Consider the following 276,646-nt stretch of genomic DNA (forward strand, 5'->3'; position numbering starts at 1 on the left):
AGGTAACAAACCCCGAGGCTGCAGCCTTTTAACACTGCAGGGTCCAAAACTGTCATCAGCACTCAGGGTTTACACATCCTACACAGACAAACAGCAATGTGTTCTGTTGGGATTTTATGTAATAGACCAGCAAGCTGACAGATTGGGCAGTAGAAGGATTATATGAAAATCAGAAAAAATACCATTTTTGTCTGTATTTCAGTTATTTAGAGACTGAAATTTCTGCTAATTTTCTTTACAAAACATCTCCACCTCACCTTGACAGATAGTGAATACCAATGTTTGGGTCTTGAGGCAAATTCTCAATTTTGTTTAGGTCAGAACTTTGACTGGGCCATTCAAATGAATGAATATGTTTTGATCTATGAAAATGTTTCTGAAAATGGTTCTGTATTTTTGAAACCAACAGCACATTTCAGAACAAAACCTTTGTGCATGTCTTTAGTCTGCAGTTTTGCCATTAATCTGTCCATTTCCAGAGGATGGATTGAACAGAACTTTATGAGAAGGTTTTGATATTGTTTAATAATCTAACTGAATTCAAAATTTTCTACATCTTGATCTTCATAATGCAGTTCACTACTATTCTCTAACAAATGACCGATGCCTTCACACTGCACCTGGATTCATACTGGATTAAGCCAGACCCACATGGGTTTGATTTACTGAAGAGGCGTTTTCTGAAGGTAACTGGCTGCACTAGCTTTTATTGTGGGGTATCAGACCAAAAGGGGGATACACTTTGAAGCTGAAAAAGTCTAGAATTCCTTCCTACAATGAACTCACAGCTCTTTTAGGTAGAAAATATGACACTGAAGTTAGCGTTTGACGCAGAGCTTGGCAGATCAGTCAAAGAAACACTACAGCTGCTCAATCAGGAGTAACAAATTGTATACTGACTTCAGCTACAGCTTGCTAATGTTATTTAACTAAACTGTGATTGTAAAAGTGTTTTAAAGGTTAGTATTTACCCTAACGAGAAAACTGAACTAACATAATGACAGGCTTCATTTTTCAACACATTTTCCTTACAGCGGTGGGAGGTTAATGTGATGGCAGTTACAGTCAGCTGAGGGTGGGGGTCGGCAGGGTTGGTGGATGTAGTTCCTCCACACTTATGTTGAATATATCTAATGTAAACACATAAATCATGGAACATAAAAATGTTTTATACCCCCTATAAACCATAAAATACATACTATTTTTTATCTCTTTCAGGGTGTTTCCAAGCCTTAATTACGGAGGTCAAAACCTCCTTTCCTACTTCCAACTACGATGGGTGGGAATAATTTTGCAGGGGAAATGTAAACTTTTGTTATTTATCACAACTGGAAGTAAAAACACAAAAGTTTCATAAATGAATCATCTCGGTTTAGCGCAGGTGGGGCAGTGTAAATACAGGAGTTATTATTGTGGATCACGTTCAATGTTTGTTTCAACTCACTTCTAAAAACTGGGATCTGGCTCTAAAAGAATGATTGTCTCATTTAATCAATTCAGGAGAAAAAAAAAAAGTTTAATCAATCCCGCAAGTGCGCAGCCAGATGTTTGGAGTTTCTATAATTGAGTTATTTCAGTCAGACAAACAGAGACGCGTTTGGTCTAATTAGACTCTGTTGTCAGGGAAATCAAAAATTTCCTCCAGCGGCAGCCGCACTCTTTTAATACACCCATTGAGTGATGTATCATTTTTAGAATTAATTTCTGATCCAATAAAAACTTGTCTGATCTTTGGATGTTCCTGTTCATCAAGAGCTGTCACTTATTTCTGTCAGAATCCTCTCGGAACAAACTGTTTTGAAAGAACATTGTTTGTCGCCGTTTGATCCTCCCGGAGCAATCAGGCGGCCACAGATATTTATAGCACTAATTCTTGGATGGGATTCATCTTTGAGCAAATGAATGGGCTCACTACTTCTGTCAACATTTGTGGGCACCGAGATGATTTGTGTTGTTTTGAGGCTGAGGCAATGTATGGCGTTTTAATTTATTTGTGCATGCATTCAGAGCTTTTTTGGAGAGAAAGCGTCTTCATTTGGACAAGGCCGATTTTCTTCCTGGCAGCAGCTTGGCCTGCGTGACTCCATTACCCCCGATAGGTCCGCCAAGCACATTGGCTAATTACTCAGAGAGTCCAGTATTGGCAAGTAGCTGCACATGTATTGATCAAAGTGCATAAGGTTGGGATCCCAGGCAGGAATTAGTCTAGCGGTTTTTGTTGCTGCAGAGAAGTTTCCAAACTGTTGAACTGTTTGTGTTTTGTGGAGTTTGAAGGACAAAAGAGGCTTTTGTGTTATAGCACCAGAATCTGATCGTCAACAAGGTGTGGCCAGCTCTGTAAAAGCTACAAATCCACCAGCTTGCTAGTCCAAACCATGGATATGAGTGTTAACACAAAGCCAGAGAGGAAACACAGCAGCAATGGAACCATTCAGCTGTGAAAATCACCCAGGTGGACCTGACTCCTTCAGACTAGCCAGCAGCAATTGGCAAACACCTGGTTAAACTGCTCATCTGCTGAGCTCATTATAGGAACTACTTCTCAGTAAAACACTGGTTAAAATGTTAACAGAGGAGCCATGTTGTGATGACTTCCTGAAGGCGGAGCTTCAGAAAGAGCAGGAGGCAGGAGGCAGAGGCCCAATTTTAAGACTGTAAATCATGTAGTCAAAATTCTCTTAAGCCATATTTTACATGTAAAATATTTTTATAACATTTGAAGATAACACAGTCTCTTGATTGTGCTACATAATTGCAGCATATGGCTGGAAAACACATAATACTGTCCCTTTAATCAGCATCTCCGGTAGCAACCCGGTTTCCTCGCACTGTGCTGAAGCGATGGGGTAAAGTGTGGAAATAAGTGTCACACTCCAGTTTGTGCCTGAGCCTCCAGTATCTCTGGTCATCTCTGCCTGGATCATGAGCCTCAGATGGAAGTGCTCTGCAGTGCTGTGGATTTATCTGAGGTCATTTCACCGGCTTGGAGAACTGCCAAGAATCCTGGATTGAAACATACGTCAGCAGCATGATTAACCGATAATGACAGACCCATGTGTCGATATGTTCCACACTCAGATTTGTAGTGTGGGCATTATCACGGACTCTGGCTCAGTATATCATCCAAAGAGGGGGGCGGGGAGGGCAGCAGAGAACGGTGGTGGTGGAGGAGAACAGCAGAGACCAAAACTATTCTTTGGAAAAAAAAAAAAGCCTAAAAATGGATTTAAACCCAACGTTTTGGGTGGAGCTTATTTCTCATTTTCTTGTCCAGACAGTAAATACCTTTTTGTCAGCGCTCCTGACCTGAACCTTTGACCTCCCCTTGGTCTCTGATGATACTCCCATGGTTCCCTGCTCAGGGCTGCCAAGCAGCGCGGATAGTTGGGTCGAGTCCTTGTAATTCACCGGCTTCTAGATCACCTGCCACAGGGTATTGATTTTTGTTTCCCCAATCTCCAGGAGAGAAGCAAAGAAAAGATTAAAAACACTGTCAGTTTGAAGTTGAATAAGAATCCTGCGCAGGGGAGATACCTTGGAGAGCAGGGGGTCAACGCTGAGGCATGGACATCTCTTTACTGGTTTAGCCCTTTCTCGGCTTCTTGGTCAGCTCATCGTTAGGCCACACAGTTATTATAATAACGATAATACATACTGGCCTGCATCAAAGCACAACTCTTTACTGCAGTGAGCTGTTTACTGGTGCTGGCATCACCAACTACAGTAATCTTATGTCTCCTCAATCTTTATTTATGTCCAATGTTAGCAGCATCTGTTTATGTGGAGTTAGTAGGTAAAAATGACATGTATTCTAAATAATAAATGGATTATTTTGACCAGTCAAATATCAGTGTGAGGTACACAGATTACAGCGTGTGCACGCTAAAATTCTTTAACAGATCCCAGACCACTGAAAGGTCTGTAAACTGGTGTTGGGTAATCCAGGTTGTGGGAGAGCAGTGAGGAAAATGTAAACATCTGTTTATAAAAAGTAGCCTTCTTATACTATGGGACGATATTTTAAAAGTAGCACAGTCAAAAAAATATAACAGCAACGATTTGGGTTATTTAGCTAGACCAAAGAAAGTCACAATAATTTATAACTGACACAGTTTCAAACTAAATATTTAGCATGAAGGTAAGAATTTAGCTTCATGCTAAAAAATGTTTAGCCTCAAATTAAATATTCAAGGTCAATTCAAATTCAAGTATTAGAATACTTTATTGATCCCAAAATGAAATTAAATTTCAATTAAATAAAATTTTAGCCTCAAGCTAAATGTTTAGCTAATATGCAAATTCACTTGCCGATAGCCGGAAGTGGACTACCAAAGTGAATGGTGGGTCTTGTGACCCATTTTATAAACTCAGTGACTGATTTGCTTCAGTTGTTGCTCGTGTCTCATCATAATAAGTGGCGGTTACTGATATGGGCAACATGGGCAACCGCCCAGGGTGGCACGAGTACCACTCCAGAGCACTAATATATAGCAGAGCTGGTCCCATCCACCTGTGATCTACTGATCAAATGCTTCTGCTCAGCTGCAGCGGTCTTGGAGCAGACATCTCTGTGCTTTGACTTTCCACACACACCTCTTTCAATCTGGCTGTCCTTGTGATGCAGCGCTGTCACTCATGTTTCTGGAGACTCAAGATAAAATTTTCATCATCAGCCAGCTAGAATGGAGAGAGGGTGTACTTTCTTTTTTCTTTTCTGTATTAAAAGCATCTGTTTAACATTAAAATTAAACAACACAGCTCCTGTTGTTTCCCAGAGATTTTAGTATGTGTGCATGTTTCTGGTGTGTGTGTGCGTGTGTGTGGTTTGTGTTTTGATCATGTCAGTCAGGCCCCGTTCATCTCTGTGGTGTTGAAAAGCCTCTTTATTGGCGCTGACCTCACATGAAATATTGTGCTATCAGTGAGGTCCGCCTTGCCATAAGGCATTAGGGCCGGCGCCTTTCTGCTGCTCCCCATCCCAGCAGCCCCCATGTGCTGGAAAAAGATCACAAATACAGCGCTGTCACTCCCTGTCCGCTCTGCTTACTGGATTTCTATCCATCTATGGTCAAAGCAAGAATTTACAATCAGCTCAGCCTGTGTTGATGTCTTTCAGATATCGCTACGGTTTTTAGTATATTTGTTTCCTCTCTGATCTGAGCAGCTCTGATCTAATTACAGCGCAGTGAAAAAAGTATGTGCCCCCCTCGCAGATTTCTTCTGTTTTCCTTTTTTTGTTTTTTGTCACACCTAAATGTCTCAGATCATCAAATGTTGATATCAGAGACAGAGAACCTGAGTAAACACACAGAATTATTACTTCATGTGCTGTAGAAATGACACGATGAAAACGTAAGCGAAACACAAAACATTACATTACAGTGGCGAAGCAAAGAGAAGTGGTGTGAAGTTACAATCCAGATTAAAACTAATGATGCTCCACAAAGGCAACTGGATCCAAGTGGACTCAGTGTTTCTGTTCGGCTGGAGAAAGCTACGTTACGGAATTTCATTGTTTTATTGTAAGTATTTGTTCAGTGATTGGATGGGTCTGTGGTCACCTGGTGACATTATAATGCATAGTTATGGAAACCAATCACATGTTGTAATCTGAGCTAGCAGGAGCAGGTAGATATTAAATGAGAGGGACCCCAAGATGGAACCTTGCGGTACACCGAACATGATGGGTTTTTTCTCCACGCTAATGTGAGGTTAGCTGTTGACTCAGAGACTTTATGTTCTTTATGTAAGATTCAGTCTTTCTGTAAGAGTCCAACCCGGCTCTCCAGTCGTTCCAGTAAGATGTCAGGGTCAATGGTGTCATTTCTGCCCTGAGGTCCAACAGAACCAGAGCCGTGGTTCCTCCACAATCTGTGTTTATGTGGATGCTGTTGATGAGGGCAGTCTGTGGTAACCATGGGAACCGGACTGAAGGCAGTTGGTCGTCATTAGGAAGCCATTTAACTGGTGAAACAGCTTTTTAAATAATTCTGCTGATGGAGGGAAGCTTGGAGAGCGGCCTGTAACCCTGCAGCAGTGATTGTCCAGATTGTTCCTTTTTTATCAGTGGTGTGATAACTGATGAGAGGGACGAGTTTACTGTTTGAATGGGTTCAGGTGCAGCGACAGGCAGAACCTTCTGAAGGAAAGTTGTGGGCATGATAACAAGGCAGCAGGAGGAGCTTAATTAATGCATAATTTCTTTGTTTTTAAGGTTGAATTGGTGAAATTTAGTCATTTAGTCGACATTTGCTTTGACTGAACTTTGCACTTGGACTGAATTTGACGTTTGATGTGCAGATTAACCCTCACATTATTTTAAATTTCCTCTGTAAAGAAGTCAGCAAATTTATTCCAGGTCCTGGAAGAGAGCAGTTCAAATGCTACAATTCAAGTGGTTTGTTAAAGTGATTTTTAGATCTCATGTATGATCTGAAAAGTTGGTGACTTACAGTTAATGTAACTTTATGTAAGAGCCTTTCCTCCCTTAATAAATGAAATCACCAATAGCCTGCTTTTTGAATTTACTCTCAGAACAGTTGACAAGCAAAATCAGACGATGTCTGCGAGGGGAAAATGCTTTTCCATCGCACTCTCACTCCTATACCTGGATGAAAACGCCTGTGCGTAACGCAGTTCTTTCCGGTAGGACTCTTGAAATACAGGTGATAACTCTAATCAAAGATGGCAGCAGACATAAGAAAACAAATTACACTGTGACTGTTTCCTCAGATGCTGTCACTACAGGTTCAAATGGCAGACATGGCGCTCAATTATTTATTGAGTGAGTTGATGAAATGTCATCTTTGATGATGTGATGTTCACAGGCGAGGCTGACGCCTAAGAAGTTTAACTGACACGCGTCGCCGTAGCCTTGCCAAAAAACGTGCACTCTTCTTTAAATATTGAAGGCCGACACGCGGAGGAACAGGGGGAACCTTTGTGCTGTCTGTCACTATTACACACATGTCATCTGGTGCAAATTAACTGGCTGGATAGCACTTTCTTTCTGCTCACTGATTAAAGAGAAGCTAGAAACCTTTAAAAAAAGACATAAAAACAGGACTCCTGTGCTGCTTTTCATTCCAGAATGCAGTGGTTGCTCCTCTTCTGTGTGTGGAGGGGTGCGTGTGCGTGGGTGTGTGCGTGTGTGTGTGTGCTGCATTGTTATGCATGGTGATCTGGTGTGTTAATGTCACTCCATTAAAGCTTTAAGGGTCACAGAATTTCACACAGTAGGAAGCCCATCGCTGTGCGTGTTTAACACAATCATTTAGCATGTCATGATCACTGGAGGTGTTGCATTATACCATCAATTTATGAAATGTGCAGTATCCGTTGCAGATATTGGCATCGAGACGGGATTAAACGCTGCTGACAGGATGCGTAGCAGCATAAAAAAAACCCCCCCCCCCAAAAAACACAATTTGCAGAGCATAATATTGTGCTTTCTGTTATTCACAGGAACTTAGCCTCAGGCAGGTTCACGCGCTTCCAGTCTCACACAATATGCCAGGCCTCCTCAAAGGCCATATTAGTGTTTGCTGCTGCATATTAATTTCACATGCTAAAATGAGTGAGTGGAAACAGCCCACCATGTTTCTTTGTGCTTTCCACACCTACCCTGGAGGGGTAATGTTACAGGAATTATGAGTCCTGTGTGTTATTTTTACATATCGGCCTTGTTTCTCTTCCTTTTTATCCTGAGTAATTAGCTCTTTCTCCCCATCAATCTGTCACTTAATACCTACAGTGCCTTGTACATGTATTTATTTCCAGATTTTGTCACATCACAGTGTGTTTTTCTTTGGGGTTTTTTGGTGTGACTAGCCCAACACAAAAGTAATGTAATTGTAGCAAACATTGTTCATGAATAGATCTGCGTGCAGACAGTTTTTTCTAGAAAGCTCAGTTCATAATTTCTAGAATTGCTCTGCTAATGGTGGCAGCATGTTGGAGCAACTCTGTTATGTTTTCTCTGATTTGCTCTTTTTCTAGACTTTTGCTCGTAACCTTTTGGTTGAGACGTTGCATGTTTGGACGATTACTCCCTCTGGTTTCGGACACTAAGATTTTTTCTCTTACGTTACTACTTTCAAACAGGTGCCATGATGTGTAACCATGGAAATAAAGTATTATTTTTACAGCTGGGAGCAAGTATGGCAACATTTAAATTTCTTTTGGCATAGATTTTTTGCAAAATCTTTATTTTTTTATTAGACTGGAGCCATTATTTTTTCAAATCCTGCCACTGACATACATCCAAACTTTGACTGAGCCATTGTCACTAATCAGCTAGAGAATTAGACTATGTGAGTTTAGATGCTGTGGTTGACATGGACGATAAAACGAGTGTGGAGAGTTAACGACTAAAACCAGTTTGGCAGCTTTTGACTCACAACAAGCAAAAATATTAAGAAACACACCGGTGTGTGCGTCACGCCCAGCAGTCCCATTGAAAAGTTATTTTTTGCCTCTCTGACGCGTCTCCATATGGCTGTACAGGTGTGAGGGGAGAGCGTGTGAGGAATCTATCACTGCTGCATCGCGCCGGCTCCAGCTAATTTTGTTTGTCCCGTCCTCTTCGTTAGAACATCGGGGGCTCAGGGAGCACGTCGAGCAGTAAACGCGCATGTAGAGGATCAATGTGAGGAGAGAGGGGGCTGAACGGGGGGGAGGGGGGGCATATACAAGAAATAAAAAAGAGTGCAGAACAGAAGCACACATCACAAATCCACACACACATGCAAACATTATAAATACACAGCTCAAACCCAGGTGGAGTTGGTGCAAGCTGTTTTCACTGGCAGCCCCCCCCCCCCGCCTCCCCCCCTTCGTCCCAGCCCTGTTCAGCAAAGCTGTCACAGCAGCAGCTCTCATAATGAAGGGTAAAATATTTTATTCAGATTTATTAATTTGAAAATGAAGCATGCCTGTCGACAGAGGGACAGTTCTTCTCAATCTGTCAACGCGGAGCCACTCTGCGCTGACACCAGGATTCATTTGTCTTGTCGGCTCTGACAGTCGGATTCTCCCAGTGCTCTGCGGAGAGGGATCGCCCAGGGATTTTTTGAGCTGGATAAAACACATTCCGACAAGGAACAGCCTCTTTATTAATGCAAATTAGGCCAGAAAAATTCCAGTAACAGCTACTTGGCTCCAGAGTCCTGGCTCCATTCTCTGTGTTTCTTTCTCGTCTCTCTTCCTCTCTCTCGCTCTCTTTTTTTTAAGATATTTTTTTCCCTGTTTGGAGGAGGAGAAGGTGGGGTGTTATTAAAAGCAGGCTCGGTGTGTTTGTGAGAGCCAGACCTGCATGAGGACCTGTCACACTGCAGCTGTGACGCTCTCCACACATGGGACCTACACCACATATTCCTCCCGTTCCTGCAGCATCCTGAGGCCTTTCCACGAATCAGCACTCATATCATAACAATGCCTTCCTCCTTATGGAAACCAGACATGCAGCGCCACATTCTGAACCACACTTGATGCTCCGAATTTTATTTTCAGGAAACGGAAAGGTCAAAGGTCCAGAAAACCAAGTGATGACAAAATCATTTTGGCCAAAGGAAGAAATTTCAATTTATTTTGATTGATTTACAGAATGAATAAACTCAAAATGACAAAATAATATCAAATTACTGATGCAATGGCTACAGATTGGAGACCATTAGAATACATAATGATGTTGTTGTATGTTAGAAAGCTCAAAGTCTTACAATATTTATTTTATTTGTTCACAAAATGTTGTCAATTAGCTTTTGTTTATTCATTGACAATACAATAACTCACTTTCTTCAGAGGCGCGCTTTTCCTGCCTCTAGTGAAACATTTAGCTTGACAGATCCTGGCTGGAACCTTCATTGTTGACCGTTTCTGGTACGCCGTAAATCTGACGCCTAAGCAACATCCACAAACAGCAGCAAAGGACGACGAAGACACCTTTCTGGACCCATTGGGGGTTTAATGTTGCTTCAAAAAACAGCTGGAGAAGACTGTTGTGTTCAGATTGTGCTAAAACTAGTTAGTCTATCATTAAATAGGCTAACTAGCTAATATTCACATCTCAATGCTAAACAGGTAGCAGCAGCACAAATTTTATTTGAGGGATCTTTTTCCACATATGGCTTGTTGAGAATAAGTCACTGAGGATAAGGCATCAGGTCAGTGATAACCAAAGTCAGTCCTCGAGGGCCGGCATCCTGCAGGTTTCAGTTCTCTCCCTGATGGTAGTAGCAACCTTTTCAACATGTCAATGTTCTTCTTAGGCCTTCTAATGAGCCATCATTGGATCCAGGTGTGTTAAACCAGGGAGAGAACTAAAACATGGCCGCTGCCGGCCCTTCAGGACCGACTTTGTGCACCACAGCGTCAGGTTGTTTGGCTAGCACTACCTTTCCACCTCTCGGTTGTGATATTATTCATTGATGATGTGTTTTCTCAGTTTACGTCATGTGGGCAAAAGTTGTAGAAGGAGTTCTCCTGCTTTGTGACTCAAAAATCCAGCGTTCTATAGGTTGAGTCTCAGTTCAGCATTTTCCTAAAATGACGAAGTGGACTGGGTTACAGTTTGAACTTTAGGCATCGCTGCCCTCAACTATTCATTGTTGCTAAAAATTCAAAATGTACGTTTTTCAACAAATATGTAAAGAAATATTTGTTATAACTGCCACTATGTCGTGAGACTGTGGTATGAGACAGATAATCTGTGAAAACAGTGAGCTCCTCTGCCTTTTCCAAGTGCTAATGAGAAACAACCAATCAGAGTCAGGAGGCGAGTCTTAGCGCTGTCAATAGTGCCTGTGTGTGCGCTGCTCACTGCCCCGACCCCTCTGTTTTCTGCTATGCTATGACTTCTCCCTGCAGAGTCTGTCCTGAATGCTAAGGCTAGCTAACATGGCCACCGATGATGGCAGATTAACCTTTTATGTAACAGTAAGTTGTTTCTTTGATATTAGCACATTTAGTAGCATGTTCACAAGGATGACTGACAGCACTAAGTCCCTAAGTGGTTGCATTTCTCAGGGAAGAGGTGGAGGAACGCCATCTTTTGATGGCATAGACATAGAAAATTTTAACAAATATGTAAAGAAATAGCATGTATTTTTTATGTAAAAGTTACATACCACCGCTTTCGCTGTAGTTAAACCTCCTTATTTTCTCTCTGTAACTTGGACCAGAGGTCAGAGGACTGCCGACCTGTGGCTGACTTGTGTTTGCCTTGATGAGTGCAGGCGAGTTGTTGTTTTGTTTCGCTGAGAGTTCTTTGACATTTATCTCTCTTCACCTGCTCTGTAATGGTGATTCAAAGTGACAGGGTCCTCTCTTTCTCTCGCTCTTCTTTCTGCTCAGATCCCCTCCCACCATCACCACCGCCATATCTTCATCTTCTTCATCATTCTCTGCTTTCCTCTTGTGCCAGACCTCCATCCCCCTCTCCGCTCTCGTCTCTCTCTCCCCTGAACCTCGTCTCGGCTCCAGGCTCGCGCCTCCTAACCCGGGCCGTTACTGGCGCAGCGGCAGAGTAAATTGAGGCTGGTGAGCTGGAGACCCTTTAGAAAAAGGGGGGGGGGGAGGGCCATGTCAGTCAGAGACATTTGACGGGGGAGACAGCTCAAGATGGGGGACCAGAGGGTGAAGACGAGCATGATGGGATTGCCTCCTTATAACGTTTAAAGTCGGGACAGGCATGCCGATCCTTCAATTACTTAAATGGACGAGATGGGGTGGGAGCGTGTGCTGCCACTGTAGCTTTACTGTAATGCTCAGATTAGTTAATTGGTTATCCTCGGGAACAAGGTGGAGGCTGTATTTCACTCAAGCAGACAGGAGGCATCACTTATTCTAAGTCATCTCGTCGTCGATACGCTGTAACCCTGGAGGGCTCGTCTCTGGCCTGCAGCCCTGTGGCTTTTTGCTTCCTGGAAGACAGATGAAGACTCTGGACGGCCGGCACACGCTGTAGCTATTTATAAGAGCCTCCACAGGGAAACCCACGCTGCTAAATCACACCAAGCAAAGAGAAAGATGCTTAAAATTCATGAATATTTATAAGATCTCCAGTGACTGGATGAGGGGCGGGAATTTATTGTATCGTTTATCATTCATTGTGAAAAATGTTTTATCGTGGTAAGAATCTCGATCGATTGTTACGATGAATATCGGTTATTGATGGTAAATAAATGCTCTGAATTGATATTTTCGTCATTTTCTCCACTCTTTGTTCTACGAAAGCATCTATAAATATCAGTAAATTACAACATATGATTTATGTAGTGATATAAATCACACATTTTGAAGTAAGTGGCATCCTGAAGAGGCCTAAGAACAGTATTTATGTTTGTGGCGACATGAATGAAGCGCCATGCAGTCACAGCCATACAGTCACCTAAAAAACAAGTAATAGATGTTTTGTGTCATAATCTTCATTATTGTCACGACAGCACCAAAAATATTGTGATCAAATTCCAAATCCATATCACCCAGACCTTGTCTGGATGTGCCCAGTATCGAAAAGAACATCTATGGAATCCCAGTTGGAAAATGTGTTAAATTAATGCTTGAAAGTTCAATAAATCTGATGTAGATATTGTGTAGTAGCAACTTGTTCTTCTTCATCAGATTGATGGAGTTGTTTGGACTGCAGTGGTTCTGTGGTGTTTGTGGAGCTCATGGAAAAAATCGCTAATATTCACAAATAGGCCTTTAAAAGTGCTTATAACTGTTTATTTTAATGGTGAAAATACTAAACACACCTTAATATGCATTGCAGTGGAAGCCATCTCAGCGCTATCATAGAAGCTATCATGTACCTTGTCTCTACACTTTGGGTACAGACAACAGAGAAAATAAATGGCCCTCCTGGATTGGCGTCTTAGCAAATATCAGTCAATAGAGTGTCACATAGCATGTTTAATTTTAGCTTCCCCAGCTGCATTTTCTTTCAGAATATTTTAAATATGCTCTATAAAAAGACCCGCACATAGGCAAATATTATGAATAACTTGGAGTTGTGTCCACTGCTTTTGTCAGTTTGGTTTTCTGGCAGTTTAGTGTGAGACGTCTTACAGCCCCAACACTCCTGATTCTAATAATATTTGATTTTTCAGTAATATTACATTACTGAAAAAAATGCCTGTTAGTTCTACTTCCAGGGGGGGAAAAAACTCAGACCTGTCAGCGGTGTAATATTTACCAACTAGCGTTTTGAGCTGCTCTCTGTGCGTTCCTCTTTGCTACACCACGAGCTGCTTGTGGACGTCTGAGGACAGCAGGTCACATGACACACACACACAGGAAGAGAATGTCTTTCTGAAGGGTGGAAAAACACACACTAAGGGAAAGCCCAGGTTTAGCTGATTAACTGAAAAATGCACTCAGCCTGTTCTGAAAGGAGTGTTTTCGTTTTGTTTTCTTTATTTTTTTTATTTTTTTAATGGCAGCACAAATTGAACGGCTCGTCGGACGTAAAATCACAGACAGAACGGTAACAAGATAGTGACCCTATCAGGGACTCCTGATACTACAAATCTCTTGATCAGGGTACTTGGAATAGGACATCATTATCCAGTGTATTGGCCAGATTATTTTAAACGCCTCTCTATTTGACCTCACCATCAGTTCATTAACACGGCGCTAAAAGTTGCCGCACCCAGTTATCTGAAAGCCATCAGACTCCTCCAACCCCCCCAAGCTCCCTCTAGCCACCCACTTCATCAACTGCCTTCATAATTTTAAAAGCCTTTTTTATGTTGTTGTTTTTCTCTCATATAGTAAATGGAGCCATAATTTAATATTTTAATGCATGTTAATGTGTTGTTTAACCTTCTAGCAACAATCAGGCGTCCCTAAAAGGTTAACCTTGAACGTGAGCCAGCGGAGACAGCAGCACAATGACGCGTCAGTCTCCAACTAAAAGGAAAAAAAAGAAAGAAAGAAAACGTCTGTGTCTAATGGATTAGTGGTTGATTGCCCAGCCCCATCTCGAGGTAGATGCTGTATATATTGGATAGGCATTAAAAAGAGCATTTCTCAATTTTCCCCGTTGCTGGCCCTCGGGGTCAATGGATCTCCTGGTGGGGAAAACGCTGAGTCAACATTTGCCTCTTAATTCATCCTGGCCTTCATTAAAGCTTCATTTCTGTTGCCTGCAGCCCGCCAGAGCAGACGCTAAACACGCTGGATGCAAACTGAACCGGAGAGCCTCGGATTTAACTAGGCAGTCATTTTTTTTGTTTTGTTTTGTTTGGTTTTTTTTGACTGGTGACTCTGTGGTGTTAGCTGCTGTAGAAACGGGACTGATGTGAGGACCGCAATCCCTTTAAAGTAAAAAGTCAAAGGGGATGCAGCTGCTGGTGTGTGAAGAGGAACAAGTCGGTCAGTAACCTTTCTATAGAGAGGAGTAATCAGGCAGAAAGGAGGAGGGCAGACCGCTAAATTTCTATAACCTTAGATATTTCATGTTGAGTCAGTAGGGACTTTCTTTGAGAACATGATTCATTTATTTGGGACAGTTTAATGATTTGAACTCATTTGTTACTTAAAGTGTCCAAAGACAGTAGACTGACCAACAAATCTCTCTGTTGCTGCTCATTTCTCCCCCTGCTTACAATCAAATGCGTCAGGAATTGTTTTAGCAAAGCCACACAGTGCGCACTCCCAATTTGTGTGATTAATTGCACTGAGCTTAGAAAGCCACACACTGGAGATACAGAGCAGGAACTGGGACACACTGAGGAGATTTAACTAAATCTGAGCCTATATATATATATATATATAAACATATACAGTATAGACACACACCATATGTACTGTTTGCACTTTGCACTAACTTAAAAGTTTAAATCTGTTTATTTTTAGCTACATATACAGTACAGACCAAACGTTTGGACACAACTGTGTGTCCAAACGTTTGGTCCGTACTCAATACAGACCAAAGGTTTGGACACACTTTCTCATTGAATTCAATGAGAAGGTGTGTCCAAACTTTTGGTCTGTACTGTATTTCAAAATATACCTACTTGTAGATTTGTAAAATATGAAAATATGAAAAGTTCTGAGTTAAATGGAAAAAAATTCATAGTAGTAAAATGACCTTCGTCACTAGTTTTATTACATGTGATATGTGTACACCTCCACTCCTTTTATTGTTCATGTCATTCTGTGTTTAGTTCTGCTAGGGAAGATTGGAGAAAAAATACAATAAATAAATAAAGTGAATAAATGAAGAAAATATTTCTATTTTGGTAGATTGGCAAGAATACAGTTCATGTAGAAAGAAAACCATAAGAGATTTTATTTAAAGTTTGACAGATGCTCTCGTCTAATGAGACCAAAACTGAACTTTTGGACTACATGCAAAATATAGTTTAAAAAAAAAAAGGTTTGTAGGAAGATGAAACTGGATAGATACAGACCTGTTGTCATCTTTCAAAAACAATCCTGAACTTACAACAGAACGTTGTACGAGTCACTATGGCCTAGTCAAAGTATTGTCTCATTACTGGATTATTTTCCTTTCCACTCTGATCAGCTTCCCCGCAGCATGATGCCTCCTCCTTCACAATGCTCCACGCTGCCTGTAAAAAGTATTCACCCCCCTGGATGTTTTACCCTTTTATTACGTCTATAAATCAATCCTGATCATCAAAATGTGGCTTTTTTTTTGACAAATTACAAAAATACCCCTTCGATATCAAACTGAAAATGGATTATTTTGTAGAAATTTGGTTTTGCTTTGAGTTTAATTTCTTTTGGCTAATTTATTTGACAAAATATCTACATTTTGTTGGCCATGATGGCCATGTTGACATAAAAGCATAAAAAAGGGTCAAACATCCAAGGGGGGGAAACTTTTTTAGGCAGTAGGTGATAAAGTGCAGGAGTCTGGTGACAAACACAAGGCAGCCCAGAAATTTCAGTTTGAACTTTATTTATGTTTCCTTAGAATGAGTTGAACTTTAAGTAGGACTTTTAAAATCTTCCTCCTTACCACTTTTCCATAACATCTGGATTCACATGAGGCTATATGACACACAGCATGTTTAATAATTAGTTAACTTCTTATATCAAGACATTAAACTGGGTTTTATTTAAAGAAAAGGGGTTGAATACAAATGTATGCCAAATCTTTTGAAATTTGGGGAGGAGAACATTTTAAAAAGCATGAAATCACAGTAAAGTTTGTGGTTGCCAGTTAATAAGTCTTTTTAAAAGACATTCATTTAACACCTTTAAGATGTCAAAATGCACAGCCGACTGTAAATCTCCAAGATTCTCTCTTTTAGTTTTTAGACTTTAGTAAACACGTCAGCAGCAGAAAGGAAAGCTTTAGTGGTGGCTCTCTGTGTCTGCAGAGGATTATGTGTCTATCTGCTGGTTGTTTCCCAAGTTTCCCCAGTTTATCCTCCCGTCCTCACATCTGTCTCTATCCCTGCTCTGTAATGCCGGGCCCCGGCTCTAAAAAGGTGCGTGTGAGATGCCTGTGATACTCTGCTGTGACAGAAGTTGAGCAATGGGCCTGTCTTGTTCTGGGGCCCCTGCCGAAGCACAGTCCCCCCTTTGTTCTGTGATGTATCGATCCATTCAGACCTCCTCCCGAATGTACTCCGCTGGCACTCGCTCTGCTCAGCTAAGCTTGTGCCATGGATCTTCCTCTAATGCTCGCTCTCATGTGGCAGCCAGATACAAGGGAAAAAAAAAAAAAAAACAAGACCGCGACCACAGACTTTAAACTTCTCTCTGCGTTCTTCTTCTTCTTCTTGAGCAACAACGACTTTGTGTTTCTTTCAAGAGAAAATCCATCCAACTTTTTCATCCATACCTTTTGATACTGCAGGAAGATTAAGTTACTGGCTCCTCAAAGTCTTCCATGAGAATACACAATGTGCTTGTAGAAGTGAAGGTTTGTCAGGAGGCCGCTGCTCTCAGAGCCTCCAGGCATCAGCAGAGTTCTGCTTGGTAATGCCAGCATCCTTTCACTTTAAGCAATGCCCACTCATTACCCGTGCTTTAAAGAGTGAAAATGTTCAACGTTGCAGATAAAAAATTTTAATATCTTGGCACACATGCCCTGAACTACACGTCAGCCCAACAATGTGCATTCTCCACCAATCTTTTCCTCAAAATAATACTTGGGGGGGGAGGGGGGAAAGCACATCTCTTTGCAAGCTGAAAAGAAACCACATGCGTTTTGTAGCCATTAATAGGTTTGTGGCTTGTATCTGGCTGGATATTTACTAGATTTAGGGTTCATTTGTATTAGTTGGTTTCCTTTCCAACACTTTACTCCACCCTGGTTGTATGACCTGGTTCTGTTGTATATATATACAGTATATATATATATATATATATATATATATATATATATATATATATATATATATATATATATATATATATCAATGCTGCTAAGAATCTGTGACTGTACTTGGATCGATCCATGTCAGGATGGAAGCCAGCCAGTTTAAATGAGCTTCATCATTTCTGATAACAGTGCTCAGATATCCAGCCAGAATTATGCTAGGAACTTGAAATATGTATAATAAATTCAAGCTTCACCCAGTTCTCAGTGTTTTCCACACTGGAAATCAAACCTTGTTCAAATGCACCATTGAAAACCCCAAACTGAACGCGTCATTTATGGCCTGGATATCACGCAGACCTCTGAGTGTCGTGTTGAATGTGTGAAAACAGAGGAGCTCTCATGAACTGGCTTTAAGTCCTAATTTATTACAATCAAAGGGACTGTACGAATTTGTTCCATTAGGACTTTCCTTCAGACAGGATAAAAGGCGCTCAGGATGAAAGGGGGGATTTATCTGCACACACTCATCACATGATGTGACCCAGGGCCTGGAGCAGAAAGGTCCCTCTCTCTCTCAGGTACCATGGAAACCAGCCCACCTCAGTCTCTGCTTGTCCCTTTGTCCTCCACTCGTCCTCTGCTCAGTTCCAGAGGAGGCTTATCAGTTCTGTTCAATGTCTGCGTTCATTCCTGTCTTGTACACTTTATTATATTATAAATGAGAATTTGTTCGTGCCTGCTTTGATTGTTCTTTAAATACGTCAGAAAATGACAAGGTACAGTGACAGGGAAAGAAGTGCTTGTTCTTTTTGTAATTTCACAATAAAGTTCATCAAACAAATTTGGAACTCAAATCCCAAATTTGTTTAAATACAAAAAGCAATAATAATAATCCAATTTTTGGTTCATATCCCAAGCCACAACTTGGCCTGATCACTGTCAGACCAATCAGGATGTAAACTGAACCTGCCAAAGGTCATCAAGGTCATTCTGCTGCAATGAAGAAATATAAGAACAGCGCAGGGATAAAGTCAGTCTGAAAAGGGTTTTTAAAGCCATTATGCACAAGAAAACATGAAACAGCGAATGACCTTTGACCTCTGACCTGTGATATGGGCCTGTTTCTCTGCCAGAGGCCTGCACCCCGTGGAAAATAACGTTTAGCTTCCACATCTTCTTATGTCTTGCTTTCTTCTTTGTTTTCATTAACATCGCAGAAACTGTAAATAGATAGCTTGTAGACTTGTTCGCTCAGTAACTGCATCCACACTGAAGAGGTTTTAGGTGTCCGACAATAACCAGCATCGGTCATGGTTTAACATGACTGAAACTGGTTTCATCTAAGTCACAAGCAGACGATCGTTTCTCAGCAGCTGAGGGTCCAGACCCTCTGGATGAAGCGAAGCGTAGAACAAGCAGCTGGTTTTTACCAGGATAGTAAATCGTCACAAACCACAATGTAAATTCAGCTTGATATGTATGACTTTTCATCAGACTGTTCTAAAGAATTTTCACTTACTTTTCATGTTTAAAATGTTCAGACTTTCTTTTAATTGAGTCAGTATTCATTTTTTGTTGTGTACCTTGGAGGTGACAGTATTTACTGGGATATTGGGTGTTTTTGTTTTCTTTTCCCTTGTTGTAATTGTGTATCTGATTTGACCTTTAGCTTTAAAAGTAGCTGAAGAGGTGAGACCAGTACTGTAAGATCCTGTCAAACACCTTATTATCTTTTATTAGTTCATTAAGGTCACAGAACGGCTTCAAATGGTTTTGTTATGTTCATGGTGGGTTTTATCTGCAGCTTGTGTCCTTCCACAGGGCAGAGCAGTTAGAGTCATCGCTGCTGCTGTGTCCCACACCTGGGTGTTACATTTGTCACCACGGTTACAGCTCGCTGTAGTTACTTTTATTAGTTGTGACCGTTTCACAGAATCCCACTTGGGTAGGTGGCATCATGCTATGGAAAATTCATGTATTCAGCTCTGCCCCTCCTCCCCCGCATCATATCGCTTATATTTCCAAGACAAATTACAGGTTTATAGGAAATCGATTAGAATTTCCTGTTTTATCGCCGGTGAGTGGCTGATCATACATCAAGCCGGCAGCGAGCTGATGAAGATCACCGCCGGTCCTGTGATTTGTTTGGCTTCCTGCGTAGCCCTGAAATAGCGGCGTATATTTAGATTTCTAAACGCCCCGCTAACATAACTTAGCAGATGTTGGGCAGTCATATGGATGTTGGTGTAACAGAGACCCCCTCAGGTATTCTCATTATTCTACTGCTGAGCAGATGGCAGGGAAACTTACCACACTCACTATTATCCATCATACATATTCTGCACCCAATTTACATAGCTGGAGCTTTGCAGGAGCTCCTGGAGGGAGAGTCACTAGCTCCAAGTTAGCACTGCGGCTCCACCTGAGGCCTGGGGAGACAGTCTGAGATGTCACTGCCGCTGCACCTCAAACTCAAATATGCTAATGGCTGTACAGAGGAATTCCAATGGGTGCATTCCAGCTGTATGTTCTGGAGGAAAATCAGCAGCTTTTTGATTTTTGTCTTTTTTTACAATCCATGATTTGTTTCACCACAGTACTGTGATGTATGTTTACACAAAAAACAATGTCTTAAGACACTTCCTGATTACTATTACTTATTATTCAGCTTTGCAATTAGATAATTTTACTCCCCATTTAAAAAACCCAAAATAGATAAACATAAAAAGTTTATATACAATCATCGTTGTGATAATTTCATTCAATCCAATTCCAAAGAACTTTATTTATCCTAAACGGAGATTACATGTCATAGTAACTCATATCATCCAAGTATGGTCAAAGAGTTGTGGTGAACGGGAAGGATCTCTGGTAGCAGTCAGTTTTGCGATGAATCTGAAGAGGCCTCTGACTGAAGACTGCTGCTGCGTGACAGGCCCATGTTACTGTCATACAGGCACATTTAATAAAAAATCAATTTATTTCAGTAACTCCATCACAAAATGAACCCATTATATAGATTAATTGGACAAAGACTGATGTTATAAAACCTTTATTTCGAGTAATTGTGATGGTTTTCTGTAAACAGCTAATGAAATATGACATAATATTAGACAGATATCAGACTTTATGTTTTAAAAACTGAAAAAGTATCTTTAATACCAGCTTAAGTTTTTTTTCCCCAGTTACTTTTAATCTGATAAAGAAACCACACACTTCTTGTGGACATAATCAGGCTTCTTGCATAATTCTGTATGCATGTTTGATAACTCCTCTTAGTAGCGCAGGTAAGGTGTATTTAAACTGGCAGGTTTTCCTGTAGAGGTCCAGATTTTGCTCAATGAAATCCAGGGCTCATTCCAGAAACTTAAAGTTATTGTATTCTAAAATCAAGTTTAAGAAATTTGTTTGGGGATGATTTTTTTTTTGTTTTTTTTTGTTAATGCAATTATCTTTATCCATGGTTCAACCATCTAGCTCACGGGTGACCAACTCCAGTCCTCCATCGGTGTCCTGCATGTTTTAGGTGTGTTCCTGGTCCAACCACAATAAATTAATGGTGGCATTACCTCATCAGTACGTCATTTTCAGAGGTTTAAGGGGAACATCTAAAACAAGTTCTGGAGGGGTGGTTGTTGATTTGAGGGGACGCTGTAGAATTTGGAGGACATCTTCTGTCTTAATAATTCCTCTGGCAGTGAAACAGGCCCTCAGCATGATGCAACTACCATGCAGTATTCTTTATGTGATTGAACTTTTCTCAAGAAGACATGTCCGTGTATAGCTAACCATCCTGCTAACTGTACATGTGGGCAGATGCAAATGTGAGTTCATTTTGAATGTGTAGATTTCAGAGCAGGGAGCCTGGAGACAGTGACCCTTGTGTTCATTGTGCCTGTTTCGTCACAGGATTGTTCTTGAACATCCCAAATGATTTTTTTTCTAATCTGAAGGGGGCAGTCTGGCTCAGAGGGTTGAAACTTGGCCTCAATTGGGTGTTTCTTACAGAACAGACCCCAGACATGACCCAAAATTGATTTTGGAATTGATAACTCTTGCATGGCCCACAAAACAACCCAACGAAAAATGTCTGAACTTGGCCTAAAACCCTAATCTGTCATCCAACAAATTTTAATGAGCTCTCCCTTTTGATGATGAGAGGTGTGGTCAGAGATTCATCCAGGATAATGACCGTGAGTTTTGGTTTCACAGTCTGTATTGACCAACACTATGACTTGGAAAATTGTTCTGTCAGATTTAAAACAAAGGAACAAACAGCACTTGGTCATTTGAGCTCACAGTACCTTGTCTGACTTATGAGCACCCCAACATTAGACTGATCATCTAAGTTGAAATGCAGTGATTTAAAATACTTTAGTTTACCAATGTGTTATCAGCACCATCTAAATCAAATGTTCTAAATAAGCAGCTTGAGGCAGAGTTCAAGCTGAACATGATTATGTTTCCGCACTGCTGATTTCGATCTGTTGTGACGTTATGGTTCAAAGTCCAGATCCGTCCTTTAACTGTTTGGAACCTTGCAGACAGTCATATAGTAAATTTACTTTCTTTGGTGGTGCTTTTACAAAGAGGGGAGTAACAGCCAAAGTTAGAATCATGTAATATTTGGAGGTTAGAAATAGACTCACAACAAACTCTTCAATAAATCACATGCAAAGCCCCCTTACATCAACTGGTACCTGATTGGCTGATGCAGGGCTTTCCGGTTGGGGAGATGTGCACACTACTCCAAATTGCGCACAGACTGATTGCTGGGTGACAGACTTTGGCTTAATTGCAAAATAAAACCTCCTAGTCTTGTGATAAGTAAGGAGAAAGATGATTAAGAAAAATGATCAACAGCTTAAAGGGTTTATTATTTATATGTTTTAATAATGACTCAAATAATAATTTCAGGCTGTTTGAATGGCTGGCTCTGTTCTGCGTAAAATGCACAGGATTTGGATTTGGTGTGAATGATTCTTTCTGACTGCACCTGCCAAAGTATCCTCACATAACGCTGTGCTGGGTTAAATTATTGCGCATGATGGAACGCTCAGCGGTGCACAACACTCAGGGCAACCCGCTTCACCTACATCCTCTCATCGTGCTGATAAGATGATAAAAATAGTGATGGTCTTTCTTCCTGCAGAAAGCTTTCATAAATATGGAGAAATGCTGCAGATTGTGACGAAAATATGGAGACATAATATAGTGCCTACATAGAGCTGTGATAGGATTGTTGGGATAGCAACAGGACAAAAAACATTTGTGAGCTCCTGTATGTAGCAATGTGTCACAAAAAAGTGTTCACCCCCATTTTAGATTTCTTCTGATTTTGGCGTACTTACAATTTTCGGCTCATAAAACTAATATTTTTTTGAAGATAATTTGACTAAATCTAAACTTCAGTTTTCAAATGATGATATAAAAAGAAAACAATATATGGAAACCAGAATTTCCTGAACAATTTAGCCAAAGTTTGACTTGCAACTACTATATGATGAAGAAAATATATACGGCAGATAAACAAAATAGTTTTTAAAAAAATTAATTAAGTGGTTTTCTTAATCATATAACAAGGTTATTAAAATACAAATATTTTTTCACAAAGGTTAAAATAGGTGAACGACTAAATTCATATTATTCTTGAATTGTAAAGTAGGATGCGCAACATTGGTCAGAAGACTAGAAATGGCCTGCAGATGGTCCTTTGGTCACCTGTGGTGAAGTCAAGGTCAATCCTGCTTTAGAGGGTCATCTGAGATTGGAGCTACACAGATTTGATTTCAATCTCAGTCAGATAATTTCATAAATAAATAAAAATAAATGAATATGTTGAGGAGGCAATGTTATGTTTCTGACTGACTCACTCATTAATGCAGTTGAGCTTCAGTGCAAAAGTCAGTCAGCAAAAAAAATTCATTTATTTAGCGATTACTTTGTATTTACATTGTCCATGAAATGGGACTCAAGCAGCAGTATGATTTAACCAGCAGCTAAGTATGACCGTTCACACAGCTATCAAATTGTATAAGCATTTGAATTTTAAGTATACTTAAAAGTTGACAAATATTTTGTGTGGGGGGAGAGGGGGTGTGCAGGCGTGGGCGTGTGTGGGTGTGTGTTTAAATGCAGCAACAAACTTAATATTTCGAGATCCACATTTGGTTTGAGAGGTCAAGTGCTCTTGGGGGCCCTCTGCTGGCCTGGGTCCCCTAAGCAGCTGATTTGTTTGCTTGTGCCTTGGACTGACCCTGTTCCCTGGGGTCAAGGAGTGGACCCAGGTGGGGGTTGAGGAAATGTTTCTTTTTCCAACCCTTTTTTTTAACAATATATACATTTGCTCTGTTTAAAATCATTTGTAAAAATTAATTGATAAAAAAAAAAAAAAAAAAACCTGATAAAATCCCTACTTTTAGCCCTGCACACATGAAAAGCACTGTTGCAAATCATCCAGCCCAGTGATTTACAGAACAGTGTTCAGACTTTAGTTCTACACTGGAGCTTCTTTTTCCATCCAACCCTCTTCTTTTTCCTCCTCCTCCTTCACTTCTCTCTTCCCTCTGAATGGCTCTTGGTGGAGCGGCGCAGCGGTTGTGAGGCAGCGCTGGGCCTGAAGGGCACTTTTCAGCCTGGCCAGACACACTCGGGTCTTGCTGCTTGGCTGCGCAACATGGGTCACCGCCTTACATTAGGAGGACCCTGCCAAAGTCATCCAAGCGGAGCCCTGCGACATACCTGGAAATGAATGGACAAAACTCCAACAAAGCAAGTTGACTGTAGGATTTGTCTGCAATGTTTACATTACTGATATCAAAAATGTGTTTCTCATCTGTTATGTGTCTCATTAGTCGAATTATTTTCTAAGCCATAAATCTTCATCTAGCTAATATTCATAACAAATTTGGAGGGTGGCCAACAGCTCTGATTGGTGCACCTCATCTTGGCACAGCGTGGAAATTAAATGGCCTCGTGTGGAGGGAGTGCGGGTTCTGCTGAGGTCATAAGGAGGGTCCGGGTCGCTGTTATTTACACCGAGTTCACGCTCTATCCATCAACAAGCCTTTTTTTCCCTCCCCCGATCGCAACACTATGCGGCCACACTGGAGCGTCTCCTCTGCATCCAACATTCCGATGATCTCGATGCTCCTCGAGGCGGGGCTAAATCCAGCGCCTTTCCAATCACGTCGCGTGGGGCGGAGCCTGTCTCTCGCGCTCTCTTCGCTGTGCCGCCGCCTGCCCAGCCTGTGCTGAACATGACAAAAAGCGAGAGGATGGAGCGAGGGAAGTAAATCCCTGCTGTTTCATTCCTCACAGCCACTTTTTCTTGCTTGTTTTTGGAAGACGGAGCGGGGTTTGGATACAGGAAAAGCATTAGTAGTTGAGAGCAGCTGTCTGTCTGGTTTAGAGGCGCAGCCCACAGCAGTTCAGATCAGATTTCACATTCAGCTTCGACCAGCTCAGCTGAGAGCAGCAACCAGAGAGGGCTCGTTGCTCCGCTCTCTCCCTCTCCAACGCCACCTTTTTTCTTTTTCTTTTTTTTTCTCCCCTGTTGGCGGAGCGTCTCTAAAACGCTCATAGGAAGAAGTACCAGGATTTATTTCCCCCTCTTCTCCGTCCTCCCTTCTTCTCCTCTTCTTTTTTCTTTTTCTTTTTCTTTTTTTTTTTTTTACTGTATTTATTTTTTACAGGAAATTATCAGCGTGGGCGACAAATAGAATTAGATTTAAAAAATAAAGGGCGGCCGAAGACATGGACGAGCAGCCGAGGTTGATGCACTCTCACACGGGGGTAGGCATGGCGGGGCACCCCGGCCTGCCGCAGCACTTGGAAGGCACCGGAGGAGCCGACGGCGACGGGAGGAAGCAGGACATTGGAGACATTTTACAGCAAATTATGACCATCACGGACCAAAGTCTGGACGAAGCCCAGGCCAGGTAAGAGACTTCTCGGTTTGGTGTCAGAGGGAGGCGGCGGCAAACTGGAGCTCATTTTTAAAGAAAGCAACAATAGTACATTTATCATATCTGTGCGATATTAATAAAGAAAGCACAAAATATAACTGTAAAATATAATATTAAAGCTAAAGGTCGAGCTCAAATCCACAATTAATTTTTTTTTTTTTTTTTAAAGAATGGCATTTATTGGCAACGTGTCGCCAACTTTAAAAAATTACTCTTTTTTTCCCGAGCTGCATTTAGTGAAGACGGCTCACTTTTTAGCCATGAAACATATCCACCGAGAAACAATGTACCCTAATCGGCAGGATACTTTGCTATAGATGACACAAGATTGAGTTTTTAAAATATCATCCATGTTGTTTGTTCCTTATAAAAGTGAGTGAAGCTTGAGGAATCACTTTAAGTTGTTGCGCAGTTTCATAAAAACACACAAACGAATGGATAACATGTACACAACCTAACAGTATTTATTTTGTGCTAAGTAGGAGAAGGAAAGAAATTAAGAAAGGCATGAATATATACTGCTCAAAAAAATAAAGGGAACACTTTAAGTGTTAAACACCTGTTTAAGTGTTCCCTTTATTTTTTTGAGCAGTGTACATATATACATGTATATGTACAACCTAAATATGTTTAAAATTTGCTATTTTTGAATGTGGCAATTTATTCCAGAAGCAGAGTTAGATTGTGACACATTGAGAGCTGGTTGCAGCCCCTACTAGTTAATTTACTTCAGACAAATATAATAAAATATTACATATCTTCATTGTTCAAGCTTGTACATTCACCCACCTGTTCATCTTCCATTTAACTGTTTATCATGCATTGAGAAAGTGTTAATTAATAATTGTACTTACATTGCTTCCAACCCGTAATAAGTTTATAGGGTAATACTTGTATTGTATATTAAACCAAAACTCTCAGAATTATCACTGAAACCTAGTTTCATTTTCCAGTCAATTCTATACATACTCACTTACACAACTACCAATCTCTATTTTATTCTTGCATATTTTTTACATTAAGAAGTCGTGGGTTCAGTTGAAAAATAAAAGATTATTATCCACTCAAATCTTTGTACAGTTTTTCAGTGAGTTACAATTTTAGTAGAACTTAGCTAACATGTAATTTAGGATATTTCCATTTGTTAAACGTGCTGTTTTTTTTAAAGGTATTACAGCATCAGCAGCTAAAACATTGTGTTCAACATCAGTAAAATAATAAGTAGCGCAGAGAAAAAGAAAAGCATTTTCAGGTCGTTGAAACTCTTCGCTGTATATCTCAGGGATTAGAAGTTGAAACTGTTTGCAAATTTTCTTCAAGCAAGATCTGAAATGAAGCCCGGCACTTAAGTTGATCGTATAAATGGAACACTTGTTGTGTTCCTAGAGCATAATTAAATTTTTTTTAACCACAATTTGCACTGCAGCACTTTGTGAATCAGAATGAACACTGAGCTCTACTCCATTCTCCAGGCTTGAGGTCTGTCTCTTAACGTTTTTCCTGTCCTTGGTTTTTTGCTCACCAAGCCACCTCTCTGTTTCAGGAAACACGCTCTCAACTGTCACAGAATGAAGCCGGCCCTTTTCAACGTTCTGTGCGAAATCAAAGAAAAAACAGGTAGGTCCGATCAGCTTCCACGTCGCCACATCACACTTTGCACGGCCGAGAGCCGTGCAGCAGGTACAGCTACGCGGCGTGCGTTCCCTCCTGCAGCTGTTCAGCACCAGAAACCTTAATAAATCCCACGCCGTAACATGGAGGAAGTTTCTATGGCAGAACAGCGAAAAGCAGAGAGCTGGATTGTGACACGCACGCTGCTGTCTCCCCCTTGTGAGTTAACTGTCAAATCTGCTGAATACGTCTGTCTCTATTATGTTTTGTGTCTCTCTATTAAAGCAGTTGTGAGGCAGCGTGTCAGCAGAATAATTGCTTTGAGAGAAATAACATGAAAGACGTAAAGTCATGTTTCCAGAGCTGTCTCCAACTTCTCCTCACCTCGTGACATTTTTGATTCTTTTTCAGTGAAATTGTCGCACTTTAGTGTGATCGCGTCTGCGACGCCGGTAGAAACTTCCACCGACGAGATGGAAGTTGCTTAAGTGTGCCGGCTTGCTCTCGGTGTGTTTCACACTCATCGGCGCGTGAAATCAAACTGAATGGGTGGAGGCCGAGAGGGAGGGTCTCATTGTCTGGGACGCTGCACATACTTGACCTTTTGGGACGTTGGAGGCTGTTTATGTTGGTGATCCCTCCGTCACCTGGTGCTGTCACGGATGTTTTCATCAGAGCTTATTTTACTGCCTAACTAAACTCTCCTCCCCTTCCTCTTCCCACCTAGCCTGGCAGTTTATCTTGACTTGGCCGCAGCCTCATGAGAGAGAGAAAGAGAGAGCAACAGGGGGAGGAGGTGTGTGTGTGTGGGTGTGTCTTTGTGTGTGTGTGTGTGTGGGTGTGTGTGTGTGTGTCTTTTGAAGTCCGCTGCTTCTCTCTTCTTTCTGTTGTCTTGGTATGTTTTTTGGAGGGGGGAGTGACACAGATATGCGTGATGTTTCACTCCCTGCAGCTCTCCGGGGTTCACCCAAAGTTCGGCTGAGCCGCGAGTGCAAAGTAACCTGGACGTCTTCCTGCCTTCCCGTTCAGCTGGTAACCTATTAACACAAGGTGCGGCTAATTGGAGATCCGGGGCTTGCTTGTCGTCACGTTGGAGCTGAGTTCTAGGCGGAAGTAGAAAACATTCCTGCAGTTTTACGCCGGTTCCTCGACTCAGGTTTACTCTGTTTCTGGATCTGCTTGTGTGTCATCTCACTATTTTATTTAAATTTTTTGGCCTGATGCAGTAGGGGAAATGGTCTCAGTATTTTAGATCTAAAGTCCAATTTGTTGATTATAAATTTCTGTGTTTAAAAAAAAATAGCAAATTCTTCTTTTAAAGACAAATTTAGAAAAGCTTGGAAAATAAGTCAACAAACAAATGTGGTATTTATTTTCACGACTAAATGCTGAAAATAAAAATGCATATGACCGCTGCTTACCTGTGTGAGGTATTTAAAATAGATTTTTATGGATGCAGGCGACTTGTTGCTACTAGTTCGGTTCATTTTCAAATTTATTCACATGAATATTTTTAGTGTATTTATTCATATAATTTAACAGGTGTATCTTTGCTGCTTCTGTTATTTCCTGCCATAGAGTTATTAGCAGTAGATAAGCGGAGCTATTGCTCATTTAATCAGATCGGTGTGGCGCTTTGCTGTCAATTCCAACGATAACATTGATGCACTTTTGTACGTTGGTGTTAATGCTTAAACGTCAGGTGCCAAAGGGACTGGATAGTCTCCCCCTCTCCCACCTGTTGCTGTGCTCTGCCTGTCAGCTCGCTGAAAGAAGGCTTTCCTTACAAGAAAAACAAATTCCATATTCCATAACATTGTTATTTGATATTTTGGTGGGTGATATGGACTTAGAATTTTATTGTAATATTTTGTGGAACTCTTGTGATAATGAAAAAGGTTATGATAAATAAAAATGTATTGCTTCTTTTTTTTTTTTTTTTTTTTTAGGTAACTGTATGGCTGAGTGCATGGCACATCATTCATATCACCACAAACATATTGATTGTTCTTAATAAACATTTCCATTTGAAACAGTCTTCATCAGAACGCCACTTACTTAAAAACGTGATTTATTTCCCTGAGCTGCACTAAGTAACTGCATTTAATCATGTTTTTGAATTTACTGATATTTATTGATGGTCTTGTAGAATAAACAGTGGTGAAAATAGTAAAAAATAACATTTCTGATCATACTGTCAGTTTTATTTTTTTATTTACTGTAAATAGCTCAAATTTGTCATGACAGCGATAAATCAAAATTCTAATCATGATGATAATTTTTTCAAGATAAACCATACAACAAATGAGCACCCCTAATAAATACTGGTGCAGAGAAAAAAACATGACTCTATAGAGAATCACAGTTCGTAGTCCTGGGGATCCTGAATCGATTCAAAATGCTCAAAAATCATCTTTAAATGCCTGTCAGGTGTTCGTCTTCGTCGTCTTATCACTAATCTTTTGCAGATAGAATGATAATGGCACTCGATCATACACAACTTACAGAAAAACAAATTTTATTTAATTCACTGCTGTATTTTCTTTGTAGATGTTTTTTTTTTATTTCCAAAAGTTCCTAACTATTTTTAACATTTCTTAATACAAAAACACAGTGGGGTAGCTGCTGCTGGACTACATCACCCCTCTCACCAGGCTCAGCCGGATTTGTGGGGGAAACCTGCATGCTACTGAGGAATCTTATCTCTGCTGTCCGGATACTGAGCTGTTAGCATGTCACGTCATATGAGACACATAACAGCGGACAGAGGCCTCTTCAGAAGTGACTGCTTGATTGAATATACCTGGGATGATCTAAGTTATGACAACATTTTGAATTTGAATGCAGGGGTGCACCGATTTCTTGGCCAGCTGATTAATTGGGGTCAATTTTCTTAATTTTGGGAGATCAGTGATCAGCTGGTACTTAACATGTGAAGCTGATCTTATCCCCCCATCTTATCTAACTCAACAGATGTCTAAATATCAGTCACTGTCCTCTTCTGCTCTGCCATGAGAGAGATTTGACTGACAAACTGTCTCACCAGGTCATGTCTGCATGTTTGCAGTTAATAATAGTAGCCCAACTCGTTGCCAACTCAGCAACTTTCTTGCTTTTTTCAGAAAAAAAAAAAATGGTTTCGGCCAAAATTGGAATCAGGCATTTTAAACATCGGTAATTGGCGATCACCCAATCGGTGCACTCCTATTTGAATTACAATGTTGTGAAGCATGGTGTTTTTACTAAAGGTGACCTCAGACTGGACCATCGCTCTGCAGACGTACGTGACGTGTAAACGGAGCGGAGGCAGTGGCTTGCCGTGTTCTGGACCGCTCGCCCCGCTCTCTGCCTGGGTGGATCTTCCATCCTTGCATCACACAGTGCCAGCGCTGACCTAGAGCTTGAACTTCTGACCTGTGCTGTGTACTTTTTTTTTTTTTTGCTGGGATGAAGCGAGGAACGGCCGACAGAACCGCAGGGCAGTGCAAACAAGCACAATAGGGGAGGAAAGACGAAGGAAGGAACACATTGTTTAACCACGGCCATCCCTGTGTGAGTGCGTTTCTTTTCGGCAGACAGCAGTTACGGTTCGTCTCCAACGGCTTCATGGATGTCGTTTTACGTTCGCCGTGCGGCTTCAGAATCAAAACGTGAAGCTGAACCCAGCAGTTTATAGTAGAAAATCCCTTTGCTCTGATTCTATCAGACACCTTGCAACAACATTAAGCTGCTTCCTCACTGCTCTGCCAAGCTGACAGCCATGAAGGAATCAAACAATCCCTCCATCACATATTTCCAAGTTATGTTTTGTCTAGGTCCTCCCCCCGTCCCGCCCCATCACCTTTTTCATGATTGATGAAAAGGGCCCTTTAGATAAGCAAACGGCTGACAAACTGATTTGGAAAATGAGCCGCTTTGACCTCTGTAAACACTTCGTCAACATCATAAATCTTGAGCCGTGTCAAACAAACCCACTCCTTTACCGAGCTCACTCTGCTTTGACTCTCTGTTTAGTTTCTTTCCTCTCAACCTCAACAAAAGGCCGCCTTTCCTTCGTGCCGTGCATGTTTGTGTAGCGCACGGTTTCAAGCCTAGGGGATCCTCCAGTTAGGAGCGCGACCGGCCGAGTGATGTAATGTTATTTTTTGGAAGGGTGAAAATGGGGTGTTTTACAAGGCGGTAGAGGATAATGTTTGACAGGATTAAAGGAGCCAGAGGTCTGATTGTGGAAGGGGCATGGAAGCCCTGAACCGCTAAAGTCTTGCCAGGCATGGCTGGCATCTGCTTGCTTGTGTTACAGCCGCTGATCTCAGGTCAGTAACGAGTTGCCCACACGGCCATCGGATGTGAAGCTACATCAGGCTGGTGACTTTATTAGCAGAGTGATTGATGGAGAAGGAGTTGTTGTTAGCAGCATTAGGGAAGGAGTATTTACGTAAAAAGCTTTAGTGCATGGTTGAAATTGTGGTTTTTGTTTGAATCAATGCTGTAGCCGTTGATTCAAACAATGAATAAATGGCAAAAGCTTTAATTCATTATTTGTTTTCCAATTTTTTATTTTAGCTAAAAATACACAGATTTGAACCTAGTGGTTTATTTTCAAGATCATTAGCCTGACCAAATTCAAGATGTTTATGCATCTCTAAAAAGTCTTAACCATCACTAACTACAATAACTCTGGAGAATGTGAATTAATTTGAGTTGTAACATCATTTAATTTCACTTTGAGATCAGTAAAGTATTTTCTAATTTGAACTTCATGTATCTAAAATTAAAGCCTTAAAATATCTTAAATTCATTAAAGAAATACAAGTTGGCCTGAAATACATTCATCAATGGTCTTAAATTTTTGTCATGGCAGCACTATTTGGTCTCATGTAGTTTTTTATTTTTTCATGGGACTTTTCTGTCAGGCAAAAGTTTGGTTCATGCAGACATCTTCATTACATTCTGGTATTGGAGGCGATTGAGGCTAATGCTAACTAGCCGTTGATATACCCTTGCAAGCTAGCTAGCTAGCTATTTTGGGTCTATCGTGGGTTAAGTATGAATTTAGAGCCAATTGGCTGGACAATGTCTGTTTTCGCCTCTGGCTCTGTTCTATTGCCAAAGAAAAGTTTCAGCTGGTTACCATGGGGATTACTGCGCTCTACAGCCTATTGCAGTGTGAGAAGCACAAAACTGCTGCCAACTGCCACAAACAGACCCCAGAAATGTTGCAGTTTTTGCCTTGATTGTAGTCCAGCAAGATGCCCCAAACATCCTCTATATTTATATCTTTTTGCTCTTAAATTTAATTCAAGGTGGCATTATAAGGTCTTATGTTTTATTTATTTAACTCTTATTTAACCAGGTAAGTTGATTGAGAGCAAACTCTCATTTTCAACAACAACTTGTTAAGAAAGCTTCTTAAAACAATCTTACATTTGACTTGCTGAAACCTACAGATGCCCTTATGTCAATTTTAGCTAACAGAGGACCCCTGGTACTTGCTGGGGTCAGGGACCAGAGCCATCTGCGAACAGCGAAAACCCATAAACTTCCTCTCAAAACACTTACAACTGCCTATTTTTATAGTTCACACACACAAAAAAAACCTTTATATGCATTAATGCATATATCCGTACTACCACTGGAGCTAACACCTACAGTCTTACTTATCTCTGCTCTTATCGGTACAGCCAATCAGCACCAACTAAAGTAAATAGGGCTCCGCGATTGGCTGCCTGGCAAACGCTAGCCAATAACGTGTGATGTAGTATTGAGCTTTGGTACTTCCGCTTCCCAAGCTGCATTTTCTTTTGACTATTTATGTATGCTCTACGAAAAAAATCTGCAAGTATTGAAACTTGAATATTTGGTATTGCTAGCCACTGAAGTTTGGGCCATTTTATCCACTAACCTGCATGTGAAGCGTATGGGTCATTAATGGGTCACAAATGTCAGTTTGGTAGCATAACTTATTTTATGATGTTGTGATCAACAGATGTAGTACGCTGACAGCAAGATGTGGTACGTTTTCTTACTGATGTTAAAAGAGCAAGAAAAGTGTGGGTAACCATGGCAACCAGTCGGAGTTTGAAGCTCGGCCGTCTCCTTCTGCAGTCAAGTCGCGTGTGCAGCGGCTGAGTTTACAAACAAATAATCCTTCTATACTGAATCATGTTGCATATCAAAAATCAAGAGAAGTAGCAAAAAAAGAAGAGACGCATCCACTTATTGGGGATTTTTTAATCTCAGAAATTCTGTGTCCTATATCTTTAAATTGATGAAGTTCTCACTTTAAAGCCAAGTGTTTCATAAAAGGATTCAGTGAATAAGTCTCAACGATGGAACTGAAGCTAAAAATGAGTACGACCCCCCAGGAAGGACAGGCTCTCAGGGAGAGGAAGAGTGAGAGAGGAAGAGTGAGGTCTCCTGCCCGGATGGACACGAGTTGGGAAAGCGTTTTAGGAAGCTAACAGAGTTTAGTTTTCCTTCAGAGTCACAACCACAGAACCACCAGAGTCAGTGCCGACGCCATAAACGTTGAACTAACACCATTACAGTACGGAACAATGTGCTTACATTATACATTATGCAAATTGTCAGTCCCCTAATTGATACGTGTTAATCATATTAAAGAGCTTAATTAGCGGAATATGAGTTGGTAATTAACACTGACATCAAGGAAAAGGAATGTGTTTTTTTTTTCTTCTCGTCTGACTGAAAAGGAAGTAAACATTCTACTTCCTGGCCTGCAGGATTCCTTCTCCTCTCCCGAGAACCACTGGAGTACAAGTGTGCGAGAAGAACTTCCACTGTGGATCATTCAGTGAAGGTAGCATCCACTTAGACTGGTAAAAGAGCGCACGTCCCGACGTCGCCCCCTGCTGTCCACTGCCGGCGGTGCAGCCTCGCTCCCTGCAGCTTTCCTCCGCTAGCATCACACGCCGCCCTGCTTAATATGTTACGAATTTAATCAAGTCTGCAAATTTGTTATGCACGTTAAATTGAACATGCAATGGCACATGGGGAAGGTGGTTGCCATACCAACCCCCCCAGGAGTTCATTTTCTATAATGCAGTGTTTGGAATCTCATTTCCTCCTCTCCTCTCCTCCCCCCCGACCCCCCTGCTGCTGCTAGCTGCAGACGCCACCTCCAGGCTTACGCTGTAATCCACCCCAGCCCCCACCCGCACCCCACTGAGGCGGCTCTCAAACACTGGGAGGCAGAGAGAGAGAGAAGGAGAGGTTTCTCTCCTCGTAGTGGAAATGACACAAATTAATATATGCCGCTTAAACCAGACCAAGATTAATGGTTCCCTTTCGCTCCAGCTTAGTCCCTCTGTCAGTTGCCGGGTGCTCGTTGGACAAAATCAACACTAATCAACATTTATTCCACTTTTGCCCCTGGGCTCTCCGGAGTCAAACCCCCGCCCCCTCCCACCCTGTTAGCCCCCTTCCCACCTAGCCATCCAGCCCTTCCGCGCCCCGTCTCGCCACGCTCTTCACCTCTCATCCAACTCCTCCATACATCATCCTCCTCACAGCGCTCAGCTCCTCAGAGGAGAGCCTCCCCCCACCGACCTGTATCAGGCCACATTACAGTCATGATAGATTTTCTCTTTCCATTTGCATCTTATATTTAACGCAGTAGAGCAGTTGCTCTGTCACCTTACAGCCTGAGCCTTTTTCTTTTTTTTTTAGTATCTGTGTTTGTAACTGTATCTGCACTCAGTTTACACTGCATTATGAGGAACAGGAGATGCATTAACTGCATGCGGGAGCTGGCAGTGTATTTATACCGCGCTTGGTTCTCCAGGCAGGTATTATTTCAGATTTCCCCACTAGCAGGAAGCCGAGCTTCAAGATCCCGCAATAACACTGAGGCCTCCACACGAGTGTTTCCTGAGTTACCGGAGAGCTTTCTGGAAAAGCACAGCATGATTGTGGGCGATAAATTTCTCTGACTGGCAGCGGTGGCATCCACTGATCCAGCTCCCCGCACGCATTACACAGCTACCATAAGAACCCCATGAAGGCTCATAACGCAGGAGGCTTTGTTGTTGAGAAAAAGTAGTAGGAAGCAGAGGTGGGAGGTATACTGAGTGTTAAATTCCTGTTAACTTCAAACAATCGCTTATATATAGATATGTATTTATATTACAGTTTTCTCTTTTTATCTTCCGCACAGATGCATTGATCCACTTTTTTCGCTTCTGATACCAATAACAATATCTGAGATTTAGTATTGGCCAATACTGATCCGATAGAGAAAAAGCTGAATTGACTTCAAATGATTTTTTGTTTATTGTTTGAGACCTATGGTGGAGCCAGGTGAGCGTTGTCCAATCAGGCCATTGACAAAATGTGTGCTGCATGCAAACTGGTGACTTGTGATACACAAGCTGTCCACTGGTTTGCAGTAGTCAGACAGTTTTACATGTTTACATGGTTTATTTAATTAGAATAAATTTTAACTTAACTGAATCTGATTCTGGTTACTCATACAGCGTTCATCAAACCATTGGCCAGCGATTGGTGCAAAATGCCATTGTAGATGTAGAGTCAACAAATTATCATGGAAAGTTTATATTAAATGTTTTTGAGATTGATTATCTTGTCAGTACTGTGTGATCGCCACAGAAGCAGACTCCAGGCCAGCCGCTTCTCACTGCAGCTCAGATTTATTCAACATCCTCTGCCGTTCCGTTGCCCCGCTCCCCTCTGAAGCTGAACAGTGCTTGAGCAGCTGAAGCCTCTCTTCCTGCTTTGTAGAGATGTTTAGCGCCGTGTTGTCCATCTTGTCCCACTTCATGGCCAGAGGCGTTGTCACGGCACCAACTGGCCTCATTGAAGTGACACGCAGTGCTTTGTCAGCTCTGTGTCTCAGGTGCCAACGTGCGCTTCCTAAAATAAACTGTCATGCAGCATGGCAGGACAGAGAGATGTAATAGGAGTGTGTTGGGGCCCCTGTGGCCTCCCTACCCTTCCTGAAAGGAAACAAATGTTCCGCAGCAGAAATGTCTTGTGGCTTTGGACTACTTCCCAGCCCCGTCACCAACAATGTGGTCGGGAACCTATAGCGGGGAGCGGGGTAGTTTGCAGCATCAGCAGGGGGTCACAACACGTTTTCTCTGAGTGGATAACGCCTTTTATGTGGACTCAGTTAAACTACGGACCTGTTGGATTCTGACAGATCTTTGTTATCTGCAGACATCCTCTCCCAGAAATAGCTCAAGCTTACTGTTTTGAGCTCCTCATCCTGTTTTATAAACGTCTGTCATAAAAGGAGGATGTGCGCTCAGTTGGAGCGCCGTTCAGATGTCCGGAGGCTGGAAACGGTGAACATATGTGGTAGCGTTTAGCTGTTAGAGCCCCGTATGTTCATTAACTTCCTGGAACATTTATGGGACCAGTTGTTGAAAGTGAAGTTAAAGCACAAAACATTTAAATTCTTCAGTGTTGAAGAACAGAGAAACAGAAGGCTCCTGCAGGCGGACAGGAAGAGGTGCAGTGATGTTTCACTAAGCTTCTACTGGGGCCTTGATAACTTTTGCTCTAAACAGGTTTCAGGCCAAATATGGAGGGAGAAAAGGACCAAATTACAGTAAATAGAAAACATTAAACAGTAATTTAAATATGTTATTATTACATTCATTAAATACATTTGGAAATAAATACACAAATAATTTATTTAATATGTATTTAATTGATTGTTTTATTACATGTGCTGCATTTAAAAAATATTGATTTAATTTTGAAAAGCATATAGTTGAAGGGATATTGTGTAGCTGCCTGAGCAATGAGAAGCTGGAGACTCTCCTGGATTCTGTGACCAGAAAAATGCTTTTTTTTCAAGTAACTCAGAAAAACCAAATAAAACAATCAAACAGCTCAAGAAGTGCTAAAAGTACGTGCACAATATTTAAATTTGAGGCCTTTGCGTCTTGGGACAAACTGAAACATATCTAGTGTTTACTGGAATCAAAAAAATTATTTAACATCAAGGGTAAAAATAAAAAACAAGACTTCACTCTTCTGTTTATTAAACAACAAGGAAGTCAGAATACAAAAGCTGTGTGTGAAGAGCTTTAAAGGGGAAAGTAGCAGCTAGAAAAGCTGGAGTTTTTCAACCTTGGAACAGGAGTATGGTAACACAATGCAAACGGGGGAAGACATCAACAGAGAGTATAGAGAAGCATCTGTTGCCACTCGTCAATCTGGGAACGAGTACAGGTTCTAAACAATCTAAAGTCCATCAAACGACAGTTAATCAGAAGAAGCTGTCCTTCTTACCAGGATTAGATATTGCATCTGATTCAGCATGTCTGCAGGTGCAGTTTGATCTCTGGTTAAAAAATTGCATCTGAAAGAATCACATGTTTTCTGGAACAACGTTCCATGTGTAGGATGAGAGAGGGTGAGTTGAGGGATGTTTGGTTCGGTGGCCCTGAAGTACAAACCACATCAACAAATCACTAAACACAACTACAAATTTAAAAACAACATTAACAAAACGGAAGAGGTAGGTCTTAGAGGGAAGCCTAAGACATTTCTGATTGGATGACAGCAATTTTGACTTAAGAACCAGAAGTTCTTCTGGCTTCAGCTATTTTGGTGAAAGTATGAATGCTACTGGTGATGGAAACATATCTACCACTTTCCAAGAATGTTTTCAGTCGGGACATTCTATGGACCTTTGTTCAGCTTTGTTCTTTTTCACAGTTTGGGCAATTCGTAATGCTGTGACTGCCTGCCTGTACCAATGCCAGAATAACTTCTGCTTCTAATGTTTAAAGTGTTGTTGTCCAATCAGTGATGCCTGTCACTTCCGTTTTGTTAATGTTATTATGTTTTGTAATTTGTAGTTGTGCTTGGTTTTAGAATATGTTGTTGTGTTTTTAAATTTGATTTGCTGAAACAGTTTGCCTGTTGGGGCCACCGTAGTTTGGCCATAATGAACAGCACCCTGTTTGGCGAACATGTAGTGATTTTGGCTTGCTGTTTAGCAACAGAACCTGCAGGCTAATCAGAAAACAGTTAATATAACTTTATGTTGAATTCATCTGTGTATGTTTCAGTGTTGTATAAAGTACTGGAATCTCAGAGTCAAGTAAAAGTACAAGTACCTCTCCAAAATACGACTTTGGTAAAAGTCGAAGTCACTGACTGAAATGTTACTTGAGTAAAAGTCTTAAAGTATCTGAAACTTCTTGTACTTAAGTATGGAAATTACTGTAAAAATGGATGTACTCAAGTAATGTAATGAAAAGTACAAGTAAAAAGTAAAACAAGGCAAGTTTGAATGACATTTCTTATATCTTGGTAAACTTGTCAAATAAACTTAAAATAATGTACCCAACCAAGTGCAGGCAAAATGAAACCTGCTAATAAATTGTTCCAGTTTTAAAGAGTAGCACATGTTAATGGTTTGTGGTTTTGAACTTGCATGCCTTTCCTATATTCGTTAAATTTAGTCTAAATTGCTATCGCTATGGCTTCTGTCCCCCATTGAACTAGGGTGACCAGACGTCCTCTTTTTCCCGGACATGTCCTACTTTTCAGACCTAAAAAGATGTCCGGGGGGAATTTAAAAATTGTCCGGGATTTTGGTCAATTGCCTCAAAACACATTACATAGCTTACAGTGGATTATAGGGCACGGCGCTGCGTGTCACGTAATCCCTGAGCCGCGTCAGTGCGGGCAGCACTCTTCTCTGTTCGACCCCCCCTCCCACCCGATGCAAGGTGTTCCGATTTCTGATTTCCCCAACAATGGGAGAAGCGAAACAGGTGTATCCTATTGGAGGTGATGAACAAGCCAGGCAAGCAGGCTACGACTTTGTTCGGTAGCCTGCTTGCTAATCAGTAGGTGGGGTCAAAACACTTCGTTTCTCTCTCTCGCTTTTTTGTAACGAGTAACTAAACCACACATTGAAAATGTATCGGAGTAAAAGTACGCAATTGAGTTCGGAAATATAGTGAAGTAAAAGTGAAAGTCATCAAACATTTTCATACTCCAGGAAAGTATGAAGTACTCCAAAATGTACTTAAGTAAAGTAGTGAAGTATTTTTACTTCGTTACTATACAACACTGGTATGTTTACACACTTACTATAAGATAAAACAATGAAAAATGAACATCAGTTTGAGGAAATTCTGATGGACACCATTAGCCCTTGTCTTACATTTCATGATGAAATCATCTTGAAATAAATGTCGTTGCTCCTCTGGAAGCCGGCTGGCCGGCGTGTTGCCTGTCCTCCAGCAGATAAACCCCGTCGCTCCGTTCTTTCACTTCAACAAAAGGCTGGTGTTGATAAGTTAATATTCTGACAACAGAGATGAGATAAAGAGGTTTTAAGAGTTTGGAGGATAGCGTAACCTTGATAAAATGCTCATCTCACTGACACTGATTTTCTCCATCCATCTTCATCCGATCGGAGGTATGCAAATGGCACCCTGGGCTGGGAGCGCAGTACAGTGCTGTTAAATGGGCCATTTCAAATGTTCTTTGTAGCACGCTGACTTTACCCCCTAAAAAGGCAGGGAAAAAAAAAAAACGTCAGCTCGGCACAAACTCAAGTCTTTTTTGGCGGCATTTTTTGTCACCTTTATCTTACGTCTCCTTCTACACCCAGCACTCTCCAGCTTCCCTCCTTGTGCGCCATACAAATTAGGCAGACACTGACAGTGTCAGAGCGGCTAGTCATGAAATATTAACAGCTTGTAGAGAGTTTTACATCGCTACATTCCTCTTCATTTTTAACTATGTCAGCACAGACTGTGAAACATTTATTTGTGTGAGTTCAGGGAGACTATTACCCTAACACACCCCCAGCCACACCTCCAGGCTGTAGATGATATCTATCAAGCTCTGTTTCACTCCAACCATATTTGCCTCCCAAATGAAAGTGACAATTTGTGCCTACCAATGCTACATGATCTCCAGATGCAAGATTTTATTATAGCAAGGCGCTCATTGCCATATAAACCTTGTAGTGGTGTGTTTGTGAGTTGGAAGGTAAGGCAGGCGGATATGAATAATAAATCTGACGTAGTAGAGAGCTGCTTGGTTTCTTTTTCTTTATCACCTGCATTCTCACGTTTGGCTGGGTGGGCGGGGATGGCCCCTGTGTTCCTGGTCCTTTTTTTTTTTGTTGTTCGTGGATGGCCTCTGTAAAGATGGAGCTGTCAATCATCTGCAGATTGGCTGAATCCTGAGAGGCAGCATGGCTCCTCTGTGAAGGACTGGAACAATGACTTTCTGTTGTCACGCAGCGTCCTGTGGACACAGCTCTGGCTTTTAATGAAAAACACCCTGTGAATTTGGAAGGAAGGACGCAGACAATGTCCAGATCATTGAACTGAGCAAATCCACCGGTCAGAGACTTTACATCCAATTTCTGATTACCAATTTGGCAGTAACATTATATCTAAAATATTAGAAAGAAAATGCAGCTTTGGGAACTAAAATAACAAGGCCCAGTGCTGCTTGACATGCTATTGGCTAGCTTTTGCAAATCAGCCAATTTAGGAGCTGCAGGAGCTGATTAGCCAGAATGAATGAAGAGATACAGAAGATTCTGTAATGGAGATGACATTAGATTCAAATTTTTGGGACCATGATTTGATTCAAAACTGATTTTTGATTAGAAATGAGTATTCATAGTGATTTCTCCTTCAATTTATTAGAGATGCACCAATCCGATGTCAATATCTGTATCGGATCGATATCAGCTAATACTACACCTTAAATACTGACATCAGTATCGGAATTTTACAAAGTGGATCGTAAATCACTGTAATACATAGGTGTACAAAGCATAATCTACACCAGTCTGTTGTGCAAAGAAGAATGTCAAATGGAGTCTTTTTCATATTCATTAAGTTTTAAACATTAATCCATGTTTAGATGGAATCACTTCCTCCCTGCAGCCTCCATTTTGTTTTTCTGAAATGGTCACAGAGAGACCGCCACACCTTTCTACAGACAACCTCCTCCATGGACGAAAATGTTGCAATGTCCATTACAATTGTACAACATTACAGAAGTTTTAGCCACTTGACAGTCTTTGTAGTTATTTAGTGAAAAGTCATTAAAATGTGCATAATTCCTCAACAAGTCAGATAAACGCTCCTTAAAAGTATTCATGTCACCTGCATATACAAAACCTGGACAGTGGAGGCAGACTAGTTTGAAATAAAATATTAGACCTGTTCAGGTATCTTTAGGGATACCTGAAAAATCAAATACAAGTATAAAATATTTATGTTCCCCAATGTAAATGTAATTTTCTGAGCTAACTTTTGGAAACAAACTAAAATAAATGTTCTTAGTGTTGTAATTGAGAATGTAAAAATAATCAGAGGACACTTTAACAGAAAACAAATCCTCCAAGTTTGACTTGAAGGACTCTGAAAGCATTTTGTCCCGTTGCCATAGAGCAGTCCAGCTCATTATTTGCAGCGTTGCCCTCGGCACCTTAATATACTGTTTCACAAATGAAATCTGCTGTGCAACAGAACAGCTAGAGAAAGCTGTGAAACATCTTTTAGACTGCAGGACAAATGTGTTGCGTCTAATGGGGTCTATATACACTTAGTTTGCTGCTAACTCCTGGGACTCAGAGGGAAATCAGAAGGAAAATGTCTCCGTCTCTTCTCTCTGCCGCATAGGAAGTCAGGTAATGAGGTGCATCCTCCTCTCTTATTACGTGTGGCTGGGGCTTCCTCTCCTTCTGACTGATGACGACGTGTGGCTCAGGTAGCTGTCAGCACGGCATGATTAATTAAAAGCAAAATGAGGCCAGTTTGTCATATTGTTGTGACTGCGGTCAGAGAGCAGGGCAAACTGCCGGGCCGACCCAGCTGGAGCCACACCAAGGTTACTACAGTTAACTAAAACTAACAAAAACTGAAATGGGGAAAAGCCATAATTGACTGGGACTACATTATGTGTTTATAAAACTAACTAAGACATACTCAGATTATAGATATAATATTCTAGGATTTTGTTTTTATGAATCTATTTTTTGGCCTTTTGAACTGGTAGGAAATGAATTCCCCCCCACATAAGTAGTTTACATCAGCTGTCGGCATATTACAGCATTCCGTAATTATCGTGGCGGCTCTAACGCTAGTTTGCAAAATAGTAACAGTAAAAGTTGGGAGAAAACACCAGAGTCAGTTGGTTGTTAAACAATAATTGAGTAAATTTTTTGAAAATGGTGTCTTCTTCTGTTGGGTATTCATTATCCAATCAATGTATACAAAATCACAATGTAATAATTTGAATTTTGCACCTGAAAATTGATCAAAGTATGAAAAAAACTAAAACTACCACAATGACTAATAAAAACTAAACAACATTTAACTAATAAAAACTAGAAAACACACTCTAAAAACAAACTGAATTAGACAAAAAGTTACAACAAAATAAAACTAAACTAGAAAGACAAACCCAAAATTATTATAACCCTGGGTCTCACCTCTGCAACTCTTCTGGTTCTGCTGCTCCTCGCCCAATTCCCATCGCCTCAGAGGAAGCTTTATTCTTTGAGCTTGTTGCTGCTCAGACTTTCTCCATGCCGACTCGATAACAATTAGGAGGCGTCTGCTTTGGACCGGGTCTCAGAAAATGGAAGCGTGCTGAGCGAGGCAGACTTAATTAACAGCTCTAGAAGAGAGAAAGAGAGAGATCCTTTGTGTGCTGAGTTTGAAGACTCAGAGAACCACAGTTGAAGGTGCTTTTGATTTTGCGTGTTTGTGAAGTGTACACTCACTGAGACTTCTCAGCTGCCAGCTGTAGCCATCGCTGCACGCCCAGAGAGGAGAGAAAGTCTTGTTTGTGTTGGCCCGTGGTGTTGCTCCCAGCGTGCAGCCCAGTCCTTGTCAGCAACCCTGTCAGATCTGTCTCCTGCTGGTTCTACGTCATAAAGGCCCTCCCGTCCTGGGAAAGACAGGTGTCAGCAACATGTGCTCCCTCCCATTCCCAGAGCAATGACCGGTTTGAAGCCCAGCAGCTTAGAGAGATGGAAGCATGAGCATCCAGGAAGGCTTTTCCTCCAAAAGCTGGATCCAGTCCTGTAGTGCCAGAGAACCAGCTTGGTGCCATGTCATTATGGATGCATTCATACCAAACCTGCTTAGTCCACTTTAATCCAGCTGTAGTTTGTTTTCTTAGAAAGTCCAGTTCATTTGGGGAGGTGTGAATGCATGATCAAACTCTGATGTGGATCAAAAGAGCTAACTCTGGTCCGTCTACAAACCTAGCTCTCGGTTTGGTTGAAGTGAATTGTGGTTTGGTTCAAATGAATATACAATTGCCAATTTGAAGACTGCTCCAAAAGTAGGAAGCGGACAATAGCGTAAGGCATTCTGGGTAAATACAACCAAACAAACGTATGAGTCAAGGACTCGCGTGAGAAATTGACTCGTTGGTCTTTTACCGACGATAAAGCTGAAATACTACAACCACTAAAATCTGACACAATTTAATTTTTGCTTACATTTTCTGAAGAAGGAAGTGTCTTTTTCTGAGGTTTTTGTGCCGTTTCCTTCAGTGGTTCTTGGTGTAGCGCCACCACAGGTATAAACAAGTTTTTCAAAGGGTTTGGATCGTTTGACACAGTGCAGTGTGAAAGAGAACCGCAGCAGCTGAAAATGTAACAAATTTTGGTCCCCAATTGAACCGAGTCTACCGGACCATCAGGTGTGAAAACACCCTATGTCTCTGAACATGTCTCTTCCAGTGAAAGTTTGGTCCTCCTTGTGGTATATTCCAGCCTTGTGATTGGTTGTCTGTCACCTTACAAAAGCAGAACTGGTGTAGCGCATGGTTGGATCTCAATGCATTGCAGAGCGGGGCAGCGTCCTGACTGGCTGACACAATGACTGACAGATTTATTATGTTCTTTGAGAAACACAAATGAAAGAGATTCATGAAAACGCCTTCCAAACAGACCACACTCATCCATCCTCAGAGAGAATCACTGGTTCCTTTGTTTGAATTGTTCCTGCTTTGCACAGAGGCTCTGCTTCAGCTAACAATGTGCTTCTTCTACAAAGGAGCTTATGAAGAAATTCTCTGTTTGTGGAGTTAACAGGATTTCCTTTTTGAAAGATATGGATGACGGGGTAAGCAGAGGTGTGAGTTGTCAAAGGAGCACCTGCAAGATTTAGGCAGTAAGAATTAGATGAATAATCACCTATTATTCAAACTACTATATTAGTACCAGTACAGCTTGTTGCACTGGGATACTTCCACCATCGCAGCGCCACAATATTTCCTCTGTAAGTTAAATTATCTGACCAAGCACTGTTCTGTCGCTGTTTGAGAATCTTATTTTGAAATAAAAGAGAAAGTAATTATTGAGTTTAAAGTTAGACTATCTGATGAAACACTAACACGTGCAAAACTTTGTTGATATCCCACTAATATAAAAAAACAAACATTATTATGCAATTGCAGTGTTTCCATAAAAAAACACAATTAAAATCACTCATGATTAAGTTTGTTCTTGTGATAAATTATTAGAAACACATGCCGCGCCAACATCCTCCTACCACTTCCTGTCATCTTTGTTTTTTTCACCTGTAGCAACATCAGATTAATTGATCACATCATGAGTGTGACGCAAAAAGCAATTCCATTGCAGTGTTGTCAAATGCCAAAAAAGCACCTCACCCTAGAGTGAAAACATTTTACCCAATGTTAACCGAATTTCAGCGAATCTATTCCAATTTATGCAATTGTATGGTCAATGGAAATGCAGCTAGTTTGCTGTTGAGAATCCTTTTTTGAAATAAAAGATGAATAAGTTTTCACGTTGAAAGTAAAATCATCTGACAAAGCACCTTTCCGTTGCTGTTTGGGACTCTTATTCTGAAATAAAAGAGGAAGTAGTTCTCGAGTTGCCGTGTTGTTTCGACAGTCGACTTTTTGCTAGCCTACGAGAAACTCTCACTTCTATAAGCACTGCAGAGGCTGCCAACACGTAAAGGTTTCATCTGGCAGCCTTTTAGGTAATTCATAGATTTGATTTGTCAGGCACCTTGAGTACTGCAGGTTGTTAACTGTTTGCTACTAACAAATACATCGGCTTAGGAGTTAAACTAAATGGCTAACTCAGTATGTCTGGACTGCATTTGATCAAGTCTAGAATTGAAATAACTATACAATTTTTTACTGTACCTTACAAACACAAATCAAGATTTATGAAACATGACACAATCTCTGTGAAAGCACAAAAACTTCTGTAGCATTAAATTGAGTCAGGGTATAATGGCTAGACTGGATTAATCTATAGCTATTAAGTGTTCTTTAGAACACAGTTTTTAATTTACTTTCTCTTGTGGAAAAAAAAACATGTTGCTAAAGGAGAACCATGTGGTCATTTTCTACAAAATTGCATTGGTTGAGGACTGATTGGACACAACATTGGGTTGGATTTCATATTTCAAGTGTCGTTCATTCTCACTCTGCCATATCTGTAGTATATTTGGCTAGTTGGATAGACTCTAACCGCCCTGATGTGTATTTCATTGACTGAGATGCTAAAATCCACAGAAAGTAGAAAGGACTTTATGTAATGGTAAAGAACTAAAAGTGTCTGGAAAATGTGAATCAATATCTTTGTGGCAATTTGTAGCAATTAGAAGGTTTTATTTAGACTCCCAGGGCTTTCAGACAGACGGTCTAATGCTTGGCAAATATTTAGTTGTTATTTAAATGGATCAAAGCTAAGAGCTACATCCACTTTTGGTCTTTTAATGCATCAACCAAAAACATGCACTTTTTTAAAAACAGATTAAAAATGTAATTAAGACTTCTTACTCCTGCATTCCACTACTATCCTTTGGAAATAAATAGGTATTTGCAGAGAACCAGAACCACCAGATCAGATTAGAACATGTGTTACACCGGATAACTGCTGGATCCATTTGTGCCACTGGAGTGCTGAATAGTTTTCTCCAAGGTAAGAAGGTGCAACAGCTACTTTCCAGCAGGAGCAACAAAGCAGGCGTTCCTGTTTGGGACCGTTCCTCTGGTCGGTACGAGCAGAGCTCACACACACGGCTGCACACAGAACACAATCTGTCAAAACTGACTTTCTGGATGTTTTTCTAAGAGCAGACAGGTAAAGAAGAGGGAGAATCTAGTAGAAGTCGTTTTTCTTTTTGTGGAATATTCATTCATATAGCAGGTAGATTTTAATTCAGCTCAGGCCCTGGAAGGCACGTGTCATGGCTGTGTTATTGTAGCGCTTCGGTTTTCTCCCTCTGTGTTGTTTTTGCAGTCATCTGAATTGATCCGGTGTGAAGGCAGACAGAGATTGCTGTATTTTTAATGTCTTTCAGCAGCCGCAGTAAGTGTGCAGTTTGTATGGTGGCTGGGAGGGGAGTGGGGTTTGAGGGTGGGGGGTGAAGAGGTTGCTGTCTGCTGTGACATTAATAATTTAATTGCAGCCGCCGATCTGAATGCTGCAGGAGCTCCAAGTGATGGATATTTTTAATGATACGGAGATCAACGCCCTGGCGCGCCATCACGTTGCGTCTGTCAGCGGGAATTCGAGGGCGATTGCGATATTGTTTCTGTTCTGATCTTTTTGTCTGTGGTGGGGGGTGGAATGGGGCTGAAGGTCTCTGGCCCGAGCGAGTGTGTCCCTCTCCCCGCCGCTGTCAGCGCTGACGCTCCTCATGTTTATTTCATTTTGCGTCTGGCCTGTCTCGTTTCCTTATCCTCCAATGTCATTAACGCTCCAAGCCAGGACCCTGCAGCACCGCGCCTAATGAATTCCTCTGCGGCTCCGCGCTCTCCCCTCCCAGTTACACCCAGCTCAAGGTGTCAAATTAAAACCGGCTGAGAAAAGAGTCAGGAAGCGGTCTGGGTGAGCGCTTGTTTGTTTTAAGCGCTTCCCACCAACCACCACGGTGCTGATTTCCTGACCATTGGGGGCAAACCAACTTTTAATCATCCAATTAAGAAACGAGCCAGTGGACACGCCCCCTTTCACCTCGGTTTTTTTTTTGTGTGTCGCAATTGATGGGATTGCTTTCCGCTCATAAGTTGTTGCTGCTCTCATTTTTGGCTCTCCAGGATAATTTGGGGGATGAAGTCAGCAGTGAGCATGCCTGGTTGGCTGCTAATTGCGCTTTATTTAGCTGTCATGGTGAGCAGCGTAACGAGCCCCGACGTGTTATGGAGCCGTGGAGCTGCGGAGGAGGGAGAAGCTCTCCCTACGTTCACCCTGCTCTGATCCAGCATTCTGATGAGCCTTTTCACCTCACACACTGTAAATCAGAGATGCACCAATCAGCCGGCCAGAGATGCAGCAGGAATCAGTCATTTTGTCCCTTGATTGGCTCTTATCAACAAACAGCAGGTTAAATCCTTCATTAAATGCATAACATTTCTGAAATTGGTGTATTTTCAGCCTATTGATGCATCCACCAACACCATGTGCTTTGATTCATGTTGTTTTCTGATTTATGAGAATCAGAAGAAGGGTAAAATCTAGTGGTAGAACTCCAAAAAATGCATTTGACTGAGTTAATTGCCTTGTATTGACAAAATGAGCACCATATTCTATTCAAAAACCCTGTTTGCTGCTAAATTATTGACATGTGACCTGAACAGCAAATTTATATTGTTTTTAATTTGTTATTCAGGTTATTCAACAATAAGATTGGTGCAAATCTCTATTCTATCCCTTCATCTTACTGAGTTTCAGGAACTCCTGATCATTCATGGAACTCCTTCAGAAATGAGGACTGTGGACTCAGACATTAGCATGCTGCTGCTGCCACAAGATTAGCATTGAGGTGCTAGTTTAGCCTTGGATAGCTTTGCTGATAGGCTAACTCCTTTTAGCACATCTTGAACACAACAATAGTCTTTTCCAGCGTCCGATCAGATAAATTTCTGAAGCTAAAATTAACCTCTAGTGAGCCAAGAGAGGCAGCTTCTGCTGTTTGCTGATGTCGCTTGCAGATTTATGGCCGTACCAGAAACTTGTGAATACAAAGGTTCCGGGCGGAACCTCTGAATGTAACATAAAAAAATTAATTGCATTAAAACTTTAATGTGTTAAAACCTACATAATTAACTGATCACAATTAATGCATTAAAGTCTCAGCCCCAGTTGAACAATACGAGCTAATCTCAAATGGACATTGTTTCTCAGGTAGTGCATAACAGCCTGGGTTTGATGACAAGTCCAAACATGTGCCGTGTGCTTTAGCTATAAGTGGGGCTGCCACTGTTCTTTCCCAATGGAAGTGGCCAGAACACGGTCAGAGACGCCGGCCCTCCTGTGTGGCTCCCTCTGCTTCAGTAATGGCACTGCTGGATGGAAGATTGTCAATCAATTCATCAGAGCAGCACGGGTGGCATCTGTAGGGGGGAGGGCAGGAGGGTGGTTAAAAGCAGCATGGAGGAGTGCAGTGCACAATTATCGTTCCCTGTTTGTAACTACAGCTGCTGCTGCAGAACGCTTAGAGGAGTGAGAAACTGCACACCTATCATCCCCCCAGATCACAAAGGAATCCTTCGGATGAATCCTGTGGGATCCGCACTGGAAGTCCACGGCTTGTTAGTCTGGAGGAAGGCGCCGCCTTAATTAAAGATGCGTTAATAGGCCTGAAAAGGCCTCATCTCCACTTTAGGGGAGATTTGTGGTATCCGTGCTGCGATATATTTCAATTAAAGATCAATTAAAAAAATAATGAGGATGCTATTGAGAACGGCAGGCGGCTCGTCGGGACGGACCGAACAGCTCAGCTGTTTCTCTGCATCCTGGAGTTTGTTTCTCCAGTTTTTGAAGAACACACACACACACACACACTAAAAGCAGACATTCGCTTCTGGAGGGAGTGGCCGACGTGTTGGCTTAATTAAATTTCTTTCCTCCCCCCATCACCCTCCTCCCCTCCCCTCACCAATCCTCTCCTCCGTTTTCAGCTGGCAGAGCAGCAGAGTGGCTCGGAGACACGGAACACTAGTTGTGCTGGCAATTATGTTAATGGGATGCTATTAGGCCATGATTCCGTATGAGCGATCGGGGAGAAGAAGAGCCCCGGCGGCGGGGAATGATAACGGAGCGTGCGCCTCGTTGATATGGCTCCAGCAGGACGATTTGCATAATGAACCCTCCCCGCTAACGAGGGGCGTGGCCTAGTGGCGCGGCGCCGAGCCACTTAGGAAAGCTCCGGAGTCGCAGCGTGAGGCGAGCCGACACCGAGAACGCGACGTGACAGAAAAGATTCATGGACTTCACTGGTGGCTGTGAAAGCCATTTTGGCACAAATGGAAGCGTAGCATGCACATCTTCCAGCTTCCTGTGTGCGCTCTGCTCAGCGTCTCCTCCTTCAGGGAGACGCGACAAGACTCCGTTCCCCTCCTAATGCACTCGGATCCTGAAAAATGAATGAGGAAATCTCCATCCTGCTCACATTTAGCCACCTAGCTTGGACTCAGTAACATCCAGTGTCTTTTTTTTCTTGTTGTTTTTCCTGTGAAGTGCTGGCTCATATATAGTATTGTTATTTCTGGCAGCTCTTTTCTAAAATGTCTTCCATAAATAGGAACAAATCAAATATTCATTATGCTGCCATTGTCAGTTTATTCAGGTTTTTTCTTCTGTACTTTCAACCTTTCTCTTGAGAGTCATTTTGCATTTTATGTGCAGCACACACTCACATGTAGATTTTTGTGTGATTCACTGAGAGCGAGGCGGGGGAACCACCTGGGGGCACCGGAGCCCGGTGGGTTCCCTTGGCAGCAGAAATAAAACAAGCAGAGCAGAGATTGCTCCTTCGTGCTCGCGTGTTTGATCGCTCGTTTTTCCCTAATTTATTAAACCTAGGTTACACACTGACACCGCTGACCTAAATCCTAACAAGTTGTTGTTAATCTGAGGTGTTTTCCACCTCGATGTCTGTCACGATAAAAAAAGAGAAAAAGTTAGTTAATCGCCTGACAGATAAACCTGAGCTCGATAAGTTCCAGTTTCATGCTTTTTTAGTTTCATCACGATTTCTGTCTCTTTCTACCAAAGACATTGGATGACAAAATGCTTCACTCTGGTTCATCGACCGACACCACTCCTTCTCGTTTCCTTAGTAACGGGCTCTATTGGAGGTGAACACAGCACACAGGACCCAATAGCAATAACAGTGACAAAAGTTGAAAATTTTTTAACTTTTTTGTATTGCGTTGCTAGTCCATGTGTTGCTAGCCTGCATATGGCTAGTCTGCATATGGCTAGCCTGCCTGAGGCTAGTCTGCATATGGCTAGTCTGCATATGGCTAGCGTGCCTGAGGCTAGTCTGCATATGGCTAGTCTGCATATGGCTAGCCTGCGTGTGCAAAAGCTTGAAATTGCACATGTACAAATTTCACCGGTCCTTTGCCTGGACGACTGTAAAAGATTACAGCACAAGTTCTGTAGAAAATAAATGGAGTGTTGAGTCAATATGTCGCATTTGTTGTAAAACAGTAGCAAATAAACAAAACAATACAACAAACATCATAATCATGCGATCTTTTCTACTCCTAATTGTGCTGACTGGACAAATGAAAGTTGTGTTGTTTTTACACGTTTGTCAAATATTGTGAAGCTGTTGGTGTATTTAAATGTGCTGTACTGAGGCAGAGTGGCTAGATAAATGTGTAATTCAGTACGTTGAGGTCAGTGTTTAAAAAAGAAGTCAATTTGGCAGTTTTTCTGTATTGGACCACTATGAGCTGATACTAAACCTGAGATATCGGTATTGGTATCAGAAGCAAAAAAAGTTTATCCCTAATCTTTATGCTTTTGGTTAACGATGGTCTCAAAAGGACGATATTATTGTTTATCGCAATAATTTCTGGAACAATTTGGAACATTTGTTATTGCGTCCACGGACACGGTTGTGTGTGTTTCACCTCTTGATCCGATCAGAGCGATCTGGAAGCCCAGGGGAAAGCATTAAACACCCACAGCGCCCCCCTCAGGCAGCTCTCTGTTCCGCTCATCCTCCGCCTTAATGAGAGCTCCTCCTAATGATGTCAGCGGCTGCAGCGTGGGGACACATCCACAGTTAGATCCCCACCTCCGCTCGCTCTCAGACGTGACCGCTATGCTGATGAATCCAGCGGATCAATAATTTAGACCCCGGCTCCTGATGATGTGTGTGTGTGTGGGTGGGTGTGTGTGTGTGTGTGGGGAGGGTGAGGGAGGGTGATCCATGTGAGTGGGCTCAGCCTGAGCTGCAGTCAGAGTTAAGTAGAAGCCCCTCTAAATGTGTTTGCTGTAAGCAGCTGACACATTTATGTTTACTGGAATCCTTATTGCTCTCTGCTGCGTCTAAGTGCTTGTTTACCTTGCTTTCTATACCCTGCGTGTGATTATTGCAGTCTGCAGAATCCCTCCCAGAGTCCTCCGTCTGCCAAACAATTTGCATTTGAAATACATGTGGATATAATTGATTTAGAGGCATGAATATTGATAGCATCTTATCAGGCCGGTGCCCGTGCCCGGCAGCCCGGCGAGGAGGAATAATGGTCCTCTGAGCATTTTTCTGGTCATCTTGCTCCGGCGGATGCACACATAATCTTTAAATGTAGAGAGCGCCTCGGCTCCGGAGCCTCTCCATCTCCCTCTGGGGAGGCATCCATGCATCTTTTAAGGACTCCTCACATCAAGGAGGCCCGAGCAGAGTACCCTGCAGTCTCTGCCTCAATTATTAAAGCCGGGTTCTGACGCTCCGCTGCTTAAACTCGGAGGAGGAGAAGAAAGACGGGCTTCACTTCAAGTCCCTTTCAAGATGGCGGCGGTTTTTCAATCGCAGTTTATTAGAAGGTTCTCTGTTCCTAATGGAGACTTTGGAGGAGGTTCTGAAACATTCATGCGGATCTCGTATCGCAGACATTTCTGCTTCAAACAGAATGATTCACCGCAGGGTTTTTTTTTTTTTTTGCAGAGCCGCTCTCGCTGTCACCGCGGGAAAGGAAACGGGTCTGTATCCAATTAGAAGCCAGGACCCCGTTTGTTCACAGCGCTCGGCTGAGATTGATGCAGTGCGGGGCCCGCAATCGCGACTCTAACGAAGTCCAAATGGCCCCCGGATTGAAACGTTACTTATTGACTCAGCCTGACGAACAATAACATCAACAACAGACGCCTCGGCGTCCACTGTGCTGGAGATGAGATGAATCGACTCGAACACAAGGCAGGGTCTCATGGAGGCTCTTCTTCACATGTAATATAGGAAGATTTAGATGCTTCCTAGGCCCCGATTGGCTCATTACTTTTTTTGTGTGTGTAAGTACTCCAACACCCCGTACAGCCGGGCTGATTTCAACGGCACTTTTTATAAACTCCATCTATTGTCTCCGTGAATTCCAACTGCCTTTAACTCTGATTAAATATTGATATCTCTGTAAAGCCTTGTGCTGTACCGACTACTTTATTCAGAGTCACAGTCTCTGTCAGCAGAGAAAAAGAAGAAGAAGAGGGAAGAGTTGTGACATTGAGCTGATTTCAAGCTGAGGTGTGAGAGAATCTGAAAAATGCATCTGTGAGAAAGCTTGCATGTCCGACATCTGTTGCTCTCAGATAACGTGGTCCTTCAGGAGCATCAGTGTCAGTGGTTGGGGAATCAACAGTCAATGGTTGATGCTGAATACCTTATGATGACTGTGGTGCTTGAAAGCAAGTCATGTGTAGTCGTGTCACCATAACAAATTTTGGTAAATGATAAATTGTCGCGTGATAAGCAATAACAAAAACTGCCAGGTTTTCTCCATCAGCAGAGCCTATTGTGAATGCTGGAAGAGAAATGGTTTTTCTGTGACAGTGAGTTGTTTTGCCGCCATTAGCACATTTAGCAGTGAGTAAATGAAGATGAGTGACAGCAATAAGCCCCTCCTCCTGACTCTGATTGGTTCTTTTTGGTCAGAGCATTTCTTCAGATATCAACAGTAGCTCATGGAGGAGATCCATCTTTTCACAGATTATCTGTCTCATAACAAACTGTCACAACAGGGCGACAGTTTTATACATGAAAAACATTCTTTATGAAAGTTGCCTTCTGCACCTTCAAAGTCTTAAAAAGTCAAAAATGTATTTATCTAAAATTAAGGCCTTAAAATAGCTCAAATTCCTTAAATATAATGTAAGTTGGTTTTAAATAAGTTGGACTTTTTGTCGTGCAAAAGTTTGAGTCCAGTTTGACTGGTAACGTTCTGCTAATAAATAAGATAGAGTAAGGTAGCCTGTGCAGGAAGCTAGCTTTTTGCATTTCTCATGGGTTCAGTCTTTGCCGCTGGCTCACTTCTGCTGCCAACCCATATGATGCTACATTCAGTCAGTGTGAAAAAGCTTGTCACTGTGGAGGTTAAGGGGGGTTTTTGTGCAAATCACAAAGCTGCTCCCAAGAGCCATAAACAAACCGCAGAAATGTCAAGAGTGTTGCTCCTCTGGCGTGCCTAAAGCTGCCCTGAAAACGGTCGACCACGGCTGCTGCTAGCACTGATCTAGCTGCAGCATTTCCTGCGACACAAACTCTGAAGTCGGAGGTTTAGTGGATTTTAAACATGTTGGTCAAGCACCACTCTTACCCAGTGAAGAATCTTATTTGTTGCAATAGAGGGAAGTACAGCTGAGAAAAAGCAAAGGAACCAAACGAGGACAGAACCACAGGTGCAGCTACGATGATATAAAGAAAGAAACTGTAATTAATTCAACAGGAGTAAGAATATCTATAGTTAATCTAAAAAAATCTGTACTTTTTTGTCATAATGCTGCTCTTAAATTGCTGGTCTTAAGAAGTCTTAACTTTGGGTTGGTGAAAACTGCCGGAACCCCGACACAGTAAACCGACTGTATTTGCTAAGGAGAGGATATTTATTTCATTATTTATTTGTTTTGTTTTCCTGACAATTGACTTCACTGAACCAACAGAGAAATTGCGAGGGGAATCTGCAGACGCCATCATCCTGGATTGCCTCCACAAACGAGCCGGAGCTCGCCACCACCTGCGTCTTTCATCCCACACTGCAATAGTTGCCACATACTGAGATAGCGCCACTCAATCGCTCTCTCTGTTTTTCTTCCTTCGTCTTGTGTCTCAGCAATTGATCTCCTGCTAGTGGAGTTTGTGGGGTTTTTTCCTTCCTGTTTTTGCCCCTCTCTCTCTCTCTCTCTCTCTCTCTCCCTCTTTCTCTGTGATTTCCTGATATCTCGGGGTCAAATCAGCATCTGTGTGAAAGAGAAACACTTTAGACTGCGAGATGACCAAAGTGTATGTGTGGGGGTGGGGGTGTGTATACCACAGAAATGCTGTGCTCTTGGGAGACGGAAGCCATCCACATATAAGAAATGGATGAGGTAATGTGCTGGGAGGGTAATGGCTTTATGCAACATACTGGAACACAGAAGCTCATTAGAAGAGTTGAGGCTAACCCCTCTTTGTCATAACACACTGGAAGAAGCCTGGTGTTCAGTGCTGGAGGAGGAGGTGGGAGGGCTGGGGGGACATTTTGGGAGGTGGGATAAAATGCTGGGAACCAGCATGCAGAGCTATAATGTATGAACTGGCCTGAATCCAAGCTACAAACAAGCAAAGACGAACGATCAATAAGAAAGCTCTCAGTATTAATAGGACATAAGTGAAGTGTATGTCATGTTAAACGTATAGAAATGTCTGAGTCGGTGGAGACTCATTTGCATTTCTAAAAAATAATGTGCACCGAAATATGTTTAATACCGAAAGATTGTTTTTTTTTTGTTGTTGTTTGGTTTTGTTGTTTTGAACAAGGTGCTCAAATTACCATTCAGCAGGAATTAAATAAATTATTCCAGGAAAAACTCATCTTATAATTTGGATTTATCTAGTTAAAGATAATCTGGTTTAATCCGGTTTCATTTGAACAAAATCCATATCCAGTACAGTCAGATTTAGGCTGGAATCCATTTCTGCTTTGTTGAATTCCATCCATTTATAACACAGTGCAGTCTGCAGATCATATCGGATCTTTACTCGAACACAGTGAAGCTTCTTAAGCAACCACAGGACACAGGGACAGCAGCGCTCTCCAGAATTACCCCACCTCTGGTGTAGATGTGTGAATTAAATGACCGGGCTTTTGCTACAGGAGCATAAACTCTAAATGAGAAATTTAGAAAAGTTTGATCTTTTAATCAAAGGTTGACTATGTGCAAATACGAATGATCATCGAATGCTGCAGAGAAGTATGTAGTTCACTTCCAGTCTGTCCAAAAGCATGCTGGCATATTAGTTCAATCAATATAGCTAATCTTAAACTAATGGAGTCTTTGAAAGTACTTATTTGCATTAAAATGAGGAGAACATGGGCTGTTTTCTGGGGGTGAACTAACAAATTGGCCCACATTTTCTTCATTGTGGGAGATGGATGCTCGGCCGATACTCACATGTGAAACCGATTTTATCCACAAAGGTCAGAAAATCAGTTAGTGTCTCCTTCTGCTCTGCTAGGAGACACACAGACCCGTCCAGGTCACCTCTGCACCAAACGATAGTCCCTGGACTTAGCAACTTTGTCACTAAATTTAGCAACATTTCAGACAAAATACATCTGAATCCACAAAAGTCAGAATCTTTTTAAAGATTGGCGTCTGTACTGTTTTCACAGCTTCACACAGCAGTTCAGCAGCAACTGCTGCTGAATGATAAATTGTACCAGAAGTTATTGCGATAAACGATAATATTGTTGCTCTCAAAGATTATTAAACTTTAAATTCTAATGAACCTTTAACACTGGAACTGGAAGACATGTTAAATATCCAAAAGAAATAAACCAGACAGAAACAACAAATGAAATGATTTATGTCTCTGTAAACTAAATTATCTTTCATAAAAATGCCTGGTTGAGACCCCAAGCACCAGACTGAAGACTTATCATCCAGTTTATGGTAGAAGTTTTCTGACCAGTGACAGATCTTTAAAAATCCTGACCAGCTGATTCTGCCGTTATCAATTTATTTATTTATTTTTCCGCCTAAAATTAAGTAAGTCTTGGCCGATTTATCGGTGAATCTTGTGTGACAAGTTCGGCAGAAAGCAGTCAGAAACTGTAGCAACCTGGCGCTGACAGCAGCCCTGAGACTGAACAGGCCTGCTGCTCCACTTACACACACCAGCTCCTTGTTTACACTCTGGAAGCCTCTGTTTTCCAGTGAACCACAGGACTCAACCCAATACACACGCTTTCATAAAGAATATGAACATTTTAACCTTCTGTTGATTGGTCTGCTGTTTCCCTACGCATCTAAACAACACTTTAAAGTCCTGCTTGCCCTAATCAAGACAACAATAATGTGAGAAACCTTCAATGTGTAACCTGCTCTGTGCGATTGAGACGTCGTAGAGCCCCGGTGTGTGTTGGTGGGTTTTGTTTGGCAGGCCGGCAGCGCATGTATCACCAGGTTTCTGGCCGGCACACAGGCAGAGTTTCCGGTCTATTTCCAGCGCAGCGTGTTCATTCTAGGTGACTGGGGTAGAGGGGGTGGAGGGCAGGGTGTGTGTGTCATTAAAGGCCTGTCCTCTGCCTCTATCCGAGTGTGAAAGGCTCTGCCTCAGAGATGCTGCTCTGCTTTTGCCTGTTCAACCAGCTTGCCGCGGCTCAGAGTCCTGGCCGGAAGTTTACACGCCTTTTAATGCGATATTTTATTTGTTCGTTTATTTTTTATAGCCTATTCTGTCTAAATCACACACACATACACACACACACAATAATAATAATAGTTAGTCAATCAACATTGCAGCTTCAAATCAAAGAAATTCAAAGCATTGTCAGATAACAATAAGTGCAGTATAAAACAAAAAGGTGCAGGCTGACGATAATCAGCTTATATGTGGCTACTCTTATGTGTCCGTTATAAATAAACCAGTTCTACTCTTCGTAGCTTTAGTATTGGAAACATTAACAGAAAACAGAATCAACTATTAAACCCAAGCAAGAAAAAAATCATCAAAAATCACAGAGTAAAAAGTAACTAATTTGCCATCATGAAGTTTTCCATCAGATTTCAAATTTTCAAGTCCAATTATCTCACTCTGTGTTCTAATTCTGTTTTAAACTGTTATATTATTGCTTAGTTTAAGATCTTCTGGAAAACTGTTTCACAGCTTAACCCTAGCAACAGCTGTTGCCAAACGGAGAGTTTGTGGTGATGTAACAACCACAAACTTTAATGTGAAAAGACCAACACAGAATGGTACATAGTCATGATTTTTTTTCTTGTTCCTTTTTAAAAAAATATGAAGTCTGAAAGTACAGTGAAACCTATTTAGTCTAATTAGTCTAAAATCCATCACCATAATATTGCCCTCAGAGGTCACCAGATTACTAAATAGAGTTGAGGTGTGTGTGATCTCTGTATATATCCAGCTGTTCATTTAAAAAAAAGAGTTGTAAACACGTGGTAACATATTATAAGACCAATATTCTGTTGAACTACACCTTCAGCGATTGAAATGTTGTTTTTTTTAACACCATAATTTATTTGATAGTTTTTGTATTAGCACATTTGGTTAATTGGGAAAAAGTCAGAAAAATAAAAACAGAAAAAGTGGACTTTGGAGAAAAAATAAAACCTGATTTGGAAAATTATTGGGGCCTACCTAACGTGACGTAAAAAAATGCCACATCAATTTCAAGGCGTCAGAAGATGCAAAGCCAAATATCTTTGAAGTTATTTTTTTGACAAATGCAATTTTTTTCATCACAACTGTAGGTTAATACGATAACTCCATTGTGCTGTAAAATGGCACTACATGCCCGGAAAATTCATAATACCTCCACCTTTAAAGCATTGCTAGTTTTCCACACATTATTTGAAACTTTTACAAGAAAACCTCTGAAATTAAACATGTATCACTTAGTAGAGCCTGTTGTCTTCCTAAAAGGGTATCCACTGTTCTCTCATTATCTGTCAGTAAGGAGCAACGAGCCTATTGGGACAAATCACAACAACAATAAAACCAGCCAGTCACCCCCTTGTTGGCTGTTTAAAAACCATTTTATAGTTGAGTTAAAGAGATTAAACTTTACCGGATAAAAAGATACGAGAGCTGTATGGGTTTTTTTTTTTTTTTTCCTGGCTCGACTTTATACAACCTATATTATAGGAATTTTATGACATTTAAAACTTTATTGGACAGGACTTAGAGATCTGGGGGCAGTATATAAAATGAGGAATTTATTAGACCTTGTGCCCTTTTGCAGCTCGGGTTTGAAATATTGTCCACTGAGAAGGCAGAGCCCGGCCTGTGAGGGTTTTAATGTCGCTCTCACTCAGTAATGATGTGCTGTAAAGAGCAGGTAGCAGATGCGGGAAATAAAAGGAACATGATATATCAATATTTAGCATAACAGATGTGATGTGGCATTTTATAATGCCAATAATCCTCTAGTGACCCTCCAGCGGAGTGATTAGACCAGGGGAGCAAAACTCCGGCTCAAAGCTGATCGAATGGAGACAATTTTCAGCTTCATCTTCTAACGACCCACTCAGCTCAAATGTATATTTCCTCCACTGTGTTTGATATTTAGTAGATGTGCATCAGATAGAGCTATAAAAACCCCACGCTATGCCTGAGACTACCCCCCTCCAGGCAGGTGTGCAACCCCAGCCACGAGAGCAGAATTTAAAGGGGAGCTGAGAGGATGGGCTCTGCGGGGAAACCAAAGCAGCGAGTCAATAAGGCCTGAATCTTTTATGAAGGAAGAGGTATTCAGATCACAGCTCTGCTGACAGCAGGAGCAGGCGGCTGCTTATAGGAGGAGACAGAGTAGTCGAGGGTCTAAAATCTCCCCCAGATTTACCTCGGTCCTCATTAACGCTGGAGTTGCTGCTCATTACAGCTCACACCTTGGCGTATGGATGCTTTCTGATGCCGTTACACCAGCAGCGCTGGGGAGAATACAGCATGTCAAAATGTGTTGCAGTTTTACTACAGTATGTAACATGGTTCCCTGCGTGGGGATGCACCGATTCACTTTTTTCACTGCCGATACCAATACTGATATCTGAGGTCCAGTATCTGGTTCTGTATTGGCACCGAGCCGATACAGAAAAACAGCTGAATGGACTTAGAATTTTTCTTTCTTTTTTATTTTTTAAACACACATTTGTACTGAATTACAAATGTATTGGATAATCTGCACCACTAAAGCACAAGTAAATACATCTGTCTTCACAAGCTTGATTAAACATGTAAAAACAACACAACTTTAATTTATTAAGTCAGTGTAGTTAGGGGTTTAACAGCCAATAATAACATAAATAATAAATAAAATGAAACTGACTAAAACAATATATAAAACAATTGATCAAATATGTAAAAGAAAAAACAACATATTTGAAGGTTTGTTGTTTGAAAGAACAAACCTTCTTTCAAATGGTTCAGAAAGTGCAATTAGGAATTCTAAATATAATTTAAAACATATAATAAACCACAGTAAGAGCACCAAGCGTAGAATTAGACTGCATAGATCGACCCTCATGAATTGGTTGCAGTAGCTGCATTTTCAATATTGATACCAATACAAATGCTAATATCGAATCGATGCATCTCTAGTAGTTCATGCTTGACCTATTTTCATTTTGATTTATTTTGAGTTTTGTGTCTTTTGCTCTCAAGAAACCCACAGACGTCTATGATCTCATTCATATCCATAAGTAAGGCATATGTCTGAGCTGTATGCAGTACATCCACCCATCTCACACCTTGTGGTTGATTGCATCAGCCGTACCAGGAGAGATATTCCAAATCACTGTGTTCACATACCTTCCTGATGGTGCTGGAGAGGTTGGAGATAAATGCACTATTCTCAGGTTTTTCCATTGCAAATGACTCACATAGAGACGATCTTGGTTCTGCAACTGGATGCACACCACTCTTTCTCTTTGTAGTCATAGCAGAGGTGACAGGTACAGCTTTGTGGGTGTCAGTACTTCAGACGTTTATCACTACTACCACGACACATTAAGGATAGAAAAGCCAGTCTTCTAGCTAGTACTGTAGATCTGCTACTATAACTCTCCTCAAGAGGAGTCTGAACTAGTGCTCATTTTCTATCTAACACTGCATGAATTCTTTTATGATGTTTAGTTTTCTTTGGTTAGGGTTTAAAAGATTAATTTAATTTAAAAACTTTATCCCGATTCTACAGGTATGGATTTACTGTGCCTTGCATAAGAATGGTACCAGAATCGCTTGAATACTAAGGTTCCAGCTCAGGAGTTCTGTATGTAAAACTAAAATCTCTGTAATTAATTAATCGACATTAATGCATTAAAGTCCCAGTTCTAAAAATGACACACGGTTTTCATAATTGTATGCAAAGACGTTTGTCTCTTTGATTTGGATTCCAGCCTTTGGCTGTCTGTTGGCTCACATCTCTACATGTGCAGACTGAAATTCTTGATCACTCTTCATTGCTGAATTACATCCAAATATATTCTTGGCATACAGAGTGTGAAAGTGTTGCACTTGGACTATAACATCCTACCAAATATTAGAGGTGCACCCACATGCAAATTTGTGCCAATATCAATAACAGTTATTAATATTTCTGTCAGGTCGTTATCCTTTCAACACCTTTAAAAAAAACAAAACAACCACACTGACTTCACCACTGCTTCTCTACTTCAGTTAAACTCCCCACAATTCTTTGCTGCATCACTATCTCTATCACATGACCAAGTAAAAACCACATGACTGACCTTCTGCTCTGCCCCTCCAGAAACAGATGGAAATAAATATCGGTTGTTAATATCAGCACAGTGTTATTTAGCAGACTGACGCCATATGTTAAGAACTGATTATTAGCCAATACTGAAGTTAGTGGCAATTTATGAATCCCTGCCAAATAGTGCATCGAAGGAGCTCTTTGCAATAATAAACACAGTGATTCACTATATTGTGCAGCTCTGCTCACAGGTCAACTCTACTCTACTGATCAGGTGACTTTTGAAGGCGATTTGTTGTATTGTATTCTGTTTTGAGGTATTTGAGTAAATATCTTCCATTGATCTCCCAAATTTAAGGAAATCAGTTGTGATTTGTATCAGTGCAGCCTGAATTAAAAAGCATGCTAAACTTTTTTTTTTTATCTTTCACTACTTTGTGTGGAGCAAATCCTAAAATTCTGATGAAAAACATTGAAATTGATTGTGACAAGACAAAATGAAGAAAGGTTCAAGAGGATGTGGGTTATTATTATTATTTTTCCTTTTTCTTTCAAAAGAATAAACTTGTCATTGTTGTGGCAGCCACTTGTAAAAACAAGCCAGTTGACTTGTTTTGCTGATATGTACAAATCAAACATTTGTTTTTAATTTACGGTGCAGCAGTAGGCTGAAGGACTCTGTTCACACTCCATCATCTCTGGCTGGGTAAGCTTCCTTCTCTCAGATTTCACTGAGCATGTCTGAACTCGTGTTTCTGCTAACAGACAGAGCATCTGAGTGGCTCTTGTTTACTAAGGCTGCGTCCAGAGAGGTTTCAGACTCTTATTGATTTGAGAGCCAGAGTGCGTCTGAGAACTGATGGGTTTTTTTCTCTCTCTTTTTTTTTGCGAAGCGTTAGCTGAAGAATAGCCGGTGTTGTGTGGAGGACTGAAAATGGCCCATCAGTGCTTAATCAAATTAATGCACACTCGCCACTGCCAAAATCTAATTTGGCATGGCGGAGAAATGCACAAAGACAACAAATGACATGGGATGAAAAGGGGAAATATTCATTCGAGAGGGGAACAAATATACAGAGGGCTGTAATAGATTTGTGGGAGCGTAGCGTTGACGTTGCTCTGCTCATTCATGATATGGCCTCAGGACTCAGGAGGGAGCAGGTGCAGCATCACAGAAAGGTCGAGGTTGGTCTTTGTGAATGTTGGCCAGCTCCACCGGGGGCCCAAGAGACGTCCACAACAACAGACCTTCTTTATGTCCTTTTTTCTCCCTTCTCCGTTGGCTCACACCGCAATTAAAACCAAGTGTCCATCAGAGGCTATCTCTGCTCTGTGTGGCCCATATGTTTGGGTGCTGATAGAGCGCGGATTACTCTGTTTGGGACGCAGATAACAGGCTGTTTATAACCTTGGCAGAGTCTGGGGCCTAATCTGGCAGAAGCATATTTCCCCCTTGCTCCCTGATAAAGGCCTGTTAGCAGGTTTATCACACGGGCAGATAGAAGTCGAGGCAGAGCGAGCCGAGCGCCGCGCCAAGCCCAGTCCAATCTGGCACCACACACGCGCGGTTCTGCTGCTTTATTTTTAGATCGATTCACCCCCCCTCCCTCCTTTTCTCAATGTTGCAGTACAAGGCCCAACAAACAAATTAAAAGGGCAACGTCACTATTCATTATTATAGCATTTGGAGTTGAAGACACTCTGTACGTGTCATCATGTCAGCTGGATGTTAATAATATTAAAACTCAACACAATTAGTCTGGATTAAAAACTAGAACGTAATGTTTCTATAAGCCATTTATAATGTGTGGTTTTATAGACATTTGGGTTTATTTTAAGCAAATAAATGGAATAAACGGAAGTCTTTGCAGCTTTTCTTCCTGCTTTCACCTCTCCCACGTGTGAGTTGGCTCTGCTATTTTCTGTATCCCCATCATGATGGCTCTCTGTGTAGGCACAATTAGAGCCGCACTCCTTTCACAGCCAGAGAAAATTGCCGTCCGCCGTAAATTGCTTCTTCGGCAGCTTAAAGAAGATCTCTTGTTACCCCCTCATTCAGTCTTTCTCGCCGCTCGCCTCTCCCCTTCTTTCAGGAAAATTGCTTTCTCGCAATCAACAGATTGCTTGCTGCACTTAAGGGTAAATACAGGTGGACTGGAGTATTAGCATAACATTATTCAGACAAGCGTCAACCTCTAGGTTGTTGCTGCTGCATTTAAGCTGTATGTGAGGTGAAATGGAGTGCTGCATGACTCGTAGTGCTGAGATTTTCTTGGGAATTGGAATTGGTTCAGAGAGGGTGGTTGGGAGGTTATCTGAGTTAATGTTTCCAGGATCTTGTTTTAGCGCGACCAGGGAGACTTGTAACTGTGGCACAGTACATAGTTCATAGTGACCTCAGCGTCCGGTCACAGAGTAGAGATTGTTGGTCAATGCCAGAGTTCTCCAGTCCTCAAGAGGCACAACCTAGCAACTTTAAAATGCTTCCCTATTCCAGTGTACCCTGGTTTATAGTTTTATAGACCACAAATAGTGCGAGTTCGTGTGATGCATTTAAATAACAGGGAAAACAAATTAGATTTTAATGTATTTGACCTAGTAATCAGTGATTAGAAAAGTGTCAGAGTCTGATCTTTGTACAATTGATTGATCAACCGCTACTGCAGACCGTTCAGGATGTGGGCCGTTCATCCATTGTCTATTCTGGGCACTGGTGCCTATCTCCAGCGGTCATTGGGCAAGGCGGCTGGGTACATCCTGACAGGTTGCAAGTCCATCACAAAACACACAAGCACAAGCCCACACACTCACACCTAAGGGTAATTTAGAAAGACCAGACCACGATGGGAGGAAGCTGGAGGAGTCTGTTTAATTCACTTTAATCCAGCTGTAGTTTGTTGCCAGTTCATTTGGTGAGGTATGAATGCATTGCGGACCAAAAAGCAAACTCTGGTCAACCTAACAACCTAGGTCTCGGTTCGGTAGAAGTGAACTCTGGTGGAGTTTGAATGCATATGTGAATGTCAAGCAGAACAGAGACTGCTCAAAAAGCAGAAAGTGAAATATAGATCAGGGAATTCTGGGTAAATACAACCAAAACAAATGCTAAAGTCTAGCAATAGTGAGAGAAAGGACTCATGATTTTTTACTAAAGTCAAATGAGAAATCCTACAACCACTTACATCTGATGCTACTCCATATTTGCTTACATTTCATGAAGAAGAAAGTTGCACTCAGTTTCTTCTTCAGAGGTTTTTATGTTGTTTCCTTCAGTGATTCTCGAACCAGCGCAGATTCCCGAACAGATCTGTATTTCCTGTAGTTGGTTCGGCTGGTCTGTATTCATGCCAGAATTGAGCCACAACAGAGTTCATTTGGAAGCAGATTGAGAACACATCAGACAGTGGGCCTCGGCCCGGTTGTTTGGTTTGCTACAGGGTTTGTTTGAGTGTATTCACACCTGAGGACCAATGGAGGAAACAAACTCTGGTTCGTTTAAAGAGGACCAAATGTCACAGGAGTGAATCCACCCTAACATTCCCAACTAAAGCTAGAATTGCCCCTCCTCTGTAGGGTCGACCTGGTTATCTCCGTCTCTACAGAGACACCGACTCTATCCTCCTCCATTACTCCACTTGATTGGCAGGACGGGTTCCCTCTTGACCTACATTTACATCTGCTCCCTGACCCGAAAAGAACCCACATAATCAGCAGCTCACTCATCAGCGCTGAACTTGTGTGGTGTTTATCTTGGCTGGGGGGTGGAGGTGGTGGTGGTGTTGAGCTGCGCTCTGGTAGTAGCATCCCTTGGGCTTTGTGTCTGGAGCTGCAGGGAAGCACAAAGTCTCTGCCTGCAATGCCACTCAGGCCATTCTAGGTCATCTGATTACTCTCCACGGTAATTACTAATCTTGTGCTAATGTGCAGCATCACTGAGGCGGAGTGGGGAATGAAGCTTATTCATCATGGCCTTGTCATCAGTTCTTCTTAAATATGGAGATAAAGCCAGATCCCTCTTGATATTGAACCACACAATGTTTAGTTGTAATGCCACCAGGAGCAGTCAACTCTGTTCTCAAACACAGAGAGATCCCCAGGGATCCCACTGTAGATCCACGAGTTTGTTCTTAGTGAAGTGTCTGAAAGTGTAGATGCTCATGTAGGTGCAGCAGCTATCAAAGCAACAGCAATACCCATTACACACCTAACATTTGATGATACATGAACATACTGCGTACGCAAGTATGTAAGAGAACAAATCCCCTGCAACTCATCATCCAATTGAGTTTTAACCAATGTCATCTTATTTAGAGCTGCAATGATCTGATATTAATATTTGTATCGGTTCCCAGTATTGAAAAAAATTCTGGATCGGGTATCTGTGACAATGCACCTGATCTATAAGGGCAGATCTTTTCAGTCTAATTCTATGCTTTGTGCCCATACATGCTTTATTATTTATTTTACATTATATTTATATTTCCTAATTGCACTTTCTGAACCATTTGAAAGAAGGTTTGTTGCAGTTTAGTGTTTACATGTTTGACCATGGTAGTCTACTTGTAGTTTTTATCAGTTTCTGTTTCTTTATTGTTTTTTGTTTTTTTTGCACTGGTTGTTCTACTCCTAATTGCACTGATTGAATAGATTAATGTTTGGTTGTTTTATCATGTTTGACCAAGATTCTGAAGCCATTTATTATTTATTTATTTATAGCCAAGTATTTGAGTGTACTGTACTGAAGCAGAATTATCAAATACATTTGTAATTCAGTACATTTATGTCTGTGATTTGGTTTTTTGTTTAAAAAAAGAAAAGTTTGAAGTCAATTCAGCTATTTTTTTTGTATCGGTATTGATATCAATATCAGAAGTGAGAAAACTGGATCGGTGCATCCCTAATCTTATTGAACATACAGACATCCCAGATACACAGAAACAAAGAGGAGATTGAATTCCACTCCACAGAAACCTAAACCTGCAGGAACATCTCTAAAACTTGTTTCCTGGTTTCATTTCCTGTCTCTTTGCTGAGGGATTTCTTTTATCAGCAGGTGTGATATTGTATGAATAATCTCATTTTCCCACAGCTTTTTTTTTTTTTTTTAACTTTTTTCCCCCTGCTTTCATAATGACAATTCCACCACATTTCTGAGGTTGATGAACACCCTCACTCCTTTAAACATCACAGACAAAAAAAAACATCCGTTTCGGAGCGGAGGGAAATGAGACATTCACCTGGAAATTGCCCTGGAATTTTGTTCATTTCGCTTACGCTTTAGTCCGTCTCATTTCGGATATTATTGCTCCCATCTGTGCTGAACAATCAGAAAGGGAACCCTTTTGAGTGGCTGCATTAGATGGCCTTTCATTTTCCCGGGGCCTGCGGTCGTAATGACATAATGTCGAGCACAAGCCTCTGCAGGCTCCCGGCTTTATCGCTGAAGGATTCATGCTCAAGCAGGCTCCGCTGCTCCCGATGTGTAAAATACCAAATCCTATTATTTCTGTGGCTAAATAACGCCAGTCCCAAAGGCGTCTGGGATGGGAAAGGGGTGGGGGGGGGTGGGGCGGATGTTTTAATGAGAGCGCCAATTCCTGACACTCGGCTGCATCTTCTCCTGTGCATTTCCTTAAACTGCCAAGTGAGAGCCCCATTAATAATTCAGCTCATTAAAGTGTGTAATTAATCTAGAGCTGTGTAACAGGAAGAGACTGGGGCACTTGGTGAAGGAGGGAGGTGGGGGGGTAAAAAGAGAAACATTGGGCTAAGAGACAGCACACCCGCTGTGATGGAAGCAGTTTCACAGCACACTACCAGTCTTCTTGCATCATTTATCTGCAGTGAAAAAGCCACATATAGACCCCACCAATGCTGCTCCATCATAACCCCCAACCCCCGTGAGATCTTCTGCCAGTTCAGCGGGGGTGCAACGCAGGGTCTCACTACAGCCAGGGAAGTAGTGGAGAGATGCGATACTGAGAGGAATAGTGTTAATTAGTGATGAAATCTGAAAGTTTGTCCCCATGAAAGAAGGAACATGGAGGGCAGGCAGACATTCATTCATGTTTCACTTCTCGTATTGGGAGTTTGACATGTTTTTTTTCATATCCTCACAATCACTGGAAACTTCTAAACTTGGGAGTGTGTAGTAGGCAGTTAGTACCAAATGAAACACAGATTAAGGGATGATTCATATCCACTAACTTTGAAAGAGAGAATAGTTCAGTTCAAGTCAGGTGAGCTCATTTTGGATACGTTCACATAGCAGGTCTTGATGCTTAATTCCCATTTTTTTTCCCACAGCAATGGCTTTTTATAGAGCATCAACAGCAACTTCTGTACAGAAGTCTGTTTGGATGTGAAGTCAGAAGCGGGAGTGGTGGGATTCTGATGTGATGCGCTTTACTGACACAGACTTCTTTTATAATTTTCATACTTACAAGTTTCAGCCGTTGTTCACATCAGATATGTATCTGATTTAGTTCCACATAAAAATCTGATTTTTTTTGGTTGAAAAGACCCTTCAGACTGCTGTGAAAAAGTCAGATATACATTATGTTTAGTCAAAACAAAGAGGATTTTGGTTGCATTTTCCTGCTGTGTCAGTGTATCTTTATTCAGCTCAGGACTTGCAGCGCTCTAAAAATAAGTACGTTTACATACAGAAAAATGTTGTCAATTCATTTATTTTGGAAGATTCAAAGTCAGTTACATGCAAAGCTGGGTAGTAACTAATTACATTTACTCTGTTATATTTACTTTAACGTTTTGGGGAAAAATTGATTCTAGGAGTAACTTTACTACACTGTATTTTTTTCTTTTACATGAGTATTGTTACTGTGAAGCATCTCTACTCTTACTTGAGTAAAATTTCTGAATATTCTAGCCACTGGGAGTAACTTTAGTAAATCAAGAACAAATATATTGTAACCAAGAATGAACCTGATACAGACACAGCTGCAGTTTATGTTGAAGTGAGACCTCTTGTTTGAACACCAGCTTTGTTGATCTGATCGTAGTTTCTATCTGCTGAGATGTGAAGGTAAGAAACATACAGAGTACTATACATTGTCACAGGAAGTGCTTTACCCTGATCTAACATACATATACATTACTTACAGTGTATGTTTATTAAGCTTTATATTAAAGAGAATGTATTTGGAAAAGTGTTTCTTCTGCCTTAATTTGCATTCTATTTATACAAAATGAACAAAATAATGTGTAGTTTACTTTTTTAAATTATTTGGTGCATTTTAAGTGTATTGATTTATTTATTTGGGGAATCTGTTTCTGCTTTTATTTTTTATTATGTCAATTTTTGGTCCTCCATCGTTTCCATCTTGCAGTGCCTGAGCTAAACACAGTTAGCGGGTCTCCTGCTGGCTGGTATGAAGCTACAGCTTCCTGGTTGGCTCGTGTCGAAGGTGAAACCCCGACCAGGCAGCTGAGGCGCTGCCAGTGGTTTTGCTCTCAGGTGTTCCAGGTAGTCTCCATAAGCAGCTCCACTCACCGTGAGCCCGCCTGCTGCTATTCAGGAGCCCTCAGCTGCTCCAGATGTGGCTTAATTTACTGCGACTTGGCTAATCATAGTGATTAAGGATTAATTACTGCTAATCACTTTTACATAAACTGGTTGGCAGCAGCAGAGCGGTGATCAGAGGGAAAAAAATGCCACACACACCAGTCATTCAGTCAGTTAGTCGCAGTAGGACGAAAGCTAAAAGCTGTCAGGCTTTCCAGTTTCTCTGGGCCCGTTCCCCAGCAGTTTCTCTCCCTGGAGCTCACCAGTCAGAGGCGTTTAATCTCTAATAGCTGCCCACAACCAGGCCGAATGCTGAGTGGATCGTGTGGAGCTCGGTCCAGACTCTCCGGTTCTAGATCCAGTCGTGTTCAGCGGTTTTCCTCGCTAACCCAAGAGACATCAACAACATTCAGCGCAGCGGTGGCAGCTGGTTAGGCTGATCAGATACTGCTGGGTTGCTCGACTCCGCTGCTACACGAGATAAGGATACGAAGGAGCACAACCACCGTGACTTCCATTAACACAGACTGACAAGGGAATCACGGGGACCATCAGGGGGTCCGGGAGGAGGCTGACAACACAGCCTCCTGCCCCTCCCGCTAGAACCCAGGGTGGCAGCATGGTCACCTTCCCTCCTTGGCCTGGTTTCACACTGTGACATGCTCGTCTGCCCTCCTGAAGGAATGGCTTTAATAAGATAGAGCAGAACAAGGCGACTGTTAATGACATGGCAGGCCCAGTCAACACAGCGCCTGAGGCTGTGGACGGCCTCAGTCTGGTGCATGCTGCTGGACGCTCATGTGGGACACACAGGACACTTGCTTGGGTGTTCTTCAACTGCTACCCATCCCTAATGTGTGCCCAAACGGTGAACGCTGGATTGTCCCAAATGGAAATAATGCTGTGTTATGATTTTTCAAAGTCTCAATGATGACGTGAGTCTGGTACTTGGAATAAAAAGATATGAAAATTTTCTGAGTGCCTGCCCTGTCAGAAGCCCAGGGAAAAGTCTGCTAAAGTCTGGTCTGACTACTGTGCATAGTATTTTAAAGGGCCCAGTTCTGATGACATCCATTGGTGGTATCAGGGAATTAGGTACGTGTGTGAGATGAGACGGTCCCCTCTTCCTCTGATGAAGTGCTGGTGACAAAGCAGAGTGGTCACACACAGGATGAGGGAGTAACATAGCTCCTTAATGTGAAGGCTGTCAGAACCACCTCTCCTTGGTTTTCACCTTCTGAAGAGCACAAAGCCTTATCGCTTTAATTGACTCCTTAACTTTTTGCTAATTTCCCCTTTAGTGCAGTAGCTGCCATCTACCATTTGATATGTCATTTTCCATTAGCTTTTGGATGACTGACAGTAAGTGGCTGTATAGATCAGGATGTTACATAAAAAAAGCAGATTTATTTTTAACAATGTTGAAGAAGCTCAGTTTGCACTTAAAACCCCTTCTGTTGATCTCTGCTATTTTTCATTAGTATTAGAACACGGCACATGGCTGCCTTTGTTTTAGAAGTTGTGCCTATCTAATTATAAAGGAGTGAATGTATGATATAATGTTCCGGCTGCTGACAGGAGCTGAAAAAGTCGAATCTTTACAAAGATAAACAGAGGGGACTTAAGGAAAGCAGGATTTAATAGTTTGATGCCTGTCATCTTCCTCCTGGTGTATGTTGGTTCTCTTTCCATCCCGCTACACTTGCGACTGTATAATGAATTATGCCGATGTTGAATTAGCATGTAGCTGTCGCTTCAACTCGGGTGCTCGCCTCGTGACAGGACCACCGTAGCACAGGCCCGCGTGGAGAGAGAGGGCTTCCTCTGTGATTTATTAACCGCTGAAGCCACAATGAAGTGTGCCCACTAAAGCACCGGTGCAAACAAATAGGGCCGCGGCTGTCACTACGCTGTCACTGTAAATTCAAGCCGACAGGCCGACCACTGCCCGACCAGAAAGGGTTAATTATGCAAAAGCACTTGGCTCTCGCCAAACAAGCGTGTGGTTTTAATGATGAACCACTTAAGGCAAAAATAGAATAGAATAGAATAGAATAGAATAGAATAGAATTCAACTTTATTGTCATTGCACTGTCAGAAGTACAAGCAAAAACTACTCCAATTTTAATTCTAAAATATGATAGACCATACTTTGATTTTTATTATTAATAAGTTGAATTTAAGGACTTAGTTGTGGTCAGTTTCTGAGCTCTGACTTGCCAATACCCCTTTTAGCCAATTCCAGTTTCTCTTTAAGAATTATACACACCAACATTGAAATATTATTTATATATATATATATATATATATATATATATATATATATATATATATATATATATAGTACAGACCAAAAGTTTGGACACACCTTTCTAATTCAATGGGTTTTCTTTATTTTCAAGACTATTTATAAGGCAAGAAATCCCACTTATTAACCTGACAGGGCACACCTATGAAGTGAAAACCATTTCAGGTGACGACCTCTTGAAGCTCATCAAGAAAATGCAGAGTGTGTGCAAAGCAGTAATCACAGCAAAATGTTGCTACTTTGAAGAAACTAGAATATAAGGGGTATTTTCAGTTGTTTTACACTTTTTTGTTTAGTGCATATTTCCACATGTGTTATTCATAGTTTTGATGCCTTCAGTGTGAATCTACAATGTCAATAGTCATGAAAATAAAGGAAACTCATTGAATTAAAAGGTGTGTCCAAACCTTTGGTCTGTACTGTATATATATATATATATATATATATATATAAGAAAGCTCAATCACTGGAATTCAAATAAAAACAAAATTAATTACATATTTCAGTTTTATAATATCTATCAGTTAATTATTTTTGTTCAAAATAAATAACTATGTCCACATTAATATTGTACAGAAATAAATCCAATTTCTGTTGAGTTGTTCAGTCATTTAGTGATGCTAGCAAAGGTGATGTCACACTGTACGTGAGAGAGGGCAGCTGTTGTTACACAGTTCTGCAGTTAAATGGAGGTATTATGTAAAATTGACTTTTTTGAGTTATACATTATGTATTCCCTCATCAAAAACATACCTGCTGTGTTGCTTTGATTGGAATCCTTGGATCTCCTGCAGCCAGTCTTAAAGAGACAAACACCAATTTCAAGGTGTGAAATTATGATGTCAAATTTCTTCCAAGTTATTCATGATATGTAAACATTTTTACAACAACTAAAGGTAACATACCAAGTTACTTGATTATTCTATAAAATGGCACTGTATGCTTGGAAAATACAAAATACTGTCCCTTTAAATGGCATTTCTGTTTAATTACATAGCAAAGACAATATTAGAGAGTTTACATTTTAACTCTGAAGCTTCTTATATCTCCTTGTGGATTTAAAACAAGATTGCCAACATTTCCTAATATTTCATGTTCAAAAGGACAAAGCAGAGTGACTTTGCTGTAATATCTTAAGCTTTCTGTTATCTGCTGACATCTAACAAGCTGCAGCCTGAATGAAGGTCAACATGCCTCTGTGTAAAATGTATTCTTATAATTTCCTTCATTTCCAAACACCTCCCTGATGCCATGCTTCATTTTCTTTAAGAATGCACAACATATTGCCATTAACTTCAGGATCGGCCGATGTTATTTCACACATTGCATGGGTTTAGTGTTTATTTCCATCTTGTTGCTGTTGATGTTTCAGGAGGGGAGGGGTCGGCCATGTGGTATTTGTTTGGTCATGTGACGGTGATAGTGATGCAGTTCAGAACTGTTGGCTGTTTAACAGAGAGCAGAGAAGGAATGTCGGCAGTGAAGTTGTTTGCTTTATGTTGTCAAAAGTTTGGAATATCAGAAAATATTGGCAAATATTGGTAATCGGCCAAAACAGCAATGTTATTGTCAGATATCAGTTTTCACATTGGTGGATTCCTAATTTTATAGTTCTGAATTTCACTGATACAAAAGGCAACGTAAAGGCTGCTATTAAAGGTAAAAGCCTAAAATATTCCACTATTGACAACATATCACAGGCTCAGTTATCCTGCATGAGAGGAAGATGAAAGCCATGCTGCTGAAATGTTTTTTCCCATATAAAAGGCTGACTGCCGAAAATCTACACTAATGCTATTAGAAGCTAATGGTGTCTAATCAGGTTTAAAAATGGTAACGTGCCAGATGCTATTTAAATTATTTTTTTTAATGTTGATTTGATGGAAATAAACAACTTTTGGCAAACATTTTATTGCCAAATAATGTTAATGTCTTTTTGACGATGGTGTTAATATCCTGATTAGGCACCTTTAATCTGTAGCATGCCTGAGCAGAAGCCCCCCACACGCAACGCTCTCTCGCTGACTTTGGGGAGTGGAGGTGGTGTAGTCCACAAGTTCTGGAAATGTCCAGTCAAGGACTTGCTGACCAGTCTAAATTTGATGTCTCCTAACTGCCTTCAAGTGTCCGATTGTTCCTGTTCTGCTACTCATAAAGTATTACATTCCAGTATGCGGGTGCAGAACTGATGGGTCTGCTCCTTTCTGAGTCCGAGGTCTTAATGTATTATAGTCCATCTCTCAAACTGTGACAGAGTAGCCCTAACGTCATTAATTAAACATCAGGTTTTCTCCCAATCAGCCCATCATTGTGACAGGCTTCCATGCCAACGCTCCTTGTCAACATGCCTTGCAAATCTAGAAGGGGATTACATATGGTAATGGTTTTTGACAAGCTGCCATTTGCCTCTGTTAATCTGATAGGGGAAGCTATCTGGACTGTGGAGCATGGTGGGCCGTAACTGTGCCAGTCTGATATTGTTATGCCATAAAAAAATAAAGAAAACATTTCTGAAGATGTGAGCTGTGTCCTGGAAGGAATCTTAATCCTCCTGTCAAGCTTTTGATACAAACCCCAAATATTGTCACTGACTAAGAAATGTATTTTTAGACCTGGATCTTGCTTCCATTTGCTGTCAATTTGAATGTTTTTTCATATTTATCAACTGCTGATGTGTGTGGTGGCATGATGTGACAATCTGTAATGGATTTGTGTCCTTCCTGAAGAACACCCAATTCTCTAACCCCTCTTTTCTTTTGCCATGGAATTTTCTCCAAGAGTTGATTTTTTTTTTTGTCAAAAATTTAAAAAAATCAAGGGGCCCAGATTCCTGCTTAGTGAAGGAGCTTTGAATGGGGGCCGTTTCTAGCTGGTCCACAAAAATGCCACAATCTATTGCATTTACACTTTGAGGTGAATGAAACTGATAACAAAATCTAACATACGAAGAAAACAGCAAATCAACACGTCAAAAAAAATTACAGATTTTAAGTTGCTATAAAAACTCTGCTCTATAATATGATTAAACTGATATGGAGTCAGTCATTCCTTCATATCACAGCACAATGTTGATTCAGTACTAAAATTGAGTTCATGATGAACAGATTCAAGATTCTAGATTGTCTCTAAATAACAATTACCAAGCTGTCAATTTGGATAATTAAATTGACTAGCTAGCAGGACAAAATAAACCTGCTAACAACAGAAAAGATGCTCCATCTTCTCTTATCAAGCCCATGTCACCAACAAATGCATCAGGTTGATCATTTGATTGTTTTTTTTCCTCTGTTTTCTTTTTCTCACATTTTTAGTGGGCCACTAAACCTGTTTTGGATGCCATCTGTCTGCTCTATTTTTCTCACTAATGGAAATTATTGGTGTCAATTATTCCCATCATACTGTTGGAACATTCATGTACCTAAAATTAAGGGCTAAAAATGTCTTAAATTCCTAAAAGTAAGTTGACCTTTAACATGTTAATCACAGATCCTAAATTTTGCCTTGACAGAACTATTTAATCTGGGATTTTCCATGCATCTTTTGTTTTTCGCATGACTTTTCTGTCAGGCAGAAGTTTGAGTCACACACAAACATCTTTGTCGCATTCTGTAACTCAAGACGATAACTCACTTCTAACATACCCTTGTTAGCTAGCTATCTAGCTAGAGTTTTTCACGCAATTTTACCGCCAGTTGGCTAGATGAAGTTTGTACATTTCTTTGAGATATAGATCTTAAATTCTATTCATGATCTTAAAAATGTCTTAAGTTTGAGTTGGTAAAATCTGCAAAAACGGTCCTGCTTCAACTGATGTGTATTTGCTCGGATTAATATTTTAATACCCACACCCATCTTCATATGAAGCCACAAGCCAATCTTCTGGAATGACTAATATATAGGGAGCAAAGAATCTTACATGTGAGCTCACTGAAAACAAGCAATGAAGGTGGTGGGATTTAAGCAGCCTTCTCTCCACCCAAATAGGGATGTAAATCATCCACAAGCGTGATATTCCAAGCTTACCCTAGCAGAGCAAAAGCCCCCCTCCCACATCCTTACCCACCCATCCTTCAGCTGTGTGGAAATGAAATAAATATTCCCAGATAAACGATGGTGGTTGAGATGGTTAAATATCCACCTCTCCAAAAGCCAATTGCCCCGAGCTTTTATTAAAGATCGATTTGATTTGGGGAAAAGGCCAGATGTTGCGAGGCTAAGCAAATGTCACGTTCTCCCATTCCGGTTTACATTTTCCTGCCTTCTCCGTTGCTGACATTTCGTCTGTACCCAGAGCACTGAAAGCACCCGGCCTCCTCCTTTGCCGCGTCCCACCACAATTGTGCGTTTTTTGCCACGTTATTGGTCAATTCGTCAATGACCACAACCGCCGCCGAACTCCTGCGGTTTGCGTTTTGTATAAACGTATGAAATAAAGCAAAGTGGTGCGTCCCTGTGAGGATTACCTGTCAACAACAGGAGGATGGAGTAGATCGGCTGACTACAAGCCATTCAGGAAGTGGCATTCGTTGACCGAGGAGGAGGTGGAGAGGTGGGGGGTTCGGGCTCAAACCGCCACACTGAGATAATTGTTTATCCCTGGGAGAAGCTTTGCTGTTTTGTCTGCGGGTGGCTAAGTAAGTTGAGCAGCAGTCTTCGCCGACCCAGACCCAAGGCTCGGAAACATTAGGATGAATCAATTAGGTTGCCATTAGCCAATAAAGTGGCCCTCACTGAGTTGTGTAATTACGACCCACAGCAAAGCCAAGTTTAAGCAGGCACATTATCCCCTTTTTTCTCCTTCTTCTATTCATTTGTTTGAGGGCAATCCTTGCATTGTTGTAATTATGTGCTTTGGTTTCCACGCAGAATAAATAAATCATTTGCTCCCATCAGTTCTGAGCACTGTTCAGCCTGTGGTTTGGAAGAAAAAAAAACAAAGCCACTTTTTTTCTCTGTTCAATTAGAAATGAACTCATAAATCTAAAGTCAGCCCTCTCTGAGAGAGAGCTGGTGGGAAGAGCTGATGTTCTAGGCAGGCAGCTACTTAGCTTGTTCCCGGCTCCGAGGACGCTGTGTAAGTGTGACAATGTGCTGTCAATGAGGGATGACAGTACACAGCCAACATGGCGTAATGCATTGTTCCTTCCTGGGTCCCTCCTGACAGATGCTCTCCAAGACAGCTGGATCAGCAGCTAGAGCGGCGCCGGGATCTGGGCCTGCCTGCGTCTGATGTGAGGCTGATTAGCAAGGCTAAGATACACATGTCAACAAGCCAAGTCTGGGGATGGCATCAGAGTTTGCGCTCATTGTCAATTTAAGAGCTCATCATGTGCTTAATTCGAGCATAATGCACCAGATGGAGTAAGCGGCGCTGCTGGATCCAGTCGTTTGTTTCCCGTTTTTTCCATGACCTTTTCTTATTTAGCCAGGGAGGGGGAAAAAAACAGTGCTGGATAGTTTCTCTCTGTCTCCCTTCCAAGACGTCTCCTAAGAAATGACCTTCTCTGCAACAGGCGCTCCTGGAAGACTGATGCTGGAGGAGCTTCAAGCCAAGTCAAATAAACACTCGGCGAATGTTAAGCAGGAAACTTGGCAGGCATGAAGAGAATTGCTTTTGTGGACACTTAGGATTTTTGCATTCGCTTTTCATTCCACAGCCTAAATAGTTTATGAGTGTGTTGGAAAGAAAAGTCAAGCCTTGAATTTTCAACTATATTAGTCTTTAAATGTTCTTCCTGCGTTTCATACCCTGAGGTTAGTCTTTATTTAAAGATAATCTTTGTATTAGCAACCCTACTGCCTTTATAATACCATGGCAAGTATTTTACATGATTTTCTAAGTAAAGATTCACCCACTAGTTGTCCACAGACAGAATCAGGTTCATTTCCCATTGATGAGATCTAATATTAACAAAAAAAAGATTATTTTTATTTTTAAATCAGATGAAACGGTTAGGTAGGTTTGCTTAGATCAAGGTTTCTACACTTATTTTATTATAACATTCCATACTTTTCTAGATTAATATATTTGTACACTTTTTTTTAGCATTCTGGGCATTTGATTACAAAGCCTGAAACTGCTTGAAGAGAAGTCCGGTCTTATGATCTGTGGATTCCGCAAACAACAAGGCCGCATAATGCTGAAACTTTTCTGACTGCTTCAATAAATAATGGAGTATCTTTGACTGAGTGCAAATTGTCCAAAACAAAGTTTGGGAACTTTGAACAGTTAAAAATCTTGAATGTAGTCATTTTTATATCCCCGTGATCTTAATGCGACAACACTCAGGAGGAGTGTGGCAAATGATGCTCACACAGCACCAGCGTGAAGGATGTCCTGTCAGACCTTCAGTTCACAAAACCACACACAAAACATTTTTCTAAATGTTGCGCCATGCAAAGAGTTAAAAGCTCCTGGGCTCCAAATGACCTGTCTCTTAAGACTGTGGGAGGATTAAATAGGGATAGCCCAATTTACCTGCCCCAATTTTCTTGATTTTGGATGATTGGCAATTGACTGATTCTTACATGAGAAACTGATCTTATGTACCTCTGCAAAGGTCTGAAAATCAGCTATTGTCCCATGTTGCTTTGGCGTTAGAGAGAGCTGACTGACAGACCACACACCAGGTCACGTCTGCACAGGTTAACCACCTCATCAGTCTTTTTAAAGATCAGAAATCGGCCAGAAAACTCTAATTGGTTCACCGCTGGTGTGGTTCAACCTAGTGTAAATTTAAAGCGGTTGTGTAGTGGTCCATTTTTGACGTGTTCATTCAGTCGGTTAGTAATTAAAAACTAAAAATACTAAAAGTGAACATTGAAGGTTATCCTGCAATAGTCAGCCCCGCCCTCTCCTCACAACTTCACAGGGCTGTCTACTGACCAGTTCTCCGTCTAACAGGTCCGGAAAATCTCTGAGACCTGGGTATTACCCTGAAAGTACTCTATAAGAGATAATCTATTTAAACTGGTGGCGAAAGTGATTCGTCTAGCTCTAACTACCTCCAATCCAGAAGTTATGACCCTTTACAGTTAAGAAACAATCAGCTGAGTAGCCCTCGCAGCTGCATAATTCCAATAACCACTTCTGTTAACGGTAGCCCACTTTCTAAATCATAACTTGCACTTGGAACCGGCTAGATTATATTTAGTGACTTAGATGTAAGTCCCAGGGTCATTATTTACTCTCACCAAAGGAAATTATGAAGCCTCCTATTTACTGGAATCATGTACATTAGTTTTACCTTGATTAAAAGAACTGGACAAAGATTAAATGACTCTATTAATTCCAATGTCCACCAACCTCATTAGAATTTTATAGTATAAATTTATTAAGCAAGCTTAAGCAGGGATATGCGACATACAGATCAATAATCAATTGTAAATAGTTCAAAAACAGTGTAATAAGATTTACATGTACAATCACATTACTCTATCTCCTCTCCCTAACTTTTAAGTCGCACGTTCTGAAATGGAATTTCAATGAGCAGATTCAACTCATACCCAGAAGATGGTGGATCTTTTGGCAACAGGAATTTCTTGCGTCCTTGGTTGAGGTCTTTGCCTGGTGTGGAAAAACCCTCCTCAGAAAGGAAGCAAAGCAGAAAGGGTCTGAATCCTTTTGCAAAACCCAGTTCTTTATCCCAGAGGGACCTTTGTCCTTCCTCCAAGTCTTGTTGCAGAGTTTGAAAATGCTGGGTTGAGACGAGACCTGCGGTCGAATATAGAACCAGAGACGGGGCGATGGGACCCAGTCCTTTCTTAGCGGTGTGAAGTCCGAGCTTCCCCGTGGTTCTGAAGTGCGGTCCGTAGCTTAATCTGCTCCTCTGTGAGTTGTTTCTCCTTCTGCGCCGCCGGACTGGGAACGACTGGTTCCTCTTTGCAGCCCGTATTTATACATTTCTCCACCATGTATGTGTATGGGGAGGTTTGGCCTACGTGACTTTCTTCACGGCTGCTGTGTCTCATGAAAAAGTCCCCACATTTCTCAACCTGCTTGCTGACCACAGTGGGATTTCCCGTACTTCTCCATTCTCCCTGTGCTTCTTGGCCATCTGTTCAGAACTGCTTGCGACATTTCCTGTTTTCAGGGCTGTACTGCTCAGTAAACACATTCAACTTGTTGTTAAATTGATTTCAGACGATTATAACTTCATATTCATTGACAATAAATCACATCTTTTCCTTGTTGTTAATCATTAACATAATCATTACATATTTAAATCATTACAAATCATCAATCAGAGATTCTTTGCAGAAACAAATCATTACAGATCTTTACAGAAAGTTATTGAGTGATTACTTGTATTCATGTTATTCAGACTTATTCAACTTAATTATCTTTTAATCAAACTTACAAGATTACTTTATTTCTTTCAAGCTATTATGTACCTTTTTCTGCGTATACCCGGAAAGATCTCATACCCTTATGCCAGTTTTCTTGACAACATGTTAAAAGGAAGAAACGATTGATTTAATGAAAACACATCAAACAAATAGAAATCCATGTGCTCTGTTTTTCTCCAGACATTTTCAGAAAGCGTAGGAAGGAACCCAGCTGGAGACCAACATGGAGATAATCTTGGAGTTCCTTTAGGTTTTGTTGGATTCAAAATGCCTACCTTTATTGAAAAACCTGTTTGCATTGTAATGTTTCAACAAACATATGAATATACCAGCATTGGGTATTGCTAAACTGGATCTGGTGGCCAGTGTAGAAAAGCTGTTGGTCTTCACATCCACGCTGTTGTTTTCCTGCTGGACGGATTGGCTGACAGCAGCTTGTTTTCCTTCGTTCCCTGGTTTTAACAGCCACTTCACACGGGTGTTTATGAGGCGGTAACTTTAGGAGACGGTGGCCCCTGTGCTTGTGAGCAGTCAGGAGCAGGGGGGGTGGGCGGCCCTGACGGATGTTAACCGAAGCAGACAGGCAGGTTTAGAGTTTCTGACGGAGCGGGTCTGATCGAGTCACAACGGGGCTGAGAAGGTGCCTGAGTTTTTCCCCCTCTGAGCCTGGATAGATTACTGGTGAGGTGACGGAGTCTGGATAATGAGACAGTATGTTTTTACACTCTGATATCCCAACAGACCCCCGGCTCCCCACCTCTGTCCTTCATCCTCCTCCTCCAGCTCTCCTCCTTCTCCCAATCTACCCCCTGCTGAGCCGCTGACCTCTTCTGCTCGCCCTGGCAGAAAAGGGGTGGGGTGAAAAGGGGTTCTTTTCTGCCCCCCACCCCAGTACAGTAGGCCTCGTTCTCATCCCGAAGATATCCCCCAAACCTTCTCAGGTAGCCAACCCGGTAATCACACCAAGCGCTCCCATTTTCTCTGAATTAATAAAGTGTTCCCCACGAAAAAGTCCTACTCTGGGTTGATGCTGGGATGCGTTAGGAACTGGCGGCCCTGTTGCCGAGCGGAACGCTTTAGAGGAGCCTCTTATTGAAATGGACGGCTTCAGGATGTCTGAGCCAGGCATCGATTTCACCTCAGAAAATGGAAGGTGGGATTTAAACATCCTACATGGCAAGAGAGACCTCTAGTGGATAGCCATTTATTTACCCATCTGACTTCCCAAACTGAACACACACACACTCCTTGCTTCACTACATCACATCAGATCATGCTGCTTAATATGAAATATGCTAGCGATCCCCTGTCACGTCGTGTTTTACTCTAAACGGGTCGGCTCATGTGCAGGAATCGTTACAATCCCTTTAGACAAACAGCTTCTACCAGAGCTGACATGATGACACAGAAGACAATTAAAAGTGAATGTTGATGGAGAATGGGTCCCAAAATACTAAATCATCCTGGATTATTTTGTTATTGTCCCATTTATCTTCGGCTCATCTTTCTAATTCATCTCTTGGTAAAAAAAACCCCACCTTTTTCTAAAGCCTAATTCTCAGTATATTTGTAGCCAAAAGTGTTGTTTACACAAACTGAAATGATTGTTTTAATTTTGTCTTTTTGTAGTTTAGTACATTTATAGACTACAGAAGTTTAGTTCAGGATTACAAAGAAATCCCTATATGGAGAGTGAACACTGCCAAATGACAACAAATATTCATATTTCATATTATGTACATTTTTGTAAAGTCATTTATACATTTGTAGTGAAAATACTGACCCAGAGTCATAACAAACTCGGAAGAAGTTATTGTAATTTGGCACTCTTCACTCTCCATAGTTGACCAATCATTTCATTGTCTTAACGTTAGGAAGATTGGAGAGTTTTCTCCATCCATTATTTACTAGACCCGTTCCAATAAGTCAGTTAATCACGTGATATGTTAAAACAATCTCAATAATTTCCATTTGTATGATTTATTGTTGTTTTCTTTTCTTTCTTTCTACCAACAACTGGATGATAAAAGTCTTCAGGCTGGTGCTTTGGTCTCAACTAGCCCTTTTTGTAATGACAATTTTGAATTTACACTTTTAATATAATTCATTTGTTTTGCTGTTTTCTTTATTTATTTTGCATATTTAAAATGTGTTCTAGTTCCAGTGTTTATGTTCATTGGAATTTAAAGTTTATTGATCTTTGAGAATGTGTTCTAGCATTCCTATGCTATTTCCTTTATATTATTCAAAAATGGTCTCAAAGCAACAATAACATTGTTGATCGCGATAACTTCTGTGACAATTTATCATCCAGCAAAATTTGGTGTTATGTCAGGCCTATTACTTACCTAGTGATGAAGGACTCAGTTTATACTGTAGCTACTTCTTTCTCCCTCTGCTTGACATTACCTTTCCCTGGATGCTAAACCCATGCTTGTGTATCAGGCGTGCAGCAGTTCTATGTCACTGACAGCTTGTAACTGCATCACCCCAGCCGCAGGTGTGACCTTTTAAGATTGACCTCTGACCTCCTCTTGTCACCACAGTGCTCAGCATCCGCGGCGCCCAGGAGGAGGAGCCTCCGGACCCCCAGCTCATGCGCCTGGACAACATGCTGCTGGCGGAGGGCGTGTCAGGGCCGGAGAAAGGCGGGGGCTCGGCAGTGGCGGCAGCGGCCGCCGCCGCCTCGGGAGGGGTGGGGGCCGACAACTCAGCCGAGCACTCGGACTACAGGGCCAAGCTGACCCAGATCAGACAGATCTACCACACAGAGCTGGAGAAGTATGAACAGGTGAGGAACCAGCAGAACCAGCTGCACGTCTTGTTATAGATGTTAAAGGGCAGTATTGTTTAAAAGCAAAGTTTTTTTAGCTTTACATCATGTTGTAATGTTACTCCCTCATCAAAAACAACAAAAAACAATACATTCTAATTCATGCATGTTTGGGAAATCCTTTAATCTCCCATGGCAACCTGTCAGCTGTGCAAAACTTATAGTTGGACCTAGCGCCGAAGCTGCAGTTTACAAGTTTTTGAGCTTCACAGAACTCCCCTACTTAACCCCTTCAGACTAGCCATCAGCAATTAGCAAACACCTGGTGGAACGGCACGTCAGCTGAGCTCAGTATATAAGCTACATCTCAGTGCAACATTGGTAAAAACGTTGTTAAAGGGTTAATAGAAGAGCCATGTTGTGCTGACTTCCTGAAAGAAAGTTGAGGAGGAATGACCCAAAGTGACTGCATTATTGATAAAAACAGAGGATTTGGTAAAATGTCAAGAAGTAAGTTATTATTGAAGAACAAAATATAAAAGTTTGTCAAAATACCATGTGGAGGATTCAGTGAACAGGTGAAGGAAGGTTCTATAGGAAGATGGGACCTAAATGCAATTTTTGGGGCCAAATGCAAAAAGATCTGCTTGGTGGAAAACTAAAAATGCACATCATCCTGAAATGTGGTTGTGTTCCTCACAGCATTCACATCATGCTTTGGGGATTCTTTTCCGCAACATAGTTGGATATGGTAGGATGAATCTTACTGACGCTACCTTCACACAGCATTAAAATACCACCCACATTAGATTTTTGTAATGTTTTTGATCTTTTTTTTACCCTAAAAACCTCTGATCTGTGCCACTTCCTCAAGTGTAAAAAATTTAATACGATTGTTTTTCAGAGTGTCTGCAGTCAGAACTGTCATGTCTCATTTAATCAAAATGAAGCTGAATGAAACAACATGCCACACTTTTCAGATTTTGATTTTAAAACACATTTTTTAAATTTCCTTTCAGTTCAAACTTCTGAAAATAATCAGATTCTCTGAATCTGATTAAAAGGACTTTACAACAGATGTACGCACCAACTTTTCAGCTTCATATTTGTAAAACATTTTGAAAACCATCTATCATTTTCTACTAACTTCAGAAATCTACAATAATTTGACATCTCAATAAAAACCCAACTACATCTGTATATGTGAAAATATGAAAGAAGGTCAAACTGTTCATGGATCTTTCAGGCCATTTTCTAATCTATCTAGTCGGTTCAAACCATCATGAAGTCAGCAGGATATTTTTGGGTTCTAAGCCTGAAACATCAGAAAGAATCTAAATCAGTTCAGCGCTGATATGAATTGAATCGCTCTTTTCTATTCGTTTATTCTTTGTGGAATAAAGTGACAAGCCTCACACACTCACTGTGTTTTCTTTAATGTACAGTACATCAGCTGTCAGGGAGGAATTCACTTCTGATGCCTCCCATCCCAGATTAGTCCATCATATGCAGCGCGTCGTGTCGCTGTGTGCATTCCTCCCGTCGCCTTTACATCCGCCGCATCCGCAACAACAGCGTCGCTTTTGGCGCAGATAGACAGACACAGACAGAGCCTGACACGGCTAAATCCAGGGAGGGATGAGGATGAGAAGCAGAAAGAAAGAAGAGGAGACAGTGAGAGTGAAATATCGCAGCACATTCACGCCCGGCGTCCCACTGGAGACCCAACCAAACTCTGACTCCCAGGGTTAGCCGCGCCGTTAAAGTGTGTGTCTGAGAGCGAGCAGCTGTCACCGGTTCCTCCCAATCACAATTTCTGTTAAATATGAAACATATAAGTGCTTATCTTCCATCCGGGGACTTTGAGAACCCTCCACCTCATATATACAGGAGACACTTCTCTGCGCAGCAGATGTGGCACAGCCTTGTTGATAAATGCAGGTTCTCTCCATCTGCAGCTGTGTGTGAGAGGGCGGAGGCTGTCTGCTCTCTGACTGACCGCTGCTGCCTTCTCCACAGGCCTGTAACGAGTTCACCACCCACGTCATGAACCTGCTGCGGGAGCAGTCGCGCACGCGGCCCATTTCACCCAAAGAGATCGAGCGCATGGTGAGCATCATCCACCGCAAGTTCAGCTCCATCCAGATGCAGCTCAAGCAGAGCACATGCGAAGCCGTCATGATCCTGCGCTCCCGCTTCCTCGACGCCAGGTGTGTGTGTTTTCTATCTGTGTGCACATTTGTGTTGCTCTGTGCTCTACACAGGCCTTAAATTCATGTGTCTTAAATTAAGACCTTAAAATGTCTTAAATTCAGTAGAAATTCAGGTTATGTGTAGTATTCAGTTCAAGCAACATCTTGAATATTGAACATCTTTCTGCTACAAAATAAGGTTTTTCTTTGTGTTTTAGTGTCTCGTTTGTGAGTTGTCTGAAGTTTTAAATATTTTTCTTTTGCATAAAGCAAACACAAACTTGTGTGTAAGAAGCCAGAGCAAAACTGTTCAAACATGGGCTTTCCATTTCTACTCTAAAATATAAATATTACAGAATTTTCAATATAATTTTTAATTTATCATTTTTAATATGAAAAAAGATAAGAAACTAAAGGAATAAAGAGGGAAAAAAAGAAAACATTCAAACTATTTGGGCTATTTAAACTATTTCTTTTTCTCAGGGTAATATTCCCATCTGACCGTTAGTCTGTTAGTCTAAATGGTAAATAAAGGGTCGTTTTCATGAACAGTCCCATCTCCACCTGAAGATATATCACACAACAAACACAATTGATTTTCAACCAGTTTTCTATGACTGCATATAAAATCCCAAGTGTATTTGCAAATTTGTTGCAAGGGAATGCAATATGCTTGCAAGGTAACGCAAAACTAATCCCCCCATGTCCACTAGGGGGCTCTGTATAATCTAATATTCTGTGTAATTTAGACTTTTCTGTTGGGTAACAGGTTGAGTCTCACACAGACATCTTCATTGCGTTCAGTGGCTCGAGACTGTCGAAGCTACCGCTAACTAGCTACTAACTGTTCTAGCCAACTAGCTTTTTGCGTTTGTCATGGATAAGTGTAAATTTATCACTGCTGGACGATATTCATCTTTGCCACTCACTCACTTCTGTTGCTAACCCATACAATGCTACACTCATTCTGTGCAACAAAGCACAGCACCACAATGATATACAATATGGAACTTTCCTTTATACATTTCTGTTGTGAAACAGGCCTTACATTATATCCATAATGGTCTTAAAGAGTCTTAAATTTGAGTTGGTGAAACCTGCAGAAACCCTGTCGACATAACAACAGCACAAATACGCCTATGAAGAACTTACATACGAAGCTATGTGTTGTGTTCTGTAGTTTTTCTTTGCTGCCTACCACACAAGGCGGCTGGTTTGCATGTTTGGATGCCGTTTACCGTTTAGAACACCCTGCAAACTCGGCCAATAAGTGCTCCCCGTGTGCTCAGCAACACTAACAGTTTCCCAGTTTTAATGTAATCGCTTGTTCTCTTTGATGCGTGTTTTGGATTTGCATAAATTTCTCCAAGGATAAATCCCACTCAAAGCCAGGGTTGGAGGCATAACATTTAAATGAGGCGTGTGCGCCCGTATAAAGCTTCCCTATCTATTCTCTTGCAAATGAACGTGACGGTGCCGCCGCCGCAGCAGCAGCAAAGAGGGGAATAGGATGGGAAAAGAGCAAAAGCTTTTACTGGTTGAGAGGCACTAGCATGTTCTGCACCTCTGATTAATCTACTGGCTGCTGGAGCCCATGCTGTGCACATTTACATATTTTTCTTGCGAGCTGTTGGAGCGGGGGACACAGGTTTTAGCACAAATCTCCTCAGCCACCCGGCACATGCAAAGAGGTTTTGAAGAGTTCCCTTTCAGCTTATGTAAAGCCATGGTGGGATGTGGCGCCGGCAGACGTGACCTGATAGGTGCAGAAGATGGAGGGGTCAGCCAGCTCTAAAGCTCCGCTCCGCTCCGTCTGCTTAAAGGTGTGCTGGCAGATAAATATGTTAGTGTTCATGTCGGATCAGTCCAGCCTGCGTCTCTGCTGTCAAACAGCGTGACTTCCTGGAGTCCTGCTTCCAACATGCTTCCAACAAAGCTCATGTTGGGTTTCATTTACTGAGGTATTATTATCAATTATACCTCAGCATTCCATAAAAAATCTTATTTAAAGAAGAACCTATGAAATGTAGCAGCAAAATCCTGAAATCTGATCTGACGATCTGATTCTGAAAGAGTTTTGTTTTTAACCTGAAAACAGTAGCAGTTAAAACAGGCAAGTTGCAATCTGAATGTTTATGCTTAAATATATATTATTGAATCCAATTATTGTGCCTTATTTATTGGTATAAATATATTATTCAATAAATCTGGGGTAGAGAGACGCATGTGCTTTATTTTTAGAACAATGTTTGATATATTTCTTCTAAAAAGACTGTAGTAAATATTTAGAATTTTTTTTAAACTTTTTTTGCTAACACAATAAATTATAAAATAAACCACAAAATATCTTGATAAAATTTTAAGTCCATATTACCCATCCCTTCTTTTCTGTATAAACTAAAGCAGTCAGCCGATAAGTCTGCCCCAGTCTAATTTATATTTGGAGATTGGTGATTGGCTGACACATGTGAAACCGATCTTATCTCTGCAAAGGTCTGAAAATCAGCCACCCTCCCCAGGTCACATCTGCACATGCATGGTAAACAATAGGCAACCCACTGTTTGTAACTTAGTAATTTAGTGTCTGTATTTAGTGACTTTTCAGACAAAAAAAATTGTAACTGGTAGGTCAGAGTTTTCAAAGAATGATAATCAGCCCAAAGAAACCTGCGATCGCTTCACCGCTAAAGTATGATGAGGCTCCTTTTGAAAATGGCAACCTTTAAATATGTAGACACATTTCTGTATTAAAAATGTTTATTATTGGTCTGATGTAGTACTGTAATTTTAAATATCATGTTTTCATTAGCTGGAAGCAGAAAATCATCATAATTACCAAAAGTGAAGGCTTGTATGCATCATTTTGAGTGGAATTAATCTATGTAATCTGTCTCACTTATTGAATTAAGTTCCTGATGTGAAGCCGTCAGTATGGCAACAGAATCAAGGTTAAAGTGTCAGACTGACTGAAATGGTTTGGTGGGACATCGAGATAGTTGTGCGGAAATGAGTGTTTCCAAACAACGCGACTAACAGTCAGACGTGTTAAAGGAGAGTTTTTCCTCTCCACTGTCACTACGTGCATGCTCAGTGTGAGGGAATGCTGCGGATCTGAACCTGGTGGGTCAGATCAGATTTCACACTGGTGCTGTCCAACGCGCTGAGACCGACCTGTTGCTCTCCTTGCAGGCGGAAAAGACGAAACTTCAACAAGCAGGCGACGGAGATCCTGAACGAGTATTTCTACTCACACCTCAGCAACCCCTACCCCAGCGAGGAGGCCAAAGAGGAGCTTGCTAAGAAGTGTGCCATCACAGTGGCCCAGGTACGAGCAGATCAGTGGCACCCCTCACCCCCCCGCTGTGGGACAAGGACCATTTTAACTGAAGATGCTGTCAGCGTCCGGACCACTGACCTAATACAAGGTTCACAGGCTGTTATGGATACAGATGGCTCTTCTGTTCTTCTAGCTGTTCTATTCATTAAAACAGATATGGTGTAAATATGCCTTATCATCATTTTTACAGTTTTTAAAAAACCTGTATAAGCTCATTCTGAGGTATGACAAGCTTGCTATAGTAGAAACGCAAACTGCACATCAAAATGCCCTCGTGAGTTTTAGATTGAAGTTTTATCCTTAGTCAGTCCCTACAGGAAGTTGAGATTGCAAATATTAATACAAATCCACTCATTCATAAATTTTTTGTAAAATTTTCACTGGTCATTGCTACTTTCCTGCATCCTGACCAATCATCTTAATATTTTCTGAAATTCCTTCTTTTCTGACCAATCACTGCAACTCACAGGAATTTTGACCAATCCCCTTCGTACCATTCTAATTTAACTTCCTGTGCCACGTCATCTCTTGAAAGCAGAACCTGCAAGATGAAAACATGTCTGATGCTAAACATTAAGGTAACATTAGTAATTTTTTAATTAAAACCATTCAATAGAATCTGTAGCATTTGCTGTTTACTGTGTAAACAGTTCTTGTTAACTTGAATGATCAATTCTTCTTTAGCACTTTCTGTGCATTAAAGGCTATTCAAGCTGATAACTGAAACTGAAATGTCCAGAAGGTCCTTGAAAATGTTGCTTCCACTTTAAATATTAAATAGGTATTATTTAAATATTACTATCTTGAAATTCTGTGTTTGTTTTTTTGGGAAGGCAATGTGCAGCAAATTCAACATTTTATAAATGTAAATTGTAAAAATGTGCAGCGTTGACTGCAACTTTTTGAAAAAGATGCTGGAAAATCAGTCATTTTAAACCACAACAATCAAAAAAACACACCACAACATCTTGGAATTAATTGCTCAGTGCTCTATAACTCAGAGATTGGGAATCTGAACCACCCTGATCTAGAGAGATGTGCTAACAATGGAGTTACAACCAAAATCACACCTTGCTAAAATATCACATCCCTACACTTTATCATGTTTTGTCTCACCCAACTGTGATGTACAAATAAAAGAAAACAATATTTTCAAACTTAAATCAGTAAACTTTTATTTATACCAAGTCAACTTTCTTGCCAAACAGAAAATTTGACATAAACACACAATAAATATGAATATAACATGTTTAAAAGTGACTCATTGTGCAATACGTTAAAATAATAAAAAAAACACAAAAACAACAAAATAAAAACACATTGTATTCTCATGAAAATGAGGTAAAAAAAATTTACAGGGATATGAAAAACAAGGTTAAACTATGCTCAATTTAAATTTATAAACTTATGACCACAGGAACCAAACTTGTTTTAGTTTCCAAGTTTAGTAACATATATATATATATATATATATATATATATGTTTATATATATACAGTATATATATATATATATATATATATATATATATATATATATATATATATATATATATATATATGTTTATATATATACAGTATATATATATATACATATATACTGTATATACACACACTGACTTCACCACTGCTTCTCTGTTTCAGTTAAACTCCCACAATCCTTTGCTTCATTACCATCCTCGTCACATGACCAAACGTCTCCCGTCCCCCTTCTGAAACAAACGCCAACAAGATGGAAACAAATATTGGTTGCTAATATTGCTCCAGTTTGATTATGTTTTAAAAAATGACTATCAACTAATATTTATTTGTGTTGATATATTGGGCATCCTTAAATAAAATACGTTGGCTTGTTTGATTGGAACATGAATTAACATGGAAATGTTCAAGGCATATGAATACCTTCACAAGGCATTGTAACTGAACTTCTTCTTGAATGAAGCAATAACTGATTCTTTCTTGTATTATGAAGACGTGATAGCTACAAGATCACCTGCAGGAATCCTAGAAACAGTACAGCTCCACAGTCCAACGTCTGGTTGAGAGAATCACATGGGATTAGGATGAGTCTTTTATTAGGAGCTAAAGTAGCTGCTCCATTCTTCAGATCCAGTCATGACTGCACAATTCCAACTAAAATTCCACATAAATAGCCACAAGCTATGCAAGGCAGCATTAGCTTTTTCTAAAGCTGATGAATCTAAACAGAAACCTGAGCTTAAATAGTGAATATTTAATACTTGTATGAATCCAGTCCCATGTTGACCTACTGTAACTGTTATAGGAACTCATCAGACGACTAAAGACATCTGAAAAGTTTGTGGCATCACACAATTGTGAAGTATTTAAAAATCCTGTTCATGTTTTTTTGTGTTGTTGTTGTTTGTTTCATCTCTGCACTTCAGCATCTCCACTTGTTTCAATCCTGTGAGAATTGATAATAAGGAAAACAATGACAACGCCAAGGTAAACAGCAGTTTGTGTTGTGAATCCATCATGTGGAAATGGATTGTTTTCTCAGTTGCTTTCATTAATTTCTACCAAATGATCTAAGGATGCAGCTGGGCTCGACGGTGGAAGCTGCTCGGTAGCTCGGTGATTTGTGGAGTTTCAGTTTCTTGGCTATAACAAAGGAGAATGTTTACCTACTCTGTCTATTAGAAACTTTGGAGGATTGATTTGGTTTTCATTTTAATGTTGTTTATCATTAGGGCTGGGATTACCCCCCTGGCTTCATCTGGGAGTCCATTAGCCGTAATGGGTGTTAGCGGAAGTTGACTGATTGGTGCTTGCGTGACTTCTGATGATAGCTGCAGTCATGGTGACATAATGAGACTGTTATTGGCAATCATTCCATTCTGGCACTAATGCAGATTCACAGCACCAGTCTGTGCAGCCCGCACTCCTGACAGTGGCTCTCTGCAGTGTTCCACATGCCATTAAAGGCCATTCAAGCTAAACACTATTCTTTAAAGAGGCTCTGTGTGGCTACATATCTGGAGAAGTAAACTTTCTTTTCTTTTTTTTTCTCGTTCCTGTCTGCTCAGGTTTCCAACTGGTTTGGGAATAAAAGAATCAGATACAAGAAAAACATTGGTAAGTTCCAAGAAGAAGCCAACATGTATGCTGCAAGAACTGCCGTGAATGCGGCTAATGCATCCTCACATGGAAGCCAAGCAAATTCACCCTCCACTCCAAACTCTGCAGGTGAGACAGGAAGTCCCTGGCTCTGCTGGGGTTAGACATATACTTCCTCTCTGTCCATCAGTGTAACACATTTAAGGCTTTTATTAGTGCAGATGCTGTAACACTCCTTTGTAAAGGACTAAATAGGCCACTATTCTACATAAATTATGCCCATCACATAATTATGCACTGTTATTTCCATAAATAGACTCAATGTTTATACTCAGCAAGTATTATTAGTGCATACATCTGCTTAGTATGGCTCTGAGCGATGTGGAAAAGAGCTGTTAGAGTTTGATCAACCTGAGCTCTCATGCAGTCTCCATTTCCTTACTGTCCTTTCTACTTCCTCTCAATTAATCCTGTGTGCCCTCATCACTGTGTTAAATGATTTCTAATGGCATTCAAAAGATATCTCTGTTAGTACCAATTACCAAAAACTCTGATATGTGGACAAATGTGTCGGCACCCCTGGTAATAATGTTTAGCAACCCTTAAAAATGATTTTACCTTTTATTGCAGTAGCACAAACTCACCTTATACTGAAGTGCAGTCATTCGTTCTGTTAAGAAATATTTGTTTTTAGAAGGACAGTGTTAGGTAATTATGTTACCTCCAGTTGTTATAAAAAGGCTTAAATATGACTTAAAAGAAATCTGACTTCATAATTTAACCCCTTAAAATTGGGCTTCTGTCTCTTTAAGAAGCTCCTGTTCTTTCTGAAGCTCCGCCTTCAGGAAGTCATCATAACATTGCTGTTAACCCTTTACCAATGTTTTACCGGTGTTTCACTGAGAAGTAACTTCTACAATGAGCTCAGTAGTTCCACTAGGTGTTTGCATGAGCCTTTGCTGGCTAGTCTGAAGGAGCTGAGTGGAGAGTTTTGGGGGAGGGCTGCTCTTTGAGGTGGAATTTCAGAAACTGCAGCTTTGAGGAGGAGCTGCATCTCCACCAGGCAATTTATACAGGTGAATGGTTGCCATGGAGACTAAAGGATTTCTCAAACATGCGTTAAAGAATCTTGGCAACACTCCAGGTATAATGTAATTAATAGTATGATGTTAGCTCAAAACAGTTGATTTTACATAAAACTGTCCCTTTAATAAAATCACATTTACCACAATTCTTGGAACCTCGGCTGTTTAATACATTCGTACAAAAATCAAAATGACAACTCTAGGTCTACTCCTAAAAGATTTTGGAGTGTAAAGGACAGGGCCTTTGGATGTCTTTGCATAACTTCAGTAGATCTGGGGTGTCCAAAGTGTGGCCCCGAGGGCCATTTTCAAAGATGGCCCCTGAAATGAGTTTTTGTGCCTCACAGCTGCATTTCAACAAAGTCAAAATCCATGAGTATTTCAAAGAGTTCATGATGCATGCACTCATACAAAGCTCCCAGGACCTTGGAAAGAGACTAACCCACAGCATAACAGATTCTCCATCGTGCGTCACAGTGGGGACAAGCTATTTATTCTTCCCTTTTCTCCAGCCAAACGAACTTGGAGTGTGTGTTGCTCAAAACCCAGATCATACTCTCATCGAAAACACACGGCCCCAGTTTATATCCCAGCAAATGCCACATGTTAGTATTTGTCATGGTAGGACAGAAATATATATATTTTTTTCTTGCATCAACACTAAACATCTAGTCGGTGTGTAGACAATATCGTAATGGTTGCTATGGAGATTTGGTGAAAACAAGATGCAGTTTTCTAACAGTGAGGTTTTTTTTTACTTTGCTTTCCATCTGGAATATACATTAGCCCCCATGTAAAAACCTAATGTAAGTGGCTAATGGCTAATTTAGTCATACTATGAATAAAAAGTCATAGTTTGCTAAATAGAAGTTGGAGAAGCTGATCCCCTCATCAAAAACTACAACATCCATTTTAAGAATGGCTCTGTTACATTTACTTTAAAGGAACTGTATGAGTGTAATGACTGTATCAATAATGATACCAGTAATATTGGTCAAATCAATGCATTCTCAACATGGGATTTTTTTCCTCCACTGTTTAAATTTGCCTAAATTACCTAAACACTTTTCATTGCTGAATTATACTACTGCAATAAAAGATGAATTTGTTTTCAGGTTTTTAACACGTCTTTAATGGGGGACCATACAAATGTATATGACTGTACTCAATCATACAGCAGATAAGAAAATAAAAATTTGGGCACCATGACCCAACCTGGGACTGAGAGGTGCTTCCATGTTTCCTATGGAGTATCACCAGATTGGGTTCTTATCAACATCATTTCACCTTCCTCCCTACTCGTAGACACAAGTGAAAAATGATTGTGCACTTCTTTATATATCCATGAAGTTCACACAAGACAAAACAAATGTGACTGGCCATGGCAACACCAGGAACAATTTTCAATGGGAGCGTTTTGAGTTACAGATTCTGAAAGTGTAGAGACTTTCTAATCATGTTGAAACACATAAAAAAATACATATATATAAAGAAGATGTGGCCATTTGAATGTTGGCGCTCATCAAACGAGATGAGTGAGAAAACAGGTGTCAAAGTTTCAGAAGACTGTCCATAGACTGGCTCAGATTTACTCTGGAAATAAGCCAAATTCAAGCAACATTTGCCATTTTAAAACTGCCGAAATTGCTATTTAAAGCATGGCAGGGTTTTTTTTTATGACTTCAACTACAGAGTTTATATAAAAAATACAAAAATTACTATTTCCTCAGAAGTTAGTAGTTTTTATGTTTACTCTCCATTTCTGCTCTGGCAACTTATTCCTGGTTTTGCTTTGGTGCATTAGCGTTGCTAAGTTGGAACATAGCAATGCTAATATTTTTCTGGATATGACAGAATGTGATTATTTTTAAAATGGTATGAAAAAAGAAATACTGGACTTCATTTTTGTAAAGCTTTTCTGAAGATGTTTTCTGTTGTACTTTATGACGAATGAAAAGTGGCTTTCTAGCTCAGCCTAGCATAAACAGGGAGCTTTTCTATATAAATGACAGAAGCCTGCTTTCACTCATATACTATGGGTCAAATGTTAAAAAAAAGTGTTTGTTTGTGGTGATAGAAGACTCTGTCAGTGAGTCAGTGATAATCACAGCCGAAGAGAGCATTTTCCTGTTCTATTTCCTGTTTGCCTAACAAACAGCCTGCTCCGTCTGTGTGTAATGTTAAAGCCTGGACTCTGTCCCTGTGGATATTTCTCCTGACTCAGCTGCTCTGATCTCAGCCAGCTGCTGCTGCTGCTGCTGCTGCTGCTGCTGCTGCTCACTAACCTGTGCATGCTGCCTGAACGGCTCGTCTTGCTTCTCCTGCTGGCTCTCTGTGATTCCACTGCTCCCTCTCTTCTTCCAGGTTCTGCTGGCTCTTTTAACATGTCAAACTCCGGGGACTTGTTCATGAGCGTGCAGTCTCTCAATGGGGACTCGTACCAGGGGGCTCAGGTGGGAGCCAACGTGCAGTCGCAGGTAGGGCCCGGTGCTGGACAGGAGATAGGCTCCTCCACTGCTTTCATTAGAACATACATGACCTTACTGGTCTTCTGCCTGCAGTTATGACATATAATGCAGTTATCCCCCACTAAATCTACGAAATATATTCACCCCAAGCTGTGAGTAAATGATTAGATTATTAGGGTTTGCTTTTGGGTTAAGGTGGAAGATGAATAAAACATGTTGAAATGTTCTTTGAACTGAAGAATGTTCAAAGAACTATCAGGCTTGATAGTGACCTGTAGTTATTGTGTTGGTCATTACATATTCTTTATTTGATTGATTGATTTTACTTCAATATTACCGTGCATATTAATGAACGTTTAATGTTATACCGGGTATAGCAGAAAGCTACTTTCCATCCGTGGTCCCATAAAACATACAACACAAAATACAAACATTCGTACAATGTTATATATATAATTAAGAAATAAAGTAAAAGCTAACAAAAACTACTTGTAGTCGGGAAAACCTATTGTCAAAATACTATGAAGTCATGTTTTTTCTGTCACAGAAATAATAACTAAATCACGTACCAAAGGGTCTAGATGTTCAGAATATTTTCACATTATTAACTTGGACCTTTTGGAAGTATTTTCTATTTCACCACAAACTTCAATGTATTTTATTGGAAGGTAAAAAGATTCTAAGTTTAATTATTGTTACAAATAAAAATCTGTAAAGTGTGAAGTGCATTTGTGTTGATCTTCCCCTGAGCTGAAACCTTGTAGAACCACCTCTCTCTCAGTCTGCTGGTGTGTAGCTGTAAATGCTCCGTCCTGCTGCTAGGTGGCGCTCCAGCCCAGTTTCTGGTCTTTTGCAGCCTTCACATCCAGCGTTGCTTCGCATTTAGCTCCGTCCATCCTCTCATCAACTTTGACCTGCTGATGGAATCCCCAACAACATAATGCTTCCACTACCGTGTCTCACCATGTGGACGGTGTTTTCAGGATCATGTGTGGTGTTAGTTTTCCTCTGTTCTAGTTCACTTTCAATCTTGACCTCGTTTTCCCAGAGAACCTTCTTCCACATGTTTCCTGTGTCCCTGGCCTATAGAACTGCACGATTTTATGAAAATATTTCAATGGCGATAATATTGGTAAATATTACGATAACGATATCAGGTTCGATATGCTCCTACTTTCCTGTCTTTACTCTGTGTGACTTTTAGCATTTTTGGCAATGTCATTCGTGTCTGTTGTGAGCTTTTGCTGCTGAGAGACTCTGAACAACTGATGTAATATTCCATCAGCATGAAAAATACAACCTAAGAGCTCTTCACATATAGTAGAAAACAGTTACTTCCCTCTAAACAGTCCTCTGCAATATCAATATTACGCCTGCTGGTATTGCGATGACGGTATATTTGTGATATCGTGCTTATATGACCTGTGACAACTTAGTGGGGATGCACCGATTGCAGTTTTCTGGCTGATCACTAATCTTTAAAAAGCCTGACCTTCCAATTCCAATTCTGATCGATATGTTTTTTGTGACTGAATTTCGCTAAACATAGAAACAAAGTCACTAAGTTGGAAACAGTGGCGTGACGGTTTTTAAGCTCATATGTGACCTGGTTGGGGGGTCTGTCAGTCAATCCTCTGTCATAGCAGAGCAACGGTGACAGTCGCTGCATTTCCATGACAAATGTGAGCAAAACTTTATTATTTTGCTAATGTTGAAAAAACACAATTTTGCAATTGCTGTGTTTCCATTAAATAAGAAACACGATCGAAATCACACTTGAATAAGTTTATTCACAAGAGATCATTAAAAAAAACATTCAGCTCCACCGTCCTCCTACCACTTCCTGTTGTCTTCTTTGTCTTTTCCTCCAGTAGAGACCTCCGGTTGTTGATCATGTGATGCGAAAAAAGTGTTGTATTGCAGTTTTGTGAACTATGTGAACTACACTAACTTCAATATGGTCGAAAAAAACCCACCTCATTGTAGCTCAAAAACGTTTTACGGAACAAGGTGAGTTTTTTCGAAAAGCTAATTTTTTTTTGTATTTCTAATTTGCGCAGTTTCATGGTAAATAGAAAGGCAGCTAGTGACGGATTCTCAGACTTTCTTATGGAAATAGTGACTTTCTTCTTGCCAGTCTGTCATAAAAAAAACTGATTTTGGAAGTACCCCCATAGCCCCCTATGCCAACTCCCTTGTGTTGCCTGTCAGTTCCTTGCGGGTTTTATTTAGGTGTATCAGAGTAAAGGGGCTGCATTGAAATGCACTCAACACTTGCAGAAGTTTCATTTGTAAAACCAGGAATCCTTTTTCCTCCACATCACAATAATGCACTGCTTTATGTTGGTCTATCCCATAAAGGACTATTCCCAATTCACTGATTCCTCAAACCTATCAGACGAAGAATTATATGTTTTCATCATGTAAATATTTCATTGTGTATGTAAATATATCCATTTTTTGCTAGCAGAAAGTGAGTACTTGTCTTTGTTGTGTTTGGTCTGTCTTGTCTCCAAGGATAGAACCCTGTAGAGTTGCTGTCCCTCGCTCTGATCTCTGGTGATTTTTCGTGCTGACGCTGACCTTGCTTTGTCTGCTGTTTGGGGATGTTTCAGGTGGATACCCTTCGCCATGTTATCAGTCAGACAGGCGGATACAGTGAAGGACTCACAGCCAACCAGATGTATAGTCCGCAGGGCATCAACGTAAGCATTCTCTTCCCCTCTTCTCTCTCCACGCCAATTATTCTGACGCCACGGGGCTCACAATGCCACTTAGTGGGACTTGTCTCAGCTCCACGGTAACCCATTTGATTGGCTGCATATCGCGCCGGCCACACACACACACACACATGCAGAGCCTGTCACGTCCCATCAGACCCATTCAGACACCTGCTGCCCTCCACCCCCATCCAGGTGACACCTCCCTCCCTCCATCTGACCCGCTGTTAGCCGGAAGCTTCCGGTAAAAATAAAAGCTCTCTCTGTTGCAGCGGCCTCCTCGTTCGCCACAGGGGTGTGTTCTCGTCTTGTTTGTCTTATTTTGCAGCAGAGTTTGGGGTGTGGAAGTGGGGAGGGTGGGTGTTAGCTGGCGGCAGCAAAGAGTAGGAAAATTCACAGCGACAAGCCGTGTCGTAAAGGGGAAAATCGATAAGACAGACACAAGGAGAGCAGAGTGTGGGCCTGGGACAGCAATCCAAGCGCATTGCTCAGATCATGTTCCTGTCTCTTTAATGGCCCTGACAGCGAGCCGAGAGGACGAGGACGGTCACCGCCGCGCCTCGCCTCGCCTCCTCCGCTGTCGCCGTCCTGCCTCACTGGCCATATGATAATCAGACGAAATGTCTCCCGCATAGAAAAACAAGGGCTGCTTATTCAAATAGGCTCCCCGGCTGCTGGGAGCGGCCGCCGCAGCCGGCTGCGCTAACCCTGAGAGGCCGCTAACGTATTCAGGGCCCGCTCCCTCCCAGTCCTTTGACCTCTAACATGCAGTTCTCCTTGGACGCCTGCTTGCTCTACCACATCTTCCACATCCTCACTGCCACACTACGCTGTGTTCTGCAGCGCTGCGGCCTGTAGAGAAGCCCCGCGATGCATAATGGAGGAGCAGGATATCTGTCAGCCAGGCTGTTGGTCTGTGATTTATGTTGCCACGGCTTGAAAGTTAGAGGAGGGGGCTCTGCTGCTCACATGCGTCCTCTTTACAACACTTCATTTGACCCTTTTTTTATTCTAATATGAAAGGCAAATTTTTCTTTGGCTTTTTGAAACGAGGTTTGTTATATTTTAGTTCCTATATCAACCCAGAGTCTATCCCTTAGATAATTTGCTCCTTATTATTCTGTCCCTCCAGGTTTTCACAATTTCATGCAATATCAATAGATCCTCACGTTTTTTCACACTAATTCATAACTGTGCGTTTATTTCAAATTTTCTGCAAAAAATAGTCAAAAACATTGGGTTTAAGCAATGCTAACTCCCACCTGAAGGTGGCAGTATTTCTTACTTTTTTTGTACCCCTCCAGGGGGTCTTTTGTGGGCTCTAGTGTCCCTTATATTAAAGTAGGCTGACAAGAAGGGGAGAAGGAAAGGGGAAGACATACAGCAAACATCGCTGGGTCTGAGAGTCAAACCCGCGACAGCCGCGTCGAGGACTCAAGGTCTCCAAATATGGGTTGCGCTAACCCCTACGCCACCACGGCACGCCCCAGTGTTTCTTACTTTTACTACACCACTGCCTCAGACTTACTTAATGTCAATATGGGGAGAAACAAAAATCAAACTATTTAAGTTCTTTAAGGAATAAAAATGTTTTTCCCACATCATTGGGAAAAGTTGAATGAGGAACTGATTGCATGAACTCATTGAGGGAATGATTAATAAAACAGTCAGCTTCACTACATGGTTCTCAGGCCTCAGTTTCTGAAGGAAACTTATAGTTTACCTATTTTTAATTAAAAGATGCCTGGCGTTTTCCTTACTGTGTAATAGTCTTGAAATATTAGTGGAGCAGATCTTCTGATTTGATCCGTTTCTGTCCAAACTTCTGTTTGATTTGGAACTGAGTTTGGTTCTGGTGCTGACAGTCCTGCTATTGTTGGTGTTTTTATGGATGCAGTTAAAGTAAGGTTGTGTGTCTTCTTAAAAAAGCTATTAATATCTAGGGTGCAGCCATAAAATGACCCTGGTTTGCTTAATTGTGGCTGATATATGTTAAGCTGATCTCATGTACATCCATAACCTGGTGGTTTTGCTGCCATATTTATTGTTTATTCAGACAAAACAAACCAGCATTAGCCAAATTCTGAATCGACAGGTGAGGATTTTTAAAGATCAGTGATCTGCCAAAAAACTTCAAGTTTCAGTTTTACTCATCTAGAATTATTCACTTTTGTGGGTGGGCAAGTGTGCAAAAGTGCTTCTCCGGCTGGGGAAGTTTGCAGCAAGAAGGAAACAGTTCAGTCTGTCTCAACTTATGCTCTGACAAAAGCACCATTAGAAGACCGGACCAGTGAAAAAAGATCTGTCCCCCATCTTCGCCAATCTCCCAAAGTACAAAGACCAATCTTACCCAGATCAACATCTGCAATGAAGAGCAAAGACGTCTCGCTGAAATTGGCAAACGACCGTGCAGACGTCACGCTAAAACTTCTTGCTGTTCCTTATTTTGATTTTTAGTATGGCAGAGATCTTTGTCAGCGTCCTATAGACGCTTCACTGCTGCGTCTCGGTCCAATCTGTTGTCCAGATGAACAGCGAGGTGTTTATATTGTTCAACAACCACCACTACTTCTCCCACGATGGAAATTGGGTTTGATTTAATCCTGTTCCTCCTGAAATCATCATCTCCTTTGCTCTCTGGTGCTCCGGCTTCCTGGCCGCAGTCTGAATTCATGACCGGTCATGACTGGTCAACTGGTCTCTAAATTCTCCTCAGGTGTCAATAAAAAATTTATTTCATGAATAAAATAGCAAAAATAAAACATCAGGCCTGCACAGTTGGTAGCACTGTTGCCTTGCAGCAATAAAGTCTTGGGTTTGAATCCCGGCCTGGTTCTTTATGCATGGGGTTTGCATGTTCTCCATGTGCATTAATGGGTTCTCTCCGGGTGCTCCGGCTTCCTCCCACGGTACAAATAGGTTTTGTGCACACTAGATAATAGGAAAATGGGAAATGGGAAAAAAATTTCAACTTGTTTCTAATAATAATAATTATTCTTAGTAATAATAGCAATAATATGAATATTAATATATTAGTATGTTAATCAGTATACAATTAATTATATGATATATAGTTAATATGATACTTAGTAATATAGTAATTATTACTATATTAATGTATAAATGTTGGATGCGCTAGATGTGTCAAACGCTCCAAACGATTCAAATTGCGCCGCGCTAGACGCTCGAAATGCGACACAATAGCTCTCGACACGCCTCCACATGGACTTTGAATGCAAACCAGACGCGCCTGACGCTCAAAACGCATTTAGTGTGAACGCACCATTATATGTCCAGTGTCACATTAGGTCAGTGCTTCTCAATTCCAGTCCTCAAACAGATAGATTTCTGTCTCTCCCTGTGTGTCTCACTGACATGACAGTTGAGCTGCTCTTTAGAACTACAATGACTGAAGGTTAGAACTACAACATGGCGGAACTGTCAGTTACTACAGAGGAGGACTGAGCTGGCCTTTAGAATGACTTAATTATGTCATTATATAAGTGATTTAACACAATCACTGTTACACATGGGATTTGTTTGGCCCTTTGAAATTAAGCTTACTGAAAATTTCAAAATAAAAGCTTTGACAAGTTTTACATCATATAATTGCTCTTTTTGACTTTATGTGACTGGTTTATCCAAAGCACTGTTATACATTGGATTAGTGTGGCCATTTAATATGAAGCTTACTGAAATTTTCAAAATAAAAGCCTCAAGATCCCCCTCAGGTTAGTGCACCGCCATAGGCTTGCACAGCAAGGCTGTTCATTAGAATTAGCCTTTCTTTTTGCCCAGGTCCCTCTTGTAAATGAGATCTAGATCTCAACGGGGTTTACCTGGTTAAATAAAGGAATATACCTTAAATAAGCTATTAGCTATTTTATTACTTATTAGCCATGTTTAGCATACTGAATTGACTAAGTAAAGTACAGACAACATTGTAGTGATGCCCCACATGCTACTGACAGCATTCATGCTAGCATTAGCATTTTGGTTAATTTCAGCTGATACACTTACCTTAACATACTCAATGGTGCAAGTTCATGTTTTCCAGCATCAGAACGCTGAGTCCAAACCGACGGGCACACTTTGGCAGGCCCCGGTTACATTTCTCCAGGAATTTTCTAGTTTAAACTATCTTTTTCTGGAACAATGTTAGCTTCAGTTAGAATTCTCTGCTATCTGTTAGATGTGTATAATCATCCTGTTGGAACGCCCACTTGTGCCCAAGTTTCAAAAGTCCAGCAGCTGATTTGAGATAAAGTTGAAAAATCAGTCCTACATCTTCGTCCTTCCATCCGCTCTGTGCAGCAGCAGCAGCAGCAGCACTGGCACCACATTTCTGCTCCTTCTCGGTCTGTGCTGATGTGAAACCTTCTGGCTCCTGACAGAGAACCAACATCCACCTTTACTGCCAGCTAGAGCTCTCAGATATCCAGTCAGAATTATAGCAGAAGTTTGTTGATAGTTCTTAAAGGGGCGGCGTTATGTAAAATGGAAATTTTTTTGAGCTTCACATCATGTCATGATGTTTTTCACTCATCAGAAACATAACTGGACTGTTGCCTTGATTCTTTCAGGGAAGTTTGAGAAATCCTTTAATCTCCATGGCAACCATTCAGCTTTAATTAACACCTGGCTGGACATAGCCCCGCCTTCAAGGTGCAGCTACTCCACAGAACTGCAGTTTCCAAGCTCTTCATAGGAGCTACTTCTCTGTGAAACGCTGATAAACACTGTTGTTAAAGAGTTAACAGGAGTGATGTTATGACTTCCTGAAGGCGGATCTTCAGAAAGAGCAAGAGTTTCTTAAAGAGACAGAGGCCCAATTTCAAAGTTTTAAATTACAAAGTCAAATTTCTTTTAAGTCATATTTCACCTAATAGAAATTCAAAGCATTTTTATAACGACTCAAAGTAACATGATTATCTAATTGTGCTAAAAAATACATAATATCAGCCTTTTAAAATCAGGTGGAAAGGGATGCTGAATGACATATTGATGGGACAGTATGCACAATTTTGACCCCATTTGTTGTTATTAAAGTTGCAGAATAATTTCTACCTGTAAATATTTCCACTGACTCTGTCCTCTGTGTGTGTTTGTGTGTCAGGCTAACGGAGGCTGGCCCGACGCTCCCACCCCGTCCTCAGTGACTTCCCCCACAGAAGGACCAGGAAGTGTTCACTCTGACACCTCCAACTGATCCTCCCCCCACCCCCACCCATCCTGCAGGACTGGATGTGACTTGAGGCAGTCGGGGTCTGGGGACAATGCTTCCACCATTTTTGTAGTTTTTTTTTTTCCTCTTTCTGTCTGGACCTCCTCAGCAGCTTCGCCAGCCTGCAGAGAGAACTCACGTCTGGGCTTCACAGTTTTTATATTTTCCACTCGTTGTCGAAGTTGCCTCTTTGTAGTTCACTTTCTATCATGAACTCCTACTGTCCGCTCCCAGCCCGCCGTCTGGCCACATGAAACACACTCACGCTACCTCTGGTTTCAGCTCCAACACAGCAAGCGATTCAACTGCTCCCGTTTAGCATTATCGTTCCCGCAGCCTGATTGTTTTTATGGATCCGTTGTGCCAAAGTTCAGCCCTGGAGGTGAATTTGGGTTCAGTTTTGATCTCGTTTATTAACATCCTGCAGAGATTCATCCCTCTGAGCTTTTCCACATGTTCTCTGCTTACAACCACAAACCTCACCGGCTTTTGATTGGATTTTATGAGATTGACAACAAAAAAATATGCATAAGAAAGAGGTTGAAAAATGTGAATATATGTTATACATAAAACTTCTAGAAACTTTGTACAAATAAAAATCCGAGTAGTGCGTCATGAATTTACAATCTATTCAGCCTCCCATGTTTCAGCAGATTGGGGGTGAGCAGCCTTTATGACATTAAGACACGTGAAGCTACACGACCCTTCAAAACAAAATGACCATTTTTTATCATACCTTTATTTATGGTTTTATTTTTGAATGCAAAAAACACTGCAGCTTATTTGAAAAGCATCAAATGGAAATTAATTTTAAAAAATGAATAGAACCTTCAAATTTCAGAAAAATTCTTAAAGGGGCAGCGTTGTTTAAAATCAACACTGCCCCTGTTGAGATTCACATCATGTTATATTGTCATCAAAAACACACCTGGAGTGTTGCTTTGACTCTTTCATGCTTGTTTGAGAAATCCTTTAGTCTCCATGGCAACTATTGAGCTGTTCAAAACACCTGGGTGGACCTCGCTTTGCCTTCAAGACACAGTTCCTCCTTAGAGCTGCAGTTTCCAAGCTATAGAGCTTCTGGCACACAAAGCACAACTACCTGACTCAGCTCCTCCAGACTAGCCAGCAGCAATTAGCACTTAGTGGACCTGAGTATTTGCTGAGCTTATTATTAGTAGAGGAGCCATGTTGTGATGTTGTGTTGGGTTGTGGTTGTAAAATGACAAAATGTGAAAAAGTATAAATAATTTTGGAAGGCACTGTTTGTTGAGTCATGTAGTAAAATAAAAAGTATTGAAGTATTTTTGTCTCTGCGATTAACGGACTGAAATGACACAAATTCAGACAAATGTCCAGCCGCAGGAAATAAAAAGGACCAGAGACTACAGGGATGGTATCAGCAGGTCAATATGAAATGAAGCACAACGCCGCCTGCTGATTGGAGGATAGAAATAGGAGAGGATATAACGCTAGACGTCAACACTCGGTGTTACACATTCAGATATGGAAGCAAATCAGGCCAAAAACTGCTGGTAACCAAATCTGTTCTGCTGCCTGTCCACACATGATCAGAGCTTCACCCTGAGTAAGCACTGGACAGATTTTGTACCAAATATTGAGCAAAAATCATCCACAACCCAGTAAGAAATCAAAAGCGGGAAGAATCAGGAACATTTGGCACAGATAAGTTTTTTTTTTTTTCCTCTTCTCTGTTTGTAAAGAGATGCAACACTTGCCAACGTGCGACCTTTTACTAGCCGATGAAAACATGAACACTACTTTGATACCAAAAACAATCGGATGAGCTTTAGCAGGACCAGTGAGGGAGGGTCCTGTGTTCAAAGCCAAATAGATGCAGTGTGAACAGAGAACCCAGAACCAAACGCACGCCGCTCCTCTGCCTCTGCTTCCTGGATGAATCATCTGCGTCTCTTTGGTTTGTTTTGGTCTCAGCTGCGTCTGTCTGTACGTGAATCAGCCCCACAGCGCTCTGTGTACAGTATGTAGATATGCACCTCTTCCACATCCTTGGAAATGGATAGTTTTGTTCTGTTGTTATGCATTCAGACCACAGACTGAAGCCTGCCGTCCTGACCCGCTTTTTAACGGACATCGTTGCTTTTTTGTTTTTAAACCCAACGGATCTTTTAAATTCGGTCCCCAGAAGTCACAAAATGTTTTGCTTTTATTCTTATTTTCTAAAGATGTGTTTGTATTTATTACACTTGTTTGAAATTGTGTATTTCACAGGTCCAGCGGTGGACCCCCCCGCCCCCCTACCCTCCCCTTCTCACCTGCAGGGTGGAGGGGCGGGGGGACAGAACCTGCCTCACTCATGTCTTCAGAAGGCATCGGACAGAACTGACAGCGCCGGCCATGCAAGGAAAACACAAGAATTGTTTTTTCTTCTCCTTTTTTTTCATCCCCAAAGAAGGCGCAACACTTCTTTTCACATTTGCCTGTCAAATATTACCGAAGCTTCATGTGATGACGCTTTTTTAGTTTTGGGATATGAAAGGAAAAAAAAAAAGAAGAAGACATGGGAGGAGAAAGGAACAATTTGTAAAACATGAAATGTTTTATTTGTTGCATGTCTTTTTGTTCTTCAATAAAATAACGTACTGCAGTGTTTTGGATGTTATACCGTCGTTTGTTTTTTTTTAACGAGGATTTCAGAGTAGAACCGTGGAACCTTTTTCTTGGCGGGTTTTATCTTTTAAGATCTCTGATTATGTAAAAATAGAAAATGCAAGTATCAAATTGAGAAATATTGTCTTTTTAATCACAAACCAAACCTGTTTGTCTGTGGAGAACATTAGCTGGAAGGTGTGGGGGGGGCCAGGGGGGGTTCTGCTCTTTATTTGTACTGGCAATGCGTACTCCAAATAAATCAGGGGGGTTTTGTTGTTGCTTACATTGATGTTTTGTCGTTTTTCCTGTGCAGTTGGTACACTGTAAAAACTGCTGGGTTCTATCTAATCCTATTTCTTATGTGTCGTGTCTGGGAGGGTGGCACTCAGAACTGCTTTAGTGCCACGTAGAAGATCCAACAGATTTATATATATATATATATATATATATATATATATATATATATATATATATATATATATATATATATACGGTATATACATATATAAACGACTTTATGTGAAACTGTTTTGGGTTTATTTCAAATGCAATGGAGAGACAAGAAAGAGAAAAAGGAAGGAGGGAATAGAGCTGGGGTAGAAAGTTAAAAGGGAAAGAAGGAAGAAGAGAAGACACCTCAGAGGTCTCTTCTACACCTGCAGGAAGAGGGAAACAGAACAGAGAACTGAAAAATCACAGCAACAACCAACACATGCTAGAACATCATCACTGAAAAGCAAACAGTACTAATTAATACAGGAAGTTTCCAGTGGCAACAGCAGTTCAGTATGTGTTCAGTGTTTATCTGTAAACAAGCAATCAGATCATTTTTAATGCAACATTTTTTTAAAATACAGTTATAAACACCCGACACTCCGCCCTCCTCTCGCAAGTGGCTTTTTGGACCTTTCACAATAAAAAGATGGGTAAAAATAATGAAGAACCAGATCATATTTTAAGCTGTAGATGTTACAGCAAATGCTGTTTTTAGCAGACTCATTTTATGGAATCATTTTTGTGAATTTCCACAGCAGACAGAATAGTAGAAGTGCCAGCAACATGTTTTAGATCATTTTCAACAAAAAAAAATAACATCCCATAGAAGAAAAACATACTTAGCATGTAGTGAGAAACTTCAGTATGTTGTCATTTATATTGGCAAGTTATGGCAGGTGTAGACATCGGTCACTTAAGTATGTAACTTTTATAGAAATATATGCTTTTTACATATTTGCTAACCTATCACCATGTCATGACTCGTGATGATGTTATAAGATGTTACAGATAATCTGTGAAATGATCGATCTGCTCCACCCTGAGCTACACTGCCCTCTGGAGGAATACAACTCTGGTGATTGGTTGTCAAAAATAACCAATCAGAGTCAGGAGGAGGGTCTTAGCGCTGCTAATGTCAAATCTTTATTCACCATTGCCATCACCAGTCAGAGCATTAACATAATACATCAAACAGGCCGGGGGGAGAAACGACTCTCTGTTTATCTGTCTTAGCCATGCTAACTAGCTTTAGCATTCATGACAGGCTGACCTGGAGAAGCTGCTGTGCAGCAAAGAACAAGGGCAGGTCTGAGTAGCATGAACAGAATTTGATTGACAGCGCTAAGACCCTCCTACTGGCTTTGATTGGTTGTTTCTGGCTGAGCGGTGTATTTGTGTAGTTAGCACTGGGAGGAGGAGGAGAAAGAGGAGCTCTTTTTATCCACAGATTATCTGCCTTATACTATTACGACATAGTAACTGTTTTGACAAATATATAAACTTTTTTTTTTTTTTTAAATAAAAGTTACATACTGGAGCTAAAATCCGTTTTCTGGGTCGAAACCGGAACCCGCCGGGAGTAGCCAAGTCAGACCTGTAAGCTACACGCCAAGCAGCAAAATACCTACAGACTGTTGCATTGTGGGTTTTCTCCCACAAGCTCGTGTGCCTCGGCGACGCTTCTCCTCCAGACTTTAGTAACAGGGTCAGAAGTCACTGTAGGACACGAGTTAACACATTGTGGGCCTGTCAGCCCAACACCTCTGGATAACTTTACACATCCGACTTCCAACTGCGCCATGACGCGGAGGCATTTTATCACCGCCAACAGAGCCCGGCCCAACTGCCCAGGAGGGTATGTTGGGGTGTGTGTGTGTGTGATGGGGGACATTTTCACAGTTCCCAGGCTGAGTGAAAGCTGTGCAGCTCCTGGCCGACAGGCGCCCCTCCCCCTCCACCACCTTTCCCCACACCATGAACTTCCTCCGAGGCACAGCTAATGTGCATTCCCCTTGAGAGGCGGCATCCGCACTTATCTCTGTCCTCCAGATAAACCAGACAGGATGTCTGATTCTGAGCCTCCGATTCATCCCTCCTCTGGAAGGAGGAGGAGAAGAAGAAAAAAACAGAGTGGAAGAGGTTTAAACATCAAATCAAATTGTGGATTAGGAAGAGGTTCCCGGGAGCGCTGGGAATCGGAGGCCGTGGGAGTGACATATGCAAACATGATCACATGTAATTACATGGATGGGCCTCCCAGTTTCCATCACACACCTTTTTCTAGCCGCCGTTTGGAGCTGGAAGAGCTGGACGTGTTTTAATTTATTCATGAGCTTCTGCAAAGCAAAAAGCCATTGTGAGGCTGATTCAGCCGCTGCGGTGAGAAAAAAAGTGCAAATCCTTTTCAGAGAAACAATCGCTGGATGTTCTCTTTCATTCCTCGTCGCTTTAACAAACAAGCTGTAGCGTGACGAATGCTACACAGGTCTTTAACCATCATTACCCACTTTACATGGCAACAAGATGCAAATCCAGCCAGCTGCAATAACTGGCCTGTTCCAGGGGGGCTTCTATTGAATTTAAAAAGAAACGCCCCATTAATGACTTCAAGGTGACACGCTGACAGAGACTAGAGTTTTGTTCATTTTAATTTCTACAGAGTGTTGGCAAAATGAAAGTTTCAAGTTTCGGGAGTTCTGGGCGTAAATTTATGGGTACATTAAAAACAAAGAAAGCTCAACGCCGTCAGCAAGAACCAGATCTAACTCCGTCCAAAAGGCAAAGAGGAAACACAGCGACTAAAAAGTGACAAGAGAGCAAATATTTAAATGTGGTTGACTGGAGTATTGGAGAATGTTGCTCATCCCTCATCGTCTTCCATTCCACACGTGGTCAGACCAATCTCTGATGTTAGAAAGTGAATCCACTGTGTCTCTCATGTGACTCTGTGTGGGATCTTGTGAGACACAACTGTTTGTGATTTGCTGCTAGATTATAAACCGATTCGCCATTTGGAAAAGTGAGGGACAAATGTCTTTGTTAACCCGTCGGTTGATTTTGGAAGGAAGCTCGACCCAAGTCACACGGCTTAAGAGACGGTTATCCCTGATTCTGACCAAATGTATGTAAACTTTAGAATTCAAGGAAAGTTACAAAAGAATCTCTAAAAATGTCATCTCTAAGTTTTCTGGCACGTAGGAAATAGATATAATTTGGGTCATTCTGACCTAAAACAACAAAAATAAAAAGGATTTAACTTCAGACAGTGAAGAAAAAAATGTGTTGTATGTAAACTTCTGGTTTTAACTGTATATGTGCTGGAAATCCTGTAAGTAAATTAGAAATGTTGCATTTTGAAACGTGTGGTTTCTCCCCCCTGCAGAGCGTTTTCATAAAACAGTCCAGGACTGTCAGGAGGGTAAGTTCAGATCAGAACTCAGAGGTTAGAATCAGGCAGTCAGATTGGGGGCCAAAATGATCTGTTCATGTCAGCCATTTTTTTTAACTACCAGAACATATTAAATAGAAATCTGTTGGACTCTACTGGTAAAAGTGAGCCGGGGTTAGTCATCAGCCTTCAGACCGAGATCCTACAGGAAACCTGTCGACTGAACTGAAAGGAAGAGAATATCAATGAAGAACCTCGACTCAGATTTCCTCTCCATGTCCACCAACCTGGTCAGTCTTACAGGAGAAGAAGTTCTGTCCTTTGGTAAAAGGTGATCAATGGTACAAAATGTCCAAGCAGCAGCGAAGGCAAATGAATCAGGAATGGGATGCAGGAAGGACTGGGTGTGTTCCAGCTCAGCCTGGCTCCGTTCACGCAGCTCCTGCCGCCCACAGACATTCAACATATTCCTCTGATCCCAACTGTTAATATAAAACAAATGAACAATGAAGAAGACGTTTGGAAAATTTGCAGGACGGCCCACATCTTCAAATCCTCCCAGGCTGCCTGAAGTGCTCAGGATTTGGAGGAGAGTTTGGAGCCTGTCTGAGTCACTGCTGGGTGTGGGAGTTTTGGCCTGAAGCCTCCGTAAACAAGTGGGACGCGGACCTTATCGTGTTCTCCGTTACAGGACAAGTGGAATTCTCTCCAGTCATGCCAGAGCGAGCTCTTATTGGAGGAAAGAACAAAGTTATCTCTGTGAAACATGAATGAGTAGAAAACAAAGACATGATGCTGGAGTAACTGTCACATTTATCCTTTTACTACAGTGACACGGTTGGTTTATATATATATATATTTTCTTGTTTTTGATTAAACATGTTCAGTATGAGGGATTGTTGTTAATGTCAGAGACACAAACCAGGTGATTTTCTGCTGCCGCTGCGTCCAGAGGAGTTAAAGCTGCTGGTCAGTAACTCCAGGCCCTCTGCTGGCTTATCTTAGATAAAACCTTTTTAAATTATGAATTGAGCTTTATTGTACTGTTTGATAACTATTATCAGTTGGAAAGTATGTATGATTGAACTGAAATGTTTTCTTTAATAAAGTGTCTCGAGACATTTGCTGTGAATTGGTGCTATATTAATAAAACTAAATGAAACTGAACTATAATTAGTATTCTGGGTTATAAGTCCTCCTTGTTATATTTATTATTACACCATCTAAATTATTATGATCCAGCTTCTTGTTAGGAATATCACTTCATTTAAGTGATATAACATTTTTATAAAGACTAAGAAATTTTTAGAAGGTTCTAAACGACATATTTTGTGGCCATACATTAAACTGGTTGTAGTCACATTTTATTCAATACATTAGAACATGGAATCCAATGAGTCTCACTGAAAATAATCCTTAAGCAGGTATTGAACCTCAAGCCCAAATTTATTTATTTTTTAATCTTATGTAATATTCTAGTTTTACATGACCATACGCGAAGAATCTTCCTAATTAACAGAAATTAAGGTTTTAAACATCCATCTGTGTGTATAAAGTGTTTCATTTAGTGATAAAGTACCTAAAACAGACTTTAATTAATCTAACAGATTTAATCTGTAGAAATCTCCATTTATTTGTAAAAGTTTGTGGCGGGAAAAAGAACCGATCGCTGCTGTTTCTGCAGGACGTTTTGTGTTGGAGGTCTTTGTTTGTTTGTGACCCAGCCTTCCCTTCCTCCGTGAACCAGAGTGACCTTGCGCAGCTTTGAGCTGTCTCAGCAGAGCGCCTGACGCAGCGAGACGGCGGCCTGTTTGCTCACACCGGGGGTATGTAGGTCAGCCACGGGCCGGCCCGCTGTGACAGCAGCGCGGCCGCTGCGCTGGGTCTGCCCGGCAGGACGGGACGGGGATTGGAGTAGACAGAGAGAGAGGACCCCCCTCACACGTCAGCAGCAATACTTCCTTATTCCCCCCCTTAAACACTTTGACATTATCAGGCCACACAGAGCGACGTCCGGACTTATTACTCTCACCTTTGCTGCGGCGGAAAAAAAGAAAGAAAAAGAACAAAGAGAAGAAGAAACGGAGCGAAATTGAAGGCAAGAATCTGATGTGCGTTTTTGTTTCGTCCACAAAATACATGCGGGACTGTTTATTTCTGTTTTAATCTAGTCATTGAACAACAAGGTGTTTGTAGGTATTTATTTATTTTAGAAAAAAATAAATAAAAGAAAGATATTACATGAACTGTCTAAAGATAGAAAGTTGTTTCAGGGATTTTAATGTTGATATAGTGCCATCTAGTGGCTACAAACCGAAGCTCTAGTTCCCAAACCTGACCAGTTCTGAATCGGGAATCTGCAACTGATATTTCTGCCCTCAGTCCAGCTAAATAAACCGGGTTAGAGCCACGAATATGACCTGATCCTTTGAAAAAATAAAATGAAAAAATAAAAAGGCATCTTATAATATTTGATAAGTAGCTACAGCAGAAAATCTATTGTAATTTTTAAAGTACAACCTCAGGAATCCTGATTTCAGGCTTTAATATACTTCCAAAAAAATAACGGTTACATTTTCTCAGTTTCCAGCCTGAGAGACGGTTCTAAATAAAAATGAACAGTGCTTTTGTTATGCTGTTGTGGAAATCAACATGAAAAAACTTGTATTCGTTATTGCATTTTTAAAACCTAAGTTGTTTCTTCATCAAGTCAAAGTTAGTAAGAGCCACTGTGGCTCCGGAGCCACAGGCTGCGGGCCCCTGGTCCTCCGGCTCGGTCAGTTCCATGACGAGCTGAGCTGTTAGGAATGGAGAGCAGAAGGCTCATCGGTTGTAGGGATGCATGGAAGCAGATGCAGATTTTATGTTTGTCTTGATGCTGCTTGGCATTTTCCCTGGAGGACAAAAAAAAAAAAAACTGTAAATATTCACAAACAAATCAGACACTCACCAAGACCAGGACATAAACAATATCTGTGTGGGATGACTGTTCAATGACTTAAATTAATCTTATTGTTATTTCCCAATAATTTATCTATAAAGGTGCAAATATATACATCCACCTCCAGTCATGTTAGTCATTTTCAATAAATTGAATCATACAATCTGCTGAGTTCTGTTTGTCAGGTTAAAAGTACCTTTGGAAATAACCTTTAAGCAGGTATTAAACATACTTTAAGTTCACATTTTTGTTTTTAAAATTGGTTTTTACTGGTCTGACGCATACTACGGTGTATTAGAAAAACATTTCTGCCCAAAAACTCTGAAATTTTTTAGATTTCAGAAATTATTCTGGAAAAAAAACAAGGACATTTCTGAATATTAAATGTCTGAAAATTTCCTAAAGTCGAAAATGTTCTACTTTTGAATCTTTGAAAATTTCAGTGATTTTTCTAGAAAATTTCTGAATTTGAAAAGTCAAAAATTTGCTAGAAAAATCAACTCAAAATTTTTTAGAATTTTTTTTTTTTTTACTTGAGCTTCAAGTCGAGAGGTCAGATATTTAACACTTTTTGATTCCATCTACAATGGCCCCAATACGCCCTCATAGATGTTATATTCTAATCTTAAATGTCATGTTTAAGCTGATGCTGTGTAACAGTTAAAACATGATAAGCGTATGTAAACATGATCACAATATCCAAATCTGGTTGTTAGATGAAAACAGCATCAGGCTGAGTTCTGATCGCTCTCCAAACCAGGCCTCTTACCCGGCTGTCCTTGCTGCTGTGGAGCTCCCGGTCCCCCCATACCTGCTTGCTGGCCTCCACCACCTCCGATAGTGACCTGCTGTAAAGTTGGACCCCCGCTCATCATGGGCCCCTGCCCTGGATGTCCAGGAGCCATGGGACCTGGAGGCCTACACTTGGAAAGGCCTTTTCCAAACGCAACGGCTGCAACCAAAGCGTTGGTGTCTCCGGGGTTAAATGACGGTTTGTTCAGTCGGGACGCTGACGGGGAGACATGTTGAGGTTTTGATTTCAATCAGGATGCAGAAAGAGACGAACGGACGGAGCGGTGCGACCTACCGGCACTTTCTGAATCTCTGTCATCGCGCGGGTTGTTCAGCTTCTCCAGCAGGTTGGAACACATTTTATTCAGCGCCTGGATCTGTTTCTGTTCGATGATCCAACGATGAGTTAATGTAAAACACACCAACTGTTCGATATGAAATATGAAAAATAAAGGAGTCGAGACGACATGTAACTGACCTGCGCTACATCCGGACCGATGCGCGCCGCATCCGTGCTCAGCTGCTTCTCCTGCTCCTCCACTTCCGGGTCGGGTTTGGTCCGCAGGTAGTCTGGGACGATTTCATGGCTGAACACCGGGACACGCTGCTCTGTGAGGACCTGAGGGGGGAATAACAAGAGAGATGAGAGGCAGAAATCCAAAAACACAGGAGGACAACGGTGAGAATACACTCACCGTTAGGTCGTCGTCTGGCTTCTGGGACAGCACCAGAGGGATGATGACCTGGCTGCGGAACGACGGCGTCTTCTCGTTCTTCAGCATCTTATTGATGGTGTTCAGCTGACCAGACAGGAGACCGAAGTTATCCAGAACATTGGGCCTGAGAGAGAGCAACACACACGGCTGCTGTGGTCAAATGTTCTACAATTAAACTAGAAAAAGATAAAGTTGTTCTTCATCCTATGAAGAGAAAGTAAGGTTTAATTTCATAGAAGTTACAATATATACATTGTAAACATTTTCTGACCATCAACTCTTCCATAGTTAATGTTGGCCCAGTAATCCAACAGCAAAATGATTTAAGAGGAAACAGAAGAAGCAGACTCTGTTACTCCAGGATGGAACTGAGCAGCTACTGCAGTTTGTAGTCAAATATTTAGTCACCATGTCAGTCGCTCGTATTCGTTCTCCAGCTTGTAGATGAAACTTTGCAGAGCGTTTTTAGTGAGAGCCACCAGAGAGATGAGAGAGTCCACAGAGGCTTCTAACTGCTTCTCCTCGCGTTGCTGAGAGGAAAACAAGCAACACAAATACAGAGATCGGTTAGCAACGTAGCCATGTAGCTATAAGGTACAGAGCTTAGCCAGCTGGGCTAAATACAGTGTTTAGAGGTGTGTTAATATGAGCACAATAAACCATAAGTTGTGATAAACTAAAACATTTATCTTTCCGATAAAGGTGCATTTCTTCAAGAGGCGTATGGGAGTCAAACTTACCTGCATTGTTGAACTACAAGCTAGCCGGTTAGGAGAACTGAAACGAACCGTGTTCTTCTTCTCTGGAGTTTAATGGCAATTTGCATCCTATTTGTTGCATTACTGCCATCTTCTGGAAGAGTCGTTCATCGCACTTCTATTATATATGAATGTGCTGTATAATTCCGGTGATTTTATTTTGTGACAAGCTTACAGGCATACTTAAGTGAAAAACCAACTTCCCCCAGTTTTAGTCCGCTCGTAGAGACAGTACCCAACCACTGTTAGTTTAGCACTACAAATAATCCAGTGTTTAGGCATGTTTTTTCAAATACTACACTATCAGATGTTTTTCAAAACTATAAGTACACTGTCTTACAGAGTCTACTTTACGGGTGTGCTGTAACTTTCAGTTGGGTTTCTGCTCCAACACCTGAATCACTGCAGCCATTGGCTTCAGGTGTGTTGAAAACAATTGATTACATTTCATTTCCTTTTGAAATAAACAGGATCGAGTCCAATAAGCAGTAAGCTCATGCAACACCTCAAGTTGACCATGTGGTGGCAGTGTACTGATTTTTTAAATACTAAAACTGGTATTCTACATTACTTACTCAAAGATTATTACTCAAGTTACAGTAGCAGGTAAATAACTGAAGTGTAAAATATTTCAATGAATTATTTTCTGAAGTAATAAGAGATATTTGTCAGTGAAATATTTTATTTTGAAACAAGGCAAAGACTTTCAGGTAAGCATACATCATCATAATCACCATTTGGCACAGGTTTCCTCCCAATGCTGATGCACATTTATTAGGCCTCTTTCTTTGACATTAGATACTTATGCGGTCACATGAACATCTCAGTTAGTATAGTAGCTTAATCCTCAGGCGGAGTCACATTTTGTGGATAGAAAGTTCAGGTTGGTGCAGGAAATTAGCATTGCTGACCTACTGCTTCAGGTTTCATAAAGTAAGAACGCAGGTTTATATTCTACAACTTTTCTGTGGCACATAATTATAGAAAGCCAAAATCTTTAGTCACAGTTCTAGTGTTGCATGTAAACTTTCAGGGTTTAGAAGTGGTTCTCAACGTCTCCCAGTTCCACAACCACAGTCTTCAGCTGGGAGTAGTACTCGATGGTCACCTGGCCGTTCTCCCTGCCGAAGCCTGGGGAGATTCAACAGATTGGGTTCATTCCGGCAACAAATCCCATGTTCTCTCAAAGTTAAATTGAAAGAATTGTTTATGAATGTAGAAACCTCCTAACAAGCTACCTGACATCTTGTATCCTCCAAATGGCATTTCTACAGGACTGTTGTTGTAGTTGTTGATGAAGCAGGTTCCCGCCTCCAGCCTCTCTGCCACACGATGAGCTCGAGAAATATCCCTGCAGGTGGAGGGAGGAACTTATTTCATGTGGTAAAAGATTAAACCACTCGCGTCTGGACTTGAACTTTATTAATCTACTGAAGTGAAAGGAACGACATGAATAGGCTGTTATAAAATCCAACCTAGAGAAAGCAATAAACTCCTCTTCAAAGGGAAGCGGCGGTAGATCTTTACTCATTGCTGGTCAGAGATAATCCTGCTGGCTCTGTTGCTCACCTGGTGAAAACTCCAGAGGCCAGTCCATAGGTGGTGTTGTTGGCCCTCTGGATCACCTCGTCCTCAGAGTCAAAAGACAGGACGGACATGACCGGACCAAAGATCTCCTCCTTCACACAGGTCATGTCGTCTCTGCAGTTTTCTGTGAACAGAAGGTGTGTGAACCGTGATTTGACAGAAACCAGTAATCGCTATGGCGATGAGTGAGGGAGTCAAACATACCAAGGACACAAGGGGACATAAAATAACCCCCCTTCAGTTTGGGATCGGTGGGAACAAAAGGGTCTCCTCCACAAAGCGCCTTGGCTCCCTGGCAGAACCACAAAGAGAACGATGAGATCTGGAAACTCAGGATCTACGGCTACGTTCACACAGCAGGTCTGAATGCTCAATTCTGATTTTTTTTTGCTGAAATGTGATTTTTTTTTGGTCGTTCATGCTACTAATTAAATGCAGCCACAATCAGACTTCTGTGTGAATGGTGTGATGAAAAATTTAAGGTTACCATGATTATGAGTAAATTAATGCATAACAGTATCAAGATTCTTCTGTAATGCACATGCTCATTGGAAGGTTTTCTGAAGCCGTCTCTCTGAACTCAGTATTGCAATAAAGTTGTTGAATTGTTTCTTGTTAGTGTGATAAACACCCTCATGACGTCCTTGAATGTTTCATTTCCCTTATGAAAAAATTGCTTATGCTTGCAATTTGTTTTGTAACCAAATAGATTGTCAAATTATGTGAATCGAATGAAACCCTTCTTATAAAACTGAATGCTGTGTTCTGCTCGAGGCTTTGAATCCTGACTGTGTTCAGTGAGCAGTGTGTTCGAATGTTGTAAAGCCAGAGTGTCAAACTCCAGTCCTCGAGGGCCGCTGTCCTGCAGTTTTTAGATGTGCTACAGGTACAAAACATTGGAATGGAATGGCTTAATTACCTCCTTCTTGTGTAGATCAGTTCTTCAGAACCTTGCTAATGATCTAATTATTCTATTCAGCCGTGGTGCAGCAAAGGCAGCTAAAAGTTCCAGGGCAGTGGCCCTCCAGGACTGGAGTTTGACACGTGTGCTGGAAAGCCTTCAAATAAATACTAAGAATATATGTATTATTTTTCTGGTTTTTGAAACAGTTTTTTCTTACTCTTTGTTAAAGACAATTTTCACAACAATGGCTTAAGACGCCAAAGCGACCGACATGTGCAGAAGAAAAGCATAGACATCATACAGTAGTACACTGAACTAATACTTGATGAATTATAAAAGTTATTCAGCATCGGGAGGCGACAGTATTGTCACAAGATCATAAGATGAAGGAAGCTGAAAAAAAGAAAGCACAACTAATGGCAATGACCTTTTGTGGAGCATCAACGGCAATTTCTTTAGAAAAGTCTGTTTGGATGTGTGGTCAGAACCAGGAGTGTTGGCGTTTGCATGGGATGCGCTTCACTGACAGATTTCATAATTCAGATTTTTTTTTCAGAATTGTTTGTTTGATCTGGTGCAGAATTATGCTGCATGTCAACAATGTAAAAGTTTGATAAAATGCAACATGACCGTTCTGACTGTTGGCGCTTTGAAAACTATCAGGTATGCATCCGATTTAGTTCCACATATGGAAGTGGCACAGATTGGATTTTCTTTGGGTGAATATGTTGGATTTGGGTTGCATTTACCCGCTGTGTGAACGTAGCCTCATTTTGAAGTCTCCCAATCCAACTTTGATAATGAACCAACCTCCTTCTTGGCTTTAGTGACAAACCCCAGAGCCTTGTCCAGCTGGGGCTTGCTGATCAGGGCCCCCATGCGGGTGCCGTCCAGCAGCGGGTCGCCCACAGAGATGGCCTTGGTCCTCTTCACCACTTCCTCCAGGAACTGTGGCATGATCTCCCTCTGTACAAACACCCTGGTTCCATTGCAGCAAACCTACACATTTCACACACACCTGGTAAGAGCTCACAGAGGTCGCCCTAGTTCAGACGGGCTGAGTGACACGAGCCAATACGGATGGGATGCCCGTCAGTCTCACCTGGCCCTGGGTCAGGAAGTTGGCCATGAGCGCCCCCCTTATGGCGTTCTCCAGATCACAGTCTTTGAAGATGATGAGGGGAGATTTCCCTCCCAGCTCCAGGGTCACCTGCTTCACCCCCTTGGCAGACATCTCCATCACCTGAGAGGACATGCAGCAGGGATGGAGTCATTCTAACTCATTTTGGTAAATCTAGGTGCTGCTATTCAAAAGAATTGGATGTTTTGTCAACTAGAGCCTCATTCACAAGACAAGACTTTTATGCCAATTTTTGTCCAGATTCCCCTCCTTCCAAATATCTTAAGGCCACCTCAGTTATCGTGACGGCTCTAAAAATGAGCTAAAGAAATATTCCTCTGTGGTGTAAATCACTTTGAACTGCCTCGTTGCTGAAATGTGCCATACAATTAAACTAGATTATTAAAAGTGACATGGTCCGCTCCGATAGAAAATCAGGGATATTCAACATTCAAGCTTAGCAAGATTTCCCACCGGAATGTTGTTGAGTGAAACATTCCGATGTTTCAAACAAACATCGGAAACACCTGTTAACCGAACAGGTTTGGCTCAATACCAAACCTTTTATAGCTACAATGTTTTATCGTCATGTGTGGACTCTCAGGTTTTGAAAACAGGCTAAAAATGTTGCTGTGTGAACCAAACGTGCGCAGACGACACATTTTAGCATTTGTACCTTCTTGCCAGTTGGAACACTGCCTGTGAAGGAAACCTTAGCCACCTTGGGGTGGTGGCAGAGCAGAGTGCCAGTCTCTGCTCCACCTTGGACCACACAGAACAGGCCGTCAGGCACTCCTGCCTCTTTGTAGATCTCAGCCATAACCAAAGCAGTCAAAGGAGTCATGGGAGACGGCTTGAACACCATGGCATTACCTAGAAAAGCCATTGTTTTACTCCCATCTCTTTTATTAGTGACTTCATGTCAAAATGAGAGTTGAAACTCGCTGCTGTTCACTGACCACAAGCCAGGGCCGGCGCCGACTTGGTGACAGAGATCTGGAAGGGGTAGTTGAATGCCCCGATCCCCACGCACACCCCGAGGGCCTCCCTCCTGGTGTAGGCGAAGGCTCCGCCAGGAAGCTGGATGTGCTGACCTGCAATCACAGCACAAACCCGTTCAGACAAACAGAAAGTACACTTCGAAACACAAAGAGACATCGCCGCACCCACCAGTGAGTGTCCCGGCCATGCCGGCGTAAAACTCCATGGTCTGACAAGCAACGTCCACATCCACCAGGGCTTCGGTGATGCACTTGCCATTGTTCATCACTTCCAGCTTTGCGATTTTCTCCCTCCGTTCCTGTTTGATTGGGAGCAAAAATGTAGAGTCATTACTGGAAAATAAACCAAACTCCTTCATGCGACCTAAAATGGGCCAACCAGACACAAAAGGAGGATTTTGCACAAATCCAGAGAAGGGAGGGCTTCCTGTTAATGAATAACTAGTGTCACGCTGCAAGCTTGCAATAGTCAGCTCCAATTTAAGTTGCACAATAAGGACAGTAAAAGTTGGACAGCTTCAAAGCCGCCTGACCGGCTCACCCTGATAATGCGGGCGGCCTCAAGCATGACCCGAGCCCTCTCCATGCCAGACATCTTGCTCCATTTCACGTAGGCAGAGTGGGCACTCTGGATGGCTTCCTCCACCTCCTCCGCCCCACAGGGGACCAGCTGGCACAGGACACGGCCTGAGCAAACAGGAAGGCAAATAAGCTACTGACAGCTGGACTGTACTGATAGATTACCCCCCTTTTTTCTCCCCCAGACAGTGGAGAAAATTCTAAAGTAGCCACACCCCACAGCTCTGAAGTTAGTATCTTATCTGTAGTGTCAGACTCTAAAGGACTATTTCACCACTTTTGAGTTTCAGATTGATTTTCTCTAGTTCAATGAAAGAAAGATCAGTCAAACCTGGAAAGAAAATTGCCACACTGAACAAAAATACATTTTTATATTTACAAAACTGCACATTTCTATTTGTCCCTTTGGTTTCTTTACCATTTACTTCGAGGAAAGCTTAAATAAATGGTCAGTCTGGTCAACCTTGGAAATGATTGTCCTAAACTAAATAAAGCACCTTTAATAAATTTCCTATGAGTGAAAGTTCATTTTGTTTGCAAAGCTCCCACAGTAAAATTTCCCTCATTTGTTACTCTGCCAAATAAAATAAAGAATTCACTGGTTATAAACTGGATTTCTCATAAGTAAAGTTATGATTTAGCCCATAAATTCAGTGAATGAAATTCAGAGTATCTAAATTGATTAAAGCCAAGGTAGAATATAGGAGAAAAATGAAATGGGACAGTCTAATTCTGTTGCCTGACAGAAAACAGAAGTGTTTGAACATCTGGCCATTCTTTAACTTTGTGTTCCACCTGTTGTACTTAAAAAGTTGTCATAGAAATACTATAATTCAGCATCATATTTCTCTCCACCCCAGGGGTGCTTATAGAGGGGAAATGTTAGGACAATTCTAAGGCCCCCTGACCAACAGGTGCCCCTCCACAATTTATTTATTTATTTTTTGTTCATAGAAATTGAAAAAATAAATAAAATTTGGGCCCTGACAATTACAAAATTAATCATATTGTGTTTTCTGAGATTGTTTTTAGCAGTAAAAATTTTAGTGTTACCACTCCCAGACTAAAAAACACACATCCATATTTGCCCTGAACCCCCCTGGATCTTCATGAAATGGTTCGTTCCTGCTTGGGGGACTTGATGGTGTTCAGCAGCAGTCAGTAGAAGACAAGAACGACTGTGGCGGTTATTATGCTGCTAAGAAAAATGATAAAATCAGGTTTTCAAAAAAATAAAAAATAAAATTGAGAGATGGAGAAAGAATATTAGTCCAGTATTGAACCAAAGAAAGCAAGTTGCAAGCCTTTGAAATTGTGAAGCTTTTTATGGGTCAAAAAGACTGAAAAAAAATTGTAACAGCAGCTGTGTGTGTGTGTGTGTGTGTGGTGGGGGGGGAGGGGAGATGATCTAATTTTTTTGTCAGGGGCCCCAAGATTTCTGGCGGCACCCCTGCCCCTCCCTATATACAAACTATGCATTAAATACATCTTAAATGAGTGCACAAAAAATATGTTTTAACACTATTTCAACAACAGGGAATGACATGAGATTTGAATTTTTTAATCAAATGTATTAAAAAATATAGTTTAAATGACTGCCAAAAGCACAAAACTCAAAAAGCTATGTTTATAGTAAAAGGTTTAGAAAATGTTGAGATAATTATGAAAAGGACTATCTTTGCATAAAGATGTAAGCAATGCAGTTCCTCTTTATTTCAGGTATCTCGAAGTCTGAAATAAAGAAGCCCTTAGAAGTCTACATTTCGTCAGTCTAATAGTGCAGTTATGTTATTAGGCTGACGATTTAGAAAAAGATGCAAAATATTCCATCAGGGTCATAAATCAGAAGCTAACTTCAGCGTCGCCGTGTCTCTCCCAAATTCAACTCCAGAGCAGAGTTACTTACAGACCAAACTAATGCTATTGTTCTGCGTGTCATTTTTTAATATGCATTTCCACCAGAACAAACTTTTAACATGCATTACCAGTTGCAGGCTCGAAAACGGGCTCGGCGTTTTTCTCCTCCCTGGGCTTCACCCGTTTCCCAGCCCAGAAGTTCAGAGGCTCGGTAACCACCAGGCTTCCAGTGGAGGCTCCGGAGGTCGTATCGAGGATTGACTGGGCCATTTTCACACAGATTGTACCTGAAAGTTTCAGAAAAATATCTCCATTACGTAATATTAGCCTGCGAAGGCAGAGAGCTAGCAGAGCATATAAGCTAGCTAATTCAAAGAACGTGACACGAGGACAGAGTGCACGCGCTGTTATTGTTGCTGAGAAAAGTTATTGTAACTTTTTGGAGAAGAAAACTGTACCGTTTGGGTTCTGCGGAGAGAAGAGCTGCAAGATGGAAGTCTGGGAAGAGTGGAAGGAGGATTTTACGCCCCTTTTAAGCAGCCAGGACACACCTCTTCTCAGAGAAACAGCTTCTCGCTTCTGACAGGCTTTTAAAGCTGAGGCTGAGCCAAAACAGGCGGACTTTAAACACAAATAACTCCGAGAAAGATTAATAAACCCTGTTAATACCGAGTCGGTGCCATTTCTGTTACATAATGCAAGCGAGTAGACAGAAATATGGTTTCACAAAGACACCTCACTTTAGTATGACACAGTTTATGGACACCATGAAAAAAATAGCATTTTTAAAGATATTTTTCTAAACTGAGTGTAACACAATACAATGCAAATTAATAGGGGTGAGGAGAATTTAGAAAGGACCCCGAGATAAAGGACTTGGCAAGTTATACAAGATTGTAAAACCAGCTGGTCTGTGTCCAAGAATAAAACCTGTATAAAGGCACAGTATGATTCATCAACTTTTAAGAAATCTTCCAAGTATCATTTTATTCATAATGTACAGTATAATGTTGTGTTTTATGAAACCAAACAGCTACAATACAAAAAAAGCACACCCTCTTTATTAGTAGTGGTTTGCTAATCAGAACACAACGAAAATGATATGATCCATATGTTTTTTTTTTAATTAATTCAATCTAACCTCAGGCAAAAACACTCAGACACTGTCATTTTTAAAAATGAATGCAAAACAGAAAATATGCTTCTAATTAGATGCATTATGAAATAAAACACATGACTTTGAGAACAATTCCCTTTTGACAGACGAGACTACAGTACAAATGTTTAACCATTATTACACACAGTTGATAACCAAGCACAGCATATCAGGACAAACATTATAGTAGGAAGGTGAATGATGTTTGTGTAACTAATGTGTGTGGGGTTTGTGTTGTGTTTTATGTTCTGTTAAGGAAAACACTGAACAGATGGAAGTAGTGCTGGTGTTTAACTTCACCAGCACTATCTTTCAACAACTGATACGATTTTCTGTATCAACTTGATAAAGAAACTTGATACATTTTATCAAGTTGCTGTGATAAAGAAAATTTAAGAAATTTTTTTCTGCCATGGTTGTTTTAAAGAAATCATTTCATTTCAGGGGGAGCGTACTGGTCCTAATGTAGAATTATTTTTCTTTGGATATAACTCTTTGTGAAAATTCCAAAGTATGAGATAAAAGTTGAAAAACGTTTTTGGACATATTTACCTCATCATTCACATCTAAACAGAATGCAACATAAAGAAAGCAGAGAAATATGACATATAATCGTAAAGCTTTTATTAATATGCAATTTACTCAAAATAGAGATGATGACATTCAATAATACTGAAAGGCGTTCAGATGTCATTGTGTCAATAAATGATTAAAATCTCAGACCGGTCCGTGTTGTGAGGTGAACAAGGTGTGAACTGAACTTTCCTATTTTCTCCTCTACTTTTAAGTTAAATATTACAAAACACAACAAGAAATCAAACAACATAGTAGCTCCAAAAGGCAAGACATTTGCTCCAGCACAAACAGTTCCATCAATGCTCTGTTGGGGTCGCCATGGTGACTTGACGATTAAGAAAACTTGGCCGCTTGGGGCGGAGGTCCCAGGAACCCCCCTGCCTGCTTGGTGGCGGCTCTGGAGGGGGCAAGTCCGAGCATTTTCTGAATATTCTGGAAGGAGGACAGACAGAAAAATCAGTTTTTCACAACCTGGTAGAGAGTGATGGTTCTTCACAGGTACTTTTGGCAGATTAATTGACCAGATAGTGGAATTTATAGTATTTAACTTAACCACAAAAAAGTCTAATTTCACATTATTCATCATAATAAATATTTAGCAGTAAGTACTGCATATTTTGGCTATAAGTTTATTCCTCTGACTTACTAAATTGATCTGGGACTCATGTCTGATGAACAGCTGTCAGGTTTGATGATGTATTGAAATATATAACAAAAGAAATAAACTAACTGCATACTTTTTTATAACTGTTCATTTTTATTTCTCACTACTTTTAAGCTGTAAATAAATCGGCAAACTTTTAAATTATTTTAATTTGATATTCAGAAACTCTGCAAAAACATTCAACGTTGGGTTAGTCTTTATATATATGCTTTTACAAAAATAAAAGTCAGTTGTTATTTGAACTAAGAAGCAGTTTCCAATGGAAGCCAAATCTTTTCCTGTGGTTAACAAAATTCTCATCAAGTGACCCAAAACTAACAATAAACATACATGATGAGAGTTACTGAAGCTTAGAAGCAGTGGAGTTTCTTATCACTGTCATAACTTCACTGGTTTATTCAGGGTCAAAGGTTGAAATGAATGAACATTGACTTGACGATGGGGGTCAAAGGACGTATGAGGCTGATGTAGAGATGAACTCTGTTAAACTCACACCAGCTCCTTGATGATGCAGCACTGTCACTGATCCAGGTGTTTTCAGACAGTCTGCTGCTGATAGCTGCACTTCATCCACAGTCATCATGACTAAGCGCTTTTAACAATGAGACCAATCCCATTCTGGATCCAACATTTTTATATTTGGCTTTTATGTCTTGAAACACGATTTAGAGGTGCACTGGTCACAGTTTTCTGGCTGAACAACAATCTTTAAAAAGACGATTTTGGCCGATGCCAATTTTATTCTTTTGAAATTTCTCTAAATATAGCGACAGAGTTGGCAACAGTGGGGTGTTGTAAATATTGAAGCAATATAAATATTGGACATTGGGCCAGATTTTCACATCGGAGCATCCATAGAGATTCGTGTTGGTTTGTCACACCTTTACCCGTGCTGGTCCACTGACATAAAGTCACGGGATCAATTTGTGCCATGACAACCACTCAGTAAGCAACAAAATATCTTTAAAGGTAAGAAAGTTTTTCTGGATTATCTAAAACACAATAATTACCTGTCTGATGGACATGGTGCAGAGGATGTAGAGGAAGATAAAGGAGCAGTCAGTGTAGTCTTCTCCCAGTAGGTTGCGGTGCGACAGCCCCTGAATGTAGGACAGCGGCACAAACGGCAGCTTGGCCACAACCCTTCCATCAAAACTGCCAACAAGAAAAACAACAAGAAGTTTTAGTTTGTTTATTGCACTTCATTAGAAAACTTTTATATTGTTTCATTTCCAAGTAGTCACTTCCATTTTGATCAAAAGTGGAGCTTACATGGAGTTGAACATGCCCATCAAAGCTGTGAAGCAGAAGCCAATTGCGAACATGGACTTCATGCGCACCTAGGAACAAACACACCAATGAAAAACAATATTCGACTAAAACTACAGGATCCATGTTGAAGTATTATTCAATAAGACAAGGACAGGCTGGCTGTCACAGGCCTCACCATGGACAGGTCTCTGTTGTTGTTCTTCAGCTTCTCTTCCTGTCTTTCTGTAACAGAACACAGTTTATTTTAGAGCTGCACAGTGCTCTGGTACACGCCATCACATAATGTAATCACACAGAGCGTTGTACAGTGTCTTAAGTTTTTTATATCATGTAAAGCACTTTAATTGCATGTAGAAAGTGATGGGAACATAGTGATAGTTACAGCAAATCAATGCCATTTGTGAGGTGGTTCCCATGACAACTCATTGGCTTCTCACCGATTTTCTTCTTCTGCTGGCGTCCCGCAGACTCTGTGATGGTTTCTTTTTTCTTTTCAACTGAAAGCAGAAAAACAAGAGTAAAGAACAGCAGTAAAGAACCATCTATAGATGCCAATCTCGTCAGATAATGGCGACCAGTCCTGGAGCACTTACGCTTTTTGCTTTGTTTTTCCACCTCAGCCTTTAGCCTCTTGTACTTTTCAGTTCGATATACTAAGACCCAGGTGATCCCTGCCAACAGAGCAGAATATGTACAAATGTCATAAACTGTATCCTCTTTATTAAAATAAATGATCACTGCAGATATCTACTTTATCACATACATATTTATAAGGCTTCTTCTAGTTCACTAAGCCTTTGTCTAGTGTTTTGAACTGATCTCAATGTATAACTAATCGATGTCTTGCACAGATTTCTGGCTATTTCACAAAATATAAAAATAATTTACATTTTATTCTGATGTTGATACACATATTATCAACATCGCATATTATGTTGATGTCCACTTTTTCCAGTTTTATTTATTGTAGATTTTAATTTCATCTACTGGTCCTGTATCTGGCGCATGACCCACATAAGGAGGCTCATACCTTGACGCGCCCGTCACAGGTTCGAGTCCTTTTCAGCATATCTCTTTCAACTCATGTTCCTGTTATTTTACTTTCAAACAAAGACCAAACAACAAGAACTCTCACTCCTATTATTGTGGCTATCTGCCTACTTCTAATTCTCACTCTTTTCAGCTTTGCACGGATAATTTCCAATCGAGCAAATAAAGAATTCTATTCCGTCGTTAATATCTATAATATATGAACTATAATATGTGGTTGTTAATCCGTCTTTAACCAGCAGGGTGTGCTGTGTGCACATAAATCCTACGAAAAACCGATTTGCGAGTCAAGCAGCTGAAAGGACTCAACAAAAGATGAATGGAGTCATGCCTGCACTTATTGGTAAACCATTAAAGAATGAGTAGAAGCCATATTTAACAAACTATCAACACAGTCAAATATATGGTGACGCATTAAAAATGTTATATTTGCTAAAGCTCTGTGAGACTTTTGTTTTGAAATACTAACCGGAACCACAAGATGTTAGCCATTAGCCTTGTCGGCTAGTTTAAATTCAAGCCTCATTACTGACTGTAGGTCCAGAAAACATTAGAAATTACTTGTCCTACCAAGGCTGATATACTTTCTCCGCCCTGAATCTTACAGGAACAATACATATTTGTACACGGCCGTGTTTCTGAACACCGTTAAACACGGCAGCTATCTTAACGAGGATTTCCACCCACCTTCTGCTAACAGCGCCGTACAGACAGAAATAAAGACGATCAGAATGGTGTCTGCAAACATGGTACTCATGGTGGTTTTCCGGCTGACGGAGCCGCTTCACAGAACAAAGGCCAGACACAAGTTAAACCCTGAGCGGCTCCTTCTCTCCACTGAGCTTCATAGAGCTCTGTCAGCATTACACAGAGGTCATACAGCTGAGAAACACTTCCGGTTTATTCACGCTTACGAACACGCGCACAAACACAAAACAGAAAACCTTTACGGCTAAAAACTTGTCTATTTTTAGTAATATTATGTTACAGATAAATACAAAGCAGTGCATATTTGTGAAATGGAAAGACAATGGGAATTTCTTAAATTTAATTTTTTATATACAAATAATGATTTAAAAGGCGAGGCAAGCATTTCAGTCCCCTGCACTTTGAGGAAGGATTAAAAATGATTTTTCTTTCACTCAGTTGTTACTGATTGCTGTGTTTTGGCATAAGTCCGTTAGTTTTGAGACAAACTAACTGACTTCTCAGTCAGGGTTACTGCTCACTCCTTGTCAAGAATTTTAGTTGAATTCAATCTCTTTAAAAACCTTATTTTGTCATGATAGACCCTATCATGTCTGATGATTAATGCAACTATTCCTTTGTGATGATGAAAGATAAAATACCTCTTCAGCTTTCTAGGAGAAAACTTGGAGTTTGCATGTTCTCCCTGTGCATGCTTGAGTTCTCTCCTGGTACTCCGGCTGACTGTTGGGTCATGACTGTTAGGTTAATTGGTCTCTCTAAATTAGGGGCGTCAAACTCCAGTCGTCAAGGGTCGGTGTCCTGCAACTTTTAGATGTGCCTCTGCTGCACCACACCTGAATAGAATAATTAGGTCATTAAGGCTCTGGAGAACTGATCTACACAAGGAGGAGGTAATAAGCCATGTTATTCCAGTGTTTTGTACCTGTGACACATCTAAAATCTGCAGGACACCTGCCCTTGAGGACTGGAGTTTGACACCTGTGCTCTAAATTCTCCCTAGGTGTGACTGCGTGTGTGTGTGCGTGTGTGTGGGGGGGGGTGCGTGGTTGTTTGTCATTTCTGTCTGTCTCTGTGTTGCCCTGCGAGAGACTGGCAACCTGTCCAGGGTGTACCCCGCCTCTTGCCCGGAATGTTAGCTGGAAATATGCACCAGCACCCCTCCCAACCCCACTAGGGACAAGGGTATACAGAAAATGGATGGATATATATTCACATTTGGTCTCATCAGAACAAAACACATTCACTCACCCCTTAGGATTTTGGAAACTGAAAAAAAAAAAGAACTGATTAATTGGGGTCTTTTTTTAAAAAAAATTTGTGTAACTTTTAGTAGTGATTGGGCAGTGTTTCTAGAATATATTTAGCAGAAAAGTATCATAACTCTAAATTCCTGAGATCTGAATATTTCTAACAGAACACTTTGCTCCCAGACTGCAGGTTTACTGGTGGCTCCTGGAGGTTTCTAAAAGTAGAAAGATCTTATAGTTATCAGGCTCCTCACCAGTCTGCATTTAAGACTAAAACTTTCCTTTTTTGGTAAAATCCTTTACTATCTCTGTAGCTATAGGCTTAGACTGCATATTGACAACTCTGCTATATTCCCCTACTACTCTCCAAATTTGCAGTATTTGCAGTTATTGCAGATTTTAACTGTACGGTCCGTGTCTTCATAGAATTTACATCTGGTTTAGCTGCGGCACCTGGAGGGTTGTTGCTACCAACAACTTATGTTCTTCTGTCTTTCAGTCCTTAATCCTATATCGCTCCTAGACAACACTGAACTTTATTATTATTATTATGGACATTGAGCGTACTCCTGGATCAGTGCTGATCAATGCTTATGTGTTTCCTCTTATTTTTGATGCAGTCTTTATCTTTGCTCCTCACACTGAGCCTTGTTCTGCTGGAGATTTCTTCCGGTTAAAGGGAAGTTTTCCTTTCAACTGCCGCCACATGCATTATTATCAATATGAGGGTTTGCTTCAAAGTCAATGTCTCTGTGCGGTCTACTGGGTTTTCTACAAACATTTTAACAAACCAATTTGAAAATGAAACTGAACTTATTGATAACAGGATCAAGTTGGAATGTATTGACCTGACTAGGAGTCGTCTCGAGGCACTTTTGTTTTGTTGTTGTTGTAAAGTGTCTCGATATAAATAAACTGAATTGTACTCCCTCTCATTTCCTGTGCTCTGACGTCACTATCCTCCTCCTCACAGTCACAGTGATGAAATAGGAGGCGCGCGCGCGCACACACCGGCATGCACAGACCGCATCGGCCGGCAGATGAAGCATGCCGAGAGACAGCGAGACAAAGCCGGGTGACCCGGTCCAGCGTGACGGGCACCGGCAACCGTTCCTGATCGGTGTGGCCGGCGGCACGGCCAGCGGCAAGGTTGGCATTTCCATCACAACAGCCGAACATGTTCTTTGTTGAATTCCTCTGTCTGAGGTGTCTGACGTTGTGATCGATTCTTATGTTTTGTTTGCTTGTTTCCCTTAATTATTTGTTCTATCCTTTGCATCATCCTTAAGAGTGTTGCTTGATTAGTAACATAGAAGGGTAATTTGCAGGGCATGTATATAAAAAAACAAATGAACAAAGAGAGAATGAACAGATTTCAGTTTATCAGCAGCAGCTGTGCACAGGCTGCAGATTCAGTCAAATCAGAATAAACTACAACATATTTCTCCAGGGAGTAAAATATGTAACGTTAGAATAAAATAGAGGGATTTTGTTGCAGTGTATATTATGGAATCACGTATTCCTTCTTGTATTTCATGGATCTACATGCACTGTTTCTGTTCTTCCTCCTCATATCATTGATCAGCTTTATTCCCAAAGTCTGCAGAATGTTGAAGCTTACAAGTCTTTCAGTGTCCATTCTTCTATAGAAAAGAAAAAGCTGCTTTGGTACATGGCTATGTTGTGGAAAAAAATATTGTGGATTTTATTTAATTTTATTGCCTTGTTATCTATGCACTCAAAAAGCTGAAGTTGTCGATTCAATCGGCAGAACTTTATTTGTGGCTGAGCATTCAGTTGTTGGTGGTTTCTGTTTCCTGATGTCATGCCCCACTGTGTGAAAGTAACCGTTCACAGAAACACCTGTTTTCCCAGCCATGTTATCCAAATGGGGGTTAAACTGTATTTCTTCTTATTGTGTTTGTCTGTGAGCTGCAAAGACGGCTAAAGTCCCATTTTATATCAAACAATGTCAACTATGGATTAATTTAATGCTTGTTAAGATACATTAATCTATTTTATGCACTAAACATAGGCAAAAAGTTTATTATTCCCCCTGTTCCCCATCTTGCAATGTTACCAGATTTGACATTGTTTTAAAGCTTTGTTGACATTAAGGGTATCAAAGAAAGTGTTGTTTTTAATAACCTACTAATGTGTAAAGTTTCATAATTCTTGACTAAAAACATATGATCATTACAGGAGAGGGTGTAGTACAGACAGGGCTATTGTGTGTTAGTGGGAAGCTTCGTTGTATTGTAATCTGAAAGTTGTGGGTTGGATTCCAGCGTCCTCCTGTGCCAATGTGCCCTTTGGCAAGGCACTTAGCCTCCATTTACTGATCTACATATCTTGTTGTAGATCAGTAAATGTAGATCAGTAAATATTTTTTTAAATGTTGTGACCAGCTCCGATGGAATTTTATGTGACGGGAGGAACAGTGTGTAGAAGTTTAACCTAGGAAGGGGTAGTCTGGCTGTTCTGAAGTAATTTTGTACACCATGAATTATTTGAGAACAGTCAACTGTTTCCATGACATACTTCAACATAGTATGGACCGATACTCTAATTGGTAAATGGCTCCAGAGCAATCACACTACCTTCAGTCATTCACACACTGATGGTGGTAAGGAAGCACATTGTAGTCACAGCAGTCTGACAAAAGCGAGGTTGCCATGCCAGCACCAGCACTACCGGAGCCTCTGACCACCATCAGCAGGTGAAGTGTCTTGACCAAGTAGACAACGACTGAGACAGACTGTGCAGGGCTTTGAACCGGCAATCCACAGGTTACAGGATGAACTCCTACCAGCATCACCACCTACGCCCTGTGGGCTATGACCGAAAACTCAGAATGCAGGCCGTGACTCTGACAATTCTGCTTGGTGTTTATGTTCTTGTTTGGCCAGTCATCGGTGTGCAACAAAATCATGGAGCTACTGGGCCAGAACGAGATCGACCACCACCAGCGCCAAGTGGCCATCCTCAGTCAGGACAGCTTCTACAAGGTCCTGACCCCAGAGCACAAAGCCAAGGCACTCAAGGGCCAGTTCAACTTTGACCACCCAGGTATTGCAGTGGTCTTCACCTCTTCATTAAAAGGAAAGATTTGAACGTTTTTTACCCTAAGAGATGGCTCATTCAACTGCGTTTGAGAAGTTATGTTTTTACTGTTTTGTTCTTTCTTTGGGTCTAGATGCATTTGACAATGATCTTATAATTGAGACCCTGTTGGACATCAAGGAAGGAAAAACTGTCCATATTCCTGTTTATGACTTTGTCTCCCATTCCAGGTGAGTCTTTTCTTGACCTTACAATCCTACAACTCTGAAGAACAATTATAGGTTGTGTGAACTCGGGTAAAGGTAAAAATCTACCTGATTTTTACCTCGCTTTGTGTTTGCTGTCTGTCCATCAGGAAGGAAGAGACGGTCACGGTGTACCCTGCCGATGTGGTGCTGTTTGAAGGCATCTTGATGTTCTACTCTCAGGAGATTCGAGACCTTTTCCAAATGAAGCTGTTTGTGGATACGGACGCAGACACACGTCTGTCGCGCAGAGGTGTTGTCATGTTCTTAAAGTGAAAAGATGCTTAACTAAAGGTGCTTGGGCTGTTTATGTTATGTTTGGGGGGCCCCACAATTAGAAAGCAGAGGACACACTGGCCTTATCCCAGAAAATACACTTCCTGGCTGATTTGAACAGCGTCTGCTTTCAGAACTTCCTTAGCTCTTCTTGTCTAGGTTCAAGAAGGTGTATCATACAGTTGCTGCAAATATGTCTCCGTTTCCTGTTTGTAGCTGTTTGGCATGGCATCTGGCAAGGTCTTATGCTACCATAACCTTTTGAATGTGTTGTATTATCAGAAATGGTATTCTGCTCCACCAGTCTGCCTATCTTCCTCTGACATCAGTAACGCGTTTTCACCCACATGAAAATGTGTTTTCATGTGGGTGAAGGAATTGCCCTCTGGGCATTTCCTTCTTTCAAATTGGTTCTTGGAAGTTTGGAGCAAACTTCCAAGAACCAAGCAGGTTTCTTTTCTTTGTCTCTTATTAAAAGTGTTGCTCTAAGACTTTCTTGTCCAGACGGTTAGAAGCACTGGAATTGTGAACCATTACCAGTGTTTGTAACAGAAAACACAACACTTGGTACGTATATTTGGGTGCTTCTGGTTTTTGAAGTTTGTAGACACAAAGCAGATCCAGGTTTAATTAGAAGTAACAGTTCTAACATGCAAACCGGAGTGTGTCCTGCAAGATGTAGTTATATCCCTTGAACATTCTCACATTGTGTCATGTTGTAGCTGTTTAGGAGTTTAAAAGTTGCATAGGTAGTGGTCACTGGATTGAACAATGCTTTGCATCAGTCTGCAAGAGAAATCTTTTTTCTCTTGCTACGTAGTTACGTATTGAGTAACTACGTTGATGGACGTAGTTACTCACAGAGACTGTATTTATGCTAATGTTTTGCTGGAGAATTACCTTTGTTTTTAGAATTTCAAGGCCTAGAGGTTTATTTAAGCACAGCCATGACCGGTAGTGTGGATTTATAATGATTTATTCAATTCCTCAAATTGGCATTTTGGTGTTTTGCACCGGATGTTTTGTCAAGCTAAGTATTCCCAAAGGTAGCTTTGTGGGAAATCTTCTGTCTGTGTGTCTCTCAGTGCTGAGGGACATCAGTGAACGTGGCAGGGACCTGGAGAGCATTCTAGCCCAGTACATCAACTTTGTGAAGCCTGCTTTTGAGGAGTTCTGCCTGCCAGTGAGTGTGTATTCTGCTCCTGCCGTTTGCATTCTATGACCATGGATATGGACTACAACCTTCCTCTCCTCTCTGTTTCTCCCCTTGCTGTTCAGACCAAGAAGTACGCTGATGTGATAATTCCTAGAGGAGTTGATAACACCGGTGAGTACTTTGACTCTGTTTTACCAAGAACTTGGATTGGTAACTCTTCACTAGACTCAACAGGGTTATCTTGAGGTATGCAGCTGTGTTTACTGTTTATCTCTGAGTTCACATTTTTTGTCTCTGGGAGCTAAAGAATCAAGATTAGGGACAAAACAGCATTGTCTGGGCTGAGAAAAAGGGCATCTGGAACTCAACAGGTGAAGACAACAGGATTTCTAACTTTCTGTTTGAATGAATTTTACCAACGTGCACCTGTTATTCTCCACATACAACAACCGTTTTGGTGAAGAAAGGCTGTACCTTCTAAAGTTTTCATAGCCCTGAACTCTTGTTCTCAATCACTCATGTTTCAACTGCAAACTTTAGTGGCGACATTCAGTGACATGCGCCTCTTGTCTTTTTCTCTGACTACAGTTGCCATTAACCTGATTGTCCAGCACATCCAGGACATCCTGAACGGCGGCCTGACCAAACGACCCAACGGGTGGATCAATGGATACGGGTTTCTGAAGCAGCAGCCTGGCGTGGAATCCAGCAGCCGGCCCCACTGACATGAAATCAAGTCAGCCTCTAAGTGCTCTTCTTCTTCAGTGATGACGATCAGCAGTTAGAAACTAGAAACGTCTTCCAGCGGTCTGATTCTCCTCCGACTAAAGACATCTGTATATATAGAGAATTTGATTCAAGCTTTTTTTTTCTGATTCCAGTTTCCTCCTTTAGGTTTGAACTTTTGATCCAATTTCAGTTTGATTCAGGACCAGAGCTGCTTGCCTTTACAACAGAAACAGACTTGAATGTGTTGTAAAATCAGAAATATTAATCTGCTCAACCAGTCTGCCTACTCTTCTCTGATATCAGCAACGCATTTTCACCCACACATTGTCCTCTGAACATTTCCTTCTTTCAAATCGTTTTCTCGGATGTTTGGAGCAAACACTTGTTTTTTTTTTGTCTCTCATTGTTGTCTTTCTTCACTTGACCCTTTCTGGGAAACAAATATGTCCATATATGCAAGTTAAAGTTGAAATAAGTTGGTTTTATTGTTGCATTTGTTTTGCTTTGTCTGTTAAGATGAATTTTGAGACAAGTTAAAGGAACCAGTTTCCCCCTCAGGTCCTCTGATTTAACCAGGACCATTGTGTCTGAAACACAGATGATTTTTGTCTTTACTTTATGAACCAGCTGCAGATGTTTAGTTCAATATGATCTGGACTCATTCACAAACAATTGGAGCAATTCATTTGCTTCCATATTCTGATGCAGACGGATGATTTTTTTGATTTTTATTAAAAGGTACACTAACGGGTACAGTCATTAAGTTTAGTATGTGGAAAGTTGCTGTACATTTTCTTATACTTTTTTGTATAGAACTTTTTCTAATCTTCTCAGGTACTCTGCTGTTCTTTCTATTCAGGTAAATTTTGTTTTACTGTTGAACTGAGAGTAAAATGTCACCTGTTATTAAAGCTCTCACTTTTTCACAAACATTAAAGTCGAACTCACTTGGGCTAAGTTGCAGTAATCTGTCAAATTAAGTTATTTTCATTACTGAGAATGCTTTAAACGCTGCTTGAAAAACTATGAAGTGTACAGAAAATGGGTTGACTCCAAGTCTCTTTTCTTTTTATTTTATAAATCTTGTTGGAATAACTAAAGGAAATGCTGTATGCTTTATGGGGGTAAATATTCCCGGCAGAAATAGATGTCTGGCTTCTTTGAGGTCTGAACTGGAAAGTCTGATTTAGACCAACACTTCCTCTCCATTATTTTTCCTCTAACTTTTGCATAAAAGTGAAATATATGCTGAAGGTTATTTGAGTGTGTAGGAGTTACAAGATTGTCTCTCTTTTATGCGTCTGTTTATGATATACAGAACGTGTTTAAGTACAATTACCTTTCAAATTGCGGGTTTTTAAAAATGACATCTGCATCTCATCTGTCATCTTTTACAGAATTTACCACAAGTCGCAAATTCTCTCCAAGATGGTCGTTTCACACTAACTTCGTGATGCTTTAGAACAAGCCCATAAAAGACTAAAAGATTGTGCAGAATGAGATCACAGAAGTATCCAAAAATATCCAGAACGTGCATCAGTTCTGATATTTCAGTTTTCTTGGCTTTCCAGTGATTTAACTGAAAAATCAACAGAACGTCTAGTTTGAATTAATGAGACTAAACAGATAATAGAGGAAATCCCTTTACAGTTTTATGGGCAGTATCTATTCATCAGCATAGATCAAAAGGAGCAGGAAAACCAAATATTTTATAGCATTAGCTGGTAAACTGTGAGCAGCATGTTTAAGAAGCTACCTGAGCAGGTAGCCTGACTAAATAAACCATCTAACATCAGCTGGGTAAAGAGCAGAACAGCAAAAAGGTAGAATATTATTGACAACAAGAAAGAGAGACTGCTCATTTAATAAACTCAAGTGTTTATTTTTACCATAATCAAAATAAACATTTCAAGTGTGTTGATTTTCTGTTTTAATTTGGAAAATAGATTATGCCATGTTTTTTATTTGTGTCAATACAGTGGAAGTGTAGTTTGAGCTGAATATGTTGAAACAATTCACCTGTGATCACATCTTTAGCAGATCATATGAAACAAAAGATTACATAAGTTCCCACGTTTCAGGAGACATTTTAGAGATGCACACATATGGTATTTTCTAAGCCTGTATCTTTGAAGGACGATGTTGTGATTTTTTCTAGAGACGGTAGAATATAAAAGGGAAAAAAACTAGTCAGGTTCTTACAGAACATGAAGGAATTTCCAGATGATGCATCAGAGTTTATGTCCGTAAACTTTGCCTGATTTTTATAAACTACAAAAGGTGCAACAAAATATTCAGATATTAGTCGACCAAGGGAAAATCAACAGATTCTGGTCTCTAGCTGGTTGGTGAGTGCATTGAGGTCTTCCTAAATGGTTAAAATGCTATAAAGAACTTAGCTTGTCCTTTGAGCAGTTAACACTACCAAACTACAGCACCAGAACTGTCCACCAGGTCTGAAAAGTTCCTGCAGGTCATCGCTCCCCTTCCTGATGACTCATCCCCTGACTGCGGTGTCCTGACCGAAGAGGCCGCGGTACAGTTCGCTGCGGGCCTCGTCACTCATGGAGCTGTGGTCCACAGGAGCCATGAAGTTCACCAGCTTGTTGTGGATGTGGAATCGCACCTTGCGCCCCTTGCTAGCTTTGGTGTCCACCTTCTTCTTGATCTTGCTGCGCAGCTTCTGGATGGCCAACCACTGCTTGCCCATGGCCACCTGGTCGTTGGGATCCGTGGCGCTCGTCTTGCGCTCGATGAGCTCCCTCAGGAGCTGGTGGTAGAAGTCGTCGTCGTCGAATACGTCCTCGTCCAGGTCTTTCAGGTGCGTGTTTAACTTCGGCTGATGCTCGGCGACCTCTTCCTCCTCCGGGATGTTGTCGAGGATCTCGGCAGAGGATTCTCTCTTGCCGAGGACTCTGTACTCGGAGCGCCTGGTCTGGGTGCGCCGCAGCAGCCTCTCTTTGTCCATCAGCACCTGCTCCACCTGGGTCAGAATGTTCCTGTCAAACGCTCCGAAACCTTTGCTGCTCTTGCCCGTGGTCAGGCGGGTTTTGTCGTGCCACTTCTGCAGCGTGGCGTTGCGGTAGGGCTCGAAAGCTGCAAAACGTTTGGCCATGAATTCGGGGTACTCCGCCATGTCCAGCTTCCTTTTGGGCGCTCCAATATCCGCCGATGACCTCTCCTGCTCCTCTCCATCGCCATCGCTGTTTATCTCCTCGTCATCCTCGCTCCCAGCTGGAGGCTTCCCCACGGCGATGGGGCGTGTGTCGGGGCTCTGGTACAGCAGCTGGTCATGCAGCTCCAGCAGGGACCTCTGGAGAGCCTTCAGGGCCTTGTGGGTGTTCTTCAGAGCCCCGGCGTACTCAGGCCCACCTCTCCTCTTGAACTCTGGGAACGCAGGCGGCTGAGGCAGCTGGTTGGCAGTCACCAGGGCTTTCTGGAGTTTGATCCGGCTCTCAAGCAGCTGGTCCCAGAGAGCCAGCTGACTCTTCACTGCCCTGCCTTTCTCTACCTCCTCGTCCAGTTTGTCTTTAGAAAACGTGCGGACAGCGTCCCCTTCCTGCTCGTCTTCCATCTCATCGTCCTCAGAGCCTTCAGACTCCTCACCACTGCCATCATCTTCACCATCTTCACTCATCCCCAGGTCATCCATTCCCTCCGTCATTTTATAAAAGTCCACTTCTTCAGGAAAAGTGATGTCAGAGTCCTTTACCTGTGGTGTCAATTTTGCATCTAGTTTTGAATATCTACTCAAGTATTCCAGATCCTCTTCATCATCATCATCGTCATCACCCTCCTCTTCCTCTATAGAACCCTCTTCATCATCTTCCTCCGTGTCAACCTTCTCATCATCCTCTTCCTTGTCTGATTCTCCAATATCCATGAGCAGCTCTTTACGGGACACTGGCTTCCCCGCATACCTTCTGTCCGTGTCCAGCAGCAAGGAGGAGTTGCGTTTCCGAAGAGAACTGACCGCGACCCCAAGATCATCCTCGTCGTCCTCGCTGAATCTCTCGACCACACGGGCTTTGGTTGCTTCGTCTGCGTCGTCCTCTGGATCCGCAAACTTAGGCAACGGATTCAACAAGTCCTCGAGCTCCTGGGAAAACGAGCCCGCCATGACGGAGAGTTTATATTTTTGCACGTGCGGAGCGGCTCCGGATGAGATCACGGTGCGTCTGACGTTGGTAACATGCGACGAAACCGAGAAGCATGTGTAAATAAACCCTGCGACTTGTCTCTCAGGGAACATTTGACCCAAGTTCGAGGCTGCCTCCGCCCTCTCCCCCCATTATTTAGTTAATAATAATAATAATAATAATAATAATAATAATAATAATAATAATAATAATAATAAAAGTTCAGTGTTGTCTAGGAGAGATATAGGATTAAGGACTGAAAGACAGAAGGACTCCAGGTGCCACAGCTAAACCAGATGTAAATTCTATGAAGACACGGACCGTACAGTTAAAATCTGCAATAACTGCAAATACTGCAAATTTGGAGAGTAGTAGGGGAATATAGCAGAGTTGTCAATATGCAGTCTAAGCCTATAGCTACAGAGATAGTAAAGGATTTTACCAAAAAAGGAAAGTTTTAGTCTTAAATGCAGACTGGTGAGGAACCTGATAACTATAAGATCTTTCTACTTTTAGAAACCTCCAGGAGCCACCAGTAAACCTGCAGTCTGGGAGCAAAGTGTTCTGTTAGAAATATTCAGATCTCAGGAATTTAGAGTTATGATACTTTTCTGCTAAATATATTCTAGAAACACTGCCCAATCACTGCTAAAAGTTACACAAAAAATGTAAAGAAAGGCCCCAATTAATCAGATCTTTTTTTTTTCAGTTTCCAAAATCCTAAGGGGTGAGTGAATGTGTTTTGTTCTGATGAGACCAAATAATAATAATAAATAAGAAACATCTATCTATCTATCTATCTATCTATCTATCTATCTATCTATCTATCTATCTATCTATCTATCTATCTATCTATCTATCTATCTATCTATCTATCTATCTATCTATCTATCTATCTATCTATCTATCTATCTATCTATCTATCTATCTATCTATCTATCTATCTATCTATATATTCTTTCACACTTTCTGATGTGAAATTAGAATTCACTCATCCCGGTTTAGGTAAATTATTATTAACAATTATTTTTTTCAAATAATGCCAAATGCCAACAATAATAACAGAGATTTTCTAAGGCAATTTTTTTTTATTACTTTCGTCAAAGTCAAAAGTTTAAATACAGTAAGATTACTGTGTCTTTAAATAATTTGGGACATTTAATATCACGTCTTTGGAAGCTTCTAGTATGTGTCTTTTTATATAGCATACGTACTTCTGGTTTAGACTATATATATAGTTAATTTAAATACAACCTTACTAAGATTATACATTGGGAATCCCCTTCAAGGCAAAACTCCGGAGTCCAAATGCACCTTAGAAATGTCTACACTGCGCATGTGTACTTTGTCGTCGAAGCTTGCGGGTGCGAGCTACACTTGCTAGCTCGTTTTGTTCCTGGATCTTTACCATAAATAGCATAATTTAGGGTACAAATATGTCAACAAGTGACTTTTATTTGAGGTATTATGTGGGACACAAGGGGAAGTTTGGACATGAGTTCCTGGAATTTGAATTTAGACCTGACGGTGAGTGTTGTTTGGCGGTAAAAACTGAGGGCTATAGTTTCCTCCGGTGAAGCTAACATTGTTAGCAGCAGGGTTTTAGCAGGCCGCAGCGGATCCACAGCAAGCCGAGAGTGCAAGATTGATTCTGTAGATCAACATATGACCACAAACCCTACTAATCGGCATTTAGGGTGCTGTACTGACTCTGTGCAAATTTAAAATGAAATCAGTAATAAACTATTTTGATTTTAGGGCGTATAAGCCATGTGGCGTTTAGTTTCGTGGCTCCTCCTCATGTGTAGCTCATTCATTGTATGTTATTTTAATGGAAATCTTCTCTTAAAGGTAAGCTGAGGTACGCAAACAACAGCAACTACAAGAATGACGTCATGATCAGGAAAGAGGTAAGTTACGGTCAATTTCTGCTGATTATTTTTGACGTAAAACTGCCTCCAGCGTGAATAACGTCTCATAGGGTCTGTGATGTTGTTATGCTCCTTTTGGAACAAACATCTACGACAGAATAATTATTGGCCATATATTTTATTGATGAAGTGTTTTTGTTTTCCATCCATGAAGTGATATGATTAGGTAGATATGAAATGTGTATGAGATGAGGTGAGATCAGCTTCCTATTTGAATGAATTACACCGTTACGATACATTACTGTGTTTCTCCTCTCCACCAACCAGGCATATGTACACAAAAGTGTGATGGAGGAGCTGAAACGCGTCATTGATGACAGCGAAATCACCAAGGAAGATGATGCACTGTGGCCGCCTCCTGACAGGGTTGGAAGACAGGTTAGTAAGGATGTGATCCTCCCCACTTTGATCCACATCAGACCAAAAGCTTTTTATTTAATAAATATTTTAACAACTCTGAAATCTTATTTGAGCGAGATCTGACTTAGTCGCGCAGGTTATAATGTGATCTTATATGCGCTTCTTCAGAGTCTGTTGAGTGTTTATAGTTTTAGATGAAATATTTCATAAAATGTCAAAATTTCATAGGTACTGCTTTGGGTGTTCAGATTGTCTTTTTTATTTATTTTTAATTTTGAATAGATCATATAACATGTTTGAAAATGTTAGGATTTTCCATTACTTGCTTATTTTCATTCTTACTCTTTGATAATTGTTTAAAATTAAATAAGTAATTTAAGGTTAGTCTATTTTAATTGTTCCTTTATAATTATTTTATAAAACCGATCAGGTGTTTGAAAAATTGCTTTTATTATGTCTGGACGTGTCTTTAACCTGCGATTGTGTTTGTTTTCAGGAGTTGGAGATCGTCATTGGAGACGAGCACATTTCATTTACAACTTCCAAAATTGGCTCTTTGATTGATGTCAACCAGTCAAAGTGAGTTCCACTTGAAAACAGTGCGTTACTGTTCACATGTGTTACTGTTCACATGTGTTACTGTCAGAAGGAGCTGAACTTGAACTGTTCTGCTTCATTTCAGGGATCCTGAAGGACTCCGTGTGTTTTACTACCTGGTCCAGGATCTGAAATGTCTCGTCTTCAGTCTGATTGGGCTCCACTTCAAAATCAAGCCCATCTAGAATGTCCAATTGGAAGATTTTAGTTACGTTAACTGATGTTTTTGTTGAACAACCGCTTTTGTACATTTGCTTTTGGTGGAAGTTTTTATTTTGAATAAACAATGAAAATGGAAATGGTGTCCTTTTGATTCGTCAGATGCCAAAGATGTGCACCGAGCATCTGATTATCAGAAATGCTACTACTGGTGATTTGACTGGTTTAAATTATAGTAAATCATGGTTAATACAAAATATTTGAGAAATATTGAATTAATTTAGGACAGGAGTTTGGATAAAATGCTAAAGTTAGAACTAAAGCTTGTATTTTTTCTAGTTTTATTCCTCAATAAAGTAAATGTACCAATGTTTCACAAACTGAACATTTACTAGAAAGTAACTTGTAGAGTTGGATTTTCTGTTTAATTTTATCGTATATTGATGTTTCTAATCTGTCAAATGACTGCAGATGTGAATTAGCTTAAGTTGTAATCTGGTACAGTGCTTCAAATGGAGACATGTTTAAGCTGTACACTGTCCTTTTTTAAATATAGTTTATATCTGCATTTTGTAGAGGAAGACCAAATTTCAGTATTTATTTACAAGAGGTGACAGATATTGAAACAGGTGAAATATTTAAGTCCTGAGGGGGAAAAAAGTAAAATTCACTAGTTTCACTAAAGTTTTTAGAAACCATTTACTAGACATGCTGTTAAAGATTAATCTCTTGTACTCAAATATCCAGAATAAAAAAAAAATCTAGAAATTTAAGTCCAGAAAATTGTGGAATTTTGAATTAATGAGATGGAATCCAAGATATTTAAATTTTATTCCAAAAGACAATCACAATAAAGCTGTATTATGAAACAAAGACAGTTAAATCATGTGAATTACAGTAAATATTAGTTCTGTTTTCTGTTCACATTTCAGTAAGGCACAGCTTCTTCCAGAGGACGGCTCTGCAGCTGCCTGTTGCTCTGTAGTTTCTTCCCAACATGTCAGCAGTTTTAATTTCATTTCTTCATTTGCCTCCTAAAAATCCTGGTAATACAAGTAAATTTTTCCTTGAATGTTAACGGATGGAATTAGCTACACTGAAAGACAAAAAGATTATTTGTGGTGATCAGGCACACCGTCATCTTTTAACTCAAAGGTTTCCCTTCCACAACACTGAAGATGTCCTCCAAAGACTTGTGGACGCACTGGAGAAACTCGTGGACGTTGCGAGAAGGATAGGCGGACACGTTGCAGCCGATCCAGTTGTCATGGACACCGTAACCGACGCCGAACCCGTCGGGCACCACCGGAGCGAAACCCCCGAGGCTGACGGCGGGGCTGGTGAGCGTGCTGGTGGACAGGATGTTGTGGTTTATGGCGCCGTAGGCTGGGTCGGTGTACAGGCTGGGCAGAGATTGACCCTTAGAGTTGGCAAGGTAACGCAGAGCAAACAGGTGGCGGTCGAACCCTTGACCTGCTCAGACAGAAGAAGAAAAATATTGCATGACTTCCACATATGCATTAGACTTGCATAGCGCTTTTCAGGACACTCAAAGACATGAAGTCAGTCATTTCCAGGTTAGAATGTGAAGTCAAACCCACTAGTCAAGTTGATTGATCTGAAATCAATTTGGCTTACAGGTTAACCTGAGTTAAGAGTTTTAATTATTTCAGTAATATTATATAATGACATAGAGTAGCTTCAATCAGTGGGTTGTCTTTTGAAATGAACATTTTATGTCTTTCTAATTGTATGTTTTATGTGGTCTGCTCTTTATCAGGATTGCTGCTTTTAAGGTGTTTCAGAAATAAAGTGTTGTGGTTTTATTGATAACGTTGATATAAAAACTTTGCCCAATATCGATATCCAATATCATCTTTGCTGTTATGGCTGAAACCAATATCATATATATTTCTCTACCCTTTCTCTACGGTGAAAAAACCAACCACACCGCTGACACTGCTTCAGTTAAACATCTCCCAATCCTAACATCACATGCCCCGCCCCCTCCCTCTCTACAAACACAAACCACCATATCGGCCCAGTTTTACTTGTTGAACTGATATCGATATGAAACAACATATATTATATATATATATATATAGAATAGAATAGAATAGAATAGAATAGAATAGATAGCATTTATTGTCATTGAACAGAATTCAACGAAATTTCCATTGCAGCTCCCGTGCAAAAGGTCAAATATATACAGTATAAATAAGCAAACACACAATAATAATAATAACAATATATACAACTAAATTAACTAAAGGCACTCAACCACACCAAAGAAGTAGCAGCAGGTCCAATTATGGCAAAGTACAGATAATGTGACAGTGCAAAGTGCAGAACAATATGGCTGTATATATATATATATAGGAATAGAAAGGTTTACACACCCATAGCTGCCTCCTTGGTGAGCTGGCCGTGGTATTTGGAGCATTCATTGAGCATCGCCCGCAGCTCCTCCACGCTGTGCTTGCCGGGTTCACGAACAAAGGCGTGTGAGCAGCGTTTGGTGTGGACGGTGGCCGGTCGGATGGTCTCTGTGCGGCCGTGCTTAAATGCTGCAGTGCTGCAGGACTCGTATGTGGCCACCGTCTGGCCGTACTGCCTCAGGAAGGCCATCTGAAAAGACAGCTGGGCTACGGCGTCTGGACTCAGCTTGCTCTTCTTCAGCTGCTCCTTCCCGCCTTTCTTGAACTCGATGGCGGCAATGGTAAGCTTCGATACGGCCGAGTCAAAGTTCTCTTTGGCTTTCTTGATACCGCTCTCCAGCTCTCTGTCCAAGTGGAACTGCAATCTGCGGACAGCGGAGGCCGAGTCCACGGCTGCCGGGGCAGAGTCTGGGTGCACCAGCGGCTTCTCGGTCGTGTCTTTGAACACCTCGTTCTGAAAGCGGAGAACGGCTACTCCGTCGCCCCAAGAGTGCTCAAAGTTAATAGCCGCCTGACCGTCCTTGGCTATGATGATGCTGAAGGACTTGTCATACCAGCGGTTGCAGCCGTCGCCGTGCAGCATGTTGTGGGATATGTGAATGTGGTCCCGCATGCTCTCTTCATCCAGGCAGAGACAGAAGAGGGCGCTGTCGACTAGCCCCAACGCCTCTGCGTTTCCAGTAGCTACCAGCTTCTCCCTTAGCCCCACCCAAACATCCCTGTTCTCACTGGTCAGGATGCCCAGAGGCAAGGAGGGCGCCGGTGTCGAGTCAGACAAAATGTACTTCAAGTGGGAATGGATCTCTGCCGGCTTCACCAAATTCCCGTCTCTGTCCACAACGTCGAATACATACATGTTGCCTTTTCGCATGACTAGCAGATGTCTGCCCTTGTCATCGGTGAGGAGCTCGTCCCGACCGCGTTTCGGGATGCGCGTTGAGTTGAAGAGGCGGTAGTACTGAGACATGTCTAGAGGGTAGGCGTTCACCATGTAGGCTCCGTACCAGGACAGGGAAGACGGTACCCAGCGGATGAAGTTTTTGAAGCTGTCCGTGTCACTCTTGGCCGGGTTGAGGTGGAAAACCTCCGGCTCCAGTAGACCCGCTCGCAGCGTCTTCATAAAGCGCACGGCCGAGCACACCATGTTAGTTGACCGCACCAGCTGCTCGTTGTACCCCGCCTTGGGATCAGGATTGAAGGACATGAAGGGGTTGAAGTTCAGCACCACAGAGTCACGCGCAGACAGATACATGTCGAACCAGGGACCTGATAAAACAGACTCATTAGATCCTGTTGTCATCTGTGAAGCCACTGAAGGGTAACGCGCCCACCTGAGATGTAGCTTGTGTGCTTATTGGCCTTGTCCTGAGCCACCAGTTCCTCGTGGAGCTGTTTTCCCACTCCGTTCTGGAAATCCTGAGCAATTTTCTCCGTTGTTCTGAAGACAAAAGATGAAGATGGCGACATGTTCAGTTTCAAGCATCAAATTATAAAATGCATTGATAATCTCATTAGTAACTTACGCGAACTGGTCATTGTCCAGCAAAGGTTTCTGGGCAGCTAAATACCTCCTGATGGTGTCCTCCAGCTTGGGTACAGGGAGTCTACAAGGGCAAGGGGACCAACAAACCTTAATGAGTGGATAATGCTATGCCTGTTAGTTGAATAATAGCAAAAGGTTTGACTTTCCTGCATTTCAGGTTCCACCACATTTCAAGCATTATGGCAAAGGTTTTACATTTGGAAATGTGGTCTGCTTTCACTGGAGTTGTAGTCTTCAAGTTACCACGATGTTCTAAAACTTCTGCTGTTGTGATCATAGATGTGGAAATGAGCTTTGCCCAATACCTTCTCAGAGCCTGACCTTAGGATCTGCTGGTGAGAATAGGCTGAATAGTCTTGTTTATATTTGTATCAGAGCACATGACGTTTATATCCTCCAGAAAGCATCAAATCATACTGATTACTGATCTGTGGGACGACAATACACTGGTTCCATAGAAGGCTTGTAGATCCAACGTATCTCACATTATGGTTCATGTGGACATCCTGTGCAGCTAAAAGACTGCCTGGTCAGTTATGGGACTATCATCGTTTGATAACTGCAACAATGATTGCAGTCTTCTGGCTGATTATCAATCTTTAAAAAGTAAAGATTGATAATATATCGGCACTACCATCAGTTTTGGTTATTATTAGTCAGTTTTGTGACATACATGAATTTGTCCGACAATAAAACTGGCCTGGGCCAATATTAGCAATCAATATAGTTGTTGTTTGTTTCTCGAGGGGGAAGGGAGGAGATTGGTCATGTGACAGAGACAGTGATGCAGCGCACGATTGTGGGGAGTTTAACTGAAGCAGAGAGGTAGTGGTTAAGTCAGTGGTGTGGTCGTTTTTTTCCAAGGGGTCAAATGAGTAATGAAATATAACGTTGGTAAATATCGATTATTGGCCATTACAGCAATATTAATATAAGACATTGATATTGCCCCAAATTTTTATATCAGTGCACCAGTTTTAATAAGCCTGATATGGCAATTCTGATTTTGGCCGATACCATTTTTTGTCAGAAAAGTTGCTAAATATAGCAACATTTACTAAATTGGTAACATAGGAGTGGTTAGTGTTATCTGTGCACATGCAGATGTAACCGTCTTTCATGACAGAGTAAAACGTCACAGTAGACAATTTCCAGACATTTGCGACCTTTTAGTGCTCCTTTAGTTTCTTTTAGTGACCATGTATTTTGCAGCCAAATCTGCATCTCTAAATAGCCAAATCTGTCTTTATAAGCAGAGGGAAAAATACAAAGTGGTCGTGTTCATTAAGAAAACTGACCGGCAGTGTGCAGTCCAGCATTACTTTATGCACCATCCAGTCAGAGAAAACTCTGGTTACATACAACACAACGATTTCTAGTTTCTCCTTAAAATGACTTTAAATTGTGTGATGGTAAATTTTCACAGTTTTGCTAGGTGTACCTTCGTACCAGCATGCCTAATGACAAACAATGCCAGATTAAATAAGACTTGTTTCTTTATTCTATTGTAATCCTAGGTCTCTCTCTCTCTGAATGGATGAATGGAAAACATTGGAATTAACAAGATGACATGCGATACACGTTTAGCTTTAAAATAAAAAAAAGTATTTCGAATTAAATACAAGTTCCAACATGTGGTTGTAATATTTGTTCCAATTAGTAGTTTACAGTAAATGTAATTTATGGCAGTTTAATTAGTTCAGCAAGTAACCTAGGGTTGTTATGTTTATATGTTTACATATTGAGTTCATAAGGGTTTATGTGCTCTGTCATATTGTTTGTTTTTAATTTTTGTGACATGTGATTTATTAAATGCCCTGACCTCGTGTCCCTGCCTTAATGAGGTGGCCAGCATCACATCTGATCACTCGAGTTAGTTGAAAAGTGAAACATTTAATTTTGTATTAGTTATTTTGTATTCTTTACCGCCACCTTGTGGTCGCCGAGCAGAAATCAAGCGTACCCTTTTACCTACATTCGTCCTTAACCTTCTTTTATTCGAAAAACCTGATTAAAAATCCACTGAAAGGTTCAATGTAGTACCGACTAACATTAGAACAAATCAATTACAGACCTCCTCTTTAACAAAAGTCTTCTTTTCATTGGTTTTCCTACCTGGGCAAACTCTTCTGGTAATGCATGGATGGAACGACGCTTTGGTGCAGATAGTCCGCAGAAGAAGCCGTCCTGCTGCTGTAGCACCGAGCTGAGATCCTCGCTGCGGCTCTTCTTAAATGAAGCTGACTCCCAGGTTTCCTCAGGCAGACAGCGCATTGTGCTGACAGCAAGGTGGCCATGACGTTAGCTAACAATCAAAGTACAGAAACCGTTCACAGGGAGGTCTAGTGCTATGGCCAAAGGTAAAATGCTACCAAGTCACCGCTGTCAGCAGGTAAACACCACAGCTAACACCGGCGGCTAGCAGTAGCAAGCTGCCTTAGCTTAGCCTCTTTGGCTTCAGAAGAACACAAGTTTGAAAATGCGCGCTTCATAAATAACTTATTATAATTTCAAAACGATTAAATGACACGGTTTTCATTTAATGAAACAACAAAATAAATAAACAGGAATTGAATTAACAGGAAGTCTAACCGGTACAACAAGTCACGTGATTTGTTCTGGTCGCGGACCTTTCCGGGGTATCCAAGTACACCTCGCTGCAGCACACAGAAAGGGGAGGGGACGGACCACTGTCAGTCTCATAGCTTATTTGGAAATGGGACTATTGCACTCTGGAAGGGAAGGGGACGCTATTTCCTATATTATTCGGGGTCTCCCGTTTTTATTTTCTTTTAAAATATGTGATATATCTTCACCTTTAGGAAGGATTTTCACTCTCAGTATGTTTTTGAACTTCTCTAAACAGAGAGTAAATCTGCTCCTTAGTCGCATCTTTTTGGCCCTGCTACTGCCTCTAGTGGCGTGGGGGTGGTAGCACAACTAATCTAATTATATTACTAAATCAGAATACCACAAAGTCTTTATTATTTACTATTAATTTTGGCAGATGCGACTAAGGAGCAGATTTAGAAGTACACCGAAACCAATTTTTTCAGTCTTTAATATCATGTATAAATTGGTTCAGACACTATCACATAATTTATCATTTGACATTAATAGAACAGGGGAGAGCGCAAACGCAGTCCCCCACTACCATAAATTGCGCAGTTGAGATTCTCCCATGTGGAGAATTCACAGAGGTCAGATCGCTGCAGGGCAATGGCTGATCTTCACCCTGGGTGATCCACCTACAGGATCATGGAGTCACTCCTGCCAGGTAAGTATGCCGTTCATTCCTCTGACTGACTATTAGCAACTTCACACATCCGGTTCTGACTCACGGTGGGAAATAAAATATTCCCTGAGTCACTTTAGGATTTAATATTTAAATAAACACAATCAGAAACTCAGAGAAATAATAAATATATTTAAAAAACTCAAAATGAGAAACTTAGAAAAACTCAGAAATTTTTAAATTGTATACTTTTCAAGCTCTCACTTAAGAAACTTTCTTTAAGCTACAGCTAGCATAGCCTGACATGAATGCTAGGCTAGTTAGCATAGCCACGAATGGCCGTGGATAAACAGTTTCACTGTAACTCTAAGTTATTTCTCTATTAGCAAATTTAGCAGGACATACCTGAATGAGTGATTGACAGCGTTAAGCCCCGCCTCCTGGCTCTGATTGGCTATTTCTGCAGTTTGTACTGGGAGTAGGTGTAGCAGCTGGATTATTTCAGAGTATTTCTCATATTTACAGTGGCGTATTACAGAAAATAAAGGTTGAAATAATAAAAAATGGAGTAGTAAATTTCCACTCAGATTTTAAGATTAATCTCAGAAATTTTCTAGAAAAAAAAATTAAAAATTTTGACTTTTGAGACAAAGAAATGTAAAAAAACTTCCATGAGTGTTTCTGAGTTGTATCTCAAAATTTCAGGATTTTGGCAGAATTTATTTTTTAATCTATGATGGCCCTGTTATTATACTGACATGACAATGAAATATGTTTAAAATATGTTACTGAGTGCTTCTTTAATTACTGGTTTGACCAATTAGCTGCAATGAGAAAGTGAGTTAAAGTAACATTTATTACTATAGTGTCACTTCACTAAAGTAAACACTTTTAAGGATAAGATTCTGTCTTCAGTAGTACCCATGCAGGACATCTGGACTGCTCTCTTGTTCTGGCCTCTATTTCATAAGACATTTCCAGTGACACTTGCAGAGACTGAAGATTCATAAGTTGACCGAGTGTGGGCACAAAACACATACTCGGAAGACTATGCAGCATCAAAGGAAGAGAAGGGAAGTCTGGAAGCATGTAGTGCAGAATGATGCTACCAGAGGACTTGTCAAGTGGGCACTGATGAGACACTGGTGAGTCCTGTGGCACAGGCCCAAATTTGGATGGAACCAGCTGCAAATTTGAAAGACCATTTAGGACAAGTGTGATAAGTGGTTGGGACTCCAGCTGGTGTAGTTTTTCTCCTGATGCCAGAATGTCGGGATCTGGAAGTGGTCCTACAAACATCAATGACAAAATCATAATAATCATAAGAAGTTTTGACAAAGGAAACATAGGTACAAAAAAATAAACCAAAAGTTAGACCTGTGTAAGCTCTGTAAAGTGTGGAGTGCAGATATTGTTTCCCCCTAGTTTTGGTCTTTTGCACCACCACGTCGCTGGCAGGTTCAGGATGTACGGAGGTGAATGGAAAACCCGTGAGCCTGCAGCAGGTTTGGTGCTTAAGGAATACAATATTCGGCGCCACTATGAAACTCTGCATGGCGAAAAATACAAGCACTTGCACTGAGAACTGAAAAACGAGTCTGAGGAAACAACAATCTGTTTTCACCCGGAGTTGAGACGCCAGTGATGCTGCGGTGAAACACAGTGATGCTGCATTTTAGTATTTAGCGAACTCAAGACAGAATTCTCAGTTTTTCGCTCTCCACTCACAGTCAGAGCTTCTGATGTCCGCGTTCGTATGCAACTTGAAATCATTAATTTGCAGTGTGATGTGGAATTGAAGGAGGCTCAAAGATGGCAAGTTTCAGGGGCAAAACTGAGTAAAACTAAATCCTACAAAATGTTACTGTCAACGTTGCGCTATTAAAAAATACAGCTTTGAATATTTGCTGAATTAATTCTATTAAAGTTAGTACTAGTCAGTAACAGATTTACAACAAAGAGTTTTGTTGAGTAAAATATTTCTCATGCATGCAATATATGTTATGTATTTAAGTTTTTCTATATGTATACATTTTATGCATCAACAAGAACGGTGAGAAATGTACTTAATCAAATGTCTGTTTAAAACAGCTGACACTTAAGATTTCAAATGTGTGAAGTCAAATAATTTGTTCAAATTGCTTCCCAGATGTGGACAATTGATTTTCAATCGTTTCTTATTTTGTATCTGTTTAATGTACAGTTTTCTGTCATGCAGGACAATGTTTTAAGTTCCAAAAACTGTGAATAAATGTTTTTGCAACATTGTGCAATCACTGTGATCAGTTCTTATGCATAATGCACTTAAATAAATGTTTAACTGAGTAAAAGTATTGTTGAAATTGCACAGACTTTTCTTAAAAAACTCTGAGGTTATTCATAATATATTTTGTAAAAGTGAAATTTGTTTAATATAAAAATCAACAAGTCCACTTTTATTTTAGTTCCATTTAATCTTGCAATGAGTTTACTTGTGTGGCCCCCTTGAGATCAGACTAAACTGTATGCGGCCCTTAAACTAAAGTGAGTTTGACACCCCTGACTTAAAGCATGAGAAAACAGAGGTCCATTATGTAGGACATTTGATATCACCTTTAACTGTCCAGTCTATTAATATAGGAGAAGATGCATTTTAATGTCTGAGCCTGACAATATCTGCATCCCCTGTCTATTGTCCTGTTGATATGAAACTTATAGCAGCAGTTTAGAGAACAAGTGTGATTATGTAGAAAAGGTTACTTCACTCTTAACTCTTTATTTCTTCAAGCTAAGAGGATGATGCATTTTTTTTTTTTTCAAAACTAATTATTAGCTTGCTGATATATACTGTACATGCCCCGTCTACTTCCCACAAATATAAACGTATTAATATGAAACTGATACCAGTAGTTCATAGAATAGGTGTGATTATGCAATGTGACTGTATTGACTCCAGTCTTCACTTCCTCTCACATTAACAGATTTTTTGTGCCAATTGTCCCCACACACTGCAGACTGATTCATACGTTTCCCCACCAGGAATATGGGATAAAAGCGGCCAAAAATTGTGTTGTTTATGTTCCCAGCTTTTAGGGACTCTTCTGTGTTGTCTGCATGCCACACCTTTCAGATTTTTATTTGCCAAAAATTCGAAAACCATGTAAGATATTATTTCCGTTTTACATTAAAGCACTGATGGTGGTGGTGGTCCCACGCGTTCATTTCAAGTATGTTTTGTGCTCATTTAACCAGCAGAGGGGGCAATTTCCCTACTCATTCACTGTGACGTTTGGGCTTTTTTTTTTAGGGGCGGGGGGAATAAAACAGTGGATTTTACCAATAACAGATGAGCGTCTTTTGGTCTTGATTCAAACGTAGAAATGAGTTAAAGGGCTTTGAACTGTTGGCCTTCAAGTCATTTCCACTCACCAAGCCCAGCAGACGTCTGCCCACTCTACCTCCTTTCATCTCTGCTCTGCAAGCATCGACTGAATGAGAACTCTCCTTTTCTCATTGTGAAAATGTCTACTTTTTAATTCACCATTCTCTGTGTATTCTCTCAACGCAAGGAGCATTTTAAAATAGATTTCAAATTAAAAAGCTACTTTTGTGAAATATGCTGGCCTTAAGACTCAAGCATTCCAAAGAGCACACACACACCCGACTTGATTTTTTAAAAGCAACTCCATTAAATGCAGTTTAAATGGTAATTTAATTTTCAAACTGAAATCATGACAACGTATCATAATCATGGTCACTATCAGTTTAAATCAGTGCATGATGCATTGTTTTTTTATGTATTTCTCCCCCAAAGTGGTCAGATTGTTATGGTCCGTAGGTGTTTGGACTTTTATCTTCAGTTATTTTCTATTTTGATCATGTCCTTATTATTTATTTCCATATTTCTTGCTGTCTTAGTTTATCCTTTGTGTCAGTTCAGTTGTTCTCATTGTTTGTGTTTTTTTATTTGTTTCATTAAGTTAGTATTTGTTTCTGTTTACTGTTCAGGTTTCCTTTCCCCTTTCATTCCCTTTGTTTCTTTCCGCACCTCAGCCTATCATTTTGCTCCCCTTCACAACTGTTAATTATTTCCTCACTTGCCCCTGCCTGCTCCCTTCCCCATCTGCCCCCACTTACCAGAAGAATCGTCTTGTTAGAATTAGGTCTTCTGTTTTTTTTTGTTATTTCCACTCCCTCCTCAGTATGCCTAAACTCTCTAGTTACTTTGTCCTCCACTCAGTCCTTCATTTGAAAGATCCTTCTTATTCATTTGGACATGAAAAATTAAACCTGTTTAAAAACATTAGGGGTGGGTGGAGGGTACTTTTTCACTGTGTTTCAGTGGGTATTAGGACTACATGTAGACTTTTTGACAACTTCTTTCTGTATTACATCACACCTCTCACTGCCTTTCTACTTCCAGGAAGAGCAACAATCTACAGTCTGCCAAGAAACCTTTGGAGGACATTTTACTGTCAGTCACTTTTGTGAGTGAATTTGACAAATAAAGAATTAGAAAGACAGAGCTCTATTCAACACTCCGCTTTTCGACCCACTCAGGAATCTACTCAGGATAATTAATTTAATTTTCTACAAGTTGAAGTGGTTTTGAAGAAATATTGCAAACTATTGAAATGCAGTGATTAAAGATTCCACCACTAAACTACCAGAATCTTTTTTTCCTGCTGCCATTAAAGCGTGAAACTCGAACCCTGGAAGTCAAAGACTTAAAGAAAAATAAATTACTTGACAAGATGCTTTTAAAGTTCTTTTGGTTTCAATTTGTATGGATTGAAGTGCTGAAGTATTTTCTGCAGTCTCTTCTGCTTTAAAAGCATCTTTCCTGGAATGTATGGCTTGTGGAAATCAGCACACTCTTAACGCACAGTCATTCTTCTGAATAGATCTTCAGTCAAACTTTAAGATGATATTAGAAGTTTTTAATTCTACAGCCAAACACGAGGAACAAAGCATGTCAGTGATTTTACTCTGAATAGATCAGATATATGCTGTTTATTCTAAAGGATGCTTCAGTTAAAGCCGCCAAGGTTTTACCGTTTGTTTGTCTGTCAGCTTTGCACATCTGACCAACTTCTTTTCTTGCAAAATAGCTGAGGTTCACCGGATGGAAAGTGTCTGCAAGCATCAGCTTTCAAGTCAATTTTTTTTTTAACATATGACATATAACAAATGTGGTGAAAACGTGACTTTGAAAAACGAACTTCCAGTTTCTTCCTTCTCATGACAGGCTAAATAACAAATTATTACTGTTCGTTTTAGACTAACTTTACAAATGGCATCCCGTAATATTCTACTTTACATGCCTCAGGAGGATGTTTGAACACAAACGTAGTAACAAAAAATAAACAACATAATATCATTATTTTTGAAAACTGATATTTTAAATAAGAATGTTATGCTCTGCGGCTGTTAAAATCATATTTTATGCTTTAAAGCTGTCCAAATTTAAGACCGTTCGCTGCTATCTGACATCGACAAATCGAGTCTGGGTATTCATGTCTATGTGCAAAGACAGGAAGAAACCCGGAAGTGCTGCAGTTAGCTAACAGCAGGAGAAAGGAGAAAGTACAGCAGTAGATCTGCTTGTTTGTTTTAGCAGAAGCGCTTTTTTCGTTCCGTACTCCTTACAGCAGAATGCCTGAAATTCACAGGTAAGGCGGGTTAAATTCATACCGTTTTCATTTAGCATCGAGCCATTTCACAGGTCCACCATCATTGGTCCTGTTTATCCCGTTTAGCTTTGGACTGGGACGAATGTCAAGGAAAAGCCGATAGTCGGGTTTATCAGCTAGGCTTCAATTGACAGCTGCTCATATTAGGCAAAGACTTTAATTGCCATAAACTGATGCTACACAGTTTAAATACCCCGCTAATCAATAAACAAAGTGAAGATTGGAGCCTCAATTAACCAAATGTGACAACAACTTTAATCGAACAAAAGTTCTCCAGGCTGTAAGGTCAGTAACCTGCTGATGTCACCTGAGATATTTGTTCAGTTCAAATAAGGCATGATGTTTAAATTCTTTCTACATTTTATTGGGCGTGTTTACACTTCTGGTTTCAACTGTACATGTGTTAAACAGCAAACACACAGATTAAGTGATGCTGCTGAACATCAGTCCTGCTCCCACCTGTTCCTAACACACAGCAGTCCACTTCATTCAGGCGCTCACCTCATCCAGGAGAACACACTTCAGGAAGTAAAGTTTAATTATACATTATTTTAAAAACAAATTTAAGGAAAAAAAAGTCAAAATACAAACTAGAAAATCCATGCTAGCAGGTGCTGAGCCTCCTTCTGGTTAGTCGCCCCCAGGATTCAGGTGAGGAAGTGATGAGTGAGTCACCTCGGGGTGTGTGGCCTGGAGGGCTGGAGGGGCAATCACATGCAATGAACAAAGCCATCAAAGATCTGTGCCCTGAGCTTTCCTGAACCTACAGTGACTCCAAAGATGAAAGAATCACGACAGATTCTTTGTTTTGACCACTTTTAAAGGCCGTACTTTAGAGGCAGATTTGTGCTGCGGCTCAAGCTTTCTGTATGTTGTCTGACGATGATGTTGTCTGTGTTCCTCTCTGTCCTTTGTGTTTCGTCTTTCTGCTCGTCGTCTTCATGGGAAGGATTCGAGCCGTTCGGACCAGCGCTGGTACCGGACTGGAGGGCTTCAAGGCCCATGCTGTGTTTGAGGAGATCAACAAGAAGCTGCAGGAGGTGACTGCATTACACACACCAACCAATTATTCTTACTTTAAACATGAACTCACAGAGAATTTTTAACATGGTAGAACCTTGCATGAAGATACAGCAGCTTCATTTTAAATAAAGCATGTCATTTGGATCTAAAACTGAAAAACAGCAATTATTTCTACTGCTGGTAATGGACTGAAAAATCAACAACTGGATTTCAATAAGCAACAGGAAGAAGCATCCTGTAGGATAATTACTGCATGGACAATTACCTTCCAGCTGGCAACAAGTTATTTAACCCCAACTGATGCAATGAGAAACTCCTCAATTCTTAAAGAGGCACTGTTATGTTTTTTCCAGGCACATAGAACAATCAAGTAACTATGTTACTGTCAGTTGTTATAAAAAAAATGCTGTATATATCAAAAATGACTTTAAAGAAATTTGAAATTGGGCCCATTTCTTTCAGAAATGTCTGCTCTTTTTGAAACTCCACCTTCAGGAAGTCATCACAACATGGCTCCTCTATTAAACCTTTAACAACATTTTTACCAGGATTTCACTGAGAAGTAGCTTGTATAATAAGATAAGCAGGTGCACAGTTCCACCAGATGTTTGCTAATTGCTACTGGCTAGTCTGAAGGAGCTGAGTGGGGGAGGGCTGCTCTGTGAGGCAGAAACTCTGAAGTTTGGAAACTGCAGCTCTGAGGAGGAGCTGCGTCTTGAAGGCGGGGCTATGTCCACCCAGCCGTTTTCTACAGCTGAATGGTTGCCATGGAGATTAAAGGATTTCTCAAACATACATGAAAGAATCAAGGCAACGCTCCAGGAATGTTTCTGATGATGGAGTAACATTATGACATGATGCAAAGCTTAAAAAGTGGATTTTACATTTACACACTGTCCATTTAAACAAACATGGAACGTTAGGCTGGGCGATAAAATGATAATGATCTCTAAGGCAATAAGACACGTGATCAGTACTGGTAGAAAATATGTCTGATCAAATGTTGTTAATTTCACTCAGACTAGATCCAGAATCTAAGAAGAAATCAAGAAGAAATTATGGATAAAAGCTGAAAGGTAACATAATCAGTTTGGCAAAATTCTGGATGTTTAAAATAAAAACTAATCAGTTATTATCTATCAACCGATAAGAAATGCTAATATCATTTTCCACTAGAGTCAGCTCTAGTGGAAAGACACATCGTTGGTCATGGAAATGATGTTTAAGAAGTTTCAAATGATTGTCGTAAAGCAGAGAAAATACCTAAGGATAACACAGATATTCTAAGATGACAGTGCCAGCTTTCAGCCAGCTGACTTGCAGTACACAGCAAGGCGTCGCTTTGTTATTCTAAGCTTTAAACAGCTGAAAATAGCTCTGGACTTCTCTGGCACTCCATTCTAACTGTAGGAACAGAGTGCCAGAACATCTGACCAGTTTTAAAACCTCAGCGTACGTTGATACTGGTAACCAACCCACCACTTATGGGATGCTTCAGATTTTTGCTGCGTAAATAAAATAATTTAAAAAAAATCATCAGTTCATTCATTTGTTTGTGCTCACGTGTGCGCCTGCTGCACCAGCTCCAGGTGGCACATTGGGACCGCCTCACCGCACACACATCACGTCAAGCTTATGCTGACTCAATCAGCAAATGGTTTCCTCATTGACTCTGCTATCCTGAAGCACTTACCTCTGCCTGACCTTAGGAAGGCAGGGCGATCTCCAGCTCTGTGGCAGGGCCGGCTGTGAAGATTTGTTTGTTCACGGTTTCCAGGAAGGGGAGCAGTTTGTGAAGAAAATCGGAGGAGTTTTCGCCTTCAAAGTGAAAGACGGCCCAAACGGACAGGAAGCCACTTGGATCGTGGACGTGAAGAACGGCAGCGGCTGCGTTCACAACGACGCAGGTGGGAAAACTTGCAGGTTGTCTTTAGTCACAGATTCAGGTCGAAGCTGAAGGTCTGCTCACTTATCTGCTTTATTTCCGTAGATTACCTTTAACTCGGCAAATATGTCTAATCTTTAACTTCTTTATCTCCTCTCGGCAGACAAGAAAGCAGATTGCACCATCGCCATGTCCGACACGGACTTGTTGGCCTTGATGACCGGGAAAATGAACCCACAGACGGTGAGTATGCAAACCATATCGTATCCTTGAAGACATCTCATCAGAGGAGAAGCCTTCTTTCTTTCTTTTTTCCCCCTACTGAAGAGATGGAAATGTGGGAAGCGTAGAGAAAGACAGCAGGCACTTGAAGACTGCAAGCATTCCAGCTCATTAAATCACAGCATTGTTATGAAATATGTTTGGCTGCTTCTGGAAATGATGAAAGCAGCGGCTGCAAGGATGAGCTCAGAATTACTGTGAAAATTCTAAAAGTGTGTTTGAAAAAAAATAAAAATATTGTCCGTACTTTCATCCTGCGACGTGACGATGACCTCCAGGACGCAGGCTGTGTAAACACGACTTTTATCAGTGTCAAACAGCGAGTGCTGTTCACCGAGGAGGAAAGCTGCCGGAGCAGAACCAAGAAACCTTCAATCGAAGACTTATTTGAAAAAAAAAAAAAAAAGTATTTCCATGGGAATAATCCAAGTTGCAGAGCATTCAGAGAGAACGCAGCAGATAAAAACTGCTCTGTTAGTTTAAGAAGTAACCTCCGGTAACCTCATCTTCTAATGGATTGTGCTTTTGTGTCCTGGACCAAACAGAACATTAAATTATTTAACAACTTCTGCGTCCATAACAGCTTTGACTCATTTGACCGGTTGTCCAAAAAATCCGCCGTTATGAAACAGTTTCTTTAAGGTACTTACAGATCGTTTACCTGCTAATAGAGTTTCTCCAGTTTTCGTCTTCGCTGTTTGCCTCCTCAGTTGATGCTCCTAAAGCCTCTTCCTGCTTAATGGACATGATTTTATTTCCTAAGTTTTAAAAGGGCAGGATTATGTAAAATACATTTTTTTGTGCTTTACGTCATGTTATAAGGTTAATTCCTCATCTAAAATATACCTGGAGTGTTGCTTTGATTCTTTCATATGTTTGAGAAATCCTTTCATCTCCATGCCAACCATTCAGTTGTGCAAAAGGCCTGGGTGGACCTAACTCCGCCTTCGAGGTGCAGATCCTCCCCCTCACAGAGCAGCCCTCCTCACAGCTCCTTCAGACTAGCCAGCAGCAATTAGCAAACACCTGGTGGAACTTTACATCTGCTGAACTCATTATAGGAGCTACTTAGTGAAACGCCAGTAACAACTTTAACACATTGATAGAGGAGCCATTTTGTGATGACTTCATGAAGGCAAAGCCTCAAAAGGAGTTTCTTAAAGAGACAGAGGCCCAATTTCAAGGCATTAAAAGAAATTTGATTTTATCATTTAAGTCATGTTTGATATAACAACTGAAGGTAACATAGTTACTTGATTGCACTGTGTGCATGGAAAAAACATAATACTGGCATTTAAAGACTTTTTAAAGAAAACACTTCAGGTTTGTGCAAAGTGTTAGTTTTGTTTTGTAAGACTTGCTGAGTTCACTGTGACATGTTGGATAGGGAGCCGATCTGGTCTTATCAGAGCTTGGAGGTTATCACAGTTTTTGGTCCACTCACTTTCTGAGGATTAGCTGTAGGTTCTTTATGAGGTTAAGACTTTCCCACAGAAGATACAGACTTTATATATAGAAAACTATGTGGTACTTATTCCAATAAAAATAAAAGTCACTAAGGAAATTATTTTATTTCATAACCTGTTGGTCTGCATGTCTGCTGCTGCATACAGTCATTAAAATTTCTGTACAAAAAAACGTTATTGATCCCAAAGGAAAATTGAATGTTGTAACTCGTATTGATTCAAAATTCTTCAAATAGTTGTTGTAGATAGTGATGGCTATTGACAGAAAAGCTCCCTGTGCCAGTCTGTATTGCAGCGAATTTGAAGGAGCCTGAAGACACTCGGTTTTTCTAAGACATTCTCATGAAGAGGATGTTCAGGATTGTCCATAATTTTCTTGATTTTTATGCATCATACACGTCAAACTCAATCAAAGAGGCTACTTCAAAAATACCACCAATTATTATAAACAATAAACAGAACACAGTAATTTAATACAGTCATTTTTTCCAGCGGTATGTCATGTTTTTCCAATGAAGAAAACAACTGATCAAATGGGGAACAAAAGTCAGCTTTTGGAGTTTGCTTGTAGCATCAATTTGTGTTTGAAATTATAAAAAATAATTCCTCAGTAATAAATGATTAATTACTCATTGATTTACTGTAACAATGTCTTCACAGGTTCTAAAGTCCTTCCACTGACTCCTGCAGCTCAGAGAATAGACTTTAAAATCCTGCTAGTTTATAAACCACTGAACGGTTTAGCACCACAACACATTAAAGATCTGATCTGGCAGTTGGATCAAGCTGCCAGACCTCTCAGGTTCTGGTTCTGGTTCTGCAGATGGAGAAGCAGCATTCTATTTTTATGCTCCACTAATCTGGAACAAACTTCCAGAAAACTACAAAACTTCCGATTCACTGACTTCCTTTGATATTTAAATAGAGGCTGTTTAAACCCACCTGTTTGCCCATTTCCATGTGATTTCTTGGTTTTTCTGTTTTTAATACATTTACAAAAGAGTCCAAAACTTTATTCCCCATTGTCATACTGGAGTATTTGTGTGGTGGGATTTTGATGAAAGAGATTAATTAATTTAAAACAATTTGGAATAAGGGTGTAACATAAAAAATGAAGCTCTGTGAATATTCATTACAAATTGTCTTTATTTTCCTTTTGTCATATCACTGCATTTACTTGTGTTTATTAGCCTGTTTTCAGCATAAAAAAACACCTTATAGTTCAGCCTTACTGTGCTGGCTTCTGGTTTTAATTAATAGCCCAGTTAACTGACCAGTGTGTGTTGAAGCAGGGAGTTGTGGGCAGGGCAGCGTGTGCAGGACGGGGTCTGGTTTGAAAAGCCAAAAAGAAATGTCAAACATTTGTTCCAAGCTTAGTTTATTCATGCAATACTGGGAAATCCTTACATTTTCATTATTTATTGATATTTTTTTGCTGCATTCATCTTTTCAGTTGCAAGAATTTGTAACTCCAATTTATTGTGTGTTAGGTTGAGCTTAAAAAATGACTCGATCAAATCACCTCCGATTTGTAGAAGGTAGTTATTATTCAATACAAAAAGAACGGTTTAGATTTTTCTCGTTACGACCAACTTTTTTTTTTTTTTGATTCAGAGAGCGGAGCCTGCATTTCAGTCGATGGCTCTATTCTATTTTTCCAGATTAAGTTAGTCTTCCCAACATTCACTGCTCCGCTCCGAACGCGCCTGCCGTGCCGTTTCCTGTCGTGTCATAAGCTTTTGTTGCCGTTGCCCCACTTTCTCCCTGGCTGAGTTAATCTCTCACGGTAACTCTTAAAACTGCCGCTGCGTAGTTCACTCTAACACCAATTCCAAGCTGTTCTGACGCTGATTTATTTATTTATTTCATTTAATTTTTTATTTTTTATTTTTACCCATCCCCGCCTCCCTCTCCCCATCCGATTCCCAGGCATTTTTCCAGGGCAAGCTGAAGATCACGGGGAACATGGGCCTGGCCATGAAGCTCCAAAACCTGCAGCTGCAGCCGGGCAAAGCCAAGCTGTAAGAGACGCTGCATCAAGCCCTCACTGAAACGCTCGACTGTGAAGAGTTGAAGGTGTGGAGGGAAGGTGGAGGTCTGGAAGGAGAAACCATTGTGGACAGACTGAACCACTTTTCCTCTTGGATGATCTCACTGACTGAGCTGAGGGTGGTGGTGGGGGTGGATTAGTCAAAGCTCCCGCCTGTCTAACTGGGGAATAGGATAGATGGACAGATAATTAATTTCCTAATTGAGTTCCTGTCTGCACTCTGTCTTTTTAGCGCCGGCCTGGAGTTCAGACAGTCACTCTGTACTTTGGTACTAATTGCGCTTCTGTCCAGACTTTTTAACCTTCACCGATAATGACACCTAACTTTGAGTGCACTGTAACTGCAGGTGTTTTTGAGAAGAACTGATCGATAATATGTTGCACAATTATGAATGCAGCTGTGTTAAGTGCCTCCCTCAGTATCTCAAATCAGTGTTTGTAGTTAGCTACCAACGCAGAGCGGGTTTGGACTGTGGCTACCCAACGTTTTCTCTCCCTGCCTCGTCATTTTCTGGAGTACTGTCTGTACGGTCTGGATCTTTGTCGGATTTCTTAGAAATAAACTTGTCCTTGCTGAACAGTTTAGCCTTTTTTCCCCCTCATTTGCTGCACTTAATTTGCACCCTTTGCTGCCTGGTGACCTCATGTTTTTCGTGCACACAGCGGCTCCCGTGAGAGTCCACAGAACAAGGCTTTATTTTCACTTGCATTTTTTCCAACACTACAGCGACCTGATTCTGCACTCTGACACGCTGTACATGGAGGAGCACGGCTCACACACAAATCTTTTAACTAGCTCTGACCCAGATTCCTCTGCAGCTTTGGCTTGGAGTTTTCTGGCTCTTACTCTGTTGTCACAATGGGGTTGTTTTACGACATATTAAAAAAAAAAAAAAGACTTAATCAATGCAATGCCTTTTTATCTTTCAGTAGAACCCTACACTATTAAAATTTATGTTGTGCATCTCTACTCCTTTAGATGAAAACAAGAGAGCAGAGTGTTTGAGAGAGTGAAGTTCTTGGCCAATAAAATCAGTTTCTAGTTTTGCTTTCAGTCAATCTGGATTCAATATTTTCAGAATAACTTCAGTTATGTTTCTTTGATTTAAAAAAAAAAAAAAGCAGATTGGGGTTAATTTGAAACAAAGTATTTCCATGTGAAGATATGATGATTTTTTAAAAGTGTCATTTCATTTTTTTTTTCTTTTTGCTTAACTTTTATTACAACAGAAAAATCTCATTGAGATTAAAAATCTTTTGCAAGTGAATCCTGGCCAAGACTGGCAGCAGCGAAACAAAGATTACAGAACAGTCAGAGCAAAACCAGAAAAAGTTCATACTGTCAACAAATTAAATTAAATTAATCAGTTTAACAGACGTTACTTTCCCAGAATTAGTATGTTTGAAATAAACCCAAACATAGACATGCATTACATAAAAATATCTTATTTGTTGTCAATTGACCTGAAATCGGAATGTGTTTATCTAAACCAGATGAGCAAAGATCCTACTTGATAAAAGCAAGAATACTTTCTTGAGAGGATCCTGGGTCTTTCTGAATCGAGCTTCCAGCTTTGTGTATCTGTAAAGTTGCTATCCAACTAGTTAAGTAGCTGGCTAAGAAGTTTATCAATTTTCAAATACCCAGAATATGTCATGGTTTTGTAAGCTGCTAATTTGTTAACTTACATGGTTTGCGTTCAGTAAAGGCACACATGTGGATGTATTTTAGGCAGTAGGCAGACTGCCATGCTTCAAAGTGACTTGAATAGAATAGAAATGTCCCTCATTGTCCCATACTGGGAAAATTGAGGTGAAGCAGCAGCACTGAGGTAAGTAGGTCCAAACCAAGATAAAAAAAAAATTGTTAAAAATACATGAGCAACATTAAGGGTAATGTACTGTAAGAAGAAGATAAATAGTGCAATTCTCAGAAATGGCATACTCCAAATGTGCAACCGGGTAGGACCATTTTTCTTTTATGCAAGTGCATTGTGCATCCAAAGACAAACTATTTACAATATATGAAAAACAAAATCTGTAAAAACAACTGAAATGTGCAAATACCAGCAGAAATGTTATTTAGAATGAGTAAAGATTCACATATCAGCAGAGATGTAAATACACAGTTTGTTGTGAGCAGTGATGGTTCCAGAGTCTGACAGCTGCTGGGAGGAAGGATCTACCATAATGCTCCTTTACACATTCATGATGTAGCTATCTATATGATGTTATGTGAAAATGGCACAGAATCGCTGTGACCCAATACTTCCAGCATGTACTTTCCAGATTAGCTGGGTCGTGTTGACTTGAGTGATATTATGTCAAATTTTGCAGCAATTTTAACATGGTAAAGTTCTTAAAAGCTTTTCAGCATGTGGTAATTTAACACATTTAGCTCTTCCAAACACACACATTCTTGTCATTAAGACCAGATAGTTTAATATTTGTCTGTCCTGAGCACAAAACTTCTCCAGTTGGTCTTTATCTTGTCCAAATGTTGGAAATAGTTTCTTTCTTGGATAGAGACAGTTGGAAAAACGACAACTGATCTCTTCAGTTCACACTGAGTGAGCAAATAACTCATTCAGTTAGTGAGTTATTTGCTCACTAACTAAGTGAGCAAATAACTCAGTTATTGCTGAGTTATGGTTGACAGCCATATCTGTCAACACAAATATGGCTGAAGTTTGTTGTTGAATGATGTTGCAGAGTCAGGCCAAGAACAGCTTGCCTAAATGCTGCTTCAGAAGAAAAGCACCAAAATCTCCTTTGGGTGTCCTCTTGCATTTTAAACACTTGTTGTGACCCAGGTCAAAGGCAGCTTCTGACATATGGGCCACATCTGTCCGGTGCAACATTTGCCAATAATAAAAACAGAGCCATGTGAGGAGAAGGTGGCCCAGATAAGATGTAAAACTCTTCCTCTGCTTTTGTAAACACAGAGTTTTGTGAAGGAAAAACTGATGCAACATTTTGCATCTAAGGATTTTCTGGCATCAAGAGCAGCATGAGGCAATATGGACTTCATTCTTATTTTTCAGTTAGAATTTTTTTTATGCACCATATATTAAACAGGTTTGTTCTGGTGTACAATTGTGTACACCAGTAATTGTACTGTTGTCTAACATCCGTTAGACTAAGAGGCTAAGCCAGAAACGGTTATTGCTAAACAGGCTTTACAGATTGCTGTATCCAAGCATTTTGATTAAAAAAAAAGTTGTGTGGAAGGAAAAAGTCTGGGAGAAAAAATAACTGCAACTTATGGATTGTAAAGCAAATCGCACTAAAGATTTTCAGGGCTACACTACAACATTCTTTGTGTGAACAAGGAGGTTTTGTTACAACACTTCGGCCAAGGAGAAAAAGGAAAAGTACCAATAGATGCTTTAATTACCAAACTGACCCAACACAAACCCCACAGAGAATCCATATTCATATCTTAATATCTGGTTTCATTTTTTTAATGAAATCGAATATTTTGCTTTAATTAGAATAAAATAAAATAGAATAGAAATTGCATTTATTGTCTCATATGAGGAAATTTGAGTTCAACAGCAGCAGTAAATATATAGGTTCACATAATTTGCTCCTTAATGTTTGTCATTTTGTTTTGTTTTCTACTTAATCATTTTATTTAAATTTTTATCTGACATTTTACTTGTTTGAATTAAATAAAGATTTCATTTTATTTTGAATAGGAACACTATTTTATTTTGGGGTATCAGCCTGAAGGGAGCTGAATATAAACAGACACAAAACTTTTCTGATTTTCATTAAAACAAACAAAAAAGAAGTTAAAGCTATACATTATTTACTTCCACATTATAATTATGTTTTTGTCTGTGTCGGCCATTATGGCATATTAAATACTGTGGTTAGCTGCGTTTGCGGCTAACAACAGAGGATCCTGGGTCTTTCTGAATCGAGCTTCCAGCTTTGTGTATCTGTAAAGTGAAATATATAAAGTGTCCTGCCTCTCTTCCAATGACTGCTGCCGACAGGCACCAGCCCTGTCCTGCCTCATGGACGGACGGACGGATGAAGAGCTGGTTTTAGCCTGAGAAGTAGAAGTCAGATGTGGGTTTCTGTGCCAGACTCCCTTTCCAAAGCTGCAGAAAAACACACTCATGTCCATGCTCTCTTTATTAGTCATCGTAGTATTTGGCAGTCAGTTTTTTCCCTTGGAGAGGCTCTGTTTGCTGCTTGGTGTTTTCACTAACTTTCCACTGTTCCAGATGTACAGATGGCATCCTCACAATAACAGACCTTCCAGTGAATTGCTTGTCGCTGCCACTCAGGCTGCTTGATGTCATTCTGCACAGAGCATCAGGCGTCTCACTGACGCACACCATCCTTGATATCTTTCTTATAGGACATAATGAAACCACACCGTCCTCTCTCGCTCATGCTGTTTTAAATCACAGACACACACATACGGTCAAACCTGATCAGTGTGAAGTTTTATCATTTGCAGCCAGGCTTTCTCCTCCTCTCTTTGCACACACCAGAGGTCCCATCTGCATTCTCCCCATCTGCTATGTTTGATCTCCGACTTGAGGGAACCACGCTCCTCTGAGCAAAGTAGTGTAAATGTTGACGCTCCTCCCCAGAAACAAGGATTCCTATGCTTCTCCAAGAATGTTTGTGAAGGAAACATTATAAACCCCAAACAGGACAGTTATTATCCAACATACTTTTGCAGGATTTATTTCCCCCCTCTGCTGCACAGCCAGGGGGACTGTTTCCACGGAGCATTACTGTGTCTCCAAATCCCATCGCCGCACCTGTCCTCTCCAAAAACAGATTTAGAAATATATCTGTAGAAGCATCTTGTGGCAGATAATTGTGTCCCAGCACAGGAGCTGAATCACCGCAGGGATGCGTTACTCCTACTGAGCAGGAAACTGTTTCTTCAGGTCAGAGTCACGGCCACAGAGTAAGCAGGTGCGTCGTGGGAAGTAGAGTCTGGCTGAACTGTGAGTGCTGGTTTGCTTCCTTTCATTCAGTGCTGGACTCTTTTATTTGGTTTATGTCAAAAGACAAAGAGGATTATCACGGCCAGTGAAAACCTTCTATGGGTGTATCTATATATGTGACTCAGCAGCGCATGTTCTTAATTAGCTCAATCAAAGAGGTGGTCTTACTACTAAACGTCCTTTAGATGTTGGGGTGGGATGTATCTCAGGTGTAGATGTGGTGTCCACTGCTGCACATGGAACATGGAAACACTGCGCTTGGAGTGTGATGGAATACCTCCATCCTGTTGTTGACCATAATGTTCGGTCACTGTCCTGTCATTCACTTTATTTATCCAAAAGAGAAATTAAGTGTCCTTACTCCTATCAATCAAGTTTATTCAAAGAGTCATAGTGATTGGTCATGCTGGGAATGAAGGGTCTCTGGTAGCGGTCAGAATTGTGACAAATCTGTGTCTGTATTATGTATTTTCCACACACAGTGCGATCTTATAGTACAATCAAGAAACTATGTTAACTTCAGTTGTTATAAAAATGCTACATATATAAAAATTGACTTCATAATATTACACCTTAAAATTGGGCCTCTGTCTCTTTAAAAACTCCTGCTCTTTCTGTCGCTCTGCCTTCTGGAAATTATCACGGATTCTCTATTAACCCTTGAACAACGTTTTTACCAGTGTTTCTCTGAGAGGTAGCTCCTATAATCAGCTCAGCAGATGCACAGTTTCACCAGGTGTTCGCTAAATGCTGCTGGCTAGTCTGAAGGAACTGAGTGGGGGAGTCATTGGGGAAGGCTGCTCTGTGAGGCGGAAACTCAGAAGTTTGGAAACTCCTTGAAGGCGGCACTCAGTCCTCTAAGGCGTTTGCACAGCTGGATGGTTGCCACGGGAGATTAAAGGATTCCTCAAACATGCGTGAAAGAGTCAAGGCAACACTCCAGCTTTGTTTTTGATGAGAGAATAACATTTTAATATCATGTAAAGCTCAATAAAGTTGATTTTACATAATACTGCCCCTTTATATCTCTGTCTGACTGAACCTCTTCCTTCTTTACTCTGGTCCCGCTCTGCATCCACCAAACCTCCATTTTAACGCGGTTGATGGTAATCTGTGGATCAGCATCAAATAAGAAACACATCTTTACAGTGAGAGGTGAGTCACTGCTATTCATACATTCAACTCCAGATATGCTGTATTACCAAGATGTAAAAACAAAAACTTTGCTTTGTTAATCTGCTATTTGCTTGTCCACAGCTTTATATAATATAAAGACTCATTGATTGGGATTATCAAATAATTTGAATGTTTACTGGGTCTCAGTTTTATATAACACGTCTCTAATCTACACATAAATTACTGTTATTGAATGCAGTCATGTAATGTCATGTCAGGTAAATGGTGGATATGATCTTTTCTTTTAAGCCATTTCATCCTTTTGTGCCTTTTAAAATATTAATTCAAGGTTTGACGTTGGGTCGGTTCTTAGTCGGGCCTCAAGGTTTGATTCTAATTAAGGCTTCTTTGTAATTTTTTTTGTAAAATTAGCTAAATAAAATTTCATTTTATCTCTCTTACTAGCCACCAAGCCTTTGATCGTTGGAATGATAACTGGTGAAAATCACAGGTATTGAATGATGAGTCACAAAACTCTTTATTAGTTCTGATTAGAAAAACAAATCAGAGAGTGATTTGACCATGCTACAGGAAAGCTGACCTCAACTTTTATTTAATGGTGTGCTTAGAAAAAATAAGACAAAACGGTTTGCGTGGTCTTCTAGAGTCTTGTTAATCAACATGGACTTGTGAACGTGCTCCTTTAATGCTTTAATGCAAAACTGCAGAGAACAAGATGGTTATTAACTTGTATTACGGTTCTTAGTCTCAGAGAAATGAGAGGAGGAAGACTATCTTTCTCAGAAAGGTGTGATTATCTCCAGAGGAGCAGGATTTAGTCTATCAGTGAAGCTCATCCTGGACCTGCCTGAGAGCGCTGGAATAATTACAAAAACAACTTTATCTGTAAAATCTGTTACTGTCACTACTGCTCCCCTTAATAGAAATCTGATACCGAGCTTACAAAATCAAAGATGAGCATTTCGCCATCTTACTTCTATGAGCTGCAGGTGAACATCAGTGAACAGATGTGCTGCTTCGGTCTAATTTCATATACAAAAGCATTGGAGTGTCAAGCAAAACAGCAAAATGACGGCATTGTGTTTGCTGCCTGCCTGCCGTTCTCAGGACAGATTTATGAACCCAAATTAATTCCAAGAATTTTTAAAACATAAAAACGTAAGTAATAGATATTTTTATTGCATTGATATTGTGCTGTCTGTTTCACTGCAGTGAATAAAAAGAGACACAGCTCATGTAAAGTATGAGGCTGATTGCCACTGAGGAGATATGGTTAACTAATGGTTTCACCTAAAAAAAAAAAAAAACAACAAAAAAAAGTATTTTTCATCAAACGAAGGTACTCAACCTTTAAGCAATAACCTTTTCAACCAGCTGGTAATCACTCTGACTCAAGCATGCTCCATCTGTTTCAATTATGTTTGGCTTTCGGCAAAACATTCACCGTTTCATAGTCCCCCAGCACTGCGTCGTGAATGGGCAAAGAGAATTATTCTCATTCGTTCTCTGCACAGATTAATCTGGGCACACACTGTTCAATTTTTAGACCATTTTCAGATGACCTTTGCGACCAGGCCGAGTTTTGGCTTAATAATGTTTTGTACATTGCAGTGAAATTAAAAAGGGCGACAAGCAGCAATTAGCACCTCATCACCAGCTTCTGATGAACAATCTACAGCTGGATGAAAACTTTAATTCTGGTTGTTCTTTGTGAAGCTATCTCACTTTTGAAACAGTCACAAGTCAAATTTACCTGAAACTCTCACAAGTCATTCACTATAACACTACTCAAGAAACTATCTAAGTAACCTTGCTTACGATAAGTAAGTATGAAAAGCAATATAATAATTAAATATTACCAGAAGTGTTTAGAGAATGTGACCACTACCAGGACAGGGTCCGGTCTCGGCTGAAGGTCAAAGGACGCTGCGTTCAGGTTCGGTGGCAGACTGGCAGTCAAGGTGGCTAAGAGAAAGCTGCCTGCAAGGAGTGAAGAGGGCAAAACAGGCCGTGTAGAGGATCCAGAGGATCCAGAGGATCCAGAGGATCCAGGTTCACGTCAAGTCCAGCGATCCACAGAGTGTGAAGGGGTACAATGTCCATCCCAGAGGATAACAGCAAGGATGCTTAATGCCCCAGAGAGCTCTCCCTGCCAGATGCTTTCAGGAAATTCTATGTCTGATTTGAGGAACCAAACATCTCCCTCAGCACCAGACTTACTCCTCAACCAGGAGAAGAGACACGGTGACCCCAGCAGAAGTGAACGGGACCCTGTAGAGCAGGGGTCTCAAACTCCAGTCCTCGAGGACCGCAGTCCTGCAACTTTTAGATGTGCCTCTGCTGCACCACACCTGACTAGAATAATTAGGATCATTAGCAGGCTCTGGAGAACTGATCTACACAAGGAGGAGGTAATTAAGTTCATTTCATTCCAGTGTTTTGTACCTGTGGCAGCATCTAAAAACTGCAGGACAGCGGCCCTCGAGGACTGGAGTTTGAGACCACTGCTGTAGAGGATCAATCCCTACTAAGTTGCTGACCTTGACAACGTCTCTGGGCCGGTGCTGAGGGGCTGACTGACATTTTAAACACCTCTCTTCTTCAGACTTGAAGACCACAATCATCCCCATTCCCCAAACATTCACATTGACAAACCTGAATGTCTACTGTCTGGTAGCCTTCACCCTGATAGTCATGAAGTGCTTTGAGAGACTGGCCATGGCTATATTTACCATGCAATAATTTGTGATGTTTTAAAATCCTGTTCGTCTTATCCAGGGGGCTCTTAAGGTTTACCCTTGTATTGAGTGGTGAGGGGTGGAGGCGCTTTGTGTGAACAAGGATGTTTTGGGTATGATGGTTTGAACAAAACTATTATTTTATCTGTCATTTAGTCATTAAGACATATTTTGGGGGAAAAATGTTGCGCTACACAGCCTCTTTAGTTGCGTTGAGGACAAACAGGTCTTTACATTGTGTCAGAAAATGGTGCAAGGTATTCCATTCTGCTCCACTGGCATAATGTAACAGCTTGAGGTGATGAGGAGTGGGGTGTTGAAAGTCATTTCCTAAATAAACAGAAAAGAATTTGCAGAAGGCCTGGCCTGTTGTTTTAACTCAGGGTGGACTTCCCAGAGCAATAACAAGCGAGATGACTTTCTCACTGCTGGATTTCAGCTCATTGTGCGTCTATACACTGATTTCTAATGGTGTGAAAACCAAAGTTTGAAACCAGAGAAAACAACACATCTTCATCATCTTCAGTCTCCAGCTCCTCTGGTTTATTTGCTGCCACCCCAAGTTACCCCAGCGCTCTTTGTCTCTCTTGTGCACTGCTGGTTGCTTTGAATGGTGAAGCCCTGGTGTTTAAACTCATCGACCTTCTGCACAGCAACCTCTTGCATCTCCACCAGCTGTGTTCCCATCACAAATATGCTCAAAACTTTGTCACTATTCCACTAATGTAAAAAAAAAAAACATCCCACAATATTGCAATTGCAGTGTTTCCAGTAAATGAGAAACAATTATAATCACAGGTGAATAAGTTTGTTCAAGTGATAAGTTATTAAGAAACACGATCCTCCAACCACTTCCTGTCGTCTTCTTCATTGTGGTTTGTGCCAGTGGTAACATCCGGTTGTTGATCATGCAACTCGTGTGATGTAGATTTTTCCATTGCAGTTTTGGGAAATAAACCAATTTTGATACTGCAAAAAAAAACAAAACAACAATCACCTCGTCCTAGTCCTAGTTTAAGATGTCTATATTTTATGGCTTATCTGTTTTAGTTTGAATCCCAGGTTCCTCTTCCCCATCATGGCATTTAATGTAAGAAGTTGTGAAAATATTCTTCTGGGAAATATGAGTCTCTATCAAGAAGCATAATCAGTTCTTATTTTTAATTATGCTCATGGATGTGACTTAATATAAGGGTTGTGGATCCAGTATTTTAATTTCATAATGTATTGCAAATATACTGTACAATAAGAAAAAATGTTGACCACTTAGTTTATATTTGTTCTGAAGCAGAAGACTTTATTGGGTATATTAATGATTAAATACTCTGTGTTGCTAAAACGATTCTCTCATCTGCCGTCACACATAAACATGGGGGACATGTCAGGATTAATCCATTGCATTTCATATGATGTTGGCTCACTCATCAAACTCTGGTTTAAAGTGTATTCATTTGTTTGTTTTTGCAACAACATGTCAAAAAAGAAAAAAACAACCAATATCTTTTCATTTTCAAACATTTGATTCTGTTTATTGTGAAGAAAAACATAGAAACGAACCACAGTGGTAACAATGAAACATTGGGTCTTTTAGGTTTCTATAGTGACTTCTATAATGATTAATAATAATGAACAGTAGCATTACATATTGGAACATTTTAAATAAATAAACTATGTGAAACAACAGCCATTCCTTTATGATTTATTGAACTTTTGCATTCCTCAGATGTTCTTTCACTCTTGGGAGTTGAGTTAAACCATTAGTTTAAAAGGCCTTTGACCTTTCTCTTTGACCCCTCCGTCCCTTAGCAGGGTGTTATCTGGATCAATCATCTTTCCACTCTCCAGCCTTGGTAAATCTGCCCCCCTCCTCTTCCTTCCTCTCTTCTTCCTGATCCAGGCACTTCACTGTGATAGCAGGATTTTAAATCTCTCACCTGCCTGCAACTGCCTCTACATTTTGTCTGTAATCTTTAAAAGCACAAATGGTAAGCATAGACATTTAGAGTTTTGGAGGTATTTCTTTGGGATTTCTTTGCATTTAATGAACTTTATGGTTATGGTTCTGAAATGGACTTATGTTTCTGAAAAAAAAAAAAAGCTGATGAAGGCTGGTCCTTCAGTCTTTTCCCATTTGAACAAAGTGCAGTTTGTGTTTGCTTTATACATGCTTACAAAAGCACTCTGCAAAGGACAACATTTCCTTCAACGTACCAGTAGTTTAGTTCTTTTATATTTACAAGAAGAAAACTAAAAAAAAAATTTCATTTATTGAAGTATTCAACTTCCTTTAACCTCATTGTCAAGTTATGAGTACTTCAGTATTTTTAATGGGCATTTCTGAATCAAAGGTTTTTCTGATAATGCACCAGAATGAAAAGGATCTACAGTTTTCACCATCTCTAAAGTTTAATGTGTGTTTCTTTTGACCCCCAGTTATATAATAATAATTTAATAAAGTTACTTAGAAGTCACCTAATCAGGAAACAGAATCCCCCTGTGTGTAATTCAATTTCAGGATAAATCCATTTGTTCTATGAAGGGATCAGGTTTGTTAGAGGACATTGGGGAACTAATGGAGACCAAAGAGCAGCAGGCAGGTCAGAGAGGACGGCGTGGTGAATCCTGGAGGAAAAACTGGAAAAAGCTTCAAAAGATTTGAGGCTGGAGAGAAAGATCGCCTCGCAGCAAGAAAACTACTGCAAACATAAAACCAGTTAGAAATGGAATGGTCTGGATCCAACGATATTCCTTCCTTGAAATGGCCCAGTCAAAGTTTAGACCTAAATCCGGATTCAATTCAATTCAGTCAGCAACAAGTTTTGTCTTGAGGTAATTTACAAGTATGTCCTTTAAATTCAGGCATAAACTTCAATTGACCCCGGTTATCAAACTGTGCATTAAGTTCAGTTTCTTTTCAAAGTAGTTTGAGAAATTATGAAATGCAGCAGATTGCACCGAGTCACTGACAAGTTGTGACAAGATATGGAAATTAAGGTTCCCAGACTCTTTTACTCAGTTAGACTGAGCTATGCTGGAAGGAAAATGGGCAAACATTTCAGTTTCTAGATGCGCAAAGGCAATAGAGGTAGAAATGGAGAAGACCGGCAGCAAAACTAATGACTCAACAAGACTGAACATGAATAAACGCCACACCTTTCAGATAAAGACTTTTGCTTAGTTTATTTTTCATTTCTCTCCACAGTTATGAGCTTAGTTTTGTTGAAAAAGTGAAAGTGCAATGAATACTTTTGTATAAGACTAAAAGAATGATGCAGCTCTTGATTTTGCTCCTCACTCCCTGCCTGTCGGCTCGTCTGTTACGTCCTGAAATCTCCTTCAGTAACGTCTGGAAACCCCAAAGAACCTGAACCAGCATCCACCTGCACCACGCCCACTTCCCTTGGCGTCATCCGCATCCACCTATTGTCTTTCTTGGATATTGTTTCAATTGTGATTTCTGCAGATAATCCAAATAAAAATGTCCGAGTTTTTGTATGGAGTTTAGTTTTAATGAGTCTAAGTTTAATTTTTATTTCTTTTAATGTGTTTTGCTACATTTTACTTCCCTTTCTGTGTTTATTCTGTTGAGTATTTCTTTAAACCGTTTTTCAATGTGCTTAAATAAATGTAACATTAAGACTTGCTGCTCTTTTACTTCACTATTTTGTCTGGATGGTTAATCTTTTTACTTTCCTCCTTACATAATTTAAGCACATTTTTCAGACAATTTGTACAACAATGATTCATGGCCCTGAGAAACTTGACTGCTTTTGAGTATCCTTTTCTTTTTTTTTTTTTTCAAGAGATCTGAGAACATTTTGGTGAAGATATTTTTTAAAACCCAAATTCCACAGTTTCTTTTTTCTTTTTAAAAGAGCAAAAACAAGGAAGAATTTGCGTTTTTGGCTGACCCTCCTCCAAACTCCCTTCCTTTTCACATCTTCCTGCCTTCTTCTCTCCCTTTAACCTTCCCTCTCTCACTTCACATCTGGAAGGGGTTCTACTGCAGATCTGTGACTCCTCGCCTGCTATGGGACAGCCTCAGCTTGGACCAGATATCACGCTTCGGTTCTTTTCAGCAAATGTTGGTCAGAGGGGGTAAAGTAGCGTAGTAACTCTGCTGCATGATTTGCGGTTGGCTGTTATGTAGGACAGAGCTCGCACTGAGTTTCCAGAGTCAAGGTAATTCATTTATGCATGACAGTTCTGCCTTCTGGTGTGTGTTAAGACAATCCAGTCAGCTAAATATGAGCAGAGCCTCTTCATAACCTTTGCTTTGCTCAGAAACGGCATGAAAACAGACCAAAGCCATAAAAGTACTGAGCATCTCTATTTTGTACTTTAAGCCCATAAATGACAACTTTTAGTGGGATATTGGTGTTCTCTTAGAGATGGCTTTAAACTTCTCTATGACCCTTGGTTGCTATGATGTTTTTATGAAGTCGTCTGTGTGCACTAAGTGCTCGCTGCGCTGAGTCTACTCTAGCCCATGTTTTTTAAGCTGTTTCTATTAGTTCTTGCCCTGCGACAGCCTGAAAAGGTTTCTTTGATGGACAGATTTTAGAAGCTTGCCTTGAGAGCTGCTCTGAGTGCATAACAGTAGTATCTGTCAGAATCAGAGAACGTAATGAAGCCGTTTTTTTTTTTTTTTTGCAATTGCTCAAGAAAGAATAAATTACAGCAATATGTTGCTGTAGAAGTTTGCACGCACCTTGCTTAAGACTTCAAATCTCAGAAAATCACTGGTGCAATTAGAAAAAACAGAGCAAAAGCCCTAACATGTCATGCTTTTGTTTCTTTAAATTAGACTTTACATTTGGGAGTTGACCTTCTGCTACTGGTGGAAATGTGCTCATAATGTTTATTTTTATGTGTTGGTGATCGATATCCAGACAGATCTGAAGTGAAATATTTTAAATCAAACTGGTTTATATCCAGGCCGTATCTGTGAGAATTTGCTTCGTTATAAATTTCTTCTGTTTTTCCTGTGATGTCACACTCGAGTGTTTCAGGTAATCAGGTCTTACTTTCAGACAAAGATAACATGAGTAAATACAAAAAAACCCTTTCAAATGATGATTTTGTCTCTTAAAATCCATCCAAATGAACCTGTCACTATGTGAGAAGTATTCAGAATGCCTGCTAAATGAAGAAACAGCTGTGAATAACTGCATTTCTTTTTGAAACTGAGTTCAGTTTGACCAGCACCGCTAATGCTATAGAATCAAGGAATTTTTAAAATAGAAACCTGCCTGATAACATGAAGTAGGTTTACCTGAAGCCATCAGTCGACACTCGGTCATGTAGATGCTGGACGTTTGTATTCGCACACACCTTTCACACACGGCACAGATCGCCTTTGAACACCATTTGACCTTCAGTCTACGTCACACTGGCGTCTCCACTCTGTTCCTGCATCCTCCATTTTGCTTTAACTAAACAGCCACACCATTCTGCAGACTGGCTCCTCTGTGAACAACTGCCTTGGAATTTTCTTCCAAGAGTTTTTGGCCATTTAACAGTCATTATAGTAGGTATTTTGTGATGACAAAATACCTACTATCACTACGTTTGATAAATGCTTCTCAAAAGTATTAACATCAACTGTGGATACAAAAGCCGGATGGTGGAAGCAGACAAGTTGAAGCGAAATATCAACACTGCCATCCAAGTTCATTTCTGCATAAATACAAACTTCTGACCAATCATAGAAAACATTGCACTGAGCTCTGTGAGAGTGAGAGGAAGACTGCTCCCTGAAGGAAGATGCCATTTTCATCATGCACCTACATTTTGAAGCTTTGGACGAAGCATATCAGAGCCTTTAAGGTCTATGCAAGCTCTGCAAGACCAGAGACACTTGTTTTCTCTCCCAGGGCTACAAGTAAGAAACAGCACTCTTCTATTACTGCAGCCCTGGTTTGGGCTGCATGATCTCCTTCATCCAGTTTTGAATGAAGGAGATCTCAAAGCAGACAGTCATGTACTGAGGATCAAAGTCAAGAGCTTACTAATTCTTTGATTGCTCTTTTTTTGCGTGGTCTCAGAAATATTTGCGTAGTCAGAAATATCATGTGGGTGTGGCAAGGACCTTTGAGCACTTCCTGAAAGTTCTTCACTTGTTTCTTTTGAGGTATGAAATATCCCAATGAAAAAGATTTTTGTTATTTTGTTTTTGCCACCTCAAGTACAGCTGCCTTCTCCTTGACTAATAATAACATCATTTCAAACACGAGAACGGATTGGCTAGTTTGCCAGATCGTTAGGAAATGCAGACCTTTCACTGCTTGGAAGACTTTCATTTCTGTAGTTTGTACTTAAAAACCCAAAGATGAACAATTTGGATTTCTTGCTGGAGCATCCATTTAAAAGCCCCAGCTCAAAGGAGAATTATTGAACTAAATATTGTTTGAATGATTCCTGAGGGAATTCCAAGGAAAACTCTACTGATCAAAAAGAAAACACAAAAGCCTTAATAACATTTTCCAATCATCTTGAAGATCTCTGACATTAGGAAAAAAATATTCTGATGAGTAATAAGATAGGAATTAAACATTTTGGATTGTGTGCGTCATGATAAAATCCTGTGAGAAAATTCTGAAGATGAATGTCCAGTTTGTAACCTTAAGCTCAATAACCCACTGATGTGCATATACTGCTTTGCTTCATGAAATATGCAGCACAGAGTCCAACTACGAATGAAGGAAAAAAAGAAGGTTCTGAAGTGATGTAGTCAAAGTTCAGATGTAAAAATGTTTGATATCCTGTGGCATGATAGTAAACAGGTAATGCTCAAAAACATTCTGATCTTCCTTCCAATGTTGCTGAGTTAGCAGAGTGTGTCAAATTTCCTCCAGAGTGAAAAAAAATACTAATTGTCAGTTTTTGTGAATGCCTGGTGGCAGTTGTTGCTGCCAAGAGTGGCACAAACAGATATTAGGTTTCGGGGGTCTCACGTAGTCTCACATAGAGTCTGGTAGGTTTGGATAGCTATTTTCCATTGAAGAAGAAAAACATTTGGGACTGCTATTGTATTTACTCATACTATCTTTGTCTGATATTTCAATTTCTTTAATGAGCTGAAACAAAACAGAAAAACAGAAAACTGATTTCTGCTTTTTCGTTGAACAGTGGAGATAACTGTTGCTGTGTATTTGCTTGTGCAACAGGACATATCAACAGTAGACATGGACTTTCCAAAGCATTCCATCCTGCAGGCCTTCAGTGTGATGCTCTTGGTGTGGATGCTGGTACGTTGCCAGACCCCAGTGGAACCTGAGGAAGAAGAAGAGGAAGAGGCAGTAAAGGAAGCTGACACTGCAACACTGGTAACAACTGAATGCCCTTCAGAATGCAGCTGCACAACAGACGGAACAGTGGACTGTGCAGGAGTTGACCTGACAGAGTTCCCCGAAGAGCTGCCTAATAAGATCCGTCGACTTTCTCTACAGGTCCCACACACACACAATTGTGTTTTTGTGCCTTGTGGGGACTTTACATTGACTTACAATCATTTTCTACAGCCTAACCCTTTCCCTACCCCTAACCCTATTCTTAACCATAACCCTATCATATCTATCAAACCCCTAACCCATAAACGCAATTTCCCCTTATGGGGACCAGGATTTGTCCCCACAAGAAGCAGTGGTCACCACGACCCCACAATGTAGACAGAAATATGTTCCCACAAGGACATAAAAATCTGGTTCACACGCACAAATTTGCATTTCTACCCATATTGGGACTTTGCATTAACTTTCATTTATTTTAGTAAATATATTATGCCTAATCCAGACAATTTCCCATGACTCTAATCCTAACCTTAACCTAATTCACACCTTACTTCTAAACCCTCATGCTAAATGTAAACAAAAGGGTCCTTTGTATTAGGACCAGCATTTGGTCCTAATACAATGTTTGGTCCCCATAAGGCTTATCTGTCTTCAAAAGATCCATAAATACAGCTAAACAAGTAGTCACACCCACGCGCATGCCCCCACATGCCCACGCCCACACACACACACACACACACACACCCGCCCACACGCACGCCCCCACACACACACCCACACACACCCCACACACACACACACACATTTCTCATCAATTTCAGCAGTACACGTACCTATTCATAATATGAAATTATTGCTCAGAACACAAAGTGCTGAACTTTAGTCTGCCTTTGTAAATGTTGCATATTTTTTCCCCTGATGGCAGAACAACAAAATCAAGGAAATAACAGTGGAGCACATTTCCCATCTGCATCAACTCGAGACTCTCAACCTCCAAAACAACTGGCTCACCACAGACGGTAAACACAGTAACCAAGTCTCAACACTATGCTGGAACTCTGTGTTCACTGGGGAGGGAAACTGCAGACATGGTTCCAAGGCCATTTTAGAGGCAGAGTGGAAAGTTTTATCAGTGCAGCTTTGTTTGTAGGTTGGCTGATTGAAGTAAATATCTTCAATATGCACCTGTCAGTAGCAGAGGAATTGCTGCTATTTCACTTGTTGCCTGGTTCAGCGGTCTGTCCCAACGTGTGTTTAATTCCAGCAAATAGTCACATACAAGAAACAGATGGCAATGGATGGAGACGAAAGAATTCATTTTTATTTTTTGACAGAAAGGTTTCTGAAGTGTTGTTTAAATGCCATGGAGTTTTGAGTAGTCGGCAATGCCGGAAGTTAGAAGACAAAAGACTGCAGTGTGAAAAATGTCATGGTTGGGGTTATTTTGTATGCCTTGTTCTGGATCAGATGTAAACAGAAGCAGCTGATTTAACACAAACAAGTTGGTCATGGGTTTAACCCAGCCATTCATTAAGATTTTTAACTCCAAAAATTGGCTGCTAAGATTAATATTCAACATTAAGCTTACCTAGGGGTGGGTTGACCTAGATTTCTTCAATTTAGTTATTGGAATTAAAATGAAGGATTCATTCATCCATACCTACTTCAACGCTGCAGGCAGGGTGCCAATCTGCTGAGTCAGCATGAGACTGGGCATGCCATAAACAAGCTGCCAGTTGGTTACATGGTGAGGCAAATTGCCTTTCCATTAACTTAAAATTGCACAAATTGGAATTCCAAAAATAAATGTGTTAAAAGGAAACATGCCAATTACACCCCCCCCAAAAACTTCACGTTTTTCAATAAAAGTTTTTTGCACTGGATGAGGTTTTTTTCAGCCATATCAAAATAGATTTATTTCACAAAACTGCAATGGAAACACTTTTCACTCAACACAAGTCACATGATCAACAGCCGACTTCTAGTGAAAATGACAAAGAAGACGACAGGAAGCAGCAAGAGGATGAGTTTCTTTTTGTTGACTTTTTTGTGTGGGACAGAAAAACAAAAAGACACTGGCTCTCCACAGAGGGTAAATACAGCAACCAAGTCTCAACACTGCAGAATCTCTGTGTTCACTGGGGAGCCCTAAAAAGCTCTGTTCATAAAAAGTTCTGTGTCATTCAAACATGTTGAATCCATAGCTCTTCTGTAAAACCCACGGCAACAATTTCCCCAAAAAGCCGCATGCGTAGCTGCTCCCAAGTAGGCGGGGCTTGTTGCTCCAATGCCTGAATAAGACTCTAATTTCTCCACTGATTGGCTGATATAGGATGAGTGCCAGCACCGTGGCTGAATTATGAATATATCTCATGTAGCTGTTTACAATCTGTGCAGCCATGATTTTTAATGACTTATTGCATTAACAAGCTTATTCGCCTGTGATTTTATTTTTCATTTATTTAATGGAGACACTACAATTGCAAAAGTGTTTTAACTGAATATAGACAAAGTTTTGCACACATTTGTAGAGTGAGAGACAGCACACACAATTATAGTTTTACTTAAGGAATATTTATAGTCTTTAATGATCTTAATACACCTGTTTTTTGGACTGTGGGTGAAAGAGTACCTGGAAAGAACTCATGCATTCATGGGGAGAATGTTCAAATTCCATACAGAATCCTTGACCAGGATTTATCAAGCCAACTCTATTTTTATTTACTTAAAAATAACAGTGACAAAAGTGCTGAACTAAAAAGAATTCATAAAATAAACTAATAGAACCTATGAATTTTATAAGGCAGATCTGACATGTATTAGAAACACATGTAATGATCAAAAGTAGAAATAAAATACAAGTAAAAGTAACAACAGAAAGTTTTTCATATCTGTTATTCACTCATAATAGATATGATTGAATAATGAAAATATTAAAATGTAATAGGACTTGCTGGCAACAGTTTTTTCTCAGTGTAGAACACCATATGAAATATTGCTTGTAAAAGATATGAGAGCTCCGTCGCTCAAGAGTTGTTGTTCAGGTCAAAGAAAAAAGTTCTGACAGAGTCAATGAGTTTTATAGCCAACGACAGAAGATTCACCTAAACATTGAGGAGTCAGTCAGTCTTTACAAAACTACATCCCTTGAGAATAACCTTCAGGGATGACTCGGTAAAGTTTATTCAATGAAAGAATAAACTTTTGTAGAAAGTTTTGTGAATTAAGACATAACAAAATGTAGGTTAGTAATGTAATGTGAGAGGATGTAATAAAATTTCTAACTCTCAATCCACAGCAGATAGTTGACTGTGCCACTCTAGAGAGCACAAACTGCCATCAAGCCTTGGCGATAACTGAGTCTTTCAGATCACTGAGTCAACATCAACTCACTCTTCTCTGGATAATTGTATAAATTCAGCTGCAATAAAGGGTTTGATGCATGGATGGTGTGTTTATGGTCATGCCACAGCAACTCGATTAGATTTAAGTCCAGACTTTTAACTTCCAATCCAAATGATCTGATTTGGTAACATTTGAAGAGCTCAGATCTGGACTTGTTGGTGCACTCTGAATAACTGTCCTGCTGTAAACCCCAAGTGTGCTTTGATCAAGAGAGGAATATTCTCTTTCAGAGTTTTCTCATAGAGAGAAAACATCCGAATCCCATCAAAAGGTCAAAAAGAATGAAAGCAGCCACAGACCATCTTATTACAGCTGTCATGTTTGACACTCAGTACAATGTCCTTTTTCTATAATGTTGTGCTAGGTTTAATCTAGATGTTACATAGTGCACACATGGCAAAAATTGTGCATCGTTTGACCATTCCACAGAATGGTTTCCCTGTAGTCTCTGGCATCTTTGAAATGTGGTTTTGTGTTTGTTTTTGGTCAGCAGTGGGTTTGGCATTGGAACCCTTTCCTGTGGAGGCCATTTTAACACCGTCTCTGCTTTTAAAGTTCTTTTGAGACCTTGGAGTAAGTTTGGTCTACCAGACAATCCAGGGATGGTTCACCACTGTTCTGTGTTTTCTCTGTTTGTGGATAACGGCTCTCACTGTGGTTCACTGGAGTCTGAACGCTCTACAAACGGGGTTGTAACGCTTTCCGGTCAGATAGACATCAGGGACTTTGTTTCTCATCGGATATCGATTTTATTTTAAATAGGATTTTATGTGTTGCTTTTTCAGATCTTTTAGCCTACTTCATGTTGTTAGGCACTTTCTTTTTAAGGGATTTGTTCATTCCACTGACAGGAAGGTGTGGCAAGGGGAACAGAACTAAACAAATGTGGTTAATCACAGTTAATCAGTTATTTAAAAATTACATCTTCATGTATTGTCAGGGTGGTTTGGATAGGATTTTTCCTCTAATGAATGAAATCATCTTGAATGCTATATTTTCTATTTAGCTTTATCTGATTTTGAAATTTTGTGATCTGAAACATCTAGGTTTGACCGAAAAATTTGCATGCATGTGACATTATGATTTCATAGGCAGGATTAAGTATTAAAACAGCTTTGATCTCCAGGTCTTTTTCTCTATGGCCCAATTTCAAAGCGATAAATTACAAAGTCACATTTTTTTTAAGTCATGTTGGATATATAATTTTTATAACAGCTGAAGTTGATACAGTTACTTGATTGTGCTATAAAATGGCACCAGGTGCCTGGAAAGTACATACCACCGCCCCTTTGGGACAATGCAATGACAGGCAGGCATATTAATTCACATTTTTGTCTATTTTTCAGGCCTTGAAGATGAAGGCTTTGAAATGCTTGAAGAGCTGGCTTATTTGTACCTGGCTAACAACAAGGTGAGTCATACGCAAGAATCTAAAATGTACAGAATTATCACACTGCACAATGGCACGATTGTTTCTTTGCCCTCAAAACATCTCGTCTATTTTGTTGTGAAAGACAGTAATAGCTGTGTTTTAGCTGGTCAAAGCTAAAAATGCTACTGACCTTTCACTCAGTAGCAGTGAGTGCTACTGAGGACCGGATTGGACAAGGCGAGTGAGAGAGAAAGGATGGGCAGATTTGTGTGTCCAAAGGGTCAAACAGAAAAACAGAATGCAGGAAGAATAGAGGATTTTTAAGTGCTCACTAAGCTTCAAAGACATCCCGTGTTACTTTAATACATAAACCGTGTTATTAAGGAGAAAGCTCTAAATGAATGTGTAATCTCAAAAATGCTTCTCTGCTTTTTATATTCAATTGACAGATTTTAGCATTTGAAAGCCTTATATTATTGAAGAGATACATCTTTTCTTTTTAACTATGATGACGCTCAGAAAGTAAAACTTGTATGTTATATCGATTTACTGCACATACAGTGAGATATTTTAAGCCTTTAATTCTTGGAATTTTAATAATTACAGGTTACAAATAGTGTTAAACCAAGATTCAGTTTTTCTTCTCAAAAAATTTAAATATCTTCCAAAAAGTTAAGTATTGGAAACTGTATCCAAGCGATTTATAAAAAAAAATTGAGTGGAAGGAAAACACCTGCAAAGGTTTCCTGAGCCTCTAAATGGTCTCTCACTCTGGGTCAGTTGGCTCCACAATCACGAGTTAAACTGTTGACTGGACAGATGTACAGAAGACAAACATGGACACTTTTCACAAGGAAGGCAAGGAAGGGAAGCCACAAAAGGTTAATACTAATTATTCTGATTGTTCACAAAGTGCTGTATCCAAGCATTTTCATAGAAAATTGAGTGGAAGGAAAAAAATGGATGAATTTCATCCAGGACCTTCATTATGTGGAATGTCATGGCAACAGGTCTGTAGTTGTTAATGGCTGACTGCTGAGTTTTCTTTGGTACCTGAACCAGGCAGGATGTCTTCCACAACAACAGAACCTTCTGTTTGGTCAGGCTGAGGATGAGGAGATGTTGCAGAATCCCACAGAGGCCTTCAGGACTCTGGGGCTCACACCATCCAGACCTGCTGCCTTGCTCCGGATCAGTCTCTCCAGCTGCCTCTTCACCTGACTTCTATATACAGAAAAGTGGGAGGGGAAGCAAAGGGAGCAGCAGCAGCTCCTGATTTGGTTGAAGACAAACTTGTGGAAGTAGAAGAGTCAATGACTGAGGTAGAAAATAAAACATCTCAGATTTTACAGGAAAGCTGTGGGTCAGAGGAGGGTGGGATGCCTGTCTGGTTGGGGACAGGAGAGGAGAATGTGAACTTTTCAGAAACCTGACATTTCTGTTTTATAGATAGTATGTAATAATCCAACTTTCTAAGCAAAAAATGAGAAAATTTAGACAAAACTGGAGTTTCTTTTTCTTGAAAAATCTGCTAAATGAAACCATTTTTATTTCTTTACCCCTCCAGGGGGTCTTTTTGTGGGCTCTAGTGTCCCTTATATGACAGTGGGCTGACAGGAAACTGGGAAGGAGAGGGGGGAAGACATGCGGCAAATGTCGTCGGGTCCGGGAGTCGAACCCGCGACGGCCGCGTCGAGGACTCAAGGCCTCCAAATATGGGTCGCACTAACCACTACGCCACCACGGCATGGCCCTATATGAAACCATTTTACATATCACGTGCTTTGAGGCATACATCATCAGAGTAATTAATCGCTTAGGGGCAACAACATTTCAATTGCTGATATAATTTGATGAGAGGCCTCAGAGCTCAGAGGCTTTTGGGTAATCTGTGCTGTGATTTAGATCAGAAAAATAGAAAAGGAGATGTGGAAAGAGACTTTTGGCTTCAGACGTAAGACATTAGGGAAGGTGGAGAACGCATAAGTAGTTGGAGCTTTAATATCATTGCAGGAATGAAACTAGGAGATTATGATCCATGCTGGAAATGTGAAAGGACCAATGGAAGGGTCATTATATTATATAATATGCAACACTTGTTTTCAGAAACTGCATGTCTCTTGCCATCATCAATCAGAATTTGATTCAGGATGAATTCTTGGAGAGTAAATGCACTCTGGATGGAACTGGAAGAATTTTCACCTCAATCTATGGATTAACCTTATATTTTAATTATGCTAATAATGCTTGATGCACCTCTTTTCTTATTTTTCTTCTCCCTGTTCAAGTCTTGTTTGTTGCAGTTCTGTTTTTAGATTCCTAAAGTCGCTCTCTACATTTAAACTGAGACGACCTCTTTCACTCCCTCTACTAATACCAGTAGAGGCCTCTTGTACATTTGGAAGGAAGATCTAACAACAAACAATTTACAGTTCTTTGTCTCCAACAGCTTAGCCAGAATAAGGCAGCCTCAGAAAAAGCGGCTAATGGCCAGTTGTGAATGTAAATGTAAACCACATAGAGAAAACTAAAAAGAAATCACAGTATTTCATTCATTCTCTGATGTGCTTGTAGCTCTCCTCTGCACCAAGAGTTCTGCCGCCATCTTTGGTCAGCGCTGATTTTGCTGCTAATCAGCTCTCCAGGATCTACCCATACACATTTGGTCATAAACCAAAACTAAGGTACCGACATGTCTTCTGTGTGATTATACCTCTTTTTATTTCAGGTACAGTTAGTAGAACATATCCTGTGTGTGTATCATGACTCCATAGGTCTGTGTATCTCCATAACAACAAGCTGACAGATGAAGGACTTCCCAATAACATGTTCAATGCTTCTGACACGCTGGAGATCCTCACCATATCCAGCAACTTCCTGAGGGTCGTTCCCAGCAATCTGCCGTCCAGTCTTCTCCGACTTCATCTGAAGGTCTCACACATGCAACAACAACAATGATATTTGGACACAAGCGATTACAGTAACACACATTATTTATTCTTCCATAAGGTTTTCCTCTTCAGCGATGCTGAAGTAAGAGGAAAAACTTTTTCAACAGATAAGTACGGTAGTGGTTTCATCATGCTGTGTTGGTGTTTTACTGCAGGAGGGACTGGTGCACTTCATTAAATATCACCGTGAGAAAAGAACATTATGTAAAAATACTGAAGCAGCGTTACAACACTTGAGCCAGGATGTTAAGCCTTGAGCACAAACGAGTCTTCCAGATGGACAAAGTTCATTAAGGACAACAATGTTAATGTTTTGAACTGACCATCAAAAACCTCTGATATTTGTTCCATAGAAGTTTGCAGAACTAAAAGAGAGCAAACTTACAAACCTGATTAAGATAAACCAGAAGAAATGGGTCAAAATTCAAAAATTGTTGTGAGAAGCTTGTGGTGGGAAACCGAAGGAGCATAAAAATAACTAAGAAAATTATATTTCTCGTTATTTAGAACATTTGCAAATAAAAATAATTTTGGCAATCTTAATTGATGCTTCTAGACAGATTTAATATCAGACAGTAAGAAAACTGCTTGTGTCTATTTACATAATGTATGTAGAAGTATGTTCTTAGTGTGAGCCAGCTGGGGTTCATGTTTCTCTAAAGTAGCTGGACAAGGATATTCTATGACCAACACAGTAAATAAAATGCAGAACAAGACACGTAAAAACCCAGGACTCCATCTCAGTCTAACCATATCCTGAAGTCATGTCTGGAGCCACTTCTTGTTTCCTGCCACTACGCCGTCTCCTTCCATTATTGTTCTTCGTCATCTTCTTGAACTCTTCTTCTTTATCTTGTTCCTTTTCTGCTCATTTCCTTGTGTTGCGTGTTAACAGATCACATTTCTTCCTCTTCTCTTAAAATCTTGAATACCTTTCCTGATGAAGCCACCAGGTGTTTCCCATCAGTGAATATTTCACCAGATTAATATGTCAGATTAAAGATGTACGATGACATATTTTAGTCTGGTTTTTTTCACATTCTAAAAATCTGACAGTTTTATCTTGGTCCTGTAGACTTCTTAGATCCAGAGTTAATCTGTGCTTAGGCTTTTATGTAAACACCAGGTAGTAATCATTCACTCTGACTGTGTTTTAGAAACATCTGTTCAACAACCCTAAACGGAATTAGGGAAAAATGCCTGTAAATATGCAGCAGATGTTTCCTGGAATAATTTAAAAAAAAGAAAAGAACCTGAAATGTTTGAAACGGGATACAAAGAGATAGATTTTATAAATTCTGATGATTTTCTTTCATATTTCGCTTATTTATTATTATTACTGTTTTATTTGTTGTAAGTTCAAATGCTTTGGACCCTTTGAGACATTTTACCTAAAAACAAAAGGATATGATAAAGATATAAGGTCTGGAGGGAAATCTTCTTGCATGTTCCTGCATGATCTGGTGTGGTCGTCATGGTGAGACACAGTAGTGATGCAAACTGGAAAAACTTTACTTGCCGAGTACTGGAGCCTGGCAGGATCATGACTGACTTCACACCAAAAGAGTTTTAGTTCATTTGCCCCAATCCAGCCACTCTCTGCTAAAAGGTTGTGGAGAGCATATCATTTTATTCATAAAAAAATATTTCCTTTTTGCTACAGAGTAACCGGCTGGAGAAAATCCCAGCAGGGGCCTTTGAGGATTTGCGCAACCTTCGAGAACTTTATCTCCAGAACAACCTCCTCACCAATGATGGGATGGACAACGAGACTTTCAGGTGCGCTTAATATTTTAGTCACAAAACAAAACAATTTAAATATTTCACTCTGTATTTTCATAACTAAAATAAAGAACACAAAAGTGTCTCACATCACACAAATAGATCATACCTCAAAATTTACACAACTAACAAGTCCACAGCATTCTAAGACAGAGTCTGTACTGTGAATGGTTTGTTAACGTGATCACCAGATCTCAGCTCTCCCTAAATGAGTATCACTGCTGGGCAAAAGACTTTACCTGATCAAAAAAGAACTAATCCGCTTGTAAAATCATAACCACCAGCTGCAGATATTTAATATTTTGGTCAACTTTATCTTCGTTCTATAGAACAAGGATTTAACAAACTGTGCAGTTTCTTAATGTTTCTTCCACTGACACCATAAACACCATAGAATCGAAGTATTCAACTTAAGCAGACTCACCACTTGGTCGTCTGAATGGTAGTTGGTAGTTAACTGCCAGTACATCTAGCTAATGCTGGAGAGGTAACTGAAGTCTCCTGGTATACATCATCCCTTGATTCTACTTGGACAAAATGTTTTTTTATTACTATTTTCAACTCCTAATGTGCAGGAAACTTATTTCAAGCATCTTTAAATGCAAACCTTGGAATTTGCTCTGCAGCTGTTAAGCAGCTAGGAGTCACAAAGAACATAAAGTGTTAAATTACAGAGTGCAGAATCAAAAACATGATTTCCTTCCTCTTCTATTTCCGCAGCCAGCTGAGTAACCTCGAGTATCTTGACTTGTCAAATAACAACCTGAGTGTTGTTCCTATGGGTTTGCCTCGCAACCTGGTGCTGCTGCACCTGGAGAAGAACGCCATCCGCAGCATTCCTGGAGACGCGCTCATCTCTGTGCGGAACATTGAATACCTGCTACTTCACAATAACAAGCTGCGCTCCCGCTCTATACACCCAATGGCCTTCCAGGTACTTTAAGGAAAAGTTGACATACTTATATTAGATGCTACTCAAATATGTGTAATAGCAGTGCATATCCTCAAACGCACTGCATAGCAACAGTGCTCTTCATTCATTTAAATTGCATTTTTCTCCTAGGGCTTGAAGAAGTTGCACACACTTCATTTGTATAATAACTTGCTGGAACGAGTTCCCAGAGGCTTACCTCGGCGAGCCAAGACTCTCATGCTGCTCCACAACTTTGTTTCTGAAATTGGCCGCAATGACTTGTCCTTGCTGTATACCCTGACTGAGCTCAATCTCAGCTACAACAAACTGACCAACACCAAGATTCACCGTGACGCCTTCAGAAAGCTGCGCATACTGGAAACTCTGGACCTGTCTGGAAATGCCCTTCATGCCATTCCCCTGGGCCTTCCGCACAGTCTGAAGGTTCTGGAGATCAAGAACAACCAGCTCAGTGCTATACCATATGGAGCCCTGGCAGGAATGCAGAAGCTACAGAAGTTGATCCTCAGTGACAACAAACTAAAACTCAACTCAGCCTACCAAGGAGCTTGGATGGAGCTCAGTGCTCTCACAGTGAGTGACCTGCAGAGATACTGGTCAGATTATGCTTAGTAACAAGTCTAGTAATCCCAGTCTATTACCTTAACATAGAAGGTTAAAACCTACAATAGATTACTTTTATTTACATTATTTGTTTTAAATGAGACTGTGAAAAAAAAATCTGTGAAAAAATTGAGCTCTATTGCCTCCTTCCTGTGGTCAGATCTGCAGAGATACACTGCTCAGGAACCTAGCAATCAGAATCATGCTCATGTACGCACTACTCACACCCTTTTTTCTGCTATGCTACTGCTAGTTGCCCTCAACAGAGCCTACCGTGAATGCTAGGCTAGTTAGCATAGCCACTGATGATGGCAGATAAACTGTTTCTCAGTAAGTTGCTTCTCCTTCATTAGCACACTGAGGAGCACGTACACAAGCTTAATTCACAGTACTAATACCTTCCTCCTGGCTCTGATTGGTTGTTTTTGACTTTAGTTAGCAGTAGGACCACAGGGACAAGGTAGAGGAACTTGATTCTTTTTCACAGATCATCTGTCTTAGGATATACTGTCACAGCATACTGACAGGTGTACAAAATATGCAAAAACATTTTTATAAAAGTTACATACTTCAAGTGTGACAAAATACAAAAAATAAATACATTTTTACGGATCCATCCACCCACCCACATGTGATAGTGGTATATGAGTAACATTAATTTCTTTTGCTATGTTCCTTTTTGATGATGTATATATTATTATCATTATTATTTTAGACACTAGACCTTTCTGGTAACCAGCTAACACACATCCCATCAGACCTTCCTGAGTCTCTGGAGTATCTTTACCTGCAAAGCAACCGGATCTCCAGTGTTCCTGCTTCAGCGTTTGAAGGCACTCCAAACATTAAAGGCATCTTCCTTCGGTGAGAGACGCACAAACATCCTTAACCTGAAACATGGCCACATCTGCATGCTTCAAAAAGTATTAAAAACCTAATATCTGCACTACTGTTCTCATCCCCTGGTCTATTTGTTCAACTATGATCTAAACGTATAGATGTTTCTGCTGGTTGGTCATTGGTGCTTTCTGCTTTGTGAATTATAAACTGAGATAGAGCAGATAGTGAATGCAATCCACTATATGCTTACAAATAAGTTATTTGTCAACTTACAAATAATTCAACACTTATTTGTAAGATCTATAACATTCAGCATTTACATTTGGGACCATTTTCCTTTCTGGAGCTGTTTTTGGTTTTAGTGTTAATAAAATGAGATTTTTCCTCACAGGAACGACCTTCTGTGTGTGCCGTTCTGCTGCAAATCAAAAGAAAGCACTATCTGCTGCACATTCGGACTTAGCTTCATTTTGTAGAGTACCGCAACACAGGATCTAATCTCTCCAACTCCACTAACTTGAGTGCATTCAGCAAATGTTCCACTTTGGTTTATTCCACGTACTGCTGGCTTACCGCCACAAGCCCTGCAGCTGAAAGCAGCGGTCAGACAAGAGTTAAGAGGGTTTGAACATGTGCTTTCAAGGTATTTGTTCTGGTTTGGTTTCAGTGTGACCTTAACCTTGTTGCTTTATAGCTACGCTTACGAGCTTTGACCCCTTCCGGGATGCAGGTTTGTCATTATTAACATAACAGCCACTGCTCCATTTCTCTCCGCTTGCTTCCCTCCACTTGCAGGGAAGCAAGTGGAGGGAACACATAGTCTGTACCAACTGGAGTGTTTGCAGCAGGAGGGAAATGGAAAAAAAGATTGTAATGTCACAGAAATCACTTGGTGATGGATGATTAAACTCATGGATAGGCTGTGTAATCAGTTTCTACACATGCAAGTAAATGGAATGGATCTCAGACATTCCTTAAAAATACTCTGAGGTAACTAAAGCCAACACTTCGGTGAGTAAATGGCTCAGAACAACTAAAACTAGTTTTGCTCAACAGTTGTAAGAGATGCTCACAATTTGCACCCTTCCAAACTCATTCTGGACCAGCATCACCAGACAGATCTGTAAATTTAAGTTAATCTGCTAAGTGAATCCTAAAGCCTTAGGCTTCAGCAGACAAAGTGCCAATTTCACAAACTAAACCGTCCCTCCTGTTTTTCGTTCCAAGGTTTAACCGGCTGTCGGTGGACTCTGTAGACGAGAGCTCCTTCGCCCACCTCGTCAACTTGCAGGTGCTGGACTTTGGGACGGGAAACACAGAGCTGTCCTCAAAAACAGATGAGAAAGAAGTTGGAGAGGTGATGGAGCAGGAAACATAGAGCACTGGGCTGCATGTTTCAGAAAACAGAACAGACTCTTAAATGGGACGAAACCTGTGTATTGCTTTTGTTTTTTTTTTTATATCTCCATCTTTAAATCATGCTGAGATGCAGAGCCACATATTTCTGGTGCAGGATACCGGATGGAAGTTCATTTTGTTCAAACTGAACTTTAAAATTTGCTTTTGATTGTTCATATGCAATCTTTATCTTTAAAGAAAAACTATAAAAAGAAAAGAAAGAAGGAATCTCTCATATATGCATCTGAACACCAACCTGGAAAGAAATATGAAAAAGGACAAAGTCACTTCCAGTATTCCTCTTCATTTTTATGTCATTTTGAAAATGGCTGCCCTGTCAGCAATATTACCAATGCAATCTACTTGGATTTGTTGAAGCAAATATAGCAACCAAAGCACTCATTTTGTTATTAAAACCACAAAAACATTTGAATCAAACATAGAAATCAGGGACATAATTCCATGTTACTGTTCCTGGATATTTATAGGCCAACACAAGCCTAACAAAATTTGTTTTTATGTTATTATTCAGCAATGTAACAAAATCCAAAGGTTTTAAGTTATTTTAAGCCAGAGTAGTAATAAAAAAACAACTACAGAGTAAGATTTTTGTGGTTGAGCAGCAGCCGACCTGAAATGGACTTATAGACTTGATCTTTCTCCCAGTCAAAAGTTGTGTGATCATAAAGTATGACAAATGTTCTCAGTATGTTCACTGGTTCAACTTTCCTATTTGTAAGCCAGAACATTTGATTTGCAAGACCCAGTGGATCAGGGATGTAAGTGTACACACACTCTGCTTTGAAGTCCTGGTTTGATATGGGTTTAGTAAAGAAGGAAAAAAATGACACCAAATGCTAGATATTACTACACGTAGGCATAAAGTAACCTTCAAAAACAGACATGGAGAACCCCTCCTGCTCTTCTAAGGAAAATGGTTTTGCTCAACAAGTAAAGATGATTTATTTACTAATGATTTCTCTTTAACATTCTAAGCATTTAAATAATTTTCATCCAAATTAATCTCAACAGTGCCCTACAGACTGTCTCAAACAAAAAATTTAAAACTGAACAGTATCTAGTTTTCTAAAGAAATAGTCAAATAAATTACAAATTAAGATAAGGTTAGCTTGTCAAACCTTGTCTTAATGAAAAACAAAAGGAAACATGGAACTGAAAAATTTGAGTCCAAAAATGCTTTCATGACTCTACTTCAAAACAGCATGGCTTCCTGGATGTCATCATAAATTATTATCAGTAGATCTTGCACTGCTACGGCGTGGCGTTCTTTAGATTTCTTCTCCATCTGAACATTTTCTTTGGCTGTTATTGACAGAAAACAATCAAAACTGTGCACATACATCCTGGTGGCTGCCTTTAAAAGAAATATTCTTCAGCTGACTGTATGCCCCAGTCAATATTTTATTACATTGCAATATAAAATAAATTTATCTAGATAAAATGTCTTCGTTTTCCAACGAGAAATGGCAAAAAGGTAAATGGACATATGGGATATGTTTCGGCATCTTTATGCTCAAACTAAGCTGTCTAATCCTTCCATCCGTCCATCCATTTTCTAACAACATTGTCCCTAGTGGGGTCGGGGGGGCTGCTGGTGCCTATCTCCAGCTAACGTTCCGGGTGAGAGGCGGGGTTCACCCTGGACAGGTTGCCAGTCTGTCGCAGGGCAACACAGAGACAGACATGACAAACAACCATGCACACACACACTCACACCTAGGGAGAATTTAGAGAGACCAATTACCCCAATAGTCATGTTTTTGGACTGTGTGAGGAAGCCGGAGTACCCGGAGAGAACCCACGCATGCACAGGGAGAACATGCAAATTCCGTGCAGAAAGACCCCGGGTCGGGAATCGAACCCAGGACCTTCTTGCTGTAAGATAACAGTGGTGCAACTACACCACTGTGCAGCCAAAGCTAACTCATCAAAGTTAGTCACATTTATCATTTTAATTCCAGCTACAATTAAAATGATGAATGATCAGACTTATGCCTCATACATAACCTGGAAAACATTTCGATTTCAGCACTGATCTGAAGCCAGAACCTCTTTAATGTTACACTAAATACAGCCAATGACTTACTCCTGTGTAGAAATAAATAATGAGCTATGCATGTTCTTATTACTTTCTGTATTATGCTGTATTTTTGGATGCAATACTTCAATCAAAAGAAAACAAAACCTTATCAATATAGCTGAGGAAGAAGTTCCTGCTGCTCTTCCTTTACACCCAGCCTGTTTTCCACCAAGATATCAAATATTTCCTATCAAATTAAAATGCTTAACTAACATATAACCTTCATCATGTTGCTATGAACACAGCCACTTGCACATATTGTAGCCTTGTATCGTCACATAGCGTATTACAGTCATTCAAAAAAGCAATAAATCATTGAAAACGATGAAAAAGAAATTGCTGTCTGTTTCCTTAGAGTCAGCAGAATCTTCTGGATAACATCGCTGCAGCTTGTCCTACAAACTGAAAGTTGTTTGACGTATAATCATTTGGTCTCAATATGCACCAAGTGCCACAGTGCTCCATATCGGGGGGGGGGTTGTGTATAGCTGAAAGAAAGCACAGACGAATGTCAACATCACAGAAGTTAGATAACTTGATGAGGAAAACTGAAACTGTGAAATCTACTGTCGGTCATAAGACTGAAAACCTGAAAGCAGTTCGACCTTATGTGTGAGACAATCCTCTTTCATGTAGGAGAGTAATTTTCTGCTGTTTCAAGGCAAACTTCTCAAGCATTCCCTGTAATAACCCCAATCATCTCCAATACATGGACACTGTCAACAGCGACTGAACGGTAGATGCCTGCATTTCTAACTTAGTGAAATTGCTTTTCCATGAAAAACAACAGTCAGTGATTTTTGTAGAAATATTTTCTAAGAGATTTCATACGATGTTCTGACAAAGGTTTAGTTGGAGCTTCAGTATTTGTACATACTTAATGTACTAAAGAATAATATCAAAAACTGTGGCATGTGTTTCTTTAAAGAAAAGCATGTCACATCAATGAACAGTTTGGCACAGAAATGTTTGTCTTTGTTTGAAAAACATTCACACACTAATGGTACCAAGCTACCTGCTAGTAGCCACAGCGGCCCTGGGCCAGTCTGATAGAGGAGAGGCTGCCAGGCACCGGCCCCACTGGGCCCTCTGACCAACACCAGCACAAACTAACAGCATGAAAAACTGGAGATTACAACATCACAATCTCAAAGATCATGCAGCAAAAACCTTGATCTCCACTGCATTACAAGCATCTGGCTGGGAGATCTGGCATTATGGACTAACTGCAGACGATGGAGAGTCGACTGATCCAGGTCATAATATGAGTTGCAGTAGTCCAATCTAGAGGTAACAAATTAATGTAAAAGATTTTCAAGATTTTTAGGAAGAATGTAAGATTTATCTTTGGTAATTTGGTGATACAAGAAAATCCTGACTACTGTGGACACTTTCTGACGTTTCAAGGAACTACCTAACAACACTCAGAGACTCCTGACAGTGGAGGAGCGATGGACTGCTAAGGGAGCCAAGGAAATCAGTTTGCCCAGGAAGGTGCGATCATCAAACACAATAACTTTGGTTTTGTTGTCATACCTAATAAGGTAAAGACTGTCGTCTGTAAGCCTTTTGGGTTGTTTGAATTCAACAGAATGGTATTTGGACCTCACAATGCTCCCAACACGATTCAGCCACTAATGGAGCAAATGTTTGGGTCTCAATATTGTCGGTCTCTGTTATACTTGGATGATCTTGAGGTTCTCTCTTCCTCAGTTGCTGAACGTTTGCATCGTCTGGAAACTGTGATGAAGCCACCTGAAATAAGAGGGACTAAAAGAGAGGCTCAAAAAAAGTGGATTCTTCAGGAAATACGTAAAATACCTAGTCTTTGTTTTTTCCAGTCAGTCCATGGACTGAATTAAAATCTCTACTGTAAAGAATTAGTCTTGTCCAACCAGTGGCCCAGAGCTGCAGTCCTTTCTGGGGTTTGTCAGCTACTACAGATTATTTATTGAAGGCTTTGCAAAATTGGCAGCCAAGAGCTAATAGCTGATGAGATGCAGAAGATTTAGGGTTGTCAGTGGCAACGGCAGTTAGGTTACCATTGGTCAGATGATTGTGAACAAGGCTTTGAAGAGATGCAAGCCAGGCTGGTTGGCACACCTGTTCTATTCTCTTACCACAGACTATACTTTGCGTTTGTACCACTGATCACTTGATTCACTTAATACAAACAGAGCAAGGTTGCTTTTTTGTCTCTGTCTTTCTTACATAATCTGCGTTCCATATGTTTGACTGTTAATTTCTATGCTTGGTTCTTGGCCTTCAGAAACTTTTGTGCATATGAAAAGAAGACAGATGATGCAGCGGAGTGAAACCAGTCTGTGTAGGCCTGACTTTATTGTAAGTGTTTCTGGTTTTTATGTGAATTGGATATTAGCCATTAGCCATATGCACAACCCTGCTGTAGAGGCCCATCACATTCTGCCCTGATTTGTATGAAATGAATGTTCGGACATAGCAGCTGAAACTATGAATATGCCAGTCTGATAAACGTTGAGAGCATTGTTTTCACCACTCTAGCAGATCCACTGATCAAAAGGAAAAGAGTGATCCACTGATTGACTTTTTCTTTTTTCCTTTCTGAAACAGCCTTGGCTGTGGACATAATCAATCCTTAATATTGGCGAAACACAGGCAGCAACTCAAATAAACAGGCACAACAAATATATAGACAAGAGTTAGGAGTTTATTTGTGCTGTAAGAGTCTTATTTATCTTAACAGTTTTGAGACTTGGACTGTTCATTAGACAAAACAAGTGAAAGTATTATTATTATACTGGGTGTAAATGTGTGTGTTTTTTTCAGATTAATCAATGAGATCAGCCAACATGTCAACTCCTGTAAACAAAATGACTTTTCTGTCTCTATGATGTAAGTAGCAAGCAAAAAAAAACAACAAAAAAAAAGCTTTTTTGTTAAGATAGCGTTTGATTAATGTTAGTCCCAAACCTTGATTGCCATGGTTGGCTTTCCGTCCAGCCTTGCACACTTGACATTGCTCCTTTTTCACCACCTCATTTCTGGAAACATTTCTTTCTCCAAATTTTTTCATGCTTATCTTCGGCAACTTTGTTGGATGTTGTGTTGTTACAGGGAGGCTGGGTAATTGTGAAAGGTGGCTGGAAATGTTCGACGTTAATAGTTCATTGAAGAAATATCAAAAAGGTCAAATCCAAATAAAGTCCCAAGTCTTTTGCTTTGATCAAGTTTAGCCAAAAGTCATTAAATTTGTGTCTTTTTTCTTCATATATCAGTTGAAACATAAAAAACAAAATCACTTCAGTTCCCATCCTTATCAGCCAAGGATCATACGAAGGCAAAACCGTTTAAGTTTACCTTTTCATCACCAAGCTTGAATGTATGTCCTTTTGCATGGATGTGGTTCTGTAAACCATCCATGAAAGTCAGAGTTTTTCCTGCAACTGACAGAAGCAGACAAAATGTGTAATCAATCTGACGAACGCTCAAGAAAAAACTGGTCAAGGAGTTGAGATTAAAAGTTTGTTATGGAGGAAAAAGTTGTCGTTTGAGAACTTGGTTTTGGATTCTAGTACCAAGATGTCAAGTGAAAGTGACAGACTTTTGTGTGTCACAGTATTTCTGACACTCAACATTATTCACTGCAGTTCCAGGTGAGGAACAACTTATCGTACACACACTTGAGCACACACACATAGACTCTACAGAATCCTTCTCTTGGTGCATTTTTCAGACAAGTGACTGGACTATCTTAACTGAATATACAATTGCATCAGTCAATATCTGACTCCGGGGCAGAGACAAGTTACCTCACAATGTGCTCCAACCAGTCATTGTAATTTTCTTTACGTCATTGTATTGTAAACATGTTTTCACTGTGTGAGCGGGACCATCTCGTCGCTAAGGAATCTGTAAATTGAGAGGAACAAGAAGCGACGTCTTGTGTGAGCATGAAAACCAGTCCTGGGTCAGAAAAACAATGCTTAAACATAGTGGCAATGGAGAGAAACAGCTTTGCAGTCCTCTTCCTCGCAATGAAGAAATGAGAATAAGAGGTTTTAAAACCCGACAGAGTCTGAATTAAAAAACAAAACAAAACAAAAACTATCACAGCTGGAAAACAAACTCCATTCATCACACACAGCGTGTAATTTGGGTGAAACTTATATCAATTTATTCTCAACTAAACCATATCGGTGCCAGTGGACTAGACCTTTTCTCCACATAAAAACTTTCCAGCCAATTTTTTCATGTTTTCCAAGGTGTGACTCTGGCCAGTGTCTACTGCTCACAAATTCTGACCTTTAAGTAAAAGTACAACTTTTGTCATTTCTTTTGGCGTGACCAGTGCTGCAGTATACAACAAGCTAGCTAGCTGGTTAGAAAGACAGATTGCTAGCTAGCTGGATAGCTAGATAGACAGATAGGTAGATAGATAGATTTTGGTACCGCAGGATATAAAATACAATATTGATGCCTTTACCAGTTTCCTTTGCTTCTGGGCATCCATCTGTCCAAATACAATAATGTCAAATGAAATTGCACTCAGAGGCTATACATTGGTCTCAAGGCCATTCATGTCAATAGTGCAGTGTTGTTTGCTCTTCTTCAGATATCTTGGAGGAATTGGAGGTTTCTTTTTGTCTGAAATCTGCTGAACACCTTCCTCAAGCTGCATTAGTCGAGCAACATCAGGCGGGATGAGCTTGTGTTTGACTCCTGAGGAATGCGGTCGAACGTTCCCATTGTTGTTGTGGCAGTTCATTGTAGGTGGGGGATTCACTGGGATTTTAGCCTCACAGACCAGAGGTACCTGTGGACAGAACATAAAAAAAGTACTTACAAAAGACAAAACAAACAAACAAACAAAACCAAAAAACAGTTTTTGGTTCTTTTCGCTTTGATTAAACACCTCCAGAGAATTTAATGCAGTGAAAATAAAAATCCAACTGAAAAAAGTAACATTTTAAGCTGAAACTTTAAAAGCAAATTCAGCCATCAATTCTCAATAGAAATGTGATCACAAATGATCAGACTTTGACCGAATCATTGTTTGTTGAAGGATGTTTGACAAATAATGATGCTTTGCAAATTTAAAAATATGATTTTGTTCCATGTTTAAAAAAACAACACAGAATGTTTTTTCTCAATGAAAGGTTTTAAACATAAGTATAAGCAACCAATGAATTAGAACCAACCCCATCTCCCTCTTTCATGAAATCTTTCCTGCAGATGTGTGCCATGATGCCTGTGGCCAAAGCGTCCCCCATTACATTTACCATCGTTCGGAATCTGTCCCTGCAAAGGAGACAAAGAGAAGCCGGATCAGAAATGCAGCGACCATGCAGCAAAAATGAAGCCGGTATGCTCAGCCTGATGGGTTTTTAGAGAACATTAGTAAAAAGAAGCATGACCTACAGTGCCCAGTCCACTGCAATGATGAGGGTGATGTCATCAGTGGGCAATCCAACAGATGTCAACACAATTACCATGGTGACCAGTCCAGCTTGTGGTATTCCTGCTGCTCCGATGCTTGCTGCAGTCGCTGTGATGCTGGTAGAGATTTGGAAGATTAGCATTGTTCCAATGAAGGACTGAAATTAGTGACATACTGTTTGTTTATGTTTATGTTCTGTTTATGTTCTGCTATTTCACAGCAAAAGTGATCTCAAGGTAGAAACACAAATTTATATTATTCACAGCTGGGTTGTTCAAAGTGTGGGGAGTAAAACAGACAAAGTAACTGCAAACATTTAGTCAACTTCACCAAGACCATCCCAGTGACAAAATGAATAGATTTTTAGTAAGTAAAGTGAATGTGAGTAAGGAGACAGAGTCTTGACCAAGTAAAAATAATAATAAAAAAGAACAATGTAGAGTTAATCTGTGTTCTCTAATTAATGAATGGTGCTCTCTGGGGACAATCATCAAATATTTAGTCTCAGAGTTCAGTTAAAGTGTGTTAATTTTCAAAAAGTTTATTTCTTTAAGACACTGTAATTCTGACAGTTTCAATAACTGTCTTCCTTCATTTGAATAAATGTAATAGGAAATACTATAAAATATGTTAATGATCTCTCCAAGTGAGTAAAAATACAATATAGCAAATATATGATATATAGCAAAAAGGTTCTTGAGGTGTGCCACATAATTACCCAGTAGAGTTTGACATGACATGGTTTATACGGACACTGAAGATCCAAACCCCTCCATTCAGAAATCTCCACCAAACTAAAAAGTGTGTTAAATAAGATGATGCAAGCTACAATGTCAAATATCTGTAAAATGTACAGGTATTAAGGAGAAGCAGCATAATTTATTTTACCAATTTGTTTTGCTTGAGAATACTGGATTTGACAACAGCTCTGGAGTTGTTTTAAATATCGGATTCAAAGACTTTATAAGGGCTTTAAGGCACAGAATGTGAACTTCCCAGAAGCTGTGAGTTTGATCACAGCTCTTTTAAAAACACCAGAGGTCAGATATCAGGGGACTATTCCTTTTCAGTTGAATAAAACAAAAATACAGGATGCTACAGGATGAATATTAGAATAAGCCTTAGGAAAACACAGCTATGGTCACACAGAAATCTTTTCAAATATATAAATGGTCGATGATTAGTCCTAAAGAGAAAATCAAATGTATGCCTTGTTATATTAGTGGCCACCATCTTATTTTTTAAGTTAAAAGAGTCTGCAGCTTCATCACAGGAGGGGGTAATCAATGTGAAAGTTGAAATCATAAGCAATTAAAACCTTCCATTTGATAATTAGTGTCAAAATGTCTCTACACATTCAGAATGTAAAGCTTCAACCGGAGCAGGGGGTCAATAAATTACAATACAGTAAAATATATTTTTCATGCCTACTTTGAAGACCTGGCATTCAGTAGTGAAAGAGCCATTCTCCATCTGATTATAATTGTAATTCTCTTTAAAGACCACAGCAAGACTTCCCCCATGACCTTGGCGATCGACAGTGGTAAAAACGGAGGAAATTAGAAGACGTTTTTCATAAAAATACAACCCCCCCCCAAAACAAAGTTCTTACTGTTGCGATGTTTCAACTTTAAAATGATCCCTGATTAGAAGTTAAATTTGGCCGAAGTAGAATGGTAATTTAACAGAGTACATTGTACTGAATGTGTCTGGTCAGAGGTTCACCTGGCTGGTTGTGGACAGATCTTCAATGTAGGAAGTTCCAGGTGTGTAAGCATAAGATGCAGTTGTGGAGTAAAATGAGGAAGGCGCTAACATTGGTAGTGTGAGCATCAGCCATAGAAGAAAAGAGAAATGGAGATTCCTGAAATGTCATGGTTGCTGTGACGACTACACAGCATCTGTTAGCATATGTGAGCCTTGATTGTTTGGATGGGTACTGTCTCACCTTAAAAAGGAAAAATGCTTGCAAGTTGAAATAGTCAATAAAGCCAGAGTTGAGGCAGCGTAAAGAAATAAAACAGACATTCCACTGCTCATGATATGGTTTATGCTCAAGGTCAAAGAACTGGTTCAGATCCTTCTGTAAGATAACCGCTGAACTACATTGTTAGGTTTTAACCAAATCTGGGACTCAGGGGTGGTACCTTCTATAAACCACCTTATAATGACTTTAAAACATTGGGCATTTAAACTCCCTACCAACCAAATGATAAGAGGGACCGGGTCTTGGTTGATTGGTTACAGAATTGTCAAAACTTTGAAGCTTGGGAATAGCTGGGAGCAGAGCCTAACCCAACCCTGGTAGGGCTGGAAGGGGATGGAGGGTGTGGTGGAAGTGAGCACAGGGGCTCTTTGTTAAGAGCAACACAGCTTCAATGTGGTAACAATCAAAAGTCCTCAAATTTCTGAAGAAGTCCCAAGACAAAGTTTTAAGAAATAAAGCCCATAAACAAAGTGTAATATGAGTCACATGTGGCCCTTTCACACTTTAAGATAGAATTGAGTCGCTCTTTTGCTGTTTTCATATTGTGTGGGTGTGTGTGTGGGGGTGTTTGTGTGTGTGTGTTGTGAAAGACTGATGTGATGAGAGGACTTAAAGTCAGCCCACCTCTGTTACCTTTGTTTTCAAAAGTGAATTCTGAATCAGCTGACTTCTGCAGGGGTGAGCTGGCTCTGTGGGTGGAAGGAGTGATGTAGCGAAGATTCATGGTGTGTGTGACCAGAGTGTGTGTGACCAGAAAATATTACGATTTACAAGTATAAACAGGACTTCTGATGAGAAGATTACAGGTGCAATGTGTCGTGGAAAAATGTATGTATTTTCCAAGCACATAGCGCCATTTCCTAGAACAATTATGTAACTATGTTAACTTCAGTTAGAAAAAATGCTTTATATCAACTATGGCTTCAAAGAAATTTGATTTCTTAATTTAACGCCTTGAAATTGGGCCTCTGTCTCTTTAAAAACTCCTACTTTTTCTGAAACTCCGCCTTCAGGAAGTCATCACAACATGGCTCCTCTGTTAAGCCTTTAACAACATTTTTAGCAGCGTTTCACTGAGAAGCTCCTATAATGAGCTCAACAGATGTGCAGTTCCACCAGGTGTTTGCTAACTGCTGCTGGCTAGTCTGAAGGAGCTGAGTGAGGGAGCCGGGGGGTGAGGGCTGCTCTGTGAGCTAGAAGCTTGGGAACTGAAGCTTTGAGTAGGAGCTGAACCCTGGGTGGCTATATCCACCCAGGTGTTTTGCAAAGCTCAATGGTTGCCATTGGAGATAATAGGATTTCTCAAACACATGAAAGAATCAAGGGAACACTTCCCCTGGGACACAAAAGTGAGGCTGTGGAGACCCATGTTGGACCTTAGGTTGCTGTCATAAAGGCTGCAGAGATCAACACACTTTGTTTCATAAGGGTCAGAAGAGAAAGCAGGGACTTGATACAAAGGTGGGCCGTCCTCAGTGGTTTGGACAGTCAGAAAAAGAGCCTTTGTGTCAATACTGTATCTGGCTCTAAGTGTTTATGCTTTTCTAAAAGCTACTGGTTGGATAACACTATGGATTCTATTTTTTATTTAATAAACTGAAAAAAGGGACATTTTAATTTATTAAAGCTTTATGAAGGATTTTGCATTCTATACCTACCATTGTTCTAAACTCCTACCAGTCACATGTAAATGTTGTTATAAAGCTGGTACGATGTAACGTCACTGACCTGATAGTGATGATCTGGCCAAAATCCAGCTCATAATTATTAACTTGTGCAATGAAGATGGCCGCCACAGCTTCATAAAGGGCAGTGCCGTCCATATTGATGGTGGCGCCCACTGGGAGCACAAATCGGATGATGCGCCGGTCAATGTGATTGTTCTCTAAGAGGCACTTGAAGGTTATAGGCAAAGTGGCAGAACTGAAGAAGATAGAAAAGAGGTGTCATTAGAAAATTAAAAATCCCAAATCAGATTAAATCCTTTTATAGAAAAGATCAAGAGGAAACCTTTTAAACAACGATCAGAAACAAATGTAGAACATACAGTATGTCTCTAACTGTGCTGCTTATTTCTTTACCTGGAGGAAGTGGCCAGGGCTATAAGCAAGGCTTGCAGGATTCCCCGGATGTAAACGATGGGGCTCTTTTTGGTGATGAAGAAGTACATGGCAGGCAGGATGAACAAGCCGTGCAACACCAAACCAAACACCACGGTGATGGCATAAAACCCCAGCTTCTTCCCCATTGCAGAGGGATCACTCATCTCCAGGATTTTACCAGCCACCAGGAAAACAATGCCGAATGGAAAGTACCTGGCAGGACGAAGTGTACACCTTTAAAATCAGCTAATTCATTTATGAGTGCAAACATTAGAACAACTAATAAGTGAAGATACGTAAATATTTAAGACCCTTTCTCACAGGGTAAGGACTATTTTACAGCCTCCACAACCACACAAGGTTTAGGAAAATGTCTGGATCTTTTATTAATGAAACCTTCAGTGTGAAGGTAATTATAATGTTTTAACTCTTATTACTTACACAGTTTGGTTGTTTTGCGCAACTTTTTTCAATGCTGTTTCTCCATGACCTTGTTCGTTGTTGCTTTATGTTTGGATGAAGCTACAAGCTAAAGGTTGCAGCAGAACCCTGATGCCACTGCTGTGGGTGGGACATCTCATTTGTTGATTCCAAGACTATTTTGCAATTTTCTTTTTCTTCTCATTTACACACTCTAATGGCACTTTATTAGGTACACATGTTCATGTGACAATGGTAGAAATTCAATGCATTTAGGGATCTACATGTGGTGATGTTGATGTGCTGAAGTTTAAACCGATCATCAGAATCTGGAAGAATTGTAGCTTTTACCCTACAGCCAATCAGAGGAATCATCTTATTCAGGCCCCGCCTACTTGCGGTGTTTTGGGGAAATTGTAGCCAGCAATTTTACAGAAGAGCTATGGAGACACTAATGGTACTGCTGTGGGAGATCCAACACGTTCAAATGACACACAATGTTTTATGAACCGTGTGAAGCTGTGAGAGCTCTGGAAAAAACTAAACCAAACCATCATCGTCTTACTGCTTCCTGACAACTTCATCTTTTCTGCCAGTAGTAACATTCGGCTGTTTATCTTGTGACTCGTGTGATTAGAAAAGTGTTCCCATTGCAGTTTTGTGAAATGCATTTATTTTGTTACAGCTGAAAAACCACCTCATTCTAGCGCAAAAACATTTAATTGGAAAGCAAGTTTGTTTTAAATTGCTGTTTCCAATAAGCAAATTTACTTTTGTACTTTCAGTTTGTGCAATTTTATGGGAACTGGAAACGCAGCCAGTATGGATGAAAATCTATGCCACAAAAAATGAAAAGCAGTTTTTAAGGAATACCGACATGTGCTTAATACAGCAGTGAGCAAATATCATTAGGTTCTGCAATTCTGAACCTAACAAAGTCATGCCCAAAAAAGTCAGCGCATTCATTTTAACAATCATGGTTATGACTAACAAATTTAGTTCATCTGCAACATGAGAGGATGCAGATGAAGGCATTGTTTTGCACAGACTCAACCACAGGCAATTTTCTTTTTTCCTCTTAATGGGAAGAAATGCTTTTAGGTTCAACTAAAAGAACAGATGAGTCAATAAAAGGTTTGTTTTTCATATGTAGACCCGGAGCTGAATCCTCCAGCTGCATATTGTTTTTAGTGAATGTAGCGCTGAAACACAATGCACAGCAGGTTTTTCCAGCCCGTCCCACAATGCACTGCCAAGACCCCAACACACTGCAACAATAGCAAGTCACCGTAGACCTTGGAAGACAAGGACACTCAGCAACCACTTGTAAAAGAAACACCGTCTTGCTTCTGTGTTAGCAATCTTTTGGTCATATAGTAATATCCATCCCTTTATTTCATCTTGTTCTGAGCTTGTGTTTTACTCGTTTGCATTTTCTGCACTGTGATGAAATATGAATGAATGTATCACTGATTCATTCACTGATTCATTAAGTGTACTGAAGAAATCTTGATAGAGCTATTTTGTGCACCACCAGTTTATAAATAGATATAATGTAGCTACTCAACATAAAAAGTTTTATAATGCAATAACTTCATGGATAATGAAAAACCAGTAGAATATTTCCATTCTATGTAGCTGAATAAAATATTACCTTCTCTTCCTATTGGTCTCAGTTGCTGCTATTCAGTTTCTATTATGATGTCCGCTGTAGATGGCTCTATTGAATTCAGTTCATGTCAAGAATTATTATGAATAATGTCCTTGATGAATTATTCACTAAAATCTGCTTAATCTTTTTCTTTGAAATTTAAACAAAACATGTTTCAATGTTCAGTTTTCTCTGTACTTTCTGTAACACGAAGCTTTAAAGCTGCAGTATGTAACTTTTATTAAAAAGGAGGTTTTTTTTGCATATTTGTTAAACCTGTCACCTTGTCACGACAGACAGATAATCTGTGAGAATCAATCGAGCTCTTCCACTTCCTCCCTGAGATACTATCGCTTCCTGAAGAAATGCACCATTTCAGAACCAAAACAACCAATCAGAGCCAGGGGGAGGGTCTTAGTGCTGTCAAAAACTCTAGTGAAAGCACTGCTAAATGTGGCAGAGAAACAACTTACCATTACAGGAAAACCGTTTATCTGCCGTCATTGGTGGCCATGCTAGCTAGTCTTAGCATTCATGGCACAGAGCTAGGAGGCGCTAAGACCGGCCTCCTAGCTCTGATTGGTTGTTTCTAGTTAGAACTGGGAGCACTGGGACAAGGCAGAGGAGCTAAATTTTTTCACAGATTATCTGTCTCATAATAAACAGAACATGTAAACAAATATGTAACAAGCTTCAACAGAACTTCTACTTACAGTATATGTATGTACAGTATAAGTATCATTAAAGGTCCTCACCATATGACAATGGCCACAATTCTAAGAACCGCTTCATTGAGACTTTGGCAGAAGTTGACCAAGGCGCTTCCATTGGGGCCCATTCTTCCTAACATGATGCCTGTCAAAACAACGGGATGTCAAAAGCACATCATTCTGAAACGGTTCCAAATTCCAAACACAGTTGGAACACGTACCCATGGTGGCCGAGAAGATAACGATCCCGAGGACGTTCATTCCGTCACTCGTTCCTTCACGAGTGCGCACCAGCACGTCCGGAGGCGGGGTGAGGTCAAGAGCAAAGTTCTGGATGTCGCTGCCGTTATCGTCCTGGATGCCGTAGATGAGCGGCCGCCGCGTGGTGGACTCTGACTGGGCCTGACTCACCGTCGGCTTCGGCTTCATGATGAGCTGGCTCCGTGTTTGGTACTGTTGTCAGGGGAGACAGTGACACTTTTCATGAGGTTGAGTAAATTGTGTTAAGATTTTTTTGAACCAAAACATACAAATGGATTTCCGGGACATTTTCTGAAGCATTCCAACTGGAATGAACTGGAAACTAAGGTGATATTTTGACAAACAGCTGAATTAAAAACATTGCTTTTCAACAGAGGTTGTAAGCAGAGCTTTAGTTTGAGCCTCTCCTTTAGAATTTTAGCAGATTTACTTCAAACCACCACAGGTCTAAAGGTAATGTAAGGTGCCTCCTATGAAAGCTGGCAGATCCAATAATCCATATTCAGCACATATAAAAGATTATTTTTTGAAGCCCTTTGATGACATGTAAAAGTTACAGTTACACCCAGTTTTGCCAGATTTGCTAACTAATAAACATAAATGTATTTCTATAACGTATGCAATACTTAAATTAGCAGAGGATTACTAAAACAGAACACCAAAACAAATTAAGCAAGTAAGGAAATATTAGTTAGCAATGAAATCCTTCATTAAAAGACAAATAAATTTTTCATATCATTGAAAAATGTAAAGGTTCTTGAAGGGCATATCAATGGGGGTTTTTCTGTAATGTGACTTCTTACTCTATTGAGGTTGGTAGGACACATTAGCTATATACATTGTCAGAGAGCATTTTCGTACTGGATTAACTTTATGCTTACAAACAACACCAATTGCTAGCTTAGTGATCTGGCTGTTTTATCCATGCATGAGATATGTCAGTGTCTTGTCCTAATTTCTCAGCTCTGGGTTTTTCCCTTAAATAGTTTTATAATCCAATTGGAATCCCAATCAAAGCAAAAAGTCAACAAAGTTAATTGGACTTCCCTACATCCGTCTACATGCACTGAAATCCTTAATGTTTCTCACATAGATGAATGACCCTCGCAGCAAACATGCTGTGTCTTAAAATACTAATACATTTTCAAAAATCTGCACAGAATTCATGTTGTAACACCTGGCTACACGTTTTCCTTCAGGATTCCTTTTCTTTTTTTCAAAAATTGTGTAGCTGAGTGTGTCTTTAGGCTGAATACTAATGCCTCTCAAAACAAATCAATTTTTCAAACAATTGACACCCTAGAGATAGCCATAGAAAGTTGACTTACATCACTCACACTGAGCTTCTAAGCCAAATTAATGTCCATAACATAGCAGAGCAAAGCTCAGTTTAGCCTTTTAAAGAAGAAAACTGTTAATTCCACTGCTAAATGGCTTTTCTCAAGGGTTGGGTCAAACAAGCTTTTCAGCCACAGGAGGTTCTTCATTCTGAGTCATGCTGTTCTTGCTGCAAGGTGAAGACGTAGAACGATGAAAGAAATCAGAACATAAAGGGTATAAGTTGAATATTAATGGAAAGGATTTGAAACCCTCTCTGATTTAACACCTGCAGCTACCTGGTAAACTGCAGCATGAAATTGCACATTCAGAGCAGTTTGTCAATGGAGCTTTCAGCAGATAAAGCAAATGAAATGCAGAGTGGAGGAAACATATTGGACTTCTACACAACCTGATGTTTCTTTGAATATAGCGTTCCTCACAATAACAGCGACGGCTGGTAAAGATGTGCAAAAAGGCATAAAATTCATCTTTATCACAGCTGTATTAGCTCACAGTAAAAATTAAAAAGGAATCACGTCTACAAAAATGTCTCGGATATTGGCATCCCTAATGGTAAAATAAATCAATGCAACCGTTCTTGTAATTAATCATTTAGTTATTTCCTGAAATATAGCTATGACCCTCAGTACAATGTCCCTCATCCACTTTTCAAAATGAGAAAAACAAGAAAATACAACCTTCAAGTAAAGCAAATGCTCTTCATAAGTCAATAAATAACTTATGAAAGATATTTGCCTAAACTCGCCCGACAAACAGTCAGAAAAGCTGAAACGTTTTAAACATCGGGAACTGTAGCAAGGATTGGTGTTATGAGGGTCACCAAGATTCTGTAAAGATCATTAAACACTTTAAAAATACCAACCAAGAGTAAATTTGGGGGAAACAGCCACAACAACCAAGGTTTGCTGAGTATTCTGGTATAATAAATAAAGGTGCATAATTATAAATTAATTTATAATCAAATTAATTTGATTGTTTCTATGAATAAATTGGCAACTATAAGGGCGCATAGCCAATGCAGTGTACTCAGTGTACTATAACCCTGGCGGGCCACCATGCTTTACTTGCCCCCCACCAGGCTAAACATTGTTTCCTTATTGTAAATAAAGTTTTTTTATGCACCAGTAACAATGACTGTAAAGAGGAATTAAGCTAGGTTTATAGTTTGTAGTTGAAGCGTTGTACTGGGCACGACGGGGTGCGCACCAATTGCTCCGTCCTTAAACCTGCCTGTTGGCTTCAAACACCATTTCCAAATTATGATGCCTGCTTGTTCACCTCCGAATTTTTTTTACATCTAAATTTTTTTTAATACAAAAACAAGGTGTGTCGCTGGTAGACTTCTCTAGCAAATAGATTCTTTTGATGCATCAAAGAGTGATGTCATCACTGCTGATGTCATTGTTACCAATGGAACTGAACATTCTAATAGTTCATTCACATCAAACACGTTTTGAGCGTCAGGCGAGTCTGGTTTACATTCATAGTCTATGTGGAGTGTTGGACGCCATGGACTCTCTTGACGCGTCAAACGGCCACATCGGCCCTCAACGCGCCTCCACATAGACGTTGAATGTAAATCAGATGCGCCTGACTCTCAAAATGTGTTTGGTGTGAACGCACCATTATATGTCCTGTGTCATATTAGTTCCATCATATTAGGACCAAAGCCTGGTCCTAATATGATGGACTCATTGCTTTGAGTCAGGGGTAACATTTAGAGGTAAAATGTGAATTAAGTTTTAGATAGGGTTAGGATTAGGGAAAATGTCTGTGTTAAGCAAAATCACAGCAACTAAAATGAAGGGAAATGAATGCAAAGTTCTAATATGGGTCGAAATAGTTTTGATAAATCTGTATAGCATTTTGTTTTCTAAATCATTCTATAAATAATGATGATATAATGTTAGGTTGTATTTCTGCCAATTGCATAGCTGCAGTACATTAGTAGCCTAATGTGTTGAATATGCTGAGACACATTCAATGCATTAGAAACCAATCAGAACCAAAAGTTTGTCTTTTGGTTCTGATTGGTTGTTTCTGGACAGCAGCAGAGTCAGAGGAATTTTCAGATTCTCAGTTTCATATTTTACTGTCAGACACTTTTAACAAATATTCATCTAACACACTTATCCTTGCGCACACACATTCACACTTAGGACAATTTAGAGAGACCAATTGTTTTTTTAGAAATTGTACCTGCTGCAGTTTTTATATATATAGGAAAGTTTTAATAATGTTTATTTTGGTGTTTTTAACTCTGAAATTGATCTTGTGTTTTATCCATTGGCTTTGGAGTTAGGAATATTATTTGCCTGTGTCTGTTTTGATTTCCTAAATTTGTGTAAAGGATATAAATACACTGCTGTTTAAACAAAACAGCGGTGTATTCATTTGGCACTTGTGCATATCAGCCCAACAAGGCCATACTGGATATTTTGGAGACGAACACATTTATCCTTGCGCACACACATTCACACCTTAGGACAGTGTTTCTCAATTCCAGTCCTCACGCCCTCCCTGCCTGCATGTTTTAGGTGTTTCCCTTCTGCCACACGCCTGGATTGAATAATGGGTGATTAACAGGCTTCTGCAGTACTTGATGGTCACGAAATCATTTGAAACAGCTGTTCTGGTATAGAGGCACATCTAAAACATGCAGAGCAGGGGGGCCTGAGGACTGGAATTGAGAAGCGCTGCCTTAGGACAATTTAAAGAGACCAATTAATTTTTTAGAAATTCTACCAGCTGCAGTTTTTATAGATAGGAAAGTTTTAATAATGGTTATTTTGGTGTTTTTAACTCTGAAATTGACCTTGTGTTTTCTCCATTGACTTTGGAGTTAGGATTATTATTTGCCTGTGTCTGTTTTGATTTCCTAAATTTGTGTAAAACATTGAATTTTCATAATGCCCAGTGTTGGCAAAACCTGGGTTTGGATTGTTATCCAGGTTAGTACCACCTGGGTGTGGGTCGGCGTAAAGGCCGAGCTGGGCTTAGACTGGCCTTCAGGCCAACGCCAACACGAAGCCCCTCCATGCAACCAGTGGAGGTTGGTCGCATGGACCTCGATGTTTGATTGGAGGTCCATCTTTCCTCGGATGTCCCTGTTGGATTGGAGGTCCATGTTTCCTCGGACCTCCCTGATTGATTGGAGGTCCATCTTTCCTCGGACCTCCCTGTTGGATTGGAGGTCCATCTTTCCTCAGACCTCCCTGTTGGATTGGAGGTCCATCTTTCCTCAGACCTCCCTGTTGGATTGGAGGTCCATCTTTCCTCGGACCTCCCTGGTTGATTGGAGGTCCGTCTTTCCTCGGACCTCCCCGTTTGATTGGAGGTCCATCTTTCCTCGGACCTCCCCGTTTGATTGGAGGTCCATCTTTCCTCGGACCTCCCCGGTTGATTGGAGGTCTGCTTCTCCTCGGACCTCCCTGGTTGATTGGAGGTCCATCTTTCCTCGGACCTCCCTGATGGATTGGAGGTCCATCTTTCCTCGGACCTCCCCAGTTGATTGGAGGTCTGCTTCTCCTCGGACCTCCCCAGTTGATTGGAGGTCTGCTTCTCCTCGGACCTCCCTGGTTGATTGGAGGTCCGTCTTTCCTCTGACCTCCCTGGTTGATTGGAGGTCCATCTTTCCTCGGACCTCCCCGTTTGATTGGAGGTCCATCTTACCTCGGACCTCCCCGTTTGATTGGAGGTCCATCTTTCCTCGGACCTCCCCGGTTGATTGGAGGTCTGCTTCTCCTCGGACCTCCCCGTTTGATTGGAGGTCCATCTTTCCTCGGACCTCCCCGGTTGATTGGAGGTCTGCTTCTCCTCGGACCTCCCTGGTTGATTGGAGGTCCATCTTTCCTCCGACCTCCCTGATGGATTGGAGGTCCGTCTTTCCTCGGACCTCCCCAGTTGATAGGAGGTCTGCTTCTCCTCGAACCTCCCCGGTTGATTGGAGGTCTGCTTCTCCTCGGACCTCCCTGGTTGATTGGAAGTCCGTCTTTCCTCGGACCTCCCTGATGGATTGGAGGTCCGTCTTTCCTCGGACCTCCCTGATGGATTGGAGGTCCATCTTTCCTCGGACCTCCCTGATGGATTGGAGGTCTGTCTTTCCTTGGTCTCTTCTGTTTGCAGGGAGTCTTCTTTTTGCAGGGGGACCTCTGGTTGGGTGGAGACTCTCGGATGGTTGTTTTCCAGAGCAAGTTTCAACTTTATCTTCAGGTCTGCAACCTGACCCTGCAATGATTTCACTTTTTCCTCCTGTTCTTTGATTTTGGAAGCTTGCTCAGTGTGAGTTTTGATCTGTTCCTCAAATTTAAGTCTCTCTTTGTATCCTTCAATCATTACTTCAATCAGACCTTTATTGCGGGATTCATATTTTTCTGCCTCCCTCTTGAAGTGATCCAGCTGTTGAAGAATGCTCTTTGATTCACCTTCACGTTTGACTTGCAGATGACGTTCTCTTTCCAACATTTTTTGCAGCTTATGAATCTCCTCCTGCTGTGATTTCACTTCAGCCTGACATGCAATCCTTTTGTCTCTTTCCTCACGGAGTTCAAAAATCTTACTCTGCAGTTCTTCTTTAAGATCGTCTACCTGCTTTGTGAGATTGATGACGTGTTGGCTAGACTCTTCCTCGTCTTCCACTAAGGGGGTGATCTCGAAGCCAGCAGAAGGAGTTGTTTTCTGCTCGACTTCCAATGATCTTGGGCTCTCAAAGTCGCCGGAAGGACTTGGTTCACCCTGGATCTCCGATGATTCATCTTCCGGCTCGCTGTCATCGTCAAAAACAAGGATTTCGTCGTAGTCGACTTGGATGTTTTGCTCCATCATTTCAATCCATGAAAGCTCAGCTGGAAAAGCTTCATGTTCACAAGTATTCTGTTGTTGCTTCATATCTATATTCTGGTAAATTATTTCTTCTCTGAAAGGATTAATTTCGAACGTGCTCTAAAGAGTGATCTGTCGCGATAGAACTGTGGAACAGGTCTGAGAAAACACTGTCTGTGAGCTACAGTCAAGAGAGAGATTCCTTTGTGATATCATAGTTATGACATCACTGCGGATGTCATTGTTACCAATGGAACTGAATATTCTAATGATGCATTAATATCAAACTCCTATAGAGGGTCAGGTGAGTCCAGTTTACATTCAAAGTCTATGTGGAGTGTTGGATGCCATGGACTCGTTTGATGTCAAATGCTCCCAACGGCCGCTAGGCGCTCCAAACGCGCCTCCACATAGATGTTGAATGTAAATCAGATGCGCCTGACTCTCAAAACGTGTTTGGTGTGAACGCACCATTATATGTCCTGTGTCATATTGGTTCTATCATATTAGGACCAAAGCCTGGTCCTAATATGATGGACTCATTGCTTTGAGTCAGGGGTAACATTCAGAGGTAAAATGTGAATTAAGTTTTAGATAGGGTTAGGGAAAATGTCTGTGTTAAGCAAAATCACAGCAACTAAAATGAAGGGAAATGAATGCAAAGTTCTAATATGGGTCGAAATAGTTTTGACAAATCTGTATAGCATTTTGTTTTCTAAATCATTCTATAAATAATGATGATATAATGTTAGGTTGTATTTCTGCCAATTGCATGGCTGCAGTACATTAGTAGTCTAATGTGTTGAATGTGCTGAGACACATTCAACGCATTAGAAACCAATCAGAACCAAAGTTTGTCTTTTGGTTCTGATTGGTTGTTTCTGGACAGCAGCAGAGTCAGAGGAATTTTCACAGATCCTCTGTTTCATATTTTACTGTCAGACACTTTTAACAAATATTCATCCATCATCATCTAACACACTTATCCTTGCGCACACACCTTCACACTTAGGACAATTTAGAGAGACCAATTGTTTTTTTAGAAATTGTACCTGCTGCAGTTTTTATATATATAGGAAAGTTTTAATAATGTTTATTTTGGTGTTTTTAACTCTGAAATTGATCTTGTGTTTTATCCATTGACTTTGGAGTTAGGAATATTATTTGCCTGTGTCTGTTTTGATTTCCTAAATTTGTGTAAAGGATATAAATACACTGCTGTTTAAACAAAACAGCGGTGTATTCATTTGGCACTTGTGCATATCAGCCCAACAAGGCCATACTGGATATTTTGGAGACGAATACTTGTGCTGTTATGCCATTTTTGGTCGGAAGGTTGCTGGGAACACTTCGAAACACACCATTTTAAATCAAGATCTTTTGAACTATGCAAGAAAAGAATGATAGTGATTCAAAATAAAGTCAACATTCCTCCTATTGAACACCTGAGCTGAAGAGAGGACAGAATAAGAGATGACACAAGAGTCTAGACAGTCTATAAAGAATAGGCAAGGTCTCAATCTGAATGTGATCGAGAAAGATTTTCACCAATCCACTACAGAGCAACAAATGACAAACAAGAGGAACCTTTATAAACGTCCACTTAAAGTTTAAAGTAGTTTACAACCTCTAGTTAACTAAACATTGCTCCACCAATGCATAGAAATTATGCAAGGTCCGGACTGAAGAGCTCCAACCAGGAATTGATCACAGTACCTTGTTGCTGCAGAACCATCCATTTGACATTAAATGTACTCAATTCAATGTTGTGCAACTGTGCTACAGTCATGAGAGGTTAATTTATTTTAAACCTACCAGAGCTTAAAATATTGTCAATATAAGCCATTGTCAAATCTGCTCTTTCAGTAATTGCAGAGGCCAATGCGTATTTGCTAAATGTATGTAAAGCCCATTTTCATGTTCACTGATTTGAAATGCAGATTTCTCCATGTAATTGTAACTCCTTTGGGACTTTCACTGTCATACAGCGGCTTTCTGGATCTGCCAGGCAATCCAATTAGAACTAGAACTACCAAAGATTCCCAAAATGGGAATCTTCGTCCAGGTACCAGAGAGGGGCCAGTTTGGCCCTGTCCCTAGAGCTACCAGAGAGGGGCCAGTTTGGGGCCAGTTTGGCCCTGTCCCTAGAGCTACCAGAGAGGGGCCAGTTTGGCCCTCCAAGAGAGGGTGTGAAGAGGCGCCTTTGTTATGTAAATAAGGCCATTACTATCCTGTTCCAAGGACAATCAGCGTGAAAGTTGATGTAGTGAGTTTGGCTCTCCTCCCCCCTGCTCATCTACAGGGATGCTAATTGCTAATGCTTTTTCTGTGCAATCCTTTCTGTGGTATCGGCTGCTTCAACCCAAATGCAGTATATTTCAAGTCCCATGCATAGTTTCTCTTTGCATGGTAATTCTTACAACAAATCCTGATGTTGTTTTCTAAGTTTTGTCCCTCTAGTATCTTGTCTTGACTCTCAATTTTCTTTTTTAAACAACATGTTAACCAGTTTAATAGCAGATGCGCTCTAAAACTTTGTATATTTTGCATCCTTTGTTTACGGCTTTTTTTTTTGCAAACTTTACAACAAAATTAAATGTCTTTTCTTAGTGGTTAAATTATCAGCTAATAAACTGTTCATGATCTACTGCATACGTTTTGTTAGGTCAGTTGTTAACCTAACAAGCAACAACAACTGCACCATTTAATTGATTTTAAATGTGTACAATAGGCAGAAATGTCTGTCCACTAGCCTATATTAATTATTTAGTAATAAGCTGTTGTAGTGACTGGTGGATGGTTATGGTCTTTTCTATAATTTCTTCTCTGAAATTGCAATAGAGGACTGGGGTTTCACAGCACACTATGGTGAAAAGTCAATTTAATGATGTCGATGAAAGGATGTTAGCTGCCATCTTCCAGGTGTGTTCAGTTGGAATCAGAGAGTAATTAGCAGGAAAACTAAGAGTACTTGTTCCATGCAGGTCATCTACATCCTTTCAACAATTGTCAACGTCTAAGCCTATCACACTGCATGCATCCTCACCCCCGTCTGTTGACTGCCTCTTCAGCTGTTGGTTTTGTAGGTTTAAATACTCAACAAGCTGTCGATCTTTTACACAGCATCAATGTTATTCTTATCTCTATAAAAAACACAGAAATAACCCCCGGCATTTATGACATGGAACCATAAAGAAATCGAAAAGCAAACTCTGGTCTACCTAATAACCAGGGTTATTAGGTGTGGTTTGAATGCATAAGTATGTGCCAAGCAAAGTGAATACCATTCCAAAAGCAAAACGTGAATTGTAGGTCAAAGCATTCTGGATAAATAAACCAAAGCAAATGTGCATGTCTTGCGCTAGCGGGAGGAATTGCTGGTAGTCTTTTGCCAAAGATAAAAATGAAGTCATACAACTGCTAAAATCTGACGTGACTCTGTTTTTGTTTACATGTCATGATAATCATTACATTCAAAATTGTAACATCTGTTACATTTTAAGTTGATAAGATATGCTTTCACACTGCATTGTGTTAAACAAATGAAACCCCATTAGCAACTTGTTTATCCTCTTGCCTGTGAAAATGCTGCACTAAGAATCACTGAAGGAAATGACAGAACAAAATCTGAACAAGACACTAAGCACAACTTGATTCTTAAAAATGTAAGCAAAAGTGGGGTGGCCTCAGATTTTAGCTGTTGTTGGATGTTTATTTTGTCTTTGGGTAAATGTGAAAAAACAAACACTGTTCAACAAAATCTGCTCAGCATGAGTCGGGGATGAGGCATCAAACTATGGAGAATGTTGTTTTTCACACAAGTACCCTCTGCTGTAGTGCGTTTCCTGCTTTTGGAGCGGTCTCAGGACCACTTGGCATTCACGTATACATTCAAACCGCACTACAGTTCACTTCAGCTGAACCGAGACCTAGGCTTTTAGGAGGACCAGAGTTCACTTCTTTGGTCCGCATTAGAGTTTGAGTACACATTCACACCTCCCTAAATCAACCAAATTTTCTAGGCAAATGAAAAAGAGTATTAACGTGGGCTAAAGAGGGCTGGTGTGAATTTACCCCAATTCTCCTGAAACTTTGGGAACCTGTGGCAGATGTGTGCAAATCCACTCTCAATATCTTGTACATCACATGCCAATGTGTTATAAGTGGGAAAGGAAATGCAATTTTTTTCAACTTGTGGAGAAGATGAGCTATCTTATGCTGAAGATTGCTGTGTATTTTATCCAATTCACTTGTGAAAAAAAAATCACAAATGCATTGAACAAAGATACATTTCAAACATTTTTCATGTACAATATCAGTAAATACAAAGTTACACAGAAGCAGCACAGCGGTGTGGTAATTACCAATGTCTCCTTGGAAAAAAAGATCTCCAGTTTGAATCGTAGCCTTGGATTTATTCTGTAGAGTTTGCGTTCTCTAGTGCCCTAGTGTTTGGACATTCACTTTATGCTGTATAATCTTTATAAAGAACTAAAGAGAAGAGGGATTGTGATGGTTATATTTATAATACTATGCTCACAAGCTGTGGACTATAATTTATTACTGGAAACCTGCCTGGTTATTTCACTTGAGTCTATGAAACACAAAATTCTGCCTTTTTCACATGCAAATGGTAAAAATTGAGTAACAAATCTTAAAAATAAATTATCTTCTATTCCATTTACATAATTATCCACTGAAATGTTTTAAAATTAAGAGAAACAGTGCAATTGCACGTCTGTTTGCAGTCATTTTTATATGTATAAAATGTGAGCATACGCCTAAATGTTGAATTGGGGAGTGGGGAGAAGGTGACTTTAACTGCTGTGTATTGAGCGTGAAAGTTGATGTAGTGAGTTTGGCTCTCCTCCCCCCTGCTCATCTACATGGATGCTAATTAGACCATTCAGAGTCGTCAGTTTGGCCACATTTGGATGCTAATAACCCAGTTTGGCCCTCTCTCGGTAGCTCTAGGAAGATACCCAATTTGGCCCCTCTTGGTAGAGATAGGAATTTCTCAAAATCCTGGTAGTCCTAGTGTTAAACAACAAAAACATAAATATTGAATAAAATATTTTTCAACTCTTGACCTCACTGCTTAAATGGTGCTAGGTAATGCTATGGACAGCCTGGACACATTTTCATATGATATTACTGTAATGGACTGATGGTGTGCCTCTTGCCTATTGACCTTTAGACTCAGGCACATATGACTGGATGTAACCTGGTTGTTTTAGCCAAGAATTTGCTGTTTTATCCCCATCAGTATTTAAAATTCCTGTTATAAGTCACCCTTCAGTGTTTCATACTCCAGTTTTATTCCCTTTTAATCCCATATATTTCTATTAACTTTGCTAAACTCCTGTTAATTTCTATGGTTTTATGTTTCCAACTTGGAAATGTCCTAAAATCTTCCAACCTCTGGTTTTACCAGGTTGATTTGTTGTATTTCACCTCTTCTGTTATTATGTATTAAAGCCATGTTCAGTCTGACTTTATCAGTTTCTCACATACTTATGAAGTTTTCTTTCCAATAGTTAGTTATTGTTAATGTATTTATTTAAACTAAAAAAAAAATAAATAAATCTACAATTGACAGAGGAACATTTGTACCTGTCCTGTACCTTTAAAGAACTCTGTTGGATCTTACCTGCTGAAAAGTGGCCTGGACCAGATTTGATGGGAACATATTTCTGTAAAGAAAGAAAAAGAAGGAAAAATGTAAAAAATAAATAAACAAACAAAAAAAACACAACCCTAAAGCAACTTGGTTCTTTCTGTAGTGAAGTTTTATTATGTTAATCTTTTTTACAGTTTACAATTATGGCTACATTTTTGTGCTCCAAAATTTTATGCACATGAAACTTCAATGAGACATATCAAGCAGATTCTTAAAGAGTCTTTAAGTGATTTGGACAAAATAAGACAACACTGAGTTAACAACTGTGAACTTGCTCCAAAGAGACGTAATTCATCTGACAGAAAACTGATTAAAATGAACTAATTTACAAAAGGTCTCTCACTCCGTCTCCCTGGGCTAATAAAACTACACTCCACTGTGTAGATCATAGGTGTCAAACTCTGGCCCGCGGGCCAAATTTGGCCCGCAGTGTAATTATATTTGGCCTGCGAGGCAATTTCAAATTAATATTAGAGCCGGCCCGCCGGTATTATACGGTGGCAACGCTGTGACGCCCCATTCACCGCTTATACTACAAATCCCATGATGCTCTGCTGTTTTTTTTTGGCGCGTCAATCAGGACAGAGACAGACACACCTCCTCCTCTGTGTCAGTAGCACTTATGGTATCGGACATGGATGTATTAGGAAGGTGGTGATCCGTCTTCTTGCGCACTCCTTCGGTGAAAGCCCCGGCTCACCCCGCATCTCTCCCCCAAACCTCACTGCGACCTCAAACTACAGCCGTCACTGTGTTACCCCACCAAAAAATGGCAAAAAGAAAGACAGAAAATAGAACTTTTCTGGACAGGTGGGAGACAGAATATCTGTCTACATATGTATGGGAGCAACTTTTCTCCTCAGTGAAGATGACGAAAACGTCTCACAGGAGACCTCTGACTGACGAACATCTTTGTTCGATAATGAAGGTTTCCTCAGCTCAAACTCTGAGCCCCGACATTGATGAACTGGCATCCAAGAAAAGATGCCAGATATCTGGCTTGGCTGCATCAGAGTAGATCAGTGTGTCGCAAAATGAGCAATAAATAAGTTTTCTATGCACCTTTTCTTGTTACTCCAAGGCCTGAATGGTTTATTCATAGTTGTTATGTTATTTTATTTTCAAATTTATTAGTCTGTGTACGAAGCAAATTTTGACATTTATCTCAGAAAGGAGGCATTCCATTTTTATTTAAATTTGATTAAATATGCCATTTATATGTTTTATTATTATTTTTAGCAACTCAATTATGCACACCTGCATTTTAAGTTATATAAGCCTTGCTTGTTCAATATTTATTTATAAAATGTTCAACCTTGGCCCGTGGCTTTGTTCAATTTAAATTTTTGGCCCACTGTGTATTTGAGTTTGACGCCCCTGGTGTAGATTATGTTCAGCTGGTGTCAGGCAATCCAAATCACTCTTCAATAAACATTTCCTTTGGTGTTTAGTTGCCTGCTGCAGCTGAAGTTGTGCGGCGGAAGAACTAGAAGCTACGACTTTAGCTGAGAACATCAGAGAAAGTCTCTCTTCAGCCCAGACTAAACTGAGCTGAGCTTAAAATATGAAGAAAACATCTAGTTTTAATGAAAAACCTAATTTGTGTTCAGTGAAAAGAGTCTCCACAGCTTACAAGGTCTGAACAAGATGGCAGTCAATGCCAGTTCCAGAGTGGAGTCAGCAGCAGTGTTGACCATGCATTTATAAAGTTTAGTACCTCATTTAAAAACCAAAGATGTTCATAAAATACAAGCTGCTGGAAGATGATCTCCTCCTGCTAATCAACTGTGGTTCTGTGAGTGGAGATAAGATGTGTTTAATAAATGATAAACATATACAGTGCTAAATTGGGGCCATAAGGTTTCTTAAAAAAATGGAAACTGAAACTGAACAAAAAAATTTGAAAGTGAAAAAAAACAAACAAGCTATTTTTCAGTTTCAATTTCTTTCTGTCTTCATAAATATTTCACAGTCAACTGTTAGTTATGTCAGCTGGACTTTAGAGCAGTGGAGACATTTCACCTGTGTGGCAGACAGATGGACAAGTCTGTCAAATTACCTTCCGGAACATTTCAAATGGAGGCCTTCTTGTCCAGCATCGGTCAGATATTCCCATGAACAAACTTCTAAACCTCAGGGATGGACAGGCCAACTTCAAATTCAACCCTAAATATTAAGAATATCACTTAAGCTTGTGTGAATTTGAAGGCAGAGAAGTGAATAATTTTGTCGCTGTAGTGAATATTTATTTCCTTTTATCAATTTTCTTAAATGAAACAGGTTGTTATAAGTGTTGCGTTTATCAGTATATACAAGGTGCTAATTTCCTTTAATTGTCATCATGTGTGCATCAAACATAATTACATGCATAGTGAGTGACCAGTATTTCTTCTGTTAATTCAAAACAATCCTATTAGAAACAAACTGGTTTTTACTGCCAACAGTAACCCAAAATATGATCTCATGCTCCATCAACATGCAGCTCCATCTGTCTTGTGGTTTATCCATGTGTTCTTAAGCACACTGCAGATGGACAGTAATGCCCTCATGGATTTCTCCTTACATGCCTCAGACAGCCGTCCTTAATCTTTAGTGCTGTATTGATGGTGAGCTAACTCAGATTAATGTAAGACAATAAAAAAGATATTTACGGACAATCTTTGATGTGGCAACTGAAGCAATAAAACAAGCAAGTACTGGCAGGGATTTAGAGTGGTCATTGAGTCTCCCATGATCCTTTGGTAAGATGATCAACTCCATATAGCTAACTCTCCTGGGGGAAGGAAGCAACGGCCTTGATCTTCTTTGTTTCTACTCGGTGTCGGGTGGAATTCCAACCAACACGGAAATAGTTAGAAATAGTTTGGCTGATAAAATCAGGACAGGGGGTTGAAAACTCAGTGAACTTCCTGTTTTTCATGATGAACCATGAGTTTTTAACAGACTCAAGATTTTTTTTTGAAGCACAGTTTGTTATTGAAGCATGGTTTGTTATGGTTTTAGATCGTGAGTGGGGAGCAGAGGAGGCGGCAGCATATCCATGAACTGGGCCATGAGTATTCACATGTTGGTCGTCCTTGTCAGGCTGACAAAGAAAGACGAATGTAGAGGACGAAACAGGCCAGAGAAACAGTGACTGACAGCAGCTAATGCTACGTGTTCTGTGAGTGGAGGCTCATTCAGCTGATGCACCTTGAACATTATTAGTTTCAAACTTTCAGGCTGTGTTGAGTCAAATTTGCAACCAAAACCTGAGAAATATGCATTGAAGCTCTGAGCCTCGGTGAGGCCGACTCATTAATCTGTGAATAAACATCCAGACTTTTTTTTTTTTTTAATCCTGTGGAAGTTTCCTGAGATTGGACATAGCCTGTTTGGAGATCATCTGACCCGATAGATTTCACCTTCCACAGTCATAGTTGTGCATTTTAGGATTGCTCCATGAAACAGACGGTTTAAGAACACATTTGGATCTGGGTTAGCGACTGCAGTTCTACAGACCCGTAAGAGACAAAAAGGAAGAAATGTTTCTTATGAGCTGCACTAAATTACTATGAGGGGCCGTTTAGGACAAAATTTACGTTTTGTCTCTCACACACTACCAAAAAGTCTCGCATACTCCAAAAAAGTAGCCACGCACACTCCAAAAAATTACGTTTTGTCTCTCACACACTACCAAAAAGTCTCGCATACTCCAAAAAAATAGCCTCGCACACTCCAAAAAATTACGTTTTGTCCCTCACACACTACCAAAAACTCACGCATACTCCAAAAAAATAGCCTCGCATACTCAAAAAAATTACGTTTTGTCTCTCACACACTACCAAAAACTCTCGCATACTCAAAAAAATTACATTTTGTCTCTCACACACTACCAAAAACTCACGCATACTCAAAAAAATAGCCACGCACACTCAAAAATTACTCACGCACATTCAAAAAATACTCAAATTGCGTATACACACACTACTAAAATGTCACACACACACACACAAACGTTAACTTTCTCGCTCACATACACTACTACCAGCTCGCTCACATACACTACTACCAGCTCGCGCACATACACACAAACGTTAACTTTCTCGCTCACATACACTGCTAACAGCTCGCACACACACAGACGTTTATCTCTCACATACACAAGACTAAAGTTGAACACACACACAGTACTAAGACTCGTTTTATGTATGTGTGAGAGCGAGATTCTTTTTGAATGTGTGAGAGCGAGACTTTTTGAATGTGTGAGAGCGAGACTCTTTTTGAATGTGTGAGAGTTGTCACGGAAGAGGCGGGGCATAATTTTTGGATCAAACTGCGCATGCGTAGATCCTAAACTATAAGTTTCGATTGTTGACTCACTGTATGTTCTATTACTTAGTATATTTGTGCTTTTTTTTTTTTTTTTTTTTTGTTTATTTGTTTATCAGGAGAACATACATACATTGATATTACATACATTTTGCAAAGCTTACATGACTTCTCCGATTTTTTCTTTTTTTTTTTTTTTTAACACACAACGAACACAAATCCCCGTACTGACATAACAAAAACGAGACCAAATAAGTAAAATTACATAAAAAAAAAATAAAAAAAATAAATAAATAAAATAAAATAAAATAAAAAATAAAAGGGGGGGGGGATGAGGGGGTTGGACGGCATTGAGAGCCTAAAAGGCAACAACACTTTACTCAATTGTTCTGTAAATTTTAGTCCCATGACATGATGGGTCAGTCACATCAAGATATGCATTATAAAGGCAGAGATTTTAAGTATGTCACAAAAGGTGCCCACTTGTGAGTAAATTTTGCTGAACTACCTTTCACTGTTAATAAAATCTTTTCTATCCTTAAGCATGATCTTACAGTATTAAGCCATTGTGAAGTAGATGGAGATATAGGAGATTTCCAGCAGAGTAAAATGCAGCGTCTGGCAAGGAGAGAACAGAAAGCCAAGACCTCCCCCTGCAGGGGCGACAGATTAAGTGAGGTCCCTGGAACTCCAAAAATGGCAATTAGTGGATCGCTTCGGATCTGGATTCCAAAAACCCCTGAGAGTATGGAAAAGACATAGTTCCAAAATTTTTGTAAGTTCGGGCAAAAGAAAAACATATGACTTAAGTTGCAGGGAGAGGTCTGGCATCTGTCACACTGGTCCAAAATCGAAGGAAAAATTGTAGATAGACGGGATTTTGAGAAGTGGACTCTGTTTATCACTTTAAACTGTACAAGCTGTAATCTGGCACATGGTGTGCTTTGACGTATACTGAGAATAACTTTATCCCACCATGAATCAGACAGTTCAACACCCAATTCACGTTCCCATAGAGTTCTGGTTTTACCCGATGAATCGGGCTCAATTCCCATAAGCTTTCCATATATATTGGAAAGGGGTGATTTCAGATTGGGTGTCAAAACTAGAAGGTCGACCCATGGTGGATCAACAGGAAGAGTTGGAAAATTAGGGAACAACGAAGAAACACAATGTCTAATTTGGAAATAGAGAAACAGATGAGAAGTAGGTAGGTTAAATTTCGAGGACAACTCCGAAAAACTAAGAAATAGACCATCTTTGTAGAGATCTCTCATTGTACAAATGCCTCTCTCATGCCAAACTCTGTAGCCAACATTAGTGGTCGCAGGAGAAAATAAAGGATTTTTTAATAACGGCATTTTAATAGAGGGAGACATAAATTTAAAATGGGACCTAAATTGTGACCAGATCTTAAGTGTAGAGAGCACTATAGGATTTGTAATAACAGAGGATAGTTTAATTGGTAGTGATGAATAGATAATTGAGGCAGGTGAAAAAGATGTAGAAATCGATTGAATTTCAAGTTTACACCAGATCAGATTAGGTGAATTTAGCCAATAAATCAATTTATGAATATGTGAAGACCAGTAATACATTGCAAAATTGGGTAAGGAGAGACCACCACTCGTGGTGAACTGCTGCAATAGAGAAAGCCTCAATCTGGGGGCCTTATTGTTCCACACAAATGAAGAAACCATCTGATCGAGGGACTTGAAGAACTGTCTAGGCAAGAATAGAGGGATACAATGAAATAAAAAAAGAAGTCTAGGTAGAACATTCATTTTAATAACATTAATCCTGCCAATTAGTGAAAGAGGGAGAGAGTTCCATCTCTGAAAATCTGATGCAATTTGAGAGACTAGGGGGGCAAAATTCTGAGAAAACATTGAGGGCAGAGTACGTGTAATAGTATATTTGTGCTTTTAAATATATATAGAACGTTTAACTTTCTTGTAGATTAAATGTGCTATAGAAATAAATGAATCTGATTGATTGATTAAAAATAGCAAAATTGCTGTAGTACAATCTGTCCACTGGGTGCCAGATTGTAGCACTGCGGGCAGTCGTTGAATCGTTTAATGCGCCTGTCAAAGTGCTGGTTGCCTCCGGAGAAGATAGAATGGTGTTTAAAATGGCAGCTGCCTGACCAATTCTCTCTCGTTTCGAATTAGAGTTAGCCATGTTCGGTATAGCAAACTCTTTCTTCTTCGGCACTAGTTGGCGCCGGTTAATAATTCCTGTAATACTGGCACCCAGTGGACAGATTGTACTACAGCAATTTTGCTATTTTTAATCAATCAATCAGATTCATTTATTTCTATAGCACATTTAATCTACAGGAAAGTTAAACGTTCTATATATATTTAAAAGCACAAATATACTAAGTAATAGAACATACAGTGAGTCAACAATCGAAACTTATAGTTTAGGATCTACGCATGCACAGTTTGATCCAAAAATTATGCCCCGCCTCTTCCGTGACAACTCTCACACATTCAAAAAGAGTCTCGCTCTCACACATTCAAAAAGAGTCTCGCTCTCACACATTCATAAAGAGTCTCGCTCTCACACATTCATAAAGAGTCTCGCTCTCACACATTCATAAAAAGTCTCGCTCTCACACATACATAAAACGAGTCTTAGTACTGTGTGTGTGTTCAACTTTAGTCTTGTGTATGTGAGAGATAAACGTCTGTGTGTGTGCGAGCTGTTAGCAGTGTATGTGAGCGAGAAAGTTAACGTTTGTGTGTGTGTGTGTGACATTTTAGTAGTGTGTGTATACGCAATTTGAGTATTTTTTGAATGTGCGTGAGTAATTTTTGAGTGTGCGTGGCAATTTTTTTGAGTATGCGAGAGTTTTTGGTAGTGTGTGAGAGACAAAACGTAATTTTTTTGAGTATGCGAGGCTATTTTTTTGAGTATGCGAGAGTTTTTGGTAGTGTGTGAGAGACAAAACGTAATTTTTTTGAGTATGCGTGGCAATTTTTTTGAGTATGCGAGAGTTTTTGGTAGTGTGTGAGAGACAAAACGTAATTTTTTTGAGTATGCGAGGCTATTTTTTTGGAGTATGCGTGAGTTTTTGGTAGTGTGTGAGAGACAAAACGTAATTTTTTTGAGTATGCGAGGCTATTTTTTTGAGTATGCGAGAGTTTTTGGTAGTGTGTGAGAGACAAAACGTAATTTTTTGGAGTGTGCGTGGCTACTTTTTTGGAGTATGCGAGACTTTTTGGTAGTGTGTGAGAGACAAAACGTAAATTTTGTCCTAAACGGCCCCTCATAAATTACAGTTACTTTTATGCAGTGAGTTGGACAAAAGCACATCTGATAGAACCAGAACATCCACAGAAAAGACTCTTCACGCCAATGCAGAAAGAGTCCAAGCTGGGATTTTCCCCAAATCATCATTATTGTTTTGCTTTTCTTAAATATAGATATTAGAAAAACAAACAAACAAAAAAATAAAATCAAAATGTTATTGCTGTAAGGATGCAGTGCAATGACACAGATAATGATGTCTGCATTTCCGCCTGTAACCAGTTGGCTTTACAGTGTACATGTCTGAGTAACGTCATTCTAATTTTCTCTGCACTCATTTATAGATTATCTATAGATCAACATATTTGCATGTGCATGCTTGTTATACATTAAATTACCTCATCACTCTTAGTTTAAGTAAACTTTATCTCTTATGGTTATTTGTATGATTAATATTTAATAGCTATTCTATTCTATTCTATTCTATTCCACTGTGCTGCTATGGAGGAATTAAAAATCTAGCAGTTTTTCAGACTTTGTAAATTTATTACAATGTACTGAATGCTCAGATTTCTTTGGTTGAAATGATAGGAGATCAGAGCAGTTATTCTTCCTGGTTCGTTGTTCAGGTGGCTGTGGGTAGACTGGTAGGTAACTGGTGGATAAGTGCCTTGCTCAGAGGTTACCTCTACATGTCCCAGGGGAGGAAAAATGCATCAAACTGACAACTTTCTGAATTCTTCCACTGAGCCTCAGTTGCCCCAATAAATAACTGTAGACGTCATAACTGCAGTAGCTGCCTGAGGACTGAATCCACCAGCTCTCTAAAGATGTGCGCTCAGACTCGTTCAGTCAGTGTCCACGTTTCATCCCCTTAAACACTCATTCTGTAGGTTTCTTCCTCCGGATAAGTGGAGGCAGTCTTCCCATCAGTATCATTCTGAAGCTCAGCCTGCATGCTGCTTGTACTTAATGATTATTGCTTTGAGAACACTGATTTGCCAAGGCTCTGACAAGCATTACTTGTCCTCTGCTTTGTGTTCCTCCTGCTGATGTGCATCCATCACACGCCACCAGCAGGGCCTGTCACCCCGTCGGAATAACGGAACAAAAAGCGCCTCTTCGGTTCTGACGCCGTCACGTCTGCGTCTCTGCTCTCCCATCGGCCCGTGATGCCATTCTGAAGCTCAGACTGTTGGTGTCTTACCGGATTAGATCCAGCAGAGCATCGGCAGAACTCATGATGTGCTTGCCGCTGTCCTCAGAGTCCTCCTTCTGGGCCGCTCCGCCTGGGTGGATGATGGACACCATCATGATCCCTATGATCACAGCCACAAACGTGGTCCAGAGATAATACGACACGGTGATCAGGCCGAGCCGGCTGGAGCACTTGGCATCGAGAGCCGCCAGTCCAGACATCAGGCTGCAAGAAAGAAGAGTTGGATGTTCTTTATTTGTTCATGTTACACAGGATATGTAATCAAAAGTTGTTTGCTGCTGTTCAATTACATATTTTTTCTTGCTGATTTCAAACAAATTAGGCTTTTGTAAACTCCGAAAGTTTGCAGGGCTTTAGTTGTTCACAGATAAATAGGATTTGTCACAGTGCTGCTTTCATTTTGAATAATAGAACCATTTTATCTTTTCAGTTCTTTTTTTAATTTCTCATCTTTATGTAGTTTTCAGAAATACGTCCTCAATTTTGTCTTTTTATTTTCCCCACACATAGATGGGGGTGTACGTCACTGTATGTAACTGCTGTATTTATAGTTATCTAATAAATTTTAAAAATGAATTGTTTACTTGTGGATTTCAGTTGTGCAAAGCTCTATGTGTTGGAGTGTTTTATAAAACCTAATATTCAAATATAGACTTGTTAATAACGGTTTTGTTTTTTGTCATAAATGGAGCAAACACAAGTTGCATTTTAAATGTCCAAATAAATAAATACAAAAAAACAGCACTGCTTTTAATTAATTACTTTGTCAGGCTCAATAATTTTCTGTGACAAATTATAACATTTCACTAAATCAACCTGAGTTTGGGAGGTGGTGTGGAGGTGGAGAGTGGGCTCCCTACATCAAACCTCCATCTGAGGTTTGATTCCTGACCTCTGCTGAACATCTTGTCTATCATGTGGTTTGGTGGTGAGGCAGAGGCAACAGATCCAGGTCGAGATGAATAGATGGTTTTTAATGAAAATCAAAGTCCAAAAAACCAGGCAGCACAAAGGAGCGCAGGGCAGATGCTCACAACTGGAGACACAGGCAGACTAGACAAACACGACGCGACAAGCGACGAGGACCCGACAAAACACAGAGACACAGGTGAGACTAAATACACAGGAGGTAATTAGGGAGCGAGAAACACCTGGGAGTAATCAAAGGGAGACAGGACAACACGGAGACTCAGACACAGAAAACTCAAAATAAACACACAGAAAAACACGGAACATGACATTGTCTCTCCACCCTTTTCTTATGTCCTGTAAAACAGGCAACTGGAGCCACAAAATTTTGAAAAATACAAAAATTTGCTCCACAGCTGAACTTAATCATCTTCTAAATGATTGATTCAGGCAGTAAAGGCTCTTTCTGCTGCGTATCCCAGGATCATTTTTGTAAAACACAAGTGACATTTTCAATTATTTCAGTCCTTCCTCAGATGTTTAAGGTCATGCTGTCCTTGTTGACTAAAAAGTCATTAAAAATCAGAACTTGTTGTTGAGTTTTTATAATGATTTTATTTATTTTATCTTTTTTTGTGATAGGGAACAAAGGACATCTGGCAGATTAAAAATATCTGCAGAGTTAAAAATGTTTGCAAGTCGTTTTCTGATTTCCTCATCAGGTTCTTTATGTTTTGGACAAAATGTTGTCACACAATGCAGCACCAGAGAGAAGGGAGCCATCTCTCAGATTTCTCCTGTCATGATCCTGACAGATGGAGCTGCAATTAGTTTTTTTTTTTTTAAATGTTGGTCAACGGGGTTCAGTGTTGGACTCAAACATGAAGTAGGAAACCCTGAGGACATCAGCTGATTTGCAAGGACAAGAGGTCAGCTAAGGTTGTTTAGTTCTCTGATTAGGAAAAGTAAAGTTTCCTACTGGCTTCACTGTGCATCTTCACCAGTTCTATTGCTTTTGTTTTGGTGATTCACACATTTCACATTTTCACACTCTGGGACTCAGAACACATCTCCATCCTTAACACTATGAGGACTAGATCATCCAATAGTGTTTATACTTCTGTTTGAACATCTATATGTGGAACCTCCAGTGGTATTGAAGGCTGAACCAGACAGTGAAGGACCATAATTCTTTACCAAATATCTTGTCTCATTTCTCTAGACGTTTCCATGATGTCACTTAGGAAATTGCTCATAGTTCTACCTCGGATTCAAACAATCCAACTGCAAACGTTGCGTGACACATGACCTTATCCTGTTAACTTTACAACTTTGATTGGATAATCTAACGCAGGTAAATCCTTCCATTTTTTTTTTCTCTGCCTAATTTTTCTTACAAATCTGGCTCCAGTCACAGCACTCGTGTTTCCATTACGAAATGGGCTCAAATCTTTTTCTATATTCTGCTGATGTTGAAAAAACATGATTTTGCAATTCTTCCTCAAGATGAATGAGGAATGAAATTAAAATCACACATGAATAAGCTCCTTCACGCAATAAGTCATTCAAATCATGGCAGCAATAGACAGTTATACAAGATATATTCATAATTCAGCCAGCCCTCATCATCTATCAGCCAATCAGAGGAGACGTTGGCCTCTTATTCAGGGGTTGGAGCGACAAGCCCCGCCTACTTGGGAGCAGCTACGTATGCGGCGTTTGGGAAAAATTACAGTGAGTGATTTTACAGAAGAGTTATGGATTCTTCAACTTTTTATATCTGGTGGAGCCAAATGCACATTGTCTGAAAAACAACAAACTGCAAACCGCGAAGAAGACTACTTCCTCTCGTCTTCTTCATCTTTTCCACCAGTAGTAACATCCAGTTGTTGATCACGTGACTCGAGTGACGTGGAAAAAATGTTTCCATTGCAGATTTGTGAAATACTATACATATTCTGATACGGCTGAAAAACCACTGCATCCTACTGCAAAAACCTTTTATCAAAAATGTGAGTTTCCATTGAATGCATTTATTTTTGTAATTTCAATTAGCGCAAACCTATGGCTAATGGAAAAGCAGCCAGTGTGACTGAAATCTCTGCATTCACCCACTTCAGTGAATCAATAGGTTACTCATTCGGGACAAATTCACATATTAGCAAAAACCTAAAAATAAATAAGCAGATGTTTGTTTTAACACCTCAGTAACAGAAGAATGAGTTGGTTTTTTTCACTGTCTGGTTCTCACATTGCTGCAACATTTCTCCTGTGTGGGTTCACAACCTGAGCTGCTTAAATATTTGACTCAAAGTGAGACTTTAACGTTTTTTCTTGACTGAAGCGATTAGAACCATTTGTAGAATTTCCAGTAGATCTTTTTCTTGGGTTCTGTTTGGCGATTCTCTATATGAACATCTGAATCCGTATGCCTTGAAATGCAGACCTACTGTTGTTGCTTTGAAAAAACTTGAATGGGAAACATTTGAAGCATTGTTGGTGATAGTAATATTAATAACAGCACACAACTCCAGCTTTTATTACTGAATGCAAAAGTTAGATTTCCTTGGAGTCAAGGCTGTAATTAAGCATTTTTGCACTGAGACATGAATCACATTTCTATCAACAGAAAGGAATTGTAAACTGTGAGCTTCGATTATCATATAAAGGAGAAGGACGATTGTTGTGTTTCACTAAGAAACAAAAGTGGTGTGCTCCTGCTTTGTTCTTGGTTTACATTATTTTTTCTGTCACGATTCAGTGGAACTTGATTATTAACGCTGCTGTCTGTTCCAGTCCTTTAGTCCCTGTACTGGGATCAGCCCACAGAACACAAACAACTTATGTATTCAGCCAACAGGCTGTTCCTTTTATAACGTTCTTCTGTAAATAATAAAGCATTATGTTATTTGTGAAAAGAAAATCTACTTTCATAAGCGTTACATGAAGACATACTGTACATATACATGCCTTGTTGTTGTAAAGTGGAGTTCATGCAAACAACTCATTCCAGGATTGAATTCAAATGCCATCTTTTCAGCATATTAATAAATATTTGAAGACATTTTACAAGTTTCTTTGCTTCAACATGTACAATATTGCAACAATATTAAATTATGTTATGCACGTAAGCAGGAGCATTTCAGATTATAAATAAACATTCTGCTAAATAAACCAAAATGAAACAGACAACTGCATCTGTAACCATCTGGTGACACTTTAGATAAAAAAAAAAGTCAAACTGCTTTAAGCAGCTGGTCTCACTATTGGACTGCATAACCATCTATCTTAGTTAACAGGCCAGGCAAGAGGAGGATTACTTAAAGAAAAGGTAAAACTGGAGGAGCTGCACAGAGATGAAGCTCTGTGCAGCAGGACAGGAGATCTATCAACAATAACTAATAGTGCACTGTAAAACATTTGAAGGTGGTTTAACATGAAATTGAAAGTTTGTCTGCTGCATTTAAAATGCAATTTAAGTCAACAAGAAAACTGTTCATAAGGTTGATCTAACAAGAGACACGTTGTCTAAGCATTGCTTTTTAAGCTCATTAATCTTAATGCTGCAATTTAATCCAAATAATTATTTCACATTATACAAGAAAAAAACTGCCCTCACCTGGTTAAAGGACACATTTCTCTATTATTTTTTACTCGCAATAAAATACAGTAAAAATAACTACTTAGTTTACTTTAGGATAGTTAAAGTTCTTGTTTCAAATTGCATGAAGAAATTTTCTGATCTGATAATGAATTTTATTAAACATCACAATGAATTCTGCTATGAAATATTTTGTGTGAACAGGACATTTGTCCTCATGCGTTGCATTAAAATGAACATTTTTCTTCATAACACACAAGAGTGAGATCAATGTAACACACTTCCATCTCAGGATACATTCTGCTAAGCATTCTGGGAAACAGTCTCCACTGCTGTCTTTTTCTTCTTTCAGTTTTTTAAGTGCTAACCAAAAACTCTGTTTTATTCAACTGTTGTAGATTTGACAAAGTTAATAAAATTTAACACAACTTACTACCGTAAGTTTATCTTTCACAAACTCACACATGTAGGTTCAAAATCTAAAACTGGCTAAATTTATTTGACAGAAGATAATAGACACAACTAAATGTTTTACAGTGTGGTCCACTCCTTAAATCTTGATGTCAGGTGGAACAGAACGGACAAACGTCAGATGAAGTTCTTATTGTAGTTTTTTGAAATCCATGTAGGGGACAACTAATGTGGAAACAGGTCAGATTAGAAAAAACGGAACTTTTTAGCCTTTACACAAAATGTCATATAGGACATAAGATCTAAATCTGAACCTCAGTGAAACCATAGTGAAAGCTTGGTGGTTTTACATAAAATCCATAGAAAATACATAAGAGTTTGTGACACAATGTGAAAAAGTTTTTCATATTGAAAAACTTTTTTTCAATGCAGCCCAGAGGTATTGATTCTGGCCATTGCAGAATTGTGGCGGAGCTGTGAGTGCAGGTACCTGGACACGACAAGCGGCAAAATGAGCATCTTCAGCATCCTCATTAGGAGTTCACCAGGAAACTGGAAGTACTTCACCTCCTGCAAGGAGCAGAGCACAGGACACAGCAGGGAGAGGTTCATTAAGGAAGTCCATGAAGGAAGGATAAGAAAAGCAATCTAATGATATTTAAGAAAAGGTCATGATTAATAATAGAGGATGGTAAAATAACTTCTGAATAGTCTCTGAATGTTCCACCTTAGAAGCAACCAGAGGAATGAACAAAAATGAGGCTGGTGACATTGATTTTCCTTTTGTAGTTAAAAAAACAACAAACTGGTGCACATTACAGACATGGCAACCCATTAGTAAATCTTTTGATTTTCTTATTGATCCCTTTTGCCCCAGAGACTCCCTCCTTTTTGAAGACAGTTACAACCCCCCTCCCAAAAAAGAAGGTCCTTAATTTTCTTTATGGTAAATGGTCTGTATTGGATAAGTACTTTATCAATCAGATGATAATCAGGTGCCAAATGTAACTGTTTAACTCTCCCGCAGTCTCAGTGCGATGCTCAGGAAGAGCGGCAGATGTCACAGTCGGCTCTCCGGGTAACTCATCGTCTCTTCAGTTCGCGAAACCACAAAAAAGCTGCTGGAAAATGGCAACCTGGGCAGAACTGCACACGCAGCAAAAAGTTCAGGCTAACTGATCTGAACAGAGCAGACAAATACTTATAAAGTCTCTCTGAGAAGATCTGCCAAACAAGAATCTCTTGGTAACTTACAAGCTGTTTTGATTTCTACCCCAAAAGAAGATAAGCAGGGCATTAAAGCTGATCTTTTCCATCACAGAGGCAGATTTAATAGGTGAGGCAAATTAGAACTAACTGACAGATTAGTTGTTACAGTTGCTAAAATATTATGTCTGTCAAAAATAACATCCAGTACAACTCTTTATCATTCACCTCCTTTAAACTATGTACTCTTCCTTGATTAAGCACAGATTTGTTGTGCTCATCTTTTGATGAAATGCTTTTCATCTAAGAAATCGTGATTGCAATTTTAAAGCATCCATCCAGTTATATATAATCTTTTCAAGCATTTCAATCAGCTAATTTTTTATGCTCAATAGTTACTTTTTTCATATTAATTTCTTTATTTACTGATATGATAACTTTCTAACTTGAATGATCCTAAGCTGTAACACCATGTTACAACAGTGGTTCATTTTCATTAACATTAGTTAGAATTTGACATAAGATGATTATGTTTTCTTAAACCTGTGTTCATTTTTAGACAGTCAGACAATTATCACTAGAACATCTGACTGGTTTTAATGGATCCAAGACAGAGTTTAGTATTAGAAAAATCAATGCAGCAAAAAAAACCCTGACTCGCTCTCTCTTTTCAGCAATTTTAAGAGGTTCTGACTGGAAACTTGCAGGACATTAGAGAAAATTTAGACATATTCTGAAAGTAACTGGACGAAACCAGCATCCTCAACAACTACATCAAAAGTTTTGAACGAAGGCCTGGGCAGGTTTTACCGCCTGCTAACTGACCAGCCTGTCTGTTCCAGTCTTTTGACGATTCAGATTCTGGCTGCTTTCTGCTCCAATACAGCTTTCTATTTGCTGTTGTGGTTTGAGGCTTCAATAATTTCTGTTCGGAGAAAAACATGAACATTCCCGGAATATCATTTGCTATCAAGTAAATAGTCTGTTTGATAAAACTTTCAAAAGCCTATAGAGTTTAAGGAAGGTCAGCTGAATCAAGTGATACTCAGAGACAAGATAAATGTCTTTTTCTCATTCTTACTTTATAATTTAACCAGAATGTTCATTTTGAAAATACTGTAATTAGAATGTGTTTAATTAATGGAGTATTGAAATGAGTCAAATACAGTATGATAATAAATAATCCACAGTGTCAAACATGACCTTTTGGCTGAATAAAAGAACAGTTACAGGTTAGTTAACTAATCAACTAATCAATGCAAACAAATTGTAATTATAAGGTACACAGAAAGCATCCGTACATGGACTTTAAAATCTTGCAAGGCCTGAGGACTGACACAGCCAATCCCAGAAAGTTTAAAAAGTCAACACCAAATTATTTTGTCTTTATTTTAATGAATAAAAACCCTGTTTAACCCCTTCTGCTCTGTCTGTCTCTCTCTCTCTCTCTCTCTCACACACACACACACACACACACCCGCACGCCTGCAGACATACACACAGTGTGGTATCATCTTTCCTCCTCATATAAATACTGAATTACTGCTCACAGCAGGTAGGCCTCTATGTGTCATGACCTCCGCATCTACCCCACTTAGAAAAAAACAGACACTTGGATGACTGCCAGAGGAAAAAATCTATCAAACTGAGCATCTACATAGAAACCAGAGCTGACACATCTGAGCAGAACGCTGCATGACTGAGAGACGTTTGTTTCAGCTGCAGAAAAAAAAGCAGGCAGGAACTCTTAACAGCCATGCAGTACTCTCTGATTATTGGTGACGCTGCTGTTAAAGGAGAGTTATTATGCGAAATCCGTTTTCTTCAATTTAATGTCATGTTATAAACCTCCATCAAGCACATATCCAGAGTGTTGCTTTGATTCTTGTCTGAGAAATCCTTGAAACTGCAGAAACAAGAACTTCACCACCACCACCTCCTGCTGGATGATCCTGCACAGTCTGTTGTCCAGGACTTCACAGAGGATGGTCAATACTCAGAATTAAATGAACCCTGACTAACATAATCCTCCCCTGATGTTTTATTGGTTCATACATCCAAAACTCCCACTGCTGTGTGTTCAGAGTAAAGCCCAGGGTCTGGATCTCAGAGAGCTTTTAAAATCCAGCTCATAATAGAAGTACAGCAAAACTATGAAAATAGTGGTTAATGTCAAATCTCAATATCTGCAGCACTCAGTTAAAAGATGTTAAATTAAGCTAAGGTAACTAAATAAAGCATGACTCAATGTTTCAATTGATTTTTTCCCGTTCAGTTCATTTAGATGGTGTCAACTGACAATAAATACAGCATTAAGACACTATAGAAAAAAAATCAATATAATACAACCATACAGCCAATTCAGTTTATTTTTATTTGTTTTTAATTTATTGTTTATTGCTCTCAATCCTAATGTTATGTTTCATGTCTTTTGCTCCATGGGCCCAAACTTCCAAGTTAAAAGTAATCGGGGGTCACAAGTTTTTTTTGTTTCCAAATGAATTGCAATATTTCTGTTTTATGATCTTTAGATGTTTGGGCTTTTATTTCTGTTTGGTTTTGATCATTGCCTTGCTGTTTATTTCTGTTCAGTAGTTAATACTCAGGTCGCTTGTCTGTATTAATTTTTATTAGTAAGGTGTTACCACATTACTTTATTCCTTGGTGTTTAGTTTCTTAGTTTATTTTTGTGTTTTGATCTTTCTCTTTGTTTACTTTTGAGTCTTAGGTTACATTCACAAAGCAGGCAAAAGTAAGCCATATTTTTATCTACTCTTTGTGTCAGTCGGAACAGACCAACTCCAATCTTTCCACCCTCCAAAATAATCTGATTTGTACCTTTTCCAAATGGAATAGTTGTAATAAGAATAAACAATGGATGATAAATTCCAGATGTGATTAAAGAAAGTCTCTGTGTGCAATTATAAATCATATTTCTTTAGCTAAGTGACATCGTGAAGAAGCTTATCATTATTTGTGTCTGTGACGCTTTAAGCATAAAGTTACCTGAAAAAGAGATCATAATTTTTATCATTATCACAATATTACAGCAAAATATTGTGATAAAAGTCAAAGTCCATATTGCAATACCTTAACCAACTCAAGATCCTTCTCAAAAAAATATTTTCATCTAAAGCAGTTCCAAATCTAGATATTGTATTTCAGCTTGTCTGAGCAAACAAATATTTTTTCTCTGTTTTGCATTTTTCATTGAACAGCTCTTCTTATTGTCACTATTGTTCAAACAAGCAGGACTTGTGCTGCTACATTCTTGAAACTACAGATTCTCAGAGTATATGTGTATTAGTGTGAGTGTTTGCAAATACAAATAGTCATGGTTGTTTTATCAGTAAGAAAATACTTTTTGATCATTTGGGACTGATCATTTGGGTTTCCACTGGATGTGCTAAAATACAAAATCAGGGAAAATCAGATTTTAAGTATGAAACCAACTTAAAGAAGATGGGTAGACGGGGGAAGAGATTCCTGGATGAGACATTTTTAACCCTTGACCTCTCGAAATGTGGTAGCAGTGATACTTCAGTTGAGTCTCAGGCATGGTGATTTACATGGCCTCTAAAAGGCGAGACTCTCTGTTACCCATGGAGACATGGAGCATCGCTCTGACACCTCCTGCTGGTAGGAACATATGAATCATGACAAGAACTGCAGTGCTGCCCCATCATGCTCCAGATACTGAGAGAAGTGATGAGCTAATCTGTGCAGAGGATTTCAAGAATGTCATGACCGCATGAACTCAAACAGGAAAAGGTTTTCTAATGACCAAAAGCCACTGTCAGCCACATGGAGACTGTTGCTATGCCGATCCTCCTGGCTGCAACTGTTGGACAGCAGGATGTATTGCTATGCTTGTTATTAGTCGATCATGCTGGGGTGGAATCCATTGCCAATATCTATAAAACAAACGCATTTCGGCCTACTTTGTCATTGTCAATACACACAAATCAGACAAATCACACTAATTATTTCATCATTATGGCATATGATATATTTGGGGCAACGATAATTTTGTCATCAACATTCATTTGTGAGAAGCTGGCAAAAAAAAAAAAAACAGTAAAGGGAGCATTTAAGCCAGAATTAAAATTGGTCCAAGAAAGGAACAGGGATGAACTGCAGATGGCTCATGGGCTGGAGGGGCTTACTGATCCACATGGGAGGCTAAACGCTGTTCCATGTGTTCAGATGAACCAGTGCAGCTCAAACTGCTGGTCCTGATAGAAAGGTGTCAGAAAACAAAGAGGATTACAGTTTGGTGCGTTTTGTGGCTTCATAGCAGCAGACCAGTGAGGATGGAGACAGCTGCGGCATTACAGCAGATAAACATGTCCTGTTATAAAGCAACAATGGTTCAGGAACAGCATAGTGAACGCAGAAAGGTTTGGATGTTAAATTGGCCTCAAGTTCTCAAGTTCTTAATTCAAATGAGACACTATGGGATGTTCTGGACAAACAGACCTGATCCATAGAGTCAGGTTTTCCACCCCAGCTGGTCAGCTGCCTTCTTGGCTGCTGATCTGATTAATGATTAGCTGGCAGCAACTTAGCTGCCAGCGCTGGAGAACGAGAAGATTACTCACTTGTCTCAGCTTTGGAGATGCTAGTGACTAACATACCTCCTCTGCTGTCCATTAGTATAGACAAGTTGGTGCTAGCATTAAAAAACTAACAAGCAGCATTCTAAGGCCGGCCTCCCTCTGGATTAAACATGCTTTTTAAAACAAAATTTTATCAAGAAAAATGGCTGACATTCAATAATCTTTAATGCACGTAATATTAAACACAAGGCACATTTATGCACAATGATATCATGAATAATTTGGCAAGCTTTATAATCGCAGATATTGTATGTCAATCTTTTCTCATGATATTTTTTTCTGTGTTCACATGTGTAATCCAGTGGTTGAGCAGCTTAGGCATGCTAGTTGTTAGCCTCTAAAATGCTAACGCGAGTAGTCTCCTTTTGGTGCCATCGTTAATCGGATCAGTAGCTGCCTTAAGAATGGACACATTGTTATTCCAGTGTTGCAAATAAATGTAATTCATCATTGTAAATTTATGATTTAACAAGTGGAGTAATTATTCGTTCACATAATTCCAGATTTGTTTCAAATATAATAAATTAAATAATTATTTGGAAAGTACCTTTTATATTTCATAAGGTCTGTCTAATTTAATATTACAAGAATGACAAAAAAAGCCTCTTGTGGTTGGCAGTAGTTACCTTCATTGCACAATCGGGCATCAGTCACCTGAACAGATAGAAGCATGAAAGTGAGAAAGGATGTAAGTTATGGAACTAAAGTCATTTAGAAGCTCCAGCTTTGCAGACAGGGGATGCCAGTGCAACCATCGTGACAGACCGAGCTTTTCCACTCTTCTTCTCTGACACTTGAGTACATAGATTTACTGTCATGAAGTGCGGGTGTGGTGAGTGGTGAGGCAAACGCAGCAGACCCAGGTTGAAGTAAATGAGTGATTTTTAATGAGGAATGTCCAGCAACACAGTCCAAACAACGGGCAGCACGGCCGAGCGGAAGCCAGGGCTCGACGCCGGTAGCAACCGTTAAAACGACTGGATAACACGGAGGACAGAACGCACATTAGACGACTGCAAGACAAGGACCCGACAGAGACGCAGAGACACAGGTGACACTAAATACACAGGTGGTAATTAGGGAACGAGAAACACCTGTGGGTAATCGAGGGGAGAACAGGACAACACGGAGACACAGAGACACAGAAAACTCGAAATTAACACACGGAAAACACAGATCACGACATTTATTTCCACTTAAACACAACCCATAATTCATAGCGAAAAGCTCATCTGTATCCAGCAAACATGGCGCTCGTGTGTTTTGTCTCGTCTCCTGGGCTGCGGCCTCTCTGCAGACCAATCTCATCTCTTCATTCTGTCAAAACAAACTTGGCCATGGATCAGGGGTTTGAAAAAGCTTCTTAGGACGTTTTTTCAAACCTGATGTCACAGCTGTGGCTCAGCAACAGATGTCTAATGAAACAGAACATACTGCAGAGAGTGGACAGCATGCAAAGGAACTCTTGCAAACACTGTTGGTCTCTGGAGATGTGATCAATCATCAATGAAGCATTAGTGCATTGGGATCATTTTCTGTTCACGGTCATTAACGGACATAACTTTTTATGTGGCCCTCTAGATCCTAGAGAGGCATAAATAGAGCCGCCAAGAAAACAGTACAGTAAGTTTAAATATTGTTTCATCAATTAAACCAAAGCAGTTTTTATCTGTATTCTCCCAAATTACATACATGTGAAAAGATGTTCAATACTGCTAAACTTTTAGAAGTTCTCACTGAATGCAGAGAGAATATTTTAGCAATTAATTGTGTAGTTTTATCATTATATTTTGAGGCCCATGAGTACATTCATGGTCTTGATGTGGCCCCTGACTCACTTCATCTCTCGTGTTACAGAATGTCGGCCCTCCAGCCACAGACTGAACCACAGTTTTATGAACCTATTTACAGTTAAAGCAGGAACAGGAAGCATTTTGTTGCACGAATGTGACATCATGCTAACAAAGACGAGCCACTGACAAAAGCAAACTGCTAGCTGAATTTGTGGATAATCAAAACTTTTAACTTCAGCTGTTCCATGAGACTTCAGCGGTTTGTTAGAGAACAAACAGCCTCATAAAAACCTGAGAACAGCAGACACAGCAGGGAGGAAGTCGTAAATAAAAATGTATAATTAGGTTCTAAACCTGTTAAGGTTTGAACATCTCACAAAGTACTCAGTTCTTATATGACTATTCATCCAAATTGACAGGTTGAGCAAGGAGAGAGAAAGGAAGCAGCCAACAGGTTAAGGGTTAACTCTGTCATAATTTGTTGTGAAGTTGGACTCAAAGCCAGACAGGCGAATGTTGATGTTGATGTTGTAGGTGATGATGATTTACTGAACTGGAAGCTGTTAGGCAGATGGAGACATGAGAGGAATGTTAAACACGGGTTGTGATGAATACAGACTGAACAGTGATAAAAGGAGACAGGAGAAACGCTGTGGAAATAGACAATGGAAGAATCTCACAAAGAGCTATTGACACGGACTGTTTCTGGACTGAGTTACAAGCAAACCAGCAGAGACGAATCAGTGGAGTGCACAGTGTTTGAGAAACCAAAGAAAGAAGACCAAGGAAAATGACTATAAGACTTAGAAAGGAACACAAAACGATGAAGCTATACCAAAGATAAAGGCTAAAGGCCAACACATAACCTCCATGAAAGCAAAGAAATCTGTTCTTTTACTAGAGATGTCAAGTTGAATAAAGTTTGTTCTGGACAAGACATTTCACACTTCACAATAACATGGCTGCAGAACTCTTGGAAAGACCCACAGAGTCTTCACACTGAAGTATTTCTATATAATGGGCGTTGAGAGCAGTGCAAGAAAAAAGTTCTGTCCAAATGATGCATCAAGAACAAACAAGAAGTTCCAACCAGGGCCAAAAGAGGATGACATCATTTACTATCAGCTTTTGGAGAGAGAACAAAAATGTGTTCCTGCATAGAATTTATTAACTTTAATACTAAAATGACAATCTCAAAACAAGAATAGAACACAGAGTGACCGAAATCAAAGAACAACAAACCCAAATGAGCCATGAACAAAACTAACCCTTTCATGCACAGCGGTCACTGCAGTGGACAGCTACTGTATCTAAAAGCCATTTTCTTGTGTTTCTTGTGGATTTTTATGTTATAAATGCACACAGACCACTGACTTGCACAGTAATGCATTATACAATACACTATCAACTGCTGATCATTCACTGCAAGTGCAGACTAATACTACTGATATATTTTCCAAATAACTTTGTATTTGGAGAAAATTACAAAACATAGGGATAAACCCAATGTTCATCCCTAGAAAAAAAATCCTAGATTTTATTTATTTATTTACAGAATTCTTTTTCCTACCTCTTTCTTATGCCTTAAGAAAATCCAAAACACATTGGGGAAAAAAATCGTGACATAAAAGATCATAATTCATGCATGACAGGGCTAAAGTAAGAAATGTACAAAGGCTAAAAAAGGTGTGTGTCTAAAGCATCTAGACTTCTAAACCTTTGCGCATGAACACCTGAAAGCAACGTCTCCTCTAGAAATAACAGCTGCACCTCAACATTTGTCTTCCAGGTTCTGCCTCATGTTGTGGCCTCTACTCCCAACATTCAACCATAAAAGGTTGAATGTTGCAAAAAGCAAAAATCAGCAAAAATCCTCACGAATGTGAAAGTACATTCAAATGAGTCAGCTGATTAATGATCAACAACAGCACCCATGAAGAAGAGTAACAACAACAAAAAAACATAATATCACAATGCAGAAATTGAGGCGAGGATGTGTTTGATCAGGAATGACATTATAGAGCAAAATTAAACAAAAAAATGTTGATTTTGCATAAAACCCCATTTTAAAATAGAGGAAAGCTGATTTTAGAAAAGCTTGGCTGCAGAAGTTCTGCTGCTGATAGGAGTGTGAGAAAGGAATGCTTTTTAGGAATTGGCATGGTTCATTTTAAAACTTAGCAATATATGCAAAGCCCTCTGCCCCATAACTTTTCCTGTATGCAATTATTTCATGGAACGGTTTTCCCATTTCTGAAATTACTAGCATCATGGAGATTAGCCTTTCGGGCATCCTGCCAGGGAATGCTAACACCTACCAGAACCCTCAGAATATAAACACAGAAAGTGGAATTTATAATTAGGCCCACATCTCTAAAAATGTGAATATTGTAAAAAGAAAAACGGTCAATTTGAGCTCACATAGTTTCATGTAACTGGGTCATTACATGTTCAGTGGAAAGAAAAACGTTAGTAGGAAAATGCGAAACAGCAACAGGGAAAACCGCCGTGAGAGGAATGTCAAGCACAATGCACTCAAGAATTTTGGAGACTGGAGTCAGCACATCAAGAACCGTTCCACACACACACACCAATCCTACACACACACACCAATCCTACACACACACCAATTCCACACACACCAATACTACACACATACCAATTCTTCAAGCACGCACCAGTCAAAGGCTACAGGCATCTTCACCTGGTTAAGGAGGAAAACACCTGGACTGCAACTTTTAATGTTTTTTAAGAAGTCATAGATGAATGTATTCCCACACTGAGGACGGACAAAGTAAGTCATATTTATAAAGCATTTACCCTACACATATATGAATATGAAACTTTCTCACTTGCTGTTAAAAATCTTCTTTCATATTCAACAATTTGCAGGATACATGAGAGCTGAGGATTAAAGGTTACAGCTGAGGAAATCTCTCATAACTAAGTTTCTGTGTTTTCCACTTTTTTCAAATCTAGGTGACTGGAGCTTTAGAAAGCAAAAGCAAAGTAGATTGTTTTCTCTCAAATGGTTAATGCAATCATAACCTTTTTTTTTTTTTTTTTTTACTGAAACCAAACATTTCAGTAATTTATACCTTTTGCATCTGTTGAGGTCTCCTATCCACACATAAAATACCTTCTTCCTGCTTGAACTAATGGCCAAGGTGACAGGTTTGTCTCTTTGTGCAGAAGAAAATCCATTCCTCCTGAAGTCTTTTCTCCCCAGACAGGTAAGCTGCTATTTCTTTGATGGTTTTTACATCTCCCTTCCACAAAACCCATTGATTTAGCACAAGGTTAAGATATCAGTTGTCCTTTAGTGGGTTATTCCCATGACATGTTTTTTTTATCAACTTCTCTGAGGTGTGAATTGCAATGAAACAGTCAGCAGCATTCAACAAACTGCTGCTGCAAGAAGGAAACTTTTAAAAAATCTGTAGCATTTATAATTTCTTTTGTATTTCAGGAACATCCGGAGAGGGCAGCAACCTTAATCTTTACTCCTTCGCACACTGATATTCACTTTTATAGTCATCCATTAGCTCCATTAGCTAATGGAGATATACTTTGTTTGCACTTTCAAAATGTTTCCCAAAGTTAAATTAAGGCATGAACAATGTTGCATTGGAGTTTTTAGATTAAAACTTTTCATTCTCCACTCATGAGTCTACTGTTGCCCAATCGATCCCACATCCCATATTGCTCTTTATCTTCTCACATTATATGAAAACGAGAAGACAGAAGGTCCAAAAATACAAAAACGATCTTTGTGTATGATGAGACAGCTAAAGGATAGAAGGACATTTGTTAAGAAGTATATATTGCAACACAATTACCTCAATCCATCCTCTCTGTGCCTTGGAATCACCAGCAACAAGAGAACAGAAAAGGGTTAATGAAAGTGTCTCAAGAACAAAGCGTTTTGTAACAAAACGTCAAATTCTGGATCTTTGTGTATGATGAGACAGCTAAAGGATAGAGGGACATTTGTTAAGAAGTATATAATATGTTATGGCTGATTTAAAAAGAGCCACAGTTCAAGAGGTTGTAGTCAGAGCCTCACCTTTCAAATCTTCACATAGAAGCATCCAATCTGCCGTCATGCAACAGCTGCAGAAAGTCAAACGAATAGACCAAACCCAAAGTGGCGCATCAGGCATAATAAATGCTGTGGCACTTAACCACAGTTGCTAGAGAACGACAATGTCTTGTTTCAAAGATTGTGTGGGTGGATTCTGCTATAAACCCAGACACAGAATGTGAGTCAGCCTTTAATGAGAAAGAGGAAAGTCATGACCTTCAAGCGGATACGACCCCAGTGACACTAAAACTATGGAGAATGATGGGAGAAAATGTAGGGTTGAACAGCGAGGCGGTAAAGGTCCCTGCATACTCAGGTCTGCTCCTCCTCTGAGGTCTGCTCTTAGATGAGGCGTCCAGTGGACATATTTACACAAAAACAAATCTTTATGACCGTTTACGTACTCGGTGTCACTGCTTGGTGGGACACAGTGTTGCATGTGACACTGAACTGATCAGGCTGAGAATTAACAGACAGGTCTCAACAAACAGAAAGCATATAAACCACTTCATCCATCTCGTATCTGGAAAAGAGATGCCACCAATAACTCTCTCTGATGCAGTTTGTGCATAACAGGGATTTCAAAGCAGATGAAATGAAAAAAAAACAACCTTTCCTCATATGTGGATGTCACTTTTCTCAGGAACCTTAGGGAATCCTTAAAAGGAAATGAACAAGGTCATCATGGATTTCCACTGCCCATTAAGAAAAGGCTCCACGTGCCAGATAACAGAGGTCAGAGGTCAGGCTCGCAGCTCAAAAGTTGTTTTTCAAAAGACAATAAATATAAGTAAGGTACATATACCAGATACATACTGTAGCTGACATGACTGAAGAGGAGAAACAAAGAAGTTGAGAGTAATGCAGAGGAATGGTACACATCCCATTATGGCACTTACTGACCAAATAAACCAGAAAACTGCAAATTGTCTTTATTCTGCAAATCAGCCTTAATGGACACAGTCTCTCTGGTCCAAATATGATAACAGGTGTGCTCACATACTTCAAGCTACATGAAATGGCTTTGATTTGTGACACAAAGAAAATGTTTCACCACTGTAAAGTATAAAACAGTGATCATGACCATCTCAGTATTGTATGGTGGAAAAACAGAGACCTCTGTGAGCAGCAACAGTAAACAGACTGACAGTTCTTTTTTTCTGTCATGTCCTCCTTGAAGCTCCAGCTGTGGCTTAAAACATCTGGTCAAAGAAAACCAACTGGAATATCATCTATGACCACAGTTTATCACTGTTATGTTTGTGTAAAGCCACAAAAGTAATAGATGCACCCATAAGCAATTTTGGGCCGATATCGATATACCATATTAATATTGCTGTTAACCAATATTTACCGACAATATGTATATTTTACAACTAGGGGTCTCCCAACCCCATATTGATATCAGAAAAAAGTCAAATTTAAGCCAAAAAATGGGTATGCATCTAAAATCTCTCTGCTTTCTTCCTAAAGAAAAGTTCAAACTAGAAACAACCAATCAGAGCTAGGAGGAGGGTCTTAGCGCTGTCAATCACCCGCTGTGCCATGTTACACTTGACAATGTTAAATTATGTTGTTTTGCTAAACATTGATCCGACCCATATCAAAAACCACTACATGCTGGAGACTATGGTTCCAAGGCAGCATTTTGAAACACCAAAATTAGAGACAATGCAAATATAATAACAGGTGTGCAGCTTTAATGTGTTCTGCTGGTTTTAGATGTAAAAAATAACTTCCTGTTGAGTCTTCTTTTGCTGCGAGACTTTGTGCTTAGTAGAGTGACAACAGTGATTCTATTTCACAGGTGTATCACAATCAAGGTTGTGATGACACAACTGCTCCATTGATAAACTTTGGGTGCACCTGTTTCTTTTTTAGTTATCTAAAAACTTAAAACAACTTTTGACAGAATATAGAAGTATAGAACAAGAGTATCACAAGTGAAATACAATGCAGCCTAAGGAACTATCAAGAAGAAGCCAATTAAAATAAAAATTCCGATGCAGTTCCACTCGATTCCCATCTCCCTTCAGCGCACCATCTGATATTTCTCCTATGGAGCTGAATTTCTCCCACTGGATTACATCCTGGCCAATCAGAAGTAGGAGTGTTAAACATATTTTATTGCTGGCAAAGATCTGGTAGCCCTACTCCTCCATAGGGTTGCTTACAGAACTAAGCAATTTCCGGTAAGCTCCACTGACACCAGATAAGTTCAAAATAATAGTAAAATACTAACTTGCAAAATCATTTTTGAAGGTGATGTTTCAAAAACATTTGTTGTTTATAAAAAAAAACAACAAAAGATAGATTGCAAAACAAATTACAGTCAATGAAATCTGTTTTTCATCTGCAGGTTTAGGATGTATTTTATCACAAGTTACATGTTTTACAGTCATCTGAAGTCATCTCGGTGGTTTCCAGGCAGCCAACAATTGCCTCTAATAAGCTAAAGTACCTCTCTTATGGAAGTTGGTCCACATGGGAGGGCGAGCTCACAAAGGTGTAGTGTTTTTATTTTTACAGCAAAAATGTACAAATTTCCATTATTCCCATAATGGAAATTTAGTGTATGTTAAATCTAGGAAACAGTGTTCATGTTAACATGTTAATGGTGAAATTTCAGATTACAGGTCTGCGTAGAAAGAAGCTCTTATGTTTTATTTAAGGAGGCTTAATAGTACTGAAAAATTAATAGGACCCAATATCTGAAAACCTTCAGATTGTCCGATATTTTCTCACCTCCGTCAACATTAAACAAGAGTTAGAGTTTATTTTTAAGTTTTTCATAACAGGCCACATTTTTGTTGTTTCTGTTGGACCAGTTTGTTTGGATGCTGAGATCTAAAGCTCTGTCATTTCAGACATCTGTCCTGCTTCACCGCAACACACATCAGTAAGTTCCTTTATTCCAGAACGTCGTCACACTGCTGGCCACTGATCAGTCAGAAGAATACGTCTGATTAAAAACATCTAGCTGGTGATTTCCCTCTCATAGATGCCCCAGAGTTGAACTCGGTTTTCCCTAACGCTGTATTGCAGTTTCAGAATGCAACACAAACCATTTAATCTTTCAGCTTTCAAAGCGATGAAGAGGCTTTCTATTCATAACAAAGGTTTTCACTGGCATACCCAACTAAATGGATGACCTTCAGCATGAGAGGCAAAGTGGCTTCTTCTTTTTGTGAACAAGGTAATGAGCTAAAACAGATTCAAGTTCACTTTTAGACTGATTGATCCCATCTGTTGATGAACAACAAGTGCACTGTAAAAAAACAAAAAAGTCTCTAATTTACAGTAAAGTACCGGCAGCTATGGTTGCCAGAATTTTACCAGAAAAATACAGAATTAAATTCTGCCAACCACAGCTGCCGGTAATTTAGAGACATTTTTTTGTTTTGTTTTGTTGGTGTTTTCTGTTTGCTTTCCTAGCTTTTTTACATTTATATATTTTCCCTACAAATACAGTAACACTAAAGTTACTATACAGAGAAGGGAAGTAAAGATTAAGGTGATGGCAAAGAGTCCTTCCAGTCTCAGAGACTTAATGAAAGAACATGAAGAACATCTCATATGAATGTTCTTCATTTTGTGTTCAAAGTGGGGTAGGAAGGACAGGATATTTTTCATCTTATGTTGACAAACATTTTATAAGTTCAACACCTTATGTTGAACAGAAAATGTTCTTTGTCTTATATTGAGGATGTTCAGCATAAGAACATTTTATGAGATGAACATCATCTAGTGAAGATTTTCTTCATCTTATGTTCAACACCTTATGTTGAACAGAAGATGTTCTTGTATTGAACATCTCATATAATTATGAGACAACATAAGAGCTGATGTTAAATTGTTCACAGAATCAAGCTACATTTAGTTTTGTTGTGTTATAAAAGGTATTTTTATTATTCCTTTACTAAAAAAATATTAAGAAATGAAGAGGAGTAAACAAAATGTTCGGATCGCACGAGGGTTAAGAAATATAATTACATAACCGTAACTCCTTTGTGCAAATCAGTATGTTTTGCAAATGTATTGTGCCATTAATTAAATTAGCAATCTGTATTGTTCTATAATCAAAGAGAAAAATGATTAAACACAAAAAAAACCCCACAGGAGTTAAATTTAGTTCTTATTATAAATTAGAAAAAATTAAACAAAGCCTCCACATGAATTAGATCAAATATCTTAACTTTAGACAGTGAAGGAAAATGTTTGTCCTTGTAAAGTGAAAAATTTGGCTTCAAATGACCATTTCTGAATTAAACAGCTGCTTACATGTAGAGCTGCTGGTATTAGATTATTTTCATTGAAATTTGTTTAAATAGCTCTAATTTACATCAAATGTTTGAAGGCACTGAATAAAAATATTGAAAATTCAGTCCTCAAACTTTGTTTTCAATGGTGCAGATCTGGTTTCTGAAAGTTCTACTTAATCATTTGCAGACAAAACTTCCACAAATACCTTTTTCCTGCTTCATAAATTAAGCTCTTTGCTTTGCATGTTGAAGAGCTGCAGTCAGACAGGAAGGATGGCAGCAAACAGCAAATGCTTTGTTACTGCTGCTTTACTGTGAATGTCAGGGTAAAGGCACACTTATAAAACACTTTTATCACAAATTGCCAAATGTGCAGTCATCGTAAGGGAGCATTGTGCTGCCAGAGAAATGGACATGTCCCTTGGTCATGTTGCCATGGGAACCAAAATAGCTAATCAGGATGGAGTAATTGCAGATATAGTAATGAGCAAGAACCAATCAGGAGTAAGATCCAGTGGCGTATAAAAGCCATTGTTCATTAAAAGTGTGCAGATTTTTGGGTAAACCTGACATATAAAACAATATTGATAAATGTTGTAATAATGATATAACTTGAAATAACTGATCAAATAACTAAATATTGTTAAGTGATTTCTCCTTTGGGTCAAGGATACCAGACCCTGAGTAGACAAAGCTGCTTTATTTCAGAATAAGTTTGAAAATGAGACTGAATTGTCTTTCAAACTACTTTAGTGTGCTTCAGAAATATGTTGTCAATTACTCACAGCACCAAAATATGCAAGGCTAAAACATAAAATAACTCATAGAATGACCTTGATTCTTTTTTTCAGATCTAATTAGTTTCTGCTCTGACATTCTTTTTTTTTAAATGTTTTATCTCTAGTAGCCTTTATTTGAAAGTAGTTTGACAGGAAAGAGGGTAATGAGAGAGAGGGAAGACATGCAGCAAATGTTGCCAGGCCGGGAGTCAAACCTGCAACCACCAGCATGAGGACTAAGGCCTCAATACGGGGGTTGTGCGTTGCCCCTGCGCCACCAAAGCAACCATTTGCTGTGACATTCTAATTGTTCTTTTGAACTGGGAGATCTCCAGTGATCAGTGAGGCGTAGTGAATGAGTGAAGGAAGGGAGTCAGCTCTGGTGGTTGGGGACTTTCACAGCAGGCGAAGCATCAGCTCAGTTGATTCAGTGACAATATCAGAGGCAGCGATTCTGTTCGGGGAACCTGTAACTCATAGATTCATTCTTCAGAATTATAAATAAGCCAGGGTCAAGGCTTATTCCTTTGGTCAGAATACAGTCACAGTACACTGAATATTTACTTCTTGGAAGAAGTGGTCCTCTGCTCCCAGTGAGGCTGGATCCCATGTGATGTCGTCTGTTACAGCTCCAGAAAAGGGAAGGACAGAGGTCAGCAGGCCAGTTTTGTTAGCCATGCCACGTAGTCACACTGTAACACTCATCCTCTTCTTCTTGGGTTAATGCAATGCATTCTGGGACAAATAGGTTTTATACCAGTTTCTTTGTTCCATGTGTATAGGTTAGTCCTTCATGGCTGGATCCTCACAGTCTCATCATCATCATCATCATCATCATCATCATCATCATCATCATCATCATCATCTTCATCGTGATCATCATCATCATCATCATCATTTAACTCTGATGAGGCCAAGAGATTGAGAAATGAATCTGATTGAGATATGTTGGAGAAGGGAGTCATCTAATAGTTGCAGGACAGACTGGACTGGACTTCAGCACCTTGTTATACATGTTAGATAAATCTCCAGAGTTTTTTTGTGTGTGCCAAAAACAGAATTCTATTGTATGTGTTACAAAAAAATAATCTAGGTTTGACGTAAGTGTTTAAAACTTTGAATTAAAACTAATCAGAGAAAGAAATCACACATCGCTGTATCATGAGACTGTATGAAATGATGTAAAGGATTGTGTAGAGCCCTGGAAATATATTAAGAACGTGATAATGTTAAATTAGACTACTTTATTATTTTTTATTTCATAGATTTCTGTTATGATAATACCCCTTTAAGAAAGACACAATGCATGATGGGAGTAAAAAGTTCATGACCTGTGTATAGATACGAGAAGACAGAAAACTACACACGCTGTATGCTGAACCGTGGATTTTGTTTTAATAAAGTTGCACAAAAGCGAAGACCTTTGAGTTTTTTTAGTTCTTTTTAAGGGTGCAACATAAATTTTGGTGTTTCCGCCCGGTTCAGCAAATGTTTTCTACAATGAGAAGTGATTTTTTTTGTATGAAGAGGAACTACGTTTCGGCGGAGCAACACGAACGTGCTAGTGGCTATGCTAAGTGGCTATGCTAAGTGGCTATGCGGCTAGCCAGACGACATCTACTGAAAACGAAAAACAACTAATGAAGAAACGGACATGAATCTTTCCAAGCAGTGAATCAACCAAAGACGAAGCATCATGGACAGTGAGTGGGAATCTCTATTTGCCGATATTGAGAAGAAGCTGGTTACTCTGTCACTGGATGAGCTAAATGCCCTAAGTGAAGCGCTAGGCCTGCAGCTGAGTGAAGAGGTGAAGTCGTCATGTCGGTTAATGAGAAGAAAAATGCTTATTCACTTGGAAAGCGAATATGTCACTTCTTTAGAGGACAATGGATTATCAGTGTTGTTGACCACTAATGATTTGATAGATGACTTTAATAAGAAAACGGATATGAGTGTTTTGTCACGTTCTGCGTCAGAGCGCACCGCTGCTGAGCAACAAGTGGTCGGTGAGCAACCTCTGCTGGTACAAATCGGTACTACACCTTTAGTTTTACCACCGCAAATATCAAGCAGCTCACCAAGTTCTGAAAGAGAGTCATCGCAAGTCAAAGACCAAATAAATTTGCATCCAATATACAGAAAGGATTTTCGAATTATTGGACAAATCGGTGATGTGGGACAAAAGGATAAACTGAACTTCACTAGTCTTGAAAGACAAATGGAACGAGGACTAAAAAAAGGATACGATGAGGGAGAGATCGTTGAAGCAGTGATCCAAGCCATTGCACCTGATGTGAAATTAAAAAGTTATCTAGAGAGTAGGTCGGAATTATCCTTGAACTCTCTCAGGCAAGTGCTTAGGACACACTTCATAGAGAAAGATGCAACAGAACTCTATCATTCTTTGACGCGTGCAGTACAAGATCCCAGAGAAACTCCTGTTCAGTTTCTTATACGCACAATGGACCTTAGACAAAAAGTGTTGACTGCTTCTGATAGAGCCAAAGCTGGACTAAAATACAATCCTGATCTCGTGCAGACACAATTTTTGCAAACTATTCTGACTGGATTACAAGATGATGCTGTAAGAGTGGACATTAAACCTTACTTGCAGGACGCAACTGTTAGTGATGAAATGCTTCTTGAGAAAATGAGCGCTGCCTACAGTGTTGAACTCGAAAGAAGGAATAAACTGTCGACCAGACAAAAGAGCATCAAAGTGGCCTCAGTTCAGGAAGAAGATAACTGCAAAAATGAAAATGCTGGAAGCTCAAAGAAAAGCAAAAACCAGACAGAAAAGCCAAACCCCATTGTGGAAAAGCTGGAAGCTAATAACAAAGTTATTTGTGAAGCTATCCAAAATCTTTCAACACAAGTTGCTAATTTGACTCAAGCAAAAGTGAAAACTGAAGACAAAAACATTAGAAGTAAGCCATACTATCCAAGTGCTACCAGAAAGAGTCCCAGAAAATGTCGTCAATGTGAACAGTCAAACCCAGAAGGAAAATGTACACACTGTTTTAAATGTGGAAGCAGTGAACATTGGGCTGTTGGTTGTCGGAAAAAGAAAGACTCAATAGTTAATGTCAATAAAATCGAAGTACATATTGCAAATGTTATTGACAGTGTTGTTCCACAAAAGGATGTGCCTTTGTCAAAAAAACAGGAAAAGACAGCAAAACTAATAGGACGCAAAAACCTTGTACAGTGCAACATTGGAGGTGTTCCAGTCACAGCTCTTTGGGACACGGGATCACAAGTGTCAATTGTGGATCTAAACTGGAAAAGAGAACATCTACCAGATGCCGAGGTTCGATCAGTGAAAGAGCTTCTTGAGGAAGGTATGTTAGATCTTTCTGCAGCAAATGGGACTGAGATACCTTATGAGGGTTGGGTAGGAGTTGAGTTTAGTCTTACAGAGAATAGAGACAGTGAACTGTTAGTACCGTTTCTTGTAAGCTCTGAGCCAATTACCAAGCCAATAGTGGGTTTCAATGTCATAGAAGAACTTGCAAAGTCTAACATATCAACAGATAGGACTCTTCCCAACAAGTTTTTGCACAGTCTTGGGTCAGCATTAGACGTAGGACACAAAAAAGCAAAAGCAGTGTTCTCCGTGTTAAGTAAAGACAAATCTATGTCAGAGAGTCAAACAGTAAGGCTAGGGAGACAAGATGTTATTATCCCAAAACATCAAATGTTCAAAGTAATCTGTGGAAAATTCAAGAAAAATGTGCTAAAGGGACAATATGCAGTGTTGGAACCAAATGAAAGCACACCATGGCCAGAAGGATTACAAATACAGCAGCAGCTAATACACATACCAACTGATGAGGGAGCAACAATTTCAGTTGTAGTCGAAAACAACACAGACAACAATATCAGACTACAAAACAGGACAATAATTGGTTCATTATTCACAGTGGATAACGTACAAGATGTAAAAGAGATCACAAAGAGGTCACAAAGTGAAAGTGGACATGTACACACCAAAGACATGAAAGTGACACCAGAAAATGAAGGAAAAACTGACAAACAAATATGGGATCCACCAGTTGATGTTTCACACTTAACAGCAGAACAGCAAGACAAAGTGAGAAAAATGCTAAGAGAGGAAAGTGATGTTTTTGCACAAAATGAGTGGGATACAGGATGCATACCTGATCTGCAGATGAAAATACATCTCAAAGACAGCATTCCAGTGACAAAAACATACTTGTTCAATCCCTCGTCATTTGTATCAGGAAGTGAAAAAGCACATTCAAGATCTACTCAGTAGGGGGTGGATACAGGAATCAACTTCTTCTTACTCATCACCAATAGTAATTGTAAGAAAAAAAGACTCTACCATCCGACTTTGTGTGGACTATAGACAAGTAAATGAAAAGACACACCCCGACAGACATCCCATTCCAAGAATTCAGGAAATTTTGGAAAATCTTGGCGGAAATTCCTGGTTTACTGTGCTAGACCAAGGAAAAGCCTACCACCAAGGCTTTGTTAGTCCAGAGAGCCGAGCATGCACTGCCTTCATCTCGCCATGGGGACTTTATGAATGGCTGAGGATACCTTTCGGACTAACAAATGCCCCAGCTGCTTTTCAGAGGTATATGGAAGGTTGTCTTGGAGATCTCAGAGATGAGATATGTGTGCCCTACCTTGATGATGTTTTAGTTTTTAGCAAAGAATTTGACCAACATGTGGAAAATGTGAGAAAAGTTTTACAAAGACAAAAAGAATGTGGAATCAAACTCAGAGCGAAGAAATGTGATTTTTTTAAAAGGGAAGTGTGTTATGTCGGCCGTGTCGTTTCAAAAGATGGATACCGGATGAATCCAAAAGAAGTAGAAGCTGTGCAATCTTTGAAAAAGTCAAGTCCTAAAACAGTCAGGGAAGTAAGATCTCTTGTAGGCTTTCTAGGCTACTACAGATCATTCATAGCCGACTTCTCAAGGATAGCAAAACCGCTTTACGATCTGTTGTCACATCCAAAGACAAAGAACAAATCCTCAAAGAAAGGTTCTTCACAGTTGCCACCGTCTCAGTCTGTGGAATGGACAACATTACAGCAGGAGGCACTTGAAAGGCTTGTAGACGCTTTATCAGATCCACCAGTAATGGCCTACCCAGACCTTGAAAAACCATTTGTGTTACAGGTGGACGCATCAGAGGAAGGTCTTGGGGCTGTCCTGTATCAAAGGCAGGAGGGAGCATTAAGAGTCATAGGCTATGGTTCACGTACACTCACTCCAACTGAGAAAAACTACAAACTTCACTCAGGGAAGCTTGAATTTTTAGCTCTGAAGTGGGCTGTTACTGAGCGATTTCGAGATTACCTTTTCCATGCCCCACATTTTACAGTGTACAGTGATAACAATCCCTTGACATATGTGATGAAAAGTGCTAAACTGAATGCGGTAGGACATCGCTGGGTCTCAGAATTAGCTGATTTCCGTTTTACTCTGAAGTACAGACCTGGTAAAGTCAACCGAGATGCTGATTTTCTATCTCGCAAACCTGCAGAAATGGAGAAAATAATGTCAGCATGTACAGAGGAATGTAAAGCTGATGACATAACAGCACTACAGCAAGGACTCAAAGCAGATCACTGTGGTGATACTGACTGGATTTCAGCTGTTACATGCAATGTGGATGTACTGTCACAACTAACTGCTCCATGTACAACTCCAGTTGAGCCAATAGCAATCAAAGACATTCAAATTGCTCAACAAGAAGATCAAGTGACACAACGAGTAATCACATTAAAGCAGAAAAATGAGAAAGTTAAATACAGGGATAAAGTGAAAGAGCCAACTGAAGTAAAACGACTTTTGAGAGAATGGCCTCATCTTTACCTAGACAAAGACGGAGTTTTACGACGAAAGACGAAAACTAGAAATCAACTTGTAGTTCCTGCTAAGCTAAAGACACTGATTTATCAGCAACTTCATGAAGAAATGGGTCATTTAGGTGCAGACAGAATGATCTCATTGGCCAGAGAGAGGTTTTTTTGGCCAAAAATGCGAGAAGAGATTGAACATTATGTTACAAGAGTCTGCCGCTGTTTGAAACAAAAGAAACCCAACCGAAAAACTAAAACCCCACTCCAAACTATTACAACCTCTGCACCTTTTGAACTAATTTCGATTGATTATCTGCATCTAGAGAGAAGTAAAGGTGGAGTAGAGTATATTCTTGTAATAGTAGATCATTTTACTAAGTTCGCACAGGCTTATGCAACATCTAACAAGTCTGGAAAGACAGCTGCACGCAAAATCTTTGACGACTTTATTCTGCGATTCGGATACCCTGCGCGAATCCATCATGATCAGGGAAGGGAATTCGAGAATGAGTTGTTCAGAAAGTTGCAAAGTTACAGTGGGATACAACATTCAAGGACAACACCTTACCACCCTCAGTCTAACCCAGCTGAACGTTTTAACAGAACTTTGTTAAGCATGCTCAGAACACTGGAAGAGACACAGAAACCTAACTGGAAAGACTATTTGAACAAAGTAGTACATGCATATAACTCTACAGTGCATGAATCGACTGGCTTTTCACCTTTTTTTCTGTTATTTGGAAAAGAGCCAATCCTACCTATTGACCTATTGTTTCCAAAAGAGCAAAGGCAGTCACAGTCTCATCAAGACTATGCAGACAAATGGCAAAGGTCAATGCAGGAAGCTTACAGCATTGCACAAGAAAACATGAGAAAAGCAAGTAAGAGAGGACAAACGTATTACAACAGAAAAGCCTGGAGTTCAGAACTTCAACCTGGAGACCACGTTCTTGTCCAAAACCTATCTGAAAGAGGAGGACCTGGAAAAATACGTGCTTACTGGGAAAACAAAACCCATGTTATAAAAGAAAGAAAAGGGCAAGACAGTCCAGTTTATGTGGTGACACCATTGGATGGTGAAGGGAGGGAAAGAACCCTTCATAGGAATGTCTTACTACCCTGTCCTTATCTTATTGATGGGCAAGACACTAAGGAACCAAAAGAAAAACACAACCAAAAGAGACAAGTGAACAGACAAACACGCCAAACCACAGACCAAGTTCATGAGGATTCTGACAGCTGTAGTGAGGACGAGTATTCTGTGTGGATTACCCATCAAAGCCAGACTACCAGTCTCAACCCAAAAGCCCCAGTCTTTCAGTCCAGATCAAGCCAACCTGCAGAAGAAACCCAAACTAGGAGACTTGTACAAAGACAAAGCCAGTTTCAGGATGAGAATGATTCTGCTGATATCAGGAATCAGGTGGACAAGAGACATGAGGAAGGAGATACGCAGAACCAAGACCAAAGTCAAAATCCGGACATGGATACTGAAGGTCAACCATTTGAACTTGAAATGCCTGAGGAAGACATCAATGCTTCTTCAGAGGGTGATCAGGAGGTGGAGCAGGAGCGACGTTCCTCAAGAACACGTCAACCAAAATCCATCTTTACATATGATGAGTTAGGGAAACCTAGTTTCATATCTTTGAAGAAATAGGAATTGTATTTTGAACCATATATAGTTACAGTTAAAGTTAATTGAAAATGTTATATTATTCATTTGGTACACAATATTCAGTTACAAGTAAGAGTCATTTTTCAGAAATGTATTTCTAGTGACTACAGCTACACTTAAAAGTTATTGATGCGTTTACAGAAGGAAGTAAGTGTTTTGTAAGGTAACACAAAAGTAGTCTGTAAGAAGTCGTACTACATTCAAAGTATGTTTAATGTGGATACATTTAATAAGGTGGAATGGTAGATTTAGCCATATGTGACTTAATGGACTTGGGAGGCCTACCAATGTACCGATGATTTAAGTCAATACACTGAAACGGGAATATAAGTAAATGTACTTATCCTGTACACATACATGTGTAGTCATTTAATGTGTAGTATTGGTTATTGTTTTGAAGAGCAACATGTAACTAAATGGTACCTGAGATGGATGAGTTCAATGTTAGAATCTAGTAGCAAGGATACATTCTTTAAGTTTTAAAGTGTAAAATGTTTTGAAAACATTTTATTATTTTAGTAGGGGAGGGTGTAGAGCCCTGGAAATATATTAAGAACGTGATAATGTTAAATTAGACTACTTTATTATTTTTTATTTCATAGATTTCTGTTATGATAATACCCCTTTAAGAAAGACACAATGCATGATGGGAGTAAAAAGTTCATGACCTGTGTATAGATACGAGAAGACAGAAAACTACACACGCTGTATGCTGAACCGTGGATTTTGTTTTAATAAAGTTGCACAAAAGCGAAGACCTTTGAGTTTTTTTAGTTCTTTTTAAGGGTGCAACAATTGCACACACCTGCATAACTGAAAACATACATACAATATATGCTCAGAACAGATGATGGGACATCAGAGAGCAGAGAGATGGTTAAAAATAATCGACTAAGTGGGAAAAATATTAATAGGTTTGTGGACCACCAAAACAGTAATTAGCTGCAGTCCTTTGGGCTAATCCTCAATATTCCAATTCACCTCAAACATTTCTTAAGTCTTATCTCAGCTCACAGGAGTCTGTCTCTCTTTCTCTCTCTCACACACACACACACACGCACACGCCCCCCCCCACACACACACACATCCTTGTATTTCGATCCTAGTAAGGACTTTGTATTGACTTCCAGTCATTTTTTGATTTATTTCTATAGTCTTACCCTGACCTTAATCCTAAACCTAACCATTACCAGTACATGCCTAACCCTAACCCTGACCTAAACTCACTTCAACCCATAGTCCTAAACCTAACCACTAAACCTTAAACAGCACTTCATCTTGTGGGGCATGAGTATGGGCCCCATACGGAGTCCTCATCCCCACATGTAGAGTTGAGCAGATGAGTAGCCCCATCTCATAGAGGAGAGTCTGGGCTTCTACAGGCTGTCTGGAAACACATAGGTGTGTATCTCTGGTGTCCCCTGGGATGAATCCCACTGACAGGCACTTTTATTTGATGTACAGTTACAGAAAGCATTTGTTTGATTGGACTGTAATCCCCTATTGTGAGAGTCAAGGAGACATGGCCTATTTTTAGGAATATTTGACAACAGGAGGCTTTAGCTTTTAGGGGTGATGGTTTTACTTCATGGAGCTCCTCTCTGGATGTGTTACAGGTAATGCATCGATGGTACTAAATGTAAACCTGAGTGTATGTCTGTAATCTTGTCTTTGGGTTTTTCTGTGTTCTTTTCTGATTAAAAACCCGAAGCGATTCTCAGACACACAGAGTGCGAGGATGGATAGAATGGATTATACCGTTCACTAGTCACTGAGGCGTTCTGTAAACACGGATCAGACGGGCCGGACCAGGACAGAGAATCAGCTGATCATGACGTTTAAAAACTTTAGAAATTTTCTTTAAAATGTGCCGGCTTTCATTACATTGAAAAAAAAAAAAAAAAAAAAAGGGTTTATGTTTATGCAGTTTAACATGTTTGATCCGCAACATTTGTCGAGTCCTGAAACTTTCCTTATTAAATACACAAGTCTTCTGCTGCTGTAGCCCATCAGCTACATGGTTAGACAGGATGTGTTCAGAGCTGGTATTCCGCATACCTTAGTTATGACCCATGTTTAGTTAATATCTCAGTCCATTCCATCCATTCTCCTCTGACCTTTCACATCAGCAATGTATTATAGTCCACACAGCCACTTCTCACTGGATGTTAACACTTTTCTTGAACCATTCTCTGTAAACCTGAGAGAAAAATCCCAGTATGTCAGACGTTTGTAAAATAATCAGACCAGCTTGTCTGGAACCTATGACCATGCAACATTTGAAGTCACTACAATGCCTCTTGCTTCTTCTTTCTGATTCTGACATTAAATTTCAACAAGTTGTCTTCACAACGTCTAGATGTCCTTAACAGTGAGCTGCTGCCATGTTACTGACTGTTTTACTATTTTTGTCAAGAAACAGGTAGTAGATGGGGAGTTTATTTCAGTCCTAGATGTTTTGGACTTCTATCTATCTATCTATCTATCTATCTATCTATCTATCTATCTATCTATCTATCTATCTATCTATCTATCTAGTGAAGGCAACACATAGTTCTTCATAGATCAAAACAGGAAGCAACAATTAAACAACAAAATGAAAAAGAGAAATTAGTTAACACAGACCAAGCATAGAAAAAAAGTATAAAATGTGTACAGTGGAATCTCACGTATTCACAATACATTTTTTTGTTTATTATTGTCCTAAAGCAAAATATTAAAAATAACATGCAGTTATGTTTGTATCTGATAAAGCAGTGTTCTCATCAGATTGCATAAAGTTGGTCCCACAGTATTATAGCTTAACAACAACAACAACAAAAAAAAATATTCAATTTCCACAGGTTTGCAGAAGGCATTTCTTTTCTATTATGCTCTCTACTGTACATGAGAGAACAGGCCAGGGACCAACATGGTTTTTAGTGGAGAAGACTACAGACTTTAATTTAAATCACCATCTAATGAAAATGTGATAACTGCCTACCAGTTTATAAACTGGTGTTTGTATGAACCACTATGTGATGACTGAGCCAGGATTTATTTTAACATGGTAGAAATCCCTCTTAGATTTCTTCCAGCTGAGAACCGGAGTGAGAGTTTTCAGCTGGAAGATTATCCTGTTTCATAGAAGTGAGGAGGCTAAATATGCTACATCCATTTATATAGTAGAGGTATTATTATCTAATCTTCTCACAAAGCTGAACTTGGAGTAAAAAAAAAAAGGTGTTTGGTTTTCTGAAACCGCAGTGTGTTATTATTCTACAGACGGGTTTAGACAAGACGTATTAGAATAAAAGTTTTGCTTTTTAGCAAGAAAGTTGAAAGCAGAGAATGCATTTAACGTTTCTTTGATGACATGTGACATGGAGATAATTGAATAAACTGCCTGTGTGGTTTTGTAGTACAGCTGTTTGATGGAGATATAATTTTTCAGTTTTTGGAAAAATCAATCTTTTTACAGAGGTATTAAAAACCCCAATATGATTCAAATTGACATACAGTGAAGTGATACATACCTGTGTTGGTATTAAGTTGAATGAACACTGCAAAAACACAATTTAGATACACTTGTTGTCACTAAGTGAAACAGATAATAAAGATTATTATCTTTATTACAACACATATGGATGCTTGATTACTTGTCATTCAAAATGTAAAAGCTGCTTTAAAAACAGATTTTTTTCCCTTAATGAAAAGCTTGTTTAACGTATACTTAAAGGTTATGTTAAACATGTAATCTGATAAACAAGACTCATTAGGACATATATCTTAATTAATTGAATAACACTATGGCAGATTGTTTGAAGTCAATAATTCTTAAATATTGATGGAAAGTAATAGTTTCATTGGCACATTTTTTTTTTTACTTGTAACATAAAAACATGTCTTGTTTTCTGTTTTTCTTACTTGTTTGGTGAAGGTTATGTTTTGCAGTGTAATCTTTAGATTTTGACCAAAAAGTTTCTTTTGACAGGAAGTAAAATGGATGTATGGAGGGCTGCAGCCAGAGTCCCAACTTGAATGCCATCAAGAATCTCTGGAGGGAGCTTAAAGATTGGGGTTATGGCAGAGAGGCCTTCCAGGCTGAACGAGTTTGAGCTCATTACCAAAAATAAATCATTAATACACCAATGAAAACACGCAAAAGAAAAAAAGATCAGCAATTATAAGTAAGAGGGTTTTACTGAAATGCCAAAAAGAAAAAAAAATCTACTAATTATTTAGAAATATATAGTCATATTTAATAAAGTAAGATATGTGTTTAGATTAGACTTGTTTATCTTTTAAAAATTATTTTTAAGTAAGTATTAAACATACAATTCATTAAGCCAAATTTCTGTCTTAAATATGGTTTTGTATTGGTCTGATGTAATATTGTAAATTTTTCATTACCTGAAAGTGGAAAATTATCATAAATAACAGAAATAAACATCCAACTGTGTGTAACAAATCTATGTAATGTTTTTCACTCAATAGGTTCCTGAAATAAATGGACTTTTCAGTAATATTATAGTTTATTAAATGGGTGTGTATGTGTACATATTTTTTTTTTAAAATGTATATATACTGTACATACATTATATGTCCATTTTTAAACTGATGATACCTTTAGTTGTTTCAGCTGTTGCCAGATGTGTGTCTCATTCCATCTCAAACAAACTTCTGGGTTGAATAAAATCATTTGAAATGTAAATCTATCAACAGGTATGAATAATTTTGGGCTGAACTTCACCTCAACACAGAACTGCATCCGTTAGAGGAGAAGAGAAAGATAACCTGGAAGCTGAGACTCAGAGCAGGACAGTAGAGTGCATGTAAACATATGTCAACAGAATAATACTGTGTGGAGGACAGGATGTTTCTGGATGACGTCACTGTGGGTCAAGGGGAGGAGACAGACTGACCTGCTCTGAGAGACGTCGTGTTCTCAGGAAGAACCCCAGAAGACACCCGATGACCACAGCCAACACGGACAGGATGAGGAGACCGTTCTGTTTGAGGACATTCTTGACCCTCACCCACACTGCGTCTAAAGCCACGGCCATCGTGAGCTGTGTGCCCCCTGTCCTCTCAGTAATCCATAAATGTGGCTCTTCCAAAACTTTGAACTCCAGGTAAGACGGTGAAAGTAAAACACACAAAGAGAAACTCCAGGGGCCAAACGCAAGATATCCAACCCTCTGTGATGTTCTAAAAGACCTTTGGGATCAGCATCCCTGTCGTCCTCACGCTGCGTCCGTCCGCATTAAGCTCAGAGGATCCTCTCACTTTCCAGGCATCACTGCCCACTCTGCTCCACCCATCGGCAGCCCTGCGTGCGCTCACCCACCGCCTGGGGGAGGGAGGAGCTGCTAAACCCTGTCCCGATGGGTTAACATCCACAATCCTGTTAGAGTGCCGCTGTATTAAACAGGTCCGAAGCTGGATTAAAGATCTGTGAGCGATTTGACAGAGGTTATCAGAGCAACATCACAGGGGATTCTGAACCTGGTGCGCTGAATGGAGAATGCTTGAGCTCTCTGGTGTGCGGACACGCAACTTTCAGAAGTAAGAAAATCTTTTCCCTGAGCAGCACAATGCACAAACTTCATATTCACCAGTGCTGAAATCTCAGAGTCAAGTAAAAGTATAAGTACCTCTCCAAAATATGACTTTGGTAAAAGTCCAAGTCACTGACTGAAATGTTACTTGAGTTAAAGTCTTAAAGTATCTGAAACTTCTTGTACTTAAGTATGGAAATTACTGTAAAAATGGATGTACTCAAGTAATGTAATGAAAAGTACAAGTAAAAAGTAAAACAAAGCAAATGCAGTTTGAATGACATTTTTTATATTTTGGTAAACTTGTCAAATACACTTAAAATAATGTACACAACCAAGTGCAGGCAAAATTAAACCTGCTAATAGATATACCTGCAGGCATCATTTAGTTAAGAAAATTAGGTGCTTTACCTATAGCACAAGGTTAACTTAACCTGCTTTACAACTGAACCAGCTTCTTAGTATACCCTCCAGGACAGAAAATACAAAGTTATTGTAAGCCTTAAGTTTTCCCTTCAAGTAAGGTCAGTGCTGAAAATGAGAAAAATAAATAGTACAGAAAATGCGGCCAACATGAAGAAAAAGAGCTGTTACGATTACTCTACTTCACAAATCAGTGAATCAGTCAATGCTACAGTCAGTAGGTGGTGCACACAACTGGTCATTATGCAAAAGAAAAAAAGAATTGGGAGGGAAATGCAGCTTATTGGCATCTGTAAACCTGGTTTTGAACTTGCATGCCTTTCCTATATTCGTTAAATTTAGTCTAAATTGCTATCGCTATGGCTTCTGTCCCCACTTGAACAGAGGAGTCTAGGTAGCCTGCTACAGTCAACATTAGGCCTAAGCTAAATACACCAAGTGTGGAACTGAAACAATGCCAAACAAAGTTCATTTATGGTCAAGATTTCACAATACAGTAGTGCCTAGTGACCAAGCTATAGTTACTGAAACAGGAGGATTATAACCATTTCATAAGACGTTACCTCGATGTGTTTCTTCAAGTTGGACGGGGAGTTTTTGTAAGATAGAATTTCCACATCTTCGGGCAGGAATAACATACACTGCATGCGGTACGACGAATCTTTAACACCCACGAAAGAGTATATTGTGTTTAAATAAGGCCATGGGCTCTCATCACCAGCTGGTGGTTCCCCTGGACCGTGTTGTGGTCTCCGTCTCCTCCTCCATGTGGCTGCTGCTGATTGCGAGACTTGCTTTGTGTTTAATGGGAGAAGCAAAACAGGTGTATCCTATTGGTGGTGATGAACAAGCCCAGGCAAGCAGGCTACGGACTTTGTTCGGTAGCCTACTTGCTACTTGCTAATCAGTAGGTGGGATCAAAACACTTGCGTTTCTCTCTCTCACTTTTTTGTAACGAGTAACTAAACCACACATTGAAAATGTATCGGAGTAAAAGTATGCAATTAAGTTCGGAAATATAGTGAAGTAAAAGTGAAAGTTATCAAAAATTTTCATACTCGAGGAAAGTATGAAGTACTCCAAAATATACTTAAGTAAAGTAGTGAAGTGTTTTTACTTCGTTACTATACAACACTGATATTCACACTGCACTGATAACAATAAATGTATTAGCAAAGCATGTGTTATTGTTCCTGACAGCAAAAGGGATAAAACAGAATGTAAGAATGATTGTCAAACTGTTGTGTTTTGTAATCTCCTACACATCATTATCCAGGGTTCTGTGGGGACTACTTCCATTTTTGACATTTCCAGGTATTAAAACTAAATTCCTCAACTGTCTGCAGTTGATTAACTTTTAAAACGCCAACTGTGATCCTCTCTCTACTTAAATGAATGCAGAGAATGCCTGAAATATCCCATGCATGACCTCAAATGCCTTTCATTCAAGAAGCGTTAGCAGGACTTCTACTGGTTCATTTAAAATGAGTTTAAACCAAAGGAGTCTGGAGTAGCAGGAAATCTGAATTTCCACCAACTGCATGCTAAATTACTTAATAATGAATTGCCATTAGGTTTAATTTAGAATAGTGTGATAACTTTCTATAATACTCTTTTCAGATCAGTTATTCAGAGTCTCAGAGCAGAGGAAAGGAATCTGATCCAGATCTGATTTATTATCTGCTGCTGTAGTGAAACATAGCTATGCTTCAATGTCCATAAATACTGAAACAAGACATTTCTTTGAAGGAGATTGACTCGTAATTAGGAGCATGTTGGTGTGATTAGCTTGACATAATTAGGTTGAATCAAGAGACGAGGTGTGGCCCCTTTGGCTCCCAACGATGTGTTGGGACTACACACAGTCAAGAGGGCATCCATCCCTCTTGACCTCCAGGGGCTAGCTCACGTGAGCTAAACATTTCCCATCTCTGACCTCGCTAGAACCTACAACAGGTGCCCACCTGGTTTGCCCATATGGGTGTAAATTGGTTAGCCCAAATGGGCCCCATACATCATAAATATTCTCAATCCCATATAAAATGTTTTCCCATTTTAGCATAACAGAATGCACGTCTATGTGGGGCCCACTTAGAGAAATTTTCAAGGTCTCACTTGCATTTGCCAATGACTGACTTTGAGTCTCACCAGGTGGATCCTTTGTGTGTCAAACATAATTTTGATTATCTAACTTTGCCACACCTGAGGGCCACAACAACAGCTCATCTCTAAATGACTGTGTTTGCCCATGTTTAACCCTTGTGTTTTCCATTGTAAACCAAATTATGGATTTCTCATGTTTGATTCTGGAACGATCTACAATATGTTCCTACTTGGGTTTGTCCATACGTGTTTCAAAACGTCCTATTTAAACCTATTCCCAGAAGGTACCCATCTGGCCCGAGTATATCCCACGTAAAGTCCATATATACATCTTGACCTGCCTGCACAGTGTGTTAAGGGCTATGAGGGGTTTCCCCCTTATTGGGTGGTCTTGTTGCCTGGGGTTGATGGGGCAGAAGCTTGTGTCTATATGCCTGGACCTGTTGCAGCCTTCCAAAGCCAAGTCCTCGTGTCCTTCGCTGCTCATGTGTGCTGTGTGTTGCTCTCAATAGGCATGGGAATCTTTGACTATCTCACCATTCAATTCCAATTTTTGGGGCCACAGTTTAATTCAAAACTGATTTTTGCTTCAAAATGACCTTTTTATCTCTTAAATGGTGGCACACCTGTCTTAGTGAAACATCTAAGGCTCTCCCATACTTCATCCAAAGCCAAACAGTCATGTCACTGCAGAACGTTTGTATTTCCAAACACCTTTCATACACTCATAAACCACCTGAGGGACAACCCTCCTGCTTCAGTATACGTTACGCCACTGTAGCATACAGGCACAGCTTTCCCACACACTCCCCGCATCCTCCATGTTGCTTTTATGAAACGGTCATGGAGAGAGTGCCACGCCTTTCTGAAGTCAGCCTCCTCCATGGACGACGATGTTGCAAACTCCATCCAAAGTAAGAAAAGACATAATAACATGACGGGTTGCCATGAACTGTCGACCTGTCCAGGGTGTTTCTCGCCTCTCGCCCGTTGACAGCTGGAGATAGGCACCAGCACCCCTCAGGACCCCAATGGGAAAAGAATGGAAGAAAATGAATGGATGGAGGATGATATTGCCAATGCAGTTCAACAACTTCAAATAAACATTTATGGTGTGAATGTTTATTCACACATTAAATGCTGTGACTAAACCTACCTTCACAATAAATGTTGTGAAGGTAGATATGAAAAATAATTTACATTACGTAATGCATAGGGGGTTGCAAGTGTGGCTGTTATGTAAAATTATTAACAGAACAGTAATCACATTGTTTACATGCGATCCTGAAGGCTTCTGCTTCCTGCATCACACTGAAGGCTTCCTGCATCACAGTTCTGCTACACTTCAGTTACATAGAAGTCAAATAAAATGAGACACGACCGTTCAGATCGAGATTCCTTTGAACCACATTCACACATATCATATCCAATTTAGGATTACATGGGTCACTTTTGACAACAGAAGAATTAAATTTGTGCTGCTCAGATGATTATGAAAACATAAAATTAAGATCAGAAAAGCTGGAAGCGAACCATTTTTGCCTCCAGTACTCAAGTATTTTATTCTAAGCTTTATGATCATGAGAAAAGGAAGAAAAAACATTCAGATAAAAGAAAAAGGTGAAGTTTCTGTTCTACATTTTTATGTGTTAAAAAGTCAGCAAAACATTTTATCTTTGGTTAGGATATGTTTCCTGTTTATGCACATTATTGCTTCTTTCCAATCATTTCTGGGTGCTATTCCTGAGACTTCTTTTGTGACAATTTTACCACTTTTGCAGTCCTCTTCCTGTTGAATTACTATTTCAACAGGAAATGGTTTTCGCTCTACAATCCCACAGAATGTGAATGAAGATGATAAAAATGACTCACTACTGTTGTGCAAAAATACTCAATGATGTTCTACAGATTATTTATTCCATTTATTCATTGGAATAATTATTCTTTAGAGGTGTTTAACTGGTGAACAGGAGGCCCAGTGAGGTTTTTACCAGACATTAATAGCTCATTTTGTTCTTTTAAAATTCAGGTAAACAGAATTTTTTCACTTTGACAAGAGAACAGAAGGAGCATTCTGTCAACCCATTCAGGGTCATTATGGGGCTTTTAACAGAAAGCCTTTCTCTGATTGTTCTTTAAAAAAAACAGCCTGACAGTTGATGTCCTTCAGGATCAAAAACAATTTAAAACAGCACAATAGGTCTAAAACAAAAATAAAAAACACAGTTGTTTTCTTTCTTCTAGCTAAAGATGGGGCGGGACAGTGCTGCCTTACTCTGAAGAAAAGCAGCAGAAGGAAAGGTTTGTTGGTTTTATATGGTAAGTAGTAGAACTTGATACTAGTTTCAAGCCCATGTGAATCACAGATTAATGTTTGCAAAGTGAATCAGTAATTGATGGAAGTGTGTTAGTGATGCAAATTTCAGGGCTTGACGTGACATTGAAGCATCTGCAGTGGCGACCTCTTGAAACAGGAAGTACTGAAGAAGTGCTCAAAAGGTGCCATCATTGCTTTCTGCTCTATTTCAGACTTTGAAATATGAGGGAAAGGTGAAAGAAACGTTAGCATGAAGATTTATTGCAGATAAAAATTGAATGAATGATTAGGAAAACTTTTCCTGATTTGTGTTTGAAACTCCTGAGATTTGTTTGCGGCAGAATAAAGCCTCTTTTTTCATCAGGTTCTGCTTAGCTGTATGAAATTTAATCTGCTTGAACGTTTTTATGCTTTTCTGAACGTTTTTGAAGGTTTTTCTGAAGCCAAATATAATTTTTTTCTCTTACCCCCAACAGCAAACTAGAGACATGAACTACGTTATCTCAAAACATTCTCTTTGAGATAAATTAAAATCAGTTACTTCTCATATAGGCGAAAATAAATAGACACAGTCATGTAATTATCTGTTAAATTGTTATTTAGATAGTTTGAGGGTGACTCGTGTCCTTCATCAGACAGAATGAATTTTCCTGTAGAGGTCTCAGTGGCTGCAGCTGGAGGGAATCAGGCCTCCGATCCTTTCTGCTGTTCTCCAAAACGAAATTTGATGGTATTTTTTTCATCTTCAGTTTTCCTTCTTCAAAAGAGTAACTCAATTAGTTTTTTAATCACATCATCACTGAGACCAGAAGCAGCCAGGAATAGTCATCAAAGTTCAGGTAAAGAAAATAGGAAAGACTGTTTTTGTTAGAAGAAGAAGCTCAGAAACCGAAGCACGTTTTCGTTTTCTGTACCTTCCGAAACTATCATTAAAACCCTCAAACAGTTAGACGTTTCAGTACATGTAATGAATCTCTATAAAATGATATTTCATTTTCTGAGATGAGTGGCAAAAATTATTAAACAATTTTACAAAATATTCTATTTTTATTTGAGATATTCTAGTACATTCTTTGCTGCAGTTATTTAATATTCAATATGTTAGTAACTTAAAAATTTATGACATTGTTGCAAAGACGTTTGAAAGTCATGTTACCATGTTTAAAATGACCAGGAACAGATGGTTTTATTAGATTATTGGTTGGTGGTCGCTAACAGCGTAAACTTTAAATGAATCATTTGAAATAACTCAATAAAAAAATTAAACAGATAAGATGATGTAAGTTTGCTCTGATGGAGAACTTCTATATCTGGATCAAACCAATTTCCATCAGGCCATGTTTAAACAGTCGGCTCTGTTCGTATACAAACACCATAAACACATCAAATGGATGAGATGGAATTCTATCACATTTCCATTTGAGAGGAAACCAGGACTGAGCTGAGGCAAGCTCAAGGCTCCTCACTGCTTTATGCTTCTTTTTGGGAATCGATTGGGAATCGATTTGTTCTGAGTCCACATTCTAAAACACGTCCAGCCTGCCGATCCTCTCTCCCCTCCATTCCTGACCTGTTCTATCTGCAGCACAGATTTGATTGAATTGATTTATTTCATCCAGAAGGCAGAGTTTAATCCTCCGTATGCTCAAGTGAGTCAAATCGATTTGAGCTTCATATTCTGTCCTTGCAGTGAGATCATGAAGCGTGCTGCAGTCAGGTCTCATTAAGAAGTTTTCCAATTGGGTCTGTTCATGGCTGCAGATGATGCATCATTGAACATACTTTAAGCAGTTGCACATCCTGACCAGAGGACTGAAGCTCGGTGCTGCAGTGCCGCTCTGGTCCAGCAGACAGCTGCATAGATGTGAGTAAAGCATGTGCGCACGCTGGGATCACATGCTTTGGCAGACTCCATGATCACTAATCCGTCTCTTTTGCCAATATTTCAACTGTGTCTGGTTTCATCAGGGAGGGATTACACAGGATTAGACAACCATGCCCAGGCCGACATGCAGTCATTCATTAAAAACCCATATGCAGTTGCTCACATGCCTCCAACGGAGCCAAAATTCACCCCTCATGTCCAAATCAGATGCATATCTAGGTCACACTTTAACACGGGTTCTGGGCTTTTCCTTCGGTCTCAGGAACGTGTGCTGCATGATTACACAACACAGATCTGGTCGTCTTGCTTTGATATCATGAACATGGTGGGGGTGTCACTGAAGCATTAGTGAAGGAACCATCTTTACCTCAGAGCTGAAGGTCGTCCGGCTGAAAAAGGAAAGCTGGGAGGGAAGCTGTCTTGTGATTTCACCTTTGAAATCTACAAACTACAACAAATGTTTTATGCTTAGCAAATGAAATGGACTCTCTGAGGTCACTACATTATCTTCAGCAGGATATTCTTGTGTTGTCCCCTCCAACCACCAAGAATATATTTTTGTGAAAGATGGAATAAAGAAATATCTCACCTTGAATACTTCTAGGATCTTCTAAGACTAGATGCTCCAAAGCATTAATCCTTCACATATTCACTGAGATGAGAAACACTTCAAGGTTGTGGAGTTTTGTAAAGGGCAATTTGTAAAAAGTAAACTGGTTGACTTGTAACGTTTCACAGCTGACTCCATATTAAAAACAACTCTTATACAGCATCTTACAAAATATTATTTTTTACCTCAATGTATTTTGTTGGGTTTTTTATGGAGCCCTATAGGGGACATGGGTATTTTTTTTTTTTTTTTGCACTACCTCAAAATAAGCTTCCTTTTCCCTCACAATATGCTTGCTGCAATATTTGCTGGTCCATTTTGTATACAGTCACAAATGTCATTTTAAAATGTCAAATATATACACATTTAAAGAGCCTCAGTGTTTATTCTTAACTCTTTTGTTCAAAAAACTGATTGGGAATCGATTTGTTCTCTGAATGTTTATGTCTGTTTGTGTAAGGTTGAGATGGAACTGCACATGGAAACGGCCCTTTAAACCATTCAGGCTACCAACACAATAGAGACACAATCAAAACTGTCAGATGACTTATGATAATAACTCAGAAATAGTTTGGATGTATTTTTTCTTTCTTTCCAATTTTTGGAAAGTTTCTGTTTATATCTTAGGTATGTGGTACATTTCTATCCTAAGGAAAAAGATATAAAACTTCAGATATTTCACAACGAGATATTAACATACATGGAAAAACCTCACAAAAATCTAGTATAGTAGCAGAAAGTACGAAAGGCACCGTAATAAAGACTTTCAATATTCAATTATGCTGCATGAACTGATCAGTCCATTACTGCCAGAGAACAAAAAACCTATTGAGAGGGTATTGCAAGGTAATGCAAAAGAAAAATAAAACCCTCCATGTCCTCTGGGGGGTTACGGAGTTTTTATATGCCAGCCCAACACAAACACAGTCATCATTTTGGAAGGAAAGGAAAATAATGCATGATTTGCATTTCTTCATTTCTTTCTTTTTCCACCAGAGAAGTTTGTGGTTGTTGCAGTGCATCCAGAAAGCATTCACAACACCGCTTCACTTTTTCCACATTTTATTCTAAAGCCACATTTGTAATTGTATGAAATGAATCTCCTTAAGCAAAATTCTACACACAAATACCCCATTATGCCAATGTGGACATTTTTAGGAGATTTTTCAAAGAAAAAAAATATATATAGAAAACCAAGAAATCACATTTATGTAAGTATTCACAGCCTTTGACATGAAGCTCCAAATTGAGCTGTTTCCCCTGATCATCCTGGAGCTCTTTCTACAACTTAGATGTAGTCCAGCTGTGGTAAATTTAGCTGACTGAACTTGATCTGGAAAGGCTTATGCCTAACGGAGGGTCAGAGGTCAAACGCCAAACAGGAAGTCTGTAGACCTCAGAGAAAGGATTGTCTTGAGGCTCAAACCTGGGGAAGGATCAAGAACATTTCAGCTGCTCTGAACGACCCAATGATCTCAGTGTCCTTCATCATTGGTCAGTGGAGAGAGGAGAACGTTCCAGAAGGAGAAACATCTCTGTAGCAATCCACCAGTCAGATCAGGCCTGTAGGGTAGAGTGGTCAGACTGAAGCGACTCCTTAATAAAAGGTTCATGGCAGCCGGTCCTGAAGGACTCTCAGACCAGGAGAAACAAGATTCTCTGGTCTCATGTGATGAAGATTGAACTGTTTGGGTTGAATGTCAGGTGTCATATTTGGAGGAAAAGAGGCAACAAAATCCCTGTGACTACTTCCTGGACGTATGCGTCAAAATGTATGATTATTTTTGCCATGCAGAGTAGATGTGATTCTCTTCAGTCATTAGCTCCAATAATTTGAGAGGAAATGCGACATGGACTCATCGGCTCATCAAAGACAGTTCTTTGCAGTTTAACCATGAGAGAGAATGTCCAAAGAAGAGCGTCTTAATGACGACAGAGGGAAGGAATGTGTGAGATGTATAAAAGTCTGCAGAGGCTTTTAAATCTCTTAGCTGCATCTTTTCCTGGTGAGCCAGGAGAAAAATGGCAATTCACAACCTATAGCTACCAGTTTTGAATGAAGGCTTGGTGGGGAGAATATCAAGCTTATTTCTTCAAACCACTAAACTCACTGAACAATTAAAGGGAAACACATTCACACAACTCTGTTTAAAAGCTTTTCACTGGAAGGCAACCATCAAAGTCTGGACATAATAACTGCATCATACAGGATGATGGATCATTTCTAGAGTGATCCAGGAGTTGTTGGATCACACACATGCGCACACCCCCACAACACACACATCCTCCATGTTAGACCTACTTAGGATTTGAGGTTGTCAGCACATCAGGCCACTCAAACCGCTGACTGAGGGGCATCACGTTTCCGTTCTCTTGAGGGAACTTTTTTTTTTTTTGCCCTCTAGGTATGGTGCCCCCATCAGGTTGACCTGTGTTACTTCAGAAAATCAGCATACTTATTTATTATTCATTCATTGTTCTGTCTGCTGGAGTGTGAAATAGTAGCTCTGAGAAGAACCTCTAAAATGTAGAGCAGGTGTCTCAGGAAGGCTTAAACGTTTATACCCATAAGTTACTTACTTACTACACACAACAAAGTAGAGACTGAGAACATTTCTGACACAAGATTTTGTAAATGTAACATTTGTGCCAGTAAAAATGTTTTGGCTTTCCTTTTTTTCCCTTCCTATCTACCTGTCAGTAAGTCTAATTGACCTCTGTCTCTTTAAGAAGATCCTACTCTTCCCTACACTCCACCTTCAGCATGTATCACAACAATTCTCCTCCATTATGCTGTTCATAACCGTTCGTCAGAGTGCTGCAGTTAGCTCACCAGGAGTGTAGTAATTGCTGCTGCCACTAGTCTGGAGGAGCTGAGTGGCGGGGACAACTGGTGAGTGGAAGTTTGACTCTTTAGGCTCCCAAATGACTCTTAATTTGCAGCATCATATATTAGCTTAAGTTGGCACTTAAGTTGACTTTTTTTGTTAATAAATTCTTTTGTAGTCTGTGTTTTTCCGAGGAGTCTTATAATTGCATAATTTTATGAATTTACAAAAGCAGGCACTCTGGCTTTTGTATAATATTTGAATGAAACTTTTATTTATTTGACACTAAATGAATTTAACAATCTCAAACAAATCTACCCAACAGAGACATAAAAATAATTTATTATTGTTTAATATTATTATTCCATAATCTCTTTAAACATATCCAGCTGCTGCTTTGTTTACAGGTGTCAGTTATATTTATGTTGTTTTGCGACACATTCTTTTCCTTACCATTGTCTACTGACTGAGGGAGAGGACAGATTCTCCACCTGACTGTTGAATCTGTCCCCTGCTCTGTTTTCATATAATGGTACGATCACACCTCCTCATGTATTTGGACACAAGGCCTTCATGATGTAAATCAAAACAGACTTCTGTTGTAAGCAGGGCAGAGCCACCGAGAGTGAGAGCTGAGCAGCAAAAAGTAGGAAGCCGGTTCTGAGGACAAATACATGATCCATCACTATTGAGGACTGCAGATCCACAGAACTTTGGGTAAATAGGCGGCAAGCATTTAGGCACCCAGAGTGATAGGAGATTCAATGATTCCTCAAACTTGCATGAACAGTCCAGGTATGGTTTTGATGAGGGAATAACATTAGAACATGATGTAAAAAGTTAATTTTACATAACACCTGCCCTTTAAATGGGAGATTTTCTTTCCAAGCTGACAGTATTCTTAGGTATGACGTATTTTTTAATACTGTACAGTCACATAGTTGCAGTTTGATCGGTGTTTGACGTTAGCTTGATTTAGATCAGCTGGCAAAAATCAACTGGTGAAGATGTTTCCAGGGAGAAAAAGGCTTGTTGGCTACCTTCATGCCCCAAAAACAGCAAAAGCACCTACAAAAAGTTTTCCAGAGCCATTAAAGTACATCAGCATTTAATTTATCAGCCGCACCCAGCCGACCTGTGCCACCCTGCAGCTCTGCTCTCTCAACATTCAGTTCTGCCCAGGCGTCCTCCGGTTCTGCCCAGCACCACTCCTGCTTTGCCCAGCCCCTCCAGCTGCCCTCCAGCTCCGCTCAGCTCAGCTCCTCAGGAGCCCATCAAACACTGGACTTTATAAAATCTTCGTAAGACGTTATGGGCCTGGCTGCAGAGAATGAATTGGAGAGAGCAACTGGTCTCAGAACTCCTGCTCTCTTTGTTTGTCTGAGTAATTTAAAAAGCACTTAGATTGCTGTAACATACCTGGGCAAAAGTCTGGAGCTGTTATCATTGATTCTTATTTGACGACGGCCATTTGGCCTGCAGAACCCTCACAGCTGAGAAAAAAAGTCATTTTTCATTTCTTGTGTAATGTTTATTCCTTTTTATTGATCTTTTTGTGAAATTGGTGTATTTCACAAAACTGATTTTTTTTTTCCACATCACGCCAGTTTATATACAGCAGCAAATCGCTCATATTGCCTTGGACAATACACAGCCTGCTCTACAAGACATCACACTTCATCACAAGTTGACTTTGTCATTCATGCAGAATACATAGTTCTGTAAAATCTGATACCACAATTTTCCATAAATTGGTGTTTTTTTCAAATATCAAAAAAGTTTTGTGCACAGGATTTAGAACAAACTTAGAATCCAGAGAAACTCCTCATTACCTTAGATCAAAATCTAGCTTTAAACTTTTAATATTGGAGCAAGACCTAGAGAAACTCCTGTTAGTTTACAAATCTAGAACAAACTTAAGATGTACCATCTAGTTTATAAATTACAGACTACTTATTCTTAAACACAAGGAACCAATACTTAGTTTTAGACGTTTTTTTTTTCTTTTGCTCTTGGCTTTGGTTTGTTGTTTTGTTTGTATTTCCTTCTAATTCATGTAAACCACTTTGAACTGTCTTGTTGCTGAAAATGTGCTACATAAATAAAATGACCTTACTTTACCTTTGCAATGGGAATGAAGTTAATAACATGATAATCTAAATGGTTTCTTTGATAAAAAAAACTTTTATCAAAATTGATTAACAGAACTTGACTTTCTTGTACGATTTGTACTTAATTTCTGATTTGGCCATCTACATAATGAGTTTTTTCCTCTTGCATGAGTCTAAAGCAGTCTTAATAATAAAAATATAACTATTCAAATTACTCTTTTAATTGAACAAACAGCTCAAAGCATGTTAGATTTTGAAAAGAGAAGCTTTTATTATTTTAGTAAATAAAAAACAGTTAAAATATCCCTGTGCTGAATAAATGCTGAATCAAAGGATGTGAATTAGAAAACGGCTTCAGTTTATCAGATGAAGGATTCGTCATTATGCTGGGATTTCACTTCACTGAGGTCTGAAGGACTTTTCATTGAGCTCCCTGAAGGTCCCACAACATCATTCCGGTCAGATTGAGGTCTGGACTTTAACTGGGCCACGTCAACACTGTAATCCTTGTTTTTCCTCGGCCGTTCTGTTGTAGATTTGCTGCCGTAATTGGGATCACTGTCTTGTTAATCGCTAGGTTTGGATGCTGCAGCTTTCAAATGGCCCCATATTTGACTCAAAAATACCAGGAGTTTCTGTTCGACTGTGACTGACAAGAAAATCACACAAGATGATTTTACCTGGCCTGTGAAATGGAACCCCTGCTGTTTCTGCTTTTTGTGTTTCAGCAATTCATAGTCGCAAACTGCAAGTGGTAATCATGTTTTCAAGTTCCCTCAGTGTGGTTAAAATGCATCCCATTTATATTGATACAAACAACTGTGAACGCTAAAAAGGCAGCAACCAAAGATTGTTGTTAAATTCATGTCTTTTTCACCAGATCACTTGAGAATGATAAAGCGGATAAACACAGGCTCACTGAAAACATTTTTCGTGGTGCAACAATAACTCTGACTAAAACATGCACTTTTTTAATACAGTGAATCAATACTATCATTAATACCATTTGTTGTAGTTCAGATATTTTCTCTGCAAAGCTCTTTTTATCATTATTGATCAAATCTGTTTAGTGAAATGTTGCTGGTTCTGCAGGAGTTGGGTATCTATTACTTTTTTTCTGTTTTCTGAAGGCAGAGCAAGGAATAGATTCATATGCCGTTCATCCCTTGTTTTTCCTGCTGGTGCCTTTATCTGCAGAGCAACATGGAGACACAAACAACCAGGCTCACACCCACTCATATCGAGAGCCAATTTAAAGATATCAATTAACCTAACAGTCGTGTTTCTGGACTGCAGGAGGACCAGGAGAGAACCAACACACACAAGAAGAACATGCAAACTCAATGCAGAAAGACACCAGTTATTTTTAAATATGACAGAAATTATAATATAAATAAATTAGAAAACTACAAGCCATAGAAGCAGAAGAATAAGAAATTTATATATATAAAGCAAAACTGGGAAATTATTAACAAAAACACATTTATGGTGCATATCAGGTATTTCTTGACGTATTTATGAAACCATATCATGAACACGGTCTAATCACAGTTTACAATACACATCATGAAAGCAACAGCTGTCCATGGATCACATCACGAAAGCAAAATGCCTGCAAAGATACAATAACCTTCCACCCATTCCCTTAAATATGTAAAATAAATGTTTCAGTAGCTTTTTTACTTTTTTGCAGTATAAAAAGTGCAGTAACTTTTTTTGTGCGTATTCCAAAAGGTAAACAGATGAAACCTTTCTTAACTGAGGCTGAATCTGAAGATGATCTGACTGAATCAGTCTGTCAGAAAGTTGACTCTTAAAATCCACGTCCATCTGTTACCTGCTTGAAGTGGCAACATTTTTAATCAGAATAACGCACATTGATAATATGCTTTATTTCTGCAAGCATACACTTAGGCATAAATTTAATACGGATTAAAACGGTCTAATTGGCTTATATGGACTACATTTTATGGAAATATGCAAAGAATCCAGCACACAGAGGAAGTAAAATGATCAACACTAGTAGCAACAGTCCAAACACTTTACAACTCCCAGCAGAAATCTTTAACCTTCTGCTCTGTCACAGGAGGTGAAATTAGTTCCTGTTTGTTCTGTCAGTGCCTCCATTTGAACCCCACTGAGCATGTGTGGTAGGACAAGTCTGTCTGTGATTGAAGATGTTGATTTGGAACTGTTGAGGGACTAGAAAGGTGAGGTGGTAGACACTGAGACAGCAGCATTTATCCCTGCAAAAATGACAGGTGGGTAACCTTCAGTACCTGTCCACTGCAGACGTTTACACGCTTCAAACACAGAGCAGGTGGAGGAAATGATGGGTTACATGATGAGAAGAAGAAAAACAACAATGTTGTGTGCAGAAATAGTGCAGATTTCCCCATCTGGATAATGTATCAGTAGGACACAGACCTGCATTGGTTTCCCTGTGATAAATCACTTTATACAGTCTTCTGTACTATGGTGCTTCTCTAATCTGTGTAGAGAGTCCAAACCAGCAGATTATCAACCCCCCTCCAACCTGCCTCCCCTACAGGCTTAGTGAAAGCTGCATGTCTCTGACTGGACCTCTGTGTTTCAACTGAACTCAGAATAAGGTGAATTCAGGCCCGTTCCTGTCCGTACGGCCTAAGATCCCGTTTGCACAGAGCAGGTTTTCAGTGGAACCATAACCTTTTTGTTTGTGATTCCTGCTCCTCGTTATAACACGGCTCCAGAGATCAGAGCCTCTCACACTGATGCCTTTTGAAACCAGGTTTTGGAGTGAAACTTTGCGGGGACACGCCCTACAGTAGAGTGAAGTACTCAGAGCACATGTGCAGGATTTGTTTTACCCATGCACGGTCAAGTAGCAGGAAAAAACATGGTGGACAGCATTACAATGTGCTGTGCTACTTAACCTGTTCAGCTTAACACATCTTCTAATACAGGATATGTGTGTTACAGGGCACTTGGTTCGACTCACTTTGCGTTTAATGTAGACACTCAACAGACTCGTGAGGTGAAGAATAGTTGAAATGACAGCACCACATAGTGGCCTGGCATGACAACTACAGCACATTCAAAGTGACTTGTAGGTGCTGTCTAAACGTAAAACTTTTCTCTGATCAGCATTTGAAAATATCGGCAGTTTCCAGACAGCCGTTTCATGTGAACACAACCTAAGTAGATGCATTTCCAATAAAAATAATATAAAAATATAATTGCACAATTTGACATTTCAGAAATAATTTTGCTTAATAGAAACATTTCAAAACGTCTTGTTCGATAAAACATTTTGGCATCAGGATGAGGGGGCGGGGGGTTTGGTCATATTGAAATGGCCATATTTTAATATGGCCATAAACTTATTCATGTGTGATCTTAATTCCGTTTTTTATTTAATGGAAACTGCACAATTGCTAGTTTTGCACACATTTCTAACAGAAATGCACCTGTTGTATTGTATAGGTCTGGCTGTGAGTGTTTTATGACAAGGGTTTCAGATTAGATGCAAACTGGAGGATCATGAAGTTTGATCTCCAGTTGGTGAGTCTCTGGTACCGATGGCGCGGTATAACGGCCTGGCTTCTGTCAGGCTGCCACAGGGCAGCTGTGGCTACAATCTAGTAGCTTGCCACCATTGGTGAGTGAATGAAAATGATTGATTTCATGTAAAGTGTCTTGAGTGTCCTGAAGAGTGCTTTATAAGTCTGATGTCAGACGTATTTCATTCATGCTGTGTTGCGTGTAAATGAGGACAGACTAGTCTTTCAGCTGATTTTCAACATTTCAATTAAAACATGTTGAAGTAATGGGACAATCTGTCACTTCAGAGGATAAAAAAACTAAGTTATTAAAAGATTTTAAAAAAAAACTTTATGTAGTTATATAATTTACATTTTCTATTATATTTGTCTCACAATTTCAATGACTATCAGTATTTTTTTTTTAGGTTTTCAAGCCTCTGAAAAAACAACAATTATATGTACGGTAGTTATTTATTATCTGGGTCACCTCCTTCTTCATAAATAATGCATTTTTTGTTGATTAAACAGATTTAGAATATTAGATAGTCTTAGGTTACCTGGAAACTGTATGGAGATTTGATCTGTGTTCAGGTACGTAACCTCGCTCCCCCTGCTGGGGTTGTTTAACCACTTCAGCAGCAGCAGGCAGAAATGATTCAATCTGATCCCTTTAATTTAAAGTTTTCTAATATAACTTTGTCAGCCAGCGACTGGCAGCTATATTATGTAACTGTCTGACTTTTTAAAAACCCTAAAACTTACATGACGCCTATTTTTTTGTGAATTTAGTTATTGTCTCAGTCAGCCCGGAGGTTGTACTGACCCCAATATATTTTGAAACATCTACTTTCTCCTAAAAGAAGCTTCAACTGTTTGTTAAGGAAAGAAGACGTGCGACAAATAATCCATCTATTCTTTCTGCCAGACCTCCAATGGACAGCCTTTGCAGCATCAATTCCTCTGAGGGTGGCTTTCTAAATATTCAACCCGACCATTGATCCAGATGATAGATGTGGTCAACCACTGTTGTTGGACAAGATGGTCTATCTTGCACTTTCCACTCTAAGTCCAGCCAGAGGTGCACTGTCAGGTTTCAATCTGGGCTAGTCAAGTTTTTAAGCTTGGACCTTGCTTTGAGCGCCAGTTCACTGTCCTGCTAGAACAGGAACTCTGCAAAATGGACAAAAGGTTTCTGACAAGAATTCTGTCTTTTTCTTGGAAATGAAGGCAGAAAATTTGCATTAAAGGCCCTCTGCCTTTAATGACAAAAATTTGTATATATTTTAAAATGTAGTCACATTTAATTCAAAGCTGTACATTGACTGAAACACTGCAAAAACACAAATCTCACCAAGTTTTCTTGATTTGGTATCTACTTCAAATATCTTAGTACACTTGAAATAAGACAAAACTAACTCACAAGTAACTTTTTAGCAAGATATAGAGACTTGCTTTAAGTAAATAATTTCTTAATATTGATGCAAAGATATTAGTTTCATTGGCAGATTATTTCACTTATAACAAGACATTTTTCCCATGTCATAATTTCATTTCTCTGCCAATGGAACAAGTCCTTTTACATCAATATTGAGAAATTATTTACTTAAAACTAGTCTCTACTTCTTGCTAAAAAGTTACTTGTAAGTCAGTTTTGTCTTATTTCAAGTGATGTTTGCAGTAGAAACCAGACCAAAATTACTTGGTAAGATTTTGTGTTTTTGCAGTGAACCTTATTATTTTCTAATGTTAAAAAAAAGCCATACCAACATATTCAGTTTTTTTTAAGTATTTAATTACATTACAGAAAAGGTCCTTTAGGCTGTATTCTGTCTAGAATGCAGTGTACTTGTTGGGTCTATTTAGAATGAATTGCATTGTGGGTAACCTGGTGTGAGTGTGTAAGTGAGTAATGGGAGCAGAAGCTGGAAAATGGTTCCAGCCCAGTAAAACGTGTTTACACAACGTCAAGGTCAATTGTTATTTGCCTTGGAGTCTCATTAAATTCAGTGAGGTTGGTGGGATTGTTTCCACTGATCTTTGTTGAGTTTGAGTTGGTGTGCCTGTGCAGAACGTTTCCAGTCATGCAGTCAGCTGGTGCTGCGCTCTTTTCTTCTTGCTTGATAATTACCCACATCTAAACAGAGAATCTTCCCATGACTGTGCTGCTGGATCCATGAAAATCAAAAGATTAAGTCCAACAAAAAAAAACATTCTGTTCTGTTCTTTAGAGGAATGTTATCATATAGGATCAAGTTTGCCTTAAAAAATGCATAAATGAA

The 276,646-nt window shown here is 40.0% G+C and overlaps 11 protein-coding genes, 2 long non-coding RNA genes and 1 other non-coding gene across 20 annotated transcripts; 5 read left to right on the forward strand and 9 right to left on the reverse strand.

The window, feature by feature from the left end:
• Positions 1–24,523: 24,523 nt before the first annotated feature.
• Positions 24,524–104,566, forward strand: LOC116726384 (pre-B-cell leukemia transcription factor 1-like). 4 transcript variants are annotated; one of them, XM_032573085.1, is made up of 9 exons: positions 24,525–25,245; positions 26,816–26,889; positions 81,320–81,564; positions 83,566–83,756; positions 86,928–87,063; positions 90,122–90,170; positions 93,602–93,714; positions 96,321–96,410; positions 101,542–104,566. In XM_032573085.1, exons 1-9 carry the CDS (start codon positions 25,061–25,063, stop codon positions 101,632–101,634), a joined length of 1,176 nt encoding a protein of 391 aa, XP_032428976.1. In that variant the 5' UTR covers positions 24,525–25,060; the 3' UTR covers positions 101,635–104,566. The 4 variants fall into 4 exon arrangements, with proteins under 4 accessions (XP_032428978.1, XP_032428976.1, XP_032428977.1 ...); XM_032573084.1 differs by having other exon boundaries at positions 24,527–25,245; positions 90,122–90,281; XM_032573087.1 differs by lacking the exon at positions 93,602–93,714 and having other exon boundaries at positions 24,524–25,245.
• LOC116726387 (uncharacterized) lies at positions 38,974–43,347 on the reverse strand. The gene is made up of 3 exons (XR_004340596.1): positions 42,653–43,347; positions 42,359–42,546; positions 38,974–39,404 (listed from the first exon to the last, which is right to left on the reverse strand). It is a non-coding gene; the product is annotated as an uncharacterized LOC116726387 (long non-coding RNA).
• On the reverse strand, positions 67,173–71,481 carry LOC116726388 (uncharacterized). Its single transcript, XR_004340597.1, has 2 exons — positions 71,178–71,481; positions 67,173–69,256 (listed from the first exon to the last, which is right to left on the reverse strand). It is a non-coding gene; the product is annotated as an uncharacterized LOC116726388 (long non-coding RNA).
• A 5,567-nt stretch (positions 104,567–110,133) lies between the features above and the next one.
• On the reverse strand, positions 110,134–113,250 carry med8 (mediator complex subunit 8). Of its 2 annotated transcripts, none has more exons than XM_032573089.1 (7): positions 113,137–113,250; positions 112,805–112,926; positions 112,376–112,520; positions 112,159–112,299; positions 111,976–112,063; positions 111,700–111,897; positions 110,134–110,841 (listed from the first exon to the last, which is right to left on the reverse strand). In XM_032573089.1, exons 1-7 carry the CDS (start codon positions 113,140–113,142, stop codon positions 110,771–110,773), a joined length of 771 nt encoding a protein of 256 aa, XP_032428980.1. In that variant the 5' UTR covers positions 113,143–113,250; the 3' UTR covers positions 110,134–110,770. The 2 variants fall into 2 exon arrangements, with proteins under 2 accessions (XP_032428980.1, XP_032428979.1); XM_032573088.1 differs by having other exon boundaries at positions 111,658–111,897.
• A 566-nt stretch (positions 113,251–113,816) lies between these two features.
• Positions 113,817–120,814, reverse strand: aldh9a1a.1 (aldehyde dehydrogenase 9 family, member A1a, tandem duplicate 1). Its single transcript, XM_032573083.1, has 12 exons — positions 120,661–120,814; positions 120,331–120,489; positions 118,308–118,453; positions 117,936–118,065; positions 117,725–117,859; positions 117,442–117,638; positions 116,748–116,888; positions 116,456–116,644; positions 114,946–115,033; positions 114,724–114,865; positions 114,393–114,505; positions 113,817–114,285 (listed from the first exon to the last, which is right to left on the reverse strand). The coding sequence occupies exons 2-12, from the start codon at positions 120,470–120,472 to the stop codon at positions 114,191–114,193; spliced, it is 1,518 nt and encodes a 505-aa protein (XP_032428974.1). The 5' UTR covers positions 120,473–120,489; positions 120,661–120,814; the 3' UTR covers positions 113,817–114,190.
• A 1,146-nt stretch (positions 120,815–121,960) lies between these two features.
• On the reverse strand, positions 121,961–125,810 carry tmco1 (transmembrane and coiled-coil domains 1). The gene is made up of 7 exons (XM_032573091.1): positions 125,608–125,810; positions 124,464–124,541; positions 124,308–124,367; positions 124,046–124,092; positions 123,871–123,938; positions 123,609–123,753; positions 121,961–122,366 (listed from the first exon to the last, which is right to left on the reverse strand). The coding sequence occupies exons 1-7, from the start codon at positions 125,675–125,677 to the stop codon at positions 122,268–122,270; spliced, it is 567 nt and encodes a 188-aa protein (XP_032428982.1). The 5' UTR covers positions 125,678–125,810; the 3' UTR covers positions 121,961–122,267.
• A 2,044-nt stretch (positions 125,811–127,854) lies between these two features.
• uck2a (uridine-cytidine kinase 2a) lies at positions 127,855–133,304 on the forward strand. The gene is made up of 7 exons (XM_032573044.1): positions 127,855–128,027; positions 129,788–129,947; positions 130,075–130,171; positions 130,297–130,439; positions 131,548–131,645; positions 131,741–131,789; positions 132,207–133,304. The coding sequence occupies exons 1-7, from the start codon at positions 127,926–127,928 to the stop codon at positions 132,341–132,343; spliced, it is 786 nt and encodes a 261-aa protein (XP_032428935.1). The 5' UTR covers positions 127,855–127,925; the 3' UTR covers positions 132,344–133,304.
• Positions 133,305–134,260: 956 nt separating this feature from the next.
• Positions 134,261–136,528, reverse strand: aatf (apoptosis antagonizing transcription factor). The gene has a single exon (XM_032573043.1). It carries the CDS (start codon positions 136,465–136,467, stop codon positions 134,845–134,847), a length of 1,623 nt encoding a protein of 540 aa, XP_032428934.1. The 5' UTR covers positions 136,468–136,528; the 3' UTR covers positions 134,261–134,844.
• A 1,274-nt stretch (positions 136,529–137,802) lies between these two features.
• On the forward strand, positions 137,803–139,673 carry magoh (mago homolog, exon junction complex subunit). The gene is made up of 5 exons (XM_032572745.1): positions 137,803–138,013; positions 138,338–138,396; positions 138,685–138,795; positions 139,274–139,356; positions 139,460–139,673. Exons 1-5 carry the CDS (start codon positions 137,923–137,925, stop codon positions 139,557–139,559), a joined length of 444 nt encoding a protein of 147 aa, XP_032428636.1. The 5' UTR covers positions 137,803–137,922; the 3' UTR covers positions 139,560–139,673.
• Positions 139,674–140,345: 672 nt separating this feature from the next.
• cpt2 (carnitine palmitoyltransferase 2) lies at positions 140,346–146,421 on the reverse strand. 2 transcript variants are annotated; one of them, XM_032572743.1, is made up of 6 exons: positions 146,331–146,421; positions 145,630–145,819; positions 143,495–143,575; positions 143,303–143,409; positions 141,933–143,237; positions 140,346–141,006 (listed from the first exon to the last, which is right to left on the reverse strand). In XM_032572743.1, exons 1-6 carry the CDS (start codon positions 146,404–146,406, stop codon positions 140,678–140,680), a joined length of 2,088 nt encoding a protein of 695 aa, XP_032428634.1. In that variant the 5' UTR covers positions 146,407–146,421; the 3' UTR covers positions 140,346–140,677. The 2 variants fall into 2 exon arrangements, with proteins under 2 accessions (XP_032428634.1, XP_032428635.1); XM_032572744.1 differs by lacking the exon at positions 146,331–146,421 and adding an exon at positions 146,107–146,190.
• A 215-nt stretch (positions 146,422–146,636) lies between these two features.
• On the reverse strand, positions 146,637–146,799 carry LOC116726546 (U1 spliceosomal RNA). The gene has a single exon (XR_004340619.1). It is a non-coding gene; the product is annotated as a U1 spliceosomal RNA (small nuclear RNA).
• A 5,442-nt stretch (positions 146,800–152,241) lies between these two features.
• Positions 152,242–159,712, forward strand: scp2b (sterol carrier protein 2b). The gene is made up of 5 exons (XM_032572941.1): positions 152,242–152,400; positions 153,371–153,461; positions 155,222–155,351; positions 155,493–155,572; positions 159,007–159,712. Exons 1-5 carry the CDS (start codon positions 152,384–152,386, stop codon positions 159,100–159,102), a joined length of 414 nt encoding a protein of 137 aa, XP_032428832.1. The 5' UTR covers positions 152,242–152,383; the 3' UTR covers positions 159,103–159,712.
• A 12,226-nt stretch (positions 159,713–171,938) lies between these two features.
• Positions 171,939–189,264, forward strand: podn (podocan). 2 transcript variants are annotated; one of them, XM_032573003.1, is made up of 11 exons: positions 171,939–172,163; positions 175,151–175,432; positions 176,199–176,292; positions 180,025–180,089; positions 182,625–182,734; positions 182,825–182,981; positions 184,665–184,780; positions 185,504–185,717; positions 185,847–186,290; positions 187,036–187,184; positions 188,388–189,264. In XM_032573003.1, exons 2-11 carry the CDS (start codon positions 175,169–175,171, stop codon positions 188,536–188,538), a joined length of 1,764 nt encoding a protein of 587 aa, XP_032428894.1. In that variant the 5' UTR covers positions 171,939–172,163; positions 175,151–175,168; the 3' UTR covers positions 188,539–189,264. The 2 variants fall into 2 exon arrangements, with proteins under 2 accessions (XP_032428894.1, XP_032428895.1); XM_032573004.1 differs by having other exon boundaries at positions 175,151–175,309.
• Positions 189,265–193,328: 4,064 nt separating this feature from the next.
• slc1a7b (solute carrier family 1 member 7b) lies at positions 193,329–258,309 on the reverse strand. The gene is made up of 11 exons (XM_032572901.1): positions 257,931–258,309; positions 229,251–229,330; positions 223,828–224,043; positions 215,022–215,064; positions 203,170–203,401; positions 202,994–203,093; positions 200,147–200,380; positions 199,794–199,988; positions 196,060–196,194; positions 195,840–195,939; positions 193,329–195,454 (listed from the first exon to the last, which is right to left on the reverse strand). Exons 1-11 carry the CDS (start codon positions 258,069–258,071, stop codon positions 195,194–195,196), a joined length of 1,737 nt encoding a protein of 578 aa, XP_032428792.1. The 5' UTR covers positions 258,072–258,309; the 3' UTR covers positions 193,329–195,193.
• Between the last annotated feature and the right edge of the window lie 18,337 nt (positions 258,310–276,646).

This window comes from Xiphophorus hellerii, chromosome 9 (genome assembly GCF_003331165.1).
Source record: "Xiphophorus hellerii strain 12219 chromosome 9, Xiphophorus_hellerii-4.1, whole genome shotgun sequence".
In the NCBI taxonomy this organism is placed as follows: domain Eukaryota; kingdom Metazoa; phylum Chordata; class Actinopteri; order Cyprinodontiformes; family Poeciliidae; genus Xiphophorus; species Xiphophorus hellerii.

Excerpts from the sequence above, each read along its gene's own strand:
- LOC116726384 (XM_032573084.1), top strand. The coding sequence starts at position 25,061 with ATGGACGAGCAGCCGAGGTTGATGCACTCTCACACGGGGGTAGGCATG. Across the intron at positions 26,890-81,319 it reads CGAAATCAAAGAAAAAACAG|TGCTCAGCATCCGCGGCGCC; the intron begins GTAGGTCCGATC and ends TTGTCACCACAG. Across the intron at positions 96,411-101,541 it reads ATAGTCCGCAGGGCATCAAC|GCTAACGGAGGCTGGCCCGA; the intron begins GTAAGCATTCTC and ends TTTGTGTGTCAG.
- med8 (XM_032573088.1), bottom strand. Across the intron at positions 111,898-111,975 it reads CAGAGATTCAGAAAGTGCCG|CGTCCCGACTGAACAAACCG; the intron begins GTAGGTCGCACC and ends TCTCCCCGTCAG. Across the intron at positions 110,842-111,657 it reads ACAGCAGCAAGGACAGCCGG|GGAAAATGCCAAGCAGCATC; the intron begins GTAAGAGGCCTG and ends TTTGTCCTCCAG.
- aldh9a1a.1 (XM_032573083.1), bottom strand. The coding sequence starts at position 120,472 with ATGGCCCAGTCAATCCTCGATACGACCTCCGGAGCCTCCACTGGAAGC. Across the intron at positions 117,639-117,724 it reads GGCGCCGGCCCTGGCTTGTG|GTAATGCCATGGTGTTCAAG; the intron begins GTCAGTGAACAG and ends TGGCTTTTCTAG. Across the intron at positions 114,866-114,945 it reads TATGTCCCCTTGTGTCCTTG|AAAACTGCAGAGACGACATG; the intron begins GTATGTTTGACT and ends TTCTGTTCACAG.
- tmco1 (XM_032573091.1), bottom strand. The coding sequence starts at position 125,677 with ATGAGTACCATGTTTGCAGACACCATTCTGATCGTCTTTATTTCTGTC. Across the intron at positions 124,093-124,307 it reads CCAGCAGAAGAAGAAAATCG|AAAGACAGGAAGAGAAGCTG; the intron begins GTGAGAAGCCAA and ends GTTCTGTTACAG. Across the intron at positions 122,367-123,608 it reads GCACCATGTCCATCAGACAG|AATATTCAGAAAATGCTCGG; the intron begins GTAATTATTGTG and ends TCCTCCTTCCAG.
- uck2a (XM_032573044.1), top strand. The coding sequence starts at position 127,926 with ATGCCGAGAGACAGCGAGACAAAGCCGGGTGACCCGGTCCAGCGTGAC. Across the intron at positions 128,028-129,787 it reads GCGGCACGGCCAGCGGCAAG|TCATCGGTGTGCAACAAAAT; the intron begins GTTGGCATTTCC and ends TTGTTTGGCCAG. Across the intron at positions 129,948-130,074 it reads GTTCAACTTTGACCACCCAG|ATGCATTTGACAATGATCTT; the intron begins GTATTGCAGTGG and ends CTTTGGGTCTAG.
- aatf (XM_032573043.1), bottom strand. The coding sequence starts at position 136,467 with ATGGCGGGCTCGTTTTCCCAGGAGCTCGAGGACTTGTTGAATCCGTTG.
- magoh (XM_032572745.1), top strand. The coding sequence starts at position 137,923 with ATGTCAACAAGTGACTTTTATTTGAGGTATTATGTGGGACACAAGGGG. Across the intron at positions 138,796-139,273 it reads CTGACAGGGTTGGAAGACAG|GAGTTGGAGATCGTCATTGG; the intron begins GTTAGTAAGGAT and ends GTTTGTTTTCAG. Across the intron at positions 139,357-139,459 it reads ATTGATGTCAACCAGTCAAA|GGATCCTGAAGGACTCCGTG; the intron begins GTGAGTTCCACT and ends GCTTCATTTCAG.
- cpt2 (XM_032572743.1), bottom strand. The coding sequence starts at position 146,406 with ATGCGACTAAGGAGCAGATTTACTCTCTGTTTAGAGAAGTTCAAAAAC. Across the intron at positions 145,820-146,330 it reads AGTGAAAATCCTTCCTAAAG|CTAACGTCATGGCCACCTTG; the intron begins GTGAAGATATAT and ends TTTGATTGTTAG. Across the intron at positions 143,410-143,494 it reads CTGGACAATGACCAGTTCGC|AACAACGGAGAAAATTGCTC; the intron begins GTAAGTTACTAA and ends TTTTGTCTTCAG.
- scp2b (XM_032572941.1), top strand. Across the intron at positions 153,462-155,221 it reads TCAACAAGAAGCTGCAGGAG|GAAGGGGAGCAGTTTGTGAA; the intron begins GTGACTGCATTA and ends CACGGTTTCCAG. Across the intron at positions 155,573-159,006 it reads GGAAAATGAACCCACAGACG|GCATTTTTCCAGGGCAAGCT; the intron begins GTGAGTATGCAA and ends TCCGATTCCCAG.
- podn (XM_032573003.1), top strand. The coding sequence starts at position 175,169 with ATGGACTTTCCAAAGCATTCCATCCTGCAGGCCTTCAGTGTGATGCTC. Across the intron at positions 175,433-176,198 it reads TCCGTCGACTTTCTCTACAG|AACAACAAAATCAAGGAAAT; the intron begins GTCCCACACACA and ends CCCTGATGGCAG. Across the intron at positions 186,291-187,035 it reads TGGAGCTCAGTGCTCTCACA|ACACTAGACCTTTCTGGTAA; the intron begins GTGAGTGACCTG and ends TTATTATTTTAG.
- slc1a7b (XM_032572901.1), bottom strand. The coding sequence starts at position 258,071 with ATGGCCGTGGCTTTAGACGCAGTGTGGGTGAGGGTCAAGAATGTCCTC. Across the intron at positions 215,065-223,827 it reads GCTCTGCTGGATCTAATCCG|AAATATGTTCCCATCAAATC; the intron begins GTAAGACACCAA and ends CTTTCTTTACAG. Across the intron at positions 196,195-199,793 it reads GGCCAGATCATCACTATCAG|CATCACAGCGACTGCAGCAA; the intron begins GTCAGTGACGTT and ends AATCTCTACCAG.